The sequence below is a fragment of the Apteryx mantelli genome, chromosome 2, assembly GCF_036417845.1.
Source record: "Apteryx mantelli isolate bAptMan1 chromosome 2, bAptMan1.hap1, whole genome shotgun sequence".
In the NCBI taxonomy this organism is placed as follows: Eukaryota; Metazoa; Chordata; class Aves; order Apterygiformes; family Apterygidae; genus Apteryx; species Apteryx mantelli.
In genome coordinates, this window is record NC_089979.1 from 121,991,031 (window position 1) to 122,226,125 (window position 235,095).

The 235,095-nt window shown below is 42.2% G+C and overlaps 5 protein-coding genes and 1 long non-coding RNA gene across 19 annotated transcripts; 3 read left to right on the top strand and 3 right to left on the bottom strand.

The window, feature by feature from the left end:
- The first annotated feature begins 18,201 nt into the window (after window positions 1–18,201).
- Window positions 18,202–53,269, top strand: CAPN7 (calpain 7). 6 transcript variants are annotated; one of them, XM_013950743.2, is made up of 21 exons: window positions 18,202–18,378; window positions 22,947–23,055; window positions 24,772–24,929; window positions 27,168–27,235; window positions 28,495–28,695; window positions 30,192–30,278; window positions 31,128–31,254; window positions 32,050–32,135; window positions 33,235–33,328; window positions 34,967–35,113; window positions 36,506–36,612; window positions 38,133–38,253; window positions 38,519–38,663; window positions 40,222–40,321; window positions 41,977–42,112; window positions 42,643–42,718; window positions 45,072–45,217; window positions 45,975–46,037; window positions 47,669–47,799; window positions 49,066–49,158; window positions 49,240–53,269. In XM_013950743.2, exons 1-21 carry the CDS (start codon window positions 18,277–18,279, stop codon window positions 49,382–49,384), a joined length of 2,442 nt encoding a protein of 813 aa, XP_013806197.1. In that variant the 5' UTR covers window positions 18,202–18,276; the 3' UTR covers window positions 49,385–53,269. The 6 variants fall into 6 exon arrangements, 5 of the variants coding, with proteins under 5 accessions (XP_013806197.1, XP_067147516.1, XP_067147518.1 ...); XM_067291416.1 differs by lacking the exon at window positions 18,202–18,378 and adding an exon at window positions 22,007–22,053; XM_067291415.1 differs by lacking the exon at window positions 49,066–49,158.
- A 1,068-nt stretch (window positions 53,270–54,337) lies between these two features.
- SH3BP5 (SH3 domain binding protein 5) lies at window positions 54,338–105,052 on the bottom strand. 2 transcript variants are annotated; one of them, XM_067291419.1, is made up of 9 exons: window positions 104,945–105,052; window positions 102,759–102,821; window positions 92,162–92,290; window positions 72,192–72,356; window positions 65,005–65,135; window positions 61,613–61,655; window positions 59,957–60,176; window positions 56,449–56,709; window positions 54,338–55,771 (listed from the first exon to the last, which is right to left on the bottom strand). In XM_067291419.1, exons 1-9 carry the CDS (start codon window positions 105,023–105,025, stop codon window positions 55,590–55,592), a joined length of 1,275 nt encoding a protein of 424 aa, XP_067147520.1. In that variant the 5' UTR covers window positions 105,026–105,052; the 3' UTR covers window positions 54,338–55,589. The 2 variants fall into 2 exon arrangements, with proteins under 2 accessions (XP_067147520.1, XP_013806200.1); XM_013950746.2 differs by lacking the exons at window positions 102,759–102,821; window positions 104,945–105,052 and adding an exon at window positions 101,786–101,809.
- On the bottom strand, window positions 69,368–72,185 carry LOC106491200 (uncharacterized). The gene is made up of 2 exons (XR_001293737.2): window positions 71,627–72,185; window positions 69,368–69,602 (listed from the first exon to the last, which is right to left on the bottom strand). It is a non-coding gene; the product is annotated as an uncharacterized lncRNA (long non-coding RNA).
- Window positions 105,053–106,406: 1,354 nt separating the features above from the next.
- METTL6 (methyltransferase 6, tRNA N3-cytidine) lies at window positions 106,407–143,735 on the bottom strand. 3 transcript variants are annotated; one of them, XM_067291423.1, is made up of 6 exons: window positions 143,632–143,735; window positions 141,836–142,219; window positions 141,032–141,166; window positions 139,684–139,854; window positions 138,404–138,545; window positions 106,407–106,726 (listed from the first exon to the last, which is right to left on the bottom strand). In XM_067291423.1, the coding sequence occupies exons 2-6, from the start codon at window positions 142,130–142,132 to the stop codon at window positions 106,608–106,610; spliced, it is 864 nt and encodes a 287-aa protein (XP_067147524.1). In that variant the 5' UTR covers window positions 142,133–142,219; window positions 143,632–143,735; the 3' UTR covers window positions 106,407–106,607. The 3 variants fall into 3 exon arrangements, with proteins under 3 accessions (XP_067147524.1, XP_067147522.1, XP_067147523.1); XM_067291421.1 differs by lacking the exon at window positions 106,407–106,726 and adding an exon at window positions 135,178–135,682 and having other exon boundaries at window positions 143,632–143,734; XM_067291422.1 differs by lacking the exons at window positions 106,407–106,726; window positions 143,632–143,735 and adding exons at window positions 135,178–135,682; window positions 143,486–143,504.
- A 27-nt stretch (window positions 143,736–143,762) lies between these two features.
- EAF1 (ELL associated factor 1) lies at window positions 143,763–167,051 on the top strand. Of its 4 annotated transcripts, none has more exons than XR_010883460.1 (7): window positions 143,763–143,916; window positions 147,846–147,940; window positions 151,237–151,373; window positions 153,987–154,153; window positions 160,758–160,988; window positions 162,161–162,233; window positions 163,125–167,051. XR_010883460.1 is itself a non-coding variant. In XM_067291424.1 (6 exons), the coding sequence occupies exons 1-6, from the start codon at window positions 143,814–143,816 to the stop codon at window positions 163,169–163,171; spliced, it is 780 nt and encodes a 259-aa protein (XP_067147525.1). In that variant the 5' UTR covers window positions 143,763–143,813; the 3' UTR covers window positions 163,172–167,051. The 4 variants fall into 4 exon arrangements, 1 of the variants encoding a protein (XP_067147525.1); XR_010883459.1 differs by lacking the exon at window positions 162,161–162,233 and having other exon boundaries at window positions 163,125–165,693; window positions 165,803–167,051; XR_010883458.1 differs by lacking the exon at window positions 162,161–162,233 and having other exon boundaries at window positions 163,125–164,924; window positions 165,273–167,051.
- Window positions 167,052–176,096: 9,045 nt separating this feature from the next.
- Window positions 176,097–201,179, top strand: MTURN (maturin, neural progenitor differentiation regulator homolog). 3 transcript variants are annotated; one of them, XM_067291428.1, is made up of 4 exons: window positions 176,097–176,276; window positions 181,586–181,708; window positions 188,368–188,519; window positions 200,356–200,439. In XM_067291428.1, the coding sequence occupies exons 1-3, from the start codon at window positions 176,115–176,117 to the stop codon at window positions 188,476–188,478; spliced, it is 396 nt and encodes a 131-aa protein (XP_067147529.1). In that variant the 5' UTR covers window positions 176,097–176,114; the 3' UTR covers window positions 188,479–188,519; window positions 200,356–200,439. The 3 variants fall into 3 exon arrangements, with proteins under 3 accessions (XP_067147529.1, XP_067147526.1, XP_067147527.1); XM_067291425.1 differs by lacking the exon at window positions 188,368–188,519 and having other exon boundaries at window positions 200,356–201,179; XM_067291426.1 differs by lacking the exon at window positions 200,356–200,439 and having other exon boundaries at window positions 188,368–190,460.
- Window positions 201,180–235,095: the final 33,916 nt, after the last annotated feature.

The window sequence follows — 235,095 nt, forward strand, 5'->3', positions numbered from 1 at the left end:
TTTAAACCCCATAAATAAGATTACCTGATAAATCTGTAAGACTGGCTAGCAAGGGACCCTGATTTTTAAAGCATGAAAAGGATGAGAACAATCTGTCTGAATATAGTATTTATTCAATGTATGGAAGAAGGAAGAACCTTGAATTAACCTCTTCAATTTTTCATTTTATTTTCAACTTGCTGTGACCTACAGCTGCATAATCTTTTTTTCAGGAAAAATCTTCTATGCATCATACAGTCTCAAAACCCACTCATTTTGTTTTCTTCTGTTTATAGCAATCAGCTGTCTCAAGAAACAGAGGCAGCAATTTTGCTCTTTCTTTTCGCAATTTATTTCCTATCCAACATGTCCCTGGGGATATGAATCAGTAAAGCACCACTGACTTCAACACCACAGTTATCTGTGGATAAGGATCTGGCTTTCAGATGGGGTTTTTGCTCCAACCTTTCCAGTAATCTCTTTTTATAAGGAAAAAGTAAAACTGTTGCACATTAGCTCAGCCACTGGCAACGATCAAGTATCACAAGAGTGAGTCTACTGGCCACACTGCTCCAAAGTGCTAGAAAGATCTTTTAGTTTACTTCCAGTGGAAGAGAAATTTAGTAGAAAAGTCCATCCCTCCTGGTGAATCTATCCCTACTCCCATCACAAAGAGCTCTGCACAGCAGAGTACAGCACACCAAATAGCAGCGCAGCAGCACTGCTCTGTTGCTTTGAAGAAATGTAGTGGGTTAAATTTCTAGAAAATACATTCCTTCCCGCTTGCTGGCAGATGCGTGACAGTTGTCCGTATGAGATGAGGAGCAACATAAAGTCTTCTACTCTGGGTTTATGCAGATGCAAAAGAAGGGAATCTCTTAAGATGAACCAGAAAGAGCAATAAGCCAAATTATGGTGTTCACTGCTTGTAGCGGATTTTCATAATGGAAACAAGAATCATATCATGACATTGATTCCAGGCTCCAAATTTTAAGTTGTCTTTATACACACCTCTGTCACAAAAGGAGTGATGCACTTCTCTCATAAGAGGGAAGCAGCACTACGTTTATTGCAGTAAGACGGACTTAACAAAGTTCAATCGTAAATAAGAACGATTTAATGAGGTTCGATTGGCAAGGTTCACTCGGTTATTTACTGCATGAAGGACAGGGTCTGATGCATGTGCAACGGAGACCCTCCCGTTGAGTCACGAGGTTCAGAAAGCACACCCTTGCTTTCTAAACTCCTTTGGAGAGGAGCTTAGGTGCAGCTGGATCCAGTCCTAGTCCCAGACTTGGTCAACGGTTTATGTCTAGAGGGGTGAGTGCAAAGGGAACCCTCCCGTTGAGTCACAAGGTTCAGACTGGACCCCCTTGCTTTCTAAACTCCTCCGAAGAGAAGCCTAGGCGTGGCTGAATCCAGTCCTAGTCTCGGACTTGGTTAATGGTTTATGTCTAAGGGATTATGTGCGCAATTAGTCAGAGATATAACTCAGCAAAGTTTCATGAAGTTCGCAAAAGTTCAGCATGCTGTTAATCACTTACCAAGGATCTGCTGTGGGTAAGGAATCTCTCAACCTCGAGGAGTGATCTTGAGAGGTGTCCCTGCTCAAGAGGAGGTTCTGCAGTGCAGCCCACTGCTGTGCAGGAGAGCTCAATGGGCTCTGGGCCACCCCCTATTTATGGGGGGGAGATGATTGACTCATAGTCATATTTGCATACTAGATGGGCCTTAGTTGCCGCATGCTCAACTAGCCCCTACATACGTGCTGTTTACAGGGAGATCAGGTTGAGGGAGAGAGAGCACATCAGTGGGGGGGGGGGAAAGGAGCACCCCGTCACAACCTCTCCTTTTACATTCTGCATACTTAATTCATTAACACTAGTGCTGTCATCAGTGTCAAATTAAATTTAGAAAAATACATGTCATGGGCAAAGCTGTCACTAAACTTATAATCATGACAGCTGATCATGATAAAAACTAGCTAATCCACTTGGAAAACTTAGAATGCAGCAAGAGGACTAAATGATCACACATAGACAATATCTCTGATTGAAGCATCCTTCTCATGACTGCAGTGAGTTTTAGAATTGCAAAAGGTGCTAAAACTTTCACACAAGGTTGATGCCATCTTATTTTTTCATGAGACTGAACAGCTCCCCAGTGAAAACAGCTTTCAAGGTAGACACACAAACACTTGCACTAAATATACTCATGGAAGGATGTTTAAGCAATTTTTTGTGCTCTCTTTCTGTGGAGTTTCTTGCAATGAAGATTTGTCACAGCAAATGAGGTACAGTATCAAATACTGTAATGTTTTACTAGTCCCTCCTATACAGGAGGATCAGTGTCTGGGACTGACACTGCTGAATGTTTACCCTCCCCAATGGAACAGTTAAAGCATATCTACTTGCATGCATACCTGAAAAAAAGCTGGACCACTACCATCCTGCAGCATGTTCATGGCACGACAACATGCAGGTGATTCCTTAATCCTGTGCAGACATGAAATCTTCAGTCACTAGGAAAACCGTATTTGATGAGTCAGTAAGGGAAGATGAGGGAAATAAAAATAGAAGTACATTCATAAAAGCACATCAGGAAAATTGCCTTGAAGTGCCTACACATATCACCAGCTCACTCTGCAACCCTGCAGTGACATCGCATGGGTCCATGGCAGTGCCAGCTGAGAATACGTATTGTCAAAATACATGGAGAAAACAGGGGGACAAATACCTACATACAGAACACTAGGTTGTTGGCATTGAAATGAGACGATCTAACCTCTTTAGTTAATTATGTCCAACTCATTTATCCTCTCAAATAAAGGTAATGCAACACAAAATCCTGTTACAAGGCAGTTAATATTGTTTGCACACACTGGCTCACAAGGCATTTATGTCAAAAATGTTAGTTTTAAATAAAAGGAAATAGTGAATGGGGAGAGTAAAATTAAAATAAACCAGGCAGGATTTAGTGAAGTTAAGGAAAAGGGTTAAAGGAGCCAAACCAGCTGCTGGAAAAACTCATTCCCATTCTCCAACACAGAATTTGCTGCCCCCTGTCTGCTGCTCCAGGTGGCCACCTACTTCAAGTGAAGGAAAAAAGACTGCTAGTTTCAGAGAACTGAAGTCATCACATGAATATCATCATAGGGAGCTTTACATCTGCATTGCAGAAGCCAACAAGAGGTGAATTGATATTCTGTGTTAATAAAGTTAACTGTTGTGTTCTCACAAAACAATTTATCAGAATGTTCTGTCAAAACGGAGCCCTTGGACTACACCCATTCCAGTCTAACAAGTCACTCTGGCTGTATACTTTTCCACAATTACTTAGGGAATAAAGATTGATCTTGCCTTTAATTCAAACCACAACAGCCTTTTCTGGGTCAAAAGAAAATTACTGTATGATTGATTTTCTTATGATGAATAGCAAAGCTTCTAACACTAGATCTCTTAGGAGCCTAATTTCCTTTTGCACACATTGCTAAAAACCTTATGTACTTCACTGGAGCAAAAAGGTGGCGGGGGTGTGGGGGGGAAGGGGAAAGCAATAGGCAGTCCAGATAATGAAGGTATGGTTTCACAGATAGGTTGAGCTAAAAAAGGGAGATCTCATTCCCCCTCCCTCCTCTGTTCCATATACTCACCAGCACTAGTTCTCCTCCAGCCTCAGGGACAATCAATTCAATTTGCTAATGCAGAAAAGAAAAAAATCTGGCAGTTTTCATATTCTACCATTCTAGTGAGTTAAAGTGGCTCATTGTGACAAGCACAAGGGTTGGCACAAGGCAAGTGGTGACAGCGCATGGCAGAGCCATCAAATGGGAAACATGGAAACAGGCAGCAGGAAGAGATACTGGACCTTCTCTTTTTGATAGTAGCAAACTGTTCAATCAGCTCAAGCCATTTTTTGAAATTATATCTTAGGAAAGCCTTAGTACTAGAGTATTCACTGTGATTTTATCCTGAATTCATCTGACTGGCTTTTAAAATTTAGAGAAAATGTACACTGAGCTAGGCACCTTTTTTTTTGGGGGGGGGGGGGGGTGGAGAGAGTTTTAGGTTTTGAGCCCAATACAGCTTTTGAGTGATTATTTGTGAAGGGATCAAACTCAGGCTTAGGATGAAAACTCAACTCCTCTTACCTATGCAGTATCCTGGCACCCCTCTATCATTACATTTTCACTCTAATAGAATTAAATCCTCAGACACATGTCTTTGTTTTTTGGGTCTTGGTCAGAATGTGTGAATGAACTACCTAGAAGTACATGTATTGATCTAACTAACTACATTTCTGTTTTATTTTGTGTCCTACTACACACGTTAACAAGTTTGAGTATTTCAAACCAGAAAATGCATGAGTAAAAGCTCTATAGCTTGAACATCTAAAGAAGTATTCTAAAATTGAAGGCTATATATTCTGTTTTAGCTCTAAGCTCTTTGCTTTTGAGGTAGGTAATTACTGAAGCTAAGCATTACTGTCACACTTTTGGTATTTAGTGACAGTAGTAGGGATTTATAACCAGAGAACTCTCTTGAGAAAGAAAAATCCTGAAAGATGCCCTCATCGTCTACAGAAACATTTTTTTCTCCTCCAGCAAATACCGGTTTTAGTACAAAAGAAAGGAAATTGAAACATCTGGCAAAATGACCTTTGCATGTTCCTAGGAATGGAGGATTTATTGAACTCCCTTATATAAACTGGAGTAGTTCCCACTTGATTAACGTATAAAGATGAGATTAAATCAAGTTAATAAAACATTTAAATTGCACATCCTTATTTCTTTTTGGATTTGCCTTTAGTGTTTCATAACCTCATAACCTCTACCTAACCACTGATTATGCTTGTTCTTTATTTCTCTTCTTCTTGTGACACATTTTTGGTTTTGAATATTTGGATCTATTGAAGAGCTTAAGTTTATCACAGGGTGTCAGAGAACACTTTGGTGGCTAGTACCATATGTAAGAGAAAGAGAGGCAGTAAATGTTTACATAGCTGTCTCTATGCAGAAGAACATAACTTGATAACTCAGATTACCAAGCCTATGTGTTCTTTTTCTTGTTCTTTTTTCTCCTATGTGATCAAGTCTCTATGTTCCCAGCAGAGTAAAGTTATGGTCATTTCAAAGAGTGCTTGAGTGAATCTGTTGAATCACTGCCACAGAAAAGGGCAAAAAGGCTGATCAAAGATATGGAAAGATTTCTGAATGAAGAATAACCACATACACTAGCCTATTCAGCCAGGAAAAAATGATGATTGAGGAAAGATATGACAGACATCTATAAAGCCATGAGCAGCTTGGGGACAATGTTTCTTCCAACACAAGGATACGATATTAAATGAAGCTATCTGGTGGCAGGTTCACAGCAAACAAAACGGAAGCTCACGTGTTGTGTAGTTCAGTTGTGGAACTCTTTGCACCAGGATGCTGTGAATGCTAAGAGTTCAAATAGGCTCAAGGGAGGAGTGGACAAACTGACACTAAAGTATATCAGAGGTCATTAGATACAGAGATGCCACCTTTGGGCTGTAAGAGTCCCTGATCCATGAGCTGCTGGAGGATGGGAAAACTCTGGAAGAGTATTACTATATCTACTTTGTTCTTGTACTCTTTATACAGTCACACTTTTATGGATACTTATCCAAATGCCAGAAGTGCATAAAAAGATAAGCAAGCCACCCAACCATGTGGATCAAATGCAGCCCTCTTGCAGCATCATTGTTTAATTTATTGTCTCTGAAAAGCAAAAGATTATGCCTGTTAAAGAGCAACACCAATTTTTACCAAATGGTATTGATACTTGCCTAAGGACACCAGCTCCTGTAGTGGCACTTAGCCCACACAGACTTCTAGGGAGGGAGAAAATGTTATTTAAAAAAAAAAAAAAAAAATTGTGCTCAATCCAGGATCTGACAAATTCATTGACATATCAAACACAAGAATTCCTCCTGGAACTCGGGCAAAGACAGATCATTGCAGAGCCCCCAAAGCTATGCCCCCTCTGTCAGTAAGATCCACTTAATTTATAAAAACATGTGCAAGAGTCACTTATAGAACAGTGCATGAAAGACAAGTTTCTGTAATGAAAATTGGGGATTTTCTCCTCAACAGCTATACCTTCCAGATTGCTCTGGTTCCAGCTCCAAAATGCTTATAAACATCCCTCCATTTGTCTGTTTCTAGGCAGCAAAACAAAGCAATATTCATCTACCAATGAGGTTGGAGGTCCCAGTTCTGGTTTCTAGACTACTTTCTCTGCCATCTTCCTTGCTTGTAGTACCTAGAAAATAAACAAAGTGCAGGAATTGTCTTAGCTCAGATAGACGTTTCAGAACATCCTTTTGTTCACTCAGTCTACTGAGGGAGACGTATTTCACTGAAAGCCGAATGAATGTCCTACTGGGCAAAAATTTTTAAATAGTCAATGCATACATAATGCAACAAAAGTGAGACACGTGCAAAGCTATCTCCAGGTGGAAAGGTTATAGGATGATGACAGACAGGTTGGAAAGTGACATTTTCAGGTAAGGTTCTTCTGTCATTAATTCATTCCAATTGTACTGTTCCATTTTATGTTAAAAAGACTATTTTCAACTAATTCAAGTGGCAGTTTGAATTCATTTTGGTAGTTCAAAGTGGAAACCCTGTAATGAGGAGGATAAAACTCACTACACACTAGATTATGCCTTGTGTTATTTTATCACACAGTTACATGTTACGCCCTGGTCTCATAGGACTAAAGGGAGATTCTGGTTACTTACAGAAGGAAAGAAGAATGGCTGGCTTTTCATTTGAGGAACTGACTAGATTTTGTTTTTTTTGCATGCTTGTTTTATTAATAGCTGGAGAGTTACGGTTAGGTTAAGGGATGCAAAAGTAAAGTGCACAGAATTTTTTTTTGTTTCAGCTGTGTAAACACTTATGCACATGAACAACTTTATCCTCAAATGTTTCACTAAGATTACTCAAAGGTTTAAGTAAACTGAATAAAGTCCACCATTACATGCACATTTGTGCCATGAGGACTTCATTATTTTTTCTGCTGTCTGTCCTATGCAGTGCAAGTGGCATTATTTTAGCACAGAATCTTCAGCATAAACATCCACCTAGAGAAATTAAAGCAAAGTCAGCCAGTAGTAGTTATTGCGAGATCTGTCTTCCCCTTCTCTGCTTACATGCTTATAAGTTGGCCTCTTGCCAAAAAATGAAATAAATCATATCACCCCCTAAGATTTAAAAATGGAAATATTCTATACAAAAAAGGCTTGACTGAGCACAAATTTATTTGTACACGAGGTGAAAAACTGTGGAAAGCTGAAGATACAGGCTTGGTATTTACTCTGTATGCTGTCAAATTGATTCTCTCCATTGATGAGGACAAATTCTCAGCAGTGCGACATTTACCAGGATTGATCAAAATTGTCTTGGAGGAATTCCTATGGCATGTTCCCACTAAAGGTATTCTGAGCAGTTTTTTCCTTATTCTCTCATATATATATTTGTTCTTTTCACCTAGATTTTCTAAGTGAAAACATGAAAACATTTTTATATTAAAAAAAAGAGAGAGAGAGAGATCTCCAAAACTAAATATTAACTCAAATGTTTTCTTGGCCTCTGTCATTAGTACAGTAATGAAGATCATCCATGCATCCATGAAGGAAAAAGATCTTCAGCCATCCAATGTCTTACTGACCCTGAAAGATAGTAAGAGTAAGGATATTTGATGAGATCCTTTAAGAATTTACTTGTTGTTTAAAGCAGCATCTTAACTAAAAAAATGAATGTTTCTCAATGACAGTAAGCATATCGAGCAATAGAATCAGGCAAGTTACAAGGGAAAGTTTATGGATCAGTTTTATTATCAGTAGTGGCTACTGATACTACCCAACTACCCAATCATCTACTAAAGGAGCTTATTCATGATCCACAGAGACAATTACTATGATCCCAACTATTTAACAAGAAAGTCAGTCTCCCCACAGTGCACTCAGCTGACCTTTTCATCAAATCCAAATGATACTGTGAATTTTCTTCAAACTTTCCACATTTAAACATGGAAATGCCGAACAATGAAAATTGATGTTTAACCCATTTTGATACAGCTATAATCTATCAGAAGGGTTGAAGATGAAATTAAAAAAAAAAAAGTTCAAAGCTTGAGACTACAAAACGAGCTTGAGGTCTTCCTAAAGGGGTACAATGCCAGTCTTGCAACTAGATGTACATAAAAAGGACCAATGAATTCCACATGCCCAGATTCAGCTGCAAGATTAGGAAGCATCTTTTTCAGACTCTGGAGTCTCATTTATATTAGGTATGCAGTTTTCATGAAACAGGCATTAATACTTAAATTGCATGTAAGCATGCTTCTATAGATAAAGTTACAGATGCAGTTTGGAACTGGATGTTTGATAAACTCCGTGGCCCCAAAGAATTCTTTGGGAAGCAGGAATTAACAGGCTACATACAGACACTGCAGTACAAGGTCTAACATAAGCTCACGCAGTGGCTGTCCATGCACATTAAATGCCCCAAAACAGTAAGCACAAGGTAGTTGTTCCTTCTCACTTACCTCACACTTACCATTCAGTACTACAGAGTCAAAGTATGTACATGGGACTTGGCATGGTGCAGCAGATGCTCATCAAGTTCACATTATAATTTTGCAGGTTGAAAATATTCTTACAAAAACACCATTCCAGCAGCAGAAGTCATGAATAATCTTAATATCCAAACCTTCACATGACCAATAGCCACAGGAATAAACCACTCGAGAGGCAAAGCATTTGGAGTGGCAGTGGTTCTAACCGATGTCCCCTTGATCCATGGGAAGTTACAACTGGTCTTCAGTAAGGACCATCCTTATGTGTTCCACCAATATTAGCTTCAGCTGTCCTTCTGCCAGCCTTCCTTCTGCAGCTGTGAATTTAGTTTAAAACCACAACCTTCACCTCACAGTACATACACTGCAAATAAGGTAGCCCTGGAATGGGAACAAGTTGTAGTTAAAGAACTCCATATACCCCCTCCATAGACCATTGATACCCTCCAACAGGTAGCTCAACATCAGTCACACCTTAGAAGTGTAAGATCAAGCAGCAACTAATTCAATCTAATTAGCTGCCTTAGCTTTACTAAGCTTCCTGCTAACAAATCTGAAGCTAAATATATTTCTCCTTATTTGTAATAATCTAACCTCTATGTGTCTTCAAACTATTCCTTTCATTTGTATGAATTTTTAAAATTTCACTCTGCTGGAAACCTCATAAAAAGGCTGGATGAAGAGATCCTTGCCCCTCACGAGTACAAGTCTTGCAGTTTAACAGCAGCTTCACTGAAGGACTTGTTTGCTTAAATTCAAATTTCTTGAAAATAACATTATTAATGTTAACTAAGAATCCTTCATCAGAAATAAGAAAATAAGTAGCACCAAAAGAATACCTAAAGAAAAAAAAAGAAAAAAGAAAAAAGAAAAGGGGGTGAGGGGAGATCACCAAGGATCACCTTGCAGAACTTTCTCAAGTTAGACAGTAGATACACTGAAACAGAGGTTTAGGTTTACTTAGTACAGCAAAAGATGCTTTTGTGACACAAAAAGAGGTACAGAACCTAAAACAAAAACAAATAAATTACTAAGCAAAAGTCCTATAGCTTTTGGAAATTAGAGTTTTTAATGAACTCTACAGGACAATACAAATTCTTAACAGATTTCACCATCTACTTTGATCATCAGTGTTGGTTAAGTCACATGAAGAATTTATAGGTCTCCTCAGTTGGCTTAAACCACACGATCTCCTTGATCAACTGCAGCCTCAAACCCCATGCAGTGTAGAACCTACCATCAAGACTCTGTCTTTTCTTAAAAGCAAACTTCTGAATATATAACAAACGAGGCTTCAGAATGAATGATGTATACAGCTGCAGCCATGCCTAGTGTAGTTTCATGTACTAGGGAGTTCAAAGATGCATGTAAAGCATGACAAAGATACAAGACGACCTATTCAGAAGCAGGTGTTCAGACATGCTCAGCTTGAACTTATCTAAGAGTATTATGATACCAGGTCAACGCTGACTTTGAAATGTCTTGGAAAGGTACCAAATCTCACCCAATTCATGCAATTCAAAGCTATCAGATTAATTGCTTTGAAACATCCAAATGCAGCATATATGTTTAAAAATCTAAATACAGTGTGCTTTTGCTTAAACTGTTATTGAATTGTCCTGGATTTTTTTTCATGAAAAATGGTTTCAAACTATGATCTGTAGCAAGCAAAGTGTTATTTTTGAGAAAAGAACACTGATAAATTCAGCATATGAGTAACTTGCTGTAGAGTTTTATTTCACTCACTTAGCTTTTCCAGGAATAACCATACATCATTATCATGTCTTTATTTCTAGATTGAAATGGGACTCTTTGATTTTCCATTGTGGCTGAATTCAATAAATCAAGTAAGCATATATAGCCTGAATTATTTATTGTTTTTTTTCCAAGATGTCAGACAATATAAATCCTTTATGAGTTGCTTCTGGTAAAAAAAAAAAAAAAAATCTTATCCTGTAAGGAACCCTCTGTTCCTTACAGAAGATCTTTTTCAATGGATTACAGGTGCATTTGAGCCTCCATTTTATTATTTTTTTGAAATTAAAAAATAATAATTCTGGCTATGTTCATTATTTTGACTATTTTTGATGATTTTTAGAAGTAACATAGGAAATAAATAGTAAAAAACTATTGGTGCCTAGGTGTTAGTTTGCTCCAGAGCACTTCCTGGGTGCATAATGCAACACATGCAGAATAGAGTAGCCATTAGGCAACAATCTAGCTTTCATGAAGACACTGCTGCATGTATGTATCTATTGTAATTCAGTTACTGAATGGTGAAAATTAACATTGAAAAGTAGACACCAAGTGCAATAAAAAGCAAAAAGTCAGAGGAAAGAGCTCATGGCAATAAAAGAGCACGCTGACCAGCACACTATACCTTCTAGGGTAGATCAGAATAATTCTTCTGATCACCTGTAAAGATAAATAAGTGAAAGACAACATAGAAATTACATTCTCCTTTACATTGTAATGACTCCATTGTCATCACAGAAGGCATGAAACACTTCTAAGAGAAGAAATAACCTTAGTCAATCTACCCCAGCACTAATGATTCCAACTAGACCTTTGATTCCCAAATGCAGTTGCATTACTCGTAAGACTCTCCCCAGTCTCCAAAAAAAGAGGGAAGTCTTGTCCCTGGCAAAGTCAGTGGCAACAACTCCCTCCACTTCAACAGATTCAATTTCACCTGAATTCAATACTCCTTTCACACAGTCTTAACACAGAAGAGCTTACGTGTATGAGCCTTGAACAAAAGTTTTATTCCTCCCTCTACCGCACTCCGTAATATTTTTGTATTAGTTTCATTTAGAAAGCACAAAACTGGTTCTGGCTCTGCTTGGTCAATATACTATATCTCTTTCTAAGTTTTACTGAATTTCATGTGAACTAAAACTGAGTTTTGTGGGCTCTTTGCAAAACCATACAATTTATCTTGGGAATCTAAGTAGATGGGAGAGGACCGCAACAGTTTCAGGATTTAACAGATTTCCTACAACTATCTGGTGATTAAATATAAAGCAGCATCAACCCAGGAATGTTTTGATTAAATTGAGGAATGCAACACAGCCATGACTCACTGCAGAACCTTCTCTCACTTATTTTACAAGATTATATCAGACTGGAATGACGCATGCCATCTATTTTTATATATAAATATATATATAAATATACACATAAATAGTACATGAAGTTCTCTTAATTAATGCCATAGTTTCTACAATGTCATTTGTGCTTTTCACTCTAAAACTTCTCCCATGAAGTCTTCCTTTTCATTATTATTTTCCCAGGCAACACAGCCAAAAGAAAGAATCTGCAGAAGCAGTTCCCCAAAGTACTGCACTTACTAACAACTACAGGTAAAGAATATTGTTTCTATCCAAATACTTTTTCTATGTTTCTTTCCTTTTTCCATAGTTAGAATCATGGGCCCTTTTATCATGACCAAACAGATTTGCAAAATTACAGCCTCTAAGAAAGTTCTGAGCCAGTAACCTAGAACTGTAAAAAGAGGAACTCTACTTTTAGAGAACCATAGTACTTTGCAAGGGAGCAATTAAATAACTAACATGATTTTCTCGTGCTGACATTTCTCCATTCTTTGGGGTAGGGGGGATCCCCAAATCTTCTAGCCACTCTGACTCCAAAATACAAACCTAAATCTCTGTTATTCCGAGCCTAACAAAACTTCAGAACAGAAGTGAACCAGAACTTCAGTCACAGCAGTAACTAAACCAGATCCAAACTAAAAATCTATTTGTTCAACTTATGTTGTTTTAATCATGCAAAAATTTCTAACTTCAATCTAACAGCTACATGGACATCTAGTGGTGGAACACAAGTAGTTTCATATATTCAAAGCTCTATCAATAAAAGTGCTTTATAGTGTATTAATAATTATAATACTGCATGCACACTTCAAGGTTTTATTTTCAGCTGTTCTTCACCTGGCTTCTTGATTTCCACTAGTGGTATCTGTATGAAATTAGATTTCTAGGGTCTGATTCTGAAGCCTTCAATCAAGGAAAAATTTCCTTTTGAAGTGAAAAGTGTTTAATACAATCAACAGGTAAGGGTTCAGCCCTGAAAATGCAATAAATGCTAAGGCAGTCTATTTAGCAACAATTTGGTGATACATCTCATAGGCTGTTTAAGACAACATTTTATGCATTAGAGAATATATACAAACTCCAATCACCTGTTAATCAAATCTGTTCTGGAACAACCCAACCAAAGCAAATCCACAAACATAGATAAAAGGAGCTGCTCCTACATTGCTGATGAAAATATAAGCAAGATTTCTGTAAATTATTGCAGTATGAATTTAACCATTGCTTATACAGGTTAAACATCTTATTGTTGAAAGAGGCATTCATTTTCAGCAATGTTCTGAACCATAAGCAGACACTCATGGTTTGGAGAACTGTTTTATTTCCTTTAACGTGTCACTCTGGTGCATGCTTGGAGGTCTAAGGCCTGCACAGGTCTTTAAAATATTATCCATCACATGTATAAAATAATTTTACCTGGTTCTAGATCAAATTGAACAACCTATAAATCTACAGTCTTTTAACACAGAATAAAGAGATTATTCAGTAATAAAATTAAATATCAAAAAGGGGATTCCAATACAAATATTTATTATGCTACAGTGGTGAAATATCATAGTCCTGCTGTACTTGGAACTTTAAAAATAGAAGGAAGCTACCTGTAGTCTGACTAGACATAAAACAGCATAGTCCAAGGAAGCAACCAAATAATACTGTCCACCAAGTTAACAAATATGATAAACATCTGAACAGCATCTCTTTTAAAAGGTTTTGAAAGCACCTTGGGACAGAAGAGACCTAGGGAAAGAAAGGATAGCCTCCTACCTCTGATAAGAGAATATGAATTTGGAGAACATTCAGTACAGGGGCACTTAAAAAGTTTTCCACATGGAGCCTTTCTTCAAAGAAAACAAGATGGAAGATGTATCTCAGATTTAATCACCAGGAGAAGATACGTGATGCTAGTTTTCAAAATGGCAACAGGGGAAGGCATCTAGAGAACCTGAACACAGCAAATCCAACTTCTGCTTCTGAAATAAGTGGTCAACCATTATAAAAACTCAAATTATCTGGAAAAGGCAAAAAATAAGTGATAAGGTATATTGGTGATACAGAATTCTTTGATTTGTCAAAGACAACTATGAAAATTTGCAGAAGGATCTCATATCAGTATATAGGCAATAAACATATGAATTTCAAAGTTGGTTAAACCATAGAAGAGAAAACACTACCTTAAGCACATAATGACAGATGCTAAACTACCCAGCCCTTCTCAGGAGAGATCTGAGTCATTCTGGAGAGTTCTCAAAACTTCAGTCAACACTCACCAGTGGTCAAAAAGTCAAGAACAATATGAGGAATGGTTATGAAAGAAATAGAGAAGAAAAACAGAAAATAACAATACAACAAGGTACAAAATCAATGATACACTTACAACTCTAATATCACACATAACTGTGGTCACCACATTTCAAAGAATATATAGAGGAAATAGAAAAGAAGGTCCACAAAGATAGATCAAAGGTATTGAGAGGATTCTGTTCAAGAAGAAATTAGATGGACAAGGAAAAAAAACCTGAAGAAAAATGTGAAGGAAGAATACAAACCTATAAGCAAACTAAAAAAGATAAATGGGATATGATCTTCATTTCTTATGAGTGGGGGGGAGGGAGGGCAAAAAATGAAACTGAGCAACCATTTTAAAAAAAGGGGAGGAGGAAATCTTATCTCATACAACACATTTAAACTATAGAACACATTCCCACCAACTGTTTGGAATGCCAAAAATCAAACTGAGCTAAAGCAACAATTAGACAAATTCATTGAAAATAACCAATAACCCTAGAAAGAGCTATCAAATATGATAATGTGGGTTCAGTTCAGAGGCTGCAGGAAGCTGGGAGAAAAGGCTACCCTGAAATTGTCCTGTTCTTACACTCTTTCCACAAGCATCACCTAGACACAACTCAGAAGAATACAGGATGAGATGGGCCTTTTTTTTCTGACTCTATGTTGCTATAATGGACAGAGTGAAAATAAAGGAAAAATTTTCAGGAGGAGACTTGATAGCAATCCATGGGGAAGAACAAATCATATCATAGTTTTGTTTTGCATGTTGATTATTAAAAGCTATGGCTGTAAGCAAATGAAAATAGTTATGCATACTGCCTGACCTAAGGTAAGAACCATCATCAGTATGCAGGTGTCTGTCACTCCAGTACGAATGTAGAAAACTGTTAGAAGAGGAAAAGGCAGGGTAACAAGAATCAAAATCAAAGAAGGTAGGAAAAGAAGCTGGGAGAAAATAATAGTGTCATGGAAGCAAAAAAGAAAGAAGAAAAGAAAATATCTCAAAGAGGAAAGTCAAATGAGAGTGAGCTGATTCAGTATTATTAACAACAAAGAATTGTGAAAGAGAGAAACCAACCCCTGGATTCCCTCTTCTGACTTTGCCTCTGCAAAAAGTCAGGAGCTGGAGGGAATACGATACGAAGACATCATATACAGCAATGGTCTTCTCAGAGCATGTTGATAGCAAAAGACAGACAGGAAGGAGAGAAGAAAAATCATGAGATGAGGTTAGGAAGGAAGGTACATAAGGGAAGTAGACGGTGGAAAGGACAGGAATTAGAAAAGGGTAAAGGTGGAAGATGGGGAAGAGCAAACTCAGGACATGTATCACCAGAGGTAAGAAAAACTGAGGCAGAGGAGGACCTGAATGTGCAATCTATATTTATGCCAGTGAAAGAAAGGATATGGCAAGAAAGGAGTCCAGGAGAAATACTAGGAATGTAGGAATAGGAATTATAATAATAATAGGGGAAGTAAATGAATGGGAAGAAAACACTGTAATGCAAAACAGCAGGGTGAAGAGGGACTGGCAGGTTTAAATACATACAAGCTCAAAGAAACAAGGTTCCCCAGTACTTATACAGCAAGCCATTGTCAGATAACTGTAATACATCGCTCCCAGCAAGAAACAGAGGAGATCAGTCAGCATCACTGGCAATTACCAGATTTTGCCTCTTACAAAGCATCATTCTTGCTTATGAATGGATTCTTACCAGAGGTGCGCATATTTAAAACTTCTTCCAGCCTATTTTTGAGTGACTGAAGCAATGGTGCTTCTGGCCAACAGCAGCAGCTCAAGTAAAGTTTGTCTATTTACTATTACTGCATAACAGCCTTTTGCACAAATAGTAACATCATGCGATATTTAATAACCTTAGTAACTGGAAGCAATTTTCTGCACAATATCATGGAAGACAGCAAACTAGAGACATAAGAATTCAAATGTCTGGGATATACCAACAATGATGGAAAGAACACATACTTATAAGCTAGGAACAAAGGAAGCCAGTTTTTATATCTGGCTCCAAAGCTAAAATACTACTACAAACAAAAGGCAAAAATTGATATCTATAGATAAAGTCTTGGCCATAGCAAGACATCACTATCTTACACCACTTCTTGTACATTTAACACCATATCGTAGAGTTTTACAGCAGACTATAAAAAAAAGAAGCAGAAACATACAGCTCATTTATTATCTGAAAAAGGTCAAACATCAGTGTCCATTAATTTATAAAAAAATAATTTTCCAAAGTGACAGAATTTCTGAGTCCACTTTGAAAGAGATACCTCAGTTTCATTTACGGAGTAAGTGTCTGGCATATATGTTTATAGAAGGAACAACATTATCGCTAAGCGGAGGATACAAAGTATCATACAAGGCAACATGCTGATAAGTCTTATGTTAAAACTAATAGCAACAGTTTGTTCTGTACAGTTCAGTCTCCTTTTTATGGTTCATGTCACTCCAAATATTTCAGATTTTCATTTTACTGTAAATGGTTTAGTCTAAAACCATGATACACAAATTAATTTTAGGCTGAGTTATGCCATTAGCAAGTACTATCTCTGAATGTCAAATTGAAGCAGACCAACTTCCTAGTTCATTTTCATGGAGTAATTAAATGAATATTGAACAAATATGTCTTTATTGAGAAAAGTCCTTTAATATAATTTGGATTTCTTTTGCACTCAGATAAGTAGCATAAAAATATACTTTGGAAAAAAAGGGGGGGGGAAAGACTTATCAGGAGCACAACAGCAAGAAAAAGCTACAAAGATTACAAGAACAGCCCGTATAGCAGATCCCTGCAAGTAACAATCACTTTTTACTCAAAATATTATCACACTGGATATCAGTAGTCTGTAAAGCGTGAAAAGGAAGAGAGAGTGAGAACACTAGCTCTAGATATAAGAAAAACAGAGAAAAATAATGGATTTTAATATTTCTGTGTTTAGCTACCCCCTCTTATGAAATCCCTAGTCAGAAGACATCAAAAGGGTGAAAGTGTGACACACTCCACAAGAAGGCAGGCTTCAGAATAAGTTTCTAGGCATTATTTTTACACTTCATAAAAACAATGGTTTGTGACTGCCTGTGTTTTCAGGCAGAGGTAAACTTTCATAATATCATGTTAAGTAGAAACTCTGAAAGTATGAATGTATAGTTAAACAACAACTAAACTAGCTTTAACATTCAAATGCAATTTATGAATTCACAAAAACAACTATTCTAAGGCACCACCTTGCAGACACTCCTGTCAGAACACATATTTACAAGGTTTCTCAGCCCAGAGCTGTCAGACCACATCAGCCTTCCCATTCTGCAGGAATTCATCCTAAAACAGAAGCTATGGGGAGTGCAGGTACTATAATGGAAAAAATAAATAAATAAAAACAAAGCACAGGCAGCAGTCTTTGAAAGATGATGATTTTTCCTGAAACTGCTCCTGAGGAAGACAAAAAATGAACAGCAGAATTGTATGAAAACTACCCAATTTGCCAACCTGAATCACTACAAAAGCAATGAGATTTTTAAGCCTATTGTTATTTTAAGTTTTGATGTTATAGGCCTTTTCTTACTTGCTTTCTACTTCAGACTGGTATGGCACATAGCCATATAATCAAGGTGCTGTCTACATGGCTAAAGGAACCAGTCTCAAGACCAAAGCATATCTTCCAGTGAGAACTAAGTCACTCATCTCTACAGCTTACAATCCCTAAGAAACCACTGGATATTTTGAGGGACTCCATTAGAAACACTCCCCTCCCCCCGTTAGTGCTCCAACAGACGGAACCAACACACTCAAAACTTTTCCCCTGCCTAACCAGGTCCCCAGCTCACTTCGCCACTGGCTCTTAAATGGGGAAGCGGACGGGTTAGCGATTTACCCCCCCTGTGGTCCCCCCAACCGCCACACGCAGGCACACGCGCGCGCCGGCTAACCCCGAGAGCACCGCCCCCCGCCGCCCCGCCTCCCCCGTGCCCGAGCATGCGCAGCGCAACGCCCACGCACAGCAAAAAAAAAGCGCCACGGCTCCGGGGCGCACGCGCAGCTTCTTCGCTCCCTCCCACCGCGTCGGCGCGAGGGGCGCGGCAGGTTTCGGGTGCCTCGGCTGCCGCTGTCGGAGCGGGTGGGCGGGGTCAGGGGGAGGGCGGGGCCATGGGGCGGGTCCGGCGCCGGCGCCGGCCGTAGGGGGCCCGGGAAGGAAGCGAAGGCGGGCGCGGAGCTGGTGGGCGGTAGGTTCGGAGGGGGCTCGGTGACGGGAGCGGGAGCCTGGCCATGGATGCTACCGCGCTGGAGCTGGACGCAGTGAAGTTCGCGCAGCTGGCGGTGCAGCGGGACCACAGCGGGCGCTACCAGGAAGCGGTCTTCTACTATAAGGTATGGCGGCGGGGGGAGGAAGGGAGACTGCCCGGCAGCCGCGCCCCGCTGCGTGCCCCTCGCCCTCCCGCCGTGGTTCCCTCAGTCGCCCTGGTCTTCCCTCCCCCCCGCGAGTCCCCCTGCGCGCGCGGGGGGAGGGGGCGCGCGTGAGCCCTCGCTGAGGCCTTTGGAGCGGCCGTTAGAGCGGCCGTTGGAGCGGGGTGGGTGCGGCCGTTAGAGCGGGGGCCGGCTTTTGGCTACCGGCCTGTCCGCTGCCCTTCCCTTCCCCCCTCCCGCCCCCGCTGCCGCCTTGCCACCCCAGAGGACGGGCGGAGAGAGGAGTGGCATGCCTCCCTCCGGCGAAGGTGTACTTTCCCTCGGCTCGTTTCCCCCCCCGTCGTGGGTATGCCCTGGAGATTGGGTGGGTTGCTTGGCCGCGGGTAAGACATAGTGTTTCCGGCAGAAAAAGAAAGCAGGCGGCCACGCACGCACCTAGAAAGTTTAGCTGGGTCTGGAGGAGCCGCGTCGTTCAGCACAAGTTGCGCAATACACCTTCCGTGTTTTATTTTTGGATGAGAACGAGTACTGCCTATGTGTTGCTGTTTATTAACGTGCTTAGGCTTATCAGCACAGCAATACTTGGAAAGTGAGTACGGACACTACTTCCACCTCATGAAAACATAACGTTTGTTGTGTCTCAGCAAGCTTTGTTCTGTTTTGTTGTAACCTAGCTAAAAACGTCTCTGACCCGTTTGTCCTCAGCTGTCATTCCTGACACCCACCCACCCACCCCCCTCTGCTATGCTAGAAGGTCTCCCATGTTTTGTATTGGAAATGTAAGGGCTGAGCATTTTAGAAAACTGCAAATGGGCAGATTGAAGCTGTTGAGTGTACAACTGGGAACAACTCTATTGTATAGTCAGTCACAAAATAAGTAACTGCAGGAGACAAGTACACAGCGAAATATGAGATTCTCAATAATAAACTAGTTTCAGACTGCATGCTACATGTGACTTATGCTTTAACCGTGTACAAGTATCCTTTGCACTGAAACTGCTTTTTATCTCTTCGGGCTTTTGAGTTTACTCTTCCAGCATAGCTTCAGGCCTTTGTGACCTGGAGTGGGGTGAACTTGCTTCAGTGGCTTCCTCAATATCTCCAGACTTACTAATGGTATTTGATAGCTTCAGTGCAACCATTATGCAATATTCTGCATGTGTTAATTTGTTTTATTTTGTTGGGTTTATGCTTTGCAAAGTTACATTAAAGTTACATGTCTCTCTTACTTTTCACCTGTAAGAAGGGATTTTTTTTTTGAAGTGTGTGTTTGTCTTTGGTGCAGTAATTGTTACAGATATTCCATCATTCTGCTGAAGTAATTCTCTTCCATTAACTTACCAAGTGCTCTGCAGTTGGCCATTTATTTCATGAATGCTGGGTGTCTGTGAAATGTATGAAAAATACAGTGTTTATAATCATTGTGGGCCTGTGCATGTTTGTGGATCCTCCCTTTCACACGACGATGTTAAGTGTGACAGGATAAGAAGGAGAGTATCTTTTTTTAACCTGGCTGTTAATGTAGGGTGAGCTGTCAACAGATAAAACAGTGTGTGAACATGTATGTAAGAGGTATAATTACCAGTAACAATGCTGATAAGCACAGGGGTCCATAACTGTGTGTACATGGTCTGATGGCTGTGCACAGTGCAGCTGCTTATTACAATACTTTTCTCAGCATATCTGGAAAATTGTTACATGCTCAACAGAAGAAAACTATCTTTATTGTGCAGACAGTTGTTTCTGTACAATTTTTGTACAAGGAAAATCTTTCTCACTTGCTGTATGTGTGTGATATTCTTGCTAAGAGCAAAGATGCATCTCTGGTAGCGTTGGTGCACCTCAAGCTACATGAGTATAATCTAGAAAATCCATTGTGGTTTACAGAAGCTAGGCCAGAGAGCAGTGTGAGTATGGGCACTGCATTGTATGAGGAGAGCTCTGAGTCTCATCTCTGCAGTAAGCACTTCTAGTATTCAAACAGGTGGCTGTTGGCAATCCAAGGCTGGGTATTGACTCTTGTGTCAGATGATATTTGAAGGCATTGGTATTCAACTTGATTTTGCCTGGGACAGGGGAGAGCAAATTCAGCATGTATTCATCAAGTGCTTTTTGTGCATATTGAGCAAGTATACATATATCGATTGGATTCTTTATACATAATTTAGACTAGATAGGTTTGGCTTTGCAGACGTTGCCTGAAGAATCACTGACTATTAGACTGAACAAAAGTAGTCATGAAATAGGATCTAGTATTTTGGAGGTGCTTTATGCATGTTCTGACAGTGCAAGTAAACTCAGAGCTGTCACCAACTTCCTCACTAACTGCTCGAAGCAGTTCAGTGCACACTGGTGTCATGATTACTACGGACATGGGAAAGCTTGGGTGCTGAATTCAATTCTGCAAGAACTTGACTTAAGAAGGAAACATGGGAAATGCTACATTCTGCTGTTGATAGTCAGCAAACTGACTTGCCCGAATGGAGTTTCTATGGCCAGCAAGTGCTGTTCACTTCCTCCTATAGTGGAATTTTTGACAGACTGTAGAGGAGGGCTGCGTGTGAATCAGCTTAGGGTAACAGTGTGGCCTTGTTGATAAAGATGCTATACAGAAATGTCAGAAACAGATTTGGGCAGCTGATGACTTCAACAAAACTGCTGAAGAATATTGCCAAGCTTGACTGTCAACCAGCAGCTACCAACTTGCAAACTGATGACCAGCAGTTAGCTTAGTGTGATTGTGACACACTCGTCATGGCAAAGAACAGTAGTGATATTGAGGAGATTGTAAATACCGACTCTGAATTGCACTTCAGTCTTCTCACTGGAGACAGTTGACATGCTGCCTCTGCAGTCAGTTGGTCGACTGCTTCAGTCCTTTAGAGGCTTAATACACAAATGACCTTTTTTCCTCTGTCTGCATCTAAAAACCAGGCCAAACAGTTGTGCTTGAAATCACAGAATAAACATCAATTATGTATTTTATTTTTTTTTGTAGCACTAGTCTGAAAATCCACATTGGTTCTTTGTGTTATATGTAAACAACTTACCATTATGATATAATACATATTTTATCTGTACTTGTGGTATACCACAGACAAATACACACATTCTTTGGGCAGATTTCTATAAGTGCTTTGTTTTTCCCAAGGACAGCTGTATGCTAGGCCTTAACGGTATTTAATTGCTGCATATAAATGAAACAGAACTTCTCTACCTTTGTGTTGCAGTGGACACATTTTATGTGATGTAGTATGGTGGTGGATGTTGACAGGGAGTAAGTAATACCTAATTCAGTGGTGCTTGTCAATAAAAAAAATTATCCTAATAATAAGCACAGGCTGTGCCAGGATCAGCTTTAAGTTTGGGCAAACTAGGCAGATGCCTAGGGGTGCAGACTGATAAGCTGAACAAAATCACAGTCATAAAGCAAGCAAGTGACTCTCTGGCCGTGGCTCTGTGCTTGCTCTCTGCAGAGCAGCCTTCCTGAGTACTATCTTTATGGAGCAGCTTCCTGACAGTTATTGTTCTGCTTCCTATGTGCTTGGCCTGCTCCGTGACTGCCTCTGTTCTGCTGCTGTTGGGAAGACAGGCACTGCCACAAAAGTGGGGCACTTTGTATGCAAAGAAGGAGGACAAGTAAGATATTTTATCATCATTTTGGGGGTTGACAGAATTCAATTTTCTGCATGTTTCTGAGACTGAGTCAGCTCTGAGCTGTTCATTACAACCCTGCCAAACCTTATGTATTTTTCATAAATTCAGTGAATGAGTAGAGAGCTTAGAGAATTGAAAGCATTTTTTCTTAATAAATTTGTACAGTGTAGAAGAAGTCTTAATGCAGATAACATACTATGCTTCCAAGCTGGAGACCTATTCTCCCCCCTGGAAGTAAGCTTCCGTCAATATCCAGTGTTTTGTATGCATACAAACCTTTAAAGATCAAAATTTGAGGAGCTGAGAACTTTCAATTTTGTAGCACTTAAAGATTTGATAGCTTTCTGCTGGCTGTACTAATAGAAAGTGATTTATAAACCAAAATTTCATGCATTTTAGTTTGAAAAGCCTTTGTATTGATTCACTTCTCATTATTATCAGATTAAATGCAGGCAATGTGAGTAGGGTTTTTTTTTTCCAACCTTAAATCTGAAGTCTTTTAAAAATAAAAGGCAGTTTGTGACCTGTGGGTTTTACTTAAATCAGTTAAGTGCATGCTTGAAAAAATGTGTTGTTTAAAATCCCTTAAGCCATGCTTTTGACTAATACAGACAGACCTGAGATCCATATTTATAGCATCTAAAGAGATTTATTATAGTTTTATAGGTTGTCCCATGTGCATGAAATTGAACAGATGAGAACTGGTCTTATTTATAATTTCAAACTTGTTCTTTTCCAGCAGATTTTCCTAACAGCCACTGAGCCTTTATGCAGATGTGGCGGTTTGCTTTCATATAGCTCATCATTCCTACAGGCCCTCAGTTTATGCTCCAGGCAGCAAATATTAACTATGTTTCAACTTCTTCTCCCTGCAGGAAGCTGCACAAGCCTTGATTTATGCTGGGATGGCAGGGTCGAACTTGGAAAATATTCAAGAAAAAATAAATGAGTACTTGGAGAGAGTTCAAGCCCTCCATTCAGCAGGTGGGTAAGGAGCTTTCTAATCAAACCTCTGTTTAAATGAATTGAGTAGAAGGCTTTTTGGTGCTGTGAAATATATATCTGTAATGTTTGCTCTGTTTTTCATAATTATCTTTCTCTGTGAAGGACCACAGGTACAATGAGCATTCGGAAATGAAGCATAGTGACTTCCTAAGGACTTTGATGCGAATTTTCTTTCCTTTTAAATATTCTTAGGAACCACAGCTGTACAACAAACATGAGGAATTAATGAAACATAGGAACAGGAAAATGATCAGGAACAAATCAATACTTGTATCTAAGACTCAGCTGCATGATGGATTTGGAGCAAGTGGTTCTGGCATTTATGTAGAATTACTAACTTTGAGAGGGAGAGAGCTGTTTGCTCTCGTAAGGATTTCCTTGTTTGATCCCATGTCACTATTTCAGCTTAGAGCAAAATCTCCAGTTCTTGTACATGTGTAATTCTCATTTAGAATCACAGGATCGCTGAGCCTGGAAGGGACCTCAGGAGGTCTCTAGACCAACCTCCTGCTCAAAGCAGGGTCGACACTGAATTCAGACCAGGTTGCTCAGGGTTTTGTCCAGTCAGGTTCTGAAAACCTCTGAAGACAGAAATTCCCCATCCTCTCTGGGTCCTGCTCCAGTCCATATTTGTCTTTATAGTGAGAACTCTTTTTTTCTTTATAGCCAGTTGGAATATCCCCTGCTTCAATTTATAGTCTCTCTCTCTTTCTCCTGCAGTGCACTGCTGTAAAGAGCCTGACTGCATCTTCTCTGTAACCTCCTTTCACTGACTGGCAGGTTGCTGTTAGCCCCCCACACACCCTGAAGCCATCTCTTCTCCTGGCTGAGCAAGACCAGCTCCCTCAGCTTCTCCTCACAGGCTGAGCGTTCCAGCCCCAAATGTCTTAGGGACCCCCACAGGGATGCAGTATTCCAGATGGGGTCTACTGAGTGCCAAGTGGAGGATGATAATCCCTTCCCTCGATCTTGGGGCCATGCTCTTGCTGATACAGTCCCAGATGCCATTAGTCTTCATCTGTGCCAGGACCGTGCTGGTTCCTGCTTATCTACCATCCCCCAAGACCCACAGGCCCTTCTCAGCAGAGCTGCTGCCCAGCCAGGCAGTTGCAGCCTGTACCCTGTAGAGTGTTAGTCTGTCCCAGATGCAGGGCAGTGCATTTGTCCTTGTTGAATTTCAGGAGGTTCCTGTCAGCCCATTACTTTAGTTTATCTAGGTCTCTTTGAATAATAATCGTGTCCTTGAGTATATCGACTGTACCTCCTGGTTTGCCATGATCTGCAAACTTGATGAGAGTGCACTTTCTCTTATTCTTCAGGTTATTATTAAAAGTATTAGATGAGATAGATACTTAAGGAACTCATGTATTGCAACAGGTGGTATGTTTTCAGAAACATTGCCGTATTTTATGTAATTAAATAACTTTTTCCTTAACATTGTATGAAAGCTATTTTATTTACGTTGTTATTCGATGTGTGAAATATCCTGAGAGTGTATCTCTGGTTCCTGTGTGGGGATTTTCTGTTTTCTTGGTTCTACTTTTTTTGTCCTTGCAAAGATGTCTTTAGCAAAGTTTAAAAAGTTTCGGTTTCCAGCCAAAAAATAGATATTACCCATCTAATTAGAAGTGCTAGTGTTTGTCAGTACCTTATTAAGGATGTTTTTACATACTAAATACTTCCTTTTTCATTTAGTTCAGTCACAGAACACAGACCCTCTGAAGTCAAAACAACAGTTGGACTTGGAGCGTGCTCGCTTCCTAGTTATGCAGGCTTTTGACGAAGATGACAAAGGCAGTGCAGAAGAAGCTATAGAGTTGTACACAGAAGCGGTGGAACTCTGTTTGAAAACAGTATGTTAAGCTACAAGTTAACTTGGTGGAATTATGTGATGGTAAGAAATTCTTCCACTTACACAAGTAACTGACCCTTAAAGGCTGGCTTAAAAATGGAGTACCTGTATTTCTAAAAACTATTTTTGAATCTTTTTTCCAGTAATTTTTTTTTTAATGTTTCTTCCAGTCTTGATGCTATGCTGTTACTCAGCACTGTAAAGTTACGGGGACTTGTGATTTCTTTTCTCTGAACCCCATTATACTAAAACCTAAAAATAATCTTGGAATTTTTTTTCATATTTTGTCTGGGAGCCAGTGAGACACTAAAACAGAAATTTAAAAACAATTAAAACTGAAGAAGATGAGTTGATAATGTGTCAGCTATATTACTTTCTTAATATGATATAGGAAATAATTTAAGGGAAATTTTTTTGAGTAATACTTTCCAAAAATATAATGGTCCACTGATGCCAAAACTAGTAAAAATGTTACTCAGTTACTCACTGCTCAACATTAAAGCCGTTATGATTGAATTCTGTTCATACTGAAATAAGTGGTACGGATAAATTGGCCATTATATAAGTGCTATAGAACATAATTGCAGGTACTGCTTTTTTCTGTTAAGACCAGTTGCCATAACTAACTCATAGGAAGAGCTCACCATCATGATGTAACTCCACCAAGTCTGTTTTTCTTCTTTCTCTTCTCTTCCCTTTTTATAATGTACGTATATGTGGGTATTGGGAGGGGAACATTCCTATTGCTACATACTAGGGTATGCACTTCTGTGCTCTGAATTCCTGGCTCTGTGTAGGCTCAGAAACCCTGCTGTTACCGTGTAACCAGACTAAGGGCTCATAAAACTGATGTAGTTCTTCCATTTGATTAGCTGGATCAGAACTTCTTCCATCTATTATATAAAACCTGTTGTGGCACTGTACTGGTTTTCCTCTGCTATATTCCTCCTTCTGTTGTATCAGTGCATACAGATATTACTTACATATATAGTAGCTAATCTGAAATTGGGTCAAATAACAGGTACTCTTACCTGGTCTTTCATTAGCTGCAGTTACTGGTGAAGTTTCTTTTAATCTTGACTAGGATATTATTTTTGATAAGATGATTGTAGGCTTTATCCCTCAGGTGGATCAAAAACTACCTTCTTCTTCCCAGGATGAAAGAAGATTGAAGGAATTCTCCTATCCTGAAGTATTGCTTCTGTCCTGCTTTCTGCTCAGTATATTCAGGTGGAGAGATTTGTCTCTTCCTCTACCCTTGAAGTGCTTGGAGAGCAGCCATTCCTTTTCTTGTATGGCTATCTCCTGGACAGGTCTGCTGGTGCACCATCTCCGCTGCTTACCTTCATAAATCTTTAAAAGTCTTTTCCAGCCAAGAATCCCTCAGCGTAATTTCTTTCCAGATCACAAAAAGAAATCTTATAGAGGGTGTTTCTAATTTTGTTTCATAGGGTGAAAGTAGCTTGCCTTTTGTTTTTCCCGGTTGATCTAACTGACTGGGGAGAGTGAGTCATGATACAAAGCTAAAACCTGAAACCTGCTTATGGGTGTCACAGGAGAAGCCACACCCCATGTTGTGCCTTTTGTAGACTGCTTAGCTGCACTAGCCGTGCTTCACCTGTAAGAAAAACAAGTATAAATTGATTGTATGACTAAGCTGTCATGGCTGACTACCCAACTGATAATAGAAGTTAGCACTCTTAATACCTTTTTTGGTGCCCTGTCATAGATAATTTTATGCCTTACGTGTGCAAGAACAAGATTTTTGACTTGGAAGCAGATTTTTTTAATGAAAGAAAACCTTCAAGTTTATTTTATTTTGTCTTAAATTTCCATGATTATTTTTCACTCATTTGAGGGTGGAAGGGGGAAAGGAATTGGAACACACCTAAGTTCAGTAGTGTTTTAACGTAATGTGTTTTGCCTTCCTCCTGCCCATAGTTTTAGTATGATTAATTCTTCTGGCAAACTTTTTACGTATACAGTGTTTCCCATGCTCAAGCATTTTAAATATCACTCTGAACACTCACTAGAACAGCAAAATGCTATTCATTTACTTAGTATGCTTTTTATGCCAACATTAAAAACCCGTATCTACTAATTTCAAGGGGGAATTGGAAAAAATAGCTAGTTACTGTTTGATGCTGTAACTTACAAGTGTGAAATCTGACAAACTGATTTCTTTTTTTAACCTGTTTTTTTTTCAATGTGTAGCTTTTTCTTTTGTTTTGTATTTAAGGCTACTGAAACTTCAGAAACAGGCCTTCAGTCAAAACTGAAACAGCTGGCTCGACAAGCACTGGATAGGTGAGTATAGTCAACATTAGCATAAATATTTGCTATCGAGATTAAATGCACCCTATGAATTGGATTATCTAATCTAGTCTGTCTGTTTTGTGCTGGAAAGAGCATGGATTCTGGCTAGAAGCAGCTTGTGTAGTGTTCTTCTGGTAGCTAGCTGCCACTTGCTATGCAGCTGAAAAAGTAACTGTTGTGTCAATCCTCTGGGGACCTTGGGACATGCCAAATTAGGGAGGGACTGCGTATTTTTTTTTAGTGCCAATGCACCACTTCAGTCCTCAGAGATATAGATCATAGTAGTCTATTATAATTTTTGGCTTCTATAAAGATGCCAAATTCAGGCAAGCACTGAGTCAGGGTGTCAGCATCTTTTCTTCATAATGAAGACATCTTGGAAACTGGAAAATGCTTAGGTTAAAGGTGGCAATGTAACTGTAAGGGTAGGTCTACTGGGTTGTGTTTCTAAAACCAGTTACACGAATACAAGTTCAGTATAACTCCTTTTAAATTAGCTATATAATGGAGTTTAGAATACTAGCTTCTGTGCTGTTTCAGCTGATTTTGAGCACATTTCAGTCTGTGTTCAAGAACAATATATTGATTCGTATACATGTGACTATCCATTATCTTAATGCAGCAACAAAAATAGACGGTCTTCAAGCAGTTGAACTGCAAGTCATACGCTGGATTGTGAGAATGGCAGTGGGGCTTTACTGGCATGGTAGCTGCTAGACAAATTAAAACCTGGAGCTCTGAGAGGAAGCAGCACAGTAGGAGGTGCTGAAGCCAATACTGGTGGATTATCACTCTGTTCCTGGCTCATAGCAGAGTGGGAGAGGCAGTTAGGAAATTGTTTTTGTTTCCTGTTTGTGAATCATTTTAAAAGGTGTTTTCTCTCTCTGGATTTCAGTGGTCTTACTCTGATGTTCCAGATAATGAATACTTGCATATATTCTCTTATTAGCATAATTTTAAAGGTGACAAAAATCTAATGAGTTCTGCCAAAAGTAGCTTATAAGTGAATTACAAATGCTGTATTTTTATTGACTCTGTAACAGGAACATAAAGAGGTACTGGCATTCAGAATTTTCTGAACATTTGTCTTCATATTGTTCATGAATTGATTTTCTTCGGATAAGCAGTATTGGACAAAGTGGGCGTTTGTCCATCCAATTTAACATATGTAGGAGCACGAACTAGCAAATAAATAATTGAATTATTACCATATGTTTAATGTTGTAAACAGAATGTGTTTTTTGTTTTAGAGCAGAGGCACTGAAGGAATCTATGTCAAAGTCATCTCAGAAGGAGAAGTCAACTGTAGTTAAACCAAATCAGCCAGTCAGAACGTTCTTTCCATTGGGACCTGATTTTTCTTTAAATGATAAACCACAGACAATCAGAGCAGTACAAGCCAGTGAATCTCAAGGTCAGAGATACACTGCAGAGGAGATTGAAGTACTCAGGTAAGATGAGGACAGCTTTTCTCAAGTGTTACCGTTTGCGTAAGTCTAATACGATAGATTGAAGCAGCATAAGTATGAGGTGTATAAATAGAGGGTTGCAAAGCTATCTCTTACAAACACCATTGCTGCTATTTTCTACACATTAATAAATTCTAGTATTCTCTTTGATGATGTAATTAGTGTCTTTTATTCACATAGTGCGCTTTCTAGAGTTTAAACACCACTTTTTTGTATTTGGCTGCCATATTATTTTTAGTAGCCTTGTTTTTTTTACATTACACATATCCTACCTAACTGAGTTCACAACAGATCCAATTCTGTGAGGTGCAAAGATGTTTTTAGAGAAGTAACAACTACTACTTCCCTGGAAATTGAGGAAGCTTTAATATTTTACAGGATTGTGCCTTCTGTTGGAATGATTTCCATTTGCATTGATTCTTATTAGAGGTGGGATAAGTCACAAATAATAAAGAATCTGTAAAACTTTTAGCCTAAATTGTGAACTTGGAAGTCTTTATCAAATGTATCTTAAATATATTGTCCAACAACTGTTTTGACCTTCCTCCTTCTCTTCCTCCTATATATGCAACAAATAAAATTGTGATGGAGGTGGTGCTCAACAGTATGATTTGATGTAAAATAGTCTGCTCATTGACTTTAAGAGACTTAGGTGGATGAAGGATATATTCCTAAAGATAGAAATGTGTGTGCATTTGAAAATTTGCAGAGCAGTAAAAATTTTCTTAATCAAAAATTCACTTTTTTTCTCTTACAATGTTTGTGCAGTGTATGTTTCTGTTTTTGTTGGGGAGGGAGGGGGTGTTTTTGTTTTTTAAGTTGTGCCAGAGAACTTCAAGTTGTTTTGCGTCTTTAATCATCATTTGTTTTGAAAATATTTCACATACCTTTTTCAGGTAACTCCTTGGTTATAATTGAAACTTTAATTACATTCACATTTAAGTATGATTCAGCTTTTAAAAAAAGTGTTCTGTGCATTTTAATCTAAGACATACTAATAAATGTGTGCAATATTTTCATTTGTTATTGTTGTTTGACAGTGTTTCGAAATATTCCCATAATTAGATTAAATGTCATTAATTGTTAATTGCTCCCAATTTACACACTCAGAGTCTTTTAAAAGAGAGGTGAAAGATGACTTGGGAAATTCTATTTAGATAAATGAATACATTTTTAAATGCGAGTTCTAGACTTACAAAAAGGTGTGTGGCTGATAATCATTTTTCTGCAGAGTCATGGTGATTTGTCCACAAGTATGCACTTGCAGGATGAGTAACCAAGCCATCAAGCACTGCGCATTTCAAGACCAAATAAATACAGTGCTTGTTTCCTTTTCAAGAGGTAGAGTGCTTTTTGTCTTCAGAAGCACCATGTCTTTGCAGTTTTTAAACATTACATTTTGTTGTTATCTCCTGGGGCTTAGTCTTTGAAAGATGATATATAGGTTTGTAACTATATTTTTCTCTTGTGACTTGCAGAAAGACTTCAAAAATTAATGGTATTGAATATGTCCCTTTCATGAGTGTTGATTTGAGGGAACGTTTTGCCTTCCCTATGCCGTTTTCGTAAGTGCTATTCAATTACTAAACTTACACTTGTTTTTATTTCTAAAACTTTTCCATATCCCATACGGTTATGCTTTCTCTTTTAGAACTTCAAATTGTTTAAGTAGGATTTTAATCATAATTCAGGTCAGGATATTTAAATACTACCACTTACTTTTTCCAAGCTGATCTTAGGACTGTTTAGTGTGACCTGATCCTGCTCTTTAGGACTTTTGCTGTTGTGGCCTATAAGGGGAACATTAGTTTTGGCTTTTTGGGGTACTGGACTGGGCTGGCAGTTTTGGGTCCATTTCCTGACTCTGCTGCCTCCTGATCAGTTTAGCTCCCTCTGCCTCGGTTATCCCATCTGTAAAATGAAAATGATAGTTGTTTCTTCTGCGAAGGATTATTCAGAGGAAGAGTGCTACGTGACTGCTAGGCTTTATGCATGAGCAGTGATATAGGTTCAGATCACGCAGACATAGTAGAAAAATACACCTCTTTTTTTCTTCAGTTTTCTACTAAAGGCTTGGCAATCAGACAAATTCAATATTTTCAGGACCAAGGAAGCTTTTTATTATTAATTCATTGTTTGGAAGTAAATGGGAAAAATTGGGTTTCTGCTTGTGTAGTCTTATATGAAGGAAGCTTGCAGGTTTTATTTCATGTTTTTACTAGCTTTTGCTTTTTTTCCCCCAAATCATCAACTTTACAGCACTGTTCTTTATATATACAGCTATAAAACACCTGCAAAGCTATGTAACTGTTTTGCATATGTTTCTACTATGTATCAGTTATATAAGATGTACCATGAGAAGTTTTTTCTGAACTGCTGTGGATTTATTGCTGCTTCTCCTTTTTTAAATCTAGTGATAAATGTGGCAAGTTACCATTATCCCCCAAACAGAAAGCAATATTTGCCAAGTGGGTGCGACCAGATGATCTAACAAATAACCCTACGATGATTTATACTGTATCAAGTTTCAGCATAAAGCAGGTAAGTTGTTCCTAAAGAGAAGCGTGTGCTGTTTGAGTTTGTTGCAGAGAATATGGGACCCTCTAAAGGTGAAAAGGAATACTTGTTCAAAAAGGAACCCCCAAGTGTGAGAGAGCTTTTCTTGACCCTCTTAAGAATAAATAAATAAAATCAGTAAACAATACCTCCCTAGATTCCATGTATTTTATAGTCATGACAACAGACATGTTAACAGTAGAAATGAAAATCAAAATATGAATTCCAGCAAAAATCCCTTTTTTTCAAAAGCAGTGGTAAAGTTAGCATCAAAAATGGCAAGGCATACCCTGTGGTAAATTCTTTACTTAATTTATTGCATGCAGAAAGTGCTGGGCAAGATTTTTAACTTTTTAGTTGACAGGAAGTGGAGTGGCCCATTAAAAACAGTGGAAACATCTTGTTTAATGCTAAGTTGCATAATGGACCAAGTTATTCTGAAATCAGCAACAGATTCTGCCATTTGCATCTGGCTTATGTTACACAATGTGTTTGGGAAGGTGGGGTTAAGTGTATGTGGATGATGAGGTGAGGTATCTGCACTTGTTTCTGCTTGTCTTTAGTAAATCTTTTAATTCTGCCTTGCTCTGTTAGGCCCTAGTGTTGAGCAAGCATACTTTTCCTGCCTCTTTAGTAGTAACTTTGCTTCTCTTGGGTCAAATTCCTTCCCTTTTGAAGGGAACTACTAAATGACAACTTTGCTTCCCTTCTCACACAACGCATTTGTCTTTCAGTATCTAAATATTAGTAAATGTCCTCGCCATTTTCTTTTATTTGCAGACAATAGTGTCAGATTGTTCTTTTGTGGCATCACTAGCTATCAGTGCAGCATATGAAAGAAGATACAGCAAAAAATTGATTACAAGGTAAATAGCTGTCCTTTCTAAGATTTTGTCAGTCTTAATACTGCCACATTTTTGAAGTATATTTTATGAGGGTGATGTTTAAACTGATATCTGTTAAACTTACTCATGGTCACACACAGTATTTCTAATCAAGTCAAAGTGAAAATATTGGGATTAGTATTTTCAGCTTTCATTAATTTTAGCTGAGATTCTACAGCTATATCGTTGGACAGGTCAGTAAAAATAACTGAGCATTTGTTTTCCTCTTCCCCTGTCTGAGATTCATGTGGCTTTAGCACATGAAAGTGAAGACAACTTTATGTAGATGTGTAATGCAGACTTGGAGTCTAACTGTAGATATGCTTTTAGGGAGAATAAATATTTTGGAGGGTTTTGTTTACTTTTTTGCTTTCTTAATAGAAATTTTACTTACAGCATTTTATAGACCTGTTTTCCTACATTGCTATGCCAGCTGCGGTGCAACAGATGATCCATCATGTATCTTGTTGTACAATTAATGTTAACAACACTATCACAGTTCCACTTAACTAGAGTCCTGGGATAAGTTTAGCATGGGTTTGACAGACTGCAAGGAGCCCATTGCAAGACCAGTGTGCAAATGTTTCTGGAATTTTTGTTTTAACCCATACTATTGAGAGGTGGATGTGGGTATGGGTCTTTTGGGGTTTTATTGTTTTGGGTTTTTTGGGGGGTAGCGGGGGGAGCGATGACTTCTGTACTGTCTCCTTCTTGGTCTTATCTTTGACTTATCATTCATACAAATACTATTAAACTATATTTTTATAGCTGTAGTGCAAATACAGTAAGATACAGGTGCTTGCCTTGCTTCTGCTGGAGGAAGAGTTAGGTTAATTGTGTTCTTCCTGTTACTCTATTATGTAGAGAAATGCAGCAAAAGTAAGGTCTGAAAAATAAAATTTAGTTAAACATCGTTGACATTTTTACTAAATTTGAGTATCTCTTTTTTTGTGAAGTTATAAATTCCAGAAACCATGTTAATCCAACTCTTAATATCAGTCTTTGTGTATGTACATAGAGCCAAGTCATTTATGTCACAACTTTCTCTTCTTTTATTTATTTATTTTTTTTTCCCCAACAGTATAATTTACCCTCAGAATAAGAAAGGTGAACCAGAGTATAATCCATGTGGAAAATACATGGTGAAACTTCATATCAACGGTGTTCCTAGAAAGGTAAATGGTCTTGGGGAAACTAAGACTGTTTAAGCTATATATTTTAATGTTTCACTCTGCTTCACTACGAAGCTATGCTTATCCAGCAAAAACTTTGAATCTTTTTTTTGTTAGAAAATGGTTCTTAATTGTTACACCTTTTGGGTTTCATTCTGGTTGTGAAGTATGTAACAGACTGTGGGTATCTTTTCTGCAGACATTCACTGGAATAACTTTACTCGCTCATGTTAAACTCGTAACATTTCCTTACAGTGCTTAAAGGAATTATGAAACTAATACAGGAGAAAATAAAAGGGGGGGGGGGAAGAGGGGATAACTCTTTACCACTGTATAAACTTGTGGTGCGTCTTCATTTGGGGTGCAAATAATTCCCTTTTTACCCCATTTCAGAAAGGAGGAACTAGAACTATAGAACTAGAAAAAGTCCAGAGAGGGACATTCAGGAAGAGCATAGATATGGAATGACCACAAAGGAACGACTAAATTGACCAAATGTTTTTAATAAGGAGAGGAGATGTCTGAAGGGGTATGATAGAGCTTCATAAACTCAAGAACAGCTTTACTTTCTTCTCAGTATAACAAATAGGGGCATAAATAATGTATTTCTTCACATGATACTTCACTGAACTCATTGTTGCAGATGACGAAGGCTTATGAGATTTCAAAAACTGAGTGGCTGTATTCATGGGGAAAAAAGCCATCAAAGGCTATTAAATGCTAAGATATGATCTCTGGCTCAGGAAGTCCTTGAGTTGAAAAATTCTGCAATCTGAAAGAGTATATGCTTGCCCTGCTCTTAATACTCTTTCTGAAATATCTACTATTGGTTGCTGTCCAAGACAGGTTATTAAGCTGAACATCCATTTGTTCTTGTGTGAATAGGATTATCCATCCTTCCATATGTAGCACTTGAACAGAAAATGTGCTTTCTTAGTAGTGTGTATTGGTGACAGACAAATGTCAATGTGAAACTGAAACACCTGTTCTGCGAAATGATTTTGGACCATTGCAAATACTGTAGTAACAATCCATAATAATGTTGAGCATATTCTGCCTGATTTAAAGAAGAAATGTTAATACTTTCACAATCGCTGCTTTGATTTTTTTTTTTCCTTTCCAGAGAGAAGAAATTTAAATCTGGAACTAGAGATTATGAAAGTGATGTGACATATAGTTCATTTCCCTTTAGATAAATAACCGTTTATTTTTCTGCCGGCTACAGAGCACAGTCTGTGCTCTGTTTCCTAATTAGGTGAGGGATATTGTTAGGCTTTTCTCTACTTTTTTTAATGCTGGTAATTACACTGAACTTTTCTGTGACTACCTCTTTCAATAGATGCTAAAGCTGTTTACAAGAAATTATTGTCATTATCCCCATTTTACGTAAGGGAAATTGAGACAGCTGATCACAGCTCACCCAGTGACCAGTGAAAGAGCTGGCAATAGAATTTACCTTGTTCCCTAGGCCAAACTACTGCAGGATTGAGAGAGGTATTCACATCTGAGAAAAAACGGTCAGGTCTGGTTATGTCTCAGATGTTGTATATTAATGAAATATTGGTTTTATTATCTTTTTGAAATATTTTTAAAATACATTATTAGCTTTATGATGATTTTCATGTGTTTTATTTTGCACAGGTTATCATAGATGACCAGTTACCTGTTGATCATAATGGAGAACTTCTCTGCTCTTATTCTAACAATAAAAATGAGTTATGGGTATCATTAATAGAAAAGGCTTACATGAAGGTAATGGGAGGATATGATTTTCCTGGATCAAATTCTGTAAGTACTGGATTATTTCTAGCGGACACAAAAAATTCCTTTTAAATAATTTCAGATCAAAAAACTTTATTTCTAGTGAAGTCTAAGTAAATTGCTTGCGGAGATGAGTATTGATTTTTTGGGTTTTTTTGTTTGTTTGTTTTTTTACAAATGTGTTTGTATGTGCTTAGCTGTGCTTGATCAGATAAATTCCATCAAAATAGAGTAATAGGCAATTCTTGCTCATTAGGAGGGAGGCAACTAGGAAAGGAACAGACTAATCTGTTAGTCCTTCCATGTATATAGTGGGAACAGGTATGTGGGTCTGTGAAAGTTACTATTTATCAGATTGTTCCACTCATTTATATACATATGAAATATGTTCATATAACATGGATACTAAAGAAAAAATCATAATGGTGCAGCTAGGCTGACATGCAAAATATTCTTGTAAAAGGCCTAGTTTACTGAAATGAGTAGCCTGTATAATTTTCATTCATTGCTTAGGAAGTATTTCTGATTTTTTCATTCTAACTTTTTTAAAATTGTAACAGTATATTTTTGATTTCCTGATGCTCCTTGCGTTCTAGATGGTGTCTTGATAATCACATTCACTGAAGGTATTCTAGGTAATCACCTTCTGAAATATGATTATCAAGGCAAATATGGCCTTGTATAAGAGGTAATCATAGCATATATTTTCATGTATGTTTATCTCAGTGTTGGGCTACTTTTTTTTGGAGAAGAGAGAAGCTGGTGAGACGAGATAGCTTGGTGTACTCTCTGTCCTCCTCTAACTTGCTATCCAGAAAACAGCTTGATTTGTGCCACTTAATTCTCACCACCACCCCATCCGCCCCCTCTGCTTTTGACTATTATGGCTTCCTTGTATAAGCAAAGAATTACTTACTGGCTATATTGTATTTGTAATTCCCAAAGTTCCCACCTACTGGTAATGGTTACTGACACTTCAAGCATATATAGTCTCTGCTTTTGCTTTGAAGAGTACAGAAGAAAAGAAGGGGGAGGAAGTAACATTTCCTGAAGATGAAATGGGGAGATTAAAGCCAGAATAAAGAACCCATATCCTGAACCTTAGAAGTAAAACTTAATTATTTAAAAATGCATATATAATAGCAAGGTTTCAAGTAGTGCTTCTGAGAATATACTTTAAAAGTCCATGAATCAAAGAAATAAATAGAACACACGTCATAGAATTGAGCATGGTTAATCATTTTCTTATTTTTCTTATGCATGCATAGCTCTGAAATTCCGGTACGTTAGTTTGCTTCGTCAGTTCACTTTCAAGCATATGCTTGATTTCTTTGAAGGCACTTTTATAATTTATTTACAGGCATCATATGCTTATAGATGGGTTATATGTTATGATTTCATTGAATGCTTGCATTTCAGAATATCGATCTCCATGCACTGACTGGTTGGATACCTGAAAGGATTGCTATGCACTCTGACAATCAAGCTTTCAATAAAGATAATACTTTCAGAATGCTTTATCAGAGGTAGAAGTTTGTTCTTTCCTACATAATCAAAAAGCTTGCTGTGCAGTAGCTGAGTTACCAATATAGAAGCAGTACAATCACCATAGATCCCTTGCTAGCTTTGTGGTACTACCACAGATTCTGCTTTATAGCTGCTCCGTAGACTTTCTGGAAGAAAAAAATGGAGGTATTGGTGACTTTGATAGAATCAAAGATTGAAAGGTTTGAGGAATTTTGTTTGAGATACAACTTTTATTCCTTGCCTTTGAAGAAGAAAAAAACAGCCCATTTCTTCAGTTACCAGTTCATGAAGAAAATGGAATGTGAAGTCAGAGAAGAGCAGGTTGGAAGCAGTGTACAAGTTAAATACGGTAAAAAGCAGGAGGAGATGTAGGCAGAGCATTTCCCAGAGCTTTCGCATTGAACTGCTGACATGGAAGCAGATAGGGTATGGTATTTCTAATCGTATCACAAGGTCTCGGTAACTATGCCCTGTTAGTAAATCGCCTGGAGAAGCGCAGTACAGAAAGTCTCAAAACTGCAGTACTGATTTTCAGATCTACCAGAACAATCCTACTTATGGTAAAAGATACAAGTGTAACTTACAGATTTCAGCTAGCATGTGCTTTGATTCCTTTCAGAACTAGGTCTGGTTTGTGCAACCAGTTTCTCATTTCAAGGACATCGAAGGGGGTATTCTATTGATTGAAGCCACCTACATTCAGGATGAAAGAGCATGACTGTATGTTTCTGCAGTGCTGTCTTCAGTAGTTTAGGAATTCTCAGTTGTTTGTTACAGACTTTTCAGACATTCTGTCATCGTAGTTAGTGATTGCACTTAGGATGGGATCTAGTCATAACAGCATCACTGTTATGTTAGTCTGTGCTAGACTGAAAATGGGTCAGTTCACAGTCCAGTGACTCTGCTAGCTGTCTAGCGTCCCTGAGTATGGATTTTTATTTATTTATTTATTATTATAATGTTTTAAGCCATTGGAACTATCAATTGAGACCCTGTAGGCCTCTGTTGAGGGACATGAAACCTTTGTGTAAACCTCTACAAGAGTATAGAAGCACGTACTTTTCATTCTTCGGGTTTTGGCAAACTCCCTCCAAATCATTGGGGGTAGTGGAATTATTAATTTTCTTACATAATGTGATCGGCTAAATGTTGATGAAACCACACTTGTGATCAGTGAAGATCTGTAAAGCATATCTTTAATAGGTGACAGATTGAATTTCAGGTTTGACAAACACTGCTTTTATTGTATAATGAAAGACAAACACTGCTGTTACTGTATAATGAAAAATAATCATTTTTCACTTAAAGCCTACACTTCAATACTGAACGGAAATAATTCCACTTTCTCAAGCTTTCTCAGGAGTGATTTCTGCTTACAAAAAAAATCATATTCCAGTCTTTATAAAGCAGAATCTCCATAATGGGAAATGTAAAAACACACCAGTAGAGTGTCTGGTAAATGTTAGTTTACAAGTGCTAAAATCCTAATTAAGCTATTTTTTTGCCTCTTTTTGAACAGATTTCACAAAGGAGATGTCCTTATTACAACAGCAACAGGGGTGATGTCTGAAGAGGAAGGAGAAAAATGGGGTTTAGTTCCAACCCATGCATATGCAGTCTTGGATATAAGAGAATATAAGGTATCAAGTAAAACAAAAGATGTTTTCAAATGCCTATTTGAAATCTGTGTGCTATGGGTATCTACTGATATAGATATAAAAAATACATTTTTTTTCCTCCTCTCTCTCTAATGACTCATATGGTTTACTGTATCTGGGCTTCATTGGGAAATTCCGGAAAGCTTAGTAATGCTGTGTTTTCTTAAGCTATTGGTCCATATGTCACATTCATATAAATACAAAATTATCCTGACGAGTTCAGCAGTTTTATTTTGCATTTATTTAGGGCCTTCGATTCCTTCAGTTGAAAAACCCTTGGAGCCATTTACGTTGGAAGGGACGATACAGCGAAAATGACACAAGAAATTGGACCCCAGATCTACAAAAATACTTAAACTTTGATCCCAGAACAGCTCAGAAAATAGACAATGGTAATAAGGCTTAAAAATCACTGTGTATTCAGATAATATAGATTTCTGTTGTTTATCTCTTCAGGAAAGTGGAAAAAAAATTCTAAGCAGGAGGAGGGGAGGATGAGGGTAAAACAAATACTAGAAACTAAATAGTCCAAAACTTCAGGAAGCATGTCATATTTTAACTGGTTTAACAGGTTTGACTGGGTTTAACTAATCTGGATGATTTAATATATTTCAAATTCAGTGGCCAGAAATTACCTCTTAGCTTACGCATTGCTATCTTAGTATCTTGGGGAGGGTTCAGTGCAGAGATAACCTGCTGAGAATATACTTTGTAATGCTGCTTTTTAATATGTGAATAGACTTTTCTACATTTTTTTTTTTTGCTGCATGGGTTTGTTAGTGGCAGGTCAGACTGCTAACAGTTTCCAGGTTCTGCAGAAGCTGCATTTTAGATTTGAGATGTTGGTTCTTTTTCTGGTATCCTAGTTGCTGTTTATCTTTGTCAAGAGAGTCCTTTTGTTTGGTGCCACTTACTTTGACAATAGTAAGTCCAATGCAAATATGTAAGGAAAACTTTTATTTAAATGCAAAAATAGCAGCCTTAGCTTTGTGACAGTAAAGAGAGATTAGCTCATTGTTTAGTTGGTGGTTCATTTAGTAAGGAATTACATGTTTGTAAAATCTAGTCATAAATTTATAAAAAAAATTACCTTAACAATTTTAAGGCAGTTAATTTTTCTGATTGGATTTACATTGTACGGGTCTTGTTGCCTAAATGCAGCTGCATTTTCTTAGTGCTACAGGATGGGCAACTGCCTGTATCAGAGACTTGTGTTATGATGCGGTTAACTTTTGAGAGTTTATTTCAGCAGGAGCCAGTAATTTTGCAGGCGTTGTTGTTGGCTGGAAGTGTGATTAGGTGGGCTATAGAGAATTAAAACAAATAGATGAGAATGCTGTAAAGACAAAGTAGATCCCATGTGCCAAATCAAGTCACATGAGTGCTGGATGAAGTACCTTGAAATGTATGCAAATATGCTTGCATGTTGATTAGAGATTTGGTTGTGTTGGACAGCTGTGGTCCCTATTTGATGGACCTTCAGTTGAATAGCAGACTCAAGCAGGTTGTTGAATTGAGGAAAGCTATTTAACTGTGTCTGAATTTTTTTCAGAAACCTAGGAGAGGGGAAGGCAGCTCAGAATCAGTTAATAATGTCTTTTTGGACAAAACAGATTCTCTCATGCCTTCCACTCAGTACTTGAGAATGCAAAATACCCAAACAGCTTCAGAAATTCTCTGGCCTTTGAGCCATACTAAATGATACTAACTAAATACTAAAAAAAAGATACTAACTAAAAAAGATGCTAACTAAATGGTTTCTCTTGGTTTAACTTGTTTATTTTGGGGTTAAGCTTAAATTTAGAAGTGTAGACAATGCAGACACTACTACTAAATTTTACAGAAATGTGGATTTATATAAGCTGTATAGTTTGCCTGGAAAGAAGCTTTTGAAAAATGAATAAAGTGAAGGTGTCTGGTAAGCAAACAATAATAGCAGTTCCTTTGTAGGAATTTTCTGGATTGCTTGGGAAGACCTGTGCCAGTATTACGATGTTATTTATTTGAGCTGGAACCCAAGTCTTTTTAAAGAATCTACGTGTATTCACAGGTTGGTCCAATAGAAAAGACTTTTGTGTTGAGACATCACTAAATGTTTTGATGTGGTGTGTTTCCTTCCTTCCGCTCTTCCTAGTTACTGCTGAAGAGGTTGGGCTTAACTATGCTCCCTTGAACCTGACTTGACACTTTTAAATTCTCAGTCCTAACTTTGCTTTTGACTACTGCTGTAAAGCTGTTGAAACTCCTGCGACCTCTGTGATAATGCTGTGGACCTAAGGTTGTGTAGCCAAATTCTGACATCAGTCCTATGTCTCTTCATCAGAATAGAAATCAGCCTTCTGTACAGTTGATGTTTGTTTAAACAGTCACCAGGCAGTGCTTGAGTGGCACAGCTTTTATCTGGAATTCATTTTCCTGGGCAGTTGCAAGTCATTTGTGCAATGTATGTTGTCTTTGCAAGATGTGGTCAGTGATGTCAGAGTATTTTACTTACATTAACTATGACTGATGAAAAATGGAGTTAGTTAATCTTCCTTGGCTATTGGGTTTTTCAGAACATGACATTTATCTCCTACCTTGTATCCATTGTATTCAGTCTTGTCCCTCATCTTGAGAGTGCCTCTTTCTGAAAGCAAGGGTTTCTCACTTTCTCTGCTCCACTGTACTGTACTCTGCCACTGCTTCCACCTTGTTTCTGTGTATGTTAGCTCATCAAAAGCTCCTTCATCCGTAGTAAAACTGCTGAGTTTCATCTGTAAAGGCTCCTTCCATCTTCATGTTCAAACTAATTCTGAAATAGACTGCCATGATGTAGTAAGATGAAGTAATGTCTGCATGTTATCCTCAAAGCTCATCTGCTTGTCTGTCTCTTATGCTATTAGTGATCATCATACCTCTATGTGGGGAAATGCCTAGCATGGTGGCAATCACATAAACAGTGGTGTAATGATGGCAATAATTTGAAACTTGATTGATAATGCAGCCTTCCACACATGCTGTTCAGCTGAAAAGTGTGGGGAGGGAAGGTCAATGGGGTTTATAAATAGCTTTATCCACTTCTATTCCCAGTGTGCCAACTTTACATTCAAGCATCAACACCTTTTGTTTTTTCACACCATAGTTTCCTTGTCTGGGCAGTTCATGAAGCAGCTGAAAGATTTTGAAATAGATTACCTCAAAAATTTTCAGCACTTCATGTAGGCAGCCTTCCAAACATGAAACAAACTAAATTTTAAATAAAAATCCTCTGAATAAAGAACTGGAGGAAACAATTTGGTTAGATTTTGGAACTAACCATAGCTTATATATGGAGTCCTACAGTTACAAAAGCATAGGGTATTTTCCCTTCATATTAAATTTGGCATGTGCAATCATGACAATAACTGGCTAGCCCCAGGCTCTTTGAGTTGTTCAGCTTTTGCTGTGCTTTGTGTAGTTGCAATCACTGTACCAAACAGTCAGGCTGTTTGTATTTAGCATTTCTGATCATCACACTTGTATGGTAGCAAAGTCATTTATAAAACAGAATTGTAAGATGTTTCTTATACTGCTGTATTATGTAGCCACTGTTGCAGATTACAGGAGAAAATTAGCCTTCAATAACTTTGTTACTGATGTTAAATAGCTCCCTATAATTTATGTTTTGAAATCTAACTCCAAATATAATGTCTTACTCATCTAATAAAGTATCTGTATTACTTCTAGTACTTGGGATGCAAAACAAGGTCCAGTGAAGGATGCCTACAGCCTGGCTAATAATCCTCAGTACAAGCTAGAGGTCCAGTGTCCACAAGGTGGTGCTGCAGTCTGGGTTCTGCTTAGCAGACATATCACTGATAAGGTGCCATGTTCTTTTTCTTATTTTTTTCTGTATTATGAGTTCTATAATATCTTCTGTAAATCTTTCTATATAGCTCTCTATATTATTAGAATATTACTACTACTATTTTCCTGTATTTCTTTTAAATTCAGCAGGTACAAATACCTGATTACAAGTTTGTTGAAATAGACCCAGAGTAAAAATTGACTGAGGTCATTATATTCCACTCATAGTGCATGAATGTGTAGAATGTGGCTCTTGCAGCTTCTACCTGTTCATTATGTTTAAAAATAAATAAATAAATAAAGCTTGTTATGGTACTGAAGTAACTCTCCGTCCAGAGGCCTGAACTCTTTTCAGTGAAATTAGTTGCAATCTAGTTATTTCAGACATTTTTTAAAGAATTAAATTAGGTATCTCAATAAATAAAAATACCAGATCATACCATGTGGCGGTCAAAAGGGGATGATAGAACATGTACTTGATTCTGATCATACATTAGTTACATTCCACAGAAGTGTATAACTCTTCTTAATTCATTTTTTTTATAGGATGACTTTGCACACAATCGGGAATTCATTACAATGGTTGTATACAAGACTGATGGCAAAAAAGTTTACTATCCAGGTTAGTGCATCTTAATTGCCAGGAAGATGATGCTTAGAAATGAATGAAGACTTGTGGGGAAGAAGAGGCATGCGTTGCTTTAAAACGGGAGTCCTCATTCTTAGAAGAACAATCTTCTGAAATGGTCATTTGGCCCTCTTTGACCACCTTGAACAATCTACGCTGAAGCAATAAGCGCAGCTGTACACGGCAGAGATAGAAGGGTTTAACCCTGCTTAGAGATCTGTGTAGCCCTGCTGACACTTATTTTGGCACAGTATTTTCTGCGTTGTTCTGTTTCTTTTGCAGTGGCAATAGTTGATACTTGGAAGTAACATAGTGCTTCTAATTAGCAAATAACAATTATCCCCCACATTTGTGGAATTACTTAAAGGTTTGCAGCTTCCAGTAGATGAAAATAATCAATGTAATCATGCAAGCTCATAAAAGAAATATTTACTTTGAAATGTGTTTAAGTGTTCAACTTCAGGCACGGAATGCTTAAGAAAAATATTGAGATGCCCAACTTTTATTAAAGCGAGGTTGTTGGTCATTACAGGTCAGATTCTACTTGCCTTGAGAAGAGGGTTGGTTTTTGGAGCTTTGTTTTAGCTGCAAAAAAGCTACATAAGTTTTATCTCAAGACAGGTAGCAGGTCTGAGACATAGGTTGCTTTTGTCTTACCTTAGGAAATAGATGTAAGGCCCAGCTTGAATGGACAGTTCAGACTGCAACTTAAACATAGAACTACCAATATCTTATTTGGTTTTTAGATCAAGTTAGAGGTCTTGGTGTGGCAAATATTCCTTGGATTCATCCAGTGAAGATGCATCCTGGGAAAGGCAGGATTTGGCCTATTGCTTTTGCCAATAGGGAGCCTCTTTAGTGCTGTGCTTGAATTTTTAAGGTAGCTCCTTCTACAGCAGTCAGAGACTAGAGGGTACCTTTTAAAGTTATTTTGAACAGAGAGTGGAATTCGAGATATTTCTATGGGAACGGCTGGTGAGGGCTGAGTTGTTCATCTGTTGTCTTGTTCGGTGAACTCTGCAAAAAAATTCCATTAGAATCCAAGCTGTCTTTCTGCAGAAAACATCCTTTGAGACCTGAGTAAATCACTGTCTATTTTTGCAAAGTCTTGCTAAAGCAACTGCTTCTCCTTGCTGCCCAAGACATGCTTCTGATGTTACTAGTACTACAGCAGTGCTTATTTTTACATGTTTGTTTTTATTGAAAACATTCTTAAGTGAGCAAACCAAACAAATTGTACAGCGGAGGGAACTGTTTCATTTGTGGTTGAAAGACAGTCTTTCAGCAAGACTGTTAACAAGAACTGGATGACTCGTGTTTTGTCTTGCTACCCAAACTCTTTTATAAACTTTTAATCCCACCAACTCAAACTTGTTTAAAACCTTTATCCATGGAAATAGATTTGTCAAGCTACAATATTATTTTCACTATCTGTTAAAACGAGATCAGAACAAAGCTGTTTAATCCTTTGGCACTGAGACTGGAATTTCCCATTCCTAAACTTCTCATTGTTTTATATTAATCCTTCTCTTCTTGTGGAGAACATAAAGGGCCTGATCCTGGCTCTACCAAAGTAATTGGCTAGGCTTGTTCCTGCTTCACTGAAATCAAAAGTCTGGAAAGAACCAATTAGAGGCCAAATAACAAATTACATAGTATCATTGTGAAAGCAAATATTTAGGATATTTATAATAAATAGTGCATTTGCACTGGTACTGGGATGCAACTACATCTGAGTCATGATCACAGGGATTTTGACTTTGTGTGTGTGTGTGTGTGTGTGTGTGTGTGTGTGTGTGTGTGTGTTAGGGAGAGTGGATGATGATTAAATAAACTAACATGTTTTAAAGTTGTTTTTACCAAGTGGCCAAAGATTTTAGCAGTCTGCATTCTTGAACTGTCTTGCCAGTGGAGAAGGGGTATCTGTAACAGACTCCTTGTCAGGAGAATTTTAAGGAGTGCTCAAAGATTCCTTATCTTTTTCCTTACATTTTATTTAAAGAATCACAGTAGGTCTCCTTAGAATAGAGATATTGGTGGGAGATGGATAAGCTGTTCTTGCAAGACATAGGATTTTAGCTGTATTTTCTAGTGCAGATTTTTTCATCCTTTGATGCGTGAGGTACCTTTCCTGAAAATGATAGTTGCTCTTAAGATTTTTGATCCTTTTTATGAGCAAATCTTTAATGCTCTATTCTTTCTGAAGCACTCAAGTCTGGTTATAGTCTAACCTTAGTATCAACAATCTGACTTTTCTGGCAAAATTCACTGATATAAAATGACTAAGGAATTTACTGAGCCAGGGGATTTTTTGATGAGGAAAAGTGTTCATCCTTTTCTTTTTCAGCTGATCCTCCTCCATATATTGATGGTATTCGGATCAACAGTCCCCATTATCTGACCAAGATAAAGCTGACCTCTCCAGGGTCCCATACGTTTACCTTAGTGGTGTCCCAGTATGAGAAACAAAACACTATCCATTACACCATCAGGGTATGTACTGTTGATTTCATAATGCATTTAAACAATTATACTAAAGAGAAAATGACCTTTCCTTGTAAATTTGATGAATAAGTATACTTTTGCATTGCTATTGTTATTTTGGGGAGGAAGGAAGTGATGCAGCAGAAATGCTGATGAAGTGCTTAATAATGTTCTCAATTATAGTTAGGACAACATAGTGCCCATGTTTTTAGTAATGAAATTTTAATCTTCCCTACTTTGCAACACAGGTGTGACGTAAAATTGTAAACAACTGATCTGCTGAAAAATACTTCTATTTCCTGGAATAAAAATTTGGTGTCTGCATACAGGCAAAGCATTGGCTCTCTGTGTATACAATGTTAGCCTATTTTAGATCTCAATTTAGATTTAAAGTTTTCTGATTTCTCTAAGTTACTATCTTTTATACTCAACTCCAAGGGTGAATTTTTTCTCCACCTACTTTGATCAGCCACCACTTCCTTCTCCTCCCCCGATGCCATCTTAGATGTCCTTACCAAAGATGCCATCTGGTAAAGGATGGGTAAGAAGGAAAGAGGTGTTTGGAGACCAAGTTTAGAGTCTCATTTCCTTTGTGGTGATGTTTTGGGCATGTAATGAGCAAGTTTCTAAAAATGATGTGTATGCAATGCTGTTTGGTTTTTTTGTTTGTTGGTTTGTTTTAAGGGGGGAGAGGTTTAACTTTTCATGTTTTCATATGAAAAGGGCAAGATGAATGTGTGACCAGCTTCTTTTTTTTACAACACAGGTATATTCCTTGTGCAAGTTTACCTTTTCCAAGATCCCTACACCTTACACAGTTTCTAAACGGGTAAAGAAACATTTTCTTTTATGGGTCACTGGATAATAATTCTGTTTTGGCTTTTCCAGATTTGAGATGTACAAGCTTGTTAAATATATTTTTATACTAATGCCTAAAAATGTCAGGTTAGATCATCTTCCAGCAAATGAAGCCTAACAAATTTAATGAATGCTCAATCTGAGCATAATTAGCATAAGGCCCAGCCTAATTCATACCAACATAAAAGTTCTTGGGCTGGCTGACTCTGTTCAGGATGGTGGCTTAACTTTTATTGGCATAAGAATCCTATTTGGTATGTAAACTTCATCTTCACTGCAAAGGGTATTGGTAGAACTGTATCAATGCAGATACACCATAAAGCCTTTGGAGAATAGACTGGCCTTTAGAGTAACAACCTGTGCCATAATACGCAACTACTCTGCAAAGATCAGATTGTGCCACTACAACTGCAGAGTAAAGACCCTGCAAGTATTGCTCGTTTTCTCTTGAGACACATGCATGATTTTCTTGGGAAAATTCTTGATATTATGGGGCACCAGTACCAAGACTGTGACAAACACTTAGATTGGCAGTAACATATTATGTTACTGCCATACATTTTGTATAAGACATCTCAATGGACTGTTGTTACTGGGCAAAGCACTCATACCGTCAAATAGTATCATGGCAACATTTCCATGGTTCATTTCATGTAGAAATGCCCCTTGAGAGTACAGCAACAGGGGCAAGGGCAAGAAACTTGCCTGAAATTTAGTCAGAGGCCCAGGCAGTTTTGGGGCCAGCTGCTATTAGTATTTCAGCTATCTACATGAGCTGCAGTTATACCTTCAGCTGAAGTGTAAATATAGCCAAGAGCTCACAGGGTAGTGCAGCTTGCTTCCAAACTTGTCATCTTTGAGGGTTTTGAACACTGAGTAAAGAAATTAATTCCCTGAAAAAATTTCTGCTCACTGCTGGTCTGGTATGGGAGGTGGCGGGGGAAGTAATGTATGAGGAGTGTATCTCGGCTAGAATTTTGTGTGAATGACTGGCATGTTATACAAGTCTAACCTTTCATTTTAATGACTAGCAGGAAGAACTTGCAAACAGATGGCCTGTTTTACAAAGTCTGAGCAGCATTCTTTCTCTTGTATTTATTTGTCCTGTTGGAACCTGTCCTTATGGATATCTTTGTTGTGCCTGGAATGCTGGTTCTTAGCGTGCGTACAGGTGACTGAACAGTGCTGGAAGAAGTGTTTGCAAAAGCAAGGGTTACAACACCAGTATTGTGCTCCCTGCACTGCTGTTGTTTCTCATTCATCACAACAGAACACTCTTTGAACAAAAAAAACTGCGTAGTCCAGTAGGCATGGAATAGATGGTAATATAGGTCCTTTCTTGCATGTAATTTCTCATGGTCAGAAACATATAAATGTACTGAATGCATCTATATTTCTCACTTTAAAAAAGGATCTAAGGCCTTGATCTAGGTAGGTGTAAGACTGTAGTGAAACTTTCTGAATACTTAAACATTCTGACCTCACACTTAAAAATTGGGAGGGATTACTAAAGTGAGAGGAGCCTAATCTTGTTTTGTCTGTGCATATAAGCAATATAAATCTTCTTCAGTGTATAAAATGCTTTCTGTACTTTTCTTTTAGGTTAATGGGCAATGGAAAGGTCACAGCGCTGGAGGATGTGGAAATTTCAGAGACAGCTACAAAAACAATCCCATTTATCAGTTTCAGCTGGACAAGAGTGGGCCGTTACTAATTGAACTGCGAGGACCAAGGTTTGTAGAGAATAAGCATGCATCAACACAGGGTATTACGTGCTAAGGATAAATTTTGTTAGTATCCTCCAAGGAGATGGTAGGAAGCTCCTTGAAAATCCTCAAGTGCCATTTACTCTGCCATTGGTAGACCAGAAGGAAGAATTGGATGTCAGAGCCCTATGGAGTATCTTTTATTTTGAAAGTTTCTCCCCTGAATTGCAAGGAATATTCATAGTTCAAGGACACACAGCTGTTACTATCATAGAGCATATCTGCATTAACCACTACATCCCAGCTATAAAAAGGGCTCAGGAAGATTGAGTTTTGGAGGGGAAACTTAGAAAGCAGAATATAAAATAGATATAACTTAAGCTTAAGGCTTACAGTTCTCAAAGTCCCATTCATGTGATTTTGCACACAAAACAGTGTTTCAGTGTGCTTAAAGATACCTCATAAAGGACATGAGAAAGTGTTTTCTCACAACTGGTAGCTCCACTACTGAGATTTCTTCCATGGATCCTATACAGGTCAAACTCCTGCAAAATTCCTACCTCAGAATAACAGTGTACAGAGTCTCTGAATAGCAACATCTCCTGACATGCAGTCAAGTGGGGGGATTTTCTTTTGGTTTTTTGTTGGTTTGGGTTTTGGGCTTTTTCTTGCTTTTTGTAAAGCTGTATTACAGGCCCCCCAAAATGGCAGCACTTCTATCCATCCTCTCCCCTCTTTGACAGAGCTCCTCTCCTCATGAAATGAGGATGAGTAAAGGCACTTTCATGAAGGTGTGGCTCTGCTGCTCCACTATTTCTTTCGTATGTATTTATTTCCTGCATTTTGAGCTCTTATTTGCTTGAATGACAGGGGCAAGGGTGCCTGACTGCTACATATATTAAGAATTAATAGAAAAATTTTCTTAAGTTTTATAGTGCAATGTGAGAAATTCTGCTGAGGTCACCAACACTGATAGTGATCAGATCACACCCCGTGTTCTGCCATTTGGCACATGTCACCACTAGCTGAACCACTTGAGGTATGCTTAGGTGCAGAGGAAGAAAACTAGCAGGGAATTCCCATGTAATATAGTTAAAAATCTGAAATATGTTAAGTCTTCCTCCAAAGTCTGTATTCATATCATAGTAAGATTGACTAGCATTTCTGTCACTAATGTGACAGAATTTTCAGATCCGTTCCAGTTCTACTCCATAGCTTCTAATAAATCGCTCTCTTCATGATAATCCTGACCACCCAAATAACTAAAGTAACAGCCTGTCACTTTACTTGTAGGCAATACAGCGTTGGTTTTGAACTTGTCATGGTCTCAACAGTAGGAGATCCTGGTTCCTCTGGCTTTCAGAAAAAGAATAGTGGTGACTACAGGTAATAGCTCACTTACTGTTTCTGACCTCTAAGATTTCATTATTTCAGATCTTAATTAACCAGTGGTTTCTTTTATTGTAGGTGTGGATTTTGCTACTTGGAAGTGGAGAACATACTTGCTGGAGTTTACAACATCATCCCCACCACCTTCCTGCCTCAACAAGAGGGTCCCTTTTTCTTAGATTTTAACAGTGCTACCCCTCTTAAAGTATCACAGCTTCAGTGAGGAGACAGACCTGTGCATTACCGTTTAAGGAGGTAGTTAAGATCTATGTTACAGCCTGAGAACAGGTGACTCCACATGCCTAAAAGAAAATTGCACTCTAAGTAATAGCCAACAGCATGGAGCCACCAACTTGTCAATTAATTGCAGTAGACAGTTACCTGTGGTTTTTGCTGTTCCGGTATTAGAGTGAGCACTGTTCAACAGGTTTGTGAACATGCTAAAATGCTTATGTTCAAATGAACAAGTAAGACTTACTTTATTCAAATTTTTCACGCTTCAAATCAAAACCTGGTGAGTTAAGAGAAAAACTAACATTGGAATTTTCTTCTCCTCAACTACAGGGTATATGGGTTTAAGATTTTATTCTTAAAAGTAAACCTGTAAGAAAAAAGTATTCTTGTGTATTGCGCTTATTCAGTTTCAGGACCAAAAAGTAGAAAAACCTATTTGTGCTGCTCCCCTGAATGTTTTCAGAATTGAAGCAGTTCTCACATTTAAATGGTGACTTTACCATTGCTGAGCATGTAGTATTTCAGACTGCCACTAACATCTTCAGCTTATCTATAATAGGCTCCTCTTGCTTTACTGCTATGTACATATGTGAGGACTTGGGGAGTGTTCCAGCTTTAGCTATTTTTAAGAGAAAATTGTTGGCTTCACTCATATTACAGGTAGTTTCAGAGCTGTTATTTCATGCCTATATTATTTGAATACATAATAATCTTACAGCACAAGGCACTCTATAGCTCTTTTGTCCTGCTAGCTTTAAGTATGTTGATACAGATCAGCATTAAAATCAGGGAGAGTTAACCAGCAGTACAACACAGGCAGGATAATACGCCAGCACACAGAGCAGGTGTGAAAGGCTTTCATCCAAAGGTGCACTATAAGATTCTCTGTCTACTGAACTAGTTTCATTTGTTGATGCTAAGAGTTAGTGAACTAACCACCATCAGTGTCCTAGCAAAGAAATATTTTATCCCTGTCATTTTTGTAAGTGCTAAGCCTGTATAGGAAGGATCGCCTAAAACTCTTCCCCTATAAACTACACCTGCAAGTACTGTGCTTGCTAATCCAGTGACACATGACCATCTCTTTTAAAAGGTACCCTTTTCTTTTATATTACATTACATTTACATTTTCTTCTACATTTTTTGTTTTTGAACAACCAAATGGCAGACATGTAACTTCACAGTATCTGACAGTTTGGGAGAGAGGGTGTTTTTAAAACAGCCGCAAGATGTTCTTTGTCATTCAAGTTTGTTTGGCAGTTCCCCAAGGAAAAAAAAGGTAGTTTAAATTTATTTTTGGAGCACAAGTGCCATTTGGAAATTAGGGAAGTGAGCACATGCTACAGGAGCACTAGAAAGTTGCGTGCTAAAATTATTCCTATAGAAGTCTGCTACTGCCCCATCTCAAAAGTACAAGATCCCTTTTGTTTCAACATCTCCTTCATTAGGCAACTGCTTGACAAATGCCTAACTTGAAAAGAACATTGAAAACGCGTGCTTTTTTTGACTGTAGTTCTCTCAAAGACCATCTCGATTAGGAAGTTCAGGACAAGTTTGTCACAGTGCAACTTACCTTCTATACAGGAAAGTTTCTGATTATTGTTGGAACAAAGCAACGCAGGAACAGCACGGGCGCAGGCTTGCCGGGAAGTAGAGTCAGTTGCCTCAAGGACTGTTCTCTCCTACAAAATTAGTTTCATTTGCTTCACAACACTTTTCCTATAAATGTGTGTTAAGTTTTTAGCTCAGGCTGAACCAGTGGCAATACAATCTTACACCTGCAAAGTTAGTTACAGAGGTAGTTATGTCATCTAAACTGCATGTATTTTGACAGTACAAAAGGCAGATGCCAACCACTGCCAGCTTTCAAAACAAAGTACTTGCACATCCTCTGCTGTTTGAGATTGAGCTAGTAAGACTTGTCTATAGTAAAAGCTGTTGTTCTGTAGTTAGTTTCTACTCTGCAGTAAGTTTTTTTTTTTTTTAGATGGTTGGACACAACCAAGTACCAAAACTTATGCTGGTAATTTAACTTGAAGATGAAACAAGCATGAAACTTAGCTTCCATACTGTACCACAAGTGTATTTTTAGTACATACTGTATTGTTTGCAGAAGAAATGAAAAGCAAGGAATGTACTTGCTTTCCTAATGCCAGAGAAGGGCTGTTTCCACAAGGATACAATAACACTTCTTACACAGTACAGTCAGTGAATTGGGATCATCCCCATAACTGTAAAGGATTTAAGTTCAGGATCAATGATGTCCTTTATAAAGCAAGTCTTAATCAAATATTGCAGCCTAGCTAATCCGGTAGAAAACCACTGTTGCACATTTCCCTGCATATATAGGAATGAGAACACTCAGGCACAAAGGAATAGGAAATATTATTATAAATTCTAGTCTCTGCAGTTTCTGACTGTGACAAAATAATTTTGAAACAATTTTCTTGCCTATTTTTCTTACAAAAAATTTTTTCACATATGCAGTTATGTTTTAATTTACTGTTTTCTGTCTAAATATCTACTGCTATCATTTTTTCACAAATCCAGAAAAATTACTGGAGAGTGAACTGACCCTTAAATTACAATACACTCAACCCAGTGTGTAGGTTGAGCTTTTCTTTGCCCTATACCATTTAGTGATTTTGATCCATAAGACAAGAGAATAGTACATGCTGCATTAAGCCCTGAAATGTTGCATAGCAAGACTTTTACAAAGGAATAAGGCGTGTGTGTGCAAAAAAATTGAAATAGCTGGACAATAAGAGATCAGATGGTTGTTACAAAGTCACATAACCATGCTTCCAGTTAGATGACTGTAACTCTTAAGCCTTAAGTCTTCTCTGCCTGTAACTAACTGTGCAATTCAAGCTTTTAAAAATTCAAATACAAAGCCGCTCAGAATATACCAGCAAGCACACTGCACCCTTCAGTTGTTGTTTGTCACCCTCTGTACAGTTCTGACCATCTATCTAAGCTGCAGAATGGTGGGGATAAATGACAAAATGAAAGCCAGCTGCTACAGGGGCTTTAAGAGGATTTACAATTTCTTTGCTTAACTAAGGGAAGACTACTACAAAGAAAGGATTTTTGCATTTCTCTGCATCACTGGTGCTGAGGGATAACTGGAGATATCCTCTTCAGAAGTTTTGACATTCTCCTTATTTATGCACTGCAAACCTTTTCTGTGTTTTTTTTTTTTTAACCCTACCTTAAAGCTCCATGCAGGACACCATATGCTGCTGTTCTATAGCTCAGGGTAAGATTGCCCCTGCAGTTTTTTTGTTTTGTTAGGAAGGCATGGGGTTAGTCCTTAGTTAATCCAATCCATCAGTTCTCAAAGACTTGCTGAGAGTTAGTATGTGGATGAATAGTATCAACAGCTTCTATCCCATCTGCCCCATGATCCTAAGATTCAGTCCTAGTTCTCCAATGCAAGTTCCTGTACCTATTTTGTACAGCGATTCTGCACCTGACCATGCCATAAGGTGTCTGAACAGCCAGTTATTTCAAATTAAGTTTGTGTACATATAGTAGCAGTGTTCATTGTTTAGTCAAAAAAGGACATTTAAATGGTGTGATAATACCAAAGAGCAGTAGAATTCCTGGATTAACATTTGCTTTATAGTACATTCTCACTTCAGGACAACTGAAGTGATCACATACATACACTTTAATACATCAGAGGCTTATTTTTATACCCATGAAGGTAGCTACCATCATGTTACATGTAAGAATTCTAACAGAAAAGTAACTGGAAAGAGCTTACTCATTTTCCAATATTCCAAAGTGATGTAAGTTCATTTAAGTTTGTTATATTTATCATTATGGCTTTTATGGAAGTTCAAAATAAAATGAGTTTTCCTTTAATTTATTAGACATGTAGTTCTGCCTGTTTGCTTGCCCAAGTGTAATTTACCTGCTAAGTGCTGGGTTGGCCAAGGGAAGAAGTCTGTAACAAATTCTTTTATGTGCTTCTGCAAGATTGGTAAGGTAGGTACCTTGGTTTCCACACCCTTTCCTACTTCTGATCAATGGTTTTACCCTCCTGGGAGCTGAACTCAGAACCGGGGCGTTTGCAAGGCAGCACATACAGTTCTGCTTTTGTATCCTGCAGAACTTAATTAATCATTGCACAAGTGCAGGGTGCTTGGGTTTCTCGTCAGAACTGGAACTATGAAAGAGAATTTGATAGCAAGAGAGGTTTTTAAAGGGAAAAAAAAAAAGTGTAGAGGTGGGCTGGCAGGTCTCCAGAAGTAGGTATTCAACCACAAATATCTGTTGATTTCTCTAACTGTATGCAGCACAGACCATAGCTTATCTACAAAAGTTTAAGTAAAAATATTAATACAATGCGACACTTCTGTACTGCTTTTTATTTCAAATTTAATACTGTCAGTCCAAGTTTTTCCCAAGTTATGGTTACAACAGAAGTTGGAACCACATACTTCTTTCCTAAGCATTTATTGAGCTGAAAAGTGCTATTGAGGGAAGAGTTCAGCCTTTAGATCACTGGAGCATGTAAATGCATATCACCTTACTAGCTATAATATGTTGAATCTAATTTTTCTGAAGACAGGTTTCCTTACCTTCAATTCTGTGTGCCCTTATAGCAAATTTCAGTAGTATTAAGCACAGAGGTGTTTGTTATTATGTAGAATAACCTTCTTCTTTTCTGCATACTAAGGGATTTTTGAAAACTTGGCTAAACCTCTGGTTTTATGGAATTCTGGATACAAAGCCAATCATGGATACAGGGATTTGGAAAGCTGGAAGGAGGTAACAGTTGTCAACATACTATGAAGGATTTTTAGTATCAGAGCTAAGTGATGCTGGGCTGCAATCTTCACCTGAAAGAGGATATTTAAGGACTAAACTTGCTTTGGGAGAAGATTCAGTACTTAGCACATGAGATGCACTTAGGTTGCACAGACTCAAAATGAAATGTGAAAAACAAAAATGTTTACTGTAGTGTGAAGAATTTTACATTAACTTTGAGAATAGATACACAAGCTGTGGCAGGGACAAAATACAACAGGACTGCAAAAACATAGAATAGAAAATACTTTGGGCAATACTAAAATTCCCATCAAATTAACAATATAAATGACATTTCAGATAAAATGGTGCTTTCAGAAATGCTCAGCCACCAAAACTTAAGAGTCCTAGGACTTTTACTACCACTTATTAGCATAATTACCGGATACTACTACTGCCTAAGAGCTGCTTTCTAGTTTTATTGAACACTTTCTCTAGGGCATACTAAAATCTCAAGTCTCTTTAACAATTATAAAACCCCACACAGTACAACCTACAGAGAAATGTAAGAACACATGGTCAATCTACACTGGCAATTCCTTTTCTTCATGCATATTTTAAGGGTGACTCCCTTATCATAACTGTCCTGAACACATCTATGACTCCCATTTTCGAGCAATAACACTTAAAGTGCTGAAAAATAATACTTCACTTCTCAGGGGAGGGGAAGGGCAAGGGGCCAATCAACTCTTTTTGGTCACTGGAATCACCCTTAGAGGCCAAGTCAGACTTCATAAGGTGGCTAGAAAGGGCCTATCACTGCTGAGTGTTCCCATCCTATTTCTGTCTTTTTCGTATGCCAGTTTTTAAAGGCATGACTAATCTTTATCCTTTCTGTGAGCACCAAGGGAAGAGTGAAGGCTTTTAGACCCACACATGCAACAGCTTTCCTGTATACAAAATATTTCTACAGTTTCAGCATAATACAGACAAATACAGATGTTTAAAGAATATGCCACTTACTTACTTACTTACACTCAAAAGATCCACTGTATCTAAAGAGCATTTCATTCTACAAAACTGAAGCCAAACTGCTCACTGCAAATGTCTGGCTTAGATTTCAGACCCCTACTGGCATGAATTTACACAGGAACATTACTCGTTATTGCTTCAGCCAGGCTGCTACAAAACAATGTACAAAGTCTGTGAAATATGAGCACAGCTTAAACATTTGACAATTTGTCTGGCCTACAAAGGATTTACTGAATAAAAACTTTAGCCCTCAACATCAATTAGATTCCTTAGTGCAGTTTTAAATTCTTAGAGTAAACGCTTAAGATTTGGCAAGTATTATTGGCACAATGTTCTTCAGACACTTAGAAGTTCATGTATAAATATTTATATTCCCATTAATCAGGATAGGGCACAAGGAGGACTCAGCCAATCTGGGCAGCTTTTCTGCCTGCGCATATTCCCTCTTTGATTTTCATGCACTGAAGGGAGAGCTGCTTCATTTGGTTATCCAAAGCCAGCCCCTCAGTGGAGCTGCTCCTGTTGCTGCTCCTATTCTTGTTCACTCTGTCGCTTGTCTTGTTCTCAGCCCCTTCTGCCCTATCCCCTGCAAAGAAAGGATTAAACTAAATGTTAAACCCAGGTTTCATTCTGCAACTTAAGGTTCAAGCAGGTGCCTCTGCAGCTTCCTTTGCCAAAGCGTACAAAATTATAGGAGCAGGAGCATGATGTACAGTAACCAAAGTCGGCCTTCCAAGCTGCGCTCATCTTGTGCACTGCATCAGCAAATTACAATGTAAACAGACTTAAACTGGAGTACACAAGAGCAGTGGTAATCCTCTAGTCTGAATTTGTCAGCAAAGGCTTGCACAGCCACTGCGTTAAGAGGTTCCTTCTGGCACCTTATTTGATTTGTTCTGGAAAGCAGGATTTTCAGCAAGCAGGACAGCGATTAAAAAAAAACAATTAAACTGAGCTTTTCCTTAAAATAAACGTACCATCAGAATCTCACTGATCCTTTATTTCCTGAGGAACCTCTAACCCCGTTGCTGCACTGAGACAAAACTGGGGAACCTCCCCAGCTAGCAGACGAATAGTTAAAAAAAACTTAAATGTCATCATTACTGTGGGATGAGGACGTTCGAGAACTGCCTTCCCCAAGGAGGCGGCCAGTGGGTCAGAGCTCGGCAAGCTGGCAATATGCCTAGGGCAGCTGAGAGGGTTTTCCTGCTCCCTTTATAAAGCTGAAAAACATTGGCCCAGGGCGTATCCAGCTGTGCGTACCTCGTTCGGCTTCACATTCAGGGGATGATGCCCCGCTGCATTCGCTTCGGGGCCCTAGGACAGGAAAGACCACCCCAAACTCGGAGAGGGAGACAGGACTGGGCAGATCCAGGCTTCCAGGTCGCGTTGCGGGAGGAAACTGAGCGTGCACCTCGCAGGGGCTCGTGGGACCAGAGCTGAAGCTGGACACCGACTGAGTTTCTGAATCTTCTTCAGATACAAAGCTACTGCCGTTGTCATCCTCAAACACTTCCGAAGCCACTGCAACGTTTAAAGAATACTCCAATCAGCAAACCTATCTCCCCTTTCCAGGGAATTTCAGTAACTCAGTTTTGCATCTTCTGTACGTACATGCACTGCTATCCCACTCAAGTAGTTTGCCCCCCTTGCAAAGCCTTAACCTCATAAGTAGATCACGAAGGCCTGATTCTGCCCCATTTCCAGAGAGAAGCTTTGAGGAACAGCAGACCCAACATGACATGCCCTGCAAGACCAAATCAATAGCTACTACTCCTTATCCTAAGACACTCTTGGGTTTTTTTACTGTTCCCTGCTGCTCCCTGCTCACCTGGCCTTGCTCATATGTCACCTTCTGTACATAATTTAGGACAGGGACTAGTCCACTATGCCTATTTCAGCCAGCAACATCTCAGTCCCACCAAGGATTCCTGGTTATTTACAGCACTAATCAGAAAGCAGATGTGGCTGCAGGGGCAGACTACTTCCACCTTACCTTGCCACTTCTACAGTTAAAATCCAACATAAACTCCTAAGATCTTCATTTGGATGAGGATCACTAAATGACAACAACTAAAAAAAAAAAAAAGCCCTAAGCCACATAAAATCATTCTCCCTGCTTATGTTCACTCATTTGTGGAATTCCAATTAGAGCAAACCAAGTCCAAACTGTCCGTCTAGATTAAGCTGGAGGCTCTTTGTTAGGAACAGCAGGAGGAATCCATGAATACAAGTTCCATTTTGTGCAACACATGTGGTATAGATTTTATTAAAAACCAGTGTTTTCAATCTGGCCTTATTGCAGGATGGGGACTATGAACGAAAGACTTTTGCCCACAAGTAGTCCCATTGCGATAAGAAAGTTACTTATGTGCATCAGCCTTTGCACAACAAAAGCGTGTGCTGGCACTGCACAGGTTTGAAGGTGTCCCACAAATAGCAAGACATTTATAATGACCTGAGATTTTCTTCAATTGTGCTTCCTTGCAATTCCTACTACTGTCAGAGAGGCTCAGAACCAACTTGAAAGATGCGTAAGAGCAAAGTACAGCAGAGGCTTAAAGGAAAAGTTTCAAAGTAGTTCTTCTGTTATCTCCACAGCCTGGGGTTCATGTGCACCACTCAGACATGAAGGGGGCAAAGAGAGGCAGCTACCATCATGGTTATTTCAGAGATTTCAGCCTCTTTCTACTGTATGAACTACATTGCAGAACTGACCTAAAAGGTTTCAGAAGACAAAATGGGTAACCAGCATTATCCACCTCCCCGATGCCTCCTCTGGGGCATTTTGCGCCTGTAGACAGTTTGTTGTGGTTTTGTTTTTAATGTCAAATCCAAGCTGCACAATGACCCTTCTCATTTGCTATATTTTATCAGTATACAGAGAGCAATTCAGATAACTTGCAGAGGGTAAAAGCAAAAAAGGTTGAGCAAAAAAGATGTTCGTAGTTGCAGGAGTCCTTTAACTGGTGAGGAGCACTGACACCAGCTAGCCTAGAGCAAGCACAAATTATAGCTTATTCTTTACCACCGAAACTTGCTATACAATACAAGAGCATCTGCTAGGGCATAATAAATAAAATAAAATAAAATAAAATAAACCTTGTGCTGAATGCTGAAGTGTTTTACTTAACTCCAACAGACAGAAATCAAGAGGCCTTGGTGGAAACCCCTCATGTTACAATGCATGAGAGCTTGACCTTGTCATGCTACTTTGGTTATATCTGGCAGGCTACTAGTCCTGCCCTGCCATAACCCAGGGCTGGGGCTGGCCATGATACAGCTTGGAGTCCTTCCACACATGTAGAATTGTACAGTCCAAAGAGAGGGATGAGCTCAGCTGCCAGGCCTTGCCTAAAGCCTCAGCAGTGGCCAGGAGGGCAAAACCTGCCTGGCTGTTTCTGCCCCTGTGTACTGGGCCCCTAAACTTCTTCAGCGTAAGAAAACTGTTATGCCCAAGGCTCCTGGGGTGCTTGCTGTGCACCAGCTTGTTGGGGGGGGGGGGAATTTGTGGGTATCCAAAGCAGCAAACCCTGCCTAACTCAAGAGGACTCAACCTAGGTCCTTCAAGGAGTCACAAGCTATAAGCCATGCTGAAACCTCATTAGATCAGCTGGCCCAGACACCATACGCACTATAGCGAAGGGGCTCAAGCACATGGTGCAAAAACTCATACCGCTACAGAGGACTGAAAGCCAGCGCAGGTCTGCCCCCAGCTCCCGCCACGCAGCTGGGCCATGCTGCAGGCAGGCCTGTGGGTCCCCAGCGCTGGTGTCTACATGGGCATGGCTGGGAGAGTGAAGGCACTGGGATCATGCAATTACGAACTCCTGCAATCGTGACCTAGACTCTCCTGCAGGAAATGGAGCTGAAATACAAATTGAACTGGGATTTGTGGGTCTGGACTGCGAGCAAATAATTTCTGCAACAGAAAGGGAGAAAAATGCCCAGCAGGGAGAAAAAAAAAAAGTCTGGACCACAATCAATTTCAATCTATCTTCTTTCTCCCAGAGCAGGACAGAAGTAAATTCATAACACCATAGACTGCTCCAGTCTTTGCAACTCAAACTCCCCACGTACCACTGGTTATGTAGGCTGGCAGCTCGCTCAGGTGCTGCCATCACCCAAGGAAGATGCGTCCTGTACAGAGCCCCAGTACCCAGCCTTAACATACTGCGGCTTCTTTGCTTCCCTTGTTTGAAGTACACGTGCTGCGCTCAAGTCAACATATTGACAAAAGATCCCGCAGCATGAAGGAGCTTATCCTTATACTCACTCTACGCACAACGTCACACGTTTCTACATGAGTGTAGCTGCAGCATTAGTCCCCCTGCCGTGGACCCAGGACTGCAGGTACATGTGCTTGATCCAAAAAGGCCTATTTCCAAACCAGTACTGCTACCTCAGCCCAACTGGCTAAACGATCTACTACAGCCTGCAACCACCCCAGCCAAAAGTCACTAAAAGCAGCATCACTGGCTTAAAAATTAGGAGCATGCTTTTAAGTGGATTAATTTTATTCCTTTCATTCCTTTCAGCAGCAATGCTAAGGCAACAGCTGATGCACTTCAACTCATCGCCCTTTCCTTTGAAAGCTGACTATCAAAAACACAATAAACTCCTGTAAAAAAAATGGAAGTGTAATGAGTTAACCACAGCCACACAACAGCCAACTAATTTCAAGCTGCAGCACACACAGAGCAGCCTTCATCTCGACATCTCTTATGATGCCCACGGGATACTCCCTGGCACGGGAGTGCTCTGTACTCACCTGAGATGGTGTCTGACTCCAGTTTACTTGCAGACAGGTCTTCCACAGAGGTATTGCTCCCTTCAGCACCCACGCCACATCCTCGTGGTCCCATGGCAGTGGACCGTCTCCTCTCGTGAATCTCATCTGAGATCATCTCCAGGTTTTTCAAAGCAGTCTTATACTCTCCCTTTGCCAGGGCCAGTTTTGCCTGCAGGTCATCCACCGTTTTCTTCAATTGCTAACAAGGAAGATGGATATTAGACATGCTTTTATTATGAACGGCATGGAAGCACCGTATTCAGTTTTCCATTAAGCACTCAACTGATTTCGCTCTGCATAAGCAAGCTAGCACCAACCAGTGTTGGTATCTAGGCGATCGAGGGTTTGTAGTTGAAGAGCATCCCAGTAAAAGCTCTGTGCTGGCACTTGGCCCGGGATGGATGGGAGTTCAGCCCTGCACAGAGGTTGCTGAGCACGGCCACGGGGGCAGGCAAGACAGGGGTTGGGGGCAGCTGGGCAGCCCAAGCCTGGGTCCTGGGCAAGGAAAAGGCACATCCCAGGGTTTCTGTGGCTTGCAAAGAGCTGTTGCATCTTGGGCAGCCCAGGGAAGGGCCCACACAAAAGGTGTAGGATGCACCTAGCATGCCAGGCAAGGCACGGGAATCTGCTTTCAGCCAGGCCCAGCTGGCTTAGCCCCCTGCCAGAGCCTTCCTGAAACCCAGGGGCCTCTGGGCGCAGGACAACATGCCCCACTTGTGCCCTGCACCCACCCCATACACCTACAGCACCAAGCATCACCACTACCCTTGAACTCAGAGGTGCCAGGCTCCCAAGTTTTTTCCCCCTATACAGCAAAGCTGCTCTGGTAACAGGGCAGAGGCCATATGCAACAAAAGTCACTCAAATAGAAAGACCGTATGGGATAATCCACACTGATTCTTGCATTTGAATTTTTTAATGCTACTTTGCTCTCCCACCTCTGGCAGCTCCAAGAGGAAGGGCAGCCATAGCTGATGTGCAGCATCACACACACAACTGCCACATCTGGCCTGGAGCCACCACGTCCCACAAGGTTCCACACTGTATGGAAGTGCTGGCTAAACATCGTTGCACTGAGCAGAGCACAGTGTAGAGATGCCCAAAAGCCCAGGGAGCCTGCGGCTGCTTATATCCAGCCACCAGCCCAAGCCCAGGCCATGGGCTTGACATCCTGTTTCTTCCAAACTCCAAATCTGAAGCTCACATCGGAGTGATATTTGAGAACTACGAGCAGGTTATTTGCTCTTTTAATTCACCCAGCCAGTGAACTGAAAAGAGCAGCCCAAGCACAGTTAAGCAGCCAGAAGCATTAAACACAGAGGGGCAGAAAAAAAATCCAGAGACTTCATAAAGTACAAGAGGCAAAGACGGTCAAATTATGTTTGCTCAGTTCTGGCAGTGAGCAGCAGGGTACAAACAAGGGTCTGGAGCCCTCCTCCTTCACATGAGGAAACAAAGCCTCTCAGGCTTTTATCTTTAAAATGCGCTTAGTAAATTGCTCAAGATAAGAGGTTTTGAATGGAATTGGTTTTGTACAGAAGCTTGACAAAGTTATTCTCGGAGCACTTTACATTTAATTTCAATATTTACCATAAGCAGTGAAGAATTTCAGATGCATCTGAACTACATACGTACCTCTAGCTGGACATAGTACTTTGCCTTGAGTTCAAAATAAGGTCTGCAGAAAAACAAAGAACAATTGGTTACAACCACTGGAACTAAACACAGAGTACTGGAGTGGGAGTTGGGAGTGGGAGCTGGGAGTGGGAGCTCTCTTCATAACATTAACATAGCTATTTTATTTTTCATTGTAATCCTGAGAGACTACTGATCTAGATCATAAAACACCTACATGTGCTCTCAATTTTCTTCCCCCCCCCACCCCCCTGCCCTCTGATATATCTATTTCTCATGGGTTTCTTGGCCTAAATACAATTTTTTAAAAAATTCCAGTTTTTGTAGCTGACAACAGAATTCCTTCCAGCCTAGATTCTGCAAGATATTTAAACACAACAAGCTTTAGGCATGAGCATCCTCTCTGTATCTATCTAATTTTGGAGCTCCCAACACATGTAAATTCTCTGCAGAATCTGAGCCTTACACTTCTCCATGTTCAGATTTGGCAGCAGAGGTGCAGTTCCTTGTTTTTTTCAGCGAAGGAGAGAGGATGAAGGGAGATTCGGACACCAAAAGCACAGCATTTCCCTCCAGCTGCACAGCTCTCCCACAGTTTGCTTGGACACAGAGAACAGCATCACACCCAGCCCTTTTCCCACTACGGGCAACAGAACTTATTTATAAGGTTGCAGGATAACAGGGGCACAAAAGGTGCAGTACAAAGCTCAGAAACCATGTTCCAGCTTCTAAGTTTCGAAGCCTGCAAGCCAGCATCACCTGATGTGCCACTGGGAAGCACCAAAAGCACTGATCTGCAACCGGGCTCACTGCCCTCCTTACCTTTTGGAAGCTCTCCTGAAAAGTACAGGAGAGATGAGCAATCAGATACGTTTTTATGTGAAACATGGCGTTAGCCACCCTCCTTGCATTTCCACCCTGACAGCAAGCCTTTTCTGAGCAAGTAACACCACCTTCCCCTCCTCAGCCTCCCACCGCGGCTGCGTTTTGGGCTGTGCACCAGAACTCAAGAACGTGAAACTGTGGTTCCCCAGTCCTGTGCACTTGGATGGGTTGAATTCAATATACAGTCCTTATGGTTTCCTTGCAATCAAGTTACTTTATAGCGTCTATTCTTTAATTAACCCCCTACCACTAGCAGTGCACAGGGAACGAGCTGCTGTGACGTTTCCAATGACCCAGTCCAACTGAACCTCTGTCTTCCCTCTGCTGGGACTTAACCCTGCCAAAGTCTGCACAGATGGGCCTGCCAGACATGGTGAAACATCACAGTTGGGAGCGGGGGAATATAGCTCAGATCAAACAGTAAAAGGACTCCTGCAACCTTATTCCAAAGCAATGGGACTGCAGACACACTGACAAAACGGTGTTGCCACCTCCTTTGCAGTGCGTCTGCCCACTGGGAGGGAACAACCAGGCCTGAACCCCAACAACCCATCAGCTTCCACAAGCCTGGGAGAAAAGTCTCCTGTATCAGCAAACAAGCACATGTGTGTGGGGGTGTGTGCAAATATATATATTTGTGTGTGTGTGTGTGTGTGTGCGTGCATACTTATGTAAAAACACATACACACACACATGTTTGAGTGGGCACCTTTACAGCCAACAGGCAAGAAAGATGCCATCATGTTCCCCTAAGCCAAGAAGAGGATGCCAACACACAGGAGTTCAAACCTAAGCACTCTTCCTCACCCTCCACTAACAACCCGCCACATGTCTGAAGCCAGGCCTAAACACCAGAAAGCAAAGACACTAGCAGGGTAGGGACTCGCATCTCCACGGGTCACTTCACTCGCTTTCATCTACAATCCTGTAATTACTGAAACCTGGTTCATGACACAACAGGGCCAGGCAATCGGTACATTGATGAGATCGGTGTCCTAAGTGGCCAGTAATCTAAGCCCATGACGTTACGTTTTAAAGCAAAGTGCTTTTTAAGCAGTTGACAGGAAGACTGAAAGGCACTTTACCCGACTCACCAGAGCAGAAAGTTACTTCCAAAAGCTGCCCAAGACAGGCAAGTTCATTATCCTGCAGCTCAGAGGCACTGAGCCATAAGATCTGGCAAATGTTAAGAACATGCAGCCGTACGCATATTTATAGCTTGCAAGGGAGTAGGGAAAACAAACAGAAACAAAAGAACAGAAACAAAATTTAAAAATTTAAATTAAAATTAAAAAAATAAATAAAAAGAGAACACAATAATCACCATTCAGTCAGCAACTTTACAGGACAAATCACCTAAATGACTTCCTTCCAGGCTCTTCCAGTCTTATTATTTTCAAGCAGTAATGCTATAAGCATCTTAATCCACACTGAAGCGCAGAGCAGTTACAATCAGTTTTTGCATGGAAAAAAGTAACTCCTTCAGCATGCCTTCCCGGGGCTCAGGGAGAGGGGCTGGACATCACAGCCCTGGAAGGCCCAGCTCTTGCAGCAAACCTTCCCCTACCACCCATGGAGGACGACAGAGCAGTTTGATGGTTTCCTTCAAGAAAAGCAGCAAGTAGCCAGCACCTCTTTTCACAGTTACACCCTACAAGACAAGCAGCCCCAAATTTGAGTCGCAGCTCCCAGCTTTATATAGCCACTCAACAGTGCTAATGTTTTCAGCTCAGTTTCAACTTTCCTTAGATGAAAAATGCAATTCCGCAGACAACTGACCTTTCCAATATCCCTAAGTAGCCTGCCTTCAATATATCTACAAAACGCCTGTCCATGCCATTAGACATCTTCCACTTTACATACTAGGTTAGAATAACCTTCACTCCTGTGGCACCCCTCATTAGAGAATCTCCAAAACACCCTAGTTCAGTTGGCTTATACTGTAGTCAGCCCTGCTGCGAGACAAAAAGGAATACAGTGGGACCCTTCCACACGCAGCATGCTACTCTGACGCAGTCTCACATCTTTTTGGGTTTCTGTCACCTGCCTTGTTGGTTTTCTAACTAAAAGTAAGAACTACACTGTAAAAAATCCTAAGCTGCAAAGCATCAGCAAATGGAGCTCTGCAGTTCTGCAGTGTGTAGGCAGCATCTATGCAAAACCCCATAAGCCAGCTTCTCAAGTCACGTATCACAAAAGGGTTCAACGCATTAGAAAAAAAAACTAAGAATATGCACAGAAAACTTTTCTTATCCCATTTAGTTCACCAATCTATCAAGTCAGCTACTTCAAGATGCTTAGAGAGAGAAGGAGAACAAATGCAAGGGCAAATATTCTAGTACTATTTGTGCTGTGAGGGCGTCACATGCACACAGGAGCCCAAAAAGGAGAAGTGCAAAGGGGAGCACACTTCCAGAAGTTTGGAGAAAAAAAAAAAAAAAAAACAAATCAATATCCCCCTACAAGCAGACTTCACCTTTAAACTCATCTCCAAATATAAGACCTACTTTGATTTGTTGATGGCTCTTTTCAGCTTCTTCTCCAGCTGTTTCATCCGTCCCATGGCGGCATTGTATTTGGCTGCAGTCTCCTTGTGAACTAACTCGCTCCTCGTTTTGGTTTGTTCTGCCTCCATGACCTTCAAGAAAGAAAATACAGGCTGAGTGGCAAGACACAACAATCTGTTTCGTATCACTTTAATGAACAGCATCCTCATAATCTCTCCAATCAGCTCATGGTAGGAAAGCGAGGAGATGGAAAAAGAAAAAAATTGCTTTCAGAGAACCTACTTAAAAATCTTTCTTGAAAGGAGCAGCAATATACTGGATTTGCAAGTGCTACATTAATTATTACAGAGGTGTTGCAGCTTCCTGCGTAATATCCCTTAGGGGAAGTTCAGAAAAGCCTCGAATTTTAGGATCATCCCTCTTTAAATGCAGTTAGATATTCAGGAGTGGAACAGCACTAACAGAAATTGCTCAGTTACATTTAGCGGTGTTACTTCTGTCCCCTCCTGCCTCTCTCCCGGGAGCGCTGCCTTTCCGGCTGGGAGCCTGAGGGCTGCTCAGCACCCGGCACCGTGCTGCCGTCCCCCGACTCTAGCAAACGAGAAAGGGCTGAAAAGCAACGGTGGTGGTGAGAGGACTGAAATGCAGTTCAGCATATCCCCTCAGCCTGAATGACCAGGAGCCAGAAAACAGCGTGTCCAGTAACCAGCCCGTTCACAGAAGGCAGGGAAACTGGCTTTGCCCTTAAAGCAGTCGGCCTGCCTAAAATCACAGTTTCAGCATCAAAAACAAGCAGTGGCTCAAGCCCTGAGCCGACAGCCACGTCAGCCAGGGAGACAACTTGTTTAAAGTAAGAGTAGTGGTGATACCTCTCTCTGTTGATCCCAATATGTCTAGCAATAAGGAGAAAGCAGGCAATTTTCAGGATTCCTCTCTTGCGACTAGGAAGCTATCTTTATGAAAAACGGTAGGATTCGATTTTTTCCAGTACTGGGTTTCCAGATATCTCAGCAGCAAAACCAAGTACTCGACAACTTCAATGCAAATTGCTCCAACTCACTTCCATTGCTTGGGTTATTCCAGACCAGACCAGAAGGTGATGTCTGCACTCTCGGATCCAGAGAGACAGAAAATTCAAAGTACCTCATTTTTAAATGATCTCACATAATGTCCTAATTCCATGAGACTGTCTTAGCCCTCAGGCTGAACTAAACGCAGAGAAGAGCACAGTCAACTCTCACTTGCTTGGCACGCCATGCTACTTGGGAAAACTGGTGCATCATCCTTTTTGATGCCTAAATAAAACTGTGAACCTGCTACATGCCAAACCCAAACTGCATCAGCATCAACTAAAAGCTCTTGCTGCCACAACTGGAAGCCACGTTTTGCTCATCTGCGCACACCACTCACTATGAAACAAAGAAGCTGCTACAGAACTTTAAACCTACAAAGGTTTTCAAAGGCTTTTAATTAGATGTAAAATAATTCATTCGACTCCAACACCCTTCAGCTGTCTTATAAACAAATAAGGCTCCCAATTTTGAAGAAAGGTCAAAAAAAAACTATTAGATTCATAGCAGACTCTCCCTTGCATCCTGAAAACAAGCTGCAGCCTCTCATCTTGAACAACTGTTGGGAAGCTAGGATGATGCAATGACTTTCCCTAGCAAACTATGTCAGACAAGGCTGGTTTTAGCATAGAAGTGTCTTAAATTAAAATACCATCTCCAAGGACAACACAGAAGCTGGTTTGCCTTCTTTGTAGTGTGGCAAGAAAACTGCAATTTAAAAATGCCGGAAGCTACAAAATAATGGTGCGGCTGGAATTTGCCAATTCTCAATTATATGTTAATCCTTCCCATCCACTCTTGGGGCAAAACTAGCACGGGCTTTGATATCTAGGATCTACCACCTGATAAGTCATACAAGCAGCAGAGTCATAACAGAAGTTAGGTGTCTGGCATCAAGCTGATTTTGCAAATCTTTCATATTAAGCATCAGGATGACAGATCATAATCACCTCAAAATACCTAACAAAATATGGAATTTGCTGCCAACTGTATACGCCCACATTTTTTACCCTTTCTGGAAAGATGAAAAAAAAAAAAAAGGCTGTATACTTCATCCTTTTAATTTCAGAAGTCAGTGATGTAAGGAAAACTATCTCCCCCCCAGTCTGTTGTTTCCTTAAGAGCATTCTGTCACTGCGTTGGCATTATCTGCACGAGTCTGAGGGGAGGCCGGGAACTGCTTGCACCCTTCCCTGGAGACAGCAGCTCAGGGTGCCTTCACTGGGCTGAGGACAAAGACGTAATTCTGCAAAATCTGTAAGATCCCTCCATGGATGTATCTCTGCAGACATCCTCGGCATTCCCAATTTACTGCCAAGACACATTTAGGTGTTTCACATGGCCAAGAAGGAACGAAGAGTGATCACCCACTCCTCCACAAAAGCCAAAATAGCCTTTAAATAGAGAAGCTGTCAGTCAGCACAGATGGAAACAGGCTTGCAAACCCTCCCTACCCATCACCCAACCCGTGATCCCACCTCCGCACCTGGCAGGTTCAACATAACGCCGCAGTTCAAAGCTAAGGAAACAAAACCACTGCACGAGTCACTTTGTGTCTGTGCCCTCCCAGAAATCTGCACAATCTGGAGTCAAAAATGGACTCCATGCAAAATTTCAGTAATAACATAGATGCAAAATAAAAATGTATCAGTGAGATTTAGCAAAGCAGACCGTCCTAGCCAGGGAATTACTCTGGAGATCTGTTTCTTTTTCCAAATATTAAAATCGATGGCTCTTCTAGAGGAAGAATTAGAAATAAAAGAGGTAAGACAGACAATACAACACCAGTATACAAGAAAGACAGAATCAATAATATAAGGGATAAAGATACTGGGGGGAGGAGGCATAAAAACCATACCGCATGTTATTTCCAGAGAGGATGGAAGGAGAGATTAGGGCAGGGAAGGTTGTAGATATTTTTGTTGGGTTTTTTATAGCTTTTTTTTTTTCTTCCTTTTCCTCCAAGTAGTTCCATGTGCAGGAAGTATCACTTCTCTCTACATCAGGAAAGTACCCACGCATTTTACACTGATAGATGGCACTTCACGGTATAATATCAAAGGGAGCTTCACAAACCAAATTAAAACAAGAGGGAGCATGCATCCTCCCTCTTCACTCTCCCCTCACCCCTTCCTTTTAAAAATGCCTCATGATCAAGAGCCAAAACATTTCTTCTCCCTGCCAGAATTTATGAACATATCTCTGGGAAGACAGTAAAAGCAGAGCCTTTTAAAGACTGCATCAGCAATTAGAAATTATCATTAATTTCTCTTGAAATTCATGCAGGATCTTCCCCTCTACTCCAGCTCATCTCAAACTCGAGGTAACACATTTGTCAGTGTTTTCTTTTTGTACATATTTATATACATGAATGATTTTCTACAGGAGTATCAAAGCTGAAATCCCTGCCCTTCATCCTGCCAGAACTCTCTGTTTTTTGGCCCTTTTATAGCCCTGCTCCCTGTGCCACAAACTGCAACATCATAATTTAAACTCGGCTACTAGCAAAGATATCACTCTTCCACTTCCCAAAAATCTTCTCCTAAATTTTAAACACAAACTGCAATTGGCTAACACACTGGTGAGCCAATGTCTAGCAGGGAACAGCACTTTTCTTCTCCAGGCAGCTTAAGGGAAAGTAGAGGTACCTCATCACATACCCTGTCTGCATGCAAGTTGCATGTCTACTTTTCCGTCATAATCCACAGAGATTCCTCTTGCAACGAGCACCCAAACCTGGTCACGTGAACTGATCTCCAGACACTGTGGGCTTATTGACCAGATTTCCCTTGACTATAATGGAAGTTTAGGCAACTCACTCAGATGTACACAGCAATGCGCCAGTCAACCAAACTTAAACAGCTCAACCCCAGCCTAAGTGTCATTATACCCATCTCCGAGCTGGGGGAATCCTGCCCTTCTTCTAGATGTTTGTAATTTACCCCAAAATACACACCATGTTAAGAGCAGAGGTGGATAAAGAAGCTGCCTACTCACAGGACCACATCACAGTCCTGTACTCTTCTAGGGTCAACGCGAAGCTTAAATGTAGATGCTTACAGGGATTAGTTGCATCTCCACAGGCAGGCAGACATCCAGCTCTGACTTAGGCACCCAGCTTCCTTTGATTTCTTTGGAAACAAAGCTCAAAATACAAGGTGAAAAAGATCTCGAGTGACAGCCTGTACTCCCTACACCTATCCATGCTGGTCCTGCCTGCTTCATGAATAAAAGCATCTTCCACATGTCATGCTTCCAAACCATTCAGGATAGACAAAATTGCAGCAACTCTCTTATTTTTAATAAGTTTAATTGGACAATTTGCCATTTCAGTGGCTACAAAAGCCTTGTTTACAGTCTCTTGTTACACACTGTCACATTAAAAATAGTGGTATTAGCAGCTTTTCAACCTGTGAAAAAATCAAAAAGCAGTCTCAGGATGCAACCCTTATCTCTGTTTCCCCCCCGTGAGGGTCTGCAAATAGCGTTTCTTGTTCAGTATGCTGGAATCCAAGTCGTTGTCCACACCTGTTAGGTCAAAAGCAGAAGTAACCTGGCAATATTTCCATACACATCTGCATAAAAGAGAGATGTCTCATTTGTTGTCTTGCCTCCCCTTTTCCCTTACGCCCTTTGCTTGAATTGCTTGTCAACTGCCAAGCTACTTTAGGGCTCAGAATTGTTCCAAGTTTCAGACAAATTCAATAGAGCCTTTTACCTCTGCCTAAGAATAGCAAACAACATTTTACTCTTGCCTGACATTTCTACCAATATAGAAACAAATGAGTAAGTAACCCACTTCTGACATTTGGTGCAGAAATGCTTTTCTGCATTTGATTCATTGCTGTGCAAAGCGTAGTGCAAGATTGTTCTCTGGCAAATACCTCTGTCATTTACAAATACACACTAAAAAGCTAGCAAATCCAAAAAGAGGTTTGTGTAACTGAAATGCAGAAACTTTCTGCAATAGTCATTTTATATGTGAAAGTGCAGAAGAACCTATTTTTTAACTGCCTACCTTAAGACACATTAGTTATAGTTAGGAATTTCTAATGTAAATAATAGTTAATGATCTGAGTTAACAGAAACATTGTGACGACCAGCAAGGATTTTGATCTAGTAGAGCTTGTCCTCCCATCTGTTTTCACGCATACTTTGGTAGGAAAAGATGATGCTTTCTGCTTCTTCGGCCCCCAGTTGTTCTTTACCTCACTGAACACTAAGCACATCATCACTAACTGCATACACTGAAACCAAGAAAATACTCTCTCTGCTCCTGAAGAAGTCATAAAAGCCCAGTGGGCACTTTGAACAAACTGATGCCAGGTGTTCAGTCAGGATTTCCAAGAGTCTAACAGTATTTTTATTTTTTATCCTTGGCTGGCTCTGGCCCTAGCCTTGAGATTCCCAGTATAGACAGTGGAAATCAGGAAACAAACTTCAGTGCAATCTTTCAAAACCCACTGTATCCTAGAAAGTGCAAACATGCACCTTCTGGGAACTGAGTTTACCCAGACTATTTTAAGCATCAGGAAGGGAGATGAGAGTAATACTCTTTCCATTCAAAAAGCTCTCAGCTGGTCTACGCAAGTCAGCACCATATCCTGTGCCTAGGCGAGCCGATGTCTGCAGGGTTCCTATTTACTGTCCAGCTGTAGCCATCGGGGACGTTAGAGCCTGAATCACTTCTCTGACAAACAAATATTCTGCATTCAGAGAGGATACATATGAACATCACCAGCACAACTCCACTGAACACTGCAAACAGTTATGCAGAGTAACCGTCATCGTGTATCCTCAGTGAACGGCTCTGCACATCTCGGGTATATTCCCACTGCAGGCTGCTAGGGAAGGGTTAGGCATGGTAGAAGGCCATGGGGATCCCCTACAGATATCTACGGAAAAGAGGAATCTGTTTGAAATCTAAGTCGCTAGCATTTCTTCCCTGACCCACCCTACCATGAAAACTTTAGTATCCCCAATGATTAAGTATTTATCTGCCTACCAGATCTGCAAATACCTGATGGCAACAAGGACAACAACATAAGCAACATCCTGTGTTTGGGTTTGTTTTTTGTTTTTTGTTTTTTTTTTTGGGGGGGGGGAATTAATAAGTAATTTTATATGTATAATATATAATATGCATAATATACATATTGCACACACCAGGCTTCCCATCTCTCCCTACATAGCCAACATCCTTTTTATTCCCTGTTTCATCATCTGACAGCTGTTTTTTACAATTCATTCTGAAATAGAGGCTGTCTTATAACCGAGAAGCTTCTCCCACAGAACACAGCTACCACATTGAGGATTGCAAGACAATAAGAATGCTGTACAGCACACTCACCGTATTTGCAATAGCAAGTTCAGCTTTACTGACATATCAAGGGAACGCTGAGAGAACAAAGGTTTTTAACTTCAATTTTTGTTTCTTTCACATTAAAAAAAAAAAAAAAGCCTTTCTGCATTCTTTTAACATGTGAGAAAAAGAAGAGACAAGGTAAATGACAGGAAAATTCTTCCTGACAGCTGCTAAAACGAATACCCACCTTTCATTGTTACATGGTGTGCCTTTTCTTTAGATTTGGAAGACTTTACAAAGGAAGCAAGACCTTGTCTAAACTTGAAAGTAAATTCAGGATACAGCAGTGTGCAAGCTTAAAATGCAATATACATTCCTACATAATTCTACACGTGAACACACAATGCAGGATAAGAGTGCCTTGTTCGACTTATTCCAAGCTGAGAACAGGTTATACTAAAATTGGAACATGCCCCTGTTATTCCGCAATAAGAGTTTCCATAATTCATCTATTCAGAAACAGCCATCCCTATGCAATTATTCTGGAATAACTCCAAATGCAGATATGCCTTAATACGTTGTTTATCCCTATTTTATAGATAGGGGTTTTTTTTCCTTAAGAGAGAAACTCCACACACTACTAAGCACAGTCAGATAGAGAACTATAGTTGTCCCAGTAGCCTAAGGCCCAAACTGTGTAACTCTAGGCTTTGTCATTGCTCGTAGCTTCATTACCTACATGTCATGTGTCTGCAAACACATGCAAAAATTTGGTCCTTCAGAAGCTAGCCTCAACTCTGTATTTATATTACCCTCTGAGTAGCATGGTTGAGCATCTCTTGCCAGGCAGAGTCAAACTGACGTTTGTCATCCTCCAGCAGCCTCTGCTCAGCAAGCGAAATGGTCTCCTTCGCAGCGCGCAGCACTTCAGTAGCCCTCTGGAAATCCTGAGTCGCTCTCTGAGCTTCCAGCTGTGCCTGAAAAAGAAAAGTCAGGATTAAAGACAAAGGAACCCTCAGTCATGTTTAAAAGATCTATCACACTAATCCAGGGACTTTAAAAACACCCACTCCGCATTACTGTTTCCCAACCTTTTGCTTAACAGTGACGTGTATCTCCTCACTGGATTAACTATTGCCAAGCCAGCAGTTCACACTCAAACAGGACATTTGTAAAGAACCGTCTCATGGTGCTCATACCCAAAAACGCACTGCTGATGACCTACAAATAAGCATTTGGCTGAGAGAGAAATACCTTATGATGCAGGTTTAATCACTGGGAAACAAAACGGATGCAAAACGAGCAAACGCAATAGCAAACTTGTGGCACGTCATGAATACACCAAGAATGGCACTCCCTCCGCTTAATGTCAGGGAGAATTTTTAGCTGGTGCACCATTAATCACGCTGAAGAACTGTTTTGGAAGTATTACATTGCTATGAAGCATAACCACAGTTTTCCAAGGCGGCGGCTCCCGGTTCCTCCCATGTTCCTGCACCTTGCTAGGCCTGGGACAGAAAAGCACAGCAAGCTGTCAGGACAGAGAAGCAAAGGTAACCGGGAGGTTGCAATGCACTACAACATGGATGTGGGTCCTGCTATGTCCTTTGGAAGCTGCTACTTTATTTTGACAAAAGACAACCACACCTATTTTGAACAGTCATTTAAGACAAGTCACTGGTACTAAAGTGTAATGCTGCAGGTGTTGGGTGTTCTTTCTGTTTATCTGCTTTTTAAAGTAAGATTAAAGATGTCTTCTCTGTTGTAGTTACCACTGAATTATCAGAGATTTTAAAATTCAGACTTTCAAACCTGCAGGTTTCATGTTATTTTCCTCTATCAGAAATTGAAGCCTTTGTAGTCATTTGCTATTTTTTAACTAAATCAGCTGATAACTACGACTCCAGAGCCCTTTTTAGGGTACCACACAGAAATACATTGTTTACCTGAAAGACAAAATCTTGTCCTGATCTTTTATACACCAAATTTTTAAATGTGTCACAGATTTCTACTTAAAAGAGGAAAAGTGGGTTTTGAGCTATTCTGCACTGAATGAAAACCCTTCAAATGCAGGCTTCATATTCAATTAACTGAACGTCCAGCATGGGTGAAGACAGTTTTCAGCTACACTTCAACAATTTTTTAAATGAAATGATCCAGTTTGCACCTACTGGAAATGTCAGCTTTGACCAGACATGACTGACAGAGCAAAATAATGCAAATTCACACGTCATGATATATGGCGGAGGAGTCTGAGGCTGAAACAGAGGAAAGGCCTCTGGAGTACAGAGCACAAAATTTAGGAAGGTGAAATCTTTTATTCCAGGAAGAGGTTTGAATGAAGAGGTGGTCACTCAGGAAGTGGCCAAAAATCTCTGATCTAGAACATGAAATAAGCAAAACAGCAGCACATTTTGCAAACAGCTGGTGGCAACATATCCTCAGCACCAGCTGCACCAAATACCTTCGCACTTCAGATACCACAGTTGCTTGTAAAGGTAATGAAAAAACCCTGTTCCCCCTGTTGTGTGTGTGCGCGCATGTGTAACCACCTAATTTAAACACAAGCCTCAAAAGGAAATAAAGTGTGCCAAGTTTCCCTCACAGTGTCCACAAATAACAGCAACTTCTTCTTATTTCCCTCCTCTTATCACACAAAGAGGTATTTCATGCCAAAGCGACTGTGGAAAATATGTCAGAGGGCCTTCATCTATTAGCTGGAAAAAAAAAATCAAAATCAGAACAATAAGAGTAGTAATCTCCTTGCAGCCAAGCTCCTTGATGCACTTCCTCTGAAGCGAGCAGTGGTGTTTTGCGCAGGAGAGAAATTCATTGAACCATGCTCTTCTCTGTCTTCAGTCAGCTTCCACCTCACAGCCCTGCCTAAAATATCCTTTAAGAGCCAGAACATTAAAGTGCTAATTTCCATGTAGGACTGCATATATCAAAGCAGTACAGTGTATTGGGCCAATATTAGTGGAATAAGCAGCATTTAATACCATCATCCTATTGCAAATAAATTTGTTGTTAATACAGCCTGCTAGAAAGTCTAAATAAAATCAAACCTCCCCACTACTCCATTCATCAGCTGCTCATTTCAAATGAACTGATGCATTTTATACGTTCAGACACGCCTGACTAATAAATATTTTAATTTAATCACTAATTAACCTGACTCACAGTACCCACCAAGCATGGCCAGGCCTTCTGAGGATCTTTTAAACAGGGCTGAGTTAAGCTTTCAACAAAGGACAGAGCAGCATAAATCTTGGTCCCCAAAATACCCTCCACTGTTTACTGAAAATTCACAACCCTCTTCCTCCAGTAACTTTGATCTATGTTAGTAAAGGGGTCAAATGAAAAGAAAAGACAAAACTTTTCCATAAAAATAGGTTGAGATAGGTTACAAAAAAAAAAAAAAAATCCAGTAGTGGCTTGCACCATGCATTACAGAAGGGTGCTGAGGATGCAGGGAGGAAGAAATGGGGACTAGACAGGACCGATTTTCAGGACAGACCCTGCAGGAGGGAGAGCCAGGTCCCTGGCTCACACAGTAACTTGCGGGCAAGAAGGCTTTCAGAGGCCAGACCCGGCCAGGTACCAGCTTCCTGGCCCTCCTGCTGTGGGAGGGGGCCTGTCCGTGCCGGTGGCTCCCTACAGCAGGAGGACGGATCGGCAACACACGCTCCTGGCACAGGCAGAGCCACATCGGCATCTCTCGGCTTTCGACACCTCCAGCAAAACCAGACCCCTGGGGCACCATGAGCACTGCCAGCAGAAGTACTGTTTGCTCACCATAATTGCATCTGCACTGCAAAGTTTCTGTTGGCACAGACACCCAGGTCAGGGATCAACACATCTAAGCCAGCTAGAGTCTGCAGAGCAATAGAGGCCGAGTTACTAAATCCCCAAGGAAAACAACATTTATCAGGAGCTTGCAGAACCAGCAGCTGTTTGGATGAAGCCTCTAAAGCACAACTGGCTGTACTGCAAGAAAACGCTCTCTGCGATAAGCAATCCAGATGCTAAATTCACAGTTCTGCCAGACTTCTAGTTCTTTGGTATCTCCAGCACCTGGACTTCTAGGATGTCGACAGCCAAAGCTGTAAACAGGCAGACCCATCATTCTGGTCATACTCACTTTCATGCCCCATAACTGTATGGGAAAGTGGAAAACTCAAAACAAAAACTACCTAGATACTCTCAGCTGTATTTGTTGAATGCTACTCTGTAACGGCAGTTTGAAAACACAGCTCTGGAATGCAAAATGACTTTTGGTTTAGGCAAAGGAGTTAGTTCAGATAACAATTTAGCTTCAACAGTTATCTGAAGTCAGTCAACAGCCTTTTATTTTAAACAATTCACTGAAAGCCAGGAAAAGAAAAAAAAATGGTTCTGTCAATGTGAAAAAGGATACTCAAACACTTTTTAGTGCAGTTACTCAATAATTAGCGTTTATTTAAAACTCCCTCCAGCACACATAAGTCATTCTGCAACGTTAGCGACAGAGTCCTCTCATGCTCACAGGCTCAAGCCTGCAAATCGCTCCGTTTGATGGAAGAGGCAGCAGCCATGTTCTTCATTTGCTTTTCACACTCGAGGGTAACAACAGCAGCTCACGTCCTCCTGCAACCTCCCGACGTTACAGATGACTTTCATTGTTTTAGGCAGTGGTTATTTCTTTCTCAGAAGACCAGAATTCAACTGAAAGGCTGAAACCAGGTTGTTTTGCTTTCAAGCCCAAACTGGTGTTTGAGTCAGGAGAGGGGCAGCATGAGGGAAAAATGTATCAGTGATCAAGACAAAAAGCTCCTAGGGAGGTCGGAGGCAAGTGGGATGTCAGCTTTCTGCCTGCCAGCCACATAGCTGGTGCTTGATGGAGTTTATCCAGTGAGCATCCCTTATTGAAAAGGAGGAAGCCTCGACACCTTGAGAATCGGGGAACCTGCGCTCCAGCCGCCATGGGGATCCAGAGCAAGTCACGCAGCTCTCGTGCCTGATCCTCAGCACTTGACACCAGGGAACTGACCCCAGTATCTTAGCCACTGCAGACCCTTCCCCTATTAGTAGAAAAGGCAAAATAGGACCCTTTGAGAAACGCAGTTAAGCAGCCACCCAGGTTTCAGCTAAGGAGAATCCCACTGCCACAGGAGTCTCAGCTACACCCTGTTCGCACAGAGCACCAACACTTTGTGCTGCTGGTTCCATCCCTCCTCTGCACCCCAATGCTCTGCAAAAGATCTGCTTCAAACACATCTCCCACAACACTAAATCTCTTCCCTTCAAAAGGAGCACACCTAAGAGCCCTACTCTGCCCATGCAAGGTGTCCTCCCCAGCTCTCCCCATGGCTAAGAGCGTTTTTTTTTCTGACACTATCTGCTCTGCACTTTTCCACAGAGACCTTCTCCTCTCGCTGGCTCACCTCCCACTGATCTCCTCAGCTTCAGCTCACCCAAGCCCAAACTCCCCAGCCAGGTCCCAAAGACTCTGAGGTGACACGCAGAGCGGCGCTCACAGAAGCAAATGGCTGTTGTGACGTTACCTATAGGGTGATTTTTTAATAAATAATGCTGTAAAATTAAAGGCATATTGCTAATGTATTGATGAAATTAGCTCAGTCCTGACGAATCCCTTTTGGGAAAAAAAAGCTGCACCCTCACGGGCAATTCTCTGCCCAGTCTACACAGAGCCTTGCACACAAGGGAACCGTGCCCAACAGCTGCATGGTGCTTGTAGCTAATGATAGGAAGCAAGCAAGTCTACAACTGTGATAAAAACACAGAAAGCCAGGCTGGAGCAAGGAGACAGAAGAAAAAAAAAAAAGTGCCTATTTTGTTAATTTATTTATAGTCATTCTCCCAGAATCGACAGCATCATATGTCACATATTTTAGGGCCAACCCAGACACATCCTCTTGTCCATTTCCAAAGCAGAAAACCCTGTGCGCTTCTCTTTAATTATGAAGTACAATATTCTGCTTAATCCACATAGCTTTTATTGCCCCAATTACCCTTGCAGTCAGAGCACTTGCCCAACTGGATTTTTTCCGTCCTTCAATGTGTAGCTTGAATTTTCTGTATTAACATCAACTAAGACGTACATTCCTCTTCCTCACTTCACAAAATCTCCAATTTTTGTTTCTGCCCACCAAGTTATACACGACTGCGCAACACCACTCATACCGAACCACAGCAAAACTAGCTATAGCATTCCTCCAAGGTTAGCTGACATCTAAAAAAACCTCCCAGCAGCCACTGTCCAGTCTCTGATCTCTGAACACATTTGCATGCAGCTGACATCTTAACCCTGGTGCCAAAAACAGGCACAGCGGGAGCGCTTTGTGGGACGAGGCTGCTACAGAACTTCTCCCCTCAGCCAATCTTCTTTTCTGGAGGCCCAAACCACAAGCGCTGGTACATTCATGAGAAGGGCATCGCTAACACAGCTGGCAAATTACCCATTTGATATGGCAGTCTGCAAAGCTTGGGTATTTTCAAGTATTTAAAAAATGGCTTCTCATTTAGAATGAGCCAGGTGAACTTATCTCACCCCCTACGGCCAATGCATACAATCATTTTAGTTCAGTATTTCTGTTTATTATTAGCTATTGTCTATTTACTAGCTTTTGCTAATAAAAGGTATTAATGATTTCTGTTTATAAAATCACTGAAAGCTGGAGCATGAAGGGAACACAGCTGCCAGTCAGAGTAAGGCACCAGCAAGTCACGTGCTGGCCAAAGGCCTTTGCTCTAAAAGGCTCTTGTTTGTTAATATGAAACCAGTGCCTCCCTTGCTCATTAATCTTTAAAACAATAGTTTAACTGCTACCAGCAAGGACTGACTTGCTTACTACCAAATAGATAATGATTAACTGGCTCCCAGTTAGACTCTTCAGGAGCATATACACTTCAGATGTTTTCATTCTGGCTCTCTCTCATTCATTTAATAACACTACACAGTCAAGGCGCTATGTACAGTACAAAAGGGAACATGTTTTAAAGCAGGAACTTTCCTACAACAGCTTCCTACCAGAGCTGCCATAACCTGTTTTCGCAGCACTGTCTTTGGGATCTCTATAGCTGACTGCAATGTCCTGCACGGGCTTCTTGTGCAGACGAGGACAGCAGGACCATGACTCCTCTTCTAGGGCAAACTTGTCCTGCTCACCACCGCGCTGGGTTCAGTCATGCAGACACCTACAAGGTGAAGGCAATAAGCACTCATTGCAGCATTTACAGTAACTACCACTAAGCACTGCTATTTTGGCTCCAGTTTTCCTCAGTCTGCTTCACTGCAGCTGGCAGCAGTAACAAGCAGAGCACCCCACACGTCAACACAGGGGCCCAAAACATTCAGTATCTTAACAACAACCTCGATACTGACACAGCTGCATCCTCAGCACACCTGCAGATTATACTAAGTTAGAGGAGGTGGTTGGAAAGGCAAATGGCAGAGCATCAATCCAGAGAGACCTCACGAAACTTGACTGGCCCAACAGAAACCTCGTGAGGTTCAAGAAGGAGAAGTGCAGCTTCCTGCACCTGAGGTGGAATAACCCATGATCAGTGCAGGCAGGAAGTTCAGCCCTGCCAAAAAGGACCTCCATGTTACAGTGGCTGCTGGGATGATACAGTTGACAGTGTGCTCTTTGTGAATAAGGCAAACCATGTCCTGGGCTACCCAGAGGACTATGGCCAGCAGACCACAAGAATGTATCATTCCCCACTACTCTGTGCTGGTGAGGCTGCCCATCAAATACTGCATCTAGTTTTGGGTCCCCCAGTTCAAGAGGGATGTCAAGACACTGTAGCAGGTCCAGGGAAGATCTACCAAAATGGTCAGGGGCCGATAACGCATGACCTACAAGGAGGGCTGAGGGATATAGGCTTGTTTAGTCTAGACAGGAGGAGGCTAAGGGTGATCTAATAGCTCCAAGCTAAAATTTGAAGGGGACCTGCAAAGAGGAGAGAGTCAAACACTTCTCAGCAGTGCTGGATGGTACCACACAGGGCAACAACCACAGACTGCAGCTTGGAGGCTCAGATTGCACTTTAAGAAAATCGGTTCTGCTAGGGGGGCAGCGCAGCTACCCAGAGAGGTTATAAGTTTCCGTGCCTGGAGGTTAAGACCTGGCAAAGTGATCGTAACAGCTCTGCTTTGAGCAGGAGATTGGATCAGATGACCTCCAGAGGTCATCTCGGCAACCAGCATTTCCATGAAGGGCGGGAAGAAGTATTGCATTTCAAAAAACAGACATGCTCTGTTTTCAAGAACATTTCTAAGAAAAAGCACTGCCACATGTTCTTGAAGCCAGATCCTATCCAAATGCCATAAATCTTATTTCTCCACATTTTTTTCTTACAGTTTCTCAAAAAAGGAACACAATTACAAAAAATTTACCCTGATGCTGAGGATGTTTTCCTAGATTCTCAGATCCACACATTCATTTTCTCAAATAATCAGAATAACAACTTTTTTCAAAAGGAATATCTTTCCTGACCTTCCTTTCCCCTCTCCCTACAAACTAAAAACCCATAGCCAAACCAGACTGACAGTTAGTCAAATGACAAAAACCCCTTCTTGCTGTAGGCCATGTACAGATGTTTATCAACAACTTATAAAATCCAGAGCCTCTGTAGTGACCTCATTTTGACAGATCTATGAGACTTTGTGGGCTATATGTTAATCTGTGATGACTGTCTGCATAACTGACAGTAAATGCAGTCTTGTTTAGTAGTAAATGCAGTAAATGCAGTCTCTCTCAAGAGTCTGTAACACCCTTGTACTATTTCAGCTGTTTATTGAAAAGCTATAAAATTGTACAGAGGTTAAAATTTGCCTTTTCAAAAGCAGATCTGAAGATTTTTATTTGGGTGGAGGAGGGGAAGAGGAGGGTGGATAAGTCTTGCTAAAGCTTTTTGGAGCACAAACCATTTCCTCCCTGCTGCATAACTAACGAAATGCTTGTGGAATACAGTGACCAGATGTCCCTTAGTCTCTGCTTTTGATCAGATATCTTGCTCTTGTGCTAGGCTTTTTGGTCCCGTTCATGCACCCACCCCTCTTCTTTTAAAAGCTTAATTGTTACAGAACTGAGCTGACTCCTGGCTCTGAGCCTGTTTATTTTCCTGGTAAGCCTGTTGTCTATAAACAGGCCTAGGAAATCAGAGTTGACCTACAAAGCATGCTCTGACAGACATCTAACTCCGTGTCTAACCCTTCTAAGTCAAAAAGCACACAGAGAAGCAAGCAGCAAGTACCAGTGACATGAACTAATTCTGTACCCTAATGTTAGGTGATACGTATAACCTCCCTAGGACAGGATCATTATACTCAAGTGCCCTTTTCCAAGCACATACCAGAAGCCGTTCTCAGAGATAAAAGGTTCAGGGCTTAACCAGGCGTTAACTTCATTAGCTGCTTCTGTTACCAGCATACAGATGGCTGGTTGGTCTCAAAGCCACAAAATCCTACCTCCTGTCTTTAGGAGCTATGGAAGGAAAAAAGAAGGAGGGGGGAAAAAAAAACCAAACCTTCCAAGCATGCAATTTCCTTAAACACTGTTAAGGCCAATCCTGACCCGGACCAAAACAATCACCTGCCAGTCTCTCTCTGTTCTCCGGTGGCTCCCGTCTAGGCTTGACATTGGGACCTTGCTAAACAAGGGCAAGAACATGATCTCTGACCCTCTTCCAGTAAGCAATAAGCTATCAAAGCCTACTGTCCCCACAGAGCACTCAGACATTCAAAACCTACTGGATTTCTCTCTATTTTTAATTGGTCTAGCTCCAGCTCTCCCACCTCACTGCAGTATGGAGGGGACACTCTTTGGGGCACAGATGACATGTCTTATATAACACGTCTTACACCAAGCCCTTTGGCCTGCCCTCGTTATTTGAGAGGTTGTCCAAAGATGCCGGTCTGCCTGGCCTGACTCACCCTCTTTAATGAGTCTAGGGCACCAGAATATGCCAGGTTGTTCACACTAATGCCGGCCAGAGACAGCCTTCTTGGGCTCTCGTTGCCATCTGCTTGGTAGTCGTGCAATTGTTTGTAGGCAAAATTATAAAGCTGCTGCCTTCTGGAGGAATGGATCATAGAACGTGTCCAACTTTTTTCTCCAAGGGAAAATATCTTACTAAGAGAGAAAAAACATTGAGACAAACCCCCCCAAATGTTCACCTGCATCCTGAAGGCTTAGGCAGTGACTCAGTGAGTCTAGCGTTTACAGCTGGTTTCTAGGTTTACGGAGACTGTATGTGCTCATCTGCACCTGGCAGCAGCCTTCTTCGCTGAAATCAAATATAGAAGCAAGGGACAAACACCCAGAAACACATGCTGCAAGATTTAAGTAGCCTGCCTTAGTGGATTTTGCTCTCTAATTATTCAAGATGATAAATGTTCAGCAAACCAGGAGATGCCCTGGATCATTGTCTCACCTAACGGCCACCAAAGCAGCAGATGTTTGTCCATAAAGGTTTCCAGGGGGTTGGCAGCCCGGTTCTGAAAGCACGCCTTGCACACAGATACTAACGTATGCAAAGAGAAAACGCATGGGTAGGGGTTTTGTTCTCCTGGGTGATGGGCTGTTCTGAACACATTCCCCCAGTCCCCGAAAACCTCACACCTGCTGGTGACAGCCCTGTCCTACCAGCATGGACACTGTCTGGAAGAAGGGCTCGGGCTGACCTTGTGCCTCTCAGACAGCATGCTGACAGGTACTTTTAAAACAATTTATTGTTTATTTTATATACAATAAAATGCTTTTAATAAAAGGTAATTTTCAGGGGTGCTCAGACAACTCCTGAGGGACCATGTACTATTTCTGAGGGATCCACTGAAGACAATTAGGCAAAGCAAGCCTATTATTCACATGTGCTACTGGGAGGTGTGCAACTCCATTTGGAAAAATTTTAAGGATCAATAGATTAAAGAAAAAGGTCAGGGACAGTGTCCTGGACAAACAAATGGATAAGGACAAATAATTAATTCCTTGAAGGAACAAGTCTAGATAGCAGCAGGGACAGAAGGAATTTCAATTCCACTTCACAGCAATAAAATTCTCCTGTAAGAACCAACCATCAGCACCCTTTACTAGGTGAAAAACAATCAGAAGCAGACATAGGTAAAAAAGAAGGCCTTTTCTTCCACATCCCAGCAGTGAATTTATCTTCCATGTAATGGCAGACTTTAAGTTTACTGCAATTAAGAAAAAGATTTTCTTACAGAAGCTAAAATGGGTCAGTATAGGGCCATTCTCATACCTGCTACACAAAAGTGAGACTCTTCAGATTTTTTTTTCCAGGAGGATAATCTTGTCTTTCCAGAAACAGATGAGCGCTCATAAATTCATACTGTTATACCAGAAGTCATAACAAAACACTCCCAGAAGGCAGTAACCAACATCCATATCAGACTTGCTTTGACAGCAGTCCCTAACATGGACATTTATTATTTCATAATAAACTCCCACCTACTTAGACCACTGTACACAAAGATTGGGGTGGTTGAACATTTCCCAAAGGTTGCAAGACTTGTGCTGCCTTCAGCAGTCCTAACTGGGCAATTACCATGCAAAGCAGGTACATGGTATCTCATCATGATCTTATGTTACCCAGGCTCAAATGCTGGTTACTATTTTTAACATTAGTGTGTCTATAGCTTACAATGTCTTGAAAGAGCCCTTAATAGTGGCCAGAAAAGATGGGGAGTGGGAAAGGTGAGAGAGAAAAAAGCAAGGAGGGGCAATAATGACCTCATTGTACTATTTGCAATTATTGGGGAGGAGAGCGAACCACTAGCTAGCTTTCTATTGCTACCATTCAGAATAGCTCAGATGGATGGATGAAAGCTTTGAGGTTTGGGAAAAATGGGAGAAAAGGAGAAAAAAAAATTAAGAAAATATTTCATCTCTTCTACAGAAATCCTTCAAAACACCTAAATGAAAACATATTTTTCCCTCTACCTCTGGAAAGAGAGACAGAAGGGAGAAGGATCTCTAATTTACAGTGCACAGATAACAAACTTAAGTAATGGAGCCCTCCAAGGCATGTCTTTTATTAATGATGAGAAGACCAATTACAGCTTTTGCATCAATGGCTTACACAAACTAATCCATCAACAGAACAGTACACTCACATAAAATGGAAAGGCAAGATGTATAAATATCATCCCAAAATAGCTAGACCTCTTCACTGGCACAGAAAGCACAGGAGGAGACGGGGCAATCTAAGTTTTAGAGATGACACATGCTCACAAAATTTATCAATACAGATATTTCACTCATGAAGTGGCTGAAAATTACATCCTACTTCCAAAGGTGCCAAGGCATTTAGAATATACTATTTGGAGATAGGATTTGATGGCTACAGATGCCACCAAGTCTGTGGAAAATATAAGTAACAGAGCACAAAATGCGAGTCTGGGGCAGGTAAGGATTTTTTTCAGTTCATCTGTGAAGTACCAGCTGCCGATGTTCCCAAAGGCAGGGCAGATTCCGAGGCTGCTTGGGATTAAGATGGCAGAAACCTGCCAGTCACACTGACCTACTATCCTGCATTAGCAGGGCTGACGGAAAGACAGACACATTCAGGAGCTTTCCTTCACAGATCTGATCTTCAGCATAACTTTCCAAATCTCACCAGGCAACATCTGTTATCTTCTCAGCACTTTAAGAACAGCTAATCTGAACCACTCACACACCACACTGCTCAACCAGCTGACAGAGCCAGAGAACAAACGTAAAATAGGGGTCTGAAATTTTAAGTAAATAAATAACAGCAAGAATAAATCAGCCACACAAAGCTCAGCTGGTTGATCCAGTGAAGTCTCCCTGACCTCCCTGCTTCCTAGGCATCATCACATCTTTTGCCTGCAGGAAAATGCAGCAGAACTGTAATGAGAGACTTAAAATACATTTTTCAGGCTTTGAGCATTCAAGCAGAGCAAGAACACACCGAGTGCAGGCTGCGTCCAGCAGCGAGGACATGCTGAGCCGGGTGTACCTGAACCCAGGGCAGAGACTCCTACATGCTATGTACAGGGTTTCAATCACAACTGAGCAAACATTACAAGAGAGTGCAAGAGGTACTTCATCAAATTTAGAGCATGGCAAAACATTTTCTTTACCTAACCCAAAGTACATCCTGCTTTAGAAATAAACATTGTGAAACTCACTATATTCCCTGGTGGAAAACCATGAGGTGACTCCCCACCCTCAATAACAACAAAAATACTGATGCCAGATTCCCTCGTTTGGCTTAGTTCTTCCACAGATTGGTGCCTGGTCCCACAGCCAAATACACACCATGTGAGAAGGAAGATGAATATACTGAAAATGCCCCTCGGGATCACAGCAATGGGAACTCCACATTTCACAAGAGGAGTAACGTCACATCGACACAGTTTCCCCAAGATTTAATCGTGTGTTTTATAACAAAAATGAAATGGTCAGTGGGAAGAAGGGGGTTCACATCTAGAGCAGGTCAACAGGGAACAGAAAGGGGAAAAGGAGACATAAAACTTCCCAGGCTATCAGGGACAAGCCACAGCCTCCTCCAGCACACTCCATCCTTCCAGGCACTTCTCCTCACACAGCTCACCTGCATGGTCACCCCACCTTCCTACACTAAACCAGAAACCGTTACCTCCTCTTCCCTCATGCTACTATGGAGCGTCCACAATAGCTACCAGGGCAACTCCAGTACAGCATCTTCCTTACAAAGGCCAAACATCAGCATAGGCAGACCACAAATAACAGAACCAATACTGCCAGCTTAGACTGGTTACCGCAACTGGCCGGAGGAGTAATGTCCATACAGAATACCTTCTGCTGGCTCCCCTACCACAAACACACAGAAATGCTCTTAGCAGCCTATGGCAGTCATTGTCCCTCTCTTAACATGAGTTGTTCTCATTTGACAAAAGGGCCACTCTTGTGCACATCACTTACTACTTCCTCTGTGTGCGAGATGAACAAATTGTAAGAGAAAGTAGAATTACGGTCCATTAGCAGCAGTGCTGGACAGATGATTGCTGCCACTACTTACAGTGATAATGTACCACTGTAGACTATGGCCACAGAAAGCAGTCATGCATTTTAGTTTTGCTTTGATTGTTGTTGTTTTTTCTTAAACTGTTGGAAGGATTTGTAGGTTGATCAAAGTCAATTTTTAAATCTTTGTGTCCTTTTTTCAAAAATATGACTCTAACAGATTATTTTTTGGTTTCTAAACAGTTAACCAGAAGCACTCCTTCAACCAGAAGAGGTCAGTTGGTTGTTCTACTGCAACTGTGCCAACAATTTTGCTTTTTACTAACTTCATGGCAAGCTGCCAAACAGGAATATAAGTCTGTCACAGTTCTGCTGACATTTAAATTTTGCTTCTCAAATTCCCCCTCCCTCCACCTTTTTGCCAAGATAAGCTTACTAGATAATACGAATCAGTCTTAACTCCTTGTTGTCTTAAATATGAGCATCAGGGCTTCAATTCACAAAACCGGGATGAAAAAGAGATTCCCTATGACATGGCTACCTCCAATACACCAACGGGTAACGCATCTGGTATCTAGGAACTGGAGGGGAAGACCTGGATATTCAGTACTGTTGGATCTGGACCCAGGAGCTGTCACCCCACACTCAGCACTGCCCTCTTGCTGCAGCCAGGCCAGCTGGTGCTGTGATTCAATTAGCTCTTGCTTGCTGAGCACACTTGGATGGGAAACTTGGGTGCTGCAGAAAGCAATGCTGGCAAGACAACACTTTCCAGTTCCTAATTAACTTTTAGGGGTGATTGGCAGTTTTAAACCTTCAAGTTATAAGAATTTTAAAAGCCTTTGTTTTCTGAAAGTGCCAGGCTATCTACTGTCTGTAGAGACACACTTCTTGCAGATATCTCAAGCTGAACACTTAGAAACTGAGATGCAATGGCCATTTCGGAAAGTTTCGTTCATTTATAGGCACTGCAATCCCGTCCTCTGCAAAGAATGGTATCGATCCCATCTGCTGAGGAAGAGACTTCCCACTAGGTAATTGCGCTCTTATCTGCTTACATCCTTCCCACTTACAGCATCAAGTGGCTGAGTTACTCCTCAGTTCCTGTTCTGCAGGATTACAGAAGCTTTTTGTCCTGATTCACTTCGGAAATAAGGTTTGTGGAGTCACTTGATTCAGGATTCACTTGACAACTTTTAAATGGCTAAACAACTAAAGACTAGATGTCTAAATTCCCTTTGTATTTAATGAAGACAGATAGGCATTTCAGAAGCCTGTTCAAGTGCACCTACCTCTCACCACTGATTACATTCAGTGATTAAGTGCCTAAATGATTAGTTTAGACTAGACTCTAAACTTTTTGGTAGGCAGTAAACCTAATCAAGGTGAATCCGATATACCCACCTTGGTCTATAGGTGTCCATTATTAACTTGACTCCACCTGCCAAGTCCAACCAAAATCCACATTTGAGAGAGGAAATGATTGCTCAGTGATAACTGGGTTCCCCCAAGTTTCATGAAGACAGGCAGAATGGAGCCCAGGGCTTGACTATCTGCTAGTTCACCCTCAATGATTCTTCATCCTGTCAGCTGATTCCTTCAAACAGATGTAGCAATGCAATATAAAATATTATATGAGTGAAAGTTTATTAGAAAGGGGGGTGGTGGGGAGAAAGCAGGGGTGCGTACAGCTCTGCATACAAAGCTATAATGAACTGGATATGTCAGCTGAACTTGTGGAACAGAATTGACTTGTCAGTCAACTGCGTTTCATCTCAGGTATGCCTAGACTTCAGCAAGGAAGAAACCGTTGTACGTACTGATTCCAGTATGTTTTTCCACACCTTTTGAGACAGAAGGGTGCTGCTTAAGAAAGTATGCCAGCAACATGAAAAGAAGAATTAGCTGTAAAGCTGAACCAAAAAAGGTGACCCACAAGGAAGCAGAACACGCCTACCCTTCAATATATTGTGCTCTGAACACTTGCTACAGACAGGTCCCTTAGTGAGAGATGCATATAGATATGACCTAGCATAGGTCTTTCATCTCTTCTTGCCTGAAGCAAGTCTACCGATACTCTTTTGTAAGAGCTAGACAAGAAGAAAAAGAAAAATCTACGATTTGGAACAAAAACATGTCCCTGCCAAACTTAGTACTAAAGCAAAGCATCCAGCCCTACCCCCAATCTGAGCCAGTACTGGGGACTAAAATGAAACTCCTCACTCTGCAACAAGAGCTCACTAATAGGAGCTACAGCTTAATCAAAAGCAACACTCCTAAGGCTTTTCTTCTGCTTAGATTCATTACAGGGGCATGAATTTTTATACTTGTCAGGGTGGGGGTAGGGGACACGTTTTTAATCAGATTATTTTCAGCAGAAGCAAAGCAAAAAAGGCCTGTCTTCCTGTTCAGTTAGTTCCTGTGTTCACAAGTGATGGCACATGGATAACAGTGTTTTAATGCCCCCTTTCACCCAGTGACCCCAAAGCACTTTTACTTCCCTTAATGAACTCAGCTTCACAGTAGCTTGACAGCTCTGTTTTAGATGGGAACTGAGAGAGAAATGAAATAGTTTAACTAGGCCATGCAGCAACACAAATTGACTCTTAACAGCATGAAAAGTTATGCAACAGGCCACACTTGCTTTTGCACAGCATCCTGTCCCAGAGCATGTTATCGCTAGGGAGGTACCACTTCTCCCAAACTCAATCACCTGCTCAGACACTATCACACAGGAACTTTCCGGCCCCAACTCCACTAAATGCTAAGTCAGCAGTGGCTAAAGGCCCTCCTTACCTCAGAGGCTCAAGACCTACATTGCTGTTTACATTATTATTTTCTTGTAACTTCACCCTTCTTCCCCATTACCTTTGGGCAAGAAATAAATAAATAAAGTAATAGAAACACTGGAAGGTTGATCATCACAACACTTAGAGCCTGAATCACCTTCTGGGTTATGGCTGCAACATCCTCATTGCTTGTGCACACACACACTCCCCAGCTATATGCTCAGTTTCTTCCACTCCAGATGAGCATTACGGCATAAATTAAAGAACAATATGAAAAGAGGATATGCCAAATGCAAAAAAAAATCTTGCAGGAGAAACACATGAACATCTGATTAAACAACCAATTCAGATCAATATGCTCCAGAATAGTAAGATCCCCCTACCAACGAGAAGAAAGGCCCACTGGAATAACAAATGATGAATCACAACGACAAAGTCATCTTGGCAGAAGCTACGTGAAGTCTGTGGGGGACACAAACTACATAAAATCTATGGAGGCAGCATGAGTATTAGCCTGCTCTCAACTTCAGCCTCAGCAACAGCTGAATATTAATGTTTTGGTGCTAACAGACAGCATCCCAGTTCCCTGTGCCATCACTGCAGAGCACAAAGCACTCAAATCCTAATGCTAAGGGACCATTGCTCTGTTACAGTGAAGTTCCATCCCAAGATAGGCTCAGCTGAAATTCTCTTGGCATACGTTACATAAACAAGATACTACAGCACTCTTGCATGGGAGAACTAATTTGTTCCAAGTTCATGTTCTCCTGCCAATGTAGGATTGCACAAGATGAAGATAAGGGTGAGGGCTCAAGACCTTAAAGCCTCCCCAAGGAAGTACTTGACTTGAGGACCAGGTTTTTGCTGACCATGCATCAGCAAAACGACATTTTAGTGGATTTTATCGTAATAGATGAAACAAATATTTCCAGAAAAAAAATCATGCCAGTGCCATCTGAAGACTGACTCACTACAGCTTGCATCAGAGAACTCACCCTACAACTGGTATCTTGAACGCAAGTAACTCAAGAGGACACTGACATTTCTGCCAAGCTAGATGTCATTAGTTAGGCAGTTCTTCATTCCCAGGCGACCTCAGTCTGTAGTTCATATTTTTATTTCCCTTTAGTGAGAACAAAAGAAGATAAAAAAACCCTTCCCTTTTCTACAAGCACAGTCAAGCATTTTTTCCCCCTTTTTTTCTTTAATTCAAACTATTTTAAGCACAGAGAACCTGTCTCTATGTTTTCAGAAATGGCCTAATGGCTCTAAAATATTTTTATAGACAGAAGGTGGAGGACAATCTTTGCAAGCAAGATGTTTTTACAAAACTGAATGGAAAGATATCAAGCTATTCCCATTTTGTTACAATTTTAGGAATCCACATGTGAAAGAAGATGTCAGGAGGGCACCAAAACATATCAGTATTCTGATATATTCATCTAGCTTCATATTTCCCCTCCCCTCCTGTTTATACAGGAAGTTTGCTCCCAATTAGACTCAACTTTTCTAAACTAAATTAAGACTAAAAACTTTTGGGGCAGATACTTTACTGATGACTGGTATCAGTCCTTGCAATCTCCTGGCTCTCCAGACAGATGCTCTATTCATTGTCCTTCAACAGCAACATTCCTCTGGGCCTTAATTTTGTATTTCAAGATTTTATTAGGCAAAGAGCCAAAAGGGAAGCCAGAAACTATCTTCTAGCTCTGTTTGTAGGGCAGATACAAAGAGGGAGACCTGGTTCCATGACTCAGTCTATAACAGAAAATGGAGAGAAGTCAAATGAACAGTTAGAAGGGGGATTTACCTCCTTCCAAAAAAAGAGGAATGCTATCAAGGAATTAAAAGAAATTTGATGCATAGTAAATTAGCAGATCTGGGTCAAGTAGCATTTAAAACCTAGCTAAAAGAATGAATTGGGGGGGAAAAATACGGTTCTCTAACAAGTCCAATACGAGAGTAATGATTCTGCAGATCTAAGGACATGAGGTAGTTTGGTTTTTTGCCTTTTTTTTTAAGTGTTCCCCTTTGATCCGGCTGTTTAATGTGTTTTTGAAAATAAGAACTTCAGCAGAACACAAACATCAACTCTTCTCTTGCAAAACACCTTGGAACCAGTATGACTGAATGGATGTCAGAGGCAGCAAAGACACAAGAATAAAAATTCCACCTTCAGGACATAATCTGCTGCCAACTTCAGGACAGAGGACAAAGTTCACTGCTCTTTGTGCCTGATGTTACACACCTCAAAGCGCTCTGATTTTTGTTACTTCAGAGTGTGCTTTTCTACCATTGACTTTTCCAAGAATAACTCCCAAAGCCCTACGTAGTCTGTCTCTTACACAGGTATTTACAGTAAGAGAAGTACAAGACCATACTTGAGGCATTTTTTTTTTTACATTGTTCATATTGTGTCAATTTGTGCAATAGATTCCTTGATCTTATTTTGTCCCCAACTTCCTCTCTTTCCTACATGACTTCTGGTTTGTCTCCACCATAAACTCTGTGAGCAGGAATTGTTTCTGGAGCAGTTACACATGAACAATAAATGCTATTCTTGTTGTACTTGGATGTGGAGCTTACCTGTTTGCTATCCTGTTTCTAGTCTGGAAGATTAAGTCTAATAACCAAATAACCCTAATAACCCAAATATCATCCCCAGTAACTGAGGCAAGGGCTCAAAAATAATGCCATTCAATTTAAAGAATCAACAGGGTCACATGCTTTCCAGTATGGCACGTCCCGTCAACCAAACTCCTGCTTTATCGCTTTTCAAAACAATGAAGCTTGCCCTCATGCCTTTCCTGTGCCTTGTTCTGAGGATATATTCTCTTCTCTTCCCTTTTCTCTTGCCCAGTGAGTTTATTTTCTGCATCCTGGCACATACCTACACTGCTTCTCTCCTCCCTCAAACCCAGCCCCTACCTTTTTTAATACATGAAACCTTCCTCATATAATTTGTATAGATTTCACACATGCTGCACCAGCTCTTTTCCACTCTCCTGTTGCACAAAATCGCATCCTAGTTACCCAGCCACAGATGACAACCCAGCCATCCTTCCAGCTGAGCATGAAAGCAGAAGCTCTAGCCAACTTTTCCCCTGCTTCCTCCCTCCCTGCCTTCAGAGCATTTAGAAAGTAGCACCCAAGAACAGCCTCTCCCTTGGAGAAAAAATAAAAAACCTCAGAAACCAGCAGAACCCATCGCAGACACCAAGTAGAAGCACTGCCTAAGTCACCACACATTCAAGTCTCAGCTAGTTTTTCCTAAGGAGAGAAGCAGCCTGACACTTCACAAGCTTTCTTGCTTTCTCTACAGCCAGTAGATCCCACCCCTACTTCCTCCCCTCATCCTCCCCTGCCTTAGCCACACAGGGCCTTCTTTCCAACAGAGCAACAGTTTTAGGTGCCTATCAATGCTCAGGTTCGCTTTGGTGGTTGGGGCAAGGCAGGTAAGGTCCAGATGACAGAACTTGGTTTCTCCCAATACCAACACACTTTATAGTCACGTTTAGCACATTCCTGCCCAAACACAACAAAATCAGCACCGAGCTCTGGAGGTTACACCAGGTCTGCTCCATTTCAACCCCTTTCTCAGCAGCTTCCAGCTGCAGCCATTAGCAGCTCAGCGTTTTGCTTTGTCAAGAAGATAAAGCAGATACCCAAACTCTACAATATGTTTTCAAGCAATTACAACTGTTGATAGCAAAGAACAGGGCTCGGAAAGGCCATTATTAATGAGGGAGAACAGCACAAGTCTTTTGCTGCTGAATGGATTATGCCTGCCTGTGGCTGCTCCTGGACTGAAGAACACGTGCAGCTGTGGCTGGGAAGAAACAGATTTTGCTAGATTCACATGGCTGATATGCAGCTCAAGACATATACCAGTGTCAGCCAAATGCCTACACTTAAGACTTTATTAATAGCCCAAAAGCAATGCAACCAGTATATGCTATCCAGCTACCAGCATAAGCTTATAAGGCAGAAAGTTCTCACCTGCTTGGCCACCCTCCGAGCTTCCCAGTAAGGTTTGGAGTCTTCTACAGCTTTTCCAATCTTCTTTACCAGCTCATCCAGTTTTACCGTGGCTTCAACAAGCACCGAGCGAAACTTCTGGCGTGCATCCTTCAAAATGTTGGGGAGTAGGGGAAAGGAGAGAAAGGACAAAGAAGGATTAGAGCTTTAAAACTGCTAATTCTCCTAGTTTGTTCCTATCCGCACATTGCTCTTTAGATTCAGACACAAGCCAACACATTCAAAACAGTTACTGTTACTTGGATTAAGCCAGAACTCTTCAGTAAAGGTAATAACAGGGACCCAGAACTGCATCTGAAAACTAGCATGCTGTATGTCGAATCTTTGTCTTCCAGAGGCAGTTTTTATACAAAGGCTGCAATAGCCTGTGCTAGATGTCACCACTGGCAGGGTTTCTCAGAGAGTTCAGAAAATGACTCAGTGGAAGGCGGACAGCAACATAACAAGTTCTGAAAGGGAGTTAAGAGGCAAAGACACCTCCTCTACTGTGTTGTCCTGTAGCTCAGGATGGTTCAGGAGCATGGATAACACCTTCAGAGGGTCCGAGTTTGTCCTTACCCGTTCCAGAGGACACTTCTCAGAAGTCTCCCAGAACCTGCTCTGACAATTTAGACAGCTGGATATTTACTAAGGATTTTCAAAACAATTTCCAGAATCCTACTCACTGAACCTCTCCTCTCAGGAAACAGAAGTGGGCTACCAGACAGGCCCAGTCCCACTGCAGGCTGACAGCTCAGCTGTTACCAGCTTCAGGAGGAACCAACATCCCTCAAACCTCTGCATGAGTCCCAGCCCTCAGTCATGTTCCCAGAGACACCATTTCACAGAGCAAATAAGGATGGACAGGACCTGCTTTCTTCAGCAGAAAGAATTGGACACTTCCCACATGGCAGTGGTATCTGGTTTGTATCAATGGGTAAAGACTTCCACTTTCCATTTAACTGTAATTATTTATTATTTTTAAGAAAACTAAATTCCAGCTATTTCCAGACTGGCTGAGCCCTCGTTATGTCAGTAGCTGAAGCAACTAAAATCCCTTTTCCATTCCACTGAAATTTCCAGACCTTTAAGCAAAGTGATCCTGACTCCAATCTCAGCATCCAAAACAAATTCTAAATCAATGTAATTATATCAGACCGAGAGAGATGCAAATCAGCCTGGGTTCTGGCCCTGGATTTAAGGAGACCAAGAGGAAGGGGCCACGTGAGCTCTTGACAAGCCTTGTAATTCTAATTAGAGAGCAGGATTTAGGCAGACTGCTGGAGCAACATGCTGATTATCAGGAAGCAGCTGGCTTGAAGAAGTGCTCTAATTCTGCAGGTTTTTGTCATTATTTTTGAGGATTTCTAGAACACACAGCTGTTTATTCATTGGAAGAATTAAAATATATTGGAACCTACCACTGCCTTCACAGAAGCAGGCAACAACCACAACAACACATTAGTTTTACAGAAAAAGAAACACAGTTCAGTAAAAGCTGAAAAAAGCCTTTTCAGTGTTATCTAAAACCTTAACCAGAATTGGTAATGTTTTTGTCCAATGCAAATAGTTTTGCATTCTTAAGACACTACAGTTTGTTCTAAGGAAATATTCAGAGGGATAAAAGAGTCAAAATGGAGAGTTAAACCCACATTAATTTGGTATTCTGTTAACTCCAATCCAGTAAATAATCTCTCTTCTTAGAAAAGGCATATAGCGCATCCATTCAAGCAGTATGCAGTGAGTCAGTGAGTGTCTCAATGACAAAAGGTTGAGCATTGCTAATTAAAGTACTGAACAATATATGGTTCACTGCTCAAAATGAGTTTCACAGAAACTGAAATAAGACTGCAAGCACGACTACTATACTGCAAGAAAAAATTTAAGTACCGAAGTATATTTAGCAAAAAATTATTTTCCTACAAGCGCAAGAACAAAATTAAAAACTCATTTTTAAGTAAGAGTGCCTGAAGGTTTGTTTTCCTTTTTCTCCATGAAAGCTGTATAGCTGGATACTAGTTGTGGATAGTGAATAGTTTAAGAAAAACATAAATGTGTATGCATTAAGTAAAAAGAGCCCTATGTAGTGACATATCAAAAAAGTTCAGTTCCAATGTCCATAAGACAAGCACTTGAAACAAAGAGACCTATCAACAGCAACTTGGCATTATCACTAACAAATCTGTGTATAGAGACGCAACCCAAATTTATTCCTGCACTAATTACATGTACTCTTATCCCACAGGAACACAACAACTGGTCTCCACCTGGAATTAAAAAGACAAAGCAAAACCAAAACAAAAACACCCAAGCACAGAGCAGTCACACCGACAGCAAGTCTGGTGAGAATCCATGGATCTCCCACCAGCTGGGACAAGGTGCATCCCAGTTACCAAACTGCAACTAATCCTCTCACTGGCACCTCAGGCACAAGTCTCGTAAAGGCTTAAGTACATGCTTAGTTTTACCCCAAAGCACAGCACCACTTAACACTATAGCTACAGTTAAACAAAATAGGAAGCTTCAGCTTAAGAATATACTGGAGTGAAGTTGCACTTTTTATTTTCCCCAAAAGATGCCAGCTCTGTATTTTGAGGCTTCATCTGGGGCCTACCATCCTCATTTTTGCCAGTGGAGAGCAACAATGAAAAACAAGAAACACCAAAACTGTATACCTGTGTCATCCATCACATGCTGTATTTCAAAAGGCATGTTTACCCTCCGGCGCCTGTCAGGAACAGAAGCCTACAGGCTCCACCACCTCCTGCACGGGAGAACAAGCAGACGCTCACACTCCGCTTGGATTGGTCACATCCACATGTTTCCAGTCATCTCCTTTGGACTCACCAACAAGGTGCCAAGGTCTCTCAGAAGGGATAACACCATTCCCAAGCCCTCTCCTCTCCTGCACTGCAGATGCACTGCTTTTACTATCCATTAGCCCTGTTGAGCAAGATCAAACCATTCCCATGTTAAATATCCCCATCCGTGTTCCAGTTTTGCATCCCCCCATGGCAACCTAGTGCATTCCCACCAACCAGCCTCCTCCATCTGAACCAATTCAGCTCTCATGGTCTCAGCGACAGCAGCTCTGTCTGGGAACTGCGGCACCATCTCCCATGATCGCAGGTACAGCTCCCTCCTGCAAACACGCAGCCAAGCTCAGAGCACCAGCGCTGCCACATGCCGGCAAGACTTCTGGAGAAGACAGCACCCTTGGGATAGTGCAAAATTCCCCTGGCACCCTCATCCCTTCCCGGGGGAAGTGTAAGTAAGAAATACAGATGTAGCAGCTATTTGTACTATTCACAAGAAACAGGGGAGGACAGAAACACCAAGACAACTTCACCAGGAGCACGGGCTTGGTGCGTTCACCGCTCATATGACCTGACCAGTGCACCTGTGCTCCACAGGAAGGATGGGCCTGTGGTCAAGCCAGTAACTTGGGAATCAATCCAACACCTTGCTCTATGACCACCTTGCTGTGCTTCTGTCAGCAAGACACTTCACCAACCCACATGTGTAGTAGTTTGAAGCTATAAATCCTCATAACAGTGTTTGTTCCAAGGACACACTTCAAAAACTGAGGAGTTCAAGGACAGCACACTGGTGAAGTCCACCTATGGTCCCCAACATTAGGGAAGCCTTGCATCTGTGTTAAGAAGTCAGCTGCACCATCTTAAAATTACTTAGCAAGTCGCCCAGCATGGTGTGCCTCCTTAGGAGTGCAACTATTTAACTGACAAGCTCTTGCTTCATTCAGACCTTTATCTAGTGTGCATGCATGTTGCAGAAAGGAAAAGACAACAATTCCTGCAATTCGGTAGTGTTAGCAAAACAGAGGCAGCACGGTGTATGCCACGCAACCTTTTCTAACAAAGCCCAAGCATTTTCTGGCTTCTGTCTTTCAGTCCCTCCAAAAAAGATGCTTTCCCAGCACAAAGGCTAGTCATTGATGAAAGCAAGTATGTAATCTCAAGCACAAACTCACCATTTCTGTGCTTTATGGAAAAAACACATGGTTTTGTTTTTCTCATCATTATAGGAAAGAAATACATACACAGACCAGGTAAATTGCAACAGAGAAACAAAGCAACTGACAAAAGACATCTCAAATGCCCAAACAGCATTTGAAAAGCACACTTTCCCCCCTACTCTGTCATAAGGATCTTCTGTGGCTAGTTTAGGAACATCATGTTTCCAATTTTGCAAACAGAAAGGTGATATTGAAAGTTGACTGGCTAATACATTCAATGCCTCTTCTCTCCTATTTGCTCAAATGAGACCATGAGAAACCTTCTTTTTAAAGATGGTCAAAAGTTGATTAAGGCGCTTCACTCTCAGTGCATGTTGCAAGGTGCAAAAAGAAAAGTAATAGTCAAAAATTCTCACTTGACATGATAGTCCCTTAAAAACTAGACCATGACATAAGAGATTCTGTCCTACACACACTCCAGGCTAGACCAAAAAAAATGCCAGCAGGCACAGCGCTTAATGCATCTCATGTGGGTAATTGCAGTTTACTTCTCAACATCTTTTCCTAGGGATGTAAGAATTCTCTTCCCATAAACTTTTCTCCTGGAAATCCTCAGCACAAGCGCAGTTTTAGTGAGCACACCAGGCTTCTATCCCGTACATGCTTTTGCTGCCATAGTCCATTATGAAAAGCAGACTTTGTTTCCAGTAACATGCTGTTTGTTGAGCAGGGATCTGAAATGCCAGGAGGGACCACACCTAACAATAGACCATTCATACAGCAGTATTTTGGGGATTCCACTCTCAAATGAGGAAAGGAACAAAAATACCATTTTGCACGTAAACTGTACCTGCTAGAGGATAAAGCATGCTTGTTTTGCCTTTCTGATGAGTGATGGTGATGAGCTGGTGTCAGATGCCATACCACAGGCAAATTGCTACTTCTGCTCATCAAAAGAAGTGTGAATTTTCAAACAATTTTCTTTTTGAAGGAACTTAAAATATCAACAGGGTATGAATCACCTTAGTACCAAGTGCATCCGAATTTCATTGACAGAGGTTGCTCTGTGACCATCCTGCCAACTCAGCATGCAGAACCTCCTGACAGCCCATTACCCCAGCTTGGGCGGTGCGTGGAAACCGAGACGGTTGCCTGACATAGAACCGTCATCCCTTTCCAAGAGGCAGGCAGCATTCAACCCTGCCTTCCTCTGCTGGAGAGACCTACCAGCCTTGAAAGCTCACACTGTCCAAGTTACAGACGTCTTGTGTGAATAGCAACAACTCTCAGGTGTGAGAAGCAGGTAGGCTCCCCAGTCATATCAGACACATAGGCATGTACCCAGATATCTACCTCGGAGCATCAAGCAGGTTATGGAAGTTTTTAAATATCTAATCGGCACCTGAGCAGTTCGAATAAACCAGAATAAACCTCCAACCCTTGAAAAAAAGTGTAAAGAAGGGGTTAAGTAAACAACTCGCTTCATTTTTTAAGCAAGGGGAAGACACGTTCTTACCACAGAGCTACTAATTTGCCATCTAAGAACAATTAAAATTGGTGTTTGGAAGTTGCTCTAACCTCCTTGCAGACCGTTACAGATTGAGACTACAAATACACTAGTATATTTTGTCTTTTAGCCCTCTTAAAAGAAGGGGGAAGGAGAGAGAGGGAGGGAGGGGAACCGGGTGGTCCCTCCAAAACACACTTCTCTGGCTAACCCTTCCTCTCCCCCTTAAGCTAGAAACCCAATTCTGCTTCAAAAACATAAACCATGTTGTAAAGTCCTTTGACTCATTTGGGCCACAAAGTCTTTCCGGAGCTAGCTTTCCTTACTCATCTATGGGCAAAAGCAAACGGAAGAACAACAAAGACCACACGCAATCCACATGCAAGAGCCATTTCCTATGGAAACGGGCAGATTATAAAGAGACACGGAAAGGGCTGCTAACACTCAACAAATTTATCATGCACGCACATCACAGCCAGCCCAAAAGCCAGCACAAGCACCAGTTGGTGAGCTCATTCTCCATTATCTGCGCACTCTTTTATGGGACGCTGGAAAACGCTGCACGTGGATGCCGATAAGGAGGCAGTTGTCTCTACAGAAAAGAGTTCCCGCAGCCCGAGCAGGCGTGCTCAGAATGAGATTGCTACCGCCGACAGGCCATTTTTCAAAAACTTGGAAGAATGAGGCTACGTAAAGGTTACTTGAAATTCTTGGGTGGGACAGGGTCCTTCCTGAAAACCTGAAACCCCCAAAATAAGCATATTAACAGAAAAGTGAGGAGAGCAACTCCATAATAAAACAGCCCTTCCCCTTCTGAGAGGGGCTCAAATGCTGCCAAAGCTCACGAGTGAAAGAGCACTGTGACCGATATACCGCTTTTCTTTGACCCTATCCTACACCAGCCCAGAGTGATCTTTAAGATAAACCCCGGACTAAAAGTAACACAAAGCCTTGCAGATCAGGATTAGAGCATCCAGGCAAGCATATCAGAAGGATTCTGCTCAGGCCCTGCTTGTAACAAGCAAGGCTGAAAACAGCACTATTCAGATCCAGTTTTCGTGCACAGTCATCTCCCCTTAACACAGCTTAGAGACACTGGCAAGCTTTTAGCCCCCGCAATGCAGAAACTCTCTAACAAAAAACACATCTGGGATTGCTGGAATTCCAGTGGTAATTTTAATGGTATGTACTGTATTTCTCCCCATGTAATGTTGCCGGAGGGTCCCTCAGGAATCTGTTATATCTGAATTGTATTTTCAGGAGCTGGTCAAAGACATGTGCAAGTTAGCTAGGTGGGTGGGTCATGCACTCTGTTAAGTACATTTGCAATTCCTGATCTGAGTTCAGGAGACGTATTTCCAATAAACAGGAAAAAAGCTCAAGTAGCAAGGCACCACTCTAACTTGCATTTGGCCGAAACGTACTTGCATCTCCACTGCAAGATGTTTCCTGCACTTCTTCACAGAAGCTTCCAAGATAAACAGGGACATTAGGGAAGACAAGTGTTAAATCCCTTGGAGGACCCTTATCATCCTTTTGCTGTGTCAGTAATGCTCAGTGTTGCACTTAGTATGAGCAGCATTATGGATTTTCAATCAAGCCTAATCAAAGATTCATTAACAGGCAATACATTAAAGCGACATATAACTACCAGTCACTCAGTGCCCTTTATCAGCTCCACAAGTCCTGAACAGCCTGTGAGCATCAGCAGGTCAGGATATTTCTCCAGGGTTTAATGCGATAAGTCAAAAGAGCAAAAAATGAGTAATTACACCAACTACAAAAATAGATGTAGTTGATTTCACCGTATTTTTCCAGTCATGCCACACTCATCAACCAACACTTCTCACATGGTGGTTTGGGTGCAGAACCTCCCCCCCCCCCTTTTTTTTTTAAAGAAGGCAGGCTTATCAACTTAAACAGGATTCCTCCTTTTATCACCTCTCTGTGCAGCCAACTCCAATATTATCTCCATCAGTCAAACACTGACATGTCTGTGGATACCACTAGAGCATCTCAGAACCCTAGAAGCATCCACTGATTTAGCCCCCTAACAGTCCCATTAGGTAAGAAAGGAATTTTTACTTCCATTTTCAGATGCAGACCTGCAAGCCCAGAGAAGAAAAGCCTGACTTTTCAGAGGCATTTAACACCTACAGCTTTTTTTCCTGTTAATGGGAACTGGAGACAGTCAGCAATTTCAGCAGTCCAGTTGTGCAAAGCTCCAGGCAGTCCAAAACAGACTTGCAAAATTTAGATACCACAAGGTTATTCTTCCTGCTTATCAGACAGTACATCAAATCACAAAAACATGGTATTTTTTTCTGAATTTCCTTCACAAAAATACCTTCTACTCAAACTCTCCAGTTGCTTTTTCAGATTATTCTGAGAAGATTCAACAGTGAAAATGCATGAGCCACAAAGCAATACCACAAGATGCTGCTTGCTACTTTCCTGTAAATAGCCTGTTGATACTGTCTGTGTTCCCATTAAGGTCAACTATGATCAGAGATTAAAAATATGAAGGAAGTAATAATGTAAGAACAGGATAAATATAACCCCATTGTCTGGTAAAAACCATCTTTCTGCTAATGAAATATTCTGCAATAGTGGCAACAGTACAAATTAGGAAGGGGCAACAAGAGGTACCCACCAAGCAGCTAGTAAGAGTCAAAAAAGCAAATCTTCAAATGCAAATCCAACATGGCTTTCCAAGAAGCCCACATTTTTTAGCAGCATTCAAGGGCTCTAGAAGTCTTTGAAAGAGAATTAGCTCAATTCTAAACTTCTGCTTCAAAATTCTGGATTTATTCCTGTAAGGCTCCTTTGCAGAATTCTCTCTTCTTGTCTATAGTGTGAACGTTGGATTTTTTTCTAACCACGGGGGAGGGTTTTTTGTAAAATGTCTTTCCTCTAGAAACTTTTCAAGTCCATTTAAAATGCACTTGTCAACATGTATATAAATTAAGGCTCGCTTACACCATCCAACTGTGTTGGTCCTTCAAAATTTAAGCAGATCAAAAGTAATGAAAATCTTTCTGGATGAACAATTATACAGTTGCATGATACCACAAACTGGCTTCAATCCAATAAGATTTTGGATGAAAAGCGAAGGAGAAACATTCATGAAGACACACTGTTGACAACCTTTCAATTTAATTCCATCAAACACTGCTTATAGTAATTACTACAGACAGATCTGAGGAAAACATTTAACAACACAGAGGTGGACAGCACCATATAATCATTTTCTGCAATATCTGAAAGTATTTCTTACATTAAGTAAAGTAAGCAGTAACATAAAATAAAGCTAATGTGCAAAGACTTTTCTTTTACTTGCAGTGGCACTGGTGAAATTTATACTCAAGAGGACTTGGCATTTAGAGCTCAGCATATGTCTCATGCAGAGCAGCCACCAATCTCCAGGTTCTGCAAACACTTGAGCATATAAATAATTTTAAGCAAGTGATGAAGTCCCACCTTAGTCATTGGGACTTACTTCCTGAGCATGTATTTGCATTATTATTACTATTCCATCTGCTTCATAATACACTCTTAATGCAACGTTATGACAAGATTAATGAAGTTCAGGCAACTATCCATAGCACCATCTTTCAATTTCAGTACCTCAGCATGAAATAGGTAGACTGAAAAGACAGACATATTGTCAAGCTAGTACTACTCCTGAAGAAACCTGGAAACCATTTAATTGGGACTGTTGTGACTAAACAGATCCACCAACATACTGTTTTTTAAAGTTCACTCATAAAATTTAAAACCAGCTAGAGACATTGAACACTTTTTGCAGGTGAAATATAGTTTAATTTTGCATAACAAACAGTCCTCCATTCCAGCAAGTTTATTCACCAATAAATTCACTGTGATCTACATGCCGTAAAGGACAGCAAATGGAAACAAGTAAGGAGTGTCTGTACACTGAAGAAAATAGCAGGGTTTCGTTCTGCAAGAAAAGGCTGCCAAGCTTCCACAGAACTTGGTAACCCAATTGCCTGTTCTCTGCTCTGCTTGGTGCATCAGGTGGCGTTATCCCAACCTCTTTAAAATGCTGCAGGCAACCACCCCATGCCCCAGGTAACCATCTCATGAAAACACACACACTCACATGATTTACCCCAGTAGGTTTCAGGCCATCAGCAGCAAGATCTAAAAAATCAACACAGATTTTGGCATTTTGAAGATTCAGAATAGATATCTATAGGGGGACTTTTTGAGCTTATTCATCACTGCAATCTCTTTCACTGTGCTCTGGTGCAGTATTTAAAATAGTTGAAATTTCCCCTGAAATGTTACTATAACTACTTTGAATACAAAGTAGCACTTTATGAAAGTTTTCCCATAACTGCATATTCACTTTATGATTCCACAGGCTTTCTGATCTTCTGTATTTTGCAGTTAAAAGAAAACTTACATACACAGATATGACAATTAGTTTTGACTTGGCATGAGATCAGTAAAGCTTAGCCTTCCAGAATAACTACCAAGTAGCTGAAGCTCAAATTTGGGACTTTAAAAACAACTTCTGCAAACTTACTATTGTGGATTTTTAGATGCCCAAGAAAACCTTTTATTTCAACTCGGAAGTCTTTTCCTTCAACTTTCTTTACACAGAAAGTGATAAAAAAAAAAAAACCACACCACAATGCCAAGTAAAAAAAAAACAAAAAACAAAACAAACCAGAGAGGTTTGGAGGATCCTGGCTGGTAACTGTATGATCAAAGATGTTTTAACCAAACACACTTTCACTGTCTAAGATCACCAGATCACAAACCCAAACCAGTGACACTTAAAACAGAATTTGACTAAGTTTAGTTTCAAAAGCTAAAAATAGGGTTTGGCAGTGGGGGGCTGAGTGCTCCACTTATGGTTTCTACACTGCCAGCATCACTCTGCAGTCTCCCTTTCTGTTCCAGCTGTTCACTCAATTCACACATTTGAAAATTATTTATCGGGTCCTGGCTGCCAAATTACCATTCAGGATGGAACAATTCAGGGTGCAACCTACTAAAAAAATATTACCCTGTTGCTCACAAAACCCAGCCGGCACAAAAGGAAAACACAAGGATGAAATCTGTACCTCCAGTTCTGTCTCCCTCCGATTGATATCATCTGTAGATTGATTTAGTTTTTCCAGCTCCCCCTAGAAAGAAAGGAAAAGCCAAACACATATTGAGAAATCAGGAGAAAAATATCTGAGAAGCTAGCATTAAGCTAAGGTTTATAACGCAGCACCCCCCAGAAAGCTCACAAGGGCTGTGGCTTACGTATTCAATGAAAACAGGAAAACTTGAGCCATTTAGAAGAACTTTGCCACTGGTCTTTTATGCTGCTCTGGTTATTTTTCTCATAAGTAGAGGCTCTGTAGTTTTATTTTAAGGCAGCACATTTCCTGCTCTGGTTTATTCTTCACTTTTAAAAATAAACACAAGGCAGAATAATTTCTGTCTTGTCAATCAGTTAAGTCCATGTCTGCTGGTTTCCAGTGAGATAGTTTTAAAGAGAAGGCCTTTTGCCTTCACAGCAGGAAGGAAGGAGGCCTCCACACACAGAGCAAAGGGATTAAAGGAAAGTTGCTGATACCGGGGGAGACGCACAGCAACAGCACAGCGATGAGGAGAGGGAATGTGTCTTGCAGCACATGAAAGGCATTTATGCCAGATTTTGGCAAACCATTTTATAACACAACTAGTCAGTGGGCCATACGATTACGTTTGCTTAGCCAGCCTTCATGCCAACATTTTGATCTCAAACAGCAAAAACAAAGATGTTAAATCCTTTGAATAAATATTTACCAGAGGTGGTGTTGGCATGAATGAGTTATTGTAAAAACAACACTCATTCTTAATGGCTTTCTAACCACAAAAAGCAACCCTCAGGAGCAGACTCCGATAGCATTAATTATTTGAGCAACATGCTACTCCGTGTGTGATCCTACCGATTTCAACAGGAGTATCCTCTAACTAAATCATTATTTAATTTTCAACCAGTGTAACAGGATCTGCCTTGAGATGTTTCACTGCATAAACTGAATGCTGTAAGCTGATCATCGCTTGAGCTGTTTCCCACTGGATTACAACAATTACTCTGGTTACAGTCGAAAAGGAATTAACTCCAACAACTCAGTGCTCTTATCCTCTAAAGTCAGATTTCATTTCCAGCTTCCAGGATTTTGAAGATACAAATTTGCAAACCCACGTTTTCTGAAACGGACACTTGTACAGAAATTACCTAATCGCCTTTCACCGTAAGGCTAAGAAAGTTTTGACTGTCATGCATGCAGACACAGCAGGCTATTTTTTAACCAAATGGCAAAGACAACAAAAACCACATTTTCTCCAGCAACATGCAAAGCAGGTACGTGGAAAATATACTGCAAACTAAAGAACCTAAGGCCAAAATTAAATCAATAGATGCTAATGGAGCTGGGCTCCTGGAAATCAGGGCTGCAACACACCGGCTAGCAGCTGAGGGCCTCCCTCTCTGTGTATCCGTGTTTTGTGAATTTTGCAATGGCTCTGCTCAGCCCTGGAAAAGAAACGCTCAGGATGGAGAAAAGGAGGCCAGTTTCAGCGAGGAGGGCCCTGCACCGCGGTCCGTCCTCGCGGCAATGTACACGCACGCGCTCGCATTCATGCAGCGCGCACGGTCCCAAGGGTGCCGCAGGCAAGAGCCATAAATCCGCAGGGCCCTAAAAATACATTTCATTTCAGGGGCCGGGGCGCGCTGAAGTTTGCATGAGGAAAAAAAAAAGGTCAAGGCACGATCCGGGGGAGGAAAAGCTTTGTTTAAAACCATGACGGAATAACGAGCATTTCCACGGCACTGACAGCGAGGAAGCACCACCGTCCACTACAGCGCCTTTTTTTTTTTTTTTTTAATTAAAAGCCTATTCCCCTCCCATTATCATTGATGAATTCCCGAGCGCCAGCCCCGTTTCACGGGCAAGGTCACGCTGTCACGGCCAAAAAGGAAAAGAAAAAAAAAAAGCGAGGGGGGGGAGGCGGGTATTTCCAGCAGAAAAAAGGAAGGTGCCAGGAAGACATGCAACATCCTCGGGGGGCTGCGGGTAACAAAGGGCCGGAGGGTGGCGAGACGCCCGGGGCTGCTGGGGCCGACCTAGGTGTTTGTTTATATATATATATATATATATTTTTTTTTATATATATATATATACACGAAATAAAAAATGAAAATATAAAGAATTTTTTTTTATTTTTTTTTGATTAAGACATCACTCCCCCCCCCCCCTCAACGCCCGCTCACCTGGATGCGGGGGTCCACCTCCTCCTCGTCGGGGCGCGGGCCCTCCTCGGCGGCGCGGCCCCGCCGTCCCGCCACCTCCATGGCGGCCCCGCTCCCGCCGCCGCCGCCGCCGCCGCGGGCCCGCCGCGCCGCCCCCAAGCCACGCCCCCAAGCCACGCCCCCCTCGGCGGCGGCGGGGCTGGGAGGGCGGTGGTGCGTGGCTCTGCTTTCTTCTTTTCAAATTCTTATTTTATTACTATTATTTTTATCTACGCGTTTTGCCGTGCAGAGCCCAAGTCCACGCAGCTGCAGTGCGTGAAGCCGCCATGAGTGGTTTCAGGCGCAAGGCAAGGCTGGCTCTACCCTGCGTGGCTTCTTCTTTTTTTCTTTTTTTTTTTTTTGTCTTCCTTCCTTCCTTTTCAGGCTCCGCCGGTGAGCTTGCGGTGGACAAAATGTGTTTGCAGAGGGAAAATAAAACGGGGGGGTGGGGGGGAGGTGGAAGAGAAAGGGGATACAAATAAAAGCAACCTTGAAAATTCAGCCCGATTTCTGTGGTGTGGCAGCTGAGCAAGCAACTATTTTATCTATTGGATGCTGGGGAAGAAGACATAGTATAGATGTGTCCTTGTGGTATCAGTAAAAAAGAACTTCTTGCAGGAAGCACTGCTAATATCTAACTACATTGCCCCTGGCTAAAAATTGAGCACTTGGGATCCGGTTCTCCTTAGCCCTGCAGTAGCGCCAGACTGGCACCCTGATGGGAACACGCAGGGTGACCCATGGTACCAGCAGGGCACCAGGGTGAGAGGCTCCAGCAGCCCTTCGCTTCGCCTCGCCTCTCTGCTGCAGGGTCGAACCCCCTTCCATGGGCAGCAGCAAAGAAATGAGATTTGAAACAATGACTTTCGCTTCCCGTCTCAAAGCAGCCCCAGAGAGAAATTACCAGTGCATCCCATCATCATTTACACGGGGGAAAAAAAAATATATATATATACATATATATATATATATATATATATTTTGCCTTTTGCCTCCCTGTGACATAGGGAGGGCAGTCCCAGCAGAGCCCAGGGTCAGACTACCCACAGGGGAAACATAGGGCAAGCCATGGCAATGGGCTGAACCGTTCGCCTAACCATCGCTGCCCCACCAGACTGCTTCCTCACTCCTTCAGGGTGGGTAACAAGTCATCTTAGACAGGTGTGGAATGTATCTCCTCCTTAAAAGCATCACTTTCTGATTTAACCCTAGTTTTGTTAGGGGATTCCTCAAAAGATAACCGCAAAAATTAAAAAAAAAAAAAAAGACAGTTCTTAGTCTTGGTGAAGAAGCTTCATCTGAGAGACTGAAGATCAAGAAAACTCCCAGCAAAGCACAAGAAGATAAAAATTCATGTTCCTAAGGTGAAAAAGGAAGTAAAAGACAAGAGTTTAAGCTCTTCCAAACATTGCAAAGCAACCAAAAAAAGATGAGGGGAAGAAGAGAGTGGCACAAATATTTGCAAATATTCTAAACATGTAAACGGACACCAACAAACTAAAATAATCAAGCAACAGAGGAGGTATTGCAAAATTGCAGATGGGTTGTATGCAACAATGTCTTAATTATGAACAGCAGAAGAAATAATGTAAAGAAAAACAAAAAGGATGGCCCAGCCCAAGAGTTTTACTCTTACAGAGGTCCATTAGGGGAACCAATGTGTGCGAACGGCCAGCGGTTCCCAAGCCCCAGGGAGTCTCATCCCCACTGTGCCGTGGGTCATGCCGAGACCATGGTGGTCGAATGTCCAAAGCTCTAACCATCCTAAAAGGGCACAAAAAAGCATGCGGAAGAGTTAATGCTGGCAATCCCACTGTTACTGCTTTCATTTCTAAAAAACAAGGCTACATAAAACAGCAATTGTAGCTTTGCTACCTTCTTCCAAACCCATGCACTCTTACCCACTGCAAGGTTGCGCAGAGGGCTGCCTGCTGCTCAGGGGTAGGGAAATGCTCCTGCACAGCCCATGCTCCCACTGACAGATTTGCAATGTCTGAGACAACATGACAGTCCAGGTGATTGTCACAGCTCAAAAAAACTCAAGCCAAATTCATCAATCTGCCACCATCATGCCTGAGCAAGCTGTTCCTTTCCACGTTCGTACTGCAGAATCAACACATTGAGAGAGCTGCCTGCACGCAGCTCAGCTCTGTGCAAGAGGCAGTATGAATGCACAGTCCCCTCTCTCCAAGGCTCTGAAACCTCAAATGCAGCCCCAAGGCTATGGGCATCACTTTATATAAAATTGATACATCAGAAAAATTTAAACAAAAAAAAAAATCACTGAAGAATACACAAGTCAAATTTATCACTATAGGCATCACATAATGCATAAACAGAAAATGGCTTCAAGAGATATTTGAAGGAAAAGAGAAAGAAAAAGCATTCAGTACACATGAAGATCAACAGAAGACTCAAAAATATTATTTTTATGCTCAGTCTTTTCTGTTCCCCATGAAACAGTTTTGGCTGAAACTGCCATCATATGCAAAGGGAAGCAGAGCCCCAGGAGTATCCAGGGAGCAGTACGTAGGGAGGCTTCATGTTCTCCTTCACTTGGTATGGTACAAGGAGTAAATTGCAGATGATGGCATTTGGGTATTGCCTTCATCAAGTCATGAGTCATCTCATCGCAGTGAATCTCCTACACGATCTATAAACAGCTAGAAACCTCCCCACCCCCACCAAAAAAGTAAGTCCGTTGTACTGACCTTTCTGCTTCCCCCACAGGTCCCACACGCACAGGAGGCATCTGAGTAAAGCCTGCCTGGGGTTTGGCTGAGACAGTCTGTGCTTTCTGTTATATCAATATTTCAAAACCCTGGTTCAAAGCATTCAATATTTGAATATCAAGCACTGTGCAATTAAGGCAGGAAGAAACATCTAATGGGGCTCCAGAGCAGCTGCGGTGGAGAAGCAGCACAGATGCGCCAGGCTGGGCTGCAGCTCAACTGCAGTTACACTGGAGATTGTACGGTCCATCTGAAAAGCGGAGGGAAAGGTCCCGGCGCTGGGAGAGCAGTCGTCTGACCTACTCTGGCACTCAGTTAAATCACGCTGCACAACATTTGTGTTGCTACATAACAGCAGCCATTTGCGGTACAAGCTTTATCATTAATGCAAGATCCTGAAGTGCAGAATCTCCTGGGCAACGATGATGCCCTGGCCAAGATACGCTGTTACAGGATTACTTGCATGGGAATTTGCTGGACAGCCCCATTTTTTGGTCCCACAGAAATCCCCAGCGTACATGCAAAATTTGGCAGGGGAAAGAGGAAAACTTCTGCACTTTAAGGGAGGAGTACAGAGAAGAATTTCCCCCTCCATTCTAGAAGATGTTCTGTAGATTAGGTATTACCTCTTTTGAATAGACATCAGGGAACTAAAAGCTGCATTTTAAATAAAATTGGCTGGGAAGAAGTATGCATTAGTGATCAGTGTGTAGCCACTTGGGGAAACATACTAATGACTGTAGTAAATTCAGGGAAAAAAATACAAGTGAATGGATAGTGTAATTTTACATACATTTGATAGGTTGGATTTTGAATGCTTTTTGGGGAAGAAGGTTTTTTGTTTGTTTGTTTTTAAACCTAGTCTTGCATTCAAATTTCTGCTCATACTTGCCCTAAAAGCTTGCTTCCACCCAAGCACTGGAGGCAAAAACCTGAAATACAAATCAAAGTTGCATCTCCTTCCTCAGAAACAAGTTCTGCAGTCTCCTCTTTTTGACCATGAGTATCATATTGAGCAGAGCTTTGGGATTAATTAACACACATTTGATTACTGAAGACATATTTGCAGCTCATGGAAAACTTTGTGGTGAAAACCAGCTGAGAGACAGGAATTCTGCATCTCTTTTTCCCAAGGGGAGTGGAAAAATACTTCTGCTCTGAAAATTCTTCTGCTTGTGTTCATTATGAAGCTAGAGCACTCCCAGTTAGCCTCAAATATTCAAGTACTATTACAATTTTGTTTTAAATAACTAACCATCAAATAAACACACAGAAGTATAAACAGCCCAATCCTAAGAAAACACTGTGTACAAAATATGGCCCCATAAATACATTTATGGGAAAAAAAATCCTCTAAGAAGTTTCTATAACTAAAGTCATCCTGCAGGCCACTTCAGCACACTGACTTTTGCGATATTACACCAAAAAGTAGTTTCAACCAGGGAGCTTCTCATGTAAAGGCAAAGCCACCATCTCTCTCTCTTCCAAGCTGCAGCAAAGACATTGCTCTATCAACGTTCAAACCCCATATGCTCTCCTGCCTTTCAGAAATACATTGCACATGTTCCAAACATTTTTAAACACCAAGTAGGATCTCATCCACAATCACAGTACGTTTGAAGATCTGGTTCTCCCTGTCTTAACCTCACTGACGAGAGGCTAGGAACATACCTATTTTTGAAGATATGCACTACATTTATGGATGATTTTAAATACCCTGCAGGCAGGATACACATGCAGGGTATTAAACAGGAAGTTTTGATTCTGACCACTTCTTCATCTTGCTTATTTCTCAAGCAAATTTTCATGCTTCCATACTCAAAATGTTTGCAGCACATTTGTGCTCTGCATTTTAGGAAGTGTCAAAAATCAGTTACACTTTTTTACACCAGTTTACACGATGCCATCACCTTATGAACTTGCATACAAACAATGCACACAAAGACACATTAATGGGTCTGAGCACCCAGTAGACTTCCCCACCTACAAGGAATGTACTTGGACAAAAAACTACTTCCCAAAATACCCTTTAATTTCACTTCTTTTTAACAAACACCATTTAAAGATGATTAAAGATACCCTCCAGGCTTCACAGGGCTACAAAGAAAGGAGGCTCATTTAAGGAGGTACCATTCTATTTTCTAACCACACTAATCTTAATATCTTTCTTAAAAACTAAATAAAAGCATTATTAGCAAAATTACCTGCTGGGCCAATTTCTACTGGATTTACATGTATGTATCCCATGAGCTACTTCTCTTATTATTCTGAAACCTGATATTTATGCTTTATACAACAGATAGCATGCAATATATTTTTATATATACATATATATATTCACATATACTACAGTATATATAGTGCATGACTAACAGCTTGAAGGATTCCCCTTCTTGTTGTTGTTTTACTGGGAGAGGTCCATCATCAACACGGGACTGACCTTCTTCTCCTCCACACTGCCCTGTGGCAAGGTGGGCGGTGGGGAATTTCCCACTGGAAATCCTGAGTACAACAACACTAGTTCTGCAGAGTGGCAGAGCAGCGCTGCTGCCTCTCTGCCCAAAACACGGTCTGCTGCCTTTGCACTTTTAGGAAGTAACAGAAAGAACATGAGAGGCTCTTCCTCAGGTCTTTTGCTGAACAGTAAGGGAGATCCCCTTTGCAATGCGCAATATCTGAACAGGGAAACCCCCATACTGCCCCCTTTCTGTGTTGAATATATCCACCCTGATTCCTGCTGTCTGCTTAACTCAACAGTAGTCTCCCATGAGCTTCAACAGGAATAGGATTAAATGCCAAGGCTTTAGTTCGCACCCAAAATAAGGCCTCAGACAAGAAGTGTTGCCTTGTGAGAGGCAAATGAGATGCAAGAGCTGTTCTTTTCTATCCAGCCTGATAATCCAGTAATGCTTCTGCAGTGATGCAGACACATCACTGCTATTCAGCACAAAAACATCCGCCCTCATCATTTATTCTTTACATTTATACATCTATATAAACCACATTTAAAACATTTATTTAAAGAATCACCTATAATTCCCAAATAACATGTTAGTCATGTGCAAGAGAATATCTCATTTTTCCAGGCCTTTGCTTGCTTAACATTCATACTGATCCCATATCTATGGCTATTTTATTATATTAGTAGGTATCTCACTGGTAACTTTTAGAGGATAACCCCTCCCCCCCCCGCCATTAGTCTCTTGCCACCAAACCAAACTGCTCAAGACACCAAATATCACACTGATAGATGAATACAGGAGGCCCCTGCAACTTGCAGCATTGTGGAAATGTAACGGCAAATGAGATATTCCAGGTAGGTGGGTCTGGTGCAGAGCATTCATGGGACCGTGTGCTTTGGTGAGAGCCAAGAACAGTTTCCACAGCCCTTCCCATTGCTCCTGTGTGCACTCAGCACGGAGGAGTTTTCCAGGTTAGCAGGAAGGGGCTCTTCACGTCTCCAGCCAGTGGAAACGCTCCTGGAAAGCGTGGTGTGAAACTCGCTCTGCTCGCGTGCGCCTGCCACCATTGAGGAGCCTCCTGCCAAGCAACGCAGTGTGCGTGCAGGCTGGAGCGGGGCCCCATGCAACGGCAACCTTGTGGCCGCTAAAAGCACTCTGACCACAGCCTTCACTTCTTAGTAATCTGGCTACCAGACCGGAAATTCACCAATATCCCATTTTAAGCTGATAAACACAGGCTGTTAACAACTGAAGCCTGCAGAGCACCTTTCATCAGAGGATCTCAGAGCATTTGTTTAAGCAACAGCAATCCAGGGAAGTTTTCCCTTTGGTTTCCTGCACAATTTTCTGCTTTTAAGGGGTGATAACTGATTAAATAGAGGGAAGCAGCAGGGACATTTCAAGTACAAGATGGCCTAGAAAGACACTGAGACAAATGTTTCAAAATGAGCATGAGGGACTGAGTAGACCAGATAGCTACAGAAAGGCAGAGAGCTTTGGGGCCTCAATATCATCACAGCCAACTAAAATGCTAAGAGAAAAGGCAGAACTCAAGCCTATATCTAGAGAAACAAGAGATGAGGCCTGACAACCAAACGGGAACTCCTGCCTCTGAACTGTGGAGACAAACCAGCAGCCAACAGGGAAGCAGCTGGGAAGCACAGGGATGAGCACAGGCCCATCCACAGCCAAGCCTAATTAGCAAGGTATTGAGAAAGGTCTTTGCACAGTCTCTCTGCTTCCTAACCACATTTGGCTAACCCCTAAGCAGTGATAGGAGAAATAGCAAATGCCTTTTCTATCCTTCTCTTTGTTTGCTTACCAGGCCCCTAATAGCCTGTTTACCTTGTGCCAGAAAACAGGAGCTCGTCAAGTATCTAGTCACAGAAACAGTTGTCGGTTGAACAAATTTGAGTTTGATGCCTGCAAGACCCTCAGGGTCTACATTTCAAATGTCTCCTTCCAGATACGTATGGAAATCCATAGCTCATTAAAATATTCAGATAAAAAAGTCCGTATCAGCTTTGCAACAGTGACATGTCTCCTGAATACCTAGAACCTCTCCCTCCTTGCCTCCCATTAATAGCTAGATTTTCTGCCCTCCACCCACTATCTGACAGAATCACACTCTTCAGAGCTTCCTGTTACATAAAAATCAAGCAATCAAGCACATTGTGTGTAGGAGTGAGGTAGAGCCTGTTTTAGCACCTAACTTTATATACCAGGATAAGAAGCAATGACTACGTGCATTCCCTCTCCACCCTTCCCCCTATGCCACAACCCAAAGGTGAACGCTGTATCCATGCACCTCCCGCTCGCTCACCGAGTTCAAGGCTGTGAATCCTGCCCGGATCCCAAATCAGTAACACCAGGTGGGTTATGAAGCCATGCTGTCACAATCATGCTGCCAGGATGTGACCCAGTGCCTCACATCTCCAAGAGCTGAACAAACACGTTTGGACTGCAATGTTGACACGATCTCTCCCTCTCACTTCTGCCACTTCCTCAGCTCTGTCATCTCTACTTCTACCTCACCATCCAGGCTCAGTCTCTTTATTTCCAACCTCTTTTAACATTCCTCCTCTTTCTACCCCCCTCAAGCATCATTTAAACAATTGCTTCTCTCCTTTCCTTCACAGGTAAGGTATCCTTATCTCTTTTTCCTCCTCTTCCAACCCCAAGACTTTACATCCTGGAAATCCCTCCCCCAGAGGCAGAATTTGCTGCTCCTTCTCCCCAGTGGAATTTTTTCTTTCCATTTCTCTGTTCCACCCCATTTCTCATTTGCTTCCTCACATGCCAACTTTCTACCACCAACATGGAGCCCTGGTGGTGCTCTCTCAGCATTGCAATCCCCAGACTAATCTTCACCCACCCCACCCCTCACCAGCCCTTTCCCACTGGTCTCTCACCCATCCAGCACTTTGCTGTTGATGGTTCTCTTGGAAGAATCCCCAAATGCATAAAGTGGAGGCTGCTGGAGTTACCTGAGCATTAGGGAGAGGAATAGAGCCAAGGCACAAGTTTTGCAAAAATTGATACAAAACTGCCCACTGCTTTGAGGACTTCTGAGGATTAAGGAATATCCCTATTGCCTCTGCAAATTGATGTGTGGCTGGGAAGCGCAGCTATGCAAGAGCAGGGGAAAAAAAGGGTCTTCAGAGTTTTGTGACACTGACTAGTTCAGACCTCCATCAGCTGAAGAGCTCTACAGGCACAAGACCGAACTTTTACATTAACCAGATCACAGACACCTAGAGCATGTGCTTTTAGTTTCCCTATTAGCAGAACACTACAGATTTCTCTCTTTTACCAGCAGATGCAGACAAGTTCCAGAGCTAGTCTTTAAAATATTAATTCAATAAACCAACAAAAATTGCTTTCCAGGGCCAGGCTAGCTATGGTCTCTTCTTGATGCTAAAACCAGGTGCTACACCAGAGAATGCTAACAGAAGTAGCTTTGGGTAAGAGACTGAGAGAAGACCTGTACTAGCATTATTATCTCTACTTTTTAGGCAAATCTGTGAAAATATGAAGAGGTTAAATGACTGCAGAAAGATAGTCAGATAAGAATCAATGACAAATTTCAAAGGCAGAACCCAAGAGTTGCTTTTTTTATTCTAGTTTAACCTCTGCTCTAAACTCTCCTTTTTGGCATCGTTCATCCTTGCTCCATTCCTCTAGTTCTGCAAAAGGCCTTTTCTCATTTTGAACTCATATTACCTACTTGACAGCTGTGCCTTACTTCATAGTCCCTAAAAAACCTCTCTAAGATTTCCATAGCAGAAGTTATATAAATACCAAAAAAAAAAAAAAAGTAATTCTTGCTATGGTGATAAATTCTTTCACAAAGAGATTTTGCATGTTTATATATAACCTGTTCCATAGCACTTACCATTAGCTATGGCTCAACAGAGGCGTTTGTCCAAATCTGTAACTACGTTATTTTAACTCACACTTCGGGGACATGTTTCCTTGCCTGCTGCAGAGACCAGAGAATTCCTGTGCTACAGTCTAGGGTCTGTTGACCCTCATCAGTCTTTTTTTTGCCCCAGAATGCCTGCTTAACCCTAGGAAAGACTAAAATGTGGTACTGTGACTTCTTTTCCACTGAAATCCAATGAGGGGGCAGTTTTACAGCATGTTCTGTGGAAATCCTGCTGAATAAGAGTTCATAGAGTCAGAAGTGAGGCATTTCACCTTGGGAGTCCCCACAAGCCAGCTGCTGCCTAGATTTTTTTTTTTTTTTTTTTTTTTGAGATGCCTTCTAGATGGCTGAAGTGGGAGTACCTAGATTTGACATTTGCCAGGTAGCAATGGCCTCAAATGACTGGATTCAAAAGCTGCTGCCCTTCCTGTCCCCAAAGGTCATTCATTGCTTTCATTGCTCCATTCACACAAAGAGGTAAGGTGACAGTTCCCTTATTCTCAGCTAGTGACCGTATCAGAATGGTGCTTGTTTTCCAGCTCAAATGTGCAGACAGGCCATTTCCCAGCTGTAAGAGGCAGGGCATATTCCAGGAGCGAGCTCCAAATCAGTGGGAAGAGATAAGGGAGCATGCTTCAGCCCTCTGGAAAATCCTGCCCAAGAGGACCATGTTGAGCCTGACAGATTGCCCTTCATTAACATGCAGATGAACACAGACCACTGCAAACTGAGGGCTACACTTCTCCAATCTGTGAGATTGTCTGTGGGATTTCCCAGGCAAAACTGCAGTCACCAGTGCAAGTGCAGTCCTGCCACATGAGGATGAAAGTTGCTCTCGGTCAGTGCGGCGTCCATGCTGATCTCCAGTCCCAGGCGGCAGAACGGAGAGCGAGGCCCAAGGTAGCAGCAGCTGCAGTGGTGCCGTTAGCCCTCCGGTTGCCACTGCACAGTGCCGGGGACGCACAGTGGGCTCCAAGAACAGGAACACCCTCCGCAAACAGCAGGAGAGGAAATTGATTTTCAGAAGCAGGTGTTTTGCTGCGAGCACAAAGAGAACAAAGCAGATGCTGGGCAGCCTGCAGTACGGCGCTCCCCTCACAGGCACCCCTTTGAGCAATCACGTCTTCATGGGGGGTAGGGGAGGAAAAACAACTATACAGCAATGTATTAATCTTCACAGACAGGGCAACTTTAATGCTGTGTAATCCTCCAAGGGGAGGAAACAGCATTTGCCTTGTGCCGAGGACATGGAAACGGTTGAAGGTGGCAATCCCCACTAACATTAACTTTATTAAAGGAGGGGTATTTCCACAAGCGCCAAGAAAGCTGGTCAAGAGCCAGCTGGAGTCATATTTCTACATCAGCATCTACTTGTAATGACAGAAAATAGCAGGCAGGTGGGAACTCTTCAAAGAGTATATAGGCATCAAACCTGTGCTGCTAGAGACTGCATATCACAGCAGCACACATCGATTACACAGCTATCAAACAATGGCACAGCAGAAGCAACGTTAGCAACTAAATAATTACCTTTTCTTTTTCACTTAGACTCCCATTTTATTTTGCAGCAGCTATATAATTAACTTGTATTTCTGAAGGAGGAAGTGGAGCTCCAGGGTTGTCACTGCAAGAATGCCAAACCTTCGTGAGGCACTTCTTCAGCTGAAGGAGGTTTTTCCTTGTAAATTGGATGGAGAAGTGAAAGGAAGAAGGTAGGCACTGTCAGTAAATTCTGAATAATGGGAGCCTAATTTTTAAATAAGCCTTATTTTAAATAACAATAAGATTCATATATATATGCGTTACTCACAGACACTTTCTTACATCTAAATACCAAACAACTATCAACTCACAGTGGCACTGAATATAAAAGCAGTTCCTACACACCTGTAAGTAATGCACAGGAAACACCATCCTGAATTCACACTGCTACATCAGTACATCTCATCCAGCCTTGTGTAAAACACGTTAGAAACACTGCACACCACTGCATGGACATTCAGAGTCTAGTTGTAGCAGTCAGCATAGACCCAGGTTATTTTTTCAGATCAGATACTTTTGTTATTTATATTTGGTCTTGCAGAACTTCTGAAATGTTTAAGAGAGTTGCAAGTATTGCTTCCTTTTAATGCAAAATGGGAAGTTAAAGCTCCAAATCAAGGATCTGAAATGCAAAGCTCTAGTATTGTAACAGAAGCAGAAAATAGCAATACATTCATCTCCGCTTCCTTGAGAACAGTTCAATTATAATCATGTCCCCAAGCACATTCTGCATTGAATCACTGTGACATCTGCTAGGGAAATGAACACAAATCTATATCTGCATGCAGAAAATATGCTGGCAAGGTTGGAGTAGGGGGAAGGGAGATTAAGTGTCACTTTTCACACAAACTAGAAAATGACAGCTTGTCACATCCATAAGTAAACACCAGCAGAAGTGAGAGGCAAGATGGTTCTTCACCCTTCCCCCCTCCCCCCCCACCACAGTGTTACAGAAATGCAGATTAAGGACACAACTGTGGCTTTTTATCCACTGACTACAGTAACAGCATCTGGAGGCGCATCACCCCCCCGGGAATGCTGACCATAATGGATCACATTCGCTGCTCACATACGTTAGTGGAGCTCCACTGGGTTCAAGGGAGCTGTGCCACTTCCCTCGCCGAAGCGCTGGGCCAGCACGCCTAGCTGGGGCACAGGGCAGGCCAGAAGAGCCACAAAGAGCGAGGGTGCAGCATTACCTCCTCTGGGTCGTTTATGAAGAGCAGGGAGTTGCCCATAGCCTTGCCAGCAGTGGGGATGACGTTACCATACAGAGGCAAGGGGTTTATTCAGGACTCACTCACATGCGAAAATCAGGATATAATGTAGTACGACCCTCTTTGTGTGGGCACAGACACCTAGGAGAAGGCCTAAGTTAGCTCAAATTCCCTTTCGTTGTCCCAAGGATAGGAGCATGCCCACGGACAATTACTGCAGAGCTGCTACCACGCCACAGCATGCTTGCCTGTCTAAGCCCACTGGCAGGAAGGCAAAGACCTTTCCCACCTGCTTTCAGACCAACATGCAAAGCCTCCCCAGCTGCACCATGTGGCAGGCACGCGGACGGCTCCAAACCACAGAGCGGAGGAAGGGCCGTGGTACAAAGCACCTGGCAGAAAATCACCTTCCAGCAACAGCTCCCCTGGGCTCCCAGCACTACCCCAGCTGCACCACAGCGCCGCGGTCTCTCATCCGCCCCAGTTGCAGGCGAGCTTGCAGGTGAAGGCAACACAGCAGAGGGCACTTGAGACTCAAATACCTAAGTCTCGTATGGGATGTACAGGATCTGACCTTATCCCCATACAGGAAACAGCAATATCCTACGCTCCTTTTACATGAATGAATGCATTCACACTGGGTTACAACAATTGCAGCTGTTTCAGAGAAAACAGGATCTCTACCTAAAATACATAAATGGGTACAAAAAATCTGCATGTCACACCCTCTTCGGTAAGAAACACATTGCATTACTACATCACAGTATCTCACTGCTGGGGCAGAGCAGCACAGCACCCTTTTGTTACTTATGGCTTGTTTTCTGTGCATCTTCCCTGCACCCAAAAGCATGGGTTCAAGGTATTGTATATTCTGTGATTCATATGGCGAGATTAACATAATTATAAAATGGGCATTATTTCAGTTCCTTTTTAAAGGGCTGCACAACCCTCCACTCACTCCTCCTTGTGCTTTTACAGTGAGAATTTGTTCCTAATTGGTATCCAACTGTGCAGAGTTAGATCAATTCCTCTTCAAAAATAGAGTGCTGCTTTTTATCCTGATAAGAACAGATACTACAGGCTTCACTTAAAAGATCTGGTTTTTAAATTACTGTAATCAGGCTTTGACGGAACCACTCTGAACACAGATGTTTGGCTAATGTGTTTCCTAATTTCATGACAATTTAACTACAAACAAAGTAAATAAATGGCTTAAAAATAAACAAAACTTTAGGAACTCGGACATTGATGATGACTGCCAAATTCAGGGCTCAGAAGTCTCCTTTGGACTGTTATTAGTCCATATCCTCCTACTTCTGCACAATCCTAAGCTTACATTTTACAGAGAAATGCACACAAAGGAAACTTTGAAATTTGGACTCCTGACCTGAATTTGTTTTCTTATGCAAGAGATAAACTTTAAGCCTTCAGAAGTTATATATTTACAGTTTATTTTCCCACAGCAAAGAACAGTGATTCTTGTTTGCAGTAGGAAAACAGAAATTATTTCCCTAAGAAACCTGTGTTCTATAGGTTACAATAAGAAACTGCTTGGACAGGAACAGTAGGATGTTTCTTTTAAACTACCTAAAGAAAGGTTATTCTCAGAAATGCAGGCATTCTTTACATGAGAACAACTTAATAAGTGCACCAAAATCCTTTTCTATTAAATCATGCTTTTCAGTCAGGCACTTTAAATTAGTATTTTCACAAATCCCCACGGACTAACTGGAGGGCTGTTGGCTAGAGCCATCCCCACTGCCTGTTGCAAACCAGAGGTGGAAGCAACTGCATGAGCTGCCAGATGCCTCCTCCAGTGCTCGCCACAGCCTGGCCGAGAGGCAGGCTGCTGCTGCCGCCCCTGCCTCCAGCCCTGAAAAGGAAGATTGCAATACCAGCGTGCACAGAGACAGCAGGGAAACACCTGCAGGCCCTGGAGGGGGAAAATAAATGCAGGGAAAGAAAGAAAATTCAAGTTTAAAATGAACTGTTCTTTCAAAAAGATGTATTAAAAAGGTCTCATAGCTGTTTTACCCAAAGCCTGACAAGCAACAAAAAAAAATCAGTGAGAATTCAAAAGACTCCAACTGCTTTTATCTGCCGCACAGTTCGCTTTAGAGCCTACAGTCCTGCGTGGTTTCTCAGATGAGCAGATTTCTCTTCTAGGTGTTTCTAACACACCTACTGACTTAGATCCCTATCCTGCAAATACTAGCAATCATTAAATACACACATTCTTGTCTGCAGTATCAGTTCCAAAACACATTTTGTGCATTATATCTATGATAACTTTAAAAAACTGTGAGGATTAAAGATGGATGCACTTTAAACATGGCACAAATATTGGAATATTGAAATACACTCAAATAGTGAAATATTATTATAAAAAATACAAAAACAACCCCAGTAATTTTTAAATGAACAAATCCTAGATAGGTTTGCCCCACCTACTCCAGGTAACTGAGCACTTCATCTCCCATCTCTTCATCTATAAGAACTGTAGGTGGAGGAAGGCAGTTCTGCAGCTTCTGCACAGTATAGCTATCTCTGTAGGTCAGATCCTCCTCCTTCTCACAAAGTGACTTAAAAAAAAAAGATTTAAAGCAGAACCTGATGGGGGGGGGGGGTTTATCATCTTCTGGTATTTATGCCGTTGTTTCAAGCTCTGTAACTCAAAGGGCTGGGAACTTAGATTCCACTTCTAATAACGAGAACTGAGTTTGTAATACAACAGTCCTGACAGCCCAGACTCCAAGAAGGAAAAAAAACAGACAAACAGACAAACAAACAAAGCTCCCCACACACATGAGAGTGAGTAACACATTGGGAAGATAGCACAGAGCAGAGAGCTGAGGGTACACATTAAACCTTATTTCCACAGGCAGGGGCCTGGGGAAACAAGAGCACGGTAGTCATCTCTCACCACCTGCAGCTCTCAGCACGCTCGGATGCCCAGGCTGTGCTCCTGCCCGAGAACGTGGAGAATCACAGAGCCGAAAACAAGCAGACACAGCCAAGAAACTCCAGCCTCCAGGAAAACCAGAGCCTCCCTCCCTCTGATCTTTGCCATGTGTCCTTACCAGAGTGGCCAGGGCAGTTCCTCCAGGGTTACTTAACCCAGCTTTGCCTCCCTGCCCAGCTCCTCACAGGACAGCACCAGCCAGCAGCCAGCTGGCCCTGGCTAGTCGCGGGACGCACACTCGGCAGTGCGTGTCTGCTGGGGGGCCTGGCCCATCGCTCCCTGCTGCCCAGTCCTCTCCTTCCTCAAGGAACAAGAGCTGCTATTAAGGTTTTCTTGAAAAAAATTGTGAGTGCAGAAGGGGCTACCATCAGTTAGCTAGCCGGTTTTCAGCTAGTCAAGCAAGAGCTAATTGGCCAGTGGGATTTATACTGGTTGCAACAACGCAGACTCCTTAGAGCACAGCTAGCAACAGCACTTGTATTATCTTGCACTGCTGTGCTCTTTTGCCTGCATTCATGTTAGTAGCAAGGATCCTCACCTGAAGAGCAGCCTCTCCAACCCCTTTAACATCTCTTCACACTTCGTATCCACAATCTACAATATTTATGACTCTCCTCCTCCTGCAGCCCAATGCAGCAAGTCTCTAGGAGTTAAATAGCTGTCCCTCCCCCCCAGCACACCTTTCTCTGCCACTTACAAGATCCCACAACTTTTCTGGAGCCACAGCAGAAGCCCATGAGCCTGTGTGCCTCTTCTCATATATACAAGAGCCACTAATTCAAACAGGCTTCTCCTCTGCTTTGCCAAACAGCTAGAGCTCATCCTAATGAGGAGGCAGATCTCTCATTTCCTTTCTTCAGTTGGGCTGCTCTTTGCCTCACCTCTGCTTTCTGAAGGGGCCATGTCCTAAAACTGGAAAACGGAAAGGCACTAGCCCTTGGTCTACAGAGAACATGTGCCATTTTTGCATGAAGGTGTGCAAACACCCCTTGGCTGTTTGGCTGAAAAAAAATTACAGCATAAGCTTACAGCGAATGAGATCTTCTCTTTCTGTGGAACTTTCCATGCCAGGCTGCATTACATGTAGGCTCACAGTCCAATTAATGCAATTTAGGATCAGCAACCTAAGAGCTCACTGAGATGGGAACAAATGGCTGAAGGGAAGAGGGTGGATGACCTACTCTGTATATCTGTTCATGAAGAGCAGCATGAAACTATTTGAACTCAATAGTCAGTGTAATGAGGAGCCAAAGAAGGCTGTTACAGCTCATATAGGAAAAATAATTTGAATTGTCAACATGTTTTTAGTGCTTAAAAGAAAAAGGAGTAATTAAAAAACAAAGATACATTGCATACGGATATAAAAAGTAGTAAATAACACTATGGAGAGTATAAAGTCATTTCCTCCAGCATATCCTCTTTGCAAGTGAGGCCTCAGCACAGCTGCAGTTTGGACCAGCAGAAGCACTGCTCTTGCCAGAACGTTTGCCAGTAGAGCTTGTCTTCTATAAACGATAAATAAGAATGGGGGTGACTAAAACATGGTGGATTCAGTCCAAATTTGGGTTCCACTGTTCTAAGTACCACATAAACATACAGGTAGGCAAACCTGCCCCCAAACACTTGTAATTTAAAGACAAAAAAAAATAGAGGAGGAAGGACATGTATAGCACATACAAATGGCAAATTCTGGTTATATGGTAGCTTGTATCACTATAGGAAGAAAGAAGCCAGGCAAGTCAAATTACTAGGGGCAAGGAGAATTAGAAAGAAGAGCATTATGGAGAAGGGGGAAAGGGCTGGACAGGAAGCAACTTGCTTAGGGGCTCGGTTTCCTGGTTCAGAGTCACTCTGAGCCAAGCGGGCAGAGAGGTCTGCCTCATGCAGTCCACAGGTTGCAATCACCCAGCCCTGCGCAATGTGGGACTCTGCAGAGGACCCTCCCAAAAGGTGCACCATGCAACTGTTTCCCTTCCCAGCCATGCACAGCCTGCACTCAGCAGCAGCCACATGCTGCACTGGCCTGATCACTCAGCTTCTGTGTCAGTTAATTTAATAAAATGTCTATCCCACAGCTGTCTGGGACCAGAGGAGAGACCCCAAGCAGTAACCCAAGCTCCCCAAGCAGCTCTCTGCATAAACCTTTGCTCCTCTTACCATTTATTGCCCTTTGCATTTTCTAGAGAAACCCCCTGAGTGCCAAGGAAACCCAAATGGCAACATAAGGCTATCAGGGCTGATACACTCCACAATACATCCACATAGGAGTACCTATGGAGACCCTTCTGACCCCCTCCCTGCCTATGCAACCATGTTGCTTTCTAAAAAAATCTAGGGCTTAAAGAGAGAAGAGGGAAAATGGTGCACAAATATGCTTATCCCAACATTCAGTCGTTCTGGGGCCAGGGTGCTGGGCTGAGCCCCACAGTTTAGCTACAACCTGAGAAGCAGTGTCACAGGAATGGAGAGGTTTAAATACGTGCACGTGCTGTTTTTAAGCATGCCTTTCAAAACTTCGCTGGTGCGCCAAGCTTAAGAAAAGTATTGGCCATCTCCAAGCTTTTTTCATTCTTCTAGGCCACAGAAAAATGCTCCTTTTCTCTATGCTTATTAAATTCCTTTGGGTTCATATGTGAATTGGATGATTCTAGGCTTTTACCCTCTCCTACAATAACAGGCAAATGGGTATCCATTCTGCTAGCTTTCCTGTCGATTTTGTGATTCACAGTACAATGAGTCTGCCTGTCTTTCTCTGAACTTCAGCCTTAGGGCAAGGAGAACTTTCCTAATGGGGTGAATTATGGGGCCGTTTGAGTGTCTCTGTTTGGTATTGTGTTAGAAAGATTCCTGGTTTGTGGAAACTTCCTCAAATTCTTTTATCAATCATTTTTGGCCCCTGCCTCTCTAATGAGTATATCCACATGAAGAGACTAATGACTTGGTAAGTCCCAAATTCCAACAACAGTTACTGTCCTCCACATCCCATCCCACACCCCAGCAAGTCGTAATAGTGCCAGCTCACAATTTAATCAAGATACTCAGTTCACATCTCTTAACATCATCACTTAAGCTTTGAATTGTATCTGCTTCTCTTTGGTCTTATCAGCACTGTTTCAATGTTGATTTCTGATGGTATGTCAGTTTGTGCCCCAGTGGCCAACACACAGCTAATATATGTCCCGCTTGCTTTAGGGGAGACTAGTCTAGATACCTTTGGCTGCAGTGTTATCCACTGTTCCCCTGAAGCATTCCTTTTGGTGTGCTCACCATCCTCCGTGTGCATGCTATACACACTGCTGGCATGAGCAAATACCACCCACAGCTGTTCTTGTGTCCTTTCTCAAATGCTGCATTGTCTTGGCTCACAACATGTGCCACGGTCTGGGCAGAGCCACATTTTGTTTCTTCAGAATCCAGTTCTGAGCTCTGGCATGCTTTTCTGCCCTTGATCTCTTTACTTGTAGTACCGTAGTTTGCATTTTCTAGTACACCCACAGTAGTGAACATTTGTTCACCCTTCATAAATTTTGTAAACTGGTCTGGCTGTTCTCTGATTTACAGATCATAATTGACCTATCTCAGTTTTGTGTTCTCTAATAATCTTTCTCTGATTGCTTTGCCTTAGATCCCAATCAGCATATGGCAACTCATCAGGGACTATGGTAACTCCCACAGATGGAAAAATTGGTTCCTCAGTTTTCACTTTCTTTTTGTATTCCCAGATTAAAAACAAAATACCCTCCTCTTATCTTTCTGTGGTTCATATCATGCCACAGAATTCTGAAAAACATCAAGTGCTTCAGAATGGACCATTTCCAGAAACAAAAATTTCATGACTGTCTTCCTTTTTGCTGGTACCCCTTGTCAGCAGAGAGCAACTGCAATGCTGCACAAAAAGACTTCTTCACTTGGCCTCCACATTTCCAGAGGATGTCAGCTGCGGCGGCATTTTTAATGGTTTCATTTTCCCCACTCAGAATATTTTCTTAGTCCATTATACTCCAGGTACCATCTGCTGTACCATAGTTATACACAGCCAGGAAGCCTGGACACAGTCTGCTTTATTTGGTGGATGAGTCCTAATTGCTTAGCCTGGCATAACGTGAGCCACTGCAAAGCACAGCATCCAATTCCAACTGCTTGTGCCACAGTTTCTTAGGGGTACGATGCTCCAGCACAGGCTCAGAAGCAGCTGTGACCAACGATTAGCTACAACACAGAACAGTCACGCTCCCATTCAACTTCTGTGAAGGGAGGAGAGCGCAGCTAGTGAAGTAGTGGTAGGCAAAAACAACGCGAACAGCCACTCTGAAGGCCTCCATCTCCTCTGGATGCTTTTTATTCCCAGTTTCATGCTAGGAGTGTGGCAGAAAAGATGAGGCCACAAGGCTGGGAGCTGAGGAAAGCACTGACTAAAAGAAAAGGATGTCCGGATTACAAATTGTCGGAGTCATTCTGCTGCCATGACTGGTGCTGGAGAGTTCTGGAGGAGAGGGGAACAGGGAGATGGGTTTGTAGCGTTGTCTCCAGCTCTGCTCTGGATGCTGCTCAGTGAGTACATTCCAGGATGGTCCAATCTGTCAAACGAAGGGCAGGAGCCAGTTTTTGTAGCCCTTCTGCAGGCCATACAGCTGCTGGCTCTGAGCACCTGGCCTGGCGCAAGGGCTGCAGAAAGCAGACTTCCAGTCTCATCCTCCTCCCAGGTGGGGTGGCTTCAGCTCCTCTGAGTGGCAGGTGTGACGCAGGCAAACCTGCCAACAGAAACACCGCAGTGCAGGGTACCACTAAACATCCCTGCTCCATTGCTGCTTCAGTGCCTACTGAAAAGAGATGCCAAGGCTGAATGCAGGCCTGATCCGAATGGGGAAGCTTCACAGGCCCATGGCTCTGTGGCACCCTGACAGTCTGTTAAGCAAAGAGGAAAGACCTCTATCCCTGCCCAGCTACACCAGCACCCTCTCAGCTGGGTTTGCCTCTGGATCTGTGGCTCTCTCAGTCTGCATGAATCTTTCAATGACATGTTTTCTTTTTGATCACTGGCTATTTAGGAGAGGAAACAGTAGGTCAGATGCTATTTCCACACAGTGGAAATCGAGACAAATTTGATGGTCTGAGGATAAAGAATATTTACAATGCCCAGAAATCCCATTCTGCACTTTTAACAGTCACACATAAACAGCCTTGCAGTTCCTCACCCCTGCCCCAAGTAATCTTTTCTCAGAACATCTCAAGGCCCAAGCCTGTGAGATGCTGTGGTTCCTCCATGGAACTCAGTAGAAATTGATGGTGCAATTCAGCATTTTGTAGGGTCAGACCCTTGTTAATAAATAAGAAGGTTCTGAGCAAGGAAGGCCACAGGAAGACTTAATAGACAGGCATGTGGCTTGGAGAGAGGTCCAGAAAGAAGTGTACCTGAAGAGGCTGCCTGTGGCAAGAGTCCTTTGCAACACTTCTCCTGTGCTCGACATGCCAGTTAGCTCCATTCACCACTGTCCCAGGAAGCAGGGAAAAGCAACTCTCAGTCTGCTCCATTTCCAACTCTCATCCAGTCACTGGGAAGGAAACATCGAGGTTACAGTGTCTGTGCTTTCCCTGGTGATAAGTTTCACTCTAAGAAGCCTTGCCATCGAGCTCCTTATTTTGGGGGTGGTGGATCCTGCTCACTTGTGCAAGAAGCAAGGATAAGCTGGTCCTACATAAAGAAATAGGAAGTGTAAGCAAAGCATGGAGAGGAGCTGCTTTTTATAAATTGGTTTCTGCACTGGCCAATGACTAGCATTTAAATAATGCAAATATTAAATATCTAAAAGAATTATTGTTGCATAAAATGCAGTTGAGACAGCTTTACATGTAGCTGTTAGTGCTGCCTGGCAACAGATAATACTAAACACACAGTGTTTAAGTGAGACATAAAGCCAGCAAGAGGTAAAGGTCATTTTATTCTATTATTCCTCTTTCCCTTAAAGCGAGGAGGGTTTGCTGGAAACAAAAATGGGGGCTACTAGAATAGGAAAAACTATAAAATGGCAAACTGAACTACAGCTGAGTTCAACATAGTAATTAATGAGAGAGAGACAGCCTCTCTCATCATGTACATCCTATGCAGCTCTGCTTGAATGGCTGCCCAACTGGAGAGTAGCTCATCTACAAAACAAAAGAAGTGAGAAGAAAACAGGAGCAGTTCAAATGAACAGAAACATGTGTAATGTTTTTGAAGGATTAAAAAAAATACTGTGTTAATGCACTATATTGGGAAGCTTGGAGAACTACACATATCTTAAATCAGTGCAGTTATCTAAGATAACAGTGTAATGGAAATCAAATTAAACAGAAACAAACTACAAGTTGTCAATGCAGCAAACTGTTGTCTCATGGGTAGAGGCAAATAGGATCCCAGCTGCCATTAACAGTGATAGGATTTCACCTTACTCTCCCTCAAGACTGTGCTAAGATCATTCCCTCTAAATAACAACTCTACATGCAACTATATTTTCTTTAAATAACCTTTTGTTTACTTTCTTCAAGATCCAAGAATTAAAGTAGGCAAAAAGAAGACTTAACTGCATATAAGAAAAGATTCTAGCTGTCTTGTCTCTATGTAACCCTCACCAGCTCTTCCTACCATTAGGTTTAAAGGTTTAGACAACAATTCAGTGCTAGAGTTAAAAGGAAGGTAGCACTAGTTAGTAGCTAGTGCCATCTTGTGAACAAAACCCCAAACACCGTTCCTTCTTCCTTTGAGTCAAATTGTACTTAATGCAGCAGGGGAGGGACAAAAAAAAAAAACCAACATAATTTTTGCACAAATAAGTAACTTATTGATGACATCTCCACACTTAGGCATAAAATGGGAGACTAAGCCTTCAACCAGGCCAGGCAGGAGCATCACAAAATACAGACAGTCGAGAGAAGAAAGTTATTTTACAGTATAAAGGACGGTAAGAAAAGCTGTTCCTTTTCTCTCCATTGCAAAGAATACCTAATGTTACCCTTACTCAAAAAATATACATCATGTCAGCTGCAGACTTTGGTAACAGGATACTAACGGGGAAACTTTTTTTCCTTTCTTAAGTTAGTTTCTTTTTTCAACCTGTTTCTTCTGTGGCTGGGCTTTAAATAGCAGTACAAGGCAGGGCTGCACTAAAACCATCAAGTATAAAAGGGGCGTATGCTATAAATCCAGCAGGCTGCCAGACATAGAGATCACCAACTCCCCACTCCCCCCACGGATGCTTTGAGAGTTGGATTTGTTGTATTCCAATGATGGGAAGGACCAGAAAAGAGCAGGTGAAGAGCAACACTGCCACTTCTCATGACATCAGTATTTTTCTTAAAGCCCCTGCTCCTGGCACCATGTAATTGTGACCTGCTCCCTTCTGCTTAAAACAAAGATTAATTTTGCATCCCACATTGGTAGCATAAAACCCAACAAGGTTCCCCCCCACACACACACTTTTCTTTTTCTTTTTCTTTTTTTTTTTCCAATCTCAGATTCCAAGTACCTACCTCAGGAGTTTTTTTATCAGGATTGACTGTATCGATGGCTCCTCCTTTCCCAACACCAAGGATCACCAGAGAGAGGGAGTCCTTAGACTTCTCTTCCTACTGTGCAATACCCTTTGCCATCCTGGAGTTGCAGTGGCTCTCAAGGAAGTCAGATGAAGTTTTCCCACTGACTTTGCTGGAAGAAGCAGCTGGCTTTTACCATGTGTTGCCCTTTTGCCTGATCCCTTCTTCATCAAGGTACCTTTGCAGTTACTTCTTCATCTCATGGACTTTGAAAAACTTGATGATATAGCAGAAGGAATATAGGAAGACAGATCACACACAAAAACCAGTTACTGGTCTCCTGTGTACCATTTTTCACTCCAAGATCATTGTCTCCTTCTTACAGGGCAGAAAGTGAGAAGCAAGGCTTTAAATCGTCCGGGAAACCAACAGCAGGATTGGGAACAATACTCCTGTCTTTCAAATCACAGCGACAAGACATTCAGGAACTGTGTTTCCCTTCATCAGAGCTAATATCTCTCATTACTAGAGGATCTGCTCTGCAGCAAGATGGCTTGTTATCTAGCTAATGAACCAGGACTTTGGAAATCATTTCTTCAGTCCCATTTTCATAGATATTTACCCTACTTCAAAAGTAAATTACTAATCTCTGTGTCTCATCATAAACGGGATAACATCCTTCCTTCCTCTTTTTACCCATCTTGCAGAATTGAACTGTAGGATTTTTAGGACAGGGACTGTCTCTTACTCTTTTTGTCTATAGCACCCAGAGCAATGCTGTCCCATTCCTGATTTGGGACTCCAGAGATCACCACAGGCGTGCAATGACCTTTGTTAAAGGGGCTTCTTCAAAAGAACACTCTTTGGAAGATGCCATATGTTAAACTTGAAGTTTGGGCTCCTTTCACGTTGGTTTCAAAGACTCTCCTGTAGCCCTGTACAGTCTATCCATTTGGGGATCTTATACTCCTTTCCACCTTCTGTAGTATTGAACCCATTCACCATAAAAATCACTAAGAATAAAAACTGAACTAAAGTAAGGATATTCAATGTTTAAAGGCTCTAGGAAATGTCAAATAAAGCCACAAAAGCAAATTTTTCAGGGAGACTCACACTTTACTCTTATTTATGAACATAGTCATCAGTAACATAATTCAAATTCTCTGCAATACTACATGAAACAAAACCATATAATCACAGTAATAGACAGTTACACTGTTGCTACCTGTGTTACAAAACCATTTGAATGTCCCTGGAGCAAAGTGTGTCATTTCACTTTTTTTTGGTGCTTAAATGTGAAAAATACCACCATTGCAGCTACAGTTTTACTTGTGAGCTTTATAAGAGTTCCCTTTTGAACACTGCAGGTACATTTTAGCTCCTCTCTTTTTTAACTTTTGAAAGTTGCTTTCTTTTTTTTAAAGGATATTCATCTTTGGACCTTTATTGCAGCACTATAAAATGCTGCCTGCCATTGCATTTCCTGCCAACAGATAGGCTGGCCTGGCACACGAACAAACCATATTGCTGCTAGCACTCATGAAGTCCTGCTCTTTCAGCTCCTCAGTGAAATTGCAGGCATGAGCTATTTCGTCGTTGACAAGAAGCCTTTCTGTTACAGAAGTACTAACATGCCCTAAGATTTGTTACAGCCAACAAAATCATTATATCTCATTGATCTACTACTGCTGATCAAAACAGACAAACAGCTCCCACACATAAGACGTTTGTATGAATGGATCAAGTACAAACTATGTATCACAGAATGGAAGTAAAAGCTCTTGGTACCAACTGACAAGCTTACCCTGTCTCTGGTGGGCTTTTGAGAACTACACTGCCCTTCTTCAAAAGATAAATGTGGTAGAGCCTGCTTGTGATAGAGCATACTCTTTCCTTTGAAGTTGAGTTATGTTCTTTTAAACCTTTTGTTTAGTGGGTTGCAAAGGGTCTCTTGAGTAGCAGGGCAGGCTAATATTTGCCAGTATATTTTGTATAGAAGAAAATCTGTTTGGAAGAGGAAGGATTTTTAGTATTTCTCAAATACACTCTGGCTCTGCCTCAGTCTGATTGTTTCAGGAAGTTTACTTCAAAGCGGGATCTCCTCTGTTCTGAGCTTTACCCTCTGTTCTCACAGGCTTTCTCCTGGCCTCTGTGGCCAGTGTTGTCCCAGAGAAGTACAGATCAAAAATGTCTAGACTGTTTCTGATCCTTGGTTTATCAGCCACTTTCAAAACCAGAAACAAAGCCTGGAACTGATATTGGAAGCTGACCCAAAGACAGCAAAGAGACTTATAGTGATGGCATAGACTGTGGGACAAAGAGGGTACTTGACTGTATGAGGCAGAGAGTCTAGAACACTTTTATATTCAACTTTCAATAAGTGATTCACATTCATCCAGCCAAGAGGTGAGACACTCAATGCTCCTTGGGGCCTGGTCCTAATGGACACAACAGAGCATCCCAGAATGCTGCATATGAAAGGGTACTGAAGCCAGCGTTTCACTCCTAAGTCTAACAAGTCGATTCAAGGATTTCAGGTTTCATGCTAACTTCAGAAAAACATAGTGGTAATGATTTTGTGACTTCTTCAGGTATTTCTCTATTCCTATGAAATTTGCTTCACTAATAAAGCAACAAACAGAACAGATTAATTGATTGTATTTGTGTAGAGAACAACTCTTGCCCCCCTTCCATCCCCTTCTTTAAATGCTCTGGTTTTAGCATAACAGCAACAGGTCTGGTAAATTTAAAAGAAAAAGGCTTCTATTGGAAGAGAGATGATAAATATTTCAATTAAATGTCACTTTCCCATAAAAGCTTGAAGCCAAGGTTGAAAAACAGACAACCAACAAAAAACTAGCTTCAAAATCCTTAAGTTATAGATGCACAACAATCCCATATGCATGAAGATATCATTGCCCCAGTGAAGAGTAGCTTCCCTGGTATTCAAAACCTACTACAGAAATTCAAGCGTCCAGAGAAGTAGACTCCAGAAAAGCTAGTGGAGCCTAGGCAGTGGGCAGGCTGTGGCTGCGGTTTGTCTACTCCTTGACTTTTCCCTACAAGTATTCTCTGTTATTCCTGTTCTAAGTTCACTAGACACTACAGATGCTGGAAACCAGAGCTGAAGTTGATAGGACACATCCAGCTTGAACAAGGATGAGACAGCACAGATGCTCCAGGGTAGGTACTCTGAAAAGCACTGACATGATTGTGAAATATAAATCTTGTTACAAGTCAAAGGAGAAAACCAAACCTGGATTTATACTTTTCAGTCACACAGCTGCTTTTCAAAACCTTTCACTTAACATATTCTAGAAGCATGCATTTAGTTCCAATTGTGTCTTTGGCCAAGACTTCCAAATGCTACCAAATTTTCCAAGGATGAAACCTAACACTTGCTGGAGATGGGGTAATAATCTCCAACCTAGGATCATTTAAGTAGAGGTATACGAAATCACTAGTCCCTTGAAAAGTCATGTACATGTTTCCTTGTGCCCTTGAGTCTCTCAATTTCACAGCAGCAGTATTTTCTCCCTGCTGTAAACACAATGAATGGTATCAGTAGTAGGTAGTGCTTGGTTCAGCTTGGGAAGGCAGGATGAAAAAAAAGAGCTCTCTAATGAAACATCTTACCTGGCTAATGGCATTTATCTTTTCAAGCAATGCCTCTGTGTGCCTCCCCACAGTAAAGGCTTGCCATCTGCCTTGTTCTAATAAATGAACTCATATTACAAATACAAAGTGCAAACATAGTCATATCCTGAACCTACAGCACCCCAGAGGCTCACATCTTTTTGCCAACTGTATACAGTAAACGTTTGCTCCCAAATGTTTGAAATGGCTTACAATCTTTCCTCATAAGAACAAGCATAACCAGCTAAAAATTCATCATAGCTACACTATGGGAGGTAAAAATCCATACAAAAAGACTTATCTATTTTCACTGACCATATCATCACACATCTTTCCAACACAAAACTGAGTTTCCTAGAACGTCTTGCATGTATTACTAATATTGCACATAATGAGACGATGCCCTTCTCCCTGCCTGTATCATTAGTCTAGTTTTAGAAGCTGCAGGCTTTCCTCCCAAAATTTCACCCTTTAGATGAACAATCAATTTTAATTGCATGTCAGCCCTGGCCTGTGAAACTAAGTAAACTTTTTTTCCAGAAGCTCAAACACACCCTTTTTCCTCCATATACCGATTCTAACACTGATTGCCTCCCCAGCTTTCAAATAACTCTTCCAGTAAAACTCTTCTTAATTGGTAGTTTGTATCTCTCAATATGTTCAGATGTATAAACTGTACAACAAAACAATAGAAAAAGTCCATTAAGCCTATAAATCACCCTTCAGATTCTATAGACCAATTTCCTCCTATAAGGCAAAAGCTATTTCTTTTTCAGCTGGCTACTGATGCTTATAGATGCTTAACTTGAGTCAGTTAGATTTTCAGGTACAGCTTTTACAGCACATTGTTTCACACAAATTACATACATTCAACCGTGGGGATAAGTGTTGTATTAACTGCTTAAATACTACGCCTTTAGAACGCAGGGAACCTTCAGATAGCTACAAGTAATCCAGAAACAGCCTTTTAGCTATCAAAGGAACCACACAAAGCCTGCTGTGGTGCCATTACTTTCCCTTTAAAGTTCAAGCATATTTTTTTCATTAGCCCTATTTTCTAAGGAAACAGGGCTTATCCATGTATACAGCATGCATGTAATGTGTGTGTGGATTTCTGTTTGGGCTTAGCTTGTTTTTGAACACACCAACCAAATTTGACAGCACAGTAAAGGATACAGAATGGCAGAAGACTCAAAGGCATTATATTTCTGTTAATTTTGATTAAAATAGCCAAAAAGAGAAAACAGACCTTATCAATGCTCTCACTGAGGGAGAGGCTGCCACATGAACATAATCTCTTATTATTTGCTCTCCAGTTCCAGTAGGAGACAGAGAACCCCACAGAGGAGAGTGACATTTAGGATTCCCTAACGACAAGAAAAGCTCTGACCAGAGCACACGCTTTATTAAACATCAGAGAATCTAATCACAGTACATCAAACCATAAAAAGCATCAGGTTTTCTTAGTTCCACTGCTATTTATTTGCTTCTATTCTAAATATTGCTCAGAACAAGGTGGTAGCATGAAGTAACTTGCTGGTTATATTTATGCCTACCAGACAGAGCAGCTAGTTCAGCTTACAGGAGACAAAAGCAGGGTCTTCTACAGACAATTAAACCAGCTCCCACTGATTGACAAGAACTTAAATCAAGGAACAAATCAACATATTCATCACAATGATGGCATAGTAGCTTGTCTGTGCAAGGCAAGTATGATTCAGTACATGCATTTTGGAGGGGAGGTCTTTTTCACACTATTTACCCCAATTACAAGGTCTTCCTAAGGACAGTGCTTCAAGTAAGGATTCCAGGTACTGGTTTGCAAATGCTGAAGGACTGGTGCGGGGGGGCGAGTACATCCACTTTACTCAGCACTACAATAGCCACATGTATCCCATCAGTTACTGTGTCTGACATGATAAGGCAAGGCCTCCTTAAAGCTAACTCAACTCCCTCAAAATTTACATGGAGCTCACAGAAGCAGAGGTATAGAGGCCTATTAAGCCTTTACAACCATTCACCACAAAATAACCTTTGCCTTCTGTCAACTGTAGCTGAAAGGCTTTCTGGTGGGGGGCTAGTGCAAGCCACTTCATTTTTGAGGTCGGACTGGAAATGAGACTGAATGAGAACGAAAAATTAATAACCACTACTGCTCTTCCTTGAATGTGTTGCTATACAAAAAGCAACAATAGTTCCTCAAGCAGAAACAGACAGGAACACTGATGCTACAACCATAAAAATGTGTATTATTGTTCAGGCAATATTTAGTCCAGTGCAAAAAAGGAAGTCAATTGCTGTATGCAGCTAAGTATATTGGGTTGACTCAAATCTTCTGATTAATTTATTTTACTACTTGCCTACATTGCCTTTCCTGAGATGTTCGCACCTCAGTGCACTTGCCTCTGCATATGCTGACAGTCATATGCCGAAGTGATGGGGAGCCATGCAAGGCAATCCTTCAGTGTCATTTATGTGCTATATGCTGTGTATCCTAAAAGGACCAAGCATCCAGCCCTGCAAGGTGCTTAGTGCTGCAGGGCTGAAACCCTAAAATTAGGAGAGCTCAGACTACATGCAGTGATTGAAGAACTGCTGTACTGGAGATGAACATTTACTGAGAGAAGCCACAAAATGATCATTGCTCAGATTATAACAACACTATCACTGTTATACCCCTTTTTAATATATTTTTTCATTTACTGTAAATGTTACCAGACATTTATTACTGGTATGGCAGAAAGTGCTAACAGCTTGCATGGCAGGGGTCAACAATTTATAAGTCCCCAGGATGATACTCTCCATGAAGAAGAGATGTCATGTAATAACCAATGTCAAAGAGCTGTTAGGAGAATTGTGTGGCTTAATCTCTTTTTCCTCTGAGGCCAAAGTTTGATGACAAAATAAACACAGTAAATCCATCTTTGGGGGGCACGGTACCGAATCAAAAAAAGCTGTGGTGCCCTGACACAATGCAATGATCTGCTGCAAATTTGTTTAGAAACATATCAGCTGTGTAAGGCACAAAATTCTGACTGATTAACTTTGTATCAGTAGGCTTTATACTGCATAAGTTAACATTTCTCTCCCTCCATGCACACACAGCTAGTATAAGACTGCTGAAAAAATCCAGTTTCACATGTAATGGCTAGTTTGTTGTACCCATAGGCAAATACTCCCCTCTTCCACATCAGATGTGTAAGACTGTATCACCTAGCAACACACAGCAACACACAGGTCCAGTAGAACAGTCTGAGTCATACAATCACGCAGTAATTTAGGTTGGAAGAGATCAAATCATAGCCATCCTCGAGCAGGTTGCTCAGGGCCTTGCCCAGGCAATTTCTGAATATTTCCAAGGAGGGAGGTTCCACAACCTCTCTGGGCCCCTGAGCCAGTGTCTTACTCGCCTCGCAGAGAAAATAAATTTTCCCTGCGAGGAAAATTTTTTCCTAATATCCAATCGGGATTTCCCTTGTTGCAGCTTGTGTACATTGCACAAGATCAGCGCAGTCCATTGCATGAGTCACCAGATTTTTCCGAGCTTCCTCTGTTGCATAGCAGCTGTGCAAAATGCAGGTTGAAGACCCAGGCATGTTTTTGAGACCACATCATCCAAGAACAAACAAGGGCTTCTGCAGTAGAAAGCGCCAGAGCTGCTCAAGGAAGAGGAACAAGTTCCTTCAAGCAGTCAAGTTAGTGAGAGGCTATGAGGGATGGCATCAATATAGCTGCTTTTTGCAATAGGAACAGCAAAGACCAACACTTTCCCTCACAGTGATGCACAAGAGAATCAAGACCTCTCCTCAAGGAAGTAGAAGCTGAATGCACTTCATATAAAAGAAAATATTTCTGACTCACTAATTTCAATTCCAAGTGGGAAACTGACTTGCAAAACCTCAACTATTTCTGCTCAGCAAATGAAGAATATCTGAAATTAATTAAGGGTGAAGACAGACTGATCCTTTAACAGCTTCCTTCAAGCATGAAATCAAATAAATAAGGATTATATTTAAAATATAAACATGTGTAAGCATACTTAAATGCTGAGCACATTAAAAAGATACCAATTATTAAAATACAGAAACAGCTTATATAACACTACTCGCTGAGTCTGTATCATTCCTGCATCTGAGAAATTATATTCAGAAGTCCTACGAAAGAAGACAAAATACTGTAAGTTTGACAGGCCTACAGTAAACATAGGTAAAAAGAAACAAAGGATACTTATTTTAAAAGAGTTTTTAATAAAAATTGAAATAATAATTATGCCAGTAACAAGTGAAAAAACAGTGCTTAAAATTAACCATATTTAGTCTGCTGTACCTGATCCTCCAACAATGCTGTCCAGGATTTACTTTAAAAACAGGAATACAGACACTCAACAGGTTGCCTGCTTTGCTAAACCATCTTAAAATTGAATTAGAATCAACATTCATATTGCATATCTGAGGATGAAAACCAACAAGAGGTACTGGATGCAGCCATTTCCGGTTTACCAAATACAGAAGAGCACAGCCAAGGAAAAACAACATGCTAGCTTCCATTTTAAACGAGCAGTGCTACTGCTAGTCAGCAAGAACTTCTGTTTTAGCAAAAGGCTTCCGAAATTTGCTTTGAAGAAACACTCTTGGAACACACAAGCCTTCTTTCCTATTCACAGTTTCTCGCTGCACATATTCATTGACCACTTGCTCATATCCCTCAGCCTTAAAGAGCTGAGACAAGAACTCTAAAAGAGAGTAAAAACAGAGAAAGATGCAAAATTATGTTTAAGCTATTTTTAAAACACTAGTCAGCATTTACATAAGCATATGTTCTTGTGTGTTAAGAGTATGAAAAAAAAAAAAAAAAATCACACAAGCCTTCAGATTTCAAGCTGCTCTGTGCAAACAGGCTGCTGCACCTGAACTGAATGAAATCAATACAGTTCTACTTTGGAAAGGTCAGCATAAGCAAAACAGCTTGCAAAAATGAGGCTTACGCTAATTACTCAGTTCAGCTTCCAAAACTTGCCACATCTCTTATTTTTAGTGAGCCTTCCCATTCTCCCTGTGATCAACTTCAGAGCATTTTCACTTTGTGCAGTTGGTCTTCACCAGCTCAATACATCACTTATTTCAAATATTTCAAAGATGAACCAGCCTTGTATTGCATCTCTGCATGAGGGAGAATATCACTCTAGGTTACCAGACCTTTGCATACCATAGCTCAACAGAAGAAGGGAAAGAATGGCAAACTGGATATGGTGGTACCTAGCCTACACTATGTCAAACTGAACGTATTTCCTATAAACAAAAAAAAATCACTAAAAGTACATCTCTCTTACAGAAGACAGAAGGGCCTCACAAACGGAGTGACCTAAGGAGCGGAGGGGGTTGTCCATGCTATTGACTTGTCATGTTAATTATAAGTCATTACCCTTCCCTTCCTGCACCTTGTTTCATTTATTTAGGGGGTAACTCCACAGTAAATTTAAGCCACTCAAAACTCATGCTACCTGATAAAAAAACAAGCCTCACAATTTTTTCAATATTCAGGTGGATCAGTTTGCTGAAACGGTCGATTTTGTGATTATAGGCACCACAACACCAGAAGAAGAGGTGTGTTGGGGAGGTGAGAAAAGACCACCCAGTTTGGTGGTAGTACAGGCTTATATCCACTTAAGCTTGTCATGAAACCACATGCGTAGATTGTAAACTCAGTGGGATTTGTGTACACTGGGGTGTACACATCAATGAAATATGAATACACTGAACTTGATTGCGCATCTATTAAAATCTCATTCTGAGGAAGCTGCACATACTTCATAACACAGAATTACAAATATGCATCCCTTCATAATTTAAGATTATTTCAAACAGTGGGAAACGTGATTCTTTGCCATGGCAAAAGATCAGTATTGTCATCTGAGGCCAGACAAACTATAAACAGGCATCATTCAAATTATCCCATTCAGCAATTACTTGGTATACTGGTGTAGTGCCCCTGCCAAACAAACAAAAAATAGCACTAGTAGCAAACTGCAGGAACGATGGGAGGTCCTACTTCTAGTGACAAAAGAGTTCTCAAGCAATATTAAGCACTATTTATATGATAATAACTGAAATGAATCCAGTCATAATGAATTTAAAATAGCAGCAGAGGCGGTCCATGAGACAGTCACAGACCAGCCCAAGGCAAAACAATTGCCAGCATCATGAATCTAAGACTAATTCTCTCTCTTCTCCTTCCTTTCTTTTCCCTCTTTCTACCACAATTTTTCCCTCAAATCAAACATTTACACTAGCAAGAAATTTCTCATTCAGAAATAATTCTAACACACAACAAAAATGGATTTTAAAATTTCACAGCAAGACCAGTCTCCTACTTCTTCCCTTCTGCATCCACTCTGTTTGTAAGAGCTAACTGTTTAAGTAGAACTAAAATCACTCAATAAATAATAGTTCTAGAAATGCTTCAATGAAGCTATAAAACGGACTACATTATCTTAATTTCATCGTTGTCCTATGAAGGATAGAAAGAGTTTGGACATGATTAATGGCTTTTATATATTAGAAGCAATTAGGTAGTACATTATGTTATAAAATATGAATAACATTTACTTGGCTCCAAATCGGTCTCCTCGGCAGCTGTATTTTACGTTAGAGTAAGAACAAAAAGCCCCACAGAAACAAACACAGAGCTCCTACTGCACAGTGCCCTGTAATTGATAGGGGGAAGTAACATTTCACTGAAGTTTAGCAAGAGGAACTGGGACTTAGGAGACAAGAGCTATAATCACAATTCATTGTGAGAATCTAAGCAAATTCCTTCATGTCTCTGTGCTTCGATTTTCCCCACCAGTAAACTGCAACAATTATCTTCTTTCCTAAAGCATTCTGAACACTGAATGAAAAGCCATTCAGATACTGCTATCACATGGAAATGCTTTTTACATCATCTTTACAAAAAGACAGTAGAAAGCAATAGCAGCTAGTCAGCGCTCTCTCAGCAGGATCTGTGCACAAGCTTCTCAGCACTCTAGTCATGATTCTGCTTTAAAAGTCATGGATTTCATCAGTACACCCCCATCTTGCATGCCAGGAATAACCTTGCAAAAGAGGATGGTGGCAAGATAACTGCTTAGTTGCTTGATGAAGCTGATCAAATCTCTTACCAAGCATTTTTCTTTTTCCTTTAGACAACTAATCTGAACGAAATACAGAAAATTCAGAAATCACTGCTCTTGTCACATAATGGCACGTACAAGAAGCTTCTGAACAAGTAAGAGCTCCTAAAAGTCCTGTCAGTCTTACAGATAAGCTCCCAGAAGAAGGTGGCAAATTAAATACACTAAGATTTAACAGTTCATCCATGTAAAACAAAACTTCCACGGTCATGGTAGCAATTTTCTGAAGCAAGTTTAAACAGAAGATCAACAATAAAGAAAACAATCTACAATATGCCTTACCTTCGGTAAAAAAATACGATCTTGTCCCATCTTGTCTAACATAAAAGTTTTCTCCAAGCTTGCTGCCAGATTTAAACCTGAGCATTGCATGGTCATACAGCCCATAGTCTCTGAACAAGACACACTTGCCTGGTTTTAATACCTGTCACATAAGACACATATACTTTAGTAAGGTAAATGGATTTTGCCGTATCTATATCTATGTACATATATGTATACACACATACACACACACACATATAACTAAGACAAAGTATCCTAACACATAAGAAATACAAAAGGAACAATTCCAGGAAAACTGACTGCAGGTTGGGATTTCTTGTTGCTCTTTTGTAAAGAAATCAATCTATAAAGAGTTTAAAATTTAGAAAATGTAGTCATTAGCCATGCTGACTTTAGATATTTCATGTACGCACCTCTCCTACCTCCACAAATACCAGCTGTATTCTTTAGAGGAGAAAAGGAATATTTGAAACTTGTAAATTTGTGCAGAAATCTACAAGTGAGTTAAATGAGCCAGGCACCTCCATCAAGAAAACAGTAATCAGCTTTTTTGTGTGCATGAGCTAGGAACCAGTCCTGACTTTGGAAAACTTCTGGAGGTATATTAAAATCTGACATTCTTTTTTTCAAACTACTGATGATAAAATGAACAGGATATCCTATAATATAAAAACCCGAATACACACATACAACATATATATAAAAAATACGTTATGTTGACTATGTCCCTCTGTAGTCAATATGACAGGCTCATCTCAGACAGGGAGATTCAGAACAACCACAATTCAAGTGGTTTAAACTACCCTCCGGATAGTCCTCTGTCTATCAACTACAAAGACAGCCCAGGAAGACAAGTATCGCTAGGTTAATGTTAGTATCTGTGAACATCCCATTTCTAAATCACACAGATCAAATGTATTTAATAATGAAATTCTAATTGCAAGTCATTGTGTCATATAGAAGTCACTTTTGATTCACTTTCATTCATATCTTACAAACACAGGCATTTCTGTAATCTGAAAATATTATTTGTACTGTACAACTAGCAGCAAATTCATGGGTCCAAGATAGCATTTTGTTATGTTGATGACATGCATTAGACTAGAATCCAAACAACCCTCACATCACCAAAAGCTAGCTAAATACTTCCAGGGAATATAGTGTTAATTAAAGAACACCATTAAAAGCAGGGTTATTTTTTCAGAATAAAATTGTACTTTCAAGCCAAAAAGAATAAAAGTGCTTTAAAGGTTGTAAAATCAGCTGTTCATGCCTACCTTGTAAATGTTCTTCAAGACAAGGCGCATTTTGTCAGGATGAATGGCAGAGAGCACAAATATAAGTGTGACAACATCCACAGAATCTGCTGGTATATTTTCTGTAAGATCATCTTTAGTAAGATCACACTGGAACACTTTACATCTTTCAGTACTGTATAAGGAATTTTTCTAGGGAAATGAAAAGAATATGCTTTAACTGAAAATTAGCAGTATTTGTTATTTAAAAAAAAGATCAAAAACTTGTGAAACTAATTAGGGGAGCAACACAAAGCAAGCGGCAAAAGAATATTAACTTCCAACAGGTGACTAATACAATATAAAATTCTTTGCCAGACGCTATAAGAGGGAAAAAAAATGGTCTGTTCTCAGGAATTTGAGAAGGAATGTGTGTTAAGACACAATTCAGATATCATACCATTTCTGTTTTACAGCTGCTTCTGTTCTTTAAAAATATAGAAATATCATTCATAGAAATTCTCTATTACAACAGGATCAAAGCACAGCTCTTCAGCAACAAGTAGCTTGTAAACAGTTCAAGCAACCTGCAGTTTGGCAGTTCTAGTTCTTTTTTTCTTTCTGGGTAAAAGAAAACCTGGTTCTGGAAACAAAGTAGTCCAGCAAGAGCCGTGGAGGCAGACACCACCAGTTGACCAAAATCGAGCGTATACACTCAGCCCAAGCTCATCTGGCAGTACACCTGTGGCACCCCAGGGAGCTGCTGTCACCTCCTGTTTGTGAGCCACTCACGTATTTTTTCCCCATTGCTTGGGTGAGATATGCAGTATGCGTCTTGTGCTTCTCAGCCATAAATGTCCCATAAGAGAATGCTTTCAAATGGAAGAGAGAGAAAAATCTACCTCTGATTATAAATTTAACAAACCAGGAGAATTTTAAAGTCCAGTGTCCCCATTAACCTTACTGGAAGGCTTGCTTTGGATTGCAGCACTCTTTAGCTGTAAGTATAAACATACCTATTTCTGATCAGTCTCCAAATTTCCTTAACAATAAACTTCCATATCCTTGTTTTCAAGATTATCCTTGGGACTCCCTCTACCCCACAAACATCAAGGGCAAACTTCCCTCCCAAAAAACCACAGTCTTCACAGAGCATTCAGGTAAAATAATATACATATACTGCTACTGCAATTTGATGCTCAAAAATTAGGTCTTGAAAATGATTCAGCTTCTTTCAATGGAAGCTCCAGTGAAATGGATCCATTCCTCTTCTTTGACAAATGCTAGTTTACTCTTCTTGAAAAAGGAAGGCAAGTCCATCACTCCAATCATTTGTAAATTCATAAGCTTCTAAAGACACTCTAAAAGAAGTACTGAATATCACACCAACCTTCACGTACTCAACAGCTCTAGGAGAGAAATCACAGGCATACGCAAAAATATTCAGATCCTCTTCTAGGAGTGGAAACAAGCAGTTCCCAACCCCACAGCCTGCTTCTAGGATGGTCAGCTTCTGATCTTCAAACTGGGGAGCAAGAAATGCAAGATACAGCCCATCATTTTTGTTTTCCTCACAATACAAGCAGACACACTGTTCAATCAGCATTTTCAAAGCAAAAATCAATTTTAACTACCACTGATTAAAAACTGAAGCAGCCATCCATTGGTAATCTGACACTACAAAACAGGAATTTTAATTTGTGCAAAATTACACATCTTTTTAGAACTTCTTAATATTTCTTTAGTCATCCACCCACTTAATTAACAGATTGTTGTACCATCACTGTCTTGTGTCTCATTCAGATAGAATGAACAACAGATGCATCTGACTATTCCCCTTAAGGATATTTTGCAATTAGCCTGTAATTCTGGATGCTTTCTTTAAAACAGTGTTCTAAGTGCTGCAGCTTGCATCTGAACATGTCACATCACAGAGAGACAAGTTGTCTATTTAGGATGCAAAATAAATATTCTAGATTTGATTTTCCATATATAATATGAAAGAATTATACACTGAAACTAAACTGATTCTGGGGAGATATCTTTGACATTAAAAGAGATTATGCTACACAAGGTACTGCATGCTTAAGATGTGAGAACTCTCAACTTTATGGCTTTGTCAGAAATATTATTAAATCACTCGAAAACAATGAATCACATCTCTTTACTTATAGATAAGGTGTATACAGCTCACCTCCCGACATGCTTTTAATTCTTGAAACTCTCTGGTTGTCCAATGTCTGTCTTTGAAGAAGTTGGTGCTGTTTCTTTTGTAAAATAGATCCCAGTTCTTCTGTGCCTCTTTCTCCAGTTTTAGTTGTTTGAAATCAGTCATCAAAACCTTATCTTTTGCCAGTCTCTCAGCTTCTTCTGGGCTAAGGATCCTTGCACTATGGCCTTTTTTCTGGAAAGCATCACCTCCAGTAGATGTAGTCGTTAAATTTAAGCAATCGGTTGATATGTTTTCATGGAACATCCTAGAGTCTTTCATTGAGATAGGAATACCAAAGACCTAACAGTGTTTTGGGTTTTTTTAGCATACGTTTCCACGACTTAATTTAGGCAAATAACCAAGGATCTAGAAGCAACAAAAAAAAAAAGAGAGTTACTGTGTGCACTTTTTGAGGTTTTATGGTGATCTGCCCTACACAACACACTGCAAAACCACCAGACTTGCTTCTCTTATTTTCAGAAATCCTCCATCAAAGCTGACCATTGGATAAGACATTATTACACTGATCTCAAAGTTAAAGCACATGGTGGACAAATTCTGCTGGTCTTCCACACACATCACAGAAAACTACCCAACCAGAGAAAGGTGATGCAGCTCTAAGTTTATTTTCACTAAAACTGACTAGGAAAGGGAAACATGGATTGTGTAACTCTTGTTAGTAACACCTCAGAAAACTCACAACTGAAAAGCAGGTGGCATATCTTTTTAAAAGTCCCATTTCAGTTGATAGATCAAGCCATATTCATCTTAACATTGCGCTCGCACTCCTTCCACTGCCTCTTCCTGAGGATTCACAGCAGTTTGAACAATCATAGATACATTTTTTTCCAAAGTTAACAAAAATGAGGAAATAAAAACAGTTCTATGGAGGCCGGGAAAGGATCCAAATAATTTCCCTCGCGTTAAACTAGCTCTGACCTCCGCCTTGCCACAAACACCCAGACCCTGAAAGATGGCATATGTGAATTAAGTCATGCATGACCCAATAGCTCTCCTGAAACTCCTGGCAGGCCAAATGTGCCATTCATGTCCATCAGCTGGATGTGAATGTAGTACTTCATTTAGCTATTTTATCTTACAGAGCACAAACATAATGCTGCAAACACAAACATAAAACACAAATGCATGAACGCTACGAAACACAGAACTGTCCCCATTTTGCCCCGCTTTAGGGGTGGTCAGACCACATGCCCCTTTCCTCCAGAAAGGACGGAAAAGGTTACTGTGAGCAGGCTTCCTTGGAGAAGAAAAATCTCCTAAAGAGATAGGCAGATCCTCAAAATATACAGTATTTTGAATTTTTGTATATATATATTATATATATATATACACACACGTACACACACACAATTTCATAATTCATATATATACACACACACACATATATATATAGGTATATCCTCATTAATCAGCAAAAAGCACAAATCAGCAAACTATGTCCCTGGCACACTACAAGGGGGAAATCAGCGTATACATTTTTTCCACAAGACAAGCTACAGAGGGGGGAAAAAATTAACCGTTTAAATTGCCCCCCTTTATATTTGGAAAACACTCTGCGTTAGGGGGAAAAACAAAGAAACCGTTAACACGGCGGTAACGGTGGGTCTGGACCTGCGTTCCGGCGTTTCTGAAGGCGGGGACAGGCGGCCGCCGCGCTCCCCCTCCCCCCGCCGGCGGCCGTTGGCACCGCGCAGCCCCCGCCCCTCCCCCCCCGGGGGGCGCCGCGCCGCGCCCCTCCTGCCCGCGGCGGCTCCCACCTGCGCCCTGCGGGGGCCCGGCGCGGCCCGGCGGGAGGCGCCGCGCGCCCCGGAGCGGTTTCGCGGCTGCACTCGGCCCCCGGAAGGGCGCGGGGCGGCCGCGCGCGCAGCGGGCGGAGGAGGGGCAGGGCCGGGCCGGGCCGGGCAGGGAGCGGCCGGGCCGGGCCGGGGACGGCGGGGCCATGAACGGCGCGGCGAACCCGCTGCTGGACAAGGAGGAGCACCCGCTGCAGCTGGGCGAGAGCTTCGAGCGCCGGCCCAAGGCCTCCTTCCACACCATCCGCTGTGAGCGCCCCCTCCCCCTCCCCGCCCGCCGCCTCCCCGACATGGCGCGGGGTGCCCGGCCCTGCCCCCGCCGTCGCCGCCGCCGCCCCCTCGGTCCTGCCTCCCCTCGGGAGCGGGGGGGGGGGAGGCTTCCGCCCCATCCCCCCCGCCTGCGGGGCGAGTGCCGTCCCCGCCGCCCCTCGCCTCGTCCCCTTCAGCGCCCGTCTCCCCCGCCCCCACCGCCCCCCTCGGCGCCCGCCTCCCCCCAGCCCTCTCCTAAGGGCCCATCTCCCTCCTTTCCCCCACACCGTCCTCAGCGCCTGTTCCTGCCCCCAACATCTCTCTCCTCCCTCTTCCTGGTGTCCCCTCAGAGTCCAGTGCCCATCTCTGCCCATCTCCCCCCAGCGCCCCCCTCAGTGCCTGTATCCTCCCTTCCCCGATCCCGCCCTCAGCACCCATCTCCCTCCAGCACCCCCATCAGGGCCCATCTTCCCTCAGTGACCTCCCCTCAGCACCCATCCCCCCCCCATCTCCCCACTCAGCACCCATCTTCCCTCAGTGACCTACCCCCCAGCACTCACCTCCCCTCATCACCTCCCTCAACGCCCGTCTTCCCTCACCACCTCCCTCAGTGCCTATATCCTCCCTTCCCCGGGGTTCCCCTCCCCCGCAGCACCCATCTCCTCCCCCCCCCCCCCCAGTGTTTTCTCCCTCTGGCTCTGTGGCTGCAGCCCGAGCAGCCAGGGGGTGGGAGGAGGAGGGCAAGGGAAAGCCAGACAGGGCTGCACTGCAAGTATTTAAAAACAGTCGTGCTGCGAGGGTGGCTCTCTGTCTCTGCGTGGCCCGTGGCCTCGGCTGAATGCACTAAGAGTGAGGAAGTGTGAGGGAGGAAGGTTGTAGAGGAGGAACAGGCTTTGGAGTTGTTCATGAAGTGCACGTGAATAGTTTAAAGCAATAAAGCAACCCCCTTCTCAAAGGGGAGGCTTTCCACTTTCTTATGGCCCTGGTGTTACAGGTCACCACAGGCCCCGGTCTGGCTTGTCCTGTGTGGACAGGAGTGGCTGGAAAGGAGTACAGCTTGTCTGCAGCTGGAGTGTCCCCAATTTGAATTTAACTGGTTATTTTCATGATGAGGGAATATGTAACCCAGTAACCTTTTCCCTGGCTATGTTGACTCTATAGGTCTATAATAAGTCACTTTCCAGGAAAGCAAGCAGAAATGGTTCAGGCACATACAGTATTGCCTAATAAGTGGTAATGCTGAAGAGTATAAGAGAAACTCTGAGGCAAGGTCTAAAGCAGTAATTTTGTTTTGGAAAAACTGGATTACTGTGTTTTTGTAAGACACCAAACATCTTTTCCAACTGCTGTTTTCTAGCATTGGGTACATTTTATATCATATTAGAAGCTTATTTTGAAGAGGAGATCACTGTATCTCGGTATTTGAATTCTGTGGACAAGAAATTGCTTTTTTGTCCCCTAAATAAGACCAGGATTTAAAATTAGTAGTTAATCAGCAACAGGAGATGAGAATAATACTGAAATTATATTTTAGTATCTTTGTATTAGCGTGGGGAATTTATACTATTAACAGCAGGATTTTTTTGTTATATGATGTATAATCTTAGGCCTGGTTTCATGGCCTGGTTTCATACACTATGAGTAAGTAATTTCAGTGAGATAGTCACCTGAGTGAGACTTGAAAGAACAATTTTCTAGATTGAGCTGTTATTCAAGCAGATGATCAGTGTTTACAGAGAAGCTATTTCCCTAAATAGTAAACTCTCTCTAGTAGATTAACACTTAAGTTTTGTGTGGTTCACCTCTCTATTATACTTACATAATCCCACGATGCTAAAGAATACCATACCATATGTTTGGTATATTTAACTGTTTATTCATAATACCCTCAGTTTTATCCAGCACTGGTCCAGTAATAAATCTTCACTTATAAATCAAAGTTTTAAAATAGCCCAACCATCAAATGAATGAGGTTGCTGTCTGATAGTATATGAATTAAACCCAAGCCATGTCCAGATAAAAATACTTTGGATTTCTTGAATTGAAAGGTCTTCAATAATCAATTTCTCAAGGGATTGCAAAGCCAAGGCACATCAAACTACAACAGAAAGAATGCAGTTTTATTTTCAAAGAGTTTTCTGTGTGCTGTTTTTTCAGTCACTTTCAAGTGAGATCTCTTTTGCTTTCCTGGCTATAACTTTTTCTTCTAACTGTTGATCTTAAATGATTAGTCTGGGATCTGAGCATCATATTGTTCCCCTAATCCTCTTCATACAAACTATGGTAAGAAGATTTTGCAGGATAAATTTGTCTCTTCCTCCTTAAAATACCTCATTATTTTCTGTAATGTTTATGAAATTCGGAACGGAAAAGACTAGATTATCCATGGAAAACACATCTAAAGAAACTTGACTTTTGGAAAAAGGACTACAGTTACATTTAGGTGGACATATGTGCACTCCATCTACAGGAAAATTAGCCACACATATACAGCTAGTAAGCTTTCAAAAAGAAAACAATTTATTGTTTGAGTATTTGCTTGAAATAATTCTGTATTTTCCTGATATCTAAGAAAGAAGCATATTAGTGATATATTCCTTTTCATTTAGTGACTGCTGTTGAACTTTTGATCCCTTTTGGCAAAGACACTAGCCTTTCTACAGCTTGCTTATGTTTTATTTAGCAAGCTTGCATGTAAAGTAGATGGGAAACAATAGCTAGAAATAGATTGTTCAGATGAAAACCAAGGATGTGATTTGGTCTGGCAGTTAAGGCATGAGGATTAAGTCAAGTGTGCCTGATTTTGCTTGTTGTGCTGTCAAAGTAAAATTCAGTTAGACGTTAATGTCCTCCTAATGAGAATTTATTACAAAGCTGTTTTTTTCCTGCAAATGTGCTTTTCATAGTGGAATTACATTTTAAATTTGTTCTGAGATATTAATGCCCTAACTAATGCAATAATTAAAAGTCTTGGTTGTGAACGTAATTGCACCTCTTCATATTCTGAGATGGTAGGATTGAATGGATGCTTGCTTTAAAAACAATCCTATATCCATATCTGTCTGATATTATTTCACTTTGTCTAAATCCTCTGTCAGAATGTTATGTGTTCTGGTCATTTGTTCTGTTTTTTATGGCTCATCAGCACAGCAGAGTAATTGAGGGGAAAATACCTTGAAGTTAAAATGTTCTTAATTCAACTAAATACACTAAACAAAAGTGTGTTGCTTGGGGGACAGAGCATTCTATACAAGCCAGCAAAACCACTTTAAACTAGGGGCGGCTTAAAGCTATCACAGTGTCTTCCCTTAGTCGTGCTCTCTATTCACGGTGGCTTTAGCCTAGCACGAAGCCTGGTGAGGTAAGACCCACACCTCTCTCAGACCCCGCCTGTGAAGAAAGAAGTTACTCTGCCCTTGAGGTGGAGGTATGGAGGCAAAAAGGCTGTTACATAGTCAGAAATATCAGTGAGGCTAACTGGGGTGGTCTCACTAAGTTAGTCTTTGTCAGGGACAAAGGTGTCCTCTGGTTTGGAATTGGCAAGACCCATACAGAGCACTTGGGCTTGTCCTTAATACCCTTCGGAGGTGCATGGAAAGGTGTTACACTTGTCTGCAGAATCAAGTGTCACTGTACTGCCTTTGTTGGGAGAAGTCTGCTTTTGACCTTTCAAACACAAAGGTCTAGAAACTTACTTCCATTTTAAAAAGTAAATTTAGAATCTGATGTCATCATGTGACTGGGGCTCTGAGCATAGACACATTGCACTGGTATATTATTCTACCCCTGCTGTAAACACTAGCATGTGTTTTAATGTCCCCTATAATCACAGTAAATATGCAGTGACTTTTTACAGGGGAGGATGAATTATGAAGGCTCTAAGAAACAGTTTCACATATGAATATAATCCAAATTATTTTCTTCTTTAGATGACTTTAAACCAGCATCAATTGATACATCTTGTGAAGGAGAGCTACACGTTGGTAAAGGAGACGAAGTAACAATCACCTTGCCACATATTCCAGTAAGTATGTTGTATGTTATATTGTATGTTTACTCTCTAACAAATTTACAGGTAGTTGCTGTGTAGGTACAATCTACTGTAGATGCTACTTTCATCTTTGTTAAAACAAGTGAATTCAATATTTGAGCTGCCAGAATTGTAATGTGTTACCTTAGGAAAGGCCGACTGAGACTTTGTAAAGGATTGTAGTTGTGAGGTTCCAGTCTGTTCTTTGCATTTGATTCCTTCCTTTCTACTATTCTGTGACAAACAAGAAGACTTTACTATTAACTGAAAGCTTGTACCTAGTTTTCATTAATTTTTAGTGCTGTGGCTTAAGGAAGAAAGGCAGAGTAGTTTTGAGTTGAGTCAAGATTTGATATTCAAAAGCCACAGATAGGCCTTTATGTCTGTGCTTTCCATTACTAAAGCATGTACAAATAGCATAGATTGTTCCCTGCCTTTAGGTTTATCAGTGGAATGTGATGTGGCGTGTGTAGTAGCGATGAAGTGTCTGTCCACTTCCTCCTCAAATTATGCTGTAAAGGTCTACTGTGTGAGGATGATGGTCAAACAGCAATAAAATAAATGATCAAACTGTTCATAGGTGCAGCTGTTTTGTAATTGAAAGATCAGTGATTTCCTTACAAAAACAAAAGAAAGTGCTTGCGTTCTGAAACTGGATTTGTTTATTAGCTGAAGCTAACGCTCTGTGTCAAGCCAATAAACCAGAATTCAGACACAGATAGCTTTGGTGTTTGTGGAGGGGGCAACAGTCAGTTTAGAAGCCGTGTGTCAGATCCTTTTGGTATTGTTTATTCTATTATGTTGACATTTTTAATTGCTAGATAATGTGATAATTCTCACCAAATGAGGGTTTACCTGCTTGCCTCACCCTTTTTTATATGGCATTGGTCATCTTTAGTGCTGCAGGATGTTGCATAGTTGCTGTTTGTCTATAAAAATATTGAATATAGTAGTGTTAAATATAACAGAAAATAATATGATTAATAGCAGTGACATTCATCTTTGACTGGCAATTGTGTTGTTTCTTTATCTTTTGTTTTGAACAAAAATGCTTGTAATGTCCCTTTCCAAATCTCTGTACTGATGGGTTTATTTTGATTGTCTTCCCATGAGCATGAACAGCTTTCAGCTTGCAATCCTGTGCAATGTGCTCTAGGTGACCCTGCTTGAGCAGGGGGGTTGGACTAGATGATCTCCAGAGGTCCCTTCCAACCTCAGCGATTCTGTGATTCTGTGATTCTAGTATGCTCTGGAGGGTTATGCAGCTAACCGCACAAAACGCAGCTGCTGTGTGCATGTTTTTCCAAGACAGTGTTGCCTAAGTTCAGTAGAGTTAGCTGGAAGTTTTGGGATCATTTCATCCTTACAAGGTTTACTGAATTTCTTGGATCCTGCTTTGCTTCTCAGTTGCCCAAAAACTGGGTAGGATTCAGATTCCAACTTGTTTTTTGAAATTGCCTGATCCCTGAGGATATCTGTTTGATGATTTGTTCAGTGGAGTTTTCTGGTGTCCGTTGCTGCTTGGATAACTTGAACTACTATTCCTACTTGTGAATTTAGTAACTCTGATATTTGATAATCAGTCTTGGTTGGGGAAGTGAAGAATTTTTTCTTGATTAAAAAAAACCCCTCACTTTTGAAAACAAATCTGGTTAAATGTCACCTGTTTCACTTACCTTCTTTTTCTATCCTCTTATCAGCAGGATCTGTAAGCCAGTGTTATTTAGGCACTAACCTTAAAACATTTAAATGTTTAATTTCAAGTAAAAGGGTGGGACTGTTAATTTGCTTAAAAAGGGCTTCCATTTCTGCTTATTTTTTAGCCAAAATTACAGACTTTTCTGAGTTAGGAGGTTTCTGGGTAGCAGAATAATAGGCTACAAACTTTTATCAGTTTGCATTGTATTTGTGCTTTATGCTTCCTGACTTATCTGTCAGCAGTGAACTGGCTTTGACTTTCAGCTTACTTTTTATCCTCTTAAATGATGTTTTTCCTCTCCCAGATGTAGGAATGTTAAAAATATAAAATGTCTTTGAAGATTTGACTGTTGTGAGTCTATGATCTTCTCTGAACCGTACTCTTACTGTATCTTTGTGAGGAGTTCTGATTTATTTTACTCTTACTGTTCCAGACTCATTTTAGATTCAAACATATTCAAACATATTAACAATATTGAGTTTAGGGGTTTCATTCTGAGTGTTTAAAATTTAATTGTTCTTTTTGCTATTTAGAATAAAATGTGGAAGAGCATATTTTTTTCCTCTTGTCCTTGGTTTCAATTGCTGTCCAGCATGTGCCAAGGTGCATGAATAAATATATATTTTTTTTTATTTCTGTAGCTCATATACATATGAAATCTAGGTAGGTTTCACAGCTGAGAATACACTTGTGTATGTGTCCCTTGAGTAAACATGTCCTTTCTTTGATATGGCCAGGTCCACGCTGCTGTGTTCAGATAGACCGTAACTGATTCTGCCTCCTCTACCGCAAAACCATTGTATGGGCCAGCTTGTACATGGATGCAGTGCAGATGAGCCCAGTCTCAGCAGTGTTTGCCGGTGTGCAACACCACATGAATTTGCCTTTATTGCTTCTCAGTCTAAGCCATTAGGTTTCTGTGGCTCTGTGCAGCATTGTGTGGACTTGGGGGCTTTCCGGAAGGAGTCAAAATACCCCCATTTGCTTTTGAGAATACGTTTAATTGTAATTGTTCAGCATCCACATGCTAATCTGACTTTGAAGAAGGTAGTTGTTCTTACACAGTGTGTGACAGTTGCATATAATCTAGTATAAAAGTATTCCTTTTTTTTTAATTTGATATATTAAATACAAAGCAGTTTAGATATTGTGTCAATTGACCACACACTTCTTTAGATGACAGTTCTGCTACATGAATAATCAGAATTTTATTTCTTGTCCAAGTTCAAGATTTCCAGAGCAGAAATTTCAAGAAAATTCCTGACATTTGTCACAGCTAGCTATTCAAATTACCATCAAGTTACCATTTTGGGAAGGAGGACTGTAAATAATGGCAAGTAAAGAGAGGATGTTTTGTCACTGCAGAGACATTTAAAATGATGAAAGGCATAATAATGCTGTGAGGAAACATCTGATCTGCTGCATATAAATGTATTTTTCCCTTTTCATGAATGAACATTTTCTGTAGGAACTGAACGTTAACTTCTTAGTCTCTAGGTCAGAACAATATATATTCATTTGACTTAGCATTTATAAACTATTTGGGTAGGGCGTATAACCAAACAAATGTGTGCTTTTTCTTTGACACCAGGGTTCAACTCCACCAATGACTGTGTTTAAAGGAAATAAAAGACCATACCAGAAAGACTGTGTGCTTATTATCAATCATGACACTGGGGAGTATATACTGGAAAAACTCAGTAGCAGCATTCAAGTGAAGAAAACAAGGTAAAGCTGGGGACAGGACTAAGTTAATAGCATGAATTCTTGCTGAAGTTTTCTATTCAGACTGTGTCGTTTGAACCTGAGCTCAATTTCCTTTTATTTTCTAGTAATGTTTAATTACTAAACCTTATGGGCCAATTATCTTGCCTAAAAATGCAAATAGCTGTTGAAAGTGTGAATCCAAGAGTAAAGAATTAGTAAATTCTCCACTGCTGAAAGGACATAATTATAGTTTGCAATGAAACATTTCTGATGATTTGGAGCTTTGTAAGCTGGCTAAAAGATGGGATGTTTTTCAGGAATCTCTAGTTAGTTGAAGAAGATGGAAATGTTAGCCTGTCAAAAGGATTGTTGGACTTCCCAGGTTTGTTCCCTGCAACTTCCTCTGGGAGTCATGAAGCTTTAATAACATACTGTTAAGGAGCAAGAAACACTCATCCCTGCATTGGATTGATATATCAAGTGGTGCAAAAGTCCAAAGACTCCAGATAGGGGATAGGGGGGAGAAAACTGAAGAAATAATGGTTGTAAGGCTTTGCCTAGACAAGTTGCTGAGGCCAGAAGTCCTCTCTGATCCAATACTCATATTTCACTGCACAAATTCCACCCTACAAAGTGTGCAGTTGAAACATTTTTAGTACTCTTGCTGATCTGCAAGTACCTGAATTCTCTGAATCACATTCTTTCAACACCACTGGACTCATCAGTTATTGAGATCCAATGACAAAGCAGTTATTCAGATGTCTCATGCAGAAGATGCTCTTAAATACTTTTACAAATGTGATACATTTTTTTAAAAAGAGAAGTATTTTGTTGCAGTGTAGAACTTTTAGCTACTAAAGCTATATAGATGTGTGGGTTACAGCTCATCAGCATTTGGCTGGAAGTTTACCAAAGAACATATTGAGTTCAAAGTAAATGGGCTGTAACTCCTCTGAGTTAGTGATGTGAAAACTCATCCATGTAGCATTCAAAGGCAAGGCATCTTGTCCAGTGGATATGAGTGCATTAGAGACGAGATTTGAAGCCCCAGCAATTTGTGTTCTGCTGGATTTTGGCCAGGTGAAGCTAAAGTCAGAGGGGAGCAAAGAAGTGCAGAAGGGCTTGGGTCCTGTGAAGTGTTTGGGTCCAGTGAAGTGTTAAATATTTCCAGTTTTCTCAAGCAGAGGTGGGCAAGAAAAAAATGGGGACCTCTGTTGTGAGGAACTGTGATTTGGGAAGTCATTCAGTTTTTTAGATCAGAAGTGGGGTTTTTTTCTTGGCTACTTTGGTCTTTAAAGACCTGTTGACACCCTGTGGAGGCAGAATTTTTAGTATTAATGCCCTAATAACATTCAGACGGGGGGTAAATGTGCTTTTTCTACTTAAAATCTTTAGTTCTGAGAGCATAATTAATACTGGAAACAATTTTCTGTTTTTATCTTTCACATGATCTAGTGGGTGTATTCCCAAATAGGCTACTTCTGTTGTAAACAACTATGTACACTGTATTAATGTGTTATCTAATAGCTGCATTTCGGTGATGAATGAAGAGGTGGTTCTGTGTTTAATATTTGAGGTTGCATCTACAGTGCAATGCAGCACAGAGATACTGGAGTTAGCTCTAAACGCATTAGATCAGGTGCTGGAAGTGGTTTAGATGAAGTCCCAGGAACTTCCACATGGACTAGTTTAACTTGTTTCTCAGTGGGATCAGCTCAAGGGCACAAAATGTCACGTTGCTGAGTTGGGATCTTACTAGGACCAAAGTTTAGACCTAAGACTTGTAAGCTGTTTCTGTACTACACTACATAGAGACATACCACAAAGGCTTTTGTGATATGTGATAAACATGCCACATACTTTATCCTGGTTATGATGTACCTTAGAGGAACCTGAGTAGAATGTTTGTTTGTTTGTTTGTTTTTCTCTGCCAGGGTATTCGCTGTTCTAGGATTTAGCAATTTATTGATTCAGAAAACTGATGAAACACATGGTTTGAATTGAGCACCTAGGCATAGTATTCTTCCCACTAAGGAAACATTTTTAAACTGTATTTTAAGGGACAAGAGCAAATGAGTGAAAAACCATGAATAGATGCTTGTTTGCTGATTTAGCAGTAACCGCATGGTTGCTTTAGTCAGGTTGACCTGTAAGAGTTTCAGTCTGAGAAGGTTTGGTTACAAGTGAGAAAATTCCTTCTTTTACTATGATTGTTCTAAGCAGGATTTTGTTACGAGTGGATTTTCTTATACTGTAGTCAGACTTCAAATTTCTGTGGTTGCTAACTCTCTTTTTTTTTTTTAATACAAATATAAATTGTTAAATTAAAGCCTTCGTTGCTCTCCCAGTAGAGAATATGATATCACTGAAACACATCTAGTTTTTAAAATACATTTTGTAAAGATGTAATAGTGCAGTTGTATATACACATTTGCTGTTGAGAACAGCAGTGTTGCATATAGAAAAAGAACAGTGTTTGGTATGTGCATGTTTAAAGGTTATAATTCACTGTGCAGCTTTACAAAACAGAGTTTTTCAAAATGAAGTTACAGATAATGCATTAATACAAATATACTGAAAAAAACTGAACACAGCTGCATGGTGCCACTGAGTGTCTTTGCTTTGTTGTTTTAGAGCGGAGGGCAGCAGTAAGATCCAGGCCCGAATAGAACAACAGTCTGCCCGAGCCTCTCAGCCTCCATCACAGTTCAGAGCACCAACCAAGCCAGCAGTTGGACCTAAAACTTCTCCTTTGAAGGATAACCCTTCGCCTGAGCCTCAACTGGATGACATTAAGAGAGGTAAAGAAGGGTTTGTAGTTTTCAGGATATGGTTGTTTTTGTCTGTCTTCTTTTTAATAAAAACTATGACTGTGCAATTTATAAAAACATGTTAGAAATGTTCAGGGACTAAAAGCTGGTACTTGACAGTTAGTTTGTCTTCTTTATTTCTTATTTTAAGGCATCTTAGTGAATTATTTATTCTCTTCTGCCAGCATAGGTATTTATACTGCAGTCTTTTCTGGCATGAGAGAACCTCCTCTTTGCTGATAACTTTCTCTCTTCCAAACTATTTCTCTGTGTTTAAAAAAAAGACCAAATAAGTGTGAATTCACAAAAAATTATGGCAGCTGAGTGCTAGACAAGTTGAATGGGTATCTTAGGCAACGACTACAACAACAACAAAAGCAGATGGTCCAAAATCCAGTTATGCAATCAAGTGGAAAAAAGTTATTCCTGCATAGAGTAAGGTTGGAGGCATTTGCTCAGGGGGTGGAAAGGCTGCATAGCTGTGTCCCATCATAAGACCTAGAGTCTGTGCCATGCCAGGCACAGAGAGCTGGCAACCCTCATGACCACACCTTGAAGCACTGGAAGGGATGATTGCCTCAACCCAGTCTCCAGGTCAAGCAGCATTTTGTCTGTGTTTCTCTGTGGACATGTAAGAGTTCGGTGTCTGGGATTCAGATTCTTTGCCCAAAACCTTCCTTTCACGCTGGTGTGATGCCTGGTTTTGCTGTTGATAATGCAATCAGAATGCAGAAGATTTTAAATTTAAGTTTTTATTTGGTTCTCTTTAGTTTCTTGTCTGGCATCAGACACAATTATTTTACTTCTAAGATTGTTCTTTTTCTCTAGTTATTTTTTTCTGGGTCTCTTCCCTTATCCATATAGCTATTTTTGCCTGTAGACTTAGCCTATGCTAATTGCCCTGACCATGTTAATTACTCAAAGATTTTTTTTTTCAGTTCATGCTGATCACTAGGTGACACTTTTACTGCTAAGCCATATGAGTGTTTGTGTAGGAGCTGACTGGTCTCACAGCTTCACAGCAGTAGTATTTTCAATACCTGGATGATGGTCAGAAGACAGAATTGAAGTCTGAGAGATTGCTAGCTATAGTTCCCTTAGCTGCTTTGCCATTTTTATTTCCTTTGCAATAGGCAAGGGGGAGTATATCAGGCAATAGATCAATTAAATAACTGAATCAATTATAGTTTTTTTTTTTTTTTTTTCTCTAGTGTGTAATAAGTTACATAACCATGGGGGCATGCTTTTGTGGACGTACAATAATTTGTAAAGGTTGTGTTTTTATAGTAAAATAATTATACTTGTCTGGTGTGCCATCTGTTCCAGAAAGACTGTTTTCTACTGGTCTAAGAATGTAGGTCACATTGTTTAGAACTGTCCTGGTAACTTTTTTGCCACCTGAATGTCTTTTATTGGAAAGTACCTCCAAGTAAATAAGAAGTAGAGTTTTGTTTCCAAAACCAAGCAAAAAAGCACCTGACTTGTACTAAAAGTAGGACCCCAATATGGTGCTTCGTAGAGAGACTCTTTCAAGGCCCAGAAAGAGAGAGAACAAGTACCTGAGCAGTTTCTCTTTGCTTACAGTATAAGCTCTTTATAACTTTTCTAAGATGCTCATCATAACTTTTCTAGGAGTTCCTCAATCCTTCAGTAATATAAGTTTCTGAATATCACTTCCAGCATTGAATATCTAGAGTGTCAGCATTATTAAACCTTTTATGTCATGAGAATCTACCTGGGAAAGGCAGAACTGAAATGACACCGTGATACAATGACAGTATTTAATACAACTTAACTGTACAAGCCATGAGATGGTCTCTTTTGAACTCAAAAGTCTTTAGCCATGGAGATGCATGTTAAGGAAAGATAACAGGACTGAAGACTGTTCTCTCCATGCTAGCAGTGACTTTCCTTTCGGTTGAACTACCTCCTTTGTACAAAATAAGCATAAGGTGAACTTCTGTGTTGTTTCTTTAATGGACACAGCACAGAACTTACAGTCTCCAAAGGAGGTTATTGGAAGTGGCTCTGTGACACTGTGACCTCTCCTGCTCCCGGTATGCCCTACTCAAGGGTATGGTAACACACAGCCCTTGTGATGGTGTGGTTTAACGATGGTTTTAAGCCAAGTTTAGTGCAGGCTTCTGCCTCCCCCACTGCCTTCAGCTGGCATTCCCATATCCTCCCTTACAGGCGAGCTGGGAAATGAACCTTCAGGTAGGTCAGTTCTCACATCCATCCCATTGCACAGCTGCCCAAATTGCTGTGCCTAAGGTCCAAGGCAGAGCGCATGGGAGTTGAAGCAGTCCTCTCCTCCATGCTGGCCTTTGGGAGGCTGTCTCTAGGGTTCCGCACCAAAGCAATCTCTTTCCCCGCAAGCTTTTATATTGTCCTCCTGCCTGAAAGGAACAAAAGAGAGGCTAAGAGCTTGTTCTTTTGAATGCTTGGCCACATCTGATCACGTTTTATTGAGCAGTGAACATTTGCACATGTATACCACAGTACCATTTATGTGCATGAAATTATTGTCATTTATCAGGCATATCTGACCACAACAGAAATGTTTTTAATAACAGTGACATAATTAAAGCATGCACTACTTGAAAAAATTCAGGAATATGTCTATTTTGGAAACTGAATTCGGTGCTTAAAAATCTAAGCAGGTCTTGTTTACCTAAAATGCAGCTGTAGTCTGTAAGGATTATGCCATAGAACTGTGTGTGTCTCTCAAGGACATCTCAATCAAATTTGCTGCACTTCACTGTAAAATATTGCCTCTTTTAGCTGCCATCTCTGCATACTCAAAGGGCCAATATCAAGCTGATTTCTCTCCACCTTGCACACCGTTATTAACAGTGAGCATTCTGTTATGGATGTAGGGCCTTATTCTCCCTAAAGCTGAATTTTATTTCTGAAAGTCCTTGGTATTTTTGCAGGCCAAGGTTAGGGCTTTAGTTGAAATTTCTACATAGCTTATTATTGTTAAGAGAAGAAGCATTGTTAAGAGAAGAAGCATGAACCCTTTGCTGTGATTACTGAAAAATTAGGACATTTGATACAGAATATGTACAGAAAACAGCCCTGCTGAAAAAGGTTGTTCTATGCTCACACAATGATTTTTGACCTTGAAAAATTTTTTTATTCTAGAAAACTGCTGCATTGACTGCCAGTATAAAGCAGTAAGCTGTTTTACTTTCCTGAAAGAGAGCCTAAAGTTGTAACATGAAACGTGCAAAAGTTAAGGCTCCCCTAACAATGTCAACCTTTTCAGATGATGTAGACTCAATTAAGGCAAGTGTTCAGAAATATACTGTATGAAAAGCTTTCTTAAAAGTAACTGCTGCACATCCTGACTCTTGTCATCTTTTAAACCTTAAAGTGCATCAATGTGAGGCGTTTGATCTCATGGAGCAAAAAGTGATTCAAGAAAGATTTGACTTTCATTGTTCGGCTTGGCGTATATGTACGTGCACACACACACATCTATTTTAACTGAAGTCACTGCAAGGCAACATTTAGCCAAGGCTTCAGTAACTATGACCGCACTAAGTGTAATAGGCAAATAGGAAAATGCAAAATCTAACAATTATAAAGCAGATGTGTTTTTTCTCTAAGGCTTTGGTATCATCGTAGTCTTAGCCACCATCTTTCACAGGGTGACACTGGAGGGATTTGAACAGACTTCCTTAATGGTCCTGCTGGAGTTTTGCCTGATAGACTTTTAACGACACAGCAGCCACCGTAACATTAATGAAAACAATTATTTTTTCTCATCTGCACAGACGAGCCATTTAGAATACCTGGCTCAAGGAATTAAGAGACAAAAGAGACCTGAAAGGAAGCTGCCAGCCCACATGACTGATTAGAAAATGGACTCAGAATGAGTTCCCATCCCTAACTACTCTCACTGACAACACCTGTTGAGTGTTGGGCCTTACTGCTTCTTCCAAGGCATCTTCCCTTTCCCTCCTCATAACCAAAACTCTTCTACAGGCTCTTACAGTTTTCTGCTTCCTCAGTAGAAAACCCTCACTTTTCAGTCTGACACTCATTTCTAATTCTATTTCAAATTTAGTAGACAGGTTAATCTTCCTTTCCCATCTGTCAGACTACATTGCTTCCTTTCTTTGGTTATCCCCTCGCCTACTATATCAAATTCAGACTTCTTGTTCAGATTTTTTTCTTTAATTCTCTGGAATGCATTTCTTGTTGCATCTTTTCACTTTCACCACCAAAACCTCTTAGATTGCTCCACCACCCTTTTCTCTTTCTTTCCTTCATGCCATTTTATATGCTGTTTTCTGGGCTGGTATGTTCTTCTCACCCCTGTGTGCCAACACACTCTCTTTTCAGCCTTAGACCTTCTAGCCCTGTAAGCATCTGTGAATAATCTCAGGTGCTAGTTGTTCTATAGGTTTGTTTATTGAATCTTTTCACCATATGAACTGGGGCCTGTAGATTATTGTACTTGCTACAATCTAGGATGTTTTAACAACACATTATCATTAGCAACTGTAATGGTCACTAGAAGCAGACAGGGAAAATATCTGGGCATTTTAAAGGGAAAGAATGGTTATTCCTGTTTACCTTTCCTTTAGTTTTCCCCTGTCATTTCTTAGCCTTGAACGCAGAGAACATTTACAATTTGGAATCCTAGATAGGGGCAATCTGAGAACAGTGACTTGCAAGTGCCCATTTATCTGTATTTCAGACTCCAGGCATGAAACAGAATTTTAAAGCCAGTGAGACTGTATTGGGAGGGGGATGAGGGAGAAAGACCTTACAGTACAACATAGTATCTTTTGTTGGGCTAATCATATTTTCTTCTCCCCTCTTCCAGTGGTCATTTTTGTTATTTCCTAAAGATGAAAAGGTAGGTTTACTCTTTACTATAGCATACAAATAAAGTACAGGTAATGCAGGTGGCTGTTGGAGATCAAGCTTCAGAAACTAAGTTGCAGGAGCCTCCCTATGCTTACATAGCCAGCTAGAGTTAGCCATGTGGTTGTTCCCCTTTAATGTGTCTTCCTTGCCTCTAATTGAATATAACTGTAACATTGAAACTGAGCTATGAACTTTGAAATTGAAAAGTAGCAGTTTTAAAACTGGCAAAATGAAACTGTTTCTCAAACCAATACATGCTTGGCTAGAGGAACTCTCTTCAGCAAATAGTGCAGAGGCTGAAAGCTTAGCTGGTTACTTCAAGGTGTTAAGCAGCCAAAGGAAAATAGGTCTTATTGAAAAAGAGAAGAGTTCCAGTTGCTCAGCCTTACTCCTGGAGGAGGTCAAGATAACGAGCATTAAAATTGTGCCATTTTTTTCATAAAGGAAAGATTCCTTCTACATGATCTGGCTGTGCTATACACCAGAAAGATGCCCCCAGCTGAGGAGTTGGGGTTCACCTCACTTTGTATATCTCCCATGTCTGATTTGGGGTGAATTACTGCTGGCCTCAGTTTCCCATTTGTCATGTAGAGATGATAACACCTGCATGCTCTCTCTCTTCTTTCTTTCTTGTCCCTGTAGCCTTTGAGTTCTCCAGAGCAAGCACTCAGTTCTCACCCGGTCAGTACAGAACTGCTAGTACAGATTCACGTGTTTTACCTAACAGAAATGTGAATGTTGCTGTCTGTTGGAAACCTGCCTAGGTGGACTGAGTAATTACAGACTTGACTTTGTGGGTGGATACAAAGAAGTTGTCCTATAATACTGTCTAGGACACTATAGTTATGACAAATTTAAAAACATACAGCAATGATATGGCTTGGGGTGACTTACCTTACTAGCTGTTCAGCCTTAGCCAACACTGACTGTTACTGATGGTGCTGTCATGGTATTTCACTGTGGCTCTGTATTGGAAACCCTAAAATAGGGTGTGGCTGACTTGAATAACTTCCCAGTTTCGGAGTAGTCTCTGTTTTTCCTAGCTATCTGTAAGCACTGTAGCAGATTAAGGTATTGCTACCACTCTCTGACACATGAATATTCTCATCTGCCCCACGGCAAAGTTATCTGATGTCATTTGTCAGCTTCTGAAGTTTAATTAAAACGAGTCGTGTGACTGTGCACTGGAGCTGCTTCATACTTTATCTTAAGTCAGGGCAATTTCTGTTGTGTTCACGTTCCTATGCCCTATCTCTCTCCCTCTGTGTTTTCCGAAAGCCTATATGTCACTGACTTTCAATAGAATTTAGGTTCCTGTTTATTTAGATGCTTCTAAATGGGCTGACTGTTGGCATGTAAAACTCTATCAAGAAATGTACTTACTTTGTATGTAGAGCATATAACTATGGAAAATAATGAATCAGGAAATGCTTTCAAGAGTGTAAAGTATATATATAATAATAATAAAAGAAATGAAGGCTTTGTGATACTGAACTGTGCTCTTGCTTCTTTAAATTCAGCTGTAACAGCTAGGTAAAAAGTTGTCAGGGTTTTTTGGTTTTTCTGTGTCTGTCTGTGTCTGTCTGTGTCTGTCTGGTATTTAGATGTTCTCAATTATACTTGACGAAACTATTGCATTTTCACATTCTTTTCCCAAATTCCATAGGGCCCTATTCATGGTTTCAAACGGATGAATGTCCTTTTATTTCAGAGCTAAGAGCAGAGGTTGAAATTATTGAGCAGATGAGTAGCAGCAGTGGAAGCAGCTCATCAGATTCGGAGAGCTCATCTGGGAGTGAAGATGAAAGCTCCAGCAGTGAGGGGGAAGAGCCAGCACATGTTTCCCCTTCGCAGCCACCACACCAGCAGTATAACAACAGGCATGCCATTGCTAACGGCACCAGCAGGCCCCAAGGAAGCAATCAGCTCATGAATACTCTCCGTAAGTAAAGGCTTGTGTCTTATTACTGTGCGAACCTGCCTGAGACCACCTGTATTCTTAGCACATTAAGCTAACTCTGTGAAGTACAGTTTGCCAAAAAGTTATCGAAGGGAGTTTCACAGACTGAAATACGCAGATGAGATTTTTTTAACAGAAGGCTGAGGCCTGTCTGAAGGTGTGGAGATTACTTAAGTTTGGTCCAGAGCCTGTGGACATCAGTGCAACAGCCCCATTGACCTTGCTGAGCCTTGATTTGAGCCTCCAGGTGGGCAATAAAGCATTAGTGCAGGGGTATGGTGTATGGGAGGGAGGAACTGTTTTCATGTGAAAACATGGATTAGGAATAAATAGTGGGGTTGTCACATGTGTCAGTTGATTAAAAGTCAGTAGAGAAGTGTGAATGACATAAGACTGTGCCGTAATCATAAATGCACGGTCTTTGCCCTCTGTTTATTAGCTGTAATGTTTTGTCAGAGTATTTTTACTGTGTTTGTTTCAGCTGCATTTTCACAAATTTCATGTTTTGAAGTGAAATTTAAAGTGCCAGATATTTGATTAAAATGCTATAGCTATGATGTTTGGAAGCATTGAGTCAGTAAAACTAACTCCGTTGTTTAAAAAGTGCTAATAACATTCTTAAAGGATAGTTTTGTCCCATCAGTCTGCCTCAGGGGAGGTGGTGTACATCTGTGTCGCTCTTGTTTTATGCTAGGTCAGGTGTATTCTAACTCAGTGAAGTTAAAATTTTGCATTAACACGAAACTAAAACTTAGTTATTATAAAGCATTCCTAATTCTTCCTTAGGCATGTTTGAGTACATCTCTCAGCACCCACACATAGGGAATTGGTGGAGCTTAAATGCAAATAAATGTAGGGCTTCCAGCTTAAAGAAGGCAAGTTCTGATATTATACTGACAATACTGAAAAGGCCTGCTGAAAAACTGGAGAGGCCAGTCAGGGTTCCTGTCACTAATGAATGCCTGAGGTGACCCTTGGGTGAGATCCAGAATTCAACAAAGTCAGGACTCTTGCCATTGTGGGGTGTGGGTTTGGGTTTTTTTTTTTTGTTTTGGGGGGTTTTTTTGAGGTAGGCTCTGATTAAGGCAGTAGCTTCCAAACTGTTTCTGGTTTTGAGATGCCTCTTCCCTGCTTCTCTTGGGCTGTGACTACAGGTACTGCCTAGATCACTGAATTTTAAGAAGCCTCTGACCCCAGGAGGGTTTGTGAACCTGTATTTGGGAACTGGTAAGGTCACTCCTTTTTTTAGGCAGTGATTTTTGCCCTTGAGCATGCAAGTCTCTGGTGCCCATCTGCATGGGGAGAAGCACCCCTAACCCAAGCTGTTTTTTTTCAGCTTTTTTTCCGCAGATCAGTTGCCATTGCATAGTTGCTCTGGGGGGCACCTGTGTTTGGGGTGGGTCATGAGAGAATGCTCTTAAGACCTAAGTTCAGTTACCAGAACAGAAACATTATTTTTGCAGTCTTCTACCCCTTTACCTCCCCCAAATCCATAGAGCTCTGCAAGACAGAGATTGGAGACTGTAGGTTTAATCCAGATCTAGGCCTTCTTGTGTCTGATCTCTTTGCGCTTTGGGGGGGCGGGGGTTAGCCTTCCTTCCTCTTCACACTCTGTGTCAGCTTAGTTCAGCCGATAGCCTTGATTTGCAATTACTGTAACATTCCTTCTGGTTTATTGACGCACAGAGGCCTTGCCTTGGCTACCCAACCCTCCCTGAAACAAAAAAGTTTATTTTAATAGGGTCAGTGAAGCCAGGAAATTCCCCAGTGCCTTGCCCCAGAGCCATGTGCAGGAGTTTGGCTGGGTGGAGTTCCTTCCATGGCTGCTAGTGAGGGGAATGCTGCTCTCCCACTAGGAGACAGCATTTGGGAGCTATGAGGCCAAGGAGTCTTGGTTTGACCTGGATCAGGCCATATAATAGCCTTGTGCAGCTTGTAATGTTCTTGGTCATGGAGAGCAGTTTCATTAAATGACTGAAATGATGTTTGCATTTGATTCTTGTGTTATTCTTATTTAAATGTTCTAGTTTAAATGTGACTATTCTTTGGTTTGATTGCAATGAAATGTGAATTAACTTCTACCCCATTGTTGTGTTTTGTTGTTTTTCTTTTCCATAGGGAATGACTTGCAGTTGAGTGAGTCTGGGAGCGACAGTGATGACTAGAGGCTGAGCTTTTGCTGGTTCTGTTGCATATACATGAAGAACTAATTTACTTTGCAGTGATCCTATCACTTATGAAGCGGAGCTGGTACAGGGATAGTTCCATGAGTGGAATTTTAATAGAAGAAATGCATCACCCTCCCAAATATCAAATGCTGAAGGCAGTTTTACTTTGTGTATTAAGTGTATATTTTGTGTATATTCTTATTCTTTAAAGTTTTAAATAGATATGTACAGTGAGTAAGCCAATATATGTTCCTGTCTGTTCCTTATCTGTGAGCTTAATGTGTAGCCTCTTGCAGTCATCTAAAAATTTCTTCTTTGTAGAAGATATTCAGAACCGGTGTAACTTGGCAGGGGGATTTTTGTATATAGAGTGAGCATGAGCCAACAGTGAGTTTAAAAAAAACATGCAGGAGCTAGAGTGTGCATTGAAGTGGGATTGTCATAAATTAAGCTTCAACTGTAAGTTGATTTCTTCAGTTTGGGGCTTTTCTAATGTCTTTATTGCTATTTATGGTTGATTTGATGGACATTTAAACAGCTGGAAAAGAGAAGTCATAAAACTTTGTTCATCACAAACCTTGCTGCACCAGTGCCTTATAGTAGGTTTTTTAAACAGTTTGAATTCCTCCCACCTTTCAGACAGGGAACAATACTGAAAACTCTTCAGATTGCTTTTGCATACAAGAACTATATTTCACATACAGGCCAGGTGCACTCTGAGAGCTGTTGCTCTAGCAGGATAAAAGATATACATCAGTCATCTAAACCCATCCAAATAAGAACTAGAGCAGCATTTTCTCGTGCAACTGCAGTGTCTCATTTAATTCAGACATTCACACCCAGATCTTCAGAAATATTTAGGAGCCTGATTCCTAGTGAAACTGCAGTGTCTCAAATACAAGATGTGGGACTTTCTGAAGTTTAAGACCATAGCACTGTTTGCAGTTTCCTAGAGAATGCAGAAAGAAGATAGAACTCAACTAAAGATGATTAAACAGCAGAAGTCTCTCTCCCACTGCAGTTGTTGAGGTAGACTTCAGTCCATATTGTTTGTTGGATGGAAGAAAACAAGAAATATTTGCATAGGGTGAAATTCACCTCCATTTAAGGGTGTTTAAAGGGCTAGAACTCAAGTGGCAAAGGGCAAGTGACTCAGTAGTTCTAGTGTAATCCAGGAGAATGCAAAGCTGAATTGGATGCCTAAATGTTTGCTTTACACAGCTTTTGTCAGTCTGTTTGTGTTTTAACTCCTGTTTGTTTGCTGAGCTCTTTTTTCTGTTTTTCTTCTTTTTTTTTTTTTTTTTTCTTTTAAGGTGTTGAAGAGCAAGGGGACATTTGAAGGGAGATTTTTATTAAATGGTTTATTTTTTTGCATTAGATATGTATTTAGGCATATTTTTGCATCATTGTACATATGTTTAAGAATACTTGTTTTTTTTAAAGTGTTTTATGATGTGGGTACATATTTTAACATACAGTTATGAAATACACTTGAAGTAAAGTCACGAGTGATCTGATTTTTTTTTTTTTTTTTTTTCCTCCTTTCCTTCTCTGAGAGTACCAGTGCTCCGTTCTACCAAGCTGTACCAGTTTGGAATTTTACACTTTGGGGCAAGAGATCTTCTACTACGTGTAGTTTGCAGCCTAATTAATGGTGATACTGCTCCTGACTTTTCCCCAGCTTAAGATATGAATAAACAGGGAGGTGTTCTCTGTTACCATTTCCCTGTTGCTGGAGCATATCCTTGAGGTTTGTTGACGTTATTACTTATGTTTAAATGAAAAAGCAGCAGTACAGCATTTTCGTTCTTTATCATTCCTGGCTGTGCACACCCTCTAAAATCCAGGACATGTCATAGGAAGTTTACTAATTTTATATACATAAAATACAGAGAACTTAAGAGGGTAAGGCAACACCGGGCTACATTGATGTGAATTGCCAATTTAATCATGGTTTAAATCAGCCAGCGGGAAAGCTTCATTCAGATAATGAATTTCTACCTTGTTTTGTATTTGTACTTTGGGTGCTGTTTCCCCCCTAAAAAGTTGGCTCCCCTCCCTGTTTGTTAGTAACCAAAGCAACATATTTTCATGCAAGTACATACCACTTTTAAACGTCCTTTGGCAAGCCTTTGTGCCCCCTGGAGATGCGTCACACCAGGGCTGGCCAACCTGCAGCTGGTGAGCCGTTGAGCCGCACATCGCATGCTGGGACCGCATCCTCTGGCTAACCACAAGGCTGTGGTGGCAGACGGCTGGTGAGTAATGCCGTGTCCCACTTGTGGGTGGAAGCAGGCCTGTCCCTGCGCATGAGTGACCGGCCCAGCACCTCCCTGCCATGGTGCCACAAGCATCTCCTGGCGTCTCCTGTGTCTCCTGCCCGTGGAGCTCTCTGGGATCTCCACCCTTCCCCCAGCTCTTGCAGGTACCTGGCATGAGTTTTGCGCCGCTCAACCACATGAAGATTTCAGTCAGTGACTCGAAGGATCAGAAAGGCTGGCTTCCACTGATTTACATCAGTAAGTACGTGTGAAAGCCATTACCTAGTCTGACGTTTTCGCTGAGGTTCTTAAGTGTTATGTTTCATACATTGAGAAGTAGTAAATGTTGCCTGTCTCTTTTTATTAGATGGTTGTTCGTTTGGTGCTCGTGCTTTGCAGCAAGTTCTATTCAGATGGAAATTGGAATTCAAAGAGCTTGCAGAAAAGCGGTTATTTAGAATTCTTTTAATTAGTTGACTGGCAATATCTTAAACATGCTGGAAAAATAAGTTGACTAAAATATGTTTTGATTAAACCTGTTAATGAAACAAAGTATCACTGATTTATTTCTGGTAGATTCTGATCTTGGAAGATTTTAGAACTAGCAGATCTTATCATCTCATGGTAATTTTTACACAAAAAGTAGAAAAATTTTTTTATCTTCCAATTAGTTTAAATATGAGTAAACAGTACATATTGAATGCAATTTTTTGAATAAACTGCAGCTAAGAAATTTTTTTTGCATTCATGGGAGAGCCTTCTGCTGGCTGTTGCAAGGTTAGCAGTTCAAGACATTATAGGCTCTGATGGTTTCTGTTCAGTGACTTCATCCATTTCAGAGGTCTAACTTTGCTGAAAACTTCACCAGTGATCATGGCCTGGTTATGCCTTTTTCCCATAATTGGAACAGTTCTACTATCAATAGTCAATAATGATTTTAACTGATTCAATTAGGTTGTCATAATTTCAATTATAGTTACTAATTATTTCTTCGAATAAAAAGTTTTTGTTTCAAAAGGGGTAAATGCAGTCATCTGCTTGTCCATCCTGGACACCTTAAAAAAAAGATTGCAGTGATGCCTGAGCTCATGTTTGAAATTTTAGTCACTTGCAGAAAAGCTTCCACCCACCACTGCCCTGATTTCCCCCCTGAAGGCCACCAGGCCTGACAAAACAGGCACGGCTTGAGTCACCAGAGCTAAACCGCGCTCAGGGTCAGCACAGGACAAAACGTGGCCCAGTCCCTTGATGAGAGTCACAAGGTATTAGGGGGTGCAGCAATACCCTTTCCTGTCCCACCAGAGCACCCCCCTGCCATAAGTCTTGGCTTAACCAGTTTCTTTGAGAGGAAAGAGTAATAGGAAAATGTTGCTTGTTTTCTTGGGCATTTGTGAAATAGATACCTGCTAGGAATAGCACAAAGCTTTATTGTGGGTAATACACCTATTTTGGAAATGCTATGCCTAAGTTGATTTGCACAGTTTGCTTTATTATAGACTAGACATATGGCAGTTTATAGTTACATATAAAAATAATTTGCTGTGCAAAGCATTATAGCTTTTTTCCCCTCCTTTGAAGTCCATTTATTTGAATAAAAAAAATGAAGTTCAACAATCCATGTGTGTCATCTTTTTTTAATTGGGAAACTAAGAGAAATGTAGCCTGGAATTACTTGTAATGGAGAACACTTATTTTCAGTAACTGCCTGTGCTTCGGCGAGTTATGTGTTTCCTGCTCGCAGCTGAGTCACAGAGATTGTATGGATAATGCGGCTGCCAAGCAATGGTCATCTTGATGTGATGAAGGCTTATGCTAATAGCTCCAAGGGTCTCAGCTTCAGTTCGTAGTGATCAATGAGGACATGTTAAATATACCTGGTTGTTTACAGTTTTTTATATATATATATTATATATATATATATATATATACACGCACAAACACAAATATATGTAATAGGAGAAAAGCATTGCTGATGTTTGCCTTAAAAATTGAGATGTTGGAGAATCATTGGGATGGACGTGTAAATTTAAAGGAGCCGAGTGTTCGTGTATACTGTACACTCAAATCCTCTTCTCAGAAGTTGATTGAACCCTAGTTCTGGCTTATGCGAGAAGGGTGAGTATTTGAAAGGAAAAGTCTGTTTAGCTATTTCTTCCTATTCCTCCTACTTATACTCCCTGTTTTATTTTGCAATACCATTACTTCTAGCACATGTATGCTTTCTTGGGCCAAAGCCCCATAGGAATTTACAGGAGAGGGGGTGGATGTTGGAGAGCTACAAAGACATTAGCTGTATTCACCCTCGTTCTAAATTTATTGTAAATGACAAAGCCACTGGGATTTGGCCCATCTTCCTCCCCCTCCTTGGCTTTACTTTTACTAGGACTAACAGTGTTACACAGGGTGGCAGGATGTGGGAGGGTGGAGTACCTGCTGCTGCTAGGCTGAAGATGCTCTCTTGCTGAGACCTGCTCTACCTCAATTTAGCATCGTAGTCCCTTGCTTCACTGCGGGAGAAGTGATGGCGCTCCTTGAGTTTTCTTTATGCTGTTGGACTGTGGTTGTAGCATGTGTTTAAAAAATGACACGGGCTAGCTAAATGAGAGAAATTATGGCATAGCTTGGAAGGAATCATGTGAGTTTGACTTGAAGTCCTAGAAAATTTCTCAGTTCTTTTATGCCTCTCAGTCCCTTGTGATAAAATGCCCCTAATGAACTGAAGGTTTTGCGGTTAGGGTCTCTGCCCACAGCACTGCTCACTGACTTCCAGTCTGTGCCCTGCTGTGCTGTAATCATTGAGGGCAATAGCTGAAGCTGCTTTGAACAAGGCAAGAGAGATGTGGTCTTTCAGTTTAATCTGCATTAATTATGGGGGGAAATGTTGAAATTTTCTTATGTATAAACAAGGCTCCAATTCCAATTTCTTTAATAAAACTTGCAAGTTTCTAAATAGCTTCTGAAAATTAGATATTGATTTCTAAGTCTCAGATGAATAATATTTTCAAAAGCAATCGTGTCTAACTTCTGATGAGACTTTATCAAAAGGGGATTGACAGTACAAAATGGGCATACACTTGCAACTGGCTGTTTGAATCTGTCAGCAGCATGAGTCACATCACTTAGTAGCAGCTCTGAGACTAGTACTCAGGACCCCGTCTCTTCTGGCCTCATGCTTCATTTATGAGACCATGCAAATCATTTGAAAACAGCAGTTTAGGAGCCTACTGACTTTCAGAGGAACATGGGCTTCTAAATCATTTGGGCACTCAGACATCTACCTCCATGTCCTTGGAAAAGCATTTCCATTCAAAAATTCATTTGGATGCATTTTTGAGTTTTTATTGGTTCCCCTGTAAATGATTTTAATTCTGACCTTTTGTAAAAAAAGGAGTTTCTGAAGGGTGGAGTGTAGAAATGCACTAAATATAATGTTGAAGATTTTGCACAAAAATTGTAACCTGAATTTCTTCCAAGACTAGCTAGCTTTGTAGTAAGACCCTGTGTGAAAACCCTTTGAGGTACAGTTATACAGGGCCTGCCTTGAAGGAAAACGTTCCCTGTGTGTTGGAATTAAGATATAAAGCAAACAATTGTCCGCTTCTTTGCAGCTCCAACCAGCCTGTAAATTCCGCCATCGTCCCTTGGTAACTTAGAAGTTGAGTTTTTCCTTCATAGCTTTGATACTCTCTTAACATTCTTCTACTGCCAGACATCATAATCACTAACAAAAATAACCAAGCATCTGTTCAGGAAAACAGCTATCAAATACTGTAGTGAGCAGCATGTTTTTTATTCCAAAGCTTTGAATAAGTCTCGGGATTGTAATAGTCTGCTAAGACGTGCCCTGGCTGCTGCAGGCCCTGGAGACATGAGCCTTAGACGCTCATCACACGTAACAAAGGTGGCCAAAACTTTGTAAGCATATGGGACACGTACCGAAAATTTTCAAGCAGGCAAGAGCCCTGGGCTGCCTTCCCTGTGCCTTGGGAAACTGAATGGGAGGAGAGGGTTGGGGGCAGCTTGCGCAAAGGAGGTGTCAGCAGCGCCATGCACGGGATGGAGGTGGACGGTGCACGAAGCTGGGTGTCTGTCCAGTGATGCCGGCCACAGGCTCTGCCTGGGTCATGCGGCAGCCCGGCACTGCTCATGTTATAGGTGCCCAGCAGCCAGCAGAGACTTTGCATGTCCTGAGAGACGCTGGTGGTTGTCCCACCCTTTCCCTCATGCTGCAAGACGTTTATTTAGGAATGCAGTCATTGAGCAATTAGGCAAGAGAGCTGGTTGCTTGGGGCCGGATGGTGGAGAGCAAAGGCAGAAGGGAGGGGTAGTGATGGGGACCACCCATCCACAGGAGGCTGTGGGGGTTTCCTGCTCTTCCCAAGGTGGAGCAGCAGGTCCTAAGACAGGGGAGGTCACCAGTTTCCGCTAGAGGAAAAGATACTGATTGAATCTCTGACCCTCAGACATGAACAATAACTTCCAAAACCCAGCCCTGTGGTAACCCTAGTTTACTGTAAATTAATTCTCTCGAGCTTGTGCAAAAGATGCTTTATCCCAGGAACAGAACCTTATTCTTCTTCCATGCTACTGAGCCCAGACTCAGCATCACAAATAAACCAGCATAAACAAGAAAATAAAGTCCCTAATATAACACTACGCAGACAAGCTGCCAGGTTCGGTGGCTAGTTAATCCAGCCAGTCAACTCTGCTGCCCAAATGCCAACGATAGCTTTTTAAGGTGCAGCAAGTGTGCTACAGCTGTGCCTACATTAGCAAGTGGTGCAGCCCCATAGCAGCCGAGCCACAGCGCGAGCAAGTGCTGAGATTGCAATGTTTGCACTGAATATGTTTCATCTGAAAGGAATCCACTTTGTGCCCTGGTCGCAATGCAAACCAAAGCGCCGTAAGTGGGGACAACTGGGACGTTCACTCCATAAGTGCACTCCTGACCTGAACGAAACACTAATATGTAGGTGCCCTGTGTGAACTGGCCCCGTTCCCACTCCTCGGTGATGTAAAAATACCAGGATGAAAAACATTAAGAAATATCGCTTAATCCCAAAAGTATAATATTAAGCTTTATGCAGCCTCGTTGCAGTATTAATATATGAATCATGCTGAATAATAACACATGATCAAATAGCTGAGACATATCAATTTTTTTAAAAAATATCTTTTTCCACAGGAGAAACTCACATTTTCACAAATTGCAAGGTGCTAACAACATTCCTATGCAATACATACACATCTTCATCTTACGGATGAGTAAGACGTTAAGTGATTGAGGCAAATCACAAGAAGGACCATCAGTGGCAGGGCTGGGACCGGGCTGTTGATTTTCTGATCTATCTGAGCCTCACACCCTTGATGTGAGTACACAGCTTGCCTGTGCGGGAAGGTACACCGGCAGGCTTCAGTTAGTGAGCCCGTCTGACTTGCAGAGAGGAGCTTTTAATCACAGATTAATGATCAGTGCTTTTTGTTTTCAGCAGCCTAAGCTAAATCTGGGGAAGCGGAGCAGGGGGGATGATTTCCATGCAGTGCCCTGGCTTGACCCGTCTGCAGCCGCCACTGACTCGGCCGAAGTGACTGTGGTCGCTGCCGCGCTCGGTTGTTCATCGCTCTTCCCCCATAGGGAGCGACCGGGCCTCTGTGCTGTCTCTCCCTAACCTTTGCAACAGAAATTAGCAATACACCGAACATCAGCCTGAACCTCCTGACAGAGCAACTGCAACCAAAGTCAGACCAAGGTCTGGGCCAGCACCTGCGCTTGGAGGAAGACGCCCAGGGCACGATGTGCCAGATACTGCCATAGCTATATCTATGTCAGTTCACACCAGTATTTGCATTGGTATCTTTTCTCTCTGTAGACAATAGTCAATTCTCCTGTGTTTCTCCCAGCCTTTTGAAGGAAAATAAATCCCTGTAGTTAAAATCACAAGTCCTCGTAAAAACATACTTGTGCCCAGAAAGCTAAGCATCAGAGCTTGCCTGGAGCTTAAGAAGAAGTGGCATCTTTTTCAATAAATTTACATTTCTAAATAGATGATAAGTGTTGAATCAATTTCCATATGTTTAAAATAGCAGAGCATTAAGAATTCTGACACTTCAAGCAATCAACTAATTTGGGACTATTATGAGAATATCTGTCCTACTAGTGGAGCTATACATCTGAGAAGCAGGGACAGTCTGTGCCTCTGTGCCCTTTCGATACCATAATGGAAGAGTGAATCGACAAAAAAAATCCTCTTCATTTGCCTGAAGAGATGACGGTGTTTTATGGCATTCAGAGCTTCATAAAATCAACTTTCAGCTCTTAATAATCTGGGTCATGATACACCCACCGTTTGCCATGTCTGGCCACGCTCATGGTTACACGGGTCCAACGACAAGTAAGGGCAAGGTGTTGGCAGATGCTTCCCGGTGGGAAAGGCAGGAGCGGAGGTGTGCCAACTTCTTTGCCCCAAAGAGCCGCTGGGGCAGGAGCTGCGGGCGTTCCCCGCCAGGTGACTCCTGTCCCTGCTGCTGCCCGGCCTTCGCTGTGCCCTCGCCCGAAACACTGCGCAGCCTGGTCCAGCCTGGAGTCACCGCGCTGTTATTTCACGACACCCAGTGACGCGACGTGACACTACCGGTCTGGGAGTCAAGAGCAAAAGCGTGAGCAGCAGCAGCAGAGGTGGCAGAACTGCCTGCCAGCAGGACCAGGAAGGCAGCACTGCAGCAACAGATGCCTTTCCAACATGATTTTTTCTATTCCTAGAAAGTAGGGATTTGGAGGAGGACAGGTCTGGGGGGCGTTTGCTAGTTTGTTTTTTTTTTCCTTCAATTTAAGTTCATATGCTGGAAAAGGCAATGCCATCAGGGAACGCTTCTGATTACCTAGTGGATTTTTCATAGTGCAGATCTTCATTGCTGTATGTGCTTGATTTTTTACAGCCAAAGCAGTAGGAAGTCTGGCCACTGACTTCAAAAGGACGGTCTCAGGATTTCCGGGGAGCAACGGGATGTTTATTTGGTATAGATTTAAAACCTCTAAAAACATAACTGGGAAACGATCTGTTTCTAGGTTACCTTCCCTCCACAACATCTGCTTGGCTTGGATCACTCTTTGCAGTTTCTTGCTCTTTCCTCAACTCTATTTACCATGGCAATGGGTTAAAAACAGAAAACCAACAGCCACAGCCTGCATTCCTCATTAAAGACAAGATAAATACAATTCGCCGTCCAGACCTTCTGGAAAGTTGAGTATCCTCAGAAATGGGGCAGTCAAGGGGGCAACAATTTGCAAGATACCGACGCGCTGGTTCCTTGGCTCCAGGACACTTAATCGTTTTACAGGCTTGGTGTAAAGTTGTGTTTATCTGCGATGGTGCCAGCAATGTGGAAAGCCCTGTGCAGACGAGGCTTTTGCGATGACAGCTGGTTTCAGCATCGCTCTCAAGCAGACGCAAGGGACAAGGCTCTGGACATGGGAGGCGCACGTTTGCAGATGAGCTGCTACTCATAACAGCAAGAAACATTTTCTTTCCCAAGGTACAGGGTGTAAACAGGGTCTCTGAGGAGCTGGCCACAAGGCTCAGTGGGAGCTGCCCCCTCCCACCCTTTATTTCCCACTCGGCTTTGCTGACCCTTCCCTGGAACGTGGCTCCCAGGCTTTCTTTAGGAGACCAAAGCACCCAGATAGCATAAAGATGTCAGAAAACAAGTGGGCACAGCGCAGCGATTAAGGGTGTATCTATCTATCTCTAATAATTTGCCAGAGCCCATGCTAACGGCCTTTCTGCATTTAGCAGGGCAGGAAGCGTGTGTAATGAGGAGCAGGGGAGGACAACTGGGCTCGTACAGCTGGTCAGGCAAATTTGTGTGAATTATGTGGCAGTTTGCCAAAAGTGGACCAACGAGGCGGGGGAGAGAAAAGGAAAAAAAAACCTCGAAGGTGGCCAGTCCCTGGGTTGGATCTGTCCGATTTCAAACCTGCCATGGAGGAGACCAGCGGGTCAGTGTTTCGGAGAGGCACCGAAGCAGTGGGCAAGTCGCTGCCATTAGACATGTTTCGGGAGCCCTTCTGCTCCTCATCCTTATGCAGCTCCCCTCTCCCCCTCCCCAGAGCTTTTTCACTTAATGCCTGTGCATCGTGGGGAGCAGGGGCACCGCCAAATGCAGCAAAGCCTTCTGGAGAGGTAACGCTCAGGACTCAGGTGCCCGATACTTTTAAAAACCATCCCTTGTGAGCCTCCTGCAAGCCACGCAAATGGCAGAGAATTGGCTTATCTGAGAAACGCTCATGCCGTCGTTCACCTTTGATCCGGCACGCTGCATTGCTGGGAAGGAGGAAAACCTGTGTGTTACCAGAAGTCACCTTTCAAATACCGATATTTATTAATTCTAATTCAACTAGCATGGCTACAACGGTGCAAATGCTCTTTCTCTCTAATACTCTCCGTAGGCTCTCCGACAGAGAAACGCTGTTTGCCATAGACGGCAGTTATGGGCGGTGGTGTCCAGTGGAAACAGCCCCGCACCGTCTCCCTGGCCTCCTCGTCGCCTCGCAGCGGCATCGCAAACCCTCGGGCCCTGAAAGCTCGCGGGAACCAGCACCGACGCAGCCGGAGCCGCTGGGCCTGCCCGCCTTCACCTTCCTGCCCGGTACTGCCCTGACCCGGCCTCCTTCACTGCACCATTTTTATAAGCTGCTTCGAGGGGACGGGCACGAAGGGCAAGGACACCTGGCGCACGTAAAGAAGTAAATAAATAAACAAGCGACGCAGTCCAGTTTGCACGGCCATGCTGTCAGACGTGACAAAGGATTTTGCAGCATCTGCCGCAATAAGATATTGAAAATCTCATCCCAAGCCTGCCAGATTCCCAGCCCCACGGACGGGAGATAACGAACAACACGTACTTCAAAGGGGGGCAGTACAGACTGAAAAGACTTTCACATGGGGCTCTGAAAACACACATAAATCACAGGTATTAGCACCGTTTGAAATCCCATTTATTTTAAATTGCCGCTGCTCGCAGCCCAGCCTTGACCTGCCCCGGTCGCCACGAGGCAGTGCGCAGCCGGCCAGGACCCACGCACGAGGTGCCAGGGCCGCCCACCAGGTCGGCGGGGGGTCTGGAAAGGCCATTTGCACCGGCACGTCCTTCCCAAACGCCGTCGTCGTATTCTGGAGAGGAGGGAAAACAAGGCCGAATGGCAGAGAAGTGCAAAGAAACGGTGGCATTGGGGCAGATAATTTACCTTTCTCCTGTGGTCACGCATGGGTTTTCATGGGAAAAGCTTTTCCACAGTAGTGCTTTGCAGATGTTCAGGCACCTGCCTCCACGAGACCCGCATGGCGAGGGGCCGGCGTGAGCAGCCTTGTTTCACAGCTGCTGGGGGGAGGCTTGGGGGAACCATGGCGAGTGCCTACAAAAGTGCCCCCAGACCCTGGGTATATCTGATTGGAGGCACCTAGGCTTTTTGGAAAACTTGGCATTTTGAGGTCGATATCCGCCTCCCAGGTTAGTATCAGATGGCCACAGCACCAAGACTGTGCCGTGCTTCTGGTGTCTGCACTCCACAGCAAACTGGAGAGCGTCCCACTGCCAGCAGCCTCTGCCGCAGGTGGTCCCCACAGCCTCCCAGCCCACTGCCTGCCTCCACGTTGAATAAAAACAATTTCCTTCGGTGGAAAAAACAGTGCCTAATCCCACCACAGGTGCACAAAGGGGCTGAATCATGGTGCACAAGCAACCGTGTCCCTGGTATTACATGTCGTGCACCCCGTGAGTGCTCCTTGGTGCTGCCTCTGCTACCTGTGCTTCATCTTCACTCTCAGGTGCTGCTCACACTCTCATTGAGTATTTTGGCAGCATTCGAGTGGTTTAGGTGTCAAATAACTAATATATAAGACTGGAGCGTACAATGTATAACATATGCTCTGTCAACTAGGCATCCGGTGCTTGTTACCCTCTATGGAAAAGCACTTAAACACCGGTCTGGAGAAAAGCACTGAGTGGCAGATGTTGTTCAGAAGCTGGTGTTGCATGTGTCTGTGCAAAGACCTGCGTCACCTGTCGTACACAGGCTCTGTCTGACCTGCCGTCGCCCCTATGAAACCCTGGATTTCTAGCCAAAAAAACCCAACCCATCCTGGTGGGGTTTTGTTCTCCTTTGCGGTACAGAAGACGCCGATGCAAACCGAAGGCCCTTCTCAAAACACAGATCAGCTCTCATACCTCAGATGCCTTCCTAGACTTATAAATAACTGCACTCAGCCCGCTGGGAGCAGGTGACACGAACCTGCACCACGATTCCCCAGGCCCGGTCGGTGTACAGTGTTCCCACACCGCAAGACGAGCTCGCCCACGCTTCGGGGGCGCCCCGTGCCACACCGTGGGGGGCTGCCGTGAAGCCCTGGGGAGGCGCCCAGCTTTCTTTAAAAGGGCCGCTGCCCTCGCTGCCTATTTAAACGGGGGGGGGGGGAGAATAAAATGAAAAAGAGACCTCAGTGAAAACATGCATTTCCGCCGCGCGGAGCTGTCGGCGGGCGCCGCGGCCCCGCGGAGGCTGCGGGCGGGCCGGGGCCCGGCGGGGCGGGCCGGGGCGGCGCTCGCTCGGCGCGGCGCGGCGCGGCGCGGCGGAGCGGGCGCGGAGCGCGGCGGCGGCGGGCGGCGGGCGGCGGGCGGCGGCGATGGCTTTCGAGGCGCTGGCGGAGGCTGCGGAGCGCTGGTGCGCCCGGACGCCCTTCCAGCTCATCGCCGCCGAGGAGACGGAGCGGCGCATGGACTTCTACGCCGAGCCCGGCGTCTCCTTCTACGTGCTCTGCCCGGACGCCGCCTGCGGCGACAATTTCGTGAGTGCCGGGGGCGGGGGGCGCCCGGGCGACCCCACTCCCCGTCTCCTCTCCGCCCCCCCGCGCCGGGGGGCCCCGCTGCGGCGCCGGGGGCGGCGGTGCCGCCGCGGGTCGGCGGCGCTGGGGAGGGGGCGCGGGGGCATCCGCGGCGGCGCACGCCAAAACCCGCAAAATGGAGGCTGCGGGGTGGCCCCGCGGGCAGGGCCCCCCCCTGCCCCCGCCCCCGCCCCCTACCGCGGTGCCGGGGCCGCGGGGCGAGGCGGGCTGCCGCCCCCCGGCCGCCCCCCGGCCGGGCAGAGGCCGCCACGGCAAATGGAGAGCGGGCGGCAATAAAATGGAGTCGGGACGGCGGGGCCGCCCCGCGCCCCCGGCCCCGGCCCCGGCCCCGGCCCCGGCCCCGGCAGGTGCCGCCCCCGCCCCGGCCGCGCCGCCCGTCGGAGCCCGCACGGCCCCGGCGGCGCAGCCCGGGTCACCGCGGGGCTTCTCCCCTCGCCCCCCGCGCCGCCGGCGGCCGCGAGTGGGACCCAACAGCGCAGCCTCGCCGCGGGCTTTCCCAGCTGCAGAGCTCCGCTTCAGCACAATTAAAGGAGATATATATATATATATATATATAGATATATAGATATATAAAAATCGCTCCTAGCACAGAGCGTTATTGTAGAAATGTTGTCGCGCCTTCACCTTCTGGAGCAACTTTCATCCCTCCTCGACCCGCTCGACAAATGTTAATTAATTCCTTTCCCAACAGGTAAGTGGAGTACGAAGGCGCTTGACAGATGGGTTAATGGGAGCAAAGAGCAGTCAAGCGACTCCTCCAAGGCCACAGGTTCCAGCGAGGGGGATATTTATTTGTTAGGCCGGGCAGGTGGTCGCACTCAGTTGTGAAGGAAGTTACTGGGAGTTCAGTTTTGTGCCCATCTGGGGATACGTCAGACCTTCACCGGTGGTCGCAGTGGTGCCGGGGAGCATCCCTGGGCGAGGATTGCGCCAGTCTGCAGTGGGGCTCGCCGGGGTAGGGCCAGCTGCCCCGCACCCACGTGGGGGCCAAACCCCGGCACACGCACCCGTGGAGAGGTGCCTGTACCCAGAAGGGGCCGCGCGGCTGCCTGCTGGGCTCCTAAGCAGCGATCCAATTGCTGGACTAGGCTAAGGTTGTTATTCCAGCCAAGGATGCTAATCGTACCAGAAATTTTAAAGAAAGTGTATTATTTTTCCTTTATGTGGACTGTGTCATGATGTACTGCACAATAATTGAGAGGACCCTCTCAAAACAAAATGTAATATTAAAAAAAAAAAAAAAAGCTTAAGTGGTTTCAGACTCTATTCCTGTGCTTCCAGCACAGACCAATTTTTGTGAGTTTGCAACCACATTTTCCTTTTTTTTTTTTTTTTTTGGCAAATATTTTCATTCCAGGGTTGCTGTGTGAAGGAAGGAGACCCCGCCCAAAGCCGCCGATAGTAAAACTGAGCAGAAGGGCCAACTACTGTCAAATGCAGAACATCAACAGCAGGAAACTAGAGACAGGGTTTTCTCCTGCCCTTTTTGGCATAATTACTTGAGGCACTTTTTGTAGTAGTAATACTCTTAAGATAGGCAGATAGGTGTCATTCTTAATTCTTTTTCTGCTGATGGTGTCTCTTTAATGCGATTAAGGACCACTAATGAGCTGATTCACCAGCATCTTGTTTTCTGCTCCTAGCGTGCTGTGGGGCTTCATTTATGCTCCCAGCTTGGCTATCTTGTTTTTTTGAAGACTTTTCTTTTTTTTAATGTTTCAGAAGATAGTCTCCTTTCTACATGCTGTTACAGACTAAAGTTTATTTTAAGGAGATTTAATACAAGCAAGGAGCTGATTCTCCTTTGCGCTTGAGTCTTGTTTCATGGCTCTAGTAACACGAAGGAGCCATGAAAGTGAGAGTAAATACAAACAGGATTTGCAGTGGCACACTTTATGGTCTTTTTACACTCTCTGAGTCTTATAAAGAAGCCTCACATTTAATAAGCATCTGGTGCTTGATATTCCCGTTCACTTTCTTTACGTGTTCATTTCATAATAATGTGACTTAAAAAGCTACGTAGGAGGTGCCAGAGAAGTCCATGACAACTCCTTACTTGTAAGGAGGAAACAATGAACATGACGAGCTTAAAAGAGAGGAGGAGAAAGACATGGAAAGGTTGCCAAGAAACAATCTGGGGGAGAACAACTTTGCATCCTGCATTAAATCAGAGGTTCCAGATCACAAAAATCGTATAATTTTAACTTCGTGAAAAGGTACCTTTGGGCCACATTTTTTTAACATGTTAGGGATGCAGAAGATGCATCTAGGCGCCTACTGGCTTTTTGAGTACTGCCTGGACACCTAAACCTTGCTGCATCAACATTTTATATAGCTAAATTACATATAATTTAGCTTCTGAGGCTTATGCTGTTCTCAAAAAAAAAATTTTAATTGAACTTGCTGTATAACCATAAACAATGTGAGTGGGGGTTGAGATGCTATTCCTTACTGTCTGTATTTTTTTGTCACCTTGTTGATGCTGATAAGGCAAATACAGAGGTTGTGCCACCTTGTTGCAAGATCTCCTGTAATATACTTTAGAAAAGAGCCAGTGAATCTCAGTATTTTCCCTAAGCAGAATTATCCGCATGAAGTAAAAGTTCTGCTAGCAAGCTCAACAGGTGGGCTGGGTAGGAAAGGGTGATGCAGTGAGTGACTGTGTCATCTAGCAACACTGAATCATGTAAAGATGGGAGGGAAACCAAACCCCTTCAGATGCAACCCTATGAATTGCCTCAACTATTTACTATGTATAGATGCTGAACTAAATAATTCAGCCGTGATCCTAGGTCAGCTGAGGTGGAAATCAGTGGCTGTGTGTTTTTGTAGTAACAAAGCAACTGTGAGCAAAACTGGGCAAGCTTGAAAAACACATACTCAGATGATGAGGTTTATTTTTCTTTAATTGCACAGCCACGACTGAGCCCTGTTGTCCACCAGATTGCCAGCAGCCCGCTTCTTCCCCTGCAAAGAGATACTAAGGCTCCAAAGTTTTTCCAGGAAAAGCATCTCCATACGTGCAGTTTCACTGACTGCTCTAACTTCCTGAGCAGGAGCTGAATCCTCAAATTACTTTTGTTACTTTATTTTCGAGAGGCCAAAATTCCTTTTGCAGGTTCCTCTGGAGATGCGTGAGTCAGCGTGGTGCGATTCAGCTCTTACACTGGCTTGGTGCAGCACTGAACTTCCACAGAGCTGTAGATGCAGCTGCATCATGGATGATATAACGCTGGTCTTTGTGATGGTTAAGGTGGTTTTTCTTTCAGGAGATGAAATCAAACCATTTCCAAATGAGATCCATGCACTAGGGGCATGTGAGACCTTCCATAGTAAGTTGTTGCTATAACCAAAGTTTAAATCTTCTGCAGATGTGGAAATTGTTGGAAGCTGTACATGCGTATTGCCTTACCATGCTATGCAAAAAATCTATATCCATAAAATCTAGCTCTTACGTTTGACTCGTAAAGATTAGAAGTAATAAAAGAGTTATTGCTAACCTCAAGTATTAAGAAATCATGAGTCAGACCTCCAAAATCTCAAGGCTGTTCTTAAAATGTTGTGATTTTAAGAAAGTTCATTTGATATTTTAAAGAGGGTTCATTTAAGTTCATTTAATGTACTTTTTGGCTTTTTAGGCCATAGAAATCACGAAGTCCTGTTTTTTTGTTTTGTTTTTTTTTGTAAACAAAAGCTGAGATTTAGTTGTATATTTATAGCACTACAAGTCCCATGGCTCTAAGATGGCATGAAATATCATGAGACTGGTGGTATGTGTCTGTGAGAGCTGGCAAGACTGTAAATAACTTATTTTTATTGCTAGAGTGGTAAGAGATGACTCTGGGTATATGGAAAGAGCAGAACCTATTCAGTAAGACAGGTTTTTTTCTTAAAACATTTTACTACATTTATGCTGGTAGAATGCAAGAGGCAGCAAAGAAAATGTAGATCAAGTGAGGTTAGTGGGAAGACATTTATACTTTTTGTCTTAAAGAGGTAGCTTAGGTGATGTTAAGTAGGGTTTTCTTTAGATAAATGTAAAAGTACATCCCTGGTAGGTATTCTCCACTGAGCAGGAAGGCAACACGCAAGCTTTACGTTAGGCACTGAAACATCTGTGATTCTTACTCTTTTCCTGAATGTTAGTTAAGCTTCAGAGAGATGCTCCTCTGTTCTTATTTAAGCATAACCTACTGTTTACAGCACAGTAAAAAGCTGCATAGTGCTTTAGGGAAAAGAATCGCTGTGCAAAAGTAGAAGTATAAAGAGTCTCGCACCAATTTTGCAGTATTATGCTTCTCTGTTTAGCAGGCTCCCTGAGACAGTCCTGTGCACAGAGTCTTCAAAAAGAGGGTCTTTAAAAATACACACTAGATTGTGTGCAGGCCGCGCATGTGTGCAAGAAGCCTGGCTGTCTGAGTGCTTCCAGCATCGCTTGCCAGCAACTTCATACCAGCAGAATAAGCATCCATTTGGGGAGAGGCTTCACTGAGCCAGGCTGGGGAGCCAGCCTCTCTTGAGCAAGAGCAAGCTGAGGGGAATATCCCAAAGGGGTATAAGTGCGCCTGCCCTGGAAGAGAAGATGCAGGTCCAGGAGGAACCAGCCTGCGAATGGAGGGAGAGGGAAGGCGTGAAGTGTGGGCATGCTGTGGGTGCTCAAATGTCTCTCCTTGGCTCTGCGTCTAACCTGTGGTTATATTTTGCATCGTGTTTTCTTCTGCATCATCAATGATTATACACCAAATCCCATTTTCAGGGTGTCATCACCCATGCACTAACACCAGCAAGACAAAGAGATGCTTTACCTCTTTCTGAGGGCTTTTTTGCAACTGATGATGCAGAAGCGGAGAAAACCCAACTTGACTTCCAGACTCACGCAGGGCTAGTGTCAAACGAAAACACCTTAACTCATAAAAATGTGTGTGCGCAAGGCATGCTCGCTCTTCATTACCAGTGCAATCATAGGAAGTCTTCTCTTCTGGATGATTGATTTCCCTGCTTTCTGATTCATTGTGTTAATAAAATCAAGTTAATAAAATCAAAATCCTTCCTCTGGGTGCTGCTTTAAAAATATTGGACCTTGCTTGGCTTTTGAAATAGCACACCATGCCTGTCCTCAGTACGGATATGAACTGCAGGCCCAGTGTGCTTTGGCACATGTTTACAACATGTCACCTTATAAAATCGTGCAAAAAGGTCAGCGTGAATGCTTGTTAATGCCTTTTCTTTCTTTTGTTGCTGTTGGCTTTCAGCACGTGTGGAGTGAAAGTGAGGACTGCTTACCTTTTCTGCAGCTTGCACAGGATTACATCTCTTCCTGTGGGAAAAAGACACTCCATGAAATATTGGAAAAAGTCTTCAAATCCTTCAGACCTGTAAGTGCCTCCTTTTTTCCTTGTAAATATTGACAGTTATCTGTGACTTTTAGTAGGCTATCACTGGATGGAGTAAGATAGTTTTCCTTTTGCCGTGACTTATTTCTCCCATCAGTTGCCTGCATGCAGTGCTATTAGCACATAAGCTAATGCCAGGCAGTTGCAAGTTGTTTCTTGGAAGTCAGCTGCCTTTTTATTTCTAGCTGTGCACTTGACAGAATGGGATTCCCGCGTGGGGCGGGAGGCCAGCTGATGTCCTGGCCAGTGGCACCAGCTCCCCAGCTGCAAGGTGGACCGCGGGCTGCTGATGCAGCGCTGGCTTGGAGGAACAGGATACTCGGCAGCGATGCAGGACTTTGTGGTCAACTTATTTCCTGGCACTGGAATTTGGGAATTTTGCAAGGATCTCTATAGTGAGAATAAACCTCTGGAAAGATGGAGAGAAACACAGTTTCTTGTCATAGTGTTTTATTTTAGGGTTGGGTTTTTTTTCCCCCAAATTGAGAGGTTTAGATTTTACCATTAGGGTGGTTGCTGCTTGATACTTGAAAATGCTGGTTTAATCGCTGCTTGAGAAGAGATTGGAGTGGAAGCTGGGTTTTGTGGGGAAGGGGGCTTGTATTTTTCTGTTGTGCTGCTGCTCAACCTTCTCTCTTCTTTCTAAACACTAAGGTTTGGGTTAAAGCCTGTGTTTTGTCAGGGTGAGGTGATTTTGTTAGGCTGGCCGTAGTCCTTCCGGGACATTTGATTTGCCAAATCCCCCCTGGTACAACCTCTCCTTTTGAGTGCCTCGGCCTGTGGTACCTGGGGTGGTACAACAAAGAGCAGAAGTTCATTGCTAGTATTGTGCTTCTTCCCCGTGTCTCCCTTGAGGTCCATGGTAAAGCTGACCACTGTATATTTTTAAATTTAACTGAAAATGTTGACAGTTTTTCCTCTTCTGTTTTTTTGGCTGACTAATCAAGAAGACTGCAAATTTATCCCAAGTATTCAGAGCAAAAGGGAGGGCTTGGAGTGCTGATACAAAAACACTGGGCCTCCCTGTGTTCTCTGTTACACCCTTGCATTGCCACGGACGGCCACAGCTGGCTGACATAAAAGAACATCATTTTAAAGAATCCTTTGAGAGACTGAAAATAAATAGAACAGATGCACACTTTTCTTAGAAAGGACTGGAAATCTGATCCATCAGTACAGCTGCTTGTAATTGTGAAAACATATAAAAATATAAGTATGTTTCCCAGGACAATATTCAGCTCTTGAATCGTCATAACTCTTTTCTCCTACTCAAAAAAGCTGTGTCTTAGAGGAGAAACTTTCACTGGTTTAACTAAAGAGGACTTCAGAAAGACTTGATTAAATTGGTACAAATCACTTATTTCATTTCAAACCACATTTAACTTCAGCGTAACTTAAGCTGATGAGAAATTGGCTTCAGTCAAACCACGTTAAGCTACTCTTCAGAATAAGAAGATTCAAAGCTAGAAGAACCATTGTGACACTTTAGTCTGGGCCCTTCCCTAATACATCAGATTTCACCCAATGATTCCTACAATCAAGCATGCAAATTGTGGTTGAGCTGGAGCATCTTTTCAAAAGGCATCCGGTCTTGATTTAAAGACTTCACATAACTTAAAGGCTACAGCACTACTGGGCAATTTTTCTTCCAATCATTAGTTACACTCAAGTGAAAAATTATCTTTTATTTCTAATCAGAATTTGTCTAGTTCTGCTTCCTTGTTGTTGAATTTTATTATGCTTTTGTCTGCCTGCGAACAGTGTCCTCAATTATCAGAGACCTCTTGCAGACTATAATCAAACACCTCTTCATTTTCTCTTGGATATACTACACAGATTAAGTTTCTCTGAGTTTTCTTTAACATAGTGTCAAGAGGTTTGCATTGATCTAATGAAACCAGTTTTATCATTCAATGCATGGTTGTGTGTAGACAAGTCTAATAAGAAATGTATTGACATTTTTCTCTCATTGTAATTGTTAAAAAAAACACATGGCCAGTAGGATAGATTTTTAAAAGTGAAGCGTGTTACAATAGATATAAGGAAACAGTCATTTTATACCCCCTCATGCCTTTGCCAGAAAAAAACATTTTTTATCAGTATTGGGAGATGATTTCCTTGGCATTACTTCTTTCTTTCCGCTGTCATTTAGACCTGTTTTGTTAATGAAATAAGCTTTGTGGGAGTGTGGAGGTAAGAGTGCATTGGCAGTACAGTTCTGCTCCTCTATCCAAAGTCCTCTGTCTGGCAAATTTCAGCTTGAAAAAAGACAGTTTAGGAAAATAGTTGTATGATGAAGGTCAGATCATGCTCTTCTGAAGTGTCTAATGATTCTGGATACTCAATTTGGGACATGGAGAAGGAGCCAGTTTTTTAGAATTTGGTTGGTAAGCACTTTCTAAGAGTCTTTTTCATTAAGGTATTCCAGTCAGACATCCAAAATTATTACACAATTTTGAAAACCTTTGTCAGGGTCCATAGAACAGAAGTGTTTAGGAAACGCTGGCTGTGGCTTCTGTGGCACGCCATGTACATGCCCTTCCTTAACCGAAGGCTCTCAGATGGATTTGCGCCTGATAATTCAGCCCAGGCTGGCTCTGTGCATGCATGAGCAGCAACGGCGTCTCTGCTCGCTTACCCCAGAGCTGTGGCTTAGCAAGGGAGGTGTCAACTGGCCGTTCATGGTTCCAAGAGATCTCACTGCCTGTATTTCTGAGGTGATGAGAGCAGTGACTTCCAGTGATTGACATTGCTCTTGGTGAATGACAGGGATATTCATCCTCTCCTTTTCCCCCGGCACAAACCCTCGAGCTGTTCGGCGTGTTGAGTAGGGAGGCAACGAGGGCGATCCAGGTGTTGCTCACCAACCCTCCCTGCTTTCAGACATCTCCCACTGTGCTTTATAGGGGTCAACACAGTTCAGTTTACAGGCAGGGTATTTTGGCAAGGGTTTTTAAAAGTGTTGGTTAACCTGTGCTAGACAAAGGAGAGAAGGGGGTAAGATGTTGTCTCTGCCTTTCACTGCCTTCCTAGGGTGACTTCCACAAAGGTGTATAATTTGCCTTATTCCGTGTTTATTCAGGGAGTGTCCAAAAGCCCCAGATACCACACAGTATAGATATCACTCTGGCTCAGAGCACTCCCTTGCAGAGGGTTTGTGTAGAGCAAAATTGGTGTTGCCTCCAGCCTGACGTGAGACTGCCCCTCAGCCGCAAAGCCCCAGATGTGAAGGTTATGTGTGGGTCAGACACCAGGGCAGGTGTCCTGGCCTGAGGCTTAGGGCCAGGGCCTCTCATGGACCCATGGTTGGGCATGTGCAAGCCAGCTTGGGAGCAGCAGCCTCCCCTCTGGTTTGGAACAGGAGAGCCCACTCCTGTGGAGCTGGGGAACGGCTCCACTTGGAGCAAGGGTGATCATGTCTCCCGTGCTTTTGTGAAGTGCCCAAAAAACATTAAGAAAGGTGCATTTCTGAAGGCTCACCTAATATCTCCAAAAGGGTTTTCTGCATTGTCTGCTGTACAAGAAAATACCTTTCTGTAGATATCTTCTGTCTGAAGAGAGAAGGAAAAGAGAAAATTAACTGTTGTTTCAAATTTCAGGTCAGCTTCTGAACCTGGCTCTAGTTAACACTCTCCATCTCCCATCCAAGGTCACTGCTTTAATGGTTTTTGCTGCCTCTTGAGGAAATACACTATTTGCTTCAGCGTGTCCCAGCTCTTCAGGCACCTTTGTTTCTATCGCGCCCTTTCAGTGCCTGGGAACAGGCAGAGGTGTCCACACTCATGCTTCTAAGCACATCTGCCTGGAGATTAGTGCCTTCACACCAACATTCAACACAACCACATTCTCTCTCATGTAGCATCATGTGCACTGCTAAAGCTCCATCTCGTACTTGGGTGGGTTGTGGGCTTTTTGGTGTATTTGTATGTTCGCTTTTGGGAGGAGGCCTTATCACCATGGTTTCATGAGTTTGCTACTTACAAACTTCTAGATTACTTGTATAAAATCAGGGCACTTTGAAAAAGCTAAAAAAAATAAAAACAAAAAATGCTGCAGGGCCCCAACGCCAACCAAAAGAGTTTACACACAACCAAAACATGAGTCATATAGCTTAGCAGCAAATTCCCAGACTCCTGCGCTGGGCGGTACCTTCAGTGCAAAAAGGCTACATCTAAACTGGGGAGATTGCAGTGTAAAAGCCCTTTGGTTCACGGTCTTCAAATTCATACATATCCCAGTGACCTTCCCTTTATCTCCCAAAACTGCCTAACAGATGGATAACTTGGCCTGAAAGAATAAATGGAGTTGGGACTGTCTTTTCATCGCTCACGGCGCTGCCACGAGTTGTTGCCTTCCCTCCTTGCCACCTTCCCGCCTGCCTTCTCCCTGTGCATCCCACCTGGCCCTTCTGCTCTCCTCGCCCCTTTGGCTGGTGAATTCACTCTCTCTTTGCACGCTTCCAGTTTTGCCTCTTTCCTCCTTATTTTTGCTCTCCATTAAGGTCCTGTCCAGTCTGCTGGATACCTGACATTTTAAAGTATGTGGTAGATACAGACTAGAAGCAGAAACTACGTTTGAAAGAAGACGACGTGGGAGTCAGTCCGGGGTCAGCTCGCACCGTCTTAATCATCTTATTGTGCCCCAAGCTTTATCCTCCCTCCTTCGGCTGTGACCCAAATGTTTGTGCAGCTGCCAGCACTTCGGACCCCAGTCCTCGCTGGGGTCAAGCCCTTGACTGATTTGCCACTGTGGTGCAGAAAATAATGAACATTGGTGGGAGACCTGTGGGAGTTGATGAGACCTGGCGGACTAGCCCCAGCCTCGGGGTGCTCAAGTGCACGGGCAACTCCCAGACAGGCTCCTTCCCTGTGCCACGGGATGGTGCCTGCCTCTTTGGTTCTCGTCACATATGTTGTGCTTTCGCTGCTAATTTTACAAGGGAAAGGCAGCATCCCATAAAACGAAGATGAGACTCTTACTCACGTGGCTCATTTCCCTGCACATCAAGGAGGAATTATAGCTAGAGCTGGGCGAAAAAAAAAAAAAGAAGTGATCAAAGCTCTTTCTGCCAAACTGAGCAATACAAGACACTAATTTGAATACACTGAATCAATTTAGCCAAAAGAAATGCCGATGAATAAAAATGCCAAGAGGCCTTGTTTTTGCATTTTAAAAGCTGCATACTTTAATTACAGCTTCAAAATGAAATGAAAACTCCAAATCCTGAGAATGAACCAGGTAGCTTCACATTCAGTTAAACATTTGATTTGAAAAATACATACAAATAGTAATATTTACTTTTTTTTTCTGATCAGAAAAGAAGAATGTTTTCAGCTTGGGGTCTCTCCAGAAGTATTTTTAAAATGTGAAGGAGGGGTTTTAGTCAGCAAATTCTCCTTCCAGTTCCCTGCCAAAAAATCCTACAACACAAAACCTGGTTTTCTCACGTTGCCAGTGAAAAATACAAGCTTCACTGGACCCACAGCCTAATTCTGTGTATTGTGTTTGTACCCACTGAATCATTTTGAAATGGTGATAGCAGACGAAATTAATTTAGGTCGCTAAAAATCTGCCTTGCCACCACCTTCTCATTTTCATACTACCACCTAGCAAGTGTCACACTCCTCCTGATTTTTCTGGGTTTTGTCTCTTTTGTGAGATAACAGCTGTGTCGCACTCCAAACAGGGTGTTGCATGCGCCTGTGCTGCTCTCTCAGCCCTGGCAAGCTAAACACACAGTATTCCCAGCAATGCCTGGCATATGATTTTGCTCTGTAGATATTAATAGCAGCTTATGTAGAATTCTATTATGAGATTTCCAGAACAGATGCATTATTTTGACTATTATTTGGTTTATCTGCCTTCTGACTTGTGTTGGCTTGGCAACCTTTTGGAGGAGAGGGGAAAAGTTCAAACATTTATATTTGCTGTTTTTCCTGTCGTGAACAAGTGCCGTTGCAGTAATCTGGAACATCAGAGTGGCAGTATCCAAACGTTGTCCGAGGAAGACAGATTGGCAGCTTTTCAGGAGCCCAAATCTAATTTGCAGAAATTTAAAGGGACTTGGGCAACTCCGAGTTGAATACAGAGTGTTTCTCACTGAGCTCACTACACCCAGCGTGCAAACCTTCATCTGGAGCAATGGAGGGAAGGGTTCAAGAGAAGCACTCACATGGTAGCATCTTCAGTTTTTAGGGACTCTCTACCTACTCCGTACTAGCCACTTGTCTGTTTGGATGCTTTCTTTTCGGCTTTTATAGGGTTACTGAACACAAATCTAAACTGAGTTAGCTACTGCTACAGTATTACCATGGTTCTTTTTGAAGTTAAACCACTGCCAAGTCTAAACACTCATAAAATTGTGATATGACCTCAGGGAAAAACACAAAGCTTTTTGAAAGTGCTTTGCTTTGGTTTTGTTTATCTTCTGGTCTCTGAGCGCTTAATTTGGTGTGAAGATGCATTTTCAAATCTTTCTCTGTCACGTGAGGGACAGAAAGAGAGTCGCAATTGTTATGTAATACTATTATTCTAGGATCTGACGTTTTTAAGAAATGGCATCTAGGTATTGTATGGAGATTTGCAGCGAAATTGCATGAGTGGGTAATTCACTATTACACAGTATTTTCTCTTCTTTGTAGTTACTTGGGCTTCCAGATGTTGATGATGATGCATTTGAAGAATATAATGCAGATGTGGAAGAAGAAGAACCAGAAGCCGATCACCAACAAATGGGTGTCAGTCAGCAGTAATTTTCTGAGAAGCTAAAAAATTCGGAATCCTTTGGTACCAGGTGGGGTCATGTGGTCCCACGTTAGCCTATTTGAATTAGCGCATCACCCGGGGCTATCTGGCTCCCAGGATAAAAGTTTTAAAAACGGTTAAAAAAAACACAAAAAAACTGTGATGAGCTTTGCTAAGAAGTGACCTGAATTTTGCTCCTGCTTCAGTGGGGTTTCTATGGAGTTGTCTTGGTAGCATTCTGCCATTATCAGTTTAGAAGTAGTTTTGTTGCTGACTGTCTCTTTGATTCGTATTTGAGAATAACATTCATTGGCATGAATGTAGAGTACTTTGAATGTAGGAACTGCTGGGTTAGAGTGCTAAGTACTCACATGTGACCTTACTGAGAAAATTAATGCAGAGAGTAAATGCAATCTGCACTTTTCTTTTTAGTTCAATGACTATGATTTTTGACTCTATACTACCAGACAAAGTACTGAACCTTGAGAGATTTCTCCTGAAAAACAATAGTTTAATAGTGGTCAGTACTGCAGAGGTGCACAGGGAGGCTTAACAAAAATCATGGGAAGTGGGAAATCCATGCGAGTGTTTGTGTGAGACATATTAATGTCATTTTACTAGCACCTGAATTTACAAGTGCTGGATTAATCACTGGGCATAATTAAACCTTTGGTATCAACAGTACACATTATAAGGAACCTTTTGACACGGTTCGATCCAAAGCTAAATGCTATTTTTAGACAAATTGAACCAATTAAAAATTGCCATTGCATATCCCACTTCTGCCTGAAAACCAACTTTAAACTTCACTGTTTTTAATATGCTGATAAATTATTATTCAAATCTTGCAGTATCCTGAATTGAAGTGCAACTTAACTTTGAAGCCATAAGGGTATAAACCAGCACCTGACTCTTTAAACTACGCTGGACTTCTTCCTCACTCCAGTCCTTGGTGTGTGTAGTCTTTGAGCTAGCTGGGGCATTTACACCTCTTTGGAGGGGAGCTAAAACACTACCCAACCAGAAGGGCAAGACCTGTCTCTTAACACTAAGGCCACTGTGTCACTTTGGAGAGGTAAAAAGGCCTCACGGGGGCTGCAGAGGTAACTCATGACCACTTTACAGCCCCTTTGTACCGCCAGGCTTCAGCCGATATAAAAGCTAGTGAAGCAGAGGGTTTACTTCAGCTGGAACTTGCTCCTCAGAGTGGTTTGAGAGGATCTTGGTGTAAAAGGGAGTAAGACCCCTCGTATTTTATAGCTGTTTTGCATAATTTAAATGACTCCAATGAGTGCCACACAGTGAAGATGTAGGGTCTCTTTATTTACTTGCCTTTTGTACTGAAGATATAAGAAACCAAGGGATTCTGTTGTAATGCAGCTATTTTCCACAATCAAATGAAATGTTTCTAAATTTATTCCATTTTTCCAAAGTTTTTAAAATCGTGAAATGAAGGTCACATGCTTCAAATCCCTTTTATACAGAATTAGCTTTATAAAAACAAAACGTGAATGAAGAGAAAATGCTTGGACGACTCCCAGAAACAACTCGCACCATTTTGAAAACCTGTTGTTAGCAGTGTCTCCTTCTCAATAGATCTTTTTAAAGACATTTTTTCCAAGGTTATTTAAGGGAGTGAGTTTTCTTGGTGGTTTACATTTCTGATGATGGCTTGAGAGATGCATAGCACTTGATTTTTTCAATCTGAGGCAAAGACCTTCCGTAACCAGGATGGTGTTTGATATCTGAGTAGGCACCGAAGTGTCTGCAGCACTATAAAAGTCTGAGCTTAAGAATATTGAAAAAGTTGAAAAGGATCAGAACTTAACAAAACTTTGTACATTCTTTCGGCATGCAGGCATCAACATGATAGTTGCAACACATTTTCTTTGGACTAGTGACGTGAGAACTGTGGCAGTTCATTGTATAACACTGTACAGCAGCAATAGGCTTTTTGCTTACTAAAATAAAGTGCAAGACCGGTGTTTTCCATCCCTGCTTTAAGTCCCTAAGGGTTTTTTTTTTCCCTCTCCAGCTAAAAATGATGCCGTAACCTTAAGCAGAGACTTACTGCAGAACCATCTTCTTCATAGCATCCAATCCTTTGATTGCAGCTCATGTAAATAGATCCTTGGGGGGCTGGTTTTCCTCTGCTATAATGTAATGGAAGACGTAATTTACAGTAGAGCAAGCTGGAGGCAAAATCCTACCACTCAGGTTTGCTAGCCGCTTTCACCTGTTTTGCGTAGGTGCGAGTGACCGAGTGCACGCGTGCGCACAAACACACACACACACACACACACACACACGTACAAGCACAAGCACAAGCACAAGCACAAGCCCGGTTCTGCCCGTCTCCTGGCAGGACGCCCCCGCAGTGGCAATGTCCGCCTGCCTCCTGTCCTCCCAGCACAGCTCCTCGTGGCCCCGTGTCCTGGGCTGGGCTGCAGACTTGAGCTGGCCAGGAGATAACCTTCTGCGGTTTTTCTGGCAGACAGTTTTTCGGCTGGATTAGGCGTCTGATCCGATCCAGCGTGTGGCCACACAGGCGAGGGTGCCAGCACAGCAGCGGGGATGGTGCAGGGTGGAAATGCGTAGCCAGAGGGAAGCGCAGCCTGAGGCTCCTTGCAGCTTCCCAGCGGTGCTCGGGGCCCCTGGTGGAGGTGTGGACATGGATGAACAGGCCTAAGTGCTATTAAGAGTTGAGTCCACAAGACTCAAGGCAATGGAGAATCAGGCTCTGGATTACAGCGGGACTAAGCAGGAATTCATGAAATGAAAGACTGGAAGATCCAGTGCTTGGTAATTGCACACAGAAGGTTATAATGTATACTGCACTTTGCTACCTTTGCCTGCATTTTGATTGATGTATAAATGAGCGGTTGAGCATTAATATGGTTGTAAGCAAACATAAAGCTGTAAATTATGTAGATAAATTATTTTCTGTATTAACTAACTCACTTTTTTTTGGAACGCCATATGCTACTTGAGTGACTTCCACAACAGAGTGCAAGTGCTTGATAGTTAGGGGGCCCTTCTGCAGCTCCCATTCAGGCAAAATTCCTGTTGAAGACAGCAAGAGTTTTGTTCAAAGGAGGGCGGCAGGACCAGGCCCTCCAAAGGGGTCGTGAGGCTTGGTCCTGCAAAGAGCTGAACGCTCTTGTCTCCCAACACTTTGCTGGGAACTGAACGTGTTGAGCCCCACTGCTGAACTGAAGCACTACGAGGTAGCACTTAAACTGGAATTTTATACATAGAAACTTTAAATTTACATGTGTATTAAATGTGAATGAGCATTAATATAGAATGTATTTTATCAAAAAATATTGATTGCTTAGACCTTGACCAAATACATTTCTCTGTTATCATCTTACTTGTTCTGTACTTATCAAATGATGCAAGAGATGAGAAACTGTTTTAGTGGTATCACAAGCTATTTTTATATTTCAGTTGTATTTGATTTTTTCCTCACTCCCACCACATTTTGAGGTTAGCCATTCAATAATTAACTGGGGCAGTGTGACCCAGTGGCTAGGCTGCCAGACTGAGACACTAGTTTTGCAGACACGTGTAAATGGGGCCTGAGTGAGAAGATTTGGATTCAGAGCTCTGCTGTTGCCTTGCTCTGAGCTTTGGGCAAATCTTGGAGGCTGGGATTTCAAGGCAGCCTCTGGGAGTTACACACCCAAGCCTCCGTGAAATTCAGTGGGAGCAGGGTGACTCCTTTGAAAGTCCCACCTTAAGCCTTTTTGTAAAAGAGGCCATTAGTATTATTTGCCCACCAGTGTCTAAAGTGCTTTTAGATCTGAGCGTGAAGAGAGATATGCATTATCATTGCCTATCCTCAAAGCAAGCCATTAGTGAAGGGACACATAGGAGTCTCCCTTCTCCTCCCTTGCCCTTCTCTCATAGACTTTTCATGTTCTAGCTAAATATAAACATACCAGAGCAGAGCCTCTTGCAGAACTGGAGTATCTGAATATGAGTTACATGAATGCAATGAGCAGAGTGCTGCTTGGGGGGATCAGAAATACATGGGATGCCAGAGGAAAGAACAGATTTTAGAGATGTAACAACTGGATGGGGTAGGAGGGGCAACAGTGAGAAAAGACCCTTTCAGAGAGATGCTGGGATTTCTCAGACAACCTAAACCATCCTGTCAAGGATCTGCTTATTGAGCCTATGCAGTTTATAAAAAAGCTGCTCTGTAAATTACCTTTTCCTCAGGAGTGTGTTTCTGTTAACATCTTGCCTAGTGAATGCGTTGAGATGGGGAGGGAGGGAAGAAGGGCTGGAGAAAAACCTTCTCCTTTGTTCCCCAACATTATTATTTATGATACTGTGGGAGTAGGTAGGAGCAACAATCAGGGAGCAGGAAGCTGTTTTATTAGGTGCAGAATAAAAAACTCCTAAGGAACTTGCTCATGATGCAGGCAACCAATTTGAGAGACAAAATTTGCAAGCCATTTCCTAGCAGAAATGTGGGGAATAATGCACCCCGGAGCATGAAGACCTGAACCCTGCTAGGCTTCTCCAGCTCAGCCTCCAGCCTCCTCGGTTGTTTTCTAGACAGTTTCCCTCTTTGCATAGTACTGTGCCTTTGAAAGCTGCATGCTTGTAAAAATACCGCTTTTGGTGGGAATAACCAGAGTTAGTTTTTCTGCAGCAGTGACTTGCATGCTAACCCACTGCATTTTGGTGCTGTGTCACATGTAAGGTGTGCTGTGTGAGACAGAGGCTTGGGGCAGTGGGGAGGATTTTCTGCTACAGCATTGCTTAGGAGGTGGCTGGCCTCTCCCTCTCTGGAAGGCATGACAGGAGACTGTCACAGTAAAATCAGTTGCAATGACCTTATGGACATAGCTTTGGAAAGCTGCCATATAGGACAGACTCCCAGCCTCTTTCAACGTTTCCCATCTTTCACTAGGATGCAGGGGTGAAGTCCATGCCTGTTACTCACAGTCAGATTTAGCTGTGGCAGGAGACAAGGTTACTACTTTGTCCATCCTTGCTGCTCCATTCTCAGAAATTGCCACCCCCAGAAGAGGGAAAGCAGGGAGAGGGGGAGGGAAACACTTCTTAGGCCCTGCTGCTTGCGGCCAGGTGCATCAGGGTGAACCGCAGTTCGGTGCGATGCTGGTCACAGCAGCCCTGTGTGGATACGCTGTCCTTTCTGCACATGCAGCACCTTCTCACAGGGTGTGAGGTAGATGTGGGCACCCCTTGAAGACTCATAAGCTGTCCTCGCCAGGCAGCGATTATACAGAAGAGAGTAGTGATTTTAGGTGCCAAACCCAAGATCTTTTCACAGGCAGTGATTTCCAGCCAAATAATCCACCCTGAAAATCAGGACTCATTGAGACCTCGCTGGCTAGGCATCAAGAAGATGAGATCTCCCACTGCTGTCACTGGTCCAGCCTATAGGTCCCCTTTTTCAGTGTTGACTGGCTTTAGACTGCCCATGGGACATGGGAAATGGGGAAGGATCTCTTCAGGGGCTCTAAATGGATGACCCTTTCTGCAGTTTGAGAGCACAGGGAAATGCTTTGTTTTAGCTTTTTAATTCTGGCAGGGCCTCCCCTCCTCCCCAACAGCCTTTTTTTGCAGTCAGCTGCAGCTGGAAAACCTTCGCTTGACAGCAAGGCAGGAGTGACTCAAGCAACGGGCTATTAGACCCTGTCACAAGCTATGTTTGAGGTGGTCCCCTGCAGAGTCACTGTGAAGCCAAAGGAGCAGGCTCAGGGCCTTCATTTCCCAGGCAAATATTAAAATAAAGAAGATAGAGGCTTCTCCTTAAATTTGTTTGTTACCTCTGATAGGAAAAACTCTGAGACCAGAATCTGTCCCCTCAGGTTTTTAGCAGACTTCTGAGATTTACTAATTGCAGTGTTGGTATCTGATGTCTGTGGCAAGTGTACATTGTTCGCTGGGGGATGAAACCTGTTTACTTACCCACAGTGGCCACTTCACTGTGCCAAATTATCAATAACTTGCTCTAGGTTTGATTCCTTTCTCATTGCTACTTTTTTTAAAGAGGGCAATACCTTAAGGTGCATCTGCATTATTACAAACCCCAGTTTCTTCAGAGCCGCGTAACATTGCCCTGTCAATAAGAGCTTGTTCATAAACAGAAATCTACAGGTTAGCAACAAGGCTGTTCATTTGTCTGCAAAAAAAACCTTCTTTGAACTAGTTACTACTCACTGTAACTCCCTGGTTTCATGTAAAATACATTGAACTTCTGAAATTCCCTTTCTGTATTGACATGCTGTTGTTTATGTAGGCAAAGATCTGTGGTAACTTTGCGTGTAAAGGACGTCTACTTCCATGTTTCAGGGTATGGAAATGTCAGTTCTGGACAACAATTTTTTTGTTGTCAAGTTTTCCTTTACTAATGCAGGGATCAGTGAGACATCAACACGGCAAGCAGAAATAATGTTGCACCATGCAAATACTGTTTTTATTGTGCTTTCCACCATTTTTCTGGCTGGAAGATCTCTCTGTCTTTGTGACTACAAAACTGTGAAATGGGTTGCCAAAAGATGTTGCCCTTCTGCTTGATGCTTTAAAAGGTGTAAACTTTCAGTGGAGCCCTGCCTGTTCTTCCATTTCTCCTTCCTCCCGCAACACCGAGGCATCAAATCCAACAGTGTAGTTACACCTTAAGCTTGCCATTAAAGAGCTTACCAAACTTTGATGATTGATGGGTTCTTTTCTCTGTGAGTGAAATCAGCTAAACAGGGACTCTGACAGCAAAAAAAAACAGCTAAAAAGTGTGTGGCAAAGCCAATGAGAGGCTTGTAGTTCCTGAGCAGTCTCAGTGCATGGTGGGATAAATGCAATGTTTGCAGGTGTAGGGAAGAGAAAATGATTTCAGCTAAGCTTTGGATATTGCAGATTAAGCCATGGTTTGCAGGCAGGATTCAGAATTGCTGGGTCTTTCAATTTAGTGCAATCTGAGACAGTAGGTTTGCTGTCAGAACATGGGAATTAATGTAATATTGGTGGAGGAGCCAGTATTTCAGACCTCCCATGTCCTTTTCTGTTCCACACAGATTAGGAAGACATCTGTTCTAATTAAGAGACATGTAACGATGTTGAAATGAAAATTGGTGGTTCTGTTCCACTGATTTGTCTCATTTCTTTAAACACTGCACTTTTAATTGCCACTTTGACATCTTCTCACCCTGATTTAGTCCAAGGAATACTGTGCTAGTCTTTAGCTTTTGTAGTGAGCCTCCTTCTGTGGGTTGAAGAACATTTTTCAGCCCATGGAAGAACAAGTGCTCTAACTTAACACTTCACCTAGTATTTTTGCCACTTCCCACAGCGTGAGCATGGTAGGAGCAGTGTGCCAGCTACATGCCCTGTGGCACATCCAGAGCCAGCAGTGAAGGCTCTGCAGCCATTCCTGTGGCTGATGGGGTGTCTACCAGGGCTGATTTCCTTCTCTTGGGGAATGGTCCCAGCAACACAAGCTCCACAACCTCTTTTGCTTATCGTGGAAGGCACTGTGACTATGTGTTAGGTGCTGTGTGTTAGGCTCTGGCTACTGTCCCCATTGGCTCCACAGTTGCACTTGTGGAAGAGGTGAAAGTCCCAGCCTGTCTTCAGTTCCTCAGAGTCCACTGGATCTGCTGGATGGACTTCTCCCTGTTTCAGATGTTCAAGCGAACTTAAACAGTTTAAATAGTAGATCTCTGTTAATATGGCCCTCCACCAAGGATGAACAAGCTGCCTTGCTTACAGATCTGAGGGGCTGGGGAGCTCCCACAGAAGGTGGTGACTGCAAGTGGGGAGCACTCTTCTTACGTAGCTTTCGTCATAGTCCGGGTCTGTCCGCAACATAGATCTCCTCCAGAGTTACATCGCTTCCTCCTCTGTGTCAACAAATTGGGCTGTTCCAGGGCTGTGATACATTTTGGCTTAGTATCAAGGAGAAAAGATCCATTAGAGGTCTATAGTTTGTGTTGTCTTTATAGCTCATGCCTAATGCATTGCCTTCCACCACAGCTGTCATCAAGCAAAGTCAGTGTTAGGCAATGTAAAGTTACCCCTCCTTAGCTATTTTAAGGAGCCCATCAGAATTAACTCTGTTTACACTAGTCTTCATGTTCCATCTCCTTCTCTGTGAAAGGCTTTTGCTTCCACCACTTGTTTAGCGAGTGATGAAATGCCATAAAAAAAGCACATTCAACTTTATTTCCAGTGTCTAGGTGTATGCATCTGTTCTCTTCCTTGAGCAGTGCTGTAGTTGTGACACAGTGACAATGTGAACAAGGCAAGGTTTGCAGAACGGGGTAATACCTTTTTTTAGACAAACAGATACAATGGGGAGAAGAAAGCACACAAGTTTTCAAGCTCCTGAGTGCCTCTTCATGCCAAAATGAAAACACTGGTTATATGGGGCAGTCTGATAGCAGGTAATATCTCTTCATGACAGACTTACTTTGCCTGTATTCTTTTCTTAAGGTATCGCTGCTATAATGGTACAAAGGGACAGGGACTGCTTGGGTCAGGTTTTTATTCCCAGCCTCTGGTAGTGCTAAATGGCTCAGAAGTGGATGTCTGCTATGTGACACCCGATTTAGGGTTCCTTGACAGAGCAGTGTGAAAGGGCTATAGTGCAAATGAGCTCTCAAGCCTTTATGCTTTTGGGTTTTTATAGTAGTCCCCCTAGAGGTCAGTATAGACTAAATTTTGAAGTGACTTGCAGCAATGATAACCACTGTGGGAATAATAGCAACAACTTTGCTTCAGGCCTGCAAGACTCTGGTGCTTTGCTCTCTTGCAACCTCAGTTCTTGCTGGGGAAGCGATCAGACTGAGTTAAAAGGAATTGGTGCATGGGACAAAAGCCCTGCTTTGGAGAGGGATGGGCTGAGAGTTTGTCATGGAGAAAGACTGTGGGGAGGAGGGAACAGAAGCAGCTTAAAGATCAAGACTGGCATTGTCAAAGCTGTGTAGGGCAGTGGGAGCTGGTGCCCACCCCTCTAAGCCCGGGTGGCACACATCCCTCCTGGAACCGCGGGGGCCATGCTATAGGCAGGCCAGACCCCACCAGAGGAGGTCTTTCTACCACCATTAGCATAGCTGGTGCTTGGTGTGAATCACTGTGGAAAGCGGGAAAGCTGGCTCTTGCACATGTCAAAAAAAACCCAACAGTTCAGCCAAAGTGTTTCACTGGTTTAAAAAAGCAGAACAATAAATAGTCCCCTCGCCATTCATTAGGATATTATCACTTCAGCTGCTGAAGTAGTGTTGGGAAGAAGCATGCTTAAAAAACAAGCCTCATTTACCAAAGACTGTAAGCAAATGGATTTAAGCTCATGCTTAAAGGCCAGTCCTTGGTGAACCAGGGCCCCTGTGAATTAATGCCTTGCCTAATCTAGTGCCCCTGCATACACAAAGTAAGGTCTCTGAGCTGAGCAGCTGGGTGGGTTTGGGTTTGTCCTCTTTTATGAGGCAGAAAAATAGCTTCATGCTTTGCTTTGCTTTAAATTGTGGGGTAGGAATATCAGCTTCTTCCTTTCCACTTTTCTGTGGAGGATTGGAGAAGTGCCATGGAAAGCTGTAGCCAAACAGCAGCCAGTCTTTCCAGAGAGGTGCAGAAGATAGGAGCCATGGTGTCCACATGATGCAACCCTCTGTGTTGTTATCACTGGAGTGGCTGTGGAGATTTTATTCCCGCTGTCATCAGGAGCAATGTCACATTGGAGTAAACTACACTGCAGCCACATTTTATGTGTGCCTATGTCTGTGCTCCAGGGTTGCAGTGGGTTTGCTGCTGTTCACACTGATCTGCACCAGCCCTGAGTGGCCTCCCTGATGCCTAACTGGCCTCAACCATGCTGCAGTCAGTGAGCAGATGTCACCTCTCTGCATGCACAGGCTCCTGCAACTCAAAACTAGCTAGTTTGTGCACCCATTTTACCTGCTGCCCCTGCTCAGGACTGGACGTGGAACTGTGTTTTTCCTGGACCTTCTCAACTTCTGGAATTGAAATGGCCATGTGAGGGAGCCCAGTGGTGCTACATTCAAACAGAGGACTTGAGGCGGACAAACCGGCTGAGGACAGCCACTGCATGTCCTACATAATTCCAGTCAGTTTTCTACAGAACCAGGAGAGGGACGGAGTTTTGGCACAAGACACCAGCACAGACTTCGACTAAAGGGCACAGAGGAAATCATGAGTGATGAGTCCACCCTGGATGTCCCAGAAATCCAGGAGCAGAGCCCAAATCAAGACCCTAATTCCCGTTGCCAGCCCTTGGGAAAGCTTGGACTTCCAGCAGGCAGCCCGGCAGGGGAGACCAGACACCAGTGCCACATTCGCCTGTAGGAGACTGTCAGTGCCTGCACAGACATGGAACAGGCATTATATTTCTCAGTGCTGCGTGTTGCTGTCCTGAATGAATGTAAGCTAGCATTCACCCAACGTACTGTTCACCCTCTCGCCAGCTACAGCTGCAGGCTAAATAATGGGCAAAAAGAGCCTCTTTCTTGACAGTTTTTCTCCTGGTCCATGTGCCCAGAACTGTGGCTGCGTTTTTCCCCATTGTTTAGCTGGCCACCCTCCAAGCACAGGTCTCCATTTTTCTCAGCATCCTCAAAGGCCGTACACTCAGCTCCGGCAAGGACATTTGTTGAGAACTGAGACTCGTATGGTGCATTAAAGAGGGCATGTTGTACTTGAAACACAGAGGATTCATACAGAAAATCAGTGGCATTTTTTATCCCATCACAGTGTCCCTTTTAATAAAAGCTAGGAAATTTTTATATTGACTCTTCTTGAAGGCTTTTATTTTCCCACTTCTTTGTGTTTGCTCTATATCTTTTTGTTTCTGCACAACCTTTATCAGGGCAGGTTTTGAATTTACTGTGAGTCATGTAGCAGCAATGCGGAGTGGCAGCCCAACAGCTGTGAGAGCCAAGCATGTGAGTCCATGCCCCACTTACATCTCATGATGAAGGCAGCTGGCTGGTGATCCAGCTGCAAGGGGTTTTCCTGGCTGCAGTGCCTAAGGTGGCCGACCAGGATGCCCATCAGGTCTCTCCTCTGTGTGCCACCAGCTGCAGGAAGTGTATGCCTTAACCTTGCCAAATCAGGCTCTGATTTTCAGCTTTCCAAAGCTTTAGTTTGTCGATGTAGCAGACCACGCCAAAATATTTATGCAAAGCATAAATTACAAAGCACAAACACATGGACATCTTCTCACCTCCGTGAAATGTCTGAGCCTGAGTGCAAGACAGCTTTATGGTTGCAGCAAGCTTTGAGCTGGAGATGTTAAATGGGATAATAAAGTGCTTGCCGAGACCTTTCAAACTGTGGGGCAGGACTTCCTTCCCCGTAGTCCCAGAACATGGGTGCATGTTTTCCCAGCTCTGCAGGGTAGCAGGGGGTCACTGTTCTGGGATCTCTCGCTAGGTTCCCTTCGGCTTTGTAAATGTGTAATTTCTTTGTTGTGTCATCAAAAAAGGGAGGGAGAGAACTACCTGCAGAACTGGTAATGCAATCGCTAACCTGGCCTCATCAAAGCTCCCTGAACCATACCAAGCACACATGAGCAGTTAATTAGATAACTGGACCCATGCAGTGTCTCTGGTAAAAGGTAGATTGCAGCACAGCAGCACAGCAGCAAAGGCACTTGCTGCCAGCCCTGTGAACCTGGTTTCATGCATCAGTGCCCAAAAGAGCCCAGGAGGGAAAGTAGGAAGAGGCTTACCTTCTCCAGGGTCTTCAGAAATTCCTGAGAGGCTGTGGAGACAGCATCTCAGGCCTGGGGTGTGTGTGCGTGTGTGTGTGTGTGTGTGTGTAAAGTGCCATCTTTGTTCCTGTGGAAACTAAACAATGAATAGCAGCCTGTCACTCTTCTTGCTTTACAGGGGTGGAAGGTCACTCAGTCACAGCTAGAGGAACAGCGGTGGCAACCTCCGACCAGCAGGCTGCAACTTGAGATAAAGGAAAAGAGAGCCAGGGAAGAGGTGTCCAGGGGGGTCACAGACCCCACCTTCAAGTGGACTGTGGTTCAGGAGCTGAAGGTGTATGAAGGAGACAAGGAAAGGGAATGATAATAGGAGAAACAAAATGCCTGGCAGCCCAGGAAGAGGCCATCATAATAACAAGGGACTGGTGGAGAAGGAAATCAGGTTGCTCTGCAATGGGACAGAAGAAGACTCTGTGATAACTAACTGAAGTATGGCTAGGCCAAAGCAGGCAACAGAAATGGTTATGGAAATGTAGCAGCTGCTGATGGAAAAGCAGGCAAACACGGCTATAGCATGTACATCTGAGCAGCAGTCACTCACCTGCACCTCTTCCCCCTTCTCATCATCCCTCAGCATGGTGCTTCACGCCTGGTCCTCCACTGGCCACCTCCTGCTCCCAGAGCTGCAGTCAGTTCCTGCACTTCCTCCCTTACCTTTGCTTCTTTTGTTCTTGCAGGAAAAAAGGCATTTGCAGGAACTAAAATCTTTGCACCTAAGCACCAGCCCGCTGACATGGTGCTCCACACCAAGCCTGCTAGTACACCAACAGAAATGATTATTTGCTGCCTTGTGAAACATTTCTGCAGCTCTTTGGCTAAGACCCCTGCACCCTCGGCACTGCTTGCTGCCACATCCATTTGCACAGTTCACAGTGTTGTACATGTTATCACTGTTTGTGCTTTTGCCACTGACTATTCTTTAAGAACAATAAAGTAATGTTTTCCTTCCTAATAAAGAAATTCCTTTCCTCTCACTGGCCCCATGGCATTGCTTTCTTTGCAATGTATGAGAAGGTTTGCCTATAAACAAGGAACCTGCCCAGGCCTGCAAGCCACTGTGCTTACCCCAGCTGAGCCCTGAGAATTAATGGGACAACGATGCTGGGAGTTCATACAAACACAAACCCAAGTGAACAAATGCTGCCACTTAGTCACCTGCAGCAGCCTGACACATGCTGTTGTATCAAATTCAGACAAGCAAGCAAATTACACAAAAGATGTCATAGCCCCAAATCCCCTGACTTCATGTCAAAATGCTTTCCTTAGCATAAAAGTGAAAGGGATACTAGAGAATATGTTTCTGACAGCTACCACTGAAGCCAGGATGTCCGATGGGCAGCTCATATGGTCTTGCAGGCCCCTGAACCTCTGCCTCCCATGCTCAATAAGCCACTCTCTTTTGCCTTTTCAACTGGTGAGCATAGCACGACACCTTATGATGATTTAAGACCACTGCTGCCTGGCAGAGTAAAGCCTCCAGTCAGCACCTGTCACCTAACCTTCATTCCTCAAAATGCATATACCACTCTTGTCCTGCAGCTGCCTCTGCTGTACTTAAATAGTTTCAGTTTACAATTCCAATATCCCATGAAATGGTTCATTAGCCATGATAATAGAGAAGGAGAAGAATGCTGATAACCATCAGCTTCCATTTCAACCATTCTGGCAAATGACCTTTTTGACATTAAGGAAAACAGATGAGAATTCCTGAAAAATTTCAAGCAATCTCCATTAGCCTTGGTAAACTTATGCTAGAGCACAATGTAAAAATAGCTCTTTCTATGGATGAGCACTGAGGGACAGGGCAGAGAGCAAACAAGATGAATGAGGACTCCCTGTCATGCTCCCATGCAATCCCAGCCATCAGCAACCGCTACTGTTGATGACCGGTGAGTCTTTCTTACAATATGATAACAGCAGAGCACAGCAGTTCCTCAGCTGCCTGGCAGCCAGCCTGCAAGGATGAAGTTTGCTGACAGTGGCCATTCAGAGCAGGACTTGTGGGTTTCCCAGCCGTGTGGCCACACACTTCTGAATGGACAACAGCATTCTCAGAGTTATGTGCTCTACTGACAGCTCCACTGTCAGCCTTCAGGAAAGTAGCACGCACTGGTCCTAGCACAGTGCGCGGCCTCCCTGACCATCAGCACTGCCCTTCCCTACTAGTTGAGGCACGTATTCCTCCACGAATTCTCCCTTGAAATATTTGCTCACCCTGCTCTTCCGCTTTCTCGTTTCCTTTGCTGTCCTCCTGCAGAGAGGACAAGCTGCAGTTGCTGCTATTGCTACCAAAAGCTGTAGCCAAAATAGGTTGGCAGAGCAGCCACGCGACTCACCAAGCCACAGCCAGCTGGCAAGAGCCAGCCAAACACATCGGCAAAAGCCTGTGCAGTGAGCAGCAATGTTGCCTGTAGAGCTGTCTTGGCCATGGAAGCCCATCAGGGTTTTGCAAATCACAGCAGTCCCTGTGAAGCAGGACATCGTGGAAAGCCAGACAGGGCTCGCAGAGTTTGACCTGCCAGATGTGGAATGTAGACCCTCCTTGGATATTTTCTCTTTCATATCCTATTGGTACTGTATGAGAATTCACCATGTGAATTAGGCCTGACTCACCCAGGAAAGAAATCCCTACATGGTGAGGAAACAACTTATTCCAGCAATTGTTTTTATGTGAAAGCAGCAAAAGGCTGCTTTAATATCCCTCCTCTGCTGTGACTGTTTACGTCCCTTCAACACAACATGAAGTGTTCCTGCACTCGCAGTGTAAGGGTTAGCCAAGCAATGGAAGAACCAGCAACACTTCTTAAAGTAAAAAGGAACTCATATTTTGTGGAGAAGTGCAGGTAGTGAAAGTCTTCCAGGTCTGCAGCTGGATTGCTACTGGGCAAACCCATGGACACACTGGGTTTTTATCATCTGGGAACACACTGAACCAAAAAGGCTTTGTTCCTCTGCGATGGATCTGACCCCTTGGCAAGTTAGCACTCAGAGTATTAAGTAGTGCCACTGTCTTTGTTTACTGATAAACTTGCTAAGATGTGAAATCTGTGTGAAAAGTGACCACATGGTTAAAGTTGATTTTATTGACATAGCTCAGCAGTTACTAGAGCCTCATAAAAGTGCATAGAGCAAAATTCCAGTCTCCTCTTCTGTTTAATCTGTGAATCTAAGAGCTGATTTGAGCCAGTTCCTGCTCTTTTTGTCTAACCAACCTTTACATCAGCATAGAGAACTCCCAAAGATTTTCTGGCCAAGCCTTTTCCTTCTGTCTTCAGGATTTAGTGGTTCAGAGTGCCCTGCCATACTGCCTTGACCCTGCCTGCTAATCCCTGTACATGAGTGTCAAAGGTGCCCAGGAGGGCAAGTGACATGAATGAACCTTGAACAACCTGGTGCTGATACCAATAAGTCTAGCAGCTGCACACGAGGCATTAACAACCCACCTCGGAGGCTGCACAAAAGCTCAGGTGGGAGGACACATGCTAACCTCACCCCGCTGGAGTCAGAAGCTGAGCAGTTCACACGGAGCTGTGTGAGCCACAGTTTCACCATGCGGAGGTGGCACTGACATCATCGCGTGTCATGTGCTTCCTCACTGGGGGCCAAAGCCAGCTCCCCAGCCTGACTCAACATCCCCTGGCTGCCCGGCTCCTTTCTGAAGAGTTGGCAGGCAGTGCCTGGCCAGCGTAGGAGGTGGCCGCTCCAGCCCTGCCTTGGTGGCTCGTTCCTGGCCTCGGGCCAGTTTGCTGCTCTGCAGTGGCTCTGGTACAGCTCTCTGTGGAGCTGTGCTGCGAAATGAGCTGGGTTAAAAACCAACAATGACAACAATCAGGTTTCTGGTTTCCTTTGAAGGGCTGTTTTTAACCTAGGTCATTTTAGTAGCTCGTTTACAGTTGTGCTGGCTAGACTCAGGGAGCAGGGGTGAGGGGGCCAGGGATGGGGTATTGGGGACAGGATGGGTGGGGATGTCTTTGGCCAGCTTGGCTGCCAAAGCTGATGTCTCATGAAGCAACAACCTTACATCTTGGCCTCGCTAGAAGCTCTCTCTACTCTTCTCTGGGTCCCATCACTTTACTGTCAGATTCCTGCATTGCTTGAATGACTTGCATTTCCCTTCAGGGAGTAAATAGTTCACGTAGTTGGCATTTATTCTGCCATGGCATATGTGGAACTATCATTAACATTAACAGGAATGACACATTCCTCCAGCAGAGAATAATCTGCTTAATGGCTAAAAAAGAAAGCTGTGTATGTTAAATTGCAGGCAGCTCGTCAGCTTCATGATGTGTTTTTCCCTTTGATAAAACTGAAAATCATTTCAAAACAGGAAATGAATTTTCTCTCTTTTTATTCAATGGGCTCCACAAATGTAAACACACCCCTTGACAATACATAGAAATTTCCATTGTAAGTGAAATAATTATAGGAGCGGAAGTGCTGTAGATGTCTTAATTTGATACCAGCTTCTGATTTTGTTAGTGATGGATTCTGAAGTGACAGGTAGCCTGGAACAAAATTTATTTCAACTCACACTGTGCCACTCCATGGACAGCTTTTACAGGCTACCAAACAAGATAGATTTTATCACTCAAGATGTGCACAGGTGAAAGTGGCATATATTAGAGATTAAGTTAACGGGTGCTGTATCCATCACTGTGGTAAGCATGCAGGTATCAGGGTGTGGGATGCAGTATTAAAATTAAAGCATTCAAAGTTTGTACACTGGAAAGTGGAAGAGTGGGTTGATTTGAAAGAAGGTTTCAGATGGATGATAGGTACTTGCTTTGTAGAGGTATATGTACCCCCAAATATTTGGCTATGGTCAAGTAGAGATTAAAATCTGGGTGCAATTCATCAGAAAATTCAAATCAGTTGTGCTTAAACCCATGCTATCCTTTTAATAACTGAAGTTCTGGCTACAGATTTACATAAATAAGATAGAGGTTCTTTGTTATACATTTTAATAAGTGAGATGGAAATAAAGCAAGGAAAACAGGAACTAGGGAAAAGAATAATTAGGTATCAAACAGCAGCAAGGCCTGGGACTATCATTTGAACGGCTGCCTTCTCTATTATTCATTCAGCTCTTCAGAAAATGTATTAGCAGTTGTTATTTTTCAGTATTTAGAGTGCGTATACCCCTGTACTGCCGAAATAAATTTTTTAAGAATGCATGCAATATGCAGCTCCTGTGCGCACAGCAGCAGCAGCAACATTAGCAGACTATAGTATTAGCTAGATGAGACCCACATTTTTGGAGGCAGTCTAGTTCAAGCAGGACTTCATCCTGCATTTTGGCCATTCATTTTGCTCCAGCCATGCTCTCTCAGTTGTGCCATACAACTGCTTGTCAGGGTCCACAGTAAACAGGACTAGAGGCCTGATCTGCATTAAAAACGACCCTGCATACACACAAGGTTCCACCAAATTTGTGCTCCAGGTTGGCTCTCCGGGCTGGTTCACCTTTTGGCCTACAAACAGCAGCGGTTAAAGAGCAAGGGGGTGTTTCTAGGAGGTAATGAAGAGAAAGGGAAGAAGCCACTGCTGAAGGAAACACGTCAAGTAACTGCTTAAGATGACAGCCTGTCAGTTCTCCTGCAAACGCTTCACTGGTGTTTGTTTCTGGGCATGGATATCTGTTCTGAGTTGCAGTAAACTCTGAATTGCAGGATGAGGTTATACATGAACAGTAACAAATGTTCAAGTACTTGTATTCACAACTGTCTTAATCAATGAATATTAAGATACTATTAAAAGTGCAAGAATAGAGTTTAAGCTCCCTTTGGTTGTTTCAAGATCATAAAGGGATCTTGAGGAAACAGGACAAAGGGAGTTACAGTTTCCCTCCCCCGCACAAATTCCCCCATTGCCATCTCCACTATCCACAGTGAATAAGCTCTTCTCCCACTGCCAGCCACTGAGCAGCTCTTGGATGCCAAAAAAGAAGAAAAATCAGGCCAGATATGTGAGTCTAAGCAAGAGCTAGAATGAAACCCTCAGCCTGAGGAGCTCACCTGGAGCCATGGGACAAGTCTGAGCTGGAGGAGAATGGGACCTGGTGCCCTGGTCCCCCACCTAATGCACCCACAAACCTGGGGGCACCTGGGCTTCCCCAGAAGAGAAGCAGCTCCGCTTCAGTCAGCTGGACATGTACCAGGCTCACACTCAAGTGCAGGCAAACCAGAAGCCAAAGGAATATCATCCTTGATATTTTGTTTAAACAACAGCTTCCCATATAAGCCATGTATGCTACAGCTGTATATGCTACAGCCTGATAATTAACAGCTTGTTGATTATGTCTGGGATATATAATAAATACATTGTATCCTGTCTTCTCCTCTCTCCATCCCAAATAAGGACTTATTGTGAGTGCATTACAGGAGAGTAAGGGATGATACTAACTCCTAGCATGGGTTATCTCCAGCAGAGGTTATAGAGAAAGGGGATTAAAAAATCATTACAAGCAGGTACCTGAGTCTGTCTCTAGCTCCTTGCCTCCATCAGTCTGAAGTTTCTGACCTGCCAGATGAGGCTGCTTCCCATGGGGAAAGGGGCTGCAGCATAACTTCTTCACTCTTCCCCCCCAATCCTGACCAGTCTTGGGGGAGCGAGGAGGGAAGCAGGAGCCAGGGTGCTCCTGTCTGGCCTCCCCTCGGCTGCTGCAGCTCTTCTCACTCTTGCACGCAGGGGCAAAGCTGCCATGGAGCTGCAGTGCAAAGCTGGGGGACAAAAAAAATAAACTGGTGCCTTGCAACAATGTGCATTAATATGCAATCTGCCTTCCGAGGTGTTTTCCTGAAAACATAATCTCAGAGGATACCTCTTCTTTCATCAGCTTTTGAGATCAAAGAATTGTCCTGGAAAAGCACCATCCTGCCCGACATCAGGACAACAAAGCTCACCCAAAAAAGAGAGGCTTGTCAGAGCTTCAAGTTGTAGCTCTTCTTCACTTAACACAAATAACAAGGAGAATTCATGAAGAAGCTTAGCATGGGTGGGGGTTCAAACTGAAAACATGATCATTCTGCTGCTTAAAGAGTGCTAGACTGGTGTAGACTCATCCTAGCTTTTTTGGCTGTCCAATATTATTTGGAGAGATAAAGAGAGAACATTTGCTGAAGAAGGAATTGGGTTTTGGCTGACAGACAGACTGGATACAAGAAGGCTTCATGAATACCTTCATGCTTTCAGAGGAGAGGGATCTCAGGGCTGCAGCTGGCTTGGGACACTTTGCAAATGCAACAGATCACATTTTATTTTTTGCTTGTGGCCAAGCCAGATGCTGCATTAAAAAAATGACCATAGGCAAAATCAGTGCTGGCCACAACCATGATGCGGGGAGGAGAGACCATGCAGTTGCACATCTGCTCCCCTGGCACACAGCCCAGCACAGTAACCAGCAGTGTTAGGGAAAAGGAAGGGAAGGGAGAAAGGGCTGTAGCCTTCATAGCCTCCCACGCTCTGGTCCTTGGGCAAAATCTTCCTGTGCTGGTGAGTTAGTGCATCCCTGTGCAGCGCACACTTAAGGCATATGATTAAATGGTTTCCTGAGTAAGCACAATTTTAAGCTTATGTTTATAGGCTTTTGTCCTGATCTCTTACCTGGGAGCTGTGAAAGAGCAGGATATAAGATGGTCACAGAATCACAGACTCACAGAATCGCTGAGGTTGGGAGGGACCTCTGGAGATCATCTAGTCCAACTCCCCCCACTCAAGCAGGGTCACCTAGAGCACATTGCACAGGATTGCATCCAGGAGGGTTTTGAATATCTCCAGAGAAGGAGGCTCCACAACCTCTCTGGGCAACCTCTGTCACCCTCACAGTGAAGAAGTATTTCCTCATGTTCAGATGGAATTGTCTGTGTTTCAGTTTGTGCCCGTTGCCTCACGTCCTGTCGCTGGGCACCACTGAAAAGAGTCTGGTCCCATCCTCTTGACACCCTCCCTTCAGATATTTGTATACATTGATAAGACCCCACCTCAGCCTTCTCTTCTCCAGGCTGAACAGGCCCAGCTCTCTCAGCTTTTCCTCATAGGGGAGATGCTCCAGTCCCCTAATCATCTTTGTAGCCCTCCGCTGGACTTGCTCCAGTAGTGCCACATCCCTCTTGTACTGGGGAGCCCAGAACTGGACACAGTACTCCAGATGTGGCCTCACCAGGGCTGAGTAGAGGGGGAGAATCACCTCCCTCGACCTGCTGGCAACACTCTTCCTGATGCAGCCCAGGATACCATTGGCCTTCTTGGCCACAAGGGCACATTGCTGCCTCATGCTTAACTTGGTGTCCACCAGCACTCCCAGGTCCTTCTCGGCAGAGCTGCTTTCCAGCAGGTCAACCCCCAACCTGTACCGGTGCAGGGGGGTATTCTTCCCTAGGTGCAGGACCCTGCACTTGCCTTTGTTGAACTTCATGAGGTTCCTCTCTGCCCAAATCTCCACCCTGTCCAGAAAGAACAGGGGGGAGCCAAGCAACAGGCACCAGGCTTTCCAGCGCTGTGCTGATGTACAGGAAGGTAGCCAGCTGGGGCTATACAGTCGGTCTGAGAGCTTCCTGATGATGCCCTGGGGTTGGCAGTCAGAGCAGCAATACCCCTACTTGGTCTCTGAGCAGCAACTTTTGTGTCACTGGGAAACAGATCCCACTATGCTCCTCCTGCTTCCCTGGCCCTAACACCACCCCGCTCGCTCTACTAGATGCTGGAGACCAGCCCACAGCAAGGGGAACCCCAATGGCAGCAAGTCTGGGTCAGAAACTTCCTGACCTCCACCAGCCCCCTGCTATAGCTTTTTTTGCAAACTTTCACACATGCTAGCAGCCCCCAGGAGACATTAATTGCGGGATGGATTGAGGTCTTGCGATGTAAGTGCTCTGGGGGGTTATTTCTTTGTCTGGGTTTCTGTGCTGCTGCCACAGAGGGGTACTGAACCCTGCCTGAGAGCTCTGTGTGCAGTCACTGTGTCAATATTTAATAATGGTAATTAGTAACAGGCTGGATGGCTCAGGAATTCACAGCTCAGCATTTACCTCCTTGTTCATCTCACCCATCTTTTGGGTGCATAAAGGATGTGTCTACAGCAGAGAGAGCAAGGGCTCATGTAACTGCAGCTGTTCCATTTTTAATAAACATTTCATTTATATGCCTTCACAATTGCATGCTCCTTCTGCTCTGGTGGCTCATGAGCACTATAAACCTAATAACATAGGAACTCAATTCTAGGTCAAAAAGTTGTATTTTTGTATCTAGCTCATGAGCAGCTGTCCTTTGCTACCAGTTTGTTCTAAGACTTTTAAACTTCGTGGACTGGTGGCAGTGCAGAAAGTAGACTCTTTCCTCCGAAAACTGGGGTAAACTGGGATTCTGCATGCATCACACGGGTTGATCCCCTCACTATAGCAAAGCAGGACATGCATCCAGTTATTTTGACCAATCCCCTGCACCTCCTCCAAAGGCATCAGCTAGCAGGAGTGGGTCCTCCTCATTTTAAGGTGTGAGCTTCAGTCAGAAAACTGGAGCTGGCTGCTTCTGAAATCTTTAGGAATTTCTACTGAGGAGAGTTTTAGATTAAGGTCTCCTTGGGGACATCATAAAACAGACCCAAGACCTCCTGTTTTGAAGAAGTTTTACAATATGGCAGAAATACTCTTCCTCGTGGTGTCCATGAGTTATGGTTCCAGGATATCCTAACTCTTCATCTCTGAAAGTTCAAGTTAATTGATGTAATAAAATGAAAGCCAAATGCAAAGGGCTGTAGAGGGAACTCACATAGTGAATAACCGGGCAATAAAATGGAAGATAAAACTTAATGTTGATAAATGTTTCTGGGACTTTCTTTCTGCAAAAGGAAAAGCACACAGAAGGGATACTAAAGATCTGTAAAGCCATGAATGATATGAAGATGGTGAATGGGAAAAAAGTCCTTCACTTTCTCTTCCAACGTAAGAGCTAAGGGCCATCAAATGAAACTAGCAGGAGGCAGGTTCAGACAAGCAGGGGGCAGCTGAAAGAATAGTCAAGTGGTGGAATACTGTCCTTCACACAGAAGGGTGCGGGCGTCCAGAGTTTAGCTCAGTTAGTTAGGCAAATTCACAGAAGGAAAATCTATCAAGCGCACAGCTGCCACTTCTGGCTCAGGAAATCCCTGGACATCAGAGTGCTGGAGGCTGGGGGAATACGCTGGAGAAGTATCATCAAATGTATGTCCTTGTATTTGTTTCCTGTACCTGTTATTGGATACATTATCAAATCAAGGAAATTGTAGTAGACAGATCCCCACCTTGAGAATGTGTAGCCAGTCTCATGTTATTACTTTATGTTTACATAACACATGTTGACCAAACACAGCTGTGAACTGGGCCAGTGAAATTCCCATTTGATGAGTGAACAAGGTAGCAAAGTAGTGTCGGTAGGAGCACATAGTTCTGAAGGAAATCTCTGAGCTGACACCTTCTCCCTGACTAAAGGGTTATATTTGATTTGTTTAAGAAATCAGTCTTTCCCCTGGCTTAGAACTTTTTTTTTAGAACATTGTTCTTATGGAACATATTTACTGGAGGACCAAAAATGGCCGTAGTGCCCCAGTTACAGTAGTGTCCACTCTCTGTTTAGTGACAGAGGAGAAATTGCATGCCACTATTAGAATAGGACCTGCATCAAGTCCTAAAGTGGAGAGACCTATAGTCAATGGAAGCAAAAAAATTGCTATTCATATAACGAAACAGTGATGGGTTCACAACATACATCTCCATCATATACTAAAGCCTCTATGGTCAGCACTTAATGCACAAAAGAAGAGAGTTAGTGGGTCAGTGATCCCCTCCACACTCAGAATCCTGTCCCACATCAGTAGCAGGGCACTGACCATGCTACATCATGTATCTAGGACATATGAGTGTTTGATCTGATATAAACATTTGAGTTGGACTCACTACTCAGCAGACTCAGCCCTCCCCAGAGACATGGAGCAGCAGACAGACTACAGACAACAGCGCTCCAAGATTCATGGTAAACTGACCTGTAACACGCATTTACCACCTGCCTACCACTAGCCTGACAAAACTCATGCACAGAGCACTAAGCTCACATAGCTGATTCCTGCCCATGCTCTCTTTACGGAGAAGGCTATGGTTTTACTGATTACCTTAGCTCAGTCTCTCTCCTGCGTCACAGCCAAAGGGCTGACACGTGGGACCACAGCCTGGGAGAGGGTCTGTGGCGCTGCAGCAGAGCGAAGGGCACAGCAAGGCAGGCACTGCCCATCAGTGCCCTGTGTTCAGAGGAACCAGCTACACGGATCTCTCCCCTTGCATTTAGGTACTGAACCATTCTCTCTGTCAGGCCTGGCGAGATCCACCTACCAACCTGTCACTGTTCTGCGCACTCTCTCACACTGTGAGACAAGTGGAGAAGACTCTGTGGAGAAGACACTTGAAATACCTTTATCACCTTTCTCTGTCTAATGCCTGTGGGCATACGCTAGTGCATATGCATTAATTATAGTCATGTAAATACCTATGTATGTATTTATATATAGTTACACACAGTTATTTTTGGTCTGCTCTTTTCCAAGATGAGGATTTTGAAGAAAGGGACTTTTTTCCAAGAGGAAGCAATTAGGTAGGCAGCCTATTTTAATAAGGGCTCTATCCTGTTCTCTGGATGTGATGGCCCAGAGTTCAGTGAGAACAGCTGAGTGGTGCAGAGGGTGAGTGCTTGACTTAAGCATTTTTTGACACATTCTGGTCTCTGCAGAACGTTCATAAATAATTACCCTGCTGGTGGTGTGGGAATCAGCTCATCATTTCAGATCAGCTTTCTGAGGAAGAAAAAGAATGAAACAACAAACCCCAAAACAAAACCCAAAGCTTTTCTAATTAGTGGTGTGCAGCTTCCAACTAAACCTACTTCAAAACAGTGCTTCCCATTCATGTGAGGGAACAATTTGCTGTAGATGACAGGATATGGCATTAACATTCCCAGGGACTCATCAGTGACAAGAAGGAGGGAGGAAATCGCTCGAAACCTGACAAGAGCGGATGGCAGAAGGTGAGTGGGTAGGGGACTTCACTCCGAGTGTGACAGCTGCAAGACTCCACATCCGCTCTGCTCCTGACAGTGATGCCTCCTGGAGCTTTTGTTTCTCTGCAGCCAAGATAACAGCCGTGCACATCTTTTCACTGGGATACACCTTCCTTCCAGATGTGGATGCTCTGCAGGTGGGATCTAGTGTTGTTAGAGTCTGCCAAATAATAAGGGACAGAGAAAATAGGTGGCTTTCTTCTAAGCCAGACTTTCTCACTTCTGAGCAATCCAGCTTTCAATAAGACTGTGACCAGAGAGCAGCTTGCCTGACTGGCCCACTCCTTGTCAGTCTGGGCTGTGTAAAGGAAAAAGGCAGGGAGCTGGGACAGGGCCCTGTGTGGGCACTGATTGGAAAAGCAAGCTGCCTTCTCAATGCAAATGCAAAGCAATATTTAAAGCAGATAATGATCAGAGCTTTCTGGGTTCTGCATTCTCATCCCAGTCCTGCCACCATTGCGTTCATCAAAATAATTCTTGCGCTTTGCTTGTGCTCTGGCCCTGTTATGACATTGTTGTGGCCTCTCTGAATTTAACACAGTGCCTCCTGATTTAGCACTGTGTCAGTGAGAGATGAAGGAGACTGCAATCTACGCTGGATCATGCAGCAGAGCACAATGAAGAGACACAGGAGTCGGTACTGACATGTCCATCTGGCCACAGTGCAGTACTGTAGGGCAATATTCACTTCGCCAGTCTGTTCAACTTCTGAACTTCCCACCGCCAAAGGCAGAAAATTATCCATGGAGGCATTCCAGGTGCATATCAGAATGAACCAAGGTCCTGATTCAGTGTGGCAGGTACAGCTTTTGTCGCTCAGCAGATTTCCGAAGGCTGCAAATGCTTGAATAGTTGCTTTGTTTTTATGTGGAGGAAAGAGTGAAAGCTCACAGTTCTGCTGGGACACGGGAGGTGAGTTTGGAAACTGGCTCCTTGCTCTGGCAATGAGAACTCCTGCGAAGGGCCTGCAGGCTTTCTTGTTAATCTGTGTCACTTGTATTACTGTGTTTTTTCTCTGCTTTTCACACAGTCATTTAAAAACAACCTATTCTTGCCTGTTCCCACCTCTGTCTCTGATCTGGAGGGAGACTGTGCAAAAGCCATTTTACTTCTCTGGCTCTTGGTCTTCCCATGCACAAGCAATGCTGCAGAAGGACTTGGGGGGGGACCATTCCAAACTTAGCCTACATGATCAATAGCATGCTGTGATGAAAAAAAGGTAGACATTCAGTTGGCATATATAGGCTGGAGTGTCATACTTTAGATGCTGTAAGTAATGCAGCACTGCTGGAATACTGTGTGTGTATGTAACACCATGCCAAAAAAAGAAGTTGAGAAATTTCAGTAAGCTCAGGAGAGAGCAATGATTGGGAGGGAGGAGGGGAGTCTAGAAAACACCACAAGCGGAAGAAGATTAAACAAATTGACATTGCTAGTCAGATGAGAAAGGAAAACAGAAGACTGAAAAAAAACGGGACTGCAGTCTTCAAACATGCTGCTGCAAATATGCAGGGAATGGTGTTTTCCATTGCAGACAGGACAAGAAGTCATGAACTTAAATTGCAGTAAGTGAGACTTCTACAAGAAAGTAGGATAAGTTTTCAAACAATAGGCATTGTGAGACACTGGATGAGATTGCCTAGGGTGGTTATTGAATCTCTGTCACCGGAAATTTTCAAGAACAGACTAGGCAAACATCTGTCAGAAATGGTTTATATCTAACTGATCCTGCTTTGGAGCAGAAGGACGGACTAGTCGGCCACTAAAGGCCTGAGGCAGTCCTATTTCCTGATGTGCTTTTAGATGTGCTAATGATCTAAACAGTTTATAAGAACTAGGTATTGTTTTTAATAACAAATTTGCATGCTTGGCATGTTCTTAACCGTGGTCTGGCTATGAAGTGAAACTTCGCTTTCAGTCAACTAGCAATGTCCCAAGCAAATCATTAAAAATGCCATTTATCACACATTTTAACAACAGCTATTCATCAGATTCCCAGCCACCCAGCTTTAGGGTATGAAGCACACAAAATCCCTGACTCATGCATTTATGAAACTTCTGTTCCCACGTCCTCCTCAAGTTAGCAAAGATCATGATTTATGACAATAAAAAGGCTTGTTTGGACTTGACCAGGGTAGAAAGCACTCATGTGAGCAGATAAGCTGTCAGGTCATAGGGGTTAGGAACTCCCAGCACAGGTCAGGGACAAGTAGACAGGGACATTTTGTTCTGTGGATTTTAATTTACTTTCCAGCACAGCGTGAGCTAGCCTGACTTGATCTACTGTACTCACAGGAAACGCAGAGGTCCAGATGAGGCAACATGCTGAAATCCACTGCTAACCCAACATCCATTGAAAAATGGAGAATAAACAGTTACCTTCTTTCTGAGGATAAAGCATATCACAAGCTCAGATGGCGTGCTCACCCATGGGTGACCGAGGAGCCTACATACAGCGTGGTTTTGCAGCTGCTATCAATCAGTTCTTGAAGCAAGCTGAAAAGAAAAAAAAACCACTCATATTAAAACAGCTTTCCATTAACCCTTGAAGCGGTAGGATTAAGGCCTCTACAGAGCAAAATCTGCTAGGAAAGCCTTGTCACTAAATAGGTTGAGAATTGCCATCAAAAGGCTCTTGATTACCCTTCTTTCCCCACGCTCTCCTACAACACATATCCTTTAAAGATCTTAATACTGTGCAGCTCGCATTTCTTTCCTTGACTGTTCCAACTCCAGCACCATCTACAAGGTGGGGAGAGCAGGGTAGGGAGCTAGGAAGGAAGTTGTCCAGGGTCACACAGCAGGCCAAGTGGCAGAACCAGAAGGGTTATGGGTAAAATTCCCATTTTGTCTACACTGCTAAAACCCAGCTCTGAACACAGTCCTGCCCAGCTCCTGACCATCTAGTTGCTTGTGAACAGCCCATGCTGTCCACGTACCTCAGCATATCAGGTACACTGAAGCTTGCCACAGGCTCCAAATGGCTAACTCCCCTTATTTGCTGGTGAATCTGGATTGGAGGGTTGCCTTAAGGCAAGGTGGATATGGCCACAAGGATCAGCACTTCAGTGCACATTCCTTGACTTATCAGCCAGCACTTTATCTGCTGCCAGATACAGACATTTATTCAAATCACCCTTCTGTGAAGAAACGCATGAGAGAAGGTCAAAAAAGCAGAGTGGTTTGCTGAAGATTGCTACTTGCCGTGGAAGGGATCTGAGGATTTCAAGAGGGAACCTGTAGGCTCTGGTAATCTGTACCAGAAGGGCTATTCAGATCCAGGGAAGAGATGGCCAGGCTCCCTGCTAAACAGCTGTCATGGACAACCCTTCAGCAGGCTAAAGCAGAGGGCAGCTGGTCTATGCTCCTCCTCTTCCCAGCCACAGACACTGCTCCTAGAGTCCCATCAGAGAGCGGCAAGAGAAATAGGTAAGTGTGGGGTGCTGCAAAGTCAGCAACCTGCTTGTGGGGTCAGCCCACTCCCCCTGAGTGTGTGGATCCCACAGAAGTGCTAAGAAGAGAAGCACATGCAATTGTAGTAAAAACTGTCTCAGACGCTTGTGCCACAGACTGAAGAAAACCACATATCTCTAAATCCATATGATGAGTAGGATGGTGCTCAACTCTTCTGTAAATCTCATTTTGTCTGGATGGACAAAAGGATGGAATCCTTCTGGGATTCCAAATCCCAGCTCCGATGGGATGGAATAGGAATTCTGTGGCAACCCAATCTAAATATGAAAATGTACAGAATAAATATGAAAATTAATACACAATTCAGAGCCCTCAGTACTGATCTAGGGCCCACACTGACAAGCTTACACTAAGAATCATTTAACCTTAAAAATGATTCTATCGGACTAAGTGGCAAAAATTGTCTCTCTGACAGCCATTCCCTACAGTGTTCCAACATATTCCATTTTTCATCTGCTATTACTGTGTTTTTCCTCAAAACAGTGCACAACAAACTTGTAGTTCCCAGGCTTTGGAAGTTTCTGGGACTTGGGAGGATATGGTTTTGAGATGGAAAGATGAACTCATTAGCTGGGTATTTGTAGCACAATGATCAGTGAATGAAATAATTTGTGTTGACCTTTAAGTGGCTACTTTTAGGTTGCAGAGCTCTCCTTTCACTAAAACAAGGAGAGCAGTCTCCCTTGGAAGTTACTGTTTCAAACTGCCTAGGACTCTGGAAGATAGCATGCTGGCAGTTCACATTGGGTTTTCTTAACACAATGATGTCTAGTTTTAAAACATGAAAGTAAGACTTCACAAAGGGCCCAGATCCCATTCACTTACACTGGCTCTTAAGCTCCTTAAATTCTCTCTTGCAGAAAGCTAGAAAAGTAGATTCTTAGTCTCAGATTCTGCAGCCCAGTTTTTCAACAAGCTACAGAGACTTTGGCAACTGTTAGCTGGGTGCAGAAAACTGCAATCCCTTTTGTAAAGTAAAGGAGACAGATGCACAAGTTAACTACCAGAATAGATAAGGGTATTCCTATTTGAAACAGTTCAGTACCACACAAAAATAGCTAAGAAGATGGTTTGTTCTCCCTATGAAACTGAACAAGTTAAGGAAAAAATAAAAATACAACAGTGCTCTCAAAACTCCACATGCTCAAGGGCACTGCAATCAGGCAGCTCTGGTAGCGCTACTGAACTGAAGGCCCTTTCATGCCCCTTAATGTATATGTGTGAATTGCACCCCAATGAATTGCTAACTTGTCCTTTATGAGCGAGCCGAATGAATAAGATTCTAATATCAGAGCTAATGCCCCTTTGAAGTGTTGCTTTGCTTTTGTGCTTTCCTGTCTCTACATTATCAGAATGTCTTTCACACAGCTTTATTATCACTGGTAATGAAGGACTAAGAGGCAAAATTTTCTATTTAAGTATCGAGTAGTTAAAAAATACTTCCCTGGACGCTGGAAAATCAAACAGAAGACTCGAGGGCAAAAGGGCTAATTATAAAAACCCAAAAAACAAAAGCCTGCTTTACTATGAAAACCCTTGAGGGGAGATAAAAGCTGAAGGGAGGTGCATGCTTGAATAATAAGGCCTTAATGGGTTTGGTTCCATGTCTAATACACAGCATTGATTTTGGCTGCTTGATGAAGTTAGTTATTGGATTAGAAAAATCTAATTTAAGGGGATATAGCCCACTGAAAATCACTCTGTTGGAGAAGTTTGTATTGATGTCATAAGTAACCACTAATTTTATGAAAAAAACAAAAGAGATTAGGGTGGAAAAAATTCTTTGGGACATCAGTTTATTCATTTCATAGAGCTGGCAGAATCTGGGGTATGTTCCTATATTCTCTCCTTGCTGTGTCTACTCCTTGCATGCTTGCTTTGGTCTCCTAGTGGCTCTCTGGGGACAGGAGAGGGAAGGAGAAATATAATTTAAAAAATAATAGGAAGACATGACTGTAAAACAACAGCAAAAGATAGAAGCTGTCTACAGAGAAACCGGGGACAGAAGGCATTTCTGTAAGACATTTTAAACACTTTATTTGAAAATGGGCTATTTCCAGTCTGAAAGTGCTCACTTAACGAGGTGGTAGAAGTGGCAAAAGTAGGAGATGGTAAATGGTAGAGAAAGGGCTCACTGTGGCATTTGTTGCCACTAGAGCTAGCCAGAAAGAAGGCTGCAGGTCTGCAGTAGTGAGATTAGCAGGAGGCAATGCCAGAGATGGTTGGAAAAGTCCAGGTTAGGCAGGGAAAAGAGAAAGAATAGGGGGAAAAGGAAAGCTGGGCACCGAAATGTGTTGCTTTGACTCCTGCTTTTTAAATGCAAACTCAAACCCTGTCCCTACAATTGTACCTTTCTAGGATCCCAACAGCAGCAGCAGCAGTGAGGCTGTCCGGAGGCTTTGGGATTTGCCTACATGGAATAAGGAACAAGACTGAAGTCCTAATGTTCTTACCCAGTCTTAAGTTTAGGCTTGTGAAGCAATGTCCTCTCATTTATACCACATGCTCATGCTGACCTCAGGGAACTTTTTCCAAATCTTTAGATTTGCAGGGGGGGAAGTAGGCAGGAATTAGATACGTCATTCCCACAACAAATGTATTGTTTTATTTAGAAACGACAGACCAGGCAGTGAGACCGGGCCGGTGACACGCCTCAAGATATTAAGAGCAGTACTCAACTCATCTGCCTTTAGACATTACAATATAAATGTCTATTTCTGAACTTGCTGTTTGAACTCCCTTTGTAGTCATTGGGAAGGACATGAGTCATCTTACCCTAATGCAGACATCTAAAAGAGGAGAGATGACTCATCTTTTCTAAGTACCTACTTCTCTCCACTGATTACAAAGGCCAGCTCAGATGAAGACTTCTGTTGTCAGGTGAGATGACTCCCACCTTGACTGGCCAAACTACTGTAAGATATAAAATATGAAGTTAGACAAAGAACACCACATGCAGACTGCTCAGCCCCTGTCTGATGTGTGTTACCCTAATTGGTGACTTCATGAGAAACCTTGTGTCTGATTGCTCTCTCGCATCTATCAGCTGGAGAAGAAAGTCATCATTCATTCAGGATTGTATATTAGACCTGGGTATTCTCCCACTCCATGAGAAGTGACAGCCTGGATCAAATCTGCAGAAGTAACATGGTGAGTTAAACACTGTTGCCCAGGTTATGCGATCATTCAGACTGAATGGTTGTAGCATTTCTAGGCTGTATCTGGGAGAACTATGCCAAGTGACACAGCAAGACATGACACAGGAACATGAATTCCAGCAAAGCAACAGGTATTCGGCATTACACAGAGCCAGGCAGTCACCAACCTTTTTCAAACCCTTGTTCTCAGTCATCTGGCCTCATCCTTCTCATACTGTGACAAATGGTGACAGTGGCTACTTGTTCATCCATAACTGAAAGAGATCATCCAGAATCTCCTGAATTTGTTGATGACTATAGAATTGCTGCATACTCAGGAGGCAATCTTCGTAGTAACACTCAGGAGCTCAGCCTAATCGTTAGTATCACAGAAGGGTTTTCCACCAGGACAATGTTACAATCCCCTTCAGAGGACAGCCAAATAGCAGTTGGCAAGTTTATCTGTCTTGGTAGCATTCCTTCAAACTAGTAGTAATTTCTGCATTTCAAAAGCAAACCTGTCATTTAGTTATCCACAAAGTTGTCTTTGGAATGGATGAGGGATCCAAGGCTCAACCAAAATGATTGCGTATCTGACTGTTATAATTTCTGCTCTGTTCTCTGGATGTTAATTTTGGACTCTGTATAGTTGCCTAATCCCACTGAACAGTTCTGTAAATGCTGCCTGTACTGGATTCTGGGTATGCACTGCAGGGACACAAAATAAACATGGTGATTCTGTCTTGAAACAGTTTCCCCCATGTTACAACTGGACTAATAAGATCTCACCAGCACTGGATCACACATTCAGTGAGTATGGATGACTCCGGGATTCTTGAGCGGTACTTTTATGGCTAGCTTGCTTCTGGCATAGAACAGCTACTGTTCAATATAAGTGCTTTAAGGATACCCAGAAATCATCCTGTAGAGCTAGCCAGTCAGTATGAATAACTGGAAGGAAAAAGCTTTGGACAGAGATGCTAGAGACAAATCTTTGAGGGAGAGGGTACAGCCAACCTGGAAGCCAGGAGAGAGAAGAGGGGGCTTAAAGAGAATCAGTTAGTCACATCCCCAGACATCTAAAATTCATGTGCTCAGCTTGTAGCTGTGCATGTTCCTCAGACTGGTGCATTTTCATGTGAGTGAGTTGATGCAATGGTTAAAATCAGCTACCTCACATGGAATAAATGGGCATTATTATAACACCCATTCATAACCATAATATTTTTCATATTTCCCCTGGTTTCTTGAACACAACCCATTTAACCATTCAAATTCCACAGGGCAAATTCTGTTGTTACCTCTCTCCATCATCCCAAGGCAGAACCTGGTGCCAAAGCTTGTTACAAGTACTATCTCAGGTAGGCACACTGCTCTACAAACAACAAAACAAATGAATATTGAATTCCTACAGATTTGTGTACTATTTCCCTTCTGTTGCCTCCAGCTATGCCCTCCACAATATTCCCAGCTTCCATCTAGGCCATCTGATAAATTAACCATGTCTGCAATGCTGTTCCCTCTGATTCCATGCACTGAAGGAACTAGGATTGTGTAGGTCTGATCTCTAATCACTGTTTATCCCCTTAGGTTAAAATTCCACCAGTTGTGGAAACAGGGCAGGACAAAGAGAAGAGGCATGATATGGATTTTGCATTACCCTTTTGGCAGAATCCGACATAATATATAAGACTGAAGACAGAAAGGCTTTGCATCAGAGACCAGAGGAGGAGAGGAGAAGTTGCATGTCAAATTGTCTTTTTAGATGTCACCGACAAGCATTTTGAACTCCTCTCATTTAAAGCCACTTTGGCAGGTTTGCTTTCTCTCTTTCAGGTTTGTTCGTGATGTTTGGTTTTGAACTCAGTTCTTAGTTTGCTCCATCCCTGGCAACTATTGAGTCCCACTTGTGTTCCTGCATCTGCACCTGCTACAGACAGAAGGGTTAGAGATCTAACACTCCAAGTCCTGCATTGCTTCAGTTCAGGGGCAATAAATTTTTACGAGCACTTACAGCCAGATTGTCTGGATCAGTTTTCTTGACTACGCAAGTTCTCAAATAGTGATATTATTATTTATACCCATCAAGGCTCTCATTATTCTGAAATCCTGCCTTCTAACAAAAAGCATATAATGCCTCCTAAGGGAGGAGGTTGCTTCTGACCCACTGGCAGAACAGCTTGTTCTCTGGTCTCCTGGGCTTCCCACCAAGTCTGGCATTTATTTCTCCCTCTTTCTAGTTTTACAAGTCCTCTCTTGGATTGCAATCGCCCATCAGAGCCCTGCAAGGTGGTAAGAAATGAACAGGAACGTCTGGGTGTTTCCCTTAGGGCTGCCAGTCAGTATCACTGCTGAGTAAACGACCTGGAGCTGATTCACATCACCAACTAATGTTGAGCCTGAGTATCAGGTCTGTTTCAACAAAGGAAATTAAAGATATAGGGACTATGCCCATTTTTGGAATTTGAAGGATATTGGTCAGAACTGATTAAACATTGAAGTTTGCCTGTTATAACATGGCATGCTAACCTGGCTAGCAATTCAGTGATCTAGCTAAAGAGAAAACACAGTCGCAGTCTGCTTACAGGAAACAAAATGCTGCCGGCAGTGTCCAGATGGCACAACAGGTTAATGTGTTGCAGCATGGTATTTCCAATGTCTGGGTTCAAGTCCTGTGTGGGAAACAACTATGCTGGGCCTGGGTCCTGCAAATCACACAGAATCACACAGAATCACTGAGGTTGGAAGGGACCTCTGGAGATCATCTAGTCCAACCCCCCTGCTCAAGCAGGGTCACCTAGAGCACATTGCACAGGATTGCATCCAGGAGGGTTTTGAATATCTCCAGAGAAGGAGACTCCACAACCTCTCTGGGCAACCTGTGCCAGTGCTCTGTCACCCTCACAGTGAAAAAGTTTTTCCTCATGTTCAGATGGAATTTCCTGTGTTTCAGTTTGTGCCTGTTGCCTCACGTCCTGTCGCTGGGCACCACTGAAAAGAGTCTGGCTCCATCCTCTCGACGCCCTCCCTTCAGATACTTGTACACATTGATAAGATCTCCTCTCAGCCTTCTCTTCTCCAAGCTAAACAGGCCCAGCTCTCTCAGTCTTTCCTCATAAGAGAGATGCTCCAGTCCCCTAATCATCTTTGTGGCCCTTCGCTGGACTTGCTCCAGTAGTGCCACATCCCTCTTGTACTGGGGAGCCCAGAAATGGACACAGTACTCCAGATGTGGCCTCACCAGGGCTGAGTAGAGGGGGAGAATCACCTCCCTCGACCTGCTGGCAACACTCTTCCTGATGCACCCCAGGATGCCATTGGCCTTCTTGGCCACAAGGGCACATTGCTGCCTCATGCTTAACTTGGTGTCCACCAGCACTCCCAGGTCCTTCTCAGCAGAGCTGCTTTCCAGCAGGTCAACCCCCAGCCTGTACCGGTGCAGGGGGTTATTCTTCCCTAGGTGCAGAACCCTGCACTTGCCTTTGTTGAACTTCATGAGGTTCCTCTCTGCCCACCTCTCCAGCCTGTCCAAGTCTCTTTGAATGGCAGCACAGCCCTCTGGCGTATCCTCCACTCCTCCCAGTTTTGTATCATCAGCAAACTTGCTGAGGGTGCACTCTGTCCCTTCATGCAGGTCATTGATGAAGAAGTTGACCAAGACTGGACCCAGTACTGACCCCTGGGGGACACCGCTAGCTACAGGCCTCCAACTAGACTTTGTGCCACTGAGCACAACCCTCTGAGCTCTGCCTTTCAGCCACTTCTCAGTCTACCTTGCTGTCTGCTCATCTAGCCCACACTTCCTGAGCTTGCCTATGAGGATGTTATGGGAGACAGTGTCAAAAGCCTTGCTGAAGTCAAGGTAGACAACATCCACTGCTCTCCCCTACCCAGGCAGTCATTCCATCAGAGAAGGCTATCAGATTGGTTAAGCATGATTTCCCCTTGGTGAAGCCATGCTGACTACTCCTGATCACCTTCTTCTCCTCCACATGCTTGGAGATGGCCTCCAGGATGAGCTGCTCCATCACCTTTCCAGGGATGCAGGTGAGGCTGACTGGCCTGTAGTTCCCTGGGTCCTCCTTCTTGCCCTTTTTGAAGACTGGCGTGACATTGGCTTTCCTCCAGTCCTCAGGCCCCTCTCCTGTTCTCCATGACCTTTCAAAGATGATGGAGAGTGGCTTGGCAATAACGTCCACCAGCTCCTTCAGCACTCGTGGGTGCATCCCATCAGGGCCCATGGATTTGTGGGTGTCAAGTTTGTTTAAATGATCTCTAACCTGATCCTCCTCGACCAAGGGAAAGTCTTCCTTTCTCCAGACTTTCTCTCTTGCCTCCAGGGTCTGCGGTTCCTGAGGGCTGGCCTGAGCAGTAAAGACTGAAGCAAAGAAGGCATTCAGTAACTCTGCCTTCTCTGCATCCTTCATCACCAGGGCACCCACCCCGTTCAGCAAAGGGCCCACATTTTCCCTAGTCTTCCTCTTGCTACTGATGTATTTGAAGAAGCCCTTCTTGTTGTCCTTGACATCTCTCGCCAGATTTAATTCCAAACGGGCCTTAGCCTTCCTCAGCGCATGCCTGCATACTCTGACAACGTTCCTATATTCCTCCCAAGTGGCCTGTCCCCCTTTCCACTTTCTGTAGACTTCCTTCTTCTGGTTGAGTTTTGCCAGGAGCTCCTTGCTCATCCATGCAGGTCTCCTACCTCCTTTGCTTGACTTCCTACTCATAGGGATGCACCGCTCTTGAGCCTGGAGGAGGTGATGTTTGAATATTAACCAGTTCTCTTGAACGCCCCTTCCTTCTAGGGCCCTAACCCATGGGATTCCTCCAAGTATGTCCTTGAAGAGGCCAAAGTTTGCTCTCCTGAAGACCAGGGTTGCGATCCTACTTAGTGCCCTGCTTCTTCCTCGCAGGATCCTGAACTCCTCAACAATACTCATACGTGTGCTAAACTTTTAGCAGATGGCAAGAGCTGTTCGAGTCAAGAGCACAGCTTAAGCTGTTCTTGCAGATATGCTAGCCAGGCTTGTGATTGCCTACAATGGCAAGTTATGTTCAGAAGTTCTGGCTGCAGAAATAAGAGCACTGCAGGCCATGGGTGCTGGGGTGTAGACAGAGTGGCGTGTAGACTTGCCCTGCTCTTGTGACTGTGATGACTGTCTCTAACAAACATCAAAGTCGCTCCCCTCCCTTAGATGAAGGCAAAGTGCACGCCTGACTAGAAACATTAGCATCACTGCGCACTTGCCAGGGAGCAGTTTACTCAACACTGAGAAAGGTGGGAGTGCGTTTGTGGGTTTTGCTTGTTTGTTTTATTGTTTAAGTTGAGAGAACTGTAAAAAGATAAAGCACCCTCTGGAAAAAGCAAATTGGATTTGAATAGCTTAACTGATGGAGATAGTCACCTAGACAAAAGAATATTTATTTTTTCCAAATAGTGGGGATCTGCAGCCTATAGGTGTGCTCTTTCTCACATCCTGTGCAAAAAGTGGGTGTGATATTCCTCTTTGCTGCTGAAGCAAGATTTTATACTAATTATGGGAAGGTGTAAATTATGATCTGCAAGGCCACAAAGAGTAAAATTCAGCACATATTTTATGGTACAGTGCTCAGATATTGGTTAACTATAAAATTATTAATAGATGATTAGGAATTGGGCATGGTTCTGTTAAGGCTCTTATTGCTCAAGTAGACTACAAGAACATTCAAATTTCATGAGCCATATAGCAGAATATTTATAACTAAGAACAGGGGAACTTTCAAGTTTGTCTTTTTTTTTTCTCTTCAGAAAATTATAACATAATTACAACAAAGAATTAAAATTTGACAAAATGATGAACAATCAACTGACAGCAACATTTATGGTTGAAGTGTTGGCCTTTGTCTGAAGTGAAAACATCTTATTTAATCTATGAAAATTATTCTTTCAATTACTGTTAATACTGAATTAAGCTGATGCATTTTCAGTTGATGCATTTTCTTGGTCACAGTTTAGAAACACAACACAATAGTGAAAGGAGAATATTTGTGTCACATTCCTGCTGACTATCAGAGCAGCAAAAAGATACGGCCTCATGCTGGTAGATGCACAGCTGTTCTCTGAAGTAGCACCTCCCATAGCTTCTAGGCATTACCTGAGCCAGGTAATATTTAGCCAACAGCAAATTCAATAAGAGTCTTTCTCAGAATATCCAGGGAATGCACAGAACAGTTTCAGAATTTCCTCTCCCTCAGACTCCACAGAAAAGGGATATCAGAAGAGGAAGACTACTTATTTAGAGGGGGTGAGGGATCACTGACTTGGGAGGCACTTGAGAGGTGCAGAGAGAAATATCTTAAGATACGTGTTAATGGAAGCTAAGCTTTCCAGGATTTGCTTTCAACCAGTCACTTATCCTAAAATTGCCAGAGAAACAGCTTGGTACTGTGATAGACAAAGGGGCAGAGTTAAGGCTGTAACAGTGACATTTATGGTGCTTCATCATGATATTCTGTAAAATTTTCTTAATGCAATGCTGGATGTTCCTATGAAACAGCTGTTAAGTTTCAATAGGGTCATAGTCTTATCAACAGTTCTTCAGTGGACCCAGTACTTCAGTACCCTCTAAATTCCTGGCTGGCATGAAGCAAGCTTCATGCTGTTGAGTCAACAGCAAGACTCTCTTCTACTGAAATATTTCGGACTATGTCTATGGTGAGGGATCGCTTAGCAGAATCAAAACACTCTTGTATTTGCATGTATATATTAATACTGTGGGGCTGTCAGACTAGCTCTATCACTATATTACAAAATTAGACATGAGCTTAATTGTCTTGAAGGACTGACATTTTTGAAGTACTCAGTGCTCATCCCTTCTGGGGCGGTCTCTTTGGAGATCATTTTTACCCTGGAGATCAAGATCAGCTCTCTTGTTTCAAATACAAAGTACCAAAACAAGCTACTGTGCAGCAGTGCAAAAGAACATCTCCTCCCATTATTTCCACTTTAACTAAGAGACTGTGGAATCCATGGCTGAATTTCTGCCACTTCCTAGATGTCTTTTAGGTTACCTTGGTAAACTACAAAGGACACTGTATTTGGATTTCCTGCTTCTTTTTTCCAGTCATCATGCGCTAATAGTGGAAGGAAGCATCTGAATATGGTTGTTCCACCAATTTCCAGACATCATAACAAATGCATTTTCAAAAAATGGCATTGACCTGGTAAGGTGTTGTCAAGTTGTGTTAGTGTCATTCTAATTTCTCAGACTTCTGCAAATCTGTTGAAATTTTGTCCTCCTGCAAACAAGCTCAGAATCCCTTTAAACCCAATGTTACAGCCTTTTGAATCGATGGGCACAGTTTATAACATCCATGTAACCTAGCCTGGGCTCTTGCTTGTCTGTCTCAATTTTTTTCAAATTTCCTTATTAATTTTCTGTTCCACCACCTGAGCATTTAATGCATCAGTCCTGCATATCCTTAACAGCATAAACATGTTAAGTGTGTTGTGCTCTTGAAGTAACCTATCACAAACCAGGTTTTCCTTGAAATAGAAATGAGAACTGTGAACCTGCTTCATTTAGAGCCAAGACGCACTTGCACGCTAACACTTGGAGATGAGATCAGTCAGAATTTTTGTGGTTAATGTAGCTTTCTGGTGCTAATGGACACCTATAGCAGAACTATGAATTAAAAATGGTTGACGTTGTTCTAACTACATATAGAATGCTTCCCAGAAAGGAAAAAATTCTTAGGAATGATAGTTTGAAGGAGCGTTGAATCAAAAATGTTTCAGGTCTTCAGCTGTCAGCTCCTACAACTTTGAACTAAGGGCTTGGTGGCGGGAGGCTGTCTGGGTGTTGCTCATTTTCTGTACCTTTGATTTGCCCATCTGTGTGACCTCTAGAAAAATATGTTGCTGTTGTATGTCCGAACTGTCTCGTCAACAGAATGGGATCCGGAATCCCTTGTCTCTGGATGTGTTCATTTTAAAACAGAGCAGTGGCCTTACTGCACAGTCCTCAGACAAAACTCCCCACTGAAACAGAACTGATTTTTACCTGACTAAAGATGTCGGGATTCGGTCCTATTTCAGTAACACAAATACACATGACTGTTTTCTGTCTTGTTTGTTCATTTTACCCAAATCATCTATGAAATTAATCCATCCTATGTGGGCCACATGGGAGAATAAAAATGCCCCTGACACCTTTAAACTTGTGTTCTTTCCATAAATAAATCTATTCTAATTTGGTCATTTGTGCCAAGAGCATTTTCTGTTCTCCAGTGTTAATCCCCTTGCAAGTCTCTTCAGGTCTTCAGAGTAATCAGTTGTGCCACTCTTAGTAATCAGTCACAGCTTTCCTCAACAAACATAGGCTGTGGTGGCTCATGGTCCCACAAAATAATACCAGGCTAATGAAGGAGTATGAGAAGGGCTTTCTTACTTGATTGAACTTTGGGAGTGTCAGTTCCCTTCTCACGATCCTTAAGCAACTTGTTTTTTGACAGATATGGGAGAGAACACCTGGCCCAAAAATACAGCTCACTTTAAAATACTACCAGTACTTAAAGTTACAATATCATGAATACTTTCCCACCAGAACGCCCAAATTTAATGTGTAATGTGTAAGTATAAAAATGTACAATCCATGCAAGGACAAGAGATCTGACCGTACTGAATAAAAGAAAAGCACTCAAGCACACTTTTAAGTGTGGGTGAAGTTATCAAGAGATAAGCACATCTTAACTCATGTTCCAGATAGGAATAAATGTAAACTACCTGGGGCTTAGAGTGCTCTTTCTATTACCATGTGTTTTTTAAAGGACAACTTTGTTTCCTGCATCCATTGGAAAATGAGCAAAAGTTACCACAAATAATAAATATTTCTGGCTCTCTAATTCTGCCATAATCTGTACAGAGTAAAGAAAAGCCAAAGTGCTACCATGAGATGTGGCTGACAGATTTCTTATGCCTAGTGTTGCTGTCACTAGAAATGCTGAAGAGAAAGTGTACAATAAACTGAAACAATAATCTGCACCTGTATTAATGATGCCACTAGGCTAAATAATTAGGATTGCACTGTGCAGAAGTTTTTTGTCAATGGTGGATCAGAGAAGAATGAACTTCTTAATACTTACGCAGTGCTAATTCACTACAGCTCTGCAGCACCAAAATGTAAAATTTAGTTTCTCTGCCTTTCCTTTTTTCATTAACACAATGTTCTCTTGCAATGGGTGACTGAAAACTCCATTATCATTCCTGACAGTTACACTGGCAATGGGAATAAAGGGATTTAAAATATAAATAGAGCCTAAAGTGGACAACCAACTAGACAGGAATGGTACAGAGCATTCCCAGTGGATCTCTGCTTCCCAGATTTAACAGAAAACATTGGAAAGCAGAAGATAACTTACCACAGCCTTGAAGCCAATCTGTCTTGCCTTGGAGGGCTGGGAAGTGCAAATGCTGATCTTTGCTCTCTGCCCTTCCCATGACCTCATGCCCAGGACCTGACTCAGTAAGAATGGGGCCCCGTTTTTACTCAGAACTGAGCCCTATATTAAATCTGACCAGTAGAAGTCTACAAGTTATTTTGCAAATTTACAGTCACAGAGATTAATGAAACCCAAAGATGACAAAAATATGCAAATTAAACTCTTCCTCAGCAACTAGTAAAGCTACTGCTTTTTAAATGAAAAGTAAAAGAGTATATACTTGTATGTGCAAGAATAGATGTTATGTCTGAAAAATGTGCTTTTGCATAAAAGCCAACTCCTTTTCTGAGAACTCTTATAACAGGAAACTATTAAAATAAAACACAAAGTAAATGAATAATTTAGAGACTTCAACTGTATGAATCCACTTCATAAAATATGTGTATGTGTGAAGGGGGAGCTAACTGACCATAAGATAAAGTAAAAAGATATGAGCTCACTGTGCTAGGAAAGCTATTTTTAGTCAAGTTCAAAAGAAATGCCTTCTATCTGATGCCTCATATCATGCTCTATTAAATTATAAGAGTGAAAACAGGTTCTGATTTAAGAAGAGATGGCATAGCAAGATGCAACGTGTCAGAAATGTAATTGTATATTCTACACTGATGCTCTGCTTGTCTTCAATTTGTTGGAGACTGCCCAACCTGGGAAGCTGATCATAGCTAGGAGAATCTTAACCCTCAAGGGTCCAATCTTTCAGCTCTTACATGCAGAAGTAATATTTTTTCCCTTGCATAATGAACAAGACAATTCATGTTAGTTAAGAATTTATAAGATCAAGTCATGAGGCCTTAACTTTTTTAATTGCAAGCTCAAGTCCCCCAAAATCTAGTTACTTGGGCTGCAAGTGAGCACTATCTCTGAAAATTAGTCCATAAAGATCAAACCCTCAAATGATATAGACTGATACAGTCTTTAAAACAGTCTTTAAAAATCATCTGCTGAGATTCTCCCCTCTGTGAAGGGCCTCAATGGCAGATGAAGAACTGCTATAGCTCAAGTATATTGCAACTGCACATACACTGCAAATCTGGCTCTGAGTGCCAGGAACACCCATCCCCACTTCACCATGTTCCAGCAGAATTATAGACCCTGGTTCATCAAACCTCCTTATGATCTCCAAGGAGCTTAACTTATCCCTAAAACATTCCCTGCTTCTCTTGTGAGACAACACCCTCTTCCAGTCTGTCTCACCTGGTTCTTCTGTGCCTTGGTTGCCAATACTTGACATTCAGGCAGCTGAGCAGAGGCAAAGATATGTATATATGTATAAATAAGAAATGAAAGCTCATCTGGAGTTCAGCAAATCAGTTTAAATGCTACCCCAGACATAAAGCTTTCTGAGGGACAATGAATTACAGGAATTTGAGGCTGCGTTCAGTTTGACATCCCCGATATTTGGAGGAGAGAAAGTTTTGATTGTTGTGATTTAGAACTGCCAAGCTTTGGCTCCTTACACTGTCAGTGGAGAAAAGTAGTGCCTGAGAAACAGAGGCTGCAACACCCAAACAAAGGGCTAAAGCAGCCAAGCTGGTTGTAGTCTGTGACAACCATGCATAAAGCACTAACAAAATCTAGTCATGTAGGAGGGCATTCATATCACCCAAATTTAGTCTTCTAGACACTAAGCATATAGACTAACCTTGGTAAAGAGCCTATTTCTATAGTCAGTGGAGATCAGCAGCTGTGGGGGGGCAGTTATCACATCCTAAGGAGTGTAAGCTTGGTGGGCTGAATGGGTCTTGGGAGATACCTATCACCAACCACTGACCGTAAGCAGAGCCTGACAACTATATAAGGTAAAGTTAGGTGGAGGATGCCAACCTTTTCCTCCTTAATCCTAGGAGTGACCCTCTCTCACAAGACTATATTTTTGACTGAGCTTTATAATTCCAGCCTGTACCACATGAATGGATGCCCAAATAGAGAAAAGAGTACACTGCCAAGGAGACCTCCTTCTCTGGAGCCTTTAAAAACCACCTGAACTACAAGAACTGCAGGTTCTCCAATAGGATTTCACTCAAACTTCCAAGTATGGCTGGGGTCCCTAAACATCTCTGGAGTGAGGAAAAAGAGTTGATCAGCCTGCCTAGCCTTGAATTCTTCTCCTGCAAGCCCTGAAAATGGACTTCCACACTGACAGGAAAATGGTTTCTTGAAAACCATTTGCCTTCCTTACTCTCCCTGATGTTACTACTGTTGCAGCAGTTACAGGCAGACTGCTGGAGGCTCATGCTACAACCTTCCAGTAGATGCTCTTCATCTGTATTCTCTCAGTGGTTAAATAATGGCTTGTACACACAAGCTATGCTGCTTTAGCTGTTCCAGCATGAGCATGAACCAGTATGGCCAACCTGGAGAGGACATAGGGTATACACCTCTGCTGCACTAACAGTACTGATAAAAATACTTGAATGGGCTTTTAAAATTATCCCCATGCCTCTTTTCACTGCCCAGTCATAAAATTAATTCATTAGTGGTGTCCCACCTATAGCAACAAGTGAGTTCTGCTTAGAGAATAGATGCTTGGCAAGATCATATATCAGAGGTCTGAGACGGTTGCAGAAACATGCTGGAAGACTAACAGGTCCTTTATATTTGTGCTTTTGTGGCTACACCCATAGTGAGGAGGACCTGAGAGAGGTTCTGACCATGCCAAAGAACTCAGTAACTGTTCACACTGTTCAGAAATCAAGACATCTTGCATCTAGAGAGGAGCTGCATAATGGAATTGTGAAGCTATAACTCATAATGTTTTGCTACTGAATTTGAATGCTCAGGAATGGAACCGTTCAGGAAAAATCACCCAGAAAAAACTTGGTTCCAAGTACCACTATTTACTAAAAAGAAGAATGAATGACTGTTCTAAAGAGGTAACAAATCCAAAGACAGGAAAAAAAGAAAAAACAACTAAGCATTTCACTTGATACACATCTCAGAAGGCTTGTCTGAGGTTAGCTGATGAATTCACTGAGATGTTCAGTGAAGTACTTACTTCAGCCCCTACCTTTTCCTTTAGGCTCTTCCTCTTAACCCACAATGTGCCACAGTGTCATATTTATTTGGTGTGTATGCAAAGCAAAAAGGCATTTGATGGTGGCTAAAAGTAGAGAGAAAAATTCAGAGATGCCAAGTGCAGTCTGAGAGAAGAAATAACAGAGCGACTCACTTTGAGAGCAGTGAGCTTTCTGAGCCTCTACAAGACTCGCTCTATCCATTTACCTGGAGGTCTGATGTAGCTGGCCATTGCTACAAAACTTTGACCACAGATGGATTTTGAATTGCAGCTGACCAAGACAATGAGTTGGAGGGAAAAATACATCAGATGGTGTCATCTTCTCCTGCATTCATGCTGCCAAAGGAAAATATGGGAGACACTTGCCAAAACTCACAGGAGCCCTCTGGTTCCCTAGAAATGTCTTTGTGCTTAGGACTGGTGCTTTTCTGCAAGTCATCTTTTGTACATGACCTGGTCATTTTGTCACAAGCAGCTACATATATTATGTATGCTCTAGAACACAATTTTTAGTTCCCTCAAATGATACTTCCTGCAGAAGGCTTTGCCTTTTCTTTAAAATTGCTCATAGGCTTTGTACTCCTATACAAAGTGCCCTGTGTCTGACTGCACTACTGCATTAGATATAGTCAGGGCAGATCTAGGGATATAATGGGACACCAGCTTGGGCAGTATGTGCACAGATTTGCAATTGCTTGTTCCTGCCTCCTCTGGAAACAATGGAGGGACAGAAGCAGCTGATACGCAGAGGAGATGAAGGGTAACACCCCTGCAGGAGTGCTGGCTGCCCAAGCACCTTGGTCCTGCCAGTCCCGGGGTGTATGCTGGTGAGAGCCAGCAGGCTCAAACAGCTGTTTTCAAGGCGGCAGTCTATTCATGTCTGTTTACCATTTGTTAATACTGCCCAACACAGATGACTTGTTTTGGTCTGCAGAGTGTTGTTTGTTGCACATTGCAGTGCTTCTCCCCACATCAGTTCTAAAAGTGACAGCACTGATGTTGATATGGTTAGGGGGTTATAAACTGTCTGACAAACTGTCTTGTAAGCCAAATTTGGCCCTTAGACAGTGTGTTATAGGGGAAAACAAACAGCATGGGAAGCACCAAAGTGTGGTTTATACAAATAGGCTTAATAAAAAAACATCTTTCTCCAAGCCCTCAGCAGGATGTGCTGGCTTCACTGACTTCAATGGAGTTATTCCAGTCTACACCGACTGAGAATACAGCCCACTAGATTATGCATTGCCATGTTAAATGCCTGTGAGTGGTACAGTTTATTTTCTCATTTGCTGGTTCTGCCATCTGGCACAGTCTTCTTGCATCTTTCCCCATTCACTGTCCTCTGAAAACGTCTTGTGTGTGTTGTCTGTAGACATTTCATTTCCCCTTGCCAAATATTAGCTTTATGACTGAACACTTCTTTCTATTCCTTTTGAAATATCTTTACAATGTTACTTTTTTCTTCCATGTATCAACCTCAGATTTCTATTATGTAATGCTTTAATGTGTTTCCAGGTACAGTATGGGTTAAAAGAATTCAAGTCCAGTTTTGCAAACATTTATGCAGCTTCACAGCTTTAATGAGTCTCAGTGACTATAAATAATAAAGAAAAACTAAATAATACACTCTTCCATGAGAGTGACGAGTAGGTTGACTACACTTCTGAATTCACCCACTGAAAAAAGAACTTTGCCTCCACTGTAAGACAGACACATGTCATCCTATAATGAAATGTCAGGATCAGATTGTAGCATATGAAAAGTCACGGATGCCACATGTCCCAGAATGGGATGTTTAAACTGAAAACTCTTCTGACTGATGCAAAACACAATTTCCCAGAGTTGCTTCTAGTTCTGTCCATTCCACGGAGGCCTACACCACTATCATGAGGGATGAAATTAGGAATTCTCCTACAAAAAATCTCACATTTTTTGTTCATTTGACTAGATAGCTATGGAAGGTAGTCCCTGAAGAACTAGGCTCAAAACTCCAAGAAATCTCCTGGGTTTGCTCTTCACCCTCGCTTCTCACTGTTTTCAGGAACACTTATGGTTGCCCACCCCTTTCGAGAGTCAGTCTAGGCTTTGGACTTTCAGGCTGTTAAAAAACTAGATTATAGCCCTCCTCCCTCAGAATGAATAGTAACTTGCTCCACACGTGGCCCCCTGACATCACCAGTTAAGTACAGACTACCCATCCCACTGAAGCTGACAGGTCTTCTAAGAAGACTTCACTAGTCAGCCTTCATGGCTTTGTATTCACGGGTCCCAGGATCCTGTGCACAATTCTGGAAAGAAAGTTAGGGCAGAAGGAAAGAATAGACTAGGATCTGATTCTGAAGTCTTCAAGCACTGAGTTTAGAGAGAGCTTTACTTTGATCAGAGATTAAAAAATTGCCTAGAAAAAAACATGTCAGCTAATGATTTCGAGGTTGAGAGAAAGATGATTTAAGACAGATCCTTGAAAACTGATCTCCTTTGCCAAAGATCATTTATTGCTCCAGGAACAGACAATATTTCCTGCCATCATGAAGGACTTGGGAACAAGGTAATTATCCCCTTGAATGAAGACAGGTGTTGCTGTTGCAGCTATACCATGTTCCACCTTGGGTATAGCATTCTTCTGAAAGAGGTCATTTACTTGTAATTTCAATCACTAATGCTTGCTATTCCTGTCTGATCTTGCTGGCTTTTTGGCTAACTTCTGACCCCTTGGAAGAGGAGTGAAACAAACACAGCTCCCTCTCTAGGCAGAGAATGTCCCAGTACAGAGCAGTGGATCAAGAGACAATTCTTAAATGGCTCCCTCATCACTTAGAACTGCAGGAACAGATTAACTTTTTCTTATAGATACTGCTGAGTGGATAGAAAATATAATAATAAAATGTGCTATGTATGAAAAAGTGCTGCTGAACTCTTCTTCCTTGGGTAATATCAAGAAATGTATTGCTGTCATTCGTAACTATAAACTGATGGTTAGCAAGCAGGAAAGGTAGGAAGCAGATGCATCAGGGCAAAGTTTTTCAGTGATGCTCTGATCAGTGAAGTTAAGGCACAATACAGTGAGTTACTTCAAGCCTTCAGCTGTCATGGGAGTGGGAAGCATTCAGTTTCTCTTGAGTGGCCCTCAGCATTTTTCAAGACTGGGACTACTTTTAGGATATTATAAGTGGATCGAATCACTTAGTGTGAATAAACAGTGATTCAAAAATAACTTGTGAATGTAATGTGCGCAACAGGTGACCTCTAGCAGGAAACAAACCAGAACCTTTGATCCTAAGACAAGTTGTTTCTCCCCTGAAGGGTGTCATCTGATTCAGTGTGTGTTTTTAGAACAATCAGAGAAAATTATATATTTTGCAAAAGAACAGGAGCAGCAAGAAACAAGCACAAGGGAAAACATTTAAACACAAGGCCAGGGGTGCAGCAGTGGGGCCAAACAGAGGGAAAACTCTTCTCTATTTTGCTAGTGGTTCTTTCTCACTTGCAAATACACTTCTGATGAACTAACTGCATGAAGTAAAGACAAGAGTGGGATGCAAAAAGAAGAGCTGTGATCGACTTCTATGACTTCCTAATAGATGACTAGCAAGGTGGCTTAGCTGATCACTGAATGCCGTGAATCATTTGGAGATCAAGATCACAGAATAAGGAAGACATAGTTAAGCTG

What these genes read in the sequence shown, in the direction of transcription:
- CAPN7 (XM_013950743.2), top strand. Translation starts at nt 18,277, where the DNA reads ATGGATGCTACCGCGCTGGAGCTGGACGCAGTGAAGTTCGCGCAGCTG. An exon ending in TCAACGGTGTTCCTAGAAAG is followed by an intron (nt 33,329 to 34,966) that starts GTAAATGGTCTT and finishes TATTTTGCACAG; the next exon opens with GTTATCATAGATGACCAGTT. An exon ending in AGCTCAGAAAATAGACAATG is followed by an intron (nt 38,664 to 40,221) that starts GTAATAAGGCTT and finishes GTTCCTTTGTAG; the next exon opens with GAATTTTCTGGATTGCTTGG.
- SH3BP5 (XM_067291419.1), bottom strand. Translation starts at nt 105,025, where the DNA reads ATGGAGGTGGCGGGACGGCGGGGCCGCGCCGCCGAGGAGGGCCCGCGC. An exon ending in AGGTGGACCCCCGCATCCAG is followed by an intron (nt 102,822 to 104,944) that starts GTGAGCGGGCGT and finishes CTTTCTTTCTAG; the next exon opens with GGGGAGCTGGAAAAACTAAA. An exon ending in AGAGCCATCAACAAATCAAA is followed by an intron (nt 61,656 to 65,004) that starts GTAGGTCTTATA and finishes GTTTTTCTGCAG; the next exon opens with ACCTTATTTTGAACTCAAGG.
- METTL6 (XM_067291421.1), bottom strand. Translation starts at nt 142,132, where the DNA reads ATGAAAGACTCTAGGATGTTCCATGAAAACATATCAACCGATTGCTTA. An exon ending in GAGCTGTTGAGTACGTGAAG is followed by an intron (nt 139,855 to 141,031) that starts GTTGGTGTGATA and finishes TCATTTCCCTAG; the next exon opens with AAAAATTCCTTATACAGTAC. An exon ending in ATCGTATTTTTTTACCGAAG is followed by an intron (nt 135,683 to 138,403) that starts GTAAGGCATATT and finishes ACTCTCTTTTAG; the next exon opens with AGTTCTTGTCTCAGCTCTTT.
- EAF1 (XM_067291424.1), top strand. Translation starts at nt 143,814, where the DNA reads ATGAACGGCGCGGCGAACCCGCTGCTGGACAAGGAGGAGCACCCGCTG. An exon ending in ATTCAAGTGAAGAAAACAAG is followed by an intron (nt 151,374 to 153,986) that starts GTAAAGCTGGGG and finishes TTGTTGTTTTAG; the next exon opens with AGCGGAGGGCAGCAGTAAGA. An exon ending in ACTGGATGACATTAAGAGAG is followed by an intron (nt 154,154 to 160,757) that starts GTAAAGAAGGGT and finishes CTTTTATTTCAG; the next exon opens with AGCTAAGAGCAGAGGTTGAA.
- MTURN (XM_067291425.1), top strand. Translation starts at nt 176,115, where the DNA reads ATGGCTTTCGAGGCGCTGGCGGAGGCTGCGGAGCGCTGGTGCGCCCGG. An exon ending in CCGCCTGCGGCGACAATTTC is followed by an intron (nt 176,277 to 181,585) that starts GTGAGTGCCGGG and finishes GTTGGCTTTCAG; the next exon opens with CACGTGTGGAGTGAAAGTGA. An exon ending in TCTTCAAATCCTTCAGACCT is followed by an intron (nt 181,709 to 200,355) that starts GTAAGTGCCTCC and finishes CTTGCTTTACAG; the next exon opens with GGGTGGAAGGTCACTCAGTC.